The following is a 267,942-nucleotide window of genomic DNA, read 5'->3' on the forward strand; positions in this document are numbered from 1 at the left end:
CCGGTGGCAGAGGCAGAGGTATTTCTATACCTTGTCCTCATAGTGAGTTCCGGTTGAACAAGGACTGCATAGTCTACAAACTAACACTGTTTCAAGGTTTGGGGTGGGGTGGGGGCAGGGCAGAACAAACAAATATCTCAATATCATGAATTGAAGCACAAAAATATTTTAGGGAAGAGTGCCCAAGACCACTTCATTCAAAAGATTTACTTATTTATTATATATAAGTACACTATAGCTGTCTTCAGACACACCAGAAGAGAGCATCGGATCTCTTTACAGATGGTTGTGAGCCACCATGTGGTTGCTGGAATTGAACTCAGGACCTCTGGAAGAGCAGTCGGTGCTCTTAACCCCTGAACCGTCTCTCCAGCCCCCAAGACCACTTCATTCAAGTGGGGGCTTTTTTTTTTGAGTTGTTGGCTTTTGAACTAATTGAATCACGAATTTTAGGTCAGCTCTCTGCTAGTCTCTAGATCCCTTCCTGGTTTAAAACAAAATAGCATCTTTTATTGTTTCGGCTTCTGCTGTAATGGCACCTCTGTGAGAACAAGAGACCTGTTGCTCTATTTAAACTTTTTATCTTAAGTACTAAGAACTGTGCCTGCTATGTAGAGGTGCATGTTAAAAAAATGAATGAGTAAATGAGTGTATGAATGAGTATTTACTGTAGGTAGGCATTTTTTTACTTTGTTTATTTGGGTATTTGCCAAAATGTATGTGTGCACATTGCGTGTGCATGCCTGGTGTCCTCAGAGGTCCAAAGCGATCCCCTGGAACTGGAGTTACAGATGGTCATGAGCCACCGTGTGAGTCCTTGGACACAAACATGGGTCTTTTGCTAGAGCAGCAAGTGTTCTCACCACTGAGCAATCTCCTCAGGGTTTGGTTTTCTGTAGGGTTTTGCTGTTTGTTTGTTTAGATAGGGACTCACTGTGCAGCCCAGACTGGCTGGAACTTGGTATGCGGACCAGCCTGGTCTCCAATTTGTGAGCCACCATGTGGTTGCCGGGATTTGAACTCAGGACCTCGGGAAGAGCAGTCGGTGCTCTTAACCACTGAGCCATCTCTCCAGCCCCTGGTCTCCAATTTGTAATGATCCTCCTGTCTGTACTCCTCAGATGCGGGATTCACAGGCATGTGCCACCATGTCTAGTGTGAGATTGAATTATTTAGGATGAAATAGTATTTTCTACAATCAAAGGATGTTTCTACATGTTAAGGAAGGAAGACTGGATGTCACCATGAACATTAGACTGAATCATTAAAGTCATGACAGGGCCAAGGAACAGGGAGCCAAAAGCATACCATGAAACAGAAAATAAAAATAACTGAAGGCCCGAGAGATGGTTCGACAGCCCAAGCTCAGACCAAAGATTTCATGTGATACATGGAGAGAACAGGTGGCCTTGACTTCCGCATATGTGTTGTGGTGCATGCACATACTCATAATCACACACACACACACACACACACACACACACACACACACAAAGTACACACAAGTTAAAAAAATCATTGAAGTTTGAGAGTACCAGAGAGTAAGGAAAAGCCAGACGAAACTCACGTATCCGATCCATGCGGTTGACACAGAAGGTAAGTTCTGAAGCGTCCGTCTGAGAGTCCCAAAACACTGTGGCTTAAGCAGTGACTGGACAGACTTAAAAATCTCATTTTATAAAGTTCTAATATGCACATGAAGGCCCACCCACATACCTTACTGCAACGAAATGTGAGACGCTATTCATGTCATGTGAAGAAGTTTGCAACAGGTTCATCTACATCATTGGTGTTTAATGATTTATTCTGGTTTACACGGAGGAAAATGAAGATACATGAAATAAAAAACTACTGTGAAAATGGCCTTAAGTCAATCAGTATTGCATCCTAAGTGAAATTTCCACATAACCAGACTTGAAAGCCTTTAGTATTCGGAATTGAAGCAAGGGCTTTGTGTGCCCTGGACAAATGCTCTGAGCGGCACTCCCAATCCTATGCCACCAGATACTTGCAATGAAATTTAAATTAAATTTAAAATTAACTCAACTAGTAGATGTACAATTTTAAGGCTTCAAACATTTCTTAACTGCAAAATGTCAATGAGGGATAGGTTGGCATATGGGGACGATGCTTATTTATTACATAGACCAACTCATTTATTTAAATGTTAGAAGTGGGCTGGGGATTTAGCTCAGTGGTAGAGCGCTTACCTAGGAAGCGCAAGGCCCTGGGTTCGGTCCCCAGCTCCGGAAAAAAAAAAAGAACCAAAAAAAAAAAAAAATGTTAGAAGTTCCGTGGATGGTTGTTAAAGACATTCTGTCCCTGGATCCTTAGTCCAAAATCTCTATCATGAGAAATGGTTCAATTTGAGGGGCACTCATCAGCAAATGACAGATGTGCCCCCCTTTTTTAATTTTTTTCTCACATCCCAAGAAGTCAGAAGGTAAACAGTGACATAGACCCCCGGTTTCCTGCGGCTGTGTCTTAGCATGTGACTTTTACTCTCACACTGTCATTTTGTGGTCACAAGATGGGTGTCTCATCTTTAGGATGGCACAGTGATTCCAAACAGGAAGAAAACAACATAGAGGGGGAAAAAAAGTATGTTCCAGTCACGAACCGGAAAGAGACATATATCGGAAGCCCCCATTAAGTCAGATGCAGTGTGTACAACTGTACAACAGCCTTCCAGCACTTGAGAGGCAGAGGCGGGGGGTCGCTACAAGTATGTGTGCATGGAGAGGGGGAGGGGAGGGGGAGAGAGAGGAGGGGGAGAGAGAGGAGGGGGAGAGGGAGGAGAAGGAGGAGGGGGAGAGGGAGGAGAAGGAGGAGGGGGAGAGGGAGGAGAAGGGGGAGAGGGAGAGGGAGTGGAGAGGGAGAGGAAGGAGAGGGAGCAAGAGCTCCAGGTTTGCCAGGTCTACATCATAAGACATCCCCCCCCCCTCCCAAAAAAAGCTTCCACTTAGTGAGGAAAAGATTCTGGTAATATATTCACCGGTCATATGTTCCTGTCAGATTTACACAATGAAGACACTCTTGCTGCTGTCAGTAATGCTCCACTTTTTCACATAAGCTTCTCTGCCACTATTGGAACAGCAAGGCTACTTGGGAACTCGGATTATGGGGAAGTTAAACTGAGGATACTGAATTCAGTTTGAATTCGGTGGGATATATTTAGGAGACTCCCAGTCACTTCTGCGCACACTTGAGTTAGTGCCAGCCGTGGAAGCGCAGGGATCTTTTTCAGGAAAACCCCTGCTGCCCACTGTGGTAACTCATCTGGCCCCGGGGAAGGAAGGTAGAGGGCTCTGGGTAAACTCCTTCCAGAGCTGCAGCAAGAGCACAGTGATAGCTACTGTTAAGGGAGTGTCTTCATTCATCCACTCATCGAGGATTCCATTAGTCACTGACAAGAGTGTTCAAAATGCTCTGAAACCTGACAAAGGAAAGAAACCTGATACGGGTTTCCAGCGTCTGACATTAATCGGGAAAATTTTACATGACATTTCCATTAACTTATGATGTTGCCATGATTCGTGCATGATTTATCCACACGGAAACTCACGTGGAGATTGGATTCTCAACGTAAGGATGTTAAGAGAGAATTAGGTCAAGGGGCTGCACCCTCGTGGGTGGAAGAGTGTTTGGATCCGCCGCACTAGGGGGCCAAGCACCAGACTAGGAGGCCTGGGAGTGAGGTGGCCTTCTTGGGACTGGAGCAGTTTCCTCAGGAGCAGGCTATTTTAAACCAAGGGGACCTCTGACGCCTCAGCCTCTTCCACAAACACTCTCTACTCTCAAAAGCACTCCCGCCATCTGCAATGAGGCTGGTACCAGAAGCCGGGCAGATGCTGTCTGTGCTCCGCCCCAGGATATGAGAACTGTGCTAAACAAGTCTATAATCTTTATTCATTATCTAGCCTCAGGAATTTTGTTACAGCAACCTAAAGGAACTAAAATAAAAAGACTCAGAAGATTCTTTAAGATTATTGTCCATAATAAAACAAATCCACCAAAGAAAATCTGGATTATCTTTTTCATTAAGTAAAATGTTCTTTAAAACGTGAACTCTTAGCTGTGCCTGGTAGTTCGTGCACATACTTCTGGCTGTCAAGAGGAGTGTTGCTGCAAATTTGAGGTCAGTTTAGACTCTGGGATAAGATATTTGCCTTAACAACAAACAAATAAATAAAGGAAATTTTATACAGTGTTGGAATTGCAGATGGTGCTACCATGCCTAGCGAATAGCAACATTTGTTTCTAATTTTGTATTTTCTTTTCTTTTGATTCCAGTGAATTCCCTTTACCTCTTTGCCTGTAAACCCCGTAGCTTTCACACCACTGCTTCAAGAGCCCCCAAGAGTCCCCTTAGAGCAGCCTCAAAGTTCCTTTGGGTTGCTTTCACTTTCTTAAAACATGGAAACTGTTAGTGTCCTTTCTAGAATTAGAGCTGGCCCCAGCAGCGTCTGTAGTGCTTCTCCTCCCGAGCCACACCCTCAATGCATTTGGTTTCCTAAGTGAAGGAAAGCTTTAGTTTTCTCACCTAAAGATAGGCAGCAGCAGCAGCAGCAGCAGCAGCAGCAGCAGCAGCAGCAGCAGCAGCAGTAAAAAGGAACAGAGTTTTAAATCCTCTTCCTTCTCCCACTGATAATTAAAACTCTTGGCCCCACTGACCCTTTAGAGTTCCATCTTGTTACTGACCCACATAACAGTCATTTGACCTGGGCACGAGAAGGGACTTACGCAGCAAGGCCAAAACCACTTGTCAAACATCAGTGTCATGGATCTTTGGATTTTCATTACATGACACAGGGGAAACGCCGCATGCTGCAATTGTCTAAAGATTCCCAGGACACGGTGGTTAGGTAAAGGTTTTGGGAAGCCAAGAAGCAGGTTAACTGACTCGGCATTTCCCGATCTAGTTTCACCATGGAATCTTTTCTTTAACAAGATGCCTTTTGAGACATTTTTCTCTAAACAGATAGACAAACCATTATTATTTTCATATAAGTGGAAAGCCCAAAGACTTAGACTTTAGCAAGCTCTAGGTCATAAGAGAACCTCATTTTTATTATAACTTTTAAAACAAGATTTATTTATTTTATTTATAGGAGTACACTGTAGCTGTTTCCGACACACCAGAAGAGGGCATCGGATCCCATTACAGATGGTTGTGAGCCACCATGTGGTTGCTGGGTATTGAACTCAGAACCTCTGGAAGAGCAGTCAGTGCTCTTTACTCGCTGAGCCACCTCTCCAGCCCCGAGAACCTAATTTATAACACTGAATTTTAAAGTACATGCCAACTGGCTAAGAGCTAAAGATGTTGGTCATTTTACCAGCTTTAGATTCCTAGATCTTAAATTTTACATATGTGTGTTGGATATGTGCACATGAGTTCACATACTCACCGAGGCCAGAAGCATTAGGTCCCCGGAACTGGAGTTACAAGCAGTTGTGAAGTGCCTAATGTGGGTGCTGGGAAATTGAATGGTTCTACCTACGAGAGTTATACCCACTTTTGGCTTTGTTTCTCAAGACAGGGTTTCTCTGTGTAGTCCTGGCTGTTCTGGAACTCACTCTATGGACCAGGCTGGCCTTTAACCTAGAGATCAGCCTGCCTCTGCCTCCAGAGTGCTGGAACGAAAGGCACCCACCACCACTGTCCAGTAAACAGTACCCACTTTTAGCCACTGAGTGCCCACTTCTAACCTCTCTAGAAAAAAGTCTAACATCTTGCCCACAGTTCTTCTGGCATCTTCAGAGAGAGAAGATGTCATGTACTAGGCTGGCCTTCAACTTGCTGCGTAGTTGCAAACAGCCTTAAGCTCCGATCCTTTATCCTGCAAGCGTTGGGATTGCAGGTTTGTGCTTCTATCTGATTATAGTGTGATTTGGAATTAGTAGCCCAATGAGTCAATAAACATTAACATATACATTTAATTTTCAGGTGAGGAATCTGTTGAATGATAAAAATCTTGCTTTCCCCCCTTAGTTAATAATAAATTTCTTTAAATAGAAGAAATGGTGCTGATATGAGCTCTGACAGCCCTTCTGCTCAGGTATAAGCTTGTATAGTGTCGCTAACCACACATTTGGTTACGGCAAGGCAACCTGTGAGCGCAGCCATATGCTGATATAAATTACATACTGGAGGCCCGCAGCCCATTTAGAAATACCAGCACCATGAGAGAATGAAAAGCCCACTTCAGGCGTGAAATGACTCCCACCAGGATCCTTATAAACCTCAAAACTTTATACCTCGGATCAAATAAAATAAATCAATTATGTCTCCGTGGTCTGCCCATTCCCCTCTCCTTTCTCCCCCTCACTCTTTCCTTTCTAGGCTGGAGATAGGCAAGGCCTCAAATGTTACTAAAAACCCTGTCGCTGAGGTACATTTCCAACCTTTGGGGGTTTTGTTTTATTTGTCTGTTTGGGTTTTTGGTGGGGGTTGAGAAAGAATTTTATGCTTTTTTGTTTTGTTTTGTTTTGTTTTGAGACAGGGTCACATGTAGCTGGTCCAATCTGGACTGAACTCACTGTGTGGTTGATCCTGATTTTGCTGAGGTCACAGCCCCGGGCCACCACTCTTGGTTTTGTTTATGGCTTTAATAAAGTAAGTGCTATGGCCATCTCATTGGGGCTTCCCCTTCTTTTACTCAGAGAAAAGTCTTAATATCAGTTTATGGAAGGCATAGGCCAGGCTAGCTAGTACATTTTGGGAGTGAGGCTGTGGAACCTGAGCATGACGATAGGTCAAGGCCGGGGCTGTAAAGACAACCGGGCTCCTGTGAGGTTCTTACAGACTAGCGCCCCTGGTTGGTGAGATTAAGGTAAAAGGTATTGGCTGCGGGGGCATTCACCCAGGAAAATAGTTTCATAACTTATGGAGGGCTTGGAGAGAGGGCTTGATAGCAAGATTGTTAAGTAGTATTTCTCCCATTGACTTGTAGAAACGTGAAAATCTGGAAGTTTTGTTTTTTTGTTTTTGGTTTTTGTTTTTGTTTTTTTTCAAGATAGGGTTTCTCTGTATAGCCCTGGCTGTCCTAGAACTAACTCTGTAGAAAAGGCTGGCTTCAAACTTACAGTGATCCATCTGCCTCATCTCTAAGTAGTGGAACGAGGCGGTGAGTGCCTGGGCTAAGATTACGGCAGTCTTCTATAAAACTGGAGTTTGCAGATGGGTGAGTTTGTTCAGGACCCTTTGCAAGGGGACATTTGTTTAAAGGCTATTTTGAGAATGAAGTATCTGGACCATTTAGCCTTTGAGACCTCATCATTACTTAGACACAGTACTAGAGTTGATGTGCTTGACTCCAAGGATGGACTTCTCTGTATAGCATCAGGAGCTCTGAGTAAAAAGCTGGGGTGGGGGCAGGGGAGAACCAAACTACCAGCATCCAGATCCACACCTGGGCAGAAGTGCAGCTCGAGAAACAGAAGCTGGTTGTGGCCCCCGTTGGAAGCTGAGTTCCGGAGCCAGCACCAAGACCCTGTGCTCCTGGAAGCTCCCAGGGGCAGTGTTGAGCGCTTCCAACGACGATGACTTAGATAAGACAATAGATGATTAGAATGATTTCCCTGCGACAACGTGGGCTTTGTCTTTGTGGACAGATCTGAACACACCCACGGGACACACAGAACAGACAGCCAAGACAGACTTGGAGAAGAACAGAGTCAAGTCCTTCTTGGATAGCTGGAGGCTGTCTCCCGATGTGCAGACAAGTAGATCAGTGTGTGGCCAAGTGGGAAATCACCTGCGAGGGCTTAGACCGTCCGTCTCTGAGAACGGAAGGCTCTGCCTGCAGCCAACACTTCATTTTTGATGGTAAATACACTGTAGCTCCAGAGTCGGCCTTTGCTTGTTTTTGTCTCTTCTGATATTCTCAGGGTCGTCTATCACATGAGACAGCAAACTTGGCCTTGCGAGGCTGTGGAGAAAACCTTCTATTTGTCAATCGCTCCTGCTGCGTTATGGGCTTTAGGGACTGAGAGGTTGGTACGTACTGGCCTCTGCCACAGTACAGGACAGCCAAGAGTGGCTCTAGCTCCCTGGCAGATGAGGCACCCTGGTTGAACACAATGACACGGGCTTGGTCATTTGCCACCAGCATGCCTGACCACAGCACTCACCGGGAAAGAACATGGCCGATGCCTCCAGTCACCACCTTGGTGCCAGATGTGGGTTTTGGATGCAACCTCAGTGGCAGCTGACTGTTTGAGCCAAAGATCTCACCTCATTTCTCTATTTGCTCTGTGTGTGTGTGTGTGTGTGTGTGTGTGTGTGTGTGTGTGTGTGTGCGCGCGCGTGCATGCGTCTATGTGCTTGTATGTGCGTCTATGTGTATATGTTTGTGTGTGTATGCATGTGTACATGTAATGTGTGTGTTTGTTGCACATGTATTTTTTATCATTACATTACTGTCTTTATTTATGCTTAGTTATGTAGTCCAAAATGAGAGGATGTGCTTCAAGATTCATCTCTCTTTTTTCTCCTTTTTAGTAAAATACTGGTTCTAAGTAAAGAAAGTTAAGCGACCTGTTAGTCTGCTAACCAAGTCAAGATATGTGCATATGAAAAAAAATCCTTATTCATATTGATATGTAAATGTGTAGGCAAGCTTTGGGGAAAAGCTTCAACAGATAAGGCTCCTGCATATGGTTGTACTGGTTATGGACTACACAGCTCACACAACTATACATAGCAGCCCTATGCCATACTCTCCATTGGGGCTCTTGCTTCAATCTCCTGTACACAGAGAAATAAACAGGCTGAGGAAGAAGCTTGTGTGAGCAAGACTGATTGGGTGGGACTTCCAGTCCCACATTCCACCAGGGAATAAAATAGGTTTCGAAATGAAAAAGAGGTCAGTGACATTTAAGTTCAATAAAAATTAGTGCTAAAAGCCATTGAAATCCTTTTCCATCATGAAAAGAAAAAAACAATCCATTTCGTTAGGTTAGAAAAAAATGAGGAAGGGAAGCTTGAAGCACAGCTTTCTTGGCAATCATGACGTGAATCAGAGCTCAGCCCATTCTCTAACACAGCCCTTTCTTGAATCCATTCAAAATGCAGAGTGTCGCTGGCTGACAAGCTGGAGTCGGCCTCAAGTCTTCCCCGAGATGCATTTTCATATAGCTGCTGACAGGAGAGCTGGAACTAGAGAAATTCTTCCGTGCCTTGACATCAAAGATACGAAACGCTCTTCCCAACCAGATCATGTCAGACTCTGGGGGAACACACTTTCGTATAATGAATAATGCAGCCAGAGCCAGTCCTCAACCTAAATAGTTCTCATTTTCCAACAGCCCGTGATGAAGTCCGTCTTTGTCTTTTGCTCCTGAAATGGTGCCTACTGTTCCCCGCATAATCATTGTTCATTTTTTGAGATACTGTTGCTTTAGACTTTGCTCCTGTGAAGAAACACCTCGGAGTGATTCTCATTAAGATCCGGATGAACTAAGAGGCATCGGAGCCTGCTTCGCTTGAGCCATGGGGGATTGGTTTCCTTTTAAATGCAACACGGGAAAATGTCTTCCACTAATCACCAAACACAGAATATACAAGATCTCCTCCTCCTCCTCCTCCTCCTCCTCCTCCTCCTCCTCCTCCTCCTCCTCCTCCTCCTCCTCCTCCTCCTCCTCCTCCTCCTTCTTCTTCTTCTTCTTCTTCTTCTTCTTCTTCTTCTTTTTTAAATTGCTCTAAAAAAAAACCCTTGTCCTGGCTTCTTGGGTGGTTAGCCAAGATACTTGGTCTCCCCCCAGATTTTCCCATGTCATGGTCCTCTCACCCCCCATTTTGAGTTTCAAGAATAAGAGGCTCTAATGAAGGCAGAGCAGGAAAAAGGAAAATAGAGTTCCTCTCTGTGGGGTGAACAAGGACACCCCTTTAATCAGTTCTGAAGGCTAAGCAGCTTTCAGTTAGAATAACTTTCAAAAGCACAGTGTCGAATAGTAATCTGGAAGCCACTGGCTAACATAAGAGGCTCACTGGAAAAGACTTTATCACCAAATAGAGCCACTTGTCCTAGCCCCTTAGGACTCTGGGGAGAGCAGGCACTTGAGCTCAGGAGATCAGGACCATCCTCAGCAACATAACAATACCCTGCCTCATTAAAAAAATGAATCAGGGATCAGCAGTTAAGAGCATTGGCTCTTCTAGAGGTCCTGAGTTCAATTCCCAGCAACTGCATGGTGGCTCACCTCCATCTGTAATTCTAGTTCCAACTGATCCAACTCTCTCCTCTGGCCTCTGAGGGCACTGCAGGCACATACGACACATCCATGCACATAGGCAAACACTTGGGCTCAAAATAAAAACAATAAATCCTTTTTAAAAACTAAAATTAAAAACAAGAAGCAACAGTAAATCATATGTGTAATGGTAGCATGGCCTTGGCTCTGGGAGTTTACTTAGTGAGGTTGTTTCATGATTTTCTTCATTAAGACTTATTTTCAGGGTTGGGGACATAGCTCACTGATACAGTGCTTACCTAGTGTGCTTAAGATTGAAGTCCCAGCACCACAGAGCAGAACGCAGAGCAGAACGACCCACTTCATTCTCAGTATTTTTCAAAGTAGCAGGCATCTTGCTAAAGTGCTTAGATCACATGCACATCAGAATCTGGGCCTTTAGTTAGACTATTGGACAGGAAACTGGGAAAGGGAATAACATTTGAAATATAAATAAAGAAATATATCCAATTTTTAAAAAAGGCTGAGTGTTTCTGTTTCTCTTTTTTCTGAAAGCAAAAGCCCTAAAGTGTGTTGGAAGAACCAGGTTAGAAACATAAACACGAGCCCTTCTGTGATGTGGTAACGTTACTGTCATAGTGTCATAAGGGACTTCACCACATGGTTCAATGACAGCGGAAGAATAAGGAGAATAATATAATAAACGTTTAGGTTTTAGTAAAGCAGTCATAGTTTACATCTTTACTGAACAGGTGACCTCTGAATAGGAGATTTCTTCTCTTAAAAACGAGAGACTGAGACTGAGGGATTCAAGTCAATTGGAAGACTGTGTGTCTTGTGCACACAAACCTCTGGGTTCAATATCCAGCCTGCACAAAACCAGGCTCGGTGGTGTCTGGAATACTTGAAATCCTGTTTCAAAAATAATGAGTAGAGGAATGAATAAGCCAATTAAAATGACAGGTTAGAGGTAAAATTCAGTAGAAGATCATGCATGAAGCCTGGGGTTCAATCCTTAGCAAAAAAAAAAAAAAAAAAAAAAAAAGCAATTTTGGTGGGGGGAGCCCCAGAAAATATTTTTATAAAATCCAGGGAATAGCACAAACAAACAACAATAAAACCAAAGCCCATTCAGTATGTTTAATGAGGTATTTGCAAACAGCTGTGGAGGACAGACACTTCTACCAAAAGCACTTGGGAATTAGCTAGAACCCTCGGGGATGAGAGGCAGCAGACAACGTTTCTCTTGGATATACATGTTTGCATCTTTACCACAGCGTTTGTCTGCAGCCCAGCCCAGGGCAAATGTCCCATAATAATTATGTGGACAACTAACTCATTAGGTGGAAGTGGTCTTGTTTTTCATGATTTATTTATTGTATGTATATGAGTCCACTGTCACTATCTTCAGACACACCAGAAGAGGGCATCGGATCCCATTACAGATGGTGTGAGCCACCATGTGGTTGCTGGGAATGGAACTCAGGACCTCTGGAAGAGCAGTCTTAATCACTGAGCCCTCTCTCCAGCCCAGAAGTAGTTTTTCTATATAGTAGAAATTATTGAAGAAAACGTTCAGTGTTTTTGTTTCTTTACCGTATATAATAATAACTATGTCCAAGCGTTGACCTATGGAAAGTAAGTATTACTGCTGTATAGTAAACATGGAAAAACAATCCAGAGGAGGTCAAGAGAGAAGGCCAGGTGGAAATATATAGTAAGGGCATTTAATGTACATAGTGAATGTGTGATATAAGTGTCTAGGCGTTAAAAGCATGTCTGCTCAACTAATTAGCACATCAGCCCTTCCGATTACAGGTGTCAATGAGGAATTACCAATGGATCTGGGTTGGGAGAGGTAATTCAGTGGGTAAAGCATTTGCAGTATAAGCCGAGGGTTTTAGTTCACCTCCCCAGAACTCATATATCTTAGGGTTTTATTGCTGTGAAGAGACACCATGACCACGGCAACTCTTATAAAGGAGAACCTTTAATTGGGGCTGGTTTACAGATCAGAGGTTTAGTCCATTATCATCATGGCAGGAAGCACGATGGCTCACAGACAGACATGATACTGGAGAAGGAGCTGAGGGTTCTACACCTTGATTTGAAGGCAGCAGAAGTGGCCATGAGCCACCAAGCTTGAGCTTCTGAAACCTCAAAGCCCAAGCCCTAGTGACACAGTTCTTCCAACAAAGCCACACCTCCTAATGGTGCCACCCACTACGGGCCTATAGTAGGCCATTTTTATTCAAACCATCACAGTATTAAAACTTGGCTTAGTAGCATTCACTTGTAATTCCAGTGCTTGGGCAAGATGGGAGGCAGAAGTCCCAGAAGCATGCAGGCTGGCTAGTGTGCCCACCTCAAACAAGGTGGAAGGCACGGACCCACATCTGAGGTTGTCTTCTTACCTCCACACATGTGTCACAGTACCTCATAGCTATACTCATGACCATACCACACTTACACACACACACACACACACACACACACACCACAAACACAGGAAACTGTGGAACAACACAGTCCTAACACTTCTATTGTAAAAAACGATGTAAGATATTTTATTTACTAGGTGAGCAGAATGATTTTCAATACAAGAAAAAAGAGCACATTTGTAAATGTAGTGAGAAAATCCTGCAAGGAATGTGTAGAATAGTAGGCAGGGAGGGCAGGCCTGATATAACTAATATTAAATATCCAGTCGCCAGGTTGTGAGGGCAGCTTGGCTACATAGAGTTGGTGTTTGGGTTGGCCGTGGTGAGATGAGGATCCAAGCATGTATTGGAAAATTGATTCCAATTAACTGAAGAATGGAAATAAAGATTGACTTCAAATGGTCTTCAAACCTTGTGTGTGAGAAAAATATGTCTCTAATAAGTTTATTCTTCTACTGGAAAAAGTGTGGCCAGATAAGGTGGTGCAGGCCTATAAGCCTAGCAATTGGGAGGCAGAGGCAGGAAGATTACTCTAAGTTCAAGAAAAGTTGAAGAACATTCCAAATTCTAGGCTCATCACAGGCTATATAACAAAGCCCTATCTCAAAAAATAACATTTAAAAAAAATGCAAAACCTCTTAGAAAGTAAATGTTTTTTTTCTTTTTTCTTTTTTCTTTTCTTTTCTTTTTTTTTTTTTTTTTTTTTTTTGGTTCTTTTTTTCGGAGCTGGGGACCGAACCCAGGGCCTTGCGCTTGCTAGGCAAGCGCTCTACCACTGAGCTAAATCCCCAACCCCAGTAAATGTTTTCTTGTTTTTTGCTCTTTACTATGACAAAGCTTTTTCTACCTATTTACTATTGGCCATTTTATTTATTTTATTTTATCTTAATTTCTTTGAGATAAGGTCTCACTGTGTATCCTTGGCTGGCCTGGAACTCACTTCGTAGACCAGGCTGCTCTTGAACTCACAGAGATCTTGCCGTTAGCTGGAGAAAGAGGTTCCAATCATAGGTAAGGGCTGTAAGGACCCTGGAAATTCTGGAGCTTGATTTCTTGGAACAGGGGTTTACAAGGTAGAACCTGGCATTTGGTATGTTATCCATTGCTTCATCTTAACAGAATACTGGCGACCAAATAACGGTTTCGAATTTTTTTGCTATTTTAAAAGGAACTAGTCTGAGTGTGAGAGTTAGGTTAACCCACAATGACTAGTCACTGCTGAGAAACGGCACAGCTAGGACATTGCTTACAGTAATAGCCAATGGCCGACATGCTTCCTTCTCCAAGAACACGGGGACTGCTAGGGTAACAGGGAACAAGAGGCCAGTGGACGAGAGGTTGGTTTGCTTTGAGTCAGAAATTATATTGTTCAAGACTAAAGCCCTGGGGCTTGGTGGGGGGAAGCCTAAAGCCCTTTATAAACACATACAGAAGCATATTGACGCTTTGGAGGATAAACCAGCCATTATTGTTGGGTTTAAGGGGCTGCAGTGACAGCCCAGTAGGCTAAACAATTCCAACACTTGGGGGAGCTGACACAGGAGGAGGATGCCTGGAGCTGGCTGGCCAATCAGCCTAGTAGAGTCCACGAGTCCCAGGTGTAATGACACACGTTTCAGAGAATAAAGTGGAAGGCCAGCCTGGTCTATAAAGAGAGCTCCAGGCCAGCCAAGGCTGCATATTGAGAACTTGTCTCGAATTAAATGAAATGAAATGACCAATAGTAAATCGGTAGGAAGGGCTTTAAGTTGTCATTAGCAACCGTAGCAACTAACTAAGGAAGAAACCTGCTATCAACCGCTGACCTCTACACTCACAGGTACATGCATGCATGCAAATACACATCACGGAAGGCACACACAGGAATGCTGAGATTTTTCCATCTACTGAGTTGGACACATTCCCAACACTGCCTCACCCAACTTAAATCATGTTTCACTCCAGCCTGAATGTACATTAGTTCGCTTTAATTATCCCCACACTGCTAAGTTTCACTGTTTAAAGGAGTTAGTAATTTCGGTCTGTGTTTTGATGGTGTTTGCAATTGCTTCTAGTGCATGACCTGGAAGCTAGGCCTCATTTTCTGCATTGTTCAGATGACTTGCATAGAGCACATTTTTCTTGGTCCGATGACCTGGGGGTGCATAAAAGTAGGCTTGACCTTAGAAATTTAAATTCTGGCAGGCTTACTGATACTGACAGAAGTTAAAATGATTTGTGATATTTATACAAGACCTTTTAAAGTCATCATCAATATATGAGACTCGATCAGCTTTGAATTTGTATTTTCTTTTTTTTTTTTTTTCCCCCCAGGGGCTGGGGACCAAACCCAGGACCTTGCGCTTCCTAGGCAAGCGCTCTACCACTGAGCCAAATCCCCAACCCGAATTTGTATTTTCTTAATTTATAATTTTATTTATTTGTTTGTTTATCTGTTTAAAGACAGCATCTCACTATGCAGTTGTCCTGATTGGATTCTCTATGTAGGTCAGGCTGACCTTACATTCATAGAAATCAACTTGCCTCTGCCTCTTAAGTGCTGGGATCAAAGGTGGATGCCACCATATCTAATCTGTGGGTTATTTAATTTTTAATTATTATTACTACTTTATTTTATGTGTATGGATGTTTTGCCTGCATGTATGTCTGCACATCATATGTGTGACTCGTGCCTGCTAAGGCCATAGGAAGGTGTCACATTCCCTAGAACATGGTTGGTTGTGAGTCATCCAGTGGGTGCTGGGAACCAAACCTGGGTTCTCTGGAAGAGCAGCAGGTGCTCTTAACTGCAGAGGTATCTCCCAGATCCTGACTTGTATTATTTTTAATCTACATAAATAATTTTTAATAAGGCAAATTGGGTCCTTGAGTGAAACTTTATTTTTCAGTACAAGGATGAAACCCAAGACTGTCAAATAACTCTCCTTCAGTCCTAGCCCTGAACCCCACTTACATTTCAGTATCTGTCTATGTATCTATGTTTCTATGTATCTATCTATGTATCTATGATTCTATGTATCTATGTATCTATGTATCTATGATTCTGTCTATGTATCTATGTTTCTATGTATCTATCTATGTATCTATGATTCTATGTATCTATGTATCTATGATTCTGTCTATGTATCTATGTGTCTATGTATCTATCTATATATCTATGTATCTATGTATCTATCTATATATCTATGTATCTATCTATCATCTATTATCTACCTATCAATCATCTATCTATCAATCTATCATTTATTATCTACCTATCTATCAACCATCTATCTATCCATCTATTATCTATCTATCTATCTATCCAACTATCTATCTATTATCGACCTATTTATTCATCTATCTAGTCATCTATTTCTCTATCTTTGTGTGTGTGTGGACTTATTTATGTGCACATATGCATGCCACAGTGTGCATGTGGAAGTCAGAGGACGACTTAGAGAAGTCAATTCTCTTCTAACACGTGGGTTCTGGAGATCAAACTCAAGTGACCAGGCTTGGCAGCAGCATCCCCTTACTTACTGGGCCGTCTCATCGGCCCCTTAAGCTTCATTTTATTTGTTAACATTATCTTGTCCTTTTCACTCTGGTTCCTCTGCACTGTAAGTACATAGATACTGTAAGTACTTGTATACTTATAGTTTGTGATTTATCCTGAATTCACCAGTGCTTGTGAATTCATTATTGTTTAAATGTGATTTCATTGTTAACTAGTTTGTGGTTAATATTCACCATCCATCAATCATTACCAGACATTCCTGGAAATCATCAGTTGAAGAGCCACTCTTTAGTAAAAGCCACTGACTCAACCCAAGGTCACCATGCAGCATTTGAGAGGAGAAGTGGGTCACATGTAACCATTTGGTTAGGAAAAGCCCTTTGTGAAATATTTGACAGGTGACTGTCCAACCTACCACCTAGACTTGACTCACGGGATCTGTCAGCTGCTCCAAGTACTAAGAATTCTCCTCACAGTGTGCTAAAGTTTGTCTCCAAGGCACCCTCCCGCCTTCCTTCCGTCCCTAAGTGCTCATGGAGCTCGGAAGAAATCTCAGTGATGATGGCTTGCACCTTGTCTTCATTCTTGAAGGACAATTACTCCACCATCCCAGTCTCATTTTTTCCTGCTCAGCTCATATCATTGTATGTGGCCACAGAACAGGATAGTAAGACCCTCAGCATCTTTAATCTAGATGTAACTAAGACACCCATCTGTCTGTCTGTGGGTTTGTGTCTGTCTGTCTGCCTGCCTGCCTGCCTGCCTATTTATCCATCTATCACCCCTCAATTTACCTCATACTAAGGCTCACATAGAAACTAGAGTTTGGGCTCATTACAAAGTTTTGCTAATCTTTACTGAGTTCCTTTTATACCAAAGGCAGATAAATATTGGGGCCAGTGAGACAGTTCAGTGGATGAAGGTGTGTACCACCAAAGCTGGCCAATCTGAGTTTGATTCCTGGAACCCATATATTAGAAAGAGAGAACTAATTCCCGCAAGTTGTCTTCTGACCTCGTGTGTGTTTCTGGTGTAAGTTACTTGGGCCCTGTGTTTTGAAAGCATCTTGATAAGTCCTTAATTAAGTAGTTCCCAAGAGGCTTGCCTGGCCAGGGAATAGGGACTCTTCCTTCTCTCAGAGCCCACAGCTGGAGCTTACAGTTGGGAACCCCCCTATAGTTAGTTGTAAGTAGCTTTGTCAGACACTAGATTCTTAAGTGTGCCCCGAACTTTACCTTTGGACCACTTCTTTTTGGCCTCGCCCTGAGATTTATTGACTGGGTCTTTATCTTTCTTGGGTGATTTGTGTTGTTGTTGTTGTTGTTGTTGTTGTTGTTGTTGTTGTTGTTTTTTGAGACATGGTTTCTTGTGTATCCCTGGCTGTCCTCAAACTCACTCTGTAGAATAGGCTGGCCCCACACTCAGAGATTTGCCTCCCTCTGCCTACTGAGTTCTGGAATTAAATGCATGCACTACCAGGCAGGATAGCATTGCTCAAAGAAACAACAAGCCTTGCAGCCTTGCTAATATGTCAGATAAAACAAGCAAACAAACGAAAAACAGCTTTTGTTTTTTGAGACAGGGTCTTCTTCTGTAGCTCAGGCTAGCCTTGACCTTGTGATCTTCCTCCACTTCCTGAGAGTTGACATTACAAGTATCATCACCATGCCTTGCCTCTTATTTCTCCAAGTGGTTTCGCAATAGGCATGATTAAGTCAATGTTGTATTAAGGGACTTAACTTCTTAAATATAAAACCAAATTTCATATTTATCTGAAGAAATTTTAAATTTGGCCTACTTTTGATGTTCTTTCAAATTTTAGTTCTGACACACAAATTTTGTCCCTGCGCTTTTATTGGGCAAAATATTTATTCGATAGCTAAAGTAACTTTTGAAGACTGCTATTTCTGCAGAATAATAACTTTTAGCTTCTTTGAGGGCCACATAGATTTTGAGAGTTCGATGTTAGTCATGACATGTCCCTGTCGGGGAGATGTAATACATACATCCATGTGGTTTTGAACACAGTCTCACTCAGCATGCAATCAACACATCTGAACTACAGATCAATAAGCCATTGCTAGAGAATTTGTGACCCTCCACTGCAAATTTTGCTGAAAGAGTTATGGGGATATTGAGCATGGTTACCTCTTCTGTGTAACTTCTGAAAACTTGGAAAGGTGAAAGCCCCCTTTTTGCAATATAAAAAGTAATCTTTGGAGAAATAGCAGCAAAAGTAGATTTTTAAAGTGTTTTAATGTCCTAAAAGGTACAACTAGCCATCATTTATGGATGGGATATAAAACGGCTTCAAAGGCCATGTGTTGACCGTCTCAAGTTGTTGGTGATCTGGAGGGGTGACTGGGTGCTCCTTCAATGGATTTATCCTCTATTGAGTCCGTAGTCCGGTGGTTCCCAGCCTAGGTAATGCTAAGATCCTTTAGTACAGTGCCTCATGTTGTGGTGACCCCCAACCATGAAATTATTTTTGATGCCATGTCATAACTATACTTTTGCTACTGCTATGAATTGTAATGTAAATATTTGATATGTGACCCCTGTGAAAGGATTATTCAACGCCCAAAGAGGTCATGACACGGGTTGATGAACACTGCCATAGCCAAATGGACTATTTGGAAGAGGGGCCTGGTTAGAGGAAGTGAGGAGAACAACATTCTTCTACCGTGTTTTCCCTCCACAACGCCTCAGCCTTGCCAGAAGCCAGAGCAATGGAGCCACCCCTCAGTATAATGTACTCTCTGAAATATTGAAACAAAAGTGGCTCATCACTGCAATAGGAAAGCTGGCTGACAAACATTACCTTAATCGTTTTTTTAAAGATTTATTTTATTTATATAAGTACACTGTAGCTGTCTTCAGACACACCAGAAGAGGGCATCAGATCCCATTACAGATGGTTGTGAGCCACCATGTGGTTGCTGGGATTTGAACTCAGGACCTCTGGAAGAGCAGTCAGTGCTCTTAACAGCTGAACCATCTCTCCAGCCCGACCTTAATCATTTTTAATACCAGAATTCTTCTTGTCTTGCAGAAGTCAAACTCTATATCTGCCAGGTGATAACTTTTCATTTATATCCCTTTAGCAGTCACTGCTTTTGTTGTTGTTGTTGTTTGTTTGCTTGGTTTGGTTTGATTTGGTTTGGTTTTTGTCTGCTTGAGCTTGACTACTCTAGGTACTTATGTAAATGGAAGCCTACAGCACCAGCTTCTGTGACTGGCTTTTTACCTTAGGGTTCACCTATGTTGTAGTATGGGGCAATGGACCATGCCAGGAAACTTGGTAAGGTTGGTAAGTTTGGAAACCCCAACACCCACCTAAGGACAGTAGGAGTTTCCCTATTCCCAACTAGATTCCTGACCTGGACGTTCCTCCCTGCAAAAAGTATTTAATCTCTGGTCCGCAATGAGGAAGTGGTATGCACCCATTTTCCATGCTGAACAATCAATAAACGATATGGACAAGCATGAACTATCTCTCTCATCAGGAACTGCCATTGGGGGTCGGAGGGCATGGAGGAAGCCTTGGTTTACTGAACTGAATCTTCTAAGTCTCCCCCAGAGGGGCACAATTGCCTCTAAGTCAAGCTGGAGTTCCCCCTTCCCTGGACCCTGGCTCATGCTTGCAGGCCCACGGGCCCTCACTGTTGACTCTGAGACTTCCGGTGGGGTCTGGATGTCTGAGAGTCAGGGAACCCAGCTTCATTTAGCCTCAGCTATGCCGTTTCTCACTCAGACTGAGACCCCCATTCTAGGCTGCATTCGCATCCCCTGAGCAGTGCATTCGAGCTTCCCTCAATGGCGATGGTGGTTGGGCAGATGCGGACTGATGTTGAGCATTTGGTCTGCCGGGCCGAGTTCCCACACCCCTGCTGCTGGCCAGACCGTGGAACCACCTTGTAGCCTGTCAGAATTTCCTGTAAGGCTAAATGATGTTCTATTGTGTGCTTTACTCTTTGCTTATCATCCACCTGCTGCTTAATTTACTTCTGCATTTGGCTATTGTGAATTCTGCTGCTATAAAGGTGAGTGTGAAGAATGCGAGCTTATTCTAAATCTTTTGGAGGAAATTTGACAGTGTTGATAAAAATCACTACAGGTTAGTGACTGGTGAAAAGGGGGCCATAAAAGCAAAGATAGCTATAAGTAAATATTTACAAGCAGAAAAAAATTAAAACCTGTTTATTAGAGCAGAGAGGTTTAGAATTAGATTGGGACATCAGTAACATGTGGAAAAAGCCACACTCAAGAATTTCAGGAAAGATACATTTTCTAGCTTTGCCATCAAATTGAGGTAGTGATACTGTCATCCTGGGTGCACAGGAGCTAAAAAGGTACACTCTAACTGAGAGCTGTGCTGTGTGTCCAGATTTTGGTCTTTAATCCTCGTAAGCATTAGAAGTACCTAGTGTCATGTCCTGTGGTAGAGAGGAAAAATAAAAGTAGGGTTGAAGCAACTTAATGTTTTTAGAAAGCGAGGTGTTTTTGGTTTTTGGTTTTTGTTTTTTTCAGGTTCTCGAGATCATTATTAGAGTCTAAATTCTCCCAGTTACTAGCAATTACTGCCAGTCATTTAACTACTTGGAGCCTGATTTTCTTTTCTTTTTTTTATTAGATATATTTCTTTATTTACATTTCAAATGTTATTCCCTTTCCTGGTCTCCTGTCCATAAGCCCCCCATCTCCTCCCCCTCCCCCATACAGGTATTCCCCTCATCCATCCTCCTTATGCCCCCCCAACAATCCCGTTCCCTGGGGGGTTCAGTCTTGGCAGAGCCAAGTGCTTCCTCTTCCACTGGTGCCCCAACAAGGCTATTCTCTGCTACATATGCAGTTGGAGCCCAGGGTCAGTCCATGTATAGTCTTTGGGTAGTGGTTTAGTCCCTGGGAGCTCTGGTTGGTTGGCATTGTTGTTCTTATGGGGTTGCAAGCTCCTTCAGCTCTTTTAATACTTCCTCTAATCTAATTCCCCACAAGGGAGTCCTGTTCTCAGTTTGGTGGTTTGCTGCTAGTATTGACCTCTGTATTGGACATGCTCTGGATGTGTCTCTCAGGAGAGATCTATATCCGGTCCCTTTCAGCATGCACTTTTTAGCAAGGTTGTTTTTTAAATGTTAGGGTGATGTGACAAAGCAAATAAGCAAATTTAAAGGCAGGTTTGGTCAAATGATATCATCTCAACATTGTTTATCTATATCTATCTATCTATCTCTTACTTTCTATTTGATTCTAGATAGTTGAAATCAGTTACTTCTATGACAATCTGTGAGTCTGTTAGAGTCCACACAGAAATTAAAAACTACATGTAGAAATTTTCTATTGCAATCACGGTGCTAAAAATATAGATTAGTACAAAAGAACATGCATAATTTTTAGCATATTTTAATAAACAATTGACCTTCATAGTGTCTGTTTCTTGTGTTGAAAATACAACAATTGCAGATGTATTGATTCCAAGGCATCTGTCTACTCATTTGTTTTTACATTTTAACATCTCTGAAACTGAGGTACAGCTTCTACAGAGATGACGATGATGTCATCGTCGGTTTGGTGTTTGAGATGAGGCCTATGTTGCCCAGGTGTGTCTTGAACTCTTCCTTATACTCCCAAGGTGCTAAGAATGCGTGTGTGAGCCACTGAGCCCAGCCTGAGGGCTTTTTCAGTGCAGTTGGTGGAGAGTTGACTTTTCGTACTTGGAAGCAGCTCTCTGCTAATCTCACTCAAGCTGAGGGATGTGCATTGTTGGTATTTTCCATGTTGAGTTTAACCAGTTGAAATGCTAAGGGAAATGAGGTACTGCATATACAGGCAGGCAACACAACAGAACAGCGGATCTGTAAATGCTATTAATGAAGTAAATCATTATCTTCAGAGGAATGTCAATGTACTCCCATGGATTCCTTCAATGAAGCAACCAGTGCCTTATGGGATCTAAGGGAGTATTTCAGGGTTTCCTTAGAGCTTGTCACTGATATATCTTATTGTACAAAAAGTAGCACAGCTGAAGGCAGAGAAAGTGACCAAGTCCACCACAATAGATAAAATCCACTCAGAACAATAAGAAGCAAGTGTAGCTGGCTCTTATGTCATGAAATCTATCACAGCTTACGTAGGTCGGTCTTTCTCTCTCTCTCTCTTTCTTTCTTTCTTTCTTTCTTTCTTTCTTTCTTTTAGAGGTACACAAAATAATGAAGCAGGATCTTATGTTGGGTGAGGTATGACATGTAATTTTCTGAATTTGATTAAGAAAGGCAAGTCACAGTCATATTGAAATGAAAAACTAAGAAGTCTCCCGGGGACAGTGGAGAGATGATGGCTTGGCCAAATGCTCTAATGAGGGAGGCTGATAGAACAGTCTTTTGTCACCATGGAGACGAAACTTTCAACAGCCTGTTGCTTCTAGAGCCTCGTGCTGCTTACATAAGTCACCAAAGTGCTAGAACACCACACAATATTTACCAGGCACATGGCACTGCTTTATGTAATGCTGGACAAGCAAACCCAAAAGAATGCATCGTTTCAGGAAAAGGGACTGACTCCCAAGAAACTAAAATCTATGTAACAATGTGGGCATAATAGCCCACCTGGCCTTACCAAAGAAGGTATGCAAGTGGAAGATAAATGTGAAATATGTCATAACAGAGCTGCAAGTTTAAACAACAAACATCACGACCCACTTATCAGAATGGCTGCAGCTCAAAATACTGACAGCACCAAGTGTTGATGAGGGTGTGGAGCAACTGGAACTTCATTCACTGACTCGGGGGAGAACTCGGCCAGTGGGCTCCTGCCCTTCAGTTGAAGGTCTGAGTTTGTGCCTCTAGAACACAAGCGTAGTGGTACGCACTTGTAATTCCAGCACTGGTATAGACAGGTGGCTCTCTGGGGTTTACTGGACAGCCAGCCTAGCCTACTTGGTGAGTTCCAGGTCACCAAAAAACCAAGATGGACTGTGCCTGTCCATCACCTGGGGTTGACTTCTGGCCTCCCCATGCACATGCATATACATGCGTGCACACATGTGTGCATAGACATGCACAAGATAGTTTGGCAGTTCTATCTAGCAACTCTACTCTTTAGAATATATCCAAATTAATTGAAGTTTACCCTCAAAACTCTGCCCATGGATGTTCTTAGCTAGTTTATTCATGATTATAAAAACTTGGAGGCATCAGGTTGGAGAGATGGCTAAACCCTTAAGAGCACTGGCTGCTCTTTAGAACACAGGGTTTTCATTTCCAGCACCCACATGGTGGCTCACAACCATCTGCAACTCCAGTTCCAAGGACTCCAATGCCCTCTTCTGGCCTCCACTAGCATTTCACACACACGGTACACAGATATGCATGCAGGAAAAAACATTTATACACATATTTTTTTTTAAAAACCTAAAAAAAAAATAAAGACAAAAACTGTATCACATCTAGAGAATGGAATTGGTTGCAGTGCTAAAAGCAAAGGAGCTGTCTCATCAGGAGAAAACATGAAAGAAGTCAAACGAAAAGAAAAAGACTTTGCGTGAATGACTCCAGCTACATGACAACCCAGGAAAAGCAACACTATGGGAAGAAACAAACAAAAAGCCCAGAGTTAAACAAGAAGAAGAGATTAGGAAAACACAGAAGGCTGGGGTGGGTGGGTCAGAGAGTCTGATGCTTTCAAGTTTCATGTACAACCTACATGACACGCACGACAGGAGGCCCCTGATGTAGGCTATGGACTTTGGATGAACAGGATTTGGCGAAAGTCAAGTGAGACAATCGTGCCACCGTGGGCATGGGAGGGTAGACTATAACCTCTGCTTAGTTCTTTGTGGATCCGAAGTTACTCTGGGGAAGAAAGGCAATTTAAAAGGGGCTGGGGCTGGGAAGGGCTGAGTCTGCAGGCAGCAAATGCCAGCCTGAGTCACCACCAAAGACCCGACCAGCCCTGGCCCAAGAGATCCTCCGTCAGATGCTGGAGTGGGTGGGGCTACAGGAGCCTGGTTTCATTTTGGTTTGTTTTCGCTGTGGCACTGGATACTGAAAACTGAATCAGGCCTTGGGCATATTAGGCAAGTGTTATAACACGAAGTTTCAGCCTCAGTAATTTTTAAATTAATTGAGATAAAAAGCCCCAGGAAGTTGTCTTGTCTGGGTCTGAACTCACCATGTCACCTAGATAGGTCTAGAACCCGTGACCTTCAGTCCCCTGAGTAGATGAGATTATAGGCCAGTGATACCAGGCCTCACCCCCTCCCAAACCCCTGTCCCCCCTCTCTCTTCCTTCTTTCTTTTTTATAACTTTTGGTACTGGTAAAATTACTGAAATTGTGGGGAAATAAAAAAATATTATTAAAACCTTTAGAAATAAAGAATAAATATGGAGAAAACCTTTTGTCATGAGCCAAACTCATGCTGTTGTTACTTTTAGATAGTAAGTTTAAGTTTTATGATTACTGCTGTTTAAGGCATTTGAAATATCATAAACAGTCCTTCACTTTAAATTTACAATTCAGGGCCTGACGAGTTGGCCCAATGGCTAAGAAAGCTAACTGCTCGTGCAAAGGACCCAAGTTTGTCCCAAGCACCCTCATAAGGCAGCTCATAACTGCCTGTAATTCCAGCTCTAAAGGTGATATGCTGCCTCTGGGCTTACTTAGCAGGTATCTATACTCGCGCGCACACACACACACTCACACACGCACTCAGACACTCACACATGTAATTAAACATAATAGAAAGAAATATTTAAATTTACGATGAAATGCTGCCATTGAAGGGATTTTAATTAAGTTTAGAATTGGAGTTCAAATGCTCGCAGAGACTGACCCTCTAAGTTTATTAGTCCCCTGGACTTGCAGCATGAGTTACATGAGAGAGACCTCCCCTCCATGCTCAATGGCCAGCTTGTGGAACCTCCCACAGTGGAAATGAATACTTGTAAAGACATACATATTTCTAGAACAACACAATCAGCTGAGAACTTTCTTTTTTTTTTCTTTTTTTTTTTTTTTCCCCGGAGCTGGGGACCGAACCCAGGGCCTTGAGCGTGCTAGGCAAGCGCTCTACCACTGAGCTAAATCCCCAACCCCAGCTGAGAACTTTCTAAAGGAGATTGATAAAATACGATCAGCAGTTTATCTACAAAGACATTAACTTGATGTTGCTAACTGTTGTAAAAATGAAAACTACCTAAATGTTCAAATGCCCAGACCATCTGGTACTTGGTACTTATAAATATCCCACTGTTGACCCTGCCCTCTTCTCTCTCTCTCTCTCTCTCTCTCTCTCTCTCTCTCTCTCTCCCCCCCCCACCCGTGTGTGTGTGTGTGTGTGTGTGTGTGTGTGTGTGTGTGTGTGTGCGCGCGCGCGCGCGCGCGCGCGCGCGCAGGTGCATACGTGTGCTTGTGTGTAAGTCAGACTTTCTGTACATGGAGACTCCTGGTTCAGCTAGGTTTGCTGGCTGGAAAACCCCAGGGATCCTTTGGTCTCTGCTTCCTCAGCCCCAGGCTTATAGGCATGTGCCAACTATTCCCAAATTTCATATGGGTGCTGGAGATCCAGACTCAGGTATCCATTGATGTGTGACAAGCCCTTTACCGACTGAGCCATCTCTCCAGCCTGACACCCCCTCTGTAGGGGAAGGTGTGAAGCATCAATAACGTTGGCTGCCAGTAGGACAGCAAAATGGCAGGATCCCTCCTCTGGGAAACCTGGGAGTGCCTATGAAACCTACAGAGGCAGTGTGACTCAGCCTGGGAATTTATCTTAGCAACACACCTGCACTGGGAAAGGATGACATCTGCAAGTTTATTCTTTTCCCCTCAGCTCTTAAAAGCTGAAGATTAGAAAAACCTTGTCGGGGTCACTGACTGGGTGAAAACTAGGGGACACACGCGCACACACACACACACACACACACACACACATACACACTCACACACACGTGCACACACACACACACACACACACAGAGCTGTATGTATGTCCTGGAAGAGAATAGGGATGCTTCAGAGACGCAGAAGCTGCAGAAATGTGCTCGGGTTTTTGGAATAGAAGGTGCTGAGCAGGAAAAAACGGCGGCTTCCTTTTTGTATGAGAAGGCGAGGAAATAAGAGTGTGTGTTTGCGTTTGCTTTTATTTGCATAAGAAAATGCTGGAAAGACACACAAGAAACTAATAAAAAAAAAGGTTGGTTCCGAGGATAGGGAAGGAGCCCCGAGGCTTTGAAACATTTACTTTTCATGCTGTTTTAATTTTGAAACTGACAAATGCTTTTCCTAGTCAGAAAGTGGAATTAAAAAGGCGGTAATTGTTAAGGAAATACTTATGTGTTCGTAGCTAGAATACTAGATAATGTCAAAAATGGAGGAGGTTGTATTTAAATCTATAGAGATATGTTAAAAGGCTATAATAGGCAGGAAAAGTACCTACTAATCTGAAGAATTCTTCCTATTTCTTTAGCAGAGTCTCTTAAAAGTACACTAATCTAGCAAAATAAACCTTTTGTAAGTCCATCGGTTGAAGTCCTAACCTCTAGGATCTCAAAACATGATTACAATCAGAGACAGGATCTTCAAAGAGGCCTCTCCATTAAAACGAAGTCAGTATGTGGGCCCTAATGCCACAGGACAAATGCTTCTGAGGAGGGGGAATTTAGAGACCTGTTCACCAAGGGAAGACCGCATGATGACATAGGGAAAGAGGGCCACACTCAAGCAGAGACGCAACCTCTCTGAAGAAAGCAACCCTGTCAGGTCTTAATTTTGGATGTGAAGAACAGAACTGAGATAAGAGAAATGACTGTTGTTGAAGCCACTCAGTCTGCTGGACCGTTATCTGTGCCCTAGGGAGCTGGCACACTATCCACGGGCACTCTCAAAACGCTCAGGAGCGTGGGCTCATTGGAGCTGTATGGGTGTGTTCTCTTCATACCTTCTGCGGTTACAACCAAGGGAGCCACAGTAGGGTATGGGATCCTCATTTGCATCTATTTATATCTTCTTTATGTCAAAGCTTACATTAGTCTGCTGGCTCTGAATGTTATTATGCAGCCATTAATCAGTGAACCAAGGGATTCTTCTGAGTCAAATGTTGGAAAGTGCCCGGTCAGGTACGCATTCTAGCACCCCCACAAAGAAGCTGGAGTCTTAATGCCACCTACACTTTCATGGTCAATACCGTGCTCTCCCAAACCCCAAGCCTGACTGTTATAGCTTTGGCCTTCCAGCTTATTCTCCCTGTGATCATGCTTAGGTGATGTTTTAGGATTGTCTTGAAAGCAAGCCCCATCTTTAGAGTGGATGGCAACTCCCCTGTGCAGACGAAGGCAGAGCAAACAAAAACCAGCCAGCCTGAAAGCCCAGGGATATGCACTCTGCATCGTTTCCCACATTCTGCCTTATCTTTGCATCTGTACCATCTAGGGACTTTAAACTGGAACACTTTACCAGACAGAACTTGATGGCTATTTCATTGGGGCAAGGTCAGTTCACTAAGCATGTCCTGAAATGTCAAGAGAGAAGCAAGGAACTGCAGAGAGGACAGCTACCTGGGAGGCTGGGAGAGCAGTGGTTGTACCCAGCAGGAAGGGCAGCCACCACCGGCAGCCAGCCAGGAAGGCAATTCTTCACACACAGCTACACCATCTCCTAGGATCTTTGCTGTTACATCCTTTTGGTGCATGGAAGCCTCCCTTCAGGTTGATTTCCCTACTTCTTGTCCCCTGTCACATTCTTGGAAACTAAACGGTTCTTTGAGAGAGACAGCTCTGCAGTTCAGAGAACTTGAATTCTGCCAGGCTGTCGATACATTCATATACATATCACAGTTTACCTTGCTGGGGGAGTCCTAGCTGTTGTGTCATTTTGTTACTTGGTCTGATTGGTTCACTCTTTAGAACAGGTTTTACCTGTAGGAAGGCTTTTGGTTTCCGTCATGAATTATTCAAAATATGTTGTCAGGGCTAATACTTCCTCTTCCTTTTTTTTGCACAACTAGGATCAACGGTGCAGCAGGGTGGGTTCCCTGTGTTTCCATGCACCAGGAATATACCATATAAAGGATCCGAAGGTGTGCACCGAGAACTCTTCCAATGCTAGTTTCTATGGACCACCCTCAGTTCAGTCGTCGGCATCATCAATCCACCCAGCAGTACCAATTTAAATGGATGCTCTCTCTTCTTTCCCTTGCTGATTAAAGACCAACAAGCCTCGCCTCTGTGGAACTCCAGAATTCAGTGAGCCTATTGTTAACTGAAGCTCTCGCTACCCCCAAAAGGCTACATCTACATTAAAAAGTCTTAATGATTGGCCGAATGATTAAAATAATTTAATAACTGTGGACAGTAGGGATCCCAGCACACTTATCTTGGGCTAGCTTCAGCCCTCTAAAACAGCCATTTGTTGTCTACTTTTGGGGTTGACCTAGTGTGTTTGTCACTAAGTAGGTAAATAACTTTGGGGATGTAGAAACTGAACCCCAGCTTCTACCAGCTCAGAGTCCAGGCAGGTCCTCAGATGGCCCTGGAGGCCTATATCAGATGTCTGCTTTGCGCTGACCCCCTCTGCCTGTTTTCACAGATGTATCTGAAAAGCGCCTTGATGTATAACTTTCTTTGTTCTGCTACTCTAGCCATTATCACTTTAGAATATGGTTTTACAAGTGACCTAAATTTGTGTTCCTGGTTATGGATGGCTACATTTGGATCCGGAAGAAACAGTCTATTGAGGAGAGAGCCTGTGTATGCATGTGTGTGCACGTGTGCATGTTTGTGTGTGTCAGTGTGCATGTACACGCTGGGAGGAAGTATTCCTGTCTCTCTGCGTCCAATCTGCTCCGGCTTCTACTGCTTTTGTGACACGTGAAGTTAACACTCCTCACTTTCCCAACCTCTCTTCTGTTGGTGTTATCTTCCTATCTGGAAATAAGATCTTCCTGTTGGATCTCACTGAATATATCTCGCCTAGGCAAAAAAGCATTTTCCCCTGAAGGCAGAAAGAGTCATTCTACTACTCTTCCTGAATCGTCATGAGTGTTGTGTGAGGGAGAAAGATTGAAAATCCAGAGATTTCAATTCCAGCACCAGCTCCCTGGACAACTGGCTGTTGTGTCCTTGGAAAAGCAATTTAAGTCCTTTCTACCTCACCCTGTAGTTTCCTAACTGTAAGAAATATCATAAATCCATTTTGTCCTCATCATTTCTTACCATCAAAGAACATTTATCAAATGGCTTCCCGGTGACAGCTGCTTGCAGGGTAGGGGAGAGAGCAGAGTCTCCTGTTCATCGGGGACCTCACATAGGACCCTGAGCCTCACGTAATTATTCAGAGTGCTGCTGCTCTGTGGGAGACATCACACAGTAGGAAGCTTTATGGGGAAAAGCTAAATTTATTAGATATCTTTTAAAATCTAACCTTTATCCTAGTGATATAGCTAATACACTTATTTTTTTCTTTTTTGGTGTAAAAATGCCATTTGTTTTATGAAAGTGTGGCTATAGCAGATGATATTTTGTTAAATTATCATTTTTGCGAAAATAAAAAAGTTTTGCTCTATTAAAACAACATTCTTTTCCTAAAAGGTTTTCTAGTGGGGGCTGGAGAGATACTTTTGTCAGAGAAATGCTTGCCACACAAATCTCAGGAACTGAGTTTGGACTCCCAGATCGAGGGTGAAAACCAGACATGTTGGTATGTGCTTAAAGATCCTAGTCCTGATGATAGAATACAGGTGGATGTCGGGGGCATTCTGGTTGACCACCTCACTGAGTTCATGAGCTCCAGGTTCAGTGAGAGACCCTGTCATGAAAAATAAGTGGGGTAGGAGAGCTATTGAGGAAGGCATCTACATTGACCATGGTAAGCACCCACGTGGATTCTGTATCAGTTCCTGCCTTCAGTTCCTGCCTTGAGCTCCTCCCTTGAGTTCCTGCCCTGACCTCCTTCAGGGGTGAACTGTGTGATGGGAAGGCGTAAGTGAAATAAACCCTTTATTTCTCAAGTTGTTTTGGTCATGGTGTTGTTTTATCCCAGCAATAGAAGGTCTGACTAGGATAGCCTCTGGCCTCCATGCGCGCGCACACACACACACACACACACACACTCCACAAAGATCGCACATAGCACATCTCACAGTGACTACACAAGGGCTTTGCCGATGAGCTAATTCAAGTCCAAGCTTGACGACACTGCTGTGATATTTCTCTGTCTTTCAGAAGAGGTTTGACTCTCCCATCTAGAGGCCATCTCCCTTTAGTGACTCCGCAGGAACTCTGTAAGAGTGTTTCCAGAGGGGATGGTCATGTGTGTCTGAGTGGGCAGGAAGTAGTTTTAGAAAACTCTGAGCTGTAGATCTCTGTACCCAGTCTCCGGGAATGCTGACACATAGACTTACAGGTGGGTCAAGCCACTGTCAGAGACAGCAAGGCCAGCTAAGACCAGAGATAAGCAGATGAAGAGAGGCAAGGGCAAGAACTTAAGCAACAGAAACCAAGGCCAGTTGGCATCATCAGAACCCAGTACCCCTACCACAGCAAGCCCCAACACACTGGAAAAGCAAGATTTTTTTTATTTAAAATCACAACTCATGATGATGTTAGAAGACTTTAAGAAGGACATAAATAACTCCCTTAAAGAAATATAGGACAACACAGGTAAACAGGTAGAAGCCCTTAAAGAGGAAACAAAAATCCCTTAAAGAATTACATGAAAACACAACCAAACAGGTAAAGGAATTGAACAAAACCATCCATGATTTAAAAATGAAAATAGAAACAATAAAGGAAGCACAAAGGGAGACAACCTTGGAGATAGAAAACATAGAGAAGAGATCTGGAGTCATAGATGCAAGAATCACCAACAGAATACAAGAGATGGAAGAGAGAATCTCAGGGGCAGAAGATACCATAGAAAACATTGACACAACAGTTAGAGAAAATGCAAAATGCAAAAAGCCCCAAACCTAAAACATCCAGGAAATCCAGGACACAATGAAATCAAACCTAAGGATAATAGGTATAGAAGAGAGCAAAGACTCCCAAGTTAAAGGGCCAGTAAATATCTTCAACAAAATTATAGAAGAAAACTTCCAAAGCCTAAAGAAAGAGATACCCATGCATATATAGGAAGCCTACAGGACTCCAAATAGATTGGACCAGAAAAGAAATTCCTCCCATCACATAATAGTCAAAACACCAAATGCACAAAACAAAGAAACAGTATTAAAAGCAGTAAGAGAAAAAGATCAAGTAACATAAAAGGCAGACCTATCAGAATTACACCAGATTTTTCACCAGAGACTATGAAAGCCAGAAAATCCTGGGCAGATGTCATACAGACCCTAAGAGAACACAAATGCCAGCCCAAGTTACCGTATCCAGCAAAACTCTCAATTAACATAGATGGAGAAACAAAGGTATCCCATGACAAAACCAAATTTACACAATATCTTTCCATAAACCCAGCCCTACAAAGGATAATAGATGTAAAATTCCAACACAAGGAGGGAAACTGCATCCTGGAAAAATCAAGAAAGTAATCTAATTTCAACTAACCCAAAAGAAGATAGTCACACAAACATAAATCCATCTCTAACAAAAAAAAAAAAAAAAAAAAAAAAAAACAGGAAACAACAATCATTGATCCCTAATATCTTTAAACATCAATGGACTCAATTCCCCAATAAAAAGACATAGACTAACAGACTGAATATGTAAAGAGGACCCATCATTTTGCTGCATACAGGAAACACACCTCAGTGAAAAAGACAGACACTACCTCAGAGTAAAAGGCTGGTAAACAACTTTCCAAGCAAATGGTCCCAAGAAACAAGCTGGAGTAGCCATTCTAATATAGAAAAAAAATCGACTTTCAACCAAAATTTATCAAAAAAGATAAGAAAGTATGCTTCATATTCATCAAAGGAAAAGTCCACCAAGATGAACTCTCAATCCTAAATATCTATGCTCCAAATTCAAGGACACCTACCTTCATAAAAGAAACCTTACTAAAGCTCAAAGCAGACATTGCAACTCACACGATAAGAGTGGGAAACTTCAACACCCCACTCTCATCAATGGACAGATCATGGAAACAGAAAATAAACAGAGACATAGAGAAACTAACAGAAGTTATGAACCAAATGGATTTAACAGATATCTATAGAACATTTCATCCTAAAACAAAAGAATATACCTTCTTCTCATACCTCATGGTACCTTCTCCAAAATGGACCATATAATGGGTCACAAAACAGGCCTCAGTGGGTACAAGAAGATTGGGATAATCCCATGTATCCTATCAGATCACCATGGACTAAGGCTGGTCTTCAATAACAACAAAAACAACAGAAAGCCCACATATACATGGAAGCTGAACAACACTCTACTCAATGATAACTTGATCAAGGAAGAAATAAAGAAATTAAAGACTTTTTAGAATTTAATGAAAATGAAGGCATAATATACCCAAATTTGTGGGACACAATGAAAACAGTGCTAAGAGGAAAGCTCATAGAAATGAGTGCATCCAAAACGAAACAGGCAAAAGCATACACTAGCAGCTTGACAATACCTAAAAGCTCTAAAACAAAAAGAAGCAAATACATCCAAGAGGAGTAGAAGGGAGGAAATAATCAAACTCAGGGCTGAAATCAACCAAGTAGAAACAAAAAGGACGATACAAAGAATCAACAAAACCAGGGGCTGGTTCTTTGTGAAAATCAACAAGATAGATAAACCCTTAGCCAGACTAACCAGAGGGCACAGAATGTGTATCCAAATTAACAAAATCAGAGAGAAAAGGGAGGCATAACAACAGAATCAGATGAAATTAAAAAAAAATCATCAGATCTTACTACAAGAGCCTATATTCAACAAACTTGAAAATCTGGAAGGAATGGACAATTTTCTAGACAAATACCAGGTACCAAAGTTAAATCAGGAACCATTTAAACAACCCCCAAACTCCTAAAGAAATTGTATCAATCATTAAAAGTCTCCCAACTAAAAAGAGCCCAGGACCAGATGGGTTTAGTGCAGAATTCTATCAGACCTTCATAGAAGACCTCATACCAATACTGTCCAAACTATTCCACAATATACAAACAGACAAAGCACTATGTAATTCCTTCTATGAAGCCACAATTACGTTTTACCTAAACCACACAAAGACCCAACAAAAAAAAAAGAGAGAGAGAGAGAGAGAACTTTAGACCAATTTCTCTTATGAGTATTGACCCAAAAATACTCAATAAAATTCTCACAAACCGAATCCAAGAACACATCAAAACAATCATCCATCACGATTAAGAAGGCTTCATCCCAGGGATGCAGGGATGGTTCAATAATATGGTACAACCACTCAGGAAATCAGTCTGGAGATTCCTCAGAAAATTGGACATAGAACTACCTCAGGACCCAACTCTATCACTCCTGGGTATATACTCAGAAGATGCTCCAACATATAACAAGGACACTTGCTCCACTATGTTCTTAGCAGCCTTATTTATAATAGCCAGAAGCTGGAAAGAACTCAGATGCCCTTCAACAGAGGAATGGATACAGAAAATGTGGTACATTTACACAATGGAGTACTACTACTCAGCTATTAAAATAATGACTTCATGAAATTCATAGGCAAATTGATAGAACTATAAAAGATCATCCTGAGTGAGATAACCCAATCACGAAAGAGCACACATGGTATGCATTCACTGAAAAGTGGATTTTAGCCCCAAAGCTCACATTACCCAAGATACAATCCACAGACCACATGAAGCTCAAGGACAACCAAAGTGTGGATGCTTCAGTCCTTCTTAGAAGGGGGAACAAAACTATTCTTAGGAGGAGATATGGAGCCAAAGTTTGGAGCAGAGACTTAAGTAAGGGCCATTCAGAGCCTGCCCCACCTGGGGATCCAGCCCATATACATACAGCCACCAAACCCAGTCACTATTAGGGATGCCCAGAGGTGCATGCTGACAGGATCCTGACATAGCTGTCTCCTGAGAGGCTCTGCCAGAGCATGACAAATACAGAGGTAAATGCTAGCAGCCAACCATTGAACTGAGAACAGGTCCCCATTGGAGGAGTTAGAGAAAGGATTAACGGAGCTGAAAGGGTTTGCAACACCATAAAAAACAGCAATACTGGGCTGGAGAGATGGCTCAGTGGTTAAGAGCACCCGACTGCTCTTCCAGAGGTCATGAGTTCAATTCCCAGCAACCACATGGTGGCTCACAACCATCTGTAAAGAGATCCGATTCCCTCTTCTGGTGTATCTGAAGACAGCTACAGTGTACTTATATATAATAAATGAATAAATCTTAAAAAAAAAAACAGCAATACTAACCAACCAGAGCTCCCAGGGACTAAACCACCATACAAAGAGCACACGTGAACAAACTCATGGCTCCAGATGCATATGTAGCAGAGGATGGCCCTGACAGGCATCAATGGGAGGAGAGGCCCTTGGTCCTGTGAAGGCTCAATAACTCACTGTAGGGGATTGTCAGGGCAAGGAGGAGGGAAGGGGTGGGTGGATGGGTGGGGGAGCACCCTCATGGAAGAAGGGGGAGAGGATGGGATAGGAGGTTTATGGATGGGAAATCGGGAAAGGGAATAACATTCAAAATGTAGTTAAATAAAAAATATGCAATAAAAAAGATAAAAATGTAAATAAATAAAATAACCAATTAATAAAAAAGTTAATGAGAAAAAAGATTCTTATTAAAATTTCAGCTTTTTTTTCCCAGATTTTGACAAACTAATCCTAAAGTATATATGGAAATCCAAGGGACACAGAAAAACCAACGTGATCTTGAGCAAACGAAAGTGGCAAGATTCCCATTCCTCGATTTCAAAACATAACACAGAGCTACCGTAATCAAGAGCGTATGGCACTTGACTCAACAGTAGACATTTATGTTGGTGGAATAGAATTGAGAATTTGAAAACAAATCTTCCTATTTACAGTCGATTGACCATCAACAAGGGCTCTAGAAAATGGAACAGAGAAAAATAGCCTGTTTAGTGAATGGTTCTAGAACAACTGGAGATGGACATATCACAGAGTGAATCTTCACCCTGTACCTCGTAGCACTAAACACACGAGCAAGTGATGTTCTAGACTAACCCAAAATGGCCAGACAAAGTGACTCATCCCTCTAAGTCTAGTGCTTGGGATACTGAGGCCCGAAGAACACTGAATTTGAAACCCAGTTACGGTGTGAGAGTTTGCCTCTACAGACAGACAGGCAGACAAATGATTTACTCTAAATGAATCAAAGTCCCAAATGCATGTTCTGTGCAGTCATTGAAAGGATAAGTCACAAAAGAAAAATAAACTAGGCATCAGTAAATTAAATTGTGTTTCAAAGAATGCCAGTAATCACATGGAAACTACGCCTGGCTTGACACCAGCCTGAGCTATGTAATGAGACCCTGTCAAAAAAAAAAAAAAATGGCTCAGTAGTTTGAACTTCCAGAGGACCCAGGTTCAATTCCCAGCACCCATATGGCAGCTCACGCCTGTCTATACCTCCAGTTTAGGGGATCCAGATGCAGGTAAAACACAACAAAAGTAAAATGAAAATAAAATTTTAAAAGATATTTTAAAAAAGCAGGCATGGTGGTACCCATCTTTAATCCTTGCACTCAGGCTCTCAGTAACCAGAGGCAAGTATCTCTGTGAGTTCAAAGTCAGCCTGGTCTCCATAGCTCGACTCAGGACAGCCAAGGCTATGGAAGTGAGACCCTGTCTCAAAGGACAAAAAAGTGAGAAGCACCTCGCACATTAGAAGAAAATGTTTCCAAATTATATACCTGAAGAGGTCTTATACAGAGAATATACACAGCCCTCATAGGACACAACGATGAAAAGAAAAGTCACTCAGCCGGCGGTAGCGGAACGCATGCCTTTAATTCCAGCACTCAGGAGGCAGAGGCATGCCAGCCCAGAATACAGAGTGAGTTTCAGGCCACTCAGGGCTACACAGAGAAACCCTGATTATTTTGGAGAGGGGGTAAAAAAGAACTCAATTTAAAAATGAATGAGGCCTGGGGCTACAGTGGACTTGCAGGATGTCTACTTGTTATGCACAGTCCCCCGTCGAGTCCCCAGCACACACAGGCACACACACAAAGGGGTAAACAACAGTCATTCCTCCAAAGAATATATATATTCTATACGTGTAGCTGTAACCCCAGCATATAGAGAATGGAAGATTTTAGAGGCCTCTACAGCTCTAAATTCAGTAAACGACTGTCTCAGAAAATAAGGCTGAAGGGACCGAAGAGGTGGCTCAGCAGGTAAAAGCACTGGCTGTTTTTCCAGAAGACCCAAGTTCAAATTCCTGCATCTACATGTGACTCATAACTCTTCTGGCCTCTGCCAGCATGCCATGCGTGTGCTGTAGACATACATGCAAGCCCACACATATACACACAAAAGAAAGTAAATAGGGCTGGAGAGATGGCCCAGCAGTTCAGAGCACTGGCCACTCTTCAGAGGACCCAGGTTCAATTCCCAGCACGTACATGGCAGCTCACATTTGTCTGTGGCTCCAGTTCTACAGAGTCCAACACCATGCTGAGCTACAAGCATGTAAGGCACAGGCATGTACGTAGAGAAAACATCCATGTACAGAAAATGAAATAATTTTGAGAAATTAAAAAATTGTTTTAAAAAAAAGGTGGAAAGCAAAAGAGAAGTCACCTGACCTCATATACATACACAGGTGAGTATATCCACTGACATTCAAACATGTGCGCACACACGCGCACACACACACACACACATGCGCGCGCGCGCACACACACACACAAATTCAAAAATGAAAGCACACTAAAATGCATAATATCACTTGTCATTAGGAAATACAAAAATAAAAACCACAACCAGACATGATCTTACCCCTACTGGGACAGCTAAGAGAAAAAGGGGAAATGACAAGGGTTGGGAAAGGTATGAGAAAATCGGAAGCTTCATACACAGCTGGGAGAAACAGAAAATGGTGCAGCGCTTTAGAAAGCAGCCGGACAGCTAGCTCCCTTAAAACTCAACCATAGCGTCTGCATGACCCACACTGCCCACTCCACAGTATACAGCAAAGAGAGTCAGAGAGTGTCCATTATAAATAATGCAATGCACATTACAATAATAATAAATAATGATTTATAACGGACAAGAAGTAGGAAAATCCCCAGAGACCCATTGATTTAGTGAGCAAACACACATGGGTTGTTTTTTTTTTTTCCTGTCCCTTACTGTTTCTCTGTTTTGTGAAACAATCATCCCACAGCCCAAAACTAGGAACCACTGTCCCTCGAGGAGCCGTTTGTCATTTTATGGTTGCTAAATGGGGTTTAGAAACCAAGATCCGGGTGCTTGGCGTGCTCGTGGCTTCTGAGCAGTATCAGTGGGCACCGTTCTATTTTCTGGTATTTAAAAAGAATCCTAACTCATAAAACTTACAAAATAGTTCCCTACTATCTCCTTTTTTTTTTTTTAAGATTTATTTATTTCATACATGTGAGTACACTGCCACTGTCTTCAGACACACCAGAAGAGGGCATCAGATCCCATTACGGATGGTTGTGAGCCACCATGTGGGTGCTGGGAATTGAACTCAGGACCTCTGGAAGAGCAGTCAGTGCTTAACCGCTGAGCCATCTCTGCAGCCCCCCTCCTATCTCCTTAATACTCTACCATACCCTACGACCCCAAAGAAGCAAATCGCGTGTAACTCATGGGAAGTACTGGCACGCACGGTACACTTGTTACTCGGAGAGCACATGACACACACACTTGTTGCAACCACACGACCTAACCTATTTTTTGCTGTCGCAGCCCAAAGGCTGCGAACAAATAGTGGCTTTATTCTAAAGAGCAGGGAGAATTTGGATACCGTCAACCAGTAAGGCATCAAAAGAGCAGGAGACCAATCAGAAAATTCCAACTGGCAGAGTGTTCTAAATGGCATCTGGCTCTCAATTCTGACTTAACAAGGGGCAGTCTCTATATAACAGATACCAGAAACCCCATGAGAAACAGGGTAACAAGGGCCATGTTTTCCACGTAAAAATCACTTCATGCGAATATGAGGACTCCATGTCGCTGCACAGATTTATGAAGGAAACAGAATTCTTAATAGCACGTCGGGCATCTGCTCCGATCATGGAGGGAAAGTACTTCCAAAAGCAAGCAGACAACATTTGCCTAGAACCTGCTATTATTACACTCTGTACATATGGTAGCTAAAAACTCATTAGTTTTATAATTCTGGCTGAAGTTGGCAAGCCACCTCCAGAAATATTTCCTACAAGGGGAGTGACAGATGGCAATTTCCTTTGTTATAGGATGAACTGCTCAGGGCAGTGGTCACACACACACACACACACACACACACACCCCACACCCCACCACCATCACCTTCACCATCCAAACCGCATGTGGCTTCTCTTATGTAAGATAATTAATTTGCTAATCTTCATGTAACTGGCCTCCTTTTCATCATCTAAGAATACTTTCTTGGTCAGACTTACATAATTTCTTTCAAATAGACTTAGAAGGCAGGCACGGTGAACATGCATTTATTCTGGGACTTGAAAAATCTGAGGAGGACTGTGCGTTCAGGGACAGCTTGAGCTATGTAAACCCTATCTCAAAACAAACGAGTAAACAAACAAACACTTGATTTGAAACTCCAAACCAAATGCGATTAGAAATAAATTTCGGCAGCCACTACAAAGTGGGTACCATTGTCCCTTGATACCCATGTAGGAACCTTTCACCCCTCTCCACTGCTGGGAAGGCCAATATGTGAATGCTCAGGTTTTTATATAAAACTTAGTATTTGAATACAACATGCCTAGGTCCTCCAATGTGCTGCGTTTTCCTATTTTTATTCTTGCAATGCTGGGAGTCAAATCCGACGCTCACTAATGCCAGCAAGCATACTACCTCTGCCACACCTAGCCCCTGACTACATAGGCTTTAAATCACATCTAGGTTATTTATAATTCCTACTCAATGTGAATGTCAGGATTCGTCATTCCGAATTGCTCAGGGAACAATGACAAGAAAAGAAACCTGTGCCTATTCAGCACAGACACAGTCACCACAGCCTGAAGACATCATCCACGAACAAACCCACTTCGAATACGGAGGATCTGGGAGAAGGGAGGAGGCTGTGGTAGGTATGTCTGTGCCCCACTGCTCTCACAGGGCTTCAGCATGGTAAGTGGCAAAGGCAGGGTTGCTTCTCATGAGTTTGTTTTAAAGTTAAGTTCTTGCTGTGTTGCTCAGGCAGGCCTGGATCTCACTATGTAGCCCAGGCTGGCCTCCAATTTATAATCCTCCTACCTCAGCAACATAAATGTTGTATAGTAAGAACAAGTTAATGTGGCTAACTCTTCCTAGACTTTTTTTTTTTTTTTATTTTTATACAAATGTTTTCCATCCACAGTTGGTGGAGTCCTTAGATGCAGAACCTGATTAGGAATTTGAGAAATTGACTGTACAATATCATTTTATAGAGACAAACAAACAAAAACGCTAGAGGGTAGGACCGATGAGATGGCTTACTGAGTAGAGATGTTTTTCACCAAGCCTGGTGACTTGAGTACCGCGTGGGGAAGGAACGTGGGCGCATAGGCACAAGTAACTAACTAAATAAATAGAAAACAAATTGACCAACCTACACTTTGGTTCCTTCCTTAGGGACTGTTGTCGTTGTATGCACATCGCAGTCCACACCAACTTCCACCCCTCCCCCGCCTCATCTCCCTCCCCTCCCCTCTCCCAGAGTTGATTTCAAGCCCAGCATCAGGCATTTAAACCAATGAAATAGAAGCCCTCACCTCTGTCCTTCACGATTGGCTCAGAGGTGATCATGTGACCCGTCTTGTACGGCTTGTATAAAAGTGGTTATGTTGGCACGCTCTCTAGGCGATGGAGGGAACATAGGCGTGGCGTTCCTTCTGGGATCTTTGCTACTTATGGAGGGAAGCCCATCTGGCTGATGTAGCATTAAGGGGAAAAAGCAGGACCAAAAGATGCCCAGCTTGTACACGGGAACCTGGACCGAAACCATTCTGACACCACCAAGCCCTGAGCTTTTTCATTTGTGTGATTCAATACTTCTTTATTTTTCTTAGCTGACTTTCTTCCCCCTGTGACTGTCAGTTCTCTCTGACTAATGCACTCTCTATTTTAGACTAGGAAAAAAAATCCTGCACTCCTCTCTGGCCTTATCTCTATGACTTAGTCATTGAACCAGGAACAGTACGAATAAAATCCCTTCCAAATATAGTACACATTCCCAAAGAATTCCTAAGCATCAGTAAACCTTAGAGAATTAGATCTTGGAGTATTTGAGGCATCTTGGATGGATGTTATTAATATTCAGTTTACAGTTTGCATTTATGGTTTGCAAGAATAGTTTCCACGATAGAATCTTTCAGGGAATCTTACTGACATTGCCTGCTTCGATAGCCACAATCTTTCTTTCACTAAGAAGTACGCACACTGTAGATATAGGTGTGGGAACTGAGGCCTTGAGACACTAATTTTTTGGAATTGACTCGGCTCCCATGTGAATACTGCTTAAGTTCATATATTCCTGGTTCCAGCATCTGGCTGTCCTGGCCATGTTGCTTGTCTCTTTAAATAATCTTTAGTCTTTGAGTATAGGCTTTGAGTCTCTGAAAGGAAACATCTTGTTTGTTTGTTTGTTTGTTTGTTTGTTTGCTTTTTCAAGACAAGGTTTCTCTGTGTAGCCCTGGCTGCCCTAAAACTCTATCTGTAGAACAGGCTGGCTTTGAATTCAGAGATCTGCCTGCTTCTGTCTCCCAAGTGCTGGGATTAAAGTCATGTGCCACTCTGCCTGGCTAAAAACACACACACTTTTATTTTTTTTTGAAGGGAGACATATGTTATTAGCCTAGTGATGTAACTTTGTAAAGAAAGTCTCCTGTATTGCTCTCACAATGCTGTCTTTCTGCTGGAACCTGCTCACCAGGGTTCCTCTTTATGAGATTCTCATTGCCTGGAAACAGAAGTTGACCTTTTGGAGTTAATAAGATTTATATACTTGGGAATTTCTACCTAGTAGTCGATCTTCCTCCCCCTCCTCTCCCTCTTCTCCTCCTCTTCCTCCTCCTCCATCATCATCAATGTGTATTCGTATGTGTGTATAGTGGGTAGGTAAGTGTGGGTGTGTAAAGGTCACAGTGGGTGTGAGGCGCACAGAGGGCAACCTCGTGGATTTTTTTTTCTACTTTTATGTGAGCTTTGAGGACTGAACTGAGGTCCCCGGTGTGCTATAGGATCTTTGATCACACCGTGAACCTCAAGACTGTGAACTGGAAAAGGCTTGCTGTGGTATGGCTCAGCCCTAGCACGCACCTTTAATTTAGCTCTCGGGTTAAAGGTGTGTGCAAGGGCTAAGCCACACCACAAAAGGTTCACACTGTGATCAAAGCTCCTGCAACACCAGTCTTTATTGACTGAGCCTTCTCCCTGGCCCCTCACCTTCACCTCTTAGCCTGAAAAGACTTTCGATCAGAAACAACATGGCTTTTTGTCTAAGTTTACTCCAGTTATCACATTTCTCTTCCAAGGTTTCCCTTGTGAGAATGTCTATTAGGTTTCCCAAGATGCCTGTGTCCTGTAGGTTCTTAGAGATGACTGACCCACACCCACACCCAAACAAAGCAAGAAATCTGAGGCGTTGATTAGCACTATTGATTCCTGCTTTAGTCAGGCACAGAGTTCAATGCCAGACTCATGCAGGCTGACAGAGGCTAGCCCATCTTCCTTAGCCCAGACTTTAACGCCTGCTCCCATGGTCAGAGCTTTCTTGAAATGAATTCACAAATTCTACACAGTTCATATGAGCAGGGTCTCGCTGTGTATCCAGCTGTTGGGACTCTTTGCTTATTCCAGGTCACCAGCTCAAAGTCTCCCTTTGACTTGGGCACCTTCTCTTCTAGAAACTGTGGTGCCCTGCCCAAAGCATCCATAGTTATCGACATCCGGAGCCATTGCCCGCTATCCAGAACCATATATCGGGATTAATCGCCATTCAGAGTCATCACCATTTGGAGTCATTGCCACCCAGAACCATCGCCATCCATAGCCATTGCCATCTGGGTTCATCATCATCTGGAGCCATGGCCCGCCATCCGGAACCAGACATCCAGAACCATCAACATCAGGATTCATTGCCATTCGGAGTCTTCCCCACCCTGAACCATTGACATCCGGATTCATCACCACCCAGAGCCATTGCCACCCAGAGCCATCGCCATTTGGAGTCATCAGACCCTTGCAGTTTTGTTATTTGTACAGTTTTCCTTTGTTTTTGAAACAAGATCTTACTGGTCTGGGACAGCTGTGTGATCCCTTGAAGTGATCCACTTGCCTCAGCCTCTGCCAGGATTAAACATATACCACCACACCCACCTCCCTTGTATTTATTTTATACAAGTAATGTCTGTATAAGATTAAAAGTTTCCTCTAAGCCGAATACGGAGGCACACAACTGTAGGAGGGTAAACCGTGAGAACTGTGGGTTTGAGGGTGATCTAGGCTGTACCTAAAAACAAACAAACAAACATAGCCTCCAAGGTGGGTATGGTAGCACATGCTTTTGATCCTAGCAATCTCAAGGCAGAGGCAGGAGAATCATTGCGTGTTGGATACCAGCCTGGTCTATACAGGGCGTTTTAGGTGAGCCAGAGCAATTTAAGAGAGATCTTGTCTCAGAACAAACAAACCAACCCCCAATCAAAAACCCAGACAAACCTAGCTTCCTACTCAAACATTTCAATAAGTATCATCTTGTAAAAATTTTAAAACTTTCCCTCTTGCAGGTCATTAATAGTAATAATTCTATGGTTGCACATGTGCCTCATATATTTTGATTATGGTAATCTCATAATTTATTGGTTTCTCTATTGAAAAGCATTTAATCATTTTGTGCTTTTGGGTCTTGTAAACTTTGCATTTGTGACAGTCTCAGGATGTCAGCTCAACGCCTGCATAGACAGTGCGAAAATTTCTTGACGCCTCTCAGTGGAACCTACCGTTTCTTTTGTCTGGTTTTATGCTTTCTGGAAGAGAGCAATGTAGAGTAATATTTTCCTTTTTCTTCCCTCTCCACATCCCCTGCTGTCCTTTGAGATAGCATCTTATGTAACCAAGGCTGGCCTCAAACTCACTACTAGGTGAGGATGGACTTGAACTTGTGATTACCCTGCCTCATCCATCAAAGTGCTGGAATTACAGGTGTGAACCACCACACCCAGCACAGGCTGTTATTTCTCAAAGGTCCGCTGACCCCAGACTATAAAATAACCCGTGTATGTTTGGGAGATGAGCTTACTTACTTGTATTTTTTTTTTTTTTTTACTGTAACTGAATTTCTTCGTTGTTTATAAGGATGTTAGAAAACTCCCTCTTTAGTCATGTGTTCAGAAGAGTGTCACGTTTCAGTTTGGGAAGGTTAAAAGGTCAAGTGCCTAAAAGTTCAGATGGCTGGGTGGCTTCTGCAGCTTTATGTTTTCTCTTTAATCATCTTCTCAAGCCCCCTTCATTGCTAACATCGTTATCTGTGCCTCCTGAGTGTTTCGAGTTATCATCGACAGATCTCTATTTCACTAGGCTTTCAGGACAGAAGAGCCACCCTCTGTGGCTTCCTTATTGTTAAGTTTTCTTTCAGTTCTACTCAGTTGGATTGCTGCTTGCTCAAGTCTTTAAGATGATTCTCGCCCGGCTTCTCACTTTGTGTGCTGAACACTGAGTTCCTGGTTCTCTAATGTTCAGTGGACGCATCTAACAACTGTTCTTCTCCTAGCTGTATCCACGGTTAAACAGGTAGTGTCCTCACCTGCGTTTAGCTCTACGTTTTCTGGTTTGTTTCTTCCTGTCTTAATTTATTTGAAGAGGAAATTCTCCGGATTCTGACTCGATCGATAGTTTCTCCAATGGATTTTATTGACCGCCTTCTTAGGGGCTGTATTTGGGGAACCCAGGCTTCCAGTACGCTAAATAAACACACTGTCTCCAAGCCACACCCTAGCCCACGATCTTTTAATCTTTATTTTACATTTGGTTATATTTTGTCCAGAGAAAACATCATTTAAAAGGTTTTTTTTTCTTTTTCTATGAACTGATATCTGACTTGGTTTTTAAAAACTTTGTGTGTGTTTAAAAAGAACACACACACACACACACACACACACACACACACACACACACACTTTCCAAGGCTGTTTGTCCTTGCAAAGAGATATACACATCTGTCTAATACGGATTAGATCTAAATCTGTACAGATATCAGATCCCGTGTGGCAGCAGACAGGATGATATTGGTAACTCAGAGGTTAGAGGGGCTCTCGTTGATTTTATTGCCCCTACTGGTCCTAATTCTTACGTTTATGAGTCAAAGCGATTCCATTTTCCTTGTAACTGTGCTACTTCCTGATGTGACCGTGGTGACAAGTGGGGCCCCAGGAGCCAGGCCCTCTGGAGAGCATGTGGAGAGCGGAGGAGCCCGACATGCCTCGCTTGTCAGTCACTTCAGCTGGGTCCCTCTCCTTGCCCTTTCTGGGTCTTTTCAGAAAAACCATGATGCCTCCTGACTTTGTTCATCACCCGCTGTCCGAAGCCTGTGCCCAGCCACTCTGTTTTCCTCCAGTCAGAACAATCCACTTTAGCAGCCAAGCTCTTGATCCACTCAATTAACGTGTCCCTTCATCTCTTCTTAATTAGCTTAAGTGTCGTCTTCACCAAAGCCCTCTGCTCTACAATCTGCCCTGGCCAACCTGCGAGATCTTCAAAGAGATTTTTTTTTTCCTTTTTAGATCAAAACCCTTTAAATATTTCTTAACAGAACAGAAGCATTTAAAAGTAAGTTATACTATAACAAAGGTATAGGCCTAGTGTTCCATATACATCAATTGATTTATGCTCTCAAATATGGTATTTTCAATGGAGGTGAGGTGAGCCGAATACAATTTTCTCCCTTTGACGCTGTAGGAAGGAGATGAGGCATTTGACTAAAGGCCTAAAACCCATGATTTAAATGAATGCGAGGAGCTCATTACCATTTAACAAGTCAGAAACTGAAAGAAACTAAAGAGAACAAAGAAAAAAAATCATCCAGAGAATCCAACCTTCTAAATTACAAACGAAGAATAGCACCTCCTCTCTTCAGCCAAGATCACATGTGCAACGTTGAACAGCGTGTAGTTTTCAAACCATGGAAGCCTAACAGTGATTCATTATATGTAACCTCAATATAATAATATATTACTACCCTGTGGGAAATGTCTCAATTTCTTCTCATGATGTCTCTTGCTTGGTTTTTGTAGGTAAGCCAAAATGTTCCATCATCTTTCTAATGAAACTTGGACAATGAATAGATCGATTTTTTTTTTTTTTTTGGTTCTTTTTTTTGGAGCTGGGGACCGAACCCAGGGCCTTGCGCTTCCTGGGTAAGCGCTCTGCCACTGAGCTAAATCCCCAGCCCCTAGATCGAATTTTTTAAACAGGGATTTTGACAAAGCTTTTGGTAAAATTTGTGGTTAGTTTCTAAGTATATGGTTCAGAGGAATCTTGCTACATTGTTTCACTCTTTTGTTTTATAAGCCAGATTTATGGTTTTGAGTTATAATGTGATGAAAATACATGTTTGCTCTCTTTCTGAACTCTTGGAATGGTGGTTAGAATGTCTTTTGTAATTCATAACACGGAGTTCCTTTCAACCATCCAGAATTGCTTTTATATAAGGTGACTCTGGTAGGGGGGATCGCTAGGTAGATTCAGGATTAAGTCCAGTCACTAGAAAGCCCAAACTCGTTTCGAAGACTGACTTTTTAGCCTTCACTGAGCAGAGGGAAGCCACAGAGGGAGGCCAGTGACCAGTGGACAAAGATCTGATTATTTGTGCACATGTAATGAAATTTGGTAAAAGCCCTGTGCTAGGAGATTTTGAGAGCTTCTAGGTTGGTAACACTGTCATCCTGGCGAGCGGTATCCCTAAAGAAGAAATAGAAACTCTGTAGTCACCTTGCCCTGTGCAACTCCTGAATTTAGCTGTTCACAGCTAAAGTTTTGTAAACATAGAATAAACTATAATCTTAATTAAAGTACTTTCTGAAACTTAGAAATGTGTTCTAGAAAATCTAGCAAATGTGAGAGAGACTCGTTGGGACTTCTGAATCATACACAGGTATGATTAGCAAGGAGACCCAGGATGCTCTTATGACTGACATCTGTAGTGGGGAAGGTCTTGTGGGGCTGAGCCCTTAACCTGTGGGGGTCTCTGAGAATTCTAGACAGACGTGTCAGAACCAAATGGAATTGTGGGGTACCCAGTTGTTTTGAGAAAAACTAGCAAACTAGTTTTAGAACAAGGTATTTGTTGTTGGAAAAGATATCATAAAGGTGGTGTTAGACAAAACTACACGTGGATATATCATCTAAGGTTAGATCCAATGTTGGCCAGATGATGCCACATTGGAGTATCTGTCAGGACAATGTTAAACTGCTCATTCCTTGTGTGTCTGAGTCTGACCCTCTTGGGGATGTGAGATGGTTCTGAACACCTGTACATTCAGTTTCCAAGGTAGAGCAACATTCTTCAGACCTGAAACAGGAGGGAAGAGGAGACCCACCCACCCACCCTTCTTTCCTTCCTTTTCTCCCTCCTCCTGCCCTCTCTCCCTCTTTCCCTTCCTTTCTGTTTGTTCAAAGGCCCATCAAGCAAAGGTTATTGAGAAGTGAGGAACTAGTTCCCTGTAGCCAGGAGGGTCCTTCAAAAATGACTTGTCCAAGAAGGGATTTAAAAAGAAAAGAAAAAGAAAATTAGGTATGAAGAAATAAATTACATTCAATTACACATAAAGAACCACTGAACACTGAACAAATTCTACTACGACTTGATATCTCTCTCTCTCTAATTTTACCTTTATCAGTGACTTGCCACACTGCAGAGGAATGCTGGGTGGACGGCTCTCGCTCTTCTATTGACAGAAATGACTGCAGCCACACAAATTTATCCCACCCAACCCAAAATAAATGTTCTGCTTAGATTCTCCTTGATAAACTCCCCAAACGGTCATGGGGTCTCCAAACACCAGCCAAGCCAAGTGAGAATTTCGAAAGGAGAAATGTCTGAGTGGTAAGAGAGGACTGTCACAAGTATGGTTGAAATATTGTGTCTTCTCAAATTTTGCAAAACTGTCAGATGACTAGATGCACCCTTGGTAGAGGTGCATGAAATTGAAGGTTTTTGAAGATCAAACCTTACAGACTGTCTTAGACAGTGCTCTATTGCTATGAATAGACACCATGACCATGGCAACTCTTATTCTTTTTTCTTTTCTTTTTTTTTTGACTGTCCTAAGTTGTTTATGGGATATGGATATAAATATTACGTGTATTAGCGGTAACGATGGAGCTGAAGAGTAATGTGCTTTCTCCAGGCTGCACGGCGAGATCCACCAACAGTGTGGTGGAACTTGTGGCCCTTTCCAAGGCAACGGCTTTTGCGGCCAGCAGATGTCAGCCCACGCATCTCCCTGTGCTTGTGGACTGGTTTGGCGATCCATTGAGTGTCAGGATTTCTTCTGATAGCTTTATGGGATGGATCAATGAGGATAACCTCAAAAAATTTATATGTGGAATCTTCACCAACCCAGTAGGAATTCAGGACTCTCCAAGCTCCACAATGGCGCCCAGCTCTCTCCTCGACAACAGATTGAAGGCTTCGGGCAAATTTCAGTTGTTTAACACCGTGGTGGACAGGCTTGCCGTAAGTTGCACCCTTAGGAACTGGGCGCTTGCGACCACTGAGGCGGACACGAATCCTGTAAATGACATAACCTTGCTTAGCCTTGTATCCCAGCCTTCGCGCTTTATCAGGCCGGGTGGGGCGCAGAGCCCTGTGCATTTCAGAGAGCTGGCGGTATTTCCAGCAGTAGACCCTTAGAAGAAAGCACATCACGTCGGACTGCTTCTTCCTCCACAGCTCCTGGATGTATTTGTATGCACCCATCTTGGCTCACCATCTTGGCTGCCACTAGAGGACCATGGCAACTCTTATAAAGGAAAACATTCCGTTGGGGCTGGCTTACAGTTCAGAGGTGTAGTCCATCCATCAGTTTGAGAGGCATGGCGGCATATAGGAAGGCGTGGTGCTGGATCAGCAAGCAGCAAGAAGAGAGAATGAAATTGGGCCTGGCTTGAGCATTTGAAACCTGAAATCCTGGCCCCAGTGACACACTTCCTCCAACAAGACCACGCCTACTTCAACAAGGTCACACCTCCTAATATTGCCACTCCTTATGAGCCTCTAGGGGCCATTTTTATCCAAACCACCACGTAGACTTCCCACTGAAGTCTCCCTTGCCAAGCACAGGGCCAAGGGCAAAACAGGTTCTTAGAAGCTTCAAACTGTACAAATTCCAATTCATCTATGTGAGCCTTTGGGGGATGGTGTGGGGGCAGTAACAGTAATAGGGGCTGGAAAGGAGTAAATGCGTTGAATCAATGCTAAGTCAGGGACTGTCTGTGTGCTTTCATTATAAAATGTGTCCCGATGCAGGGAGGGAAACAATAGGTTCTTCCAGTTAGAGACAGTCGAGTGACTAAATCCTAACAGCTCTGAAAATAGCCTTTACAGCACATACCTCATAGTCTCTCCTCTCCTTGCTGCCTAGAAGCAAAGCGAGGGCTAGCAAACCCTACAGACAATAAGGGGGCTTCCTCCTCTCTTCTGGCCTCTTTAGGGATATCTTCTCAGACACCCAGTGTCAGGGCCCGGATGAGGAATCATCATTTGAGATTCTTTAGCAACATGGATATGATGAGGCCTCTCTCATCTCCAGATTAGGGCTGGAGTTCCTAGGCTCATCAAATAAAGATGTGAGAAGAAGCTTTAAAAATGTAATTGGCACTCGCGCGCACCATCGGGAGGAAGCCTGCACAGAATGTTCAGGGAGAGCTTCTGATACCAAAAGGGATTGACATTTCCAGAACTGGAAAGAGGAACCTTAGAATCCATGGGGAGATACACTTTGTCCTGATCGTTTAGATCATTGGTGGCCAACCTGGAAAAGGAGAAAAGGAGCTACATAGTTTACCTGTTTCCTTATGGCCTAGGCTCTGACTGTGCCTCAGCCTGACATGAGGAAAAGATGTTGGGAATTAGGAGTGGGCGTCAGAGTTGTCTAATAAGCAAGAATAAAGGTTTAGAAACTAGAGGTAATAAAAAGATACACAAAAGATTAAGGGGTAGAAGCATTAGGACCTTGCCCAAGACAGAGGCTAATTCTTTAGGGTGTACTTACAGTGTGTGTGTGTGTGTGTGTGTGTGTGTGTGTGTGTGTGTGTGTGTGTTGGTTTTGAGATAAGATTTCACAAAGCCCAGGTTATCCTTAACTTTTCAACGTAGCTGACCTTGAATTCCAGGTCCCTCCTGTCTCCCTCTCTGAAGTGTTGGGAGTCACAGGTGTACACCACCACGCTGACCTTTTCAAGGTTCTAGAGATCAAGCCTGTGGTCTTAGGAACACTAACAAAGCACCCTGCGGATTGAGCCGCACCCACAGACATTTTTGGGGTGTCTTAGCTTCTGAACCTCCTTCTTGTATTTGGAGAACCATATTTTCTGAGTCTTTCTGAAAACATCGCCTGCTGTCTAAAATGCCACTTTAGGAGCAGGAAATGCCAGATTTTCATCTCCCAGGTCCCTTACTGGAAAGTGATAAGTGGGCAAAGCCACTTAGGAACACCTGCCTGAGTCAGTGACACAGACGCAGCTACTGCCGAGGACACACCCCCTCCCCCAACACCCTGACACACTCCAGCCACAGTCAGCTAGTTTGTTTCTGTAGTGTGAAACTCATGACTGGATTGTAGCTTCTGACATGCCGGTCACAAGTGAAATTCTATTTTAAGGGGCTTGAAGGGCACTGAGAGATTTATGTAGTCCAAGTATTTAAATATGAATTTGTGCTGAGTTTTAAAAAAACCAGTGTTAGCTGTTTTGATCACTGGTCTTCCATAATAGCCTGGCATAATTGGGGAGAGTATCCTAGAGCTTGGAGCCCCCGAAGACCCTCAGTGCCCTGCCAAAGCAGCAAGACCCATTCAAAGGCAAATCTGAGGCATCTGCTGTGTCAAGGAAGCCACCAAACTCCAACAGGACCAGGACCTTCGAGTCTATCGGCTTTGTTGCCTCAGACAATCCCTCTTTCTGTGAGCCTGTATTTTAAAAGACTGTAATCTTAGCACTGGAGAACAAGGCAAAATTATACATAATCTCTGAGATAGCCTGGGTTACAGGGTGGGACCCTTGGGATGGCAGCCTCAGGAGGACTTGGGTTTGAAGCTAGCCTGAGTTTTATGCTTGGACCCCCGTAAGAGAATAGTGGCACATGCCTTTAATCCCAGCACTAAAGAAGCAGAGACAGGCAGGTACTCTGTTTCTTTCTCCGGGAGTTCAAAGCCATCTTGGTCTACATAGCAAGTTCCAGAGCAATAAGGACTACGTAGAGAAACCCTGGCTCAGAAGGGGTTGGGGGTAGGGGAAGGGAGAGAAGGAAAGAAGGAGGGAGGGGGAGGGAGGGAACCCATGTCAGGTTATCTTAACGGCGGTGGTACTCACGGCTAAAGCCCAGCAAAGTGTAGCAACCTGAGAAGCTTTCTGGTAAAATTTCCAAGGAGATATCTGCACCCAATAACACACTCAAGACCAACGTGCTCTACAAAACACGCTCTCGCTTCCACAGAACGCTTCCTGTACAGACTCGGCTCTGGAAAGCAGTATAACCTCAGCACTCATAGCCCAGGGTATCGGCCTCCCGACAGTAATGTGCATTTAATGAGAATTTCAAGGAATGTTCCTTAATAGGGAAGAGGTGCTGTGTAGAATGCGATGACTGCGGGTTCTGCAGGCAGACACGGGGAGCGCAGCTGTTGAGGTAGAAATAAAAGGTCAGGTTCCATCTCCAGGTTTCTCACAGATTAGATTGCATTCTCGGTGACAAATAACACACTCTTTGGAAGCCCTCCTTCGGGGTAAACGGTTTAACTCTGTTCTTTTCGCTTTTTTAAAGTCTAGGTTCAGCGTTTGTTGTGTTTTGTTTTGTTTCCTGAGACGGCATCTCACGATATGGCCTACGCCGACTTGGAACTGAATCGCCCAAGGCAGCCTTGAGTGGGAGATCCTCCTGCATCTGCCTCCTTCGTGATGACAGGGTGAGCTACGACACTGGGACTTTGGTTCAGCTCATGCGTGTGGTTTGTGGTTTTTACGCCGTGTTCCCTGGGACATAGATAATACACTTCAGACTGAGCTCAGAGCAGATGCTAAACACTGGTGAGCTGTACAAGACGGAGGATGAAACCCAGGAAGAGGGAAAGACTTTCTTAAAAAACTCAGTTTTAGATTCACAGACTAATACGAGGCTTTCAGGGGACTCTCATTATGCCTCACGCAGAAGTTCCTCCAGGATGCTTGCTGAAATTGATGACAGGCCCAGTCTACTACTCACTGGAGTGCAAATTAGGTCTCCTCTTCTGTCTGCTGCTCTGTGCTGCAGGATCCCGATTACCTTTAACTGGCACGGGCTTCTCCTGCCGGCAACAGCTCTCTGACATTATTCAGGATGCTCTTCTGAGGAGGAATGTTCCTCCAGCAGAATTTGCTTAACGTTTCCTCGTAATTCAACTAGGGTTAAGGGCAAGGGAGAGGAGGACCTCAGAGGCAAAGCACCATCCTCCTCAAATCGCATTAAAGGCATACACTACTGTATCGGTAGCAGGACTCACTATCACACACATTTTGGGGTGCCACTTTCCCCCTCAGATCTTAGGCATCATCTTCCACATCTCCTATAACCTTGGTTTGCTTTCTCTTTCAATTGGCCATTATGCTTTTCAGCCTGAACTTGGAGATCAAACAGCCAGAAGTGGACTGTCTTTAATGCATGTAGGCCTTCTGGTCCAGAACCAAGGAGTCACTGCTGCTCATGGCTCCCCAAACAAATCAGATCACCTCCTACTGGCGAGACTCTCCTCATGCCAGAGTGCACACCAGGTGGCTACTGTCAGGAGAAGACGAGGAAAATCAACAAAATCAATCATATTGTCCAGTACCTTTTTAGATAGCCTTAGTTTGGCTAAATATAGTTGTAATCCATTTCTGTTGCTAAGCATTGTATTTTTATTAGGTGAGGTACTTGGTTTGAAAATGCAAAGTCCGGATCTCGCCCAGAACCGCGAGGTTGAGAAGACTCGAGGTGTCAGCGGCTCTGGTAGGTTTGAGCTTGGCTGAGCCTCCCTTTCTAAAGAAGCAGCGGAAGAAGCTGCTTTATCGTGTAGCCTACTTTACTTCGTCACCGTCTCTCTGTCTTGTGCATGCATCGTTTCTGTCAGGCCCACACAGAGCTGAGCTATGACTGTGGCTGTCTACGCTCATGTGCGGCTGCAGGTGACAATCAAACAAATAGCTCCCTCAGAAGAGCAAGGGCAATCTGCAGGAGAGAGGAGCGGAAAGTACATGAGATCCTTCTTTATGAGGAGACGCTAGCGCTGTCAGGCAGCCTTCCGCAGCCTCTGGTGGCTGGGAGTCATGGCAGGTGATGCAGGCAAGTTTATGTAGGAAATTCTTCTCAGACAGCTGAGGAAAAGCAGGGTGGCTGTTTTGTCTCTCCACAGTTCATGAATACGTGTCGCAGGAAACAGAGCCGGACTAAACGTACCGGTTAAACTATTTCCCAATCAGTCACCAAACGTGGGTCACTTGAATAGAAAAAAGATGCTTGTATAGAATATGGGGTGTAGGGTAGAGGGGTCCACCATTTGTGCCCACAACGAAGCATCAGTTTTTGAGTAGTTGGGCTTTTTTTTTTTTTTTTTTTTTTTTTTTTTTGAGATGTCTCTGCAACTCCCATTGCAGAGCACAGTAAAATGTAGGTGCACAGTGAGACCCATTTGTGTACTTTCTGTCTGGAGCTGTGTCCGTGCTGCTGTGGCAGAACTGAATGATCACAACGAAGCCTAAAGTGCTTACCAGTGCCTTATTGGGTTCAGTAAGACAGTCTGGGTGGCTTAAATACGCGTATTTTCAGAGTTCTGCAAACAGGAAGCCGAGGGTACATATGCACATGGTTGGTTCCCGGTCAGAGTCCTTCCGTTTGGTTGTAGGTGACTGTCCCCCCACTGTGTGTGTTTTCATGTGGCAGAAGGATGGACTTAGCTCATGAGGACCCAGGTACCTGACCTCATCTAACCAAGCGCCTCCCCAAGTTCACCTCCGATGACTATTACCTTGAAGGCTATAGAACTTCATTCTAGAAAAAAAGCTGACTTTTTTTTTTTTGGTTCTTTTTTTCCGGAGCTGGGGACCGAACCCAGGGCCTTGCGCTTCCTAGGTAAGCGCTCTACCACTGAGCTAAATCCCCAGCCCCAAAGCTGACATTTTTTAATCATAACGTGAAAATACTCATAACTCAATGAATTAAAACTCACATTATCCATACCTTAAAAATGTAAAGCTGTTAAAAACAGACAAACATGAATATGCATACACTCATGTACACAGGTACAGGCGTGAATGGGAAGGATAGTCAAGCAACTATTGTTATTATGTTAGACGTAAACATACGCTAAATCAAGTTTCTAAAGATCAAGCTCTCTAAAAGCTGAGGAGAAAGTTGAAGTGATGAGATTTGTCTCGGTTTGAATAGGAATGGCCCCCACAGACTAATGTTCAAATGCTTGGTTCACAGGGAGTGGTTCACATGTGTCCCCGTGGGTACAGGCTTTGAAGTCTCTTAAACGCTCAAGATCTGCCTAGTGGGGTCCATAGTCTGTCCTGGTTGCCTGGGGATCCAGAAGCAGAACTCGCAGCTCCTTCTCCACCCCCATGCCTGCCTGCTCACTGCCGTGCTTCCCACCATGACAGTAACGGACTAAACCTCTGAAACCGTAAGCCAGCCCCGACTAAATGTCCTTTAAAAGAGCTGCTGTGGTCACGATGTCTCTTCGTGGAGTAATGTCCTAAGACAGGGTATATGGCAAAAGATTTGTGAACTTGAAGACAAAGCAATAGATCTAACCCTATGAATATATAAGGCGATAGATCTAAATCTAAGATTAAAGCCGAGAAGGAAGGACTTTCTACAGAATTAAAAGTGCAACTGTGAACTGTGTGGTAACCTCAGGGATGAATGGGCATGCCACCGATGTCCTGCAGGTGTGGGAAGGACACACGAACCATTTGAAGATACGAAAATATTTCAGCTTTGTTGAAATCCAGAAACAAATGGGTAGAAGGAACCCAGGGAGGCCTAAGCACAAAATCTCATGAGGAAAACCTTACAAAACCATATCAGAGTCAAATAGCTCAAAAAAAAAAACATCAGGGACGAAGATAAAATATTGAAAAGCAGCCAGTAAAAGCAGGCAAGAAGAGCAAAGACAGAGATTGCTGTGGATTTCTCCTGAGAAACAACACAAGGCTAAGACGACGGAGCGGCATCTTTAAGCTGTTGAAAGAAAAATAAACTGTCATCTAGATATTTAGCCCGGTGAGAATATCTCCCAAGGATAAAGGTGCATCAACAGAGTTTCCTGATATATACAAGATGAAGGAATCCATCACGAACAGACTTTACGTACAAGAAACAGAAAAGGGAAAAAAAAATTCAGGCAGAAGGAAAATAACGCCAGATGGAAATATGGATCCAGACAAGAATGGAGCAGGACAAAAGGGGAACACTGTGGGAAAATATGTAAGGTTGTTTTGTTCTTAAATCTTCAGTGTCTTTATAACTTCAAAAGATAATTGATGGTTTAAGTAAAAATACCACTGCATTCTGGGTAGTATAGGAGACACATAAGTAAAACATTGGAAACAGAAATGTTGAAGCAGGAAGAAATGGAGTATTCTGGGTGTATATAACATTTTCCAGTTTTTTAAAATTATTTTTTATTGGTTATTTGGGGATCTCATATCATGCACCCCAATCGTGCCTACATCCCAGTCTTTTACATGTCTGCACCCCATCCTGACCTCCCCTCCCACCCACCCTCTCCCAAAATAAAAATGGAGAAAGGGGGGGGAAGGAAAAAAACCCACCAAGTCCATTTTGTATCGTTCACATACTCACTGGAGCATGGTCAAATTCCTAACGGCCGTCCGTCCAAGGGAGGATGAATCTGCCTGCATTCTTGCCAGAAGCCATCAGCTGAAGAGAGCGGTGGTCAAAGTGAGACGGAGTCAGCTCTCAAGCACCCACACCACCGTGCTGTGGGTCAGCACCCAAGGACATTAACATGGCTTCAGGCAACAGCTCAGACCACAAACGGTCCCATGGGCTTGGGTGGTAACACAGGTCACAGATATCAACATGGCCATTAACCATATCAGTACCATCAAGTCACTCATGACCCTCAGTGGCTGCATGGACCATGGGTCTCAACATAGTCTAAGGTGGCTACACATGCCACCCAGATTAGGACAGCCCTCTGAGGACATTGTGGTGGTTTGAATAGGTTTGGCCCTGTCTTAGTTAGGATTTTATTGCTGTGAAGAGATCATGATCAATCCAAGTTTTATAAAGGACAACATTTAATGGGAGCTGGCTTATAGGTTCAGAGGTTCAGTCCATTATCACCAAGGCAGGAGTATGGCAGCATCCCAGCAGGCATGGTGCAGGAGGAACTGAGTTCTACATCTTCACCCACAGGGAGTGGCACTATTAGGAGGTGTGGCCTTGCTGGAGTAGGTGTGGCCTTGTTGTAGAAAGTGCATCAATGTGGGCTTTGAGGTTTTCTCCGCTCAAGCTCTACCCAGTGTGGAATTTAGTCTTCTGGCTGCCTGAAGAAGACAGTTTCCCTTCTGCTGCCTTGAGGAGCAAGGGGTAGAACTCTCAGCTCCTTCTCCAGCACCATGTCTACTTGCACACTGTTGTGCTTCTCTCCATGATAGTGGACTGAGCCTCTGAAACTGAAAGCCAGCCCCAGTTAACTTCTTTCCTTTATAAGAGCTGCCTTGGTCATGGTGTCTCTTCACAGCAGTCAAACCCTAAGGCAGCCATCATCAAGGTATTAGGCAGCAGCAAAGGTGCAGCTATCCACATGGTTCTCAGACTGGGGCAGCAGCAGGGACCACCATGGCCTCCAGTGGCATCTCGGACTACAGTGGTCCTTCAAGGCAATCCAATGCAGAAAGTGAACCTTTTTTTTTTTATCTCGGTCCCCTTCATTGCCCAGAGTCAGGGATCCTGCTGCTGGGTGGCAGGTTCAGGGACTGTGACTGCAAAAACTCTAAGCTGCTATACACCATCACACCGACCTTACTGGACGAGGACAGCGTGCCCAGCTCAGCCCTCTCTCAAACCTGTCACTGCCATTGTGTCTCTAGTTCCAGCTCTCTCCATGGTGCATGTAGGGCCTTCTCACAGGGACCTTTCCATGGAGATCTCTGGTCTGAGTAGGTGCGTGGGTTCAGATGAAGGGGAGAGAACTTGGGCAGGGCAGAGCAGATCTCTTCCCCAAGTGGCGGTGTTACATCTCTTATGACAGATGATGGAGAAATTCCTGTGCCTTTAATCCTTCTGAATAGGATTCTAAAATGCAGTTTCAGGATGAGTCACTGTCTGACAGGACTTCCTATTGGTTTGGCCTGAGAGCTTGGGAAGACCTCATCTATATATTTGGGTACGCGGTCCTGCTTCTACGTGACTCATCTGTCTTGAGCCTACGTGACAAGTGGTCACATCCTCACCTGTGGAGGAGGGGCTTGGGGAGTTGCCCTATGTGACTGATCTGTCTGGAACCTCTCTACAGGGGGCTGTGGAGGACTGTAGCTACATGAGAGGGGCCTGATCTGGGAGACTGGGAATGCGCCTGCTATTCCGAAGAGTGGCCAGGGATCCGACCTATCTCAACCAGGAATCAGGGTACCTTTCACAGTCTGCTGTTCCACGGGTGCTCATACTCTTTTCCTGTCTTTCTCAACTCCAGCACACAGTTGTTCATTGTAGTAGCGTGAATATATATATATATATATATATACATATATATATATATACATATATATATCTCCCTAAAACACACCCCTAAAATAGCAGCATTATGGTAGTAAGTCGATAAAGAAAGTAAAGTAGAATCATAATTGAAAAAGTGAAATCAGTAACTTGTGAGACAAAGGGACTCAGGAACCTATAGGTCAAATGGAAGCTGGGCCTAGTGTCTTATATCTATAATCACAGCGTTTGGGAGACTGAAACAGGAAGGCTAGCACACTTGTGAGGCCAATCTGGGCTACATAATGAGTTCCAGACCAGCCTAGTCTGTAATATAAAACCCTGTATAAAACAAAGCAAAAAGAGTCTATGGGTCAAATAGAAGGCAAACAGCAAGATGGCTAGTTTGGACATAGGAATAATCATATGTGGACTAAACATTAAGATTAAAAGTCAGAGACTAGCTGGTCATGGTGGTGCACATCTGTAATCTCAGCACTCAGAAGACTTAGGTAGGGAGATTGTGAGTTCAAGGCCAGTTTTGGGTATGTATTAATACATTTTAACAGTCAACTTGACATACACAATCAGGAAATGTACTAATACATTTTAACAGTCAAGTTGACACACACAACCAGGAATTACCTGGAGAAAGAGCTCTTTTCCCCCCTTTTATGTATTCTTCTCTCATATATTACATCCCGACTGCAGTTCTCCTCCTCTCAGTCTCTCCTCTCTCCTCCCCTTTACCCTGGATGCACCCTCACTTCACCTCCCCTCAGAAAAGGGCAGGTCTTCCAGGGACATCAGCCAAATACAGCATAACAAGTTACAATTAGACCATGCACGCTTTCTGACAGCAAAGCTGGATGAGGCAAACCAGTAGGAGGAAAAGGGTCCCAAAGGCAGGCAGAAGATTCAGAGACAGCTCCTGGTCCCACTGTTAGGAGTCCCACAAGAGCACCAAGCTATACAACTATACCATATACACAGAGGACTTAGGTCAGACCCCTATAGGAGCCTCTCTGGGAGTCCACTTGAACTGGGGAAAGGGACTTTCTCTCTGTGGGCCTTGGCTGTCCTGGGCTCACTTTGTTGGTGAGGCTGGCCTCTAACTCACAGAGATCCACCTACCTCTGCCTCCCAAGTGCTGGGATTAAAGAGGTGAGCCACCATCGCTGGGAAAAGAATCATACTGGGGAATTGTCTAAATCAGATTGGGCATGTTTGTGGGGGATTATCTTCATAGTTAAATGAAGCTGGAAGACCGGACCCTGAGCTATGTAAGGGCAAAGAAAGTCAGGGGAGATCAAACGGGTGCAAGCAGGCTACATTGGGGATTTGCTTTCTCTGTGCTCCTGACTCTGGAGACGCTATGACCAGCTGTCTTAAGCTCCTGCCACTGGATGTCCCTGCAATTGTGGATTCTAACCTCGAATTCTAAGCCAGGTAAACTCCCTTCCCCAATAAGAGTGCATTCAGTCAGAGTATTTTATTACAGTAGCAGAAACGGAAGTAGAAGAGACAATAAAAAGTATACATGGACACACATACAGCAGAGAGAGAGAGAGAGAGAGAGAGAGAGAGAGAGAGAGAGAGAGATATTAAATGAGAATGAAACCCAAAGTAAGCAGAGAGAAGAAATGATAAAGATCAGACAGGAAATCAGTGAAATGGAAAACAGAAAACCAGGAGAAAAAAAACCAATCTATCATTTCTGTTTTGGAATAAGAATTTTTGGAAGACATATATGATAATGAATATATACCACATATATATGTATATACATACATATATATATTCTTATATAATATACAAATATATATCTATTTATGCTCATATGATATAAATATAATTTATTAAATATAATATAAACATATTTATATATAACTTTAAATATATATTGGAAATCCTGATGATTCAATAGTATAAAAAGTATTTAAGTGAGTAAGAGTTTCAAAGCGATATTTAAGATAAATAAACACACAAAGCAAAGAAGATTCTTGATGCCATCAGCTGTTTGGACACCAAACCGCACCTAATGGACAGTTAAAGCTAAGAAGATGGGCCATCCTGAAGATGGAGCTCCATGGTCGAGCACTTGCTTAGCATGCTCAAGACCCTGGTTAAACCCACAATCCCACACAAGGAACAAACCAACCAACCAACCAACCCTGGCCTGACCACACCAGCTGCAAGAGAGGAGATAGAGGAACACGAATACCCAGGCACTGCTGGTTGAAATGTGAAGGCTACAACCCTTTTAGAAAGCCATTTGTTGGATCCTTTCAAAATTACACACTCCATTGTATTACCCAGCCATTCACTTCTCAGTATTTACCTAAGAGAACAGAAAACACATCTTCACGGGTGTGGACATGACTGTTTCTAATCTCTTCTTTTGTAGTGGCCCCAAACGAGCAACTACTCAAATGCCCACGGATAGGTGTACAGCCTGGTATATCACACACTGGATGTTTATCAGTTTCTTCACACAGCACCGAGTTATAGCCACTAGCCTATAGGAGACGACAGGTTAAAAAGAGAACAGATGTACTTAGTTTAACCTAACAATCATTCAGAAATGAAAAAGCAAAGACTGAGGGATGCCTTATAAAAAGGAACAAAGTTAATTTTGTTGTGGTGGTACACACTTGCGATCCCAGTACTTGGTAATTGGAGGCAGGAGGATCATAACTTCAAGGCCAGCCTGGGCTACATGGCTACATAGCAAGACCTTGTTACCTCTACACCTCCCTTAAAAAACAAATTAAAAACAAGAGAATAAGCAATGGGAGTTTATTTATATTGTCGTCTAGAAAGCGAAAACCAATCTGTAGTTTTAATGGCTTCTGGTAGACAAGAGACAGCAAGATAGAAGTGGGAAAATATTACAAAAGAGTAGGAGGAAGTTGGGGAGGGGTGGTATTTCCACTGTCTTGATTGAGGTGACAATGTTATAATTACACTCTTATGTCAAAACAGATCAAACGATAACATTTCAAGTACATATTAGTTATTGTGTATGGATTACACAATAATAAAGTTGTCAATCATGGCTGTTGTTCCAAAGACTCTTATGTTATATACACTGAGTCTGGTCTTTGGGTTCTTTTTCCGCCTGATAATCTTCAGCCCTCAGAATAATTTGAGCCAGGAACTGGTAGGGCTGTTTCTTATTGATTGATTGATGATTGATTGCTCTTTCACAAGTCTTTGCAAAAATGCAAGGTGATGAGAAGGGGGTAGGGCTTGTGGTGCTAAGCTTTTACATACTCTGCCAGGCCTCTGGAGGTCTCTCAGCTTGAACCAGTCTAAGGCAGGTTTTCTTCATTTTACTTTATAGAAAGGAACATGGAGGGTGAGAGCATGGTTTCTCAACCAGGCGGGGCCCTTGCAGATGTTCTGCCTCTTGGCACACGTGTAGAGCCTGTCTTCTGAGGAGGGACAACGAGATTATGTGCCGTGCTTAAGAACAATAGGCAATGTCACAGCCTGCTAATTCCGTGGCTTCCCAGGAGAAGAAAGAGTTTTTTACAATGAGATGTCAGAGGGTCTTCCCATGACAGCCTTCCTCTGTATTTAAACCAGTTCTCTCCACCTCCTAGGGTACCAAGCCTTATCTGTAATTGTGGGATGGAGGTTTTCTCTTATTAAAAGAATCCCAGGCATGGCAAGAATGGGCAGTATTTTGGTTGGGCCGGGTGGGGGGATGGGGAGAAGTCACGTGACTGCATACTTCAGTTGTGTAGGGAAGAAACCGTCAGCCATCCTAGGTACTGCCGGCCAGTGTGTTCCAGGAGCTATTAGCTTTCCAGAGCCATTGGGCGAGCAGGTAAATTGTAGGCGGATTACTGTAAGGACCCCAAACAGCCAGTGGGTTTGACTTCAACGGCCTCTTCTCTGCACCCTTGCATTTATAAGGATGTCTGTGTGCTTCTATTTGCATGCAGAGCAGTTCCTCTCGTTCCCTGTTTCCACTGTAGACGCTCAGCTGCATGTGTCAGTGCTTCCTTTATGTCCATTACTTGTTGGAACTCCTCTGGTCCTGAAGCCTCCATGCAACAGGACACATGGAGGCTGGGCCATAATGTGATATGTGACCACAAAGTTCTCTGGCTGTTTTAATCAAATCTGGCTATTGTCTTAATTGCTTTTTCTCCTCAGCGAGAAACAGCTGAAGGAAAAAAGGGTTCTTTTTAGCTCATTTCTGTCCCTCCTGGTAGAAAGGGCAGGGTGGAGTGGCTGTATCATCCACGGGGATGGGATGTGACTGTGGAACAGGAAGCAGAGAAAGCATGGGCCAGAAGCAGAAGTGGGCTAACCTCCAGAGGTCTGTCCGAAGTGGCCTACTTCCACCAGAGAGGTCCCATGTTCCAAAGCTTTCAAAACCTATCAAAACAGCGCCACCAGTTAGGGACCAGATTTTCAAACACACAGGCCTGTGAGAGACATTTCTGACTCAAACACAACAGCTGTCTTTCTAGTCTTCTGCACATATGGAAGGAGGAGACCCCTTACACGGAGTCGCTCAAGACAGTAGCCTGTATTGCTGGCCTGAAATGTGTCCTCCGGAGAAGACTGAGCTCTCCTTTTTGTTTCCTGAGGGTAGGGGACAAGTTGGCTGAATGGCTGAAGAGACATCTAAATTGTTCCTGAATGTTCCTATGAGACAGACGCTATGAAAATCTAGACAGAGGATGGAAAGAAAAAACATCCTCTGGTAAGGTTGCCTTTCCTCAGAAAGGACACCCTGGAGGACATTTTCTCAAGAGCTGAAGAGAATGGAAAGTGCTTCCTTTATGTCCATTACTTGTTGGAACTCTGATTGCTGCAGCTTAATTGTTAACTTGACTGTGATGGTTTATATGAGAATACCCCAACCCCCCACCCCCACCCCTACCCCCAACCCCCTCTCCCACTCCCACCCCCAACCCCACCCCGAGGCTCGTGATCCAAAGCTTTGTCCTCAGTGAATAAAATTTAGAAAGGATTAGGAGGTGTACTCTTGTTGGAGGTGTGTCACTAGGCATGAGCTTTGAGACCCCCCACACACACATACACACATACACACACACATAAACACACACACACACATCACATACACACACACATACACTCACACACATATCACATACACACACATCACATACACACACATACACTCACACACATATCACATACACACACATCACATACACACACATACATACACACACATACACACATACACACACATATACATACACACACATACACACATATACATACACACACATACACACACACACACACACACACACACACACACACACACACTCACCTGCTGCTGTGGATCAGGGTATAAAGCCCTCAGCTACAGTGCCTTGTTTGTTTGCTCCCCCCATGATGATCATGGACTAACTCTGAAAACGTAAGCAAGGTACCAGTTAGATATTTTCTTTCGCCTTTTGCCTCAGTCATGGTGTCTCTTCACACAGTAGAACAGTGACTAAGACACTGGCACCATCTAGAATAATCTTCGAAGAAAGTCTCAATAAAGAATTGTTTGGATTGGGTCCACCTGTACCTATACCCCTAAGGGATCTTCTTAACTGTGTTCGTTGAGGTGGGAAGACTCATCCTGAATATGGGGGGCATCTCATGGGCGGGGCCCTGCCCTTGCTGAGAAGGAGAGCTGGTTAAGCACCAGCAAGCTTGCAGACAAGCTTTCTCTCTCTGCTCCAGACTGTGGATGTGACCAGCTGCTTACTCTTCCTGCTTTGACTCCCCTGCAATGTTGCATGGTGACCCAGAGCTGTGAGGATTGAGCCCTCTCCATGAAAGCTGCTTTTGTCAGGATGTTTTAATCACAGCAACAGGAAATGGAGTTGAGACAGCAACATTGGGAGCTGAAGAGATGGCTCGGAGGTTAAGAGCACCAGCTGCTCTTCCTAGAGGACCCAGGTTCAAATCCCAGCACACACATGGTGGCTAATAATTTCTGTCACTCCGATTCCAGAGAACTGGACATTCTCTACTGGCCTTCTCAGGTACTGTGTGCACACGGTACACAGACACACATTCAGGCACATGAGCCATCAGAAATGAAGGCCCAGCCAGGCATAGTGGCATATGCCTGCAATTTGAGCACTCAGGAGAGTGAGGCAGTAAGATTGTGTTAAGTCCAAGGTCAGTCTGCACTCCGGAGTCGCATCCTGTCTCAAAAGAGGCAACAATAGCAATGGCAAAACTAACACAGTGACAGAAACTGTCTGCTTTGGGGCTGAGAGATGAAGAGTGGACATTAGTGAAGAACGTGATTGAATAAAAATGTATCCTGGACTGGACTGGTGACAGGTTGAGCCCCTTGCCTCCTCCCAAAAGGGCTGCTGGTTCAGATTCTTCTGGGATTTTCTGAGGAGTCCTTCATCTGCCCAGGGTTAGGACAGGAGTCTTTGGGGATTTGCCTTTTGAAGAAAGAGGAGAAAAGGACCAGGATTTTATAGCTTGCTTAACAGGGAGAGACTCTAGTCCTGAGACTCACCTTGGGGAAGAGAGGAGAGTTTCCTTCTCTCCTTTTTAATTACAATTTTTTTCTTTATTTTATTTTACATCTATGGGGGTTGCCTGCATGTGTGTCTGGGTACCACATGCACATCTGGTGGCAGCGACCAGAAAAGGGCATTGGATTCCCTGCAACTGGAGTTACAGGTGAGTGTGACCCATCCATCCTGTGGATGCTAGAAATCAAGCCCAGGTCCTCTGCAAGAGCAGCCAGTTACCACTGAGCCACACTTCTCTAACCCCTAATTTAGTTCCCTATAAATAACTTGGGGGAAGACATACTGTGAGTAGGAGGGCAGGCCTTGCTCCTGGAATTACAATCTTTATTTCAAAATAGTCAAGATTCCAAGGTACGATACTTGGGGGTATCACGTTGCCAAGAGTAAGCCACATCAGAGACATTGATGGTCTCTGCGATGTGAGACTTCATTTAATAATAATAAATCTGTAAGCTATGTTGATTTTATTGACTTTGGTTCACCAAGTGCCACTGACTCTGCTCGGTAGCAGTTTTGAGCTCTATCATTATCCTAATTACTGATATTAAACTCTTAGGCCACGCCCTAGACGTCACACAACAATGTGTGTATAAGACACCAAATGGCAATAAAAGGGTTAAAGAGGTGACAGGTTCAAAGAGGCCTTGCTGGAGTCAAGATCAGAGAAGTGAAACAGACTCAAAGAAAGATACTGAGGGTGATTAGATAGGAGAGGCGAAACCCAATGCACATTCAACTTCAGAACAGGTTCACGACCCCAGGCACAGGGCTGGGTCTGGACAAAGGAGGGTTTGACCAGGTCATTTCCAGCGATGGAATCGGAGCCTTAGCCCCCGGGACAGAAACCAAGTCAGGAATCCTGGAGTGTGATTGGAGAGTAAGTGCCACTGTGGCCAACTGGGAGTGTCCCTCTGGTGAGAAGGTTGTATCCATTCTTGGTCTAATATGTTTGATTGCTTCAAAGTCCTGGCTTTTATTACACTTTTTCTTTTTAAATGTATGTGAGTGTTTGTCTCCATCCATGTCTCTGTACTACTTGCATGCCTGGTCCACTAGGAGGCCAGAAAAGGGATTTGGATATCCTTGCAACTGGAGTTACAGACAGTTGTGAGTTGCCATGTGGGTGCTGGGAATTGTACCTAGGTCCTCTGCAAGAGCAGTCAGTGTTCTTAACAGCTGTCCCATCTTTCCAACCCTCATGTTTCCATGTTGTCTTAGTTGGGGTTTTATGGCTGGGAAGAGACATCGTGACTACAGAAACTCTTATAAAGAACAACATTTAACTGAGGCTGGATTACAGATTCAGAGGTTCAGTCCGTTATTGTCATGGCAGAGAACATGGCAGCACGCAGGCAGACATGGTGCTAGAGAAGGAAGAAAGGTCTACATCTTGAACTGAAGGCAGCAGGAGACTGCGCCACACTGGGAATAGCTTGAGCATATATAACCTCAAAGCCCGCCTCCACAGTGACACACCTCCTCCAACAAGGCCACACCTCCTCCAACAAGGCCACACCTCCTCCAACAAGGCCACACCTCCTAACAGCTCCACTCCCTCTAGACAAACATTCAAATATAAGAGTCTATGGGTGCCATTTCTAGTCAAACCACCACACGTGTGCTTCTGACTTCATCCGATCAGTACAGAGGAGGCAGTATTTTATTTGCATAAATAAGTTATCAGCCTGTGCCTTATGGTTTGTGTTGGACAGATGGTACTTATTTACTTATGTCATTCTGCCTCAGTGTCTGTACTCAAAACGGAGCAAATTTATGCTTTATAAAATGGAGCCATGAGGGGTTAGCCTGAGAGATGATGTTTTATGCACCGTGGAGCATCTTTGAGCAAGGTCCAGCCTGAAACTACTGTTCTGCTTGGCATGGTGTAACTTAGGGCAGGCCTGAGCCTGATCTCCACGTATTTTCTGAGCCTTGACTCTAAAGAACATTAAAAGAAGCAATATTGCTGATGCAATGCTGTACCTACGAATATAGCCCCAACTGCCTGAGGGCAGAGGCAGGAGGGTCGTGCCTGAGAAGAATAAAAGGCTGGGGGCGTGGCTCAGTGGTAGAACACTTGCCTAGCATGCATGAGGACCTGGGTTTGATACCTGGTATTGCTATAATAGAAATAAAATAGATTAAAAAGAAAAAAAACCATATTGATCAACCATAAGTGAACAGTCATGCTTCAATTTGGCTATCCTCAAGGAAAAGTTACCTAGAGAATATTTTTGTGCAAGATTTAAATGAAATTTTTATTTGAGAATTGTCTACATAAACATGAAAAATCACAATGGAGAAAGGAGACTCGAGTCCAAGTCCCCTTTCTCTGTCTCCCAGTCTCCTCCAGGGAGCAGCGTTGACAGTTCTTTAAACATGCATGCCACATACATAGCAAATATTCTAGATGGAAACATGTACGGCAAACACATGTGGCACACGTCCTTTTTGCTGCTATGGGTTTCTCTGTACCTACAAAGGACTGAGTTGTCTAAGTTATAACTGAGACTGTGACTCATTCGAGTCCTCCTGCGTTCGTCAGGGACCTGGCGACAGATGGCACGCCGAATCTGTGAGAGCGGGTAGTTTTAATAAAACGACTGTTTGCAAAGTTGCAGGCAGGTTTAAGGAAACCAATAAAGGCCAGTTCTCAGTACTTTATCCAGGGTAGGCGCTATTTAAAATGTAACTGATTTAAAGAATGCTCTTTAAGAAAAAGAATATGAAATTACTGATGGAAAAGTAGGTACAAAAATAAATTCAGGATGAGAAAGAAAGCACTAACAGAGCTTAAACTCATAAAACATCACGAAATCTAAATGTCACCATCATATAACTACCAGTCACATCTCTACTGACTTCTTTCCAGCTTTGTGTGGGTGTGGGGTATGCATGTGTGTGTGTGTGCCTCTGTGTGTGTGTGTGTGTGTGTGTGTGTGTGCGCATTCACGTGAGTATGTGGTATGTATGTGTGTGAGTGTGGGGTATGCATGTGTGTGAGTGTGTGGGGGTATGCATGTATGTGAATATGGGGTATGCATGTATGTGTGCATGAGTGTGTGGTGTGCATGTGTGTGAGTGTGTGGTATACATGTATATGTGTGTGAGTATGTGATATGCATTTGTATGTGATATGCATGTGTATGAGAATGTGGTATTCATGTATGTGAGTGTGGGGTATGCATGTGTGTGAGTGTGTGGGGGTATGCATGTATGTGAATATGGGGTATGCATGTATGTGTGCATGAGTGTGTGGTGTGCATGTGTGTGAGTGTGTGGTATACATGTATATGTGTGTGAGTATGTGATATGCATTTGTATGTGATATGCATGTGTATGAGAATGTGGTATTCATGTATGTGAGTGTGGGGTATGCATGTGTGTGACTGTGTTGGGGGTGTATGCGTGTGGTTCAGGTGGGGTATGTGTCTGTGCGATTGTATGGTATACATGTGTAGGAGTATGGTGTTATGCATGTGTTATGCATGTTTGTGAGTTTGTGCACATGGAGGCCAGAGGACAGACACCAGATGGCCTGGTTTATCACTCTGTAGTAGTCTTTTGGGACAGGGTCCCACCAATACTAGAACTAGATTGGCACCTAGGAAGTCCCAGAGAAGAATCCTGCTGAAGACTTCTCCTGTCTGTCTCCCTGAGGGCTTGGTTACAGGTACACGTGGCCACATATGAGTGCTAGGGTCCCAACCTGGGTTCTTGTACTTGTTCAGCAAATTTTCTTTCCATCAAAACCATCTCTTCAGCACACTCTTTTTTCCCTCTTTGATCCTACAAGATGGACATTATTGACAGATTTTGTTTTTAGAGAAAGAATAGAAAGCTAAACTTTTTTGTGTATAAAAAATCTGACATCATTCCTTTCAGGGGTGCACAACTTTGACATTTCAGCAGGACATGGTCACCCACAAAGTTCATGCTCAAACACCATGTAGCCAGATTATTAAAACATACAAATAAATAAATTGCAAAATAAATCACAACGTTTTAAGTATGTTTAAGGTTTTGTGTTGGGGCACATTCATATTTTCAGCAGAGCAGGCCTGTGGTTCCGGGACAGTTTGTTTCAGGGTGTGTTTTCTATTTAGTGGGTCTATGAATGTCTCCCCACAAGGGAAGGAAGGCACTGTAGTTCAATTGGAAAACAGCGTGGCACTGTCTGTTAATTTTTTGTTGTTTTGTTTGTTTTTGTCTTTGAAAGATCTCGAGGCATTTCACAAAGCTAAGGACACACTCGATCCGTTTGCCACCTGCAGGAACTGTTTCGTCACTTCCTTATCATCAAGCACTCAGTGTCCTGCTCACTTCAGGACACAACTGAAGTTCCTTTCTTTCGGCCTCATCCCTTCTCACTTTTGGATTCATCCCTCATCACCTCCCTCGTGGGTTCTTGCCAGGTTACACACCAGGAATACCCAGCTGCTTACAGTTCGGGGACCCGGTATCCTCAATCCCCAGCCTTGGCCTGAGATGTTCTCTATGCTTAGAATTCTCCCCCTCCCCCAGCTTCTCCTTCTGGGAATCTTGCTTCCTGCCTTGAGTGGCAGACAACATCCTACCCCCTTGCAAAGCCTTTCTCAACAGATGGGTCAGTCTTTCTTCTTTGCCAGTGTCCTCTGATGCAATTGGTTGTTGATGTAGCTCCTTATTAGCCTGCATTGTTCTGAAAACTATGAACTTCTCAGCCTTCTATGTTGTCAGCCCTGCACAGAGCCTGGCACACCATAACCACTCTTTAAGTGCATGGTTTTATTTTGTTTAAACATGTTGTCGCTACCTAGACCAGAATTACCTAATGATCCTCTTGACCCAACCTCCCAGCTACTGAACTGTAGGGCTATTCTACCACACCTGCTCAATAAATGGGCAATGGGCTGCAAAGATGAGCACAAAGCAATTTTGCTATGTGTCTATGCTTGAGCCAAAATCCTGTCTGATTTTCTGCTGACGGAAATCTATGAAGAAGCAGTATTCTTATATTCTCTGTCTCTGTCTCTGTCGCTGTCTCTCTTTCTCTCTGTCTGTGTATGGGTATATGTATGTGTTTATGTATGTGTGTGTATGTGTATGGTGATTATATGTGTGCATGTGAATGTATGGGTGTATGTATGTGTTTGTGTGTGTGTGTGTATGTGTGTATGTGTATAGTGAGTGTATGAGTGCGTGTGTGGGTACGAATGCAGGGGACACAGAGGACAACCTGAGGTGCTGTTCCTCAGAAACACTGCCTCTTGTTTTTTGAGACAGGGTCTTTCACTGGCCTGTAGTTCACTGTAGGTTGGGCTGGATGACCAGTGAGCCCCAGGGAACTTCCTGTCTCCACCTCTCCAGCTTTGGCCATTTCTCCCCCATGAGGCCGACCTCCAAGGTCCAGCAATCAAAAGCTCCCTTTTGGCTGCCCCAATCAGCTCCCCGAATCAAAATTAAGCACCTCACCTTAACATGGGAGGGGGGCATTCTCTCTTTCCCTTTATAAACTGTCATTTGCCAATGGGCCACATCTGTCTCCTCTCTATCCCCTCTCTATCCAGAGGTGGTCTTTGTCCCTCCAGGGCAAATACCCCTCTCTCCCCTCCCGTGTTCTTTTCCCTTCTCACTCACTCATCCTCTATCTCCTGTCTTTGTCTTTTGTTTCCTGCCCTCTGTCCCTCTGGGGCAGATAAATCTTCTTTGTGCAGAGAACGTGGATTGGGGTGTCCTGTGATGACTTCGAAGTTTCAGGGACACCTCTGCAGATTTTTCCTGACTAAAGCCCATGCTGTCATTCATCTCATTGTCTGCCCCACTCCCTGACCTCACGACAAACACCACCACTCCTGTTTGTTGTTATTTTTTCATCTGGTTTCTAGGGATCAAACTCAATCCATCCATGCTTGCAAGGAAAGCTCTTTACAGACTACGATATCTCCCCGGACTGTTAACATCCCGATCCTTGTAGAGGATTAAATATGCTACCCCAAAATACATCACTTCAACATATGGCTTATTTTAACTTAACAAACAATGCACAGGCAGACATTTCTGTGCCTGCCTCTCCATTTTCCTGAAAGCAGGATATACATTTCCATCCATGACTCTGCGTCCCCTGACAACTCCAAGGTAACTCGAGAATCACCGAGAGGAATCAATTTAACAAACTCTACTAAAATAGCTCACTGGTTTCCTCCCCCCACCATATACTTACCTCCCACAGTTTGCCACCCCTAACAGCCTTGGCTGTTTCTCTACAAATCCACTGCCTTTTGTTAGCCCTCCAAAAATTCTCTGGTTCTAACCACTTCTACAGTTAGCTATCTCTGAGTTTCTCTCCTAAGTCAAGGGTACCTCCAATTTGCAATTTCTGTCTTTTGTAAGTCAATTTCCAGACCCCCAGTGGAGAATCTGGAAAAGAAAATGCTTTTTTGTTTTAAACTCCCCTATAGTGTGCACATGAAGAAACTCAGTCTGTTTAAATCATTTGCCCATAGCTGTTGCAGCTCAGTCAAGAAGCTGTTCACTGGGCACAGCGTCCTTTGTCCTGCAGCAGTGAGCAACTGCCTGTGGTAGGGCTGAGCCAACTCCTGAAGGAATAGACAGTTCTCGCTTCCCTGAGGGATCACAACCCCTTTTATGCTTCTGTCCTATCTACGCCCACTGGCATTGTTCACTTCAAGGTCATGGGTGCTTCACCCAGTCAAACCCAATGGCTACTTTAATCTTTTATGTTTTTTAAACACTCAATGGATTCTCTGTTCCCTCTCCTCCCCTGCCATTCTAGCTCTGATTTTTCTTCTACCTCTAAAAGTTGAACTTCCTCAGAGCAGGCTGTGAACCAGCCTCTTCCCTCTGCCCACCCGTGCTCCCACTGATCTCTTGAAGTCCTGTGAAGTTCACGGGAATGAATCCACACACTGTTTATAGGGTCCTTCCAGTGTTGATGTATGTAAGAACTTAGATGCCCAAGTCACCACTCGGTGTGACTACATGTCCAACCAGTGTGTCCTCAAATTCCATGGGCAACTCTGGTTCTCCCCTGAGCGATGGTTTTCTCCTACCGCTGTGTGACAGGGATATTATGTGACTGACTTAGTTCCAATTTTGTGTTTTGTTTTGTTCTGTTTGAGACAGTGGCTTCTCTTTGTGACCCTGGTTGTCCTGGAACTTGCTCTGTAGACCAGGCTGGCTTCGAACTCAGAGATCTGCCTGCCTCTGCCTCCTGAGTGCTCGGATTAAAGATATGCCACCATCACCCAGCTGGGACTGCTTTATTTGGGCTCCACGTTTCAGATCTTAGCCAGGGAGAAGCTGATTTGTGAAATCCCCCCATACATGTGTTTGAACTCTGATCTCCATCGTGTGATGATTACAGAGGTTGGGGAAACTTTAGGAGCCTCATTGGAAGAAGTGAGTCACTAGGGGTAGGTCTTGACATTTTAAAGCCCGGCTGTACTTCCTGTCTGCTTTATGCTTCCTACGGTTCATGCTCACAGTCTGTCTGTCTGTCTGCCCGCCTCATAGTTCTGCTACCATGCTTTCCCTGACACTGTTATGAAATATAATGTGGCGTGGGGTATCTTTGGCAGGCCCAAGCCAAGGTGTAACCCTGAGAAATTACACCGTGCAACAGATGTGGTATAAAAGAGGGAGGGGAGAGGAGTGAGGACCTGGGAAGGGTTAGAGGGAGACAGATGGACATGCAGGCAGACAGGCAGGCGACAGACAGGCAGACAGGCAGACAGACAGACAGACAGGGAGCAGAGGACAGAGAGGGTGGGCAAAGAGGAGAAGATAGAGGACACGGGCAGAGAACAGAGAGAAGAAACACTGAGAACACAGAGAGAGCTGGGGTGGCAGGTGGCTCCTCTCATCCACCATGTATAGTTGGGGCGCCTGGTGGTGGTGACATAAGCACCTGCTGAGATCTCTGACAGCGGCCAGAGCAATTGTTACAAACCTCACACTGTATGCCAACACAAGCCTTGGTGTAGGTTAAAGTGTGTGTGTGTGTGGGGGGGCGGTGGCTCTGGCCGCTCACAGAAAGGCAGGACATGGGAAGTTTGACCCATGGTGCCAGGCGGGTGTCAGGCTGTGGGAAGCTGAAAGACACTGCTCCAGGGTTGTCGAAGTGTGGTCTGCTGTCTCAGGGGTCCCCAGGCCTGCAAGGAGGCCGGGGCCATCTGGTTCTCAGGCTCTTGGGCATCCAGGCCCCTCTGGGATGTTGCGGAAGAGCTGAGAATGGAATGAGATCCCGTGGGACTGGATCTAGCCCAGGGCTGAGGGGGAAAAGAGTGGAGACGCTCGGGTTGGTCCTTCAGGGAGAGTCCTTGGCTGGGCAGCAGTAGGCTTGAGCTTGGTGGCAGCACTGCTGGGAGCTCAGGGAGGCTTTCTGCCTGAGATTAAACGGCTTAGGTGAAGGCCTTCTCTGTGGCTCCCCACGACAGATCCTGATGAAAAGAGGCAGTCCATGGTTTCAAGGCGTTTATTGTCATGGCGGAAAGTGGATGAGTGAAACCGTACCCCACTTCTCAAAGTAGGCCTGAAATAAATACCTTTTGCAGAGAGGAGTGTCTGGGAAGGGAAATTCATTGGCCAAGTCTCTAGGCCTTTAGATACCTCATTATAATGGAGATCAGTCTTGATCCTACATGACCTGTGGTTACATCCTCAACCTGTGGAGGGGCTTGGGGCGTTGCCCTTACATGACTGATTGTCACAAATCTATGGAGGGCTGTGGCTAGTGACCTGGTTTCCTAGGAGTCAGGCGAAGCTCCTACTGTCCCTTCAGGGTCTCTGGGGCTCAAACTTTTTCAACCGGGAACCAGGGCATCTTTAACTGTCCCATATCTTCCCACCTTTAATTTGCTTCTTGTTTGATGTTGACAGAGTTCCTAACCAAAGGTGGCTGATGTAGAAGGCTCAAAGAGCAGGGTGACCAACAGTGGGAGCTGGAGTCACCTGCAGGGCAACTTTACTCATCCAGCTGACTGCCAACTGGACCTTAGCTGGGGCTATAGTCTAGAACATTTGCGCATGATCACATGCCGTAGCCCAGGCTCCTTCCAAGGTGGACACCCTCAAGTGATGTATTTCTCAGATCCTTGTTTGTGTTTCTCTGTATAGTTTAAATTTAGAAGTATTTCTCTGTATAGTCCAGGGTCATTTCCACCATTACTCTGCTGGTCGGAAGGAGACGGGCAGGTCTCAGGTCTATGGGAGGGACAATATAGCACAGGAGGCAGGAGAATAGGGGTGCACTAAAGTTCAGTTAGCACAGGAAAGAAACCAGTTGGCAAGGAGAAGGGCTCACACTCCCTCCGACTGGCATAGGCACAGGGGCCTCTAGGGGGTCTGAAGGTGACCGATGGTTCATTCTAACACTATAATGCATACACCTAGGTGGAGATGTAATGCTAGATAAAGCCGAAACCCATGAAGTTGTATGTAGAGCAACATAGAACAGAGCATGTGTGAGAAAGCCCACAAATGGCCACCCGACTCCACACTGGATTACCTTTGTGTGTCTAAATGTCCTCGCCCTCCCCCCACACTTCCCTGTCTCCCATGCCTCTCCTCCCCCACACACTCCCCCTCCCTCCTTCCTCCCGTGGAAGTGTGCCTTTTAATAAACCATCCCTGCTTCTGAAAACTACCCTCCTGTCTCTATTTTCTCATCCCAGGACATAACCTGAAAGTCCTCCAGACACGCCCATTGGACCCCTCATCAGCCACTATCTCCCCCGACCCCCACCCGGTGGCATAAATAGTACCTCCCATCACTTACTGGTCTCATTGCTTCCATATTTATCTCTTTTTTTTTTTTCTTCTTTTTTCCGGAGCTGGGGACTGAACCCAGGGCCTTGCGCTTGCTAGGCAAGCGCTCTACCACTGAGCTAAATCCCCAACCCCTATTCTTTTATGTTATAAGTACACTGTAGTTGTCTTCAGACACACCAGAAGAGGACATCAGATCCCATTACAGATGGTTGTGAGCCACCATGTGGTTGCTGGGAATTGAACTCAGGACCTCTGGAAGAGCAGTCGGGTGCTCTTAACCGCTGAGCCATCTCTCCAGCCCCTATTTATCTCTTTCTAACACATTTCCCCTACAGCAGTCAGAAGTGATCTGGCTGAAATGAGGCTCGTCCATTTTCCCTCAGGCAGCCATTTGCAGCCAGGGGCTCCTCTCATCTTTAAAAGCCCCCATGGGGTGTCCTGGTGTTCTCAGGATTAAAGGTCACTTTCCTGTCCCTCCACCCTGGCCCAGCAACATTTTCTCTGGACTCAGCCACACCCCAGCTATGTCAGTGCGTGGCTTTGTTCTCTCTCTTCACCTGCTGTGTTCTCTACCATTACTCACTCCCCTCCCCCACCCAGCCTTTTCAGGCTCTGTGAGATCTGTGAGATACAGTCTAAGACGTGTATTTATATATGTATACTCTTACGTTGAACTCCTTTTGGAATGTGAGCTCCATGAGGGTCCTGTCTGATGGCTTCTTCCATAGCACCTATCACAGTGCCTGGCACATAGGTGCTGAGAAAATACCTGTTTGTGATAACAAAAGCAGGTAGGCAGATAAGCCAATAATGTGCTTCCCAGTGGCAGAGAAGAGTCACTTCCTTCCGAGGGCCTCCTTAGACAGCAAAGAATTCCCTGAAGATGTCGGTGCCTTTAGAGCCAGGGGCCCGTTGCAACCTTTTGGAGGCCCTGGACACCTGTTTGATCCATGCTGTGACTAGCTAGACCTGGCATCTAGAATCACAGGCTATCCCTGAAGGAGTCAAGACCGCCAAAGGATCATAACAAGTAAGTCACCTGCACTCTGTTAGTGACTGACATAATTAAACCAAGCTGGTTTCTGAAGCTTGTGGGGGTCTCCCATGGGTTTCCCATGAGCCTCATTTTCTTTCAGGCAGTCATTTGCAACTGGGCCTGACCATCACTTTCAGATAATCATCTTTGCAATCATCCTGCAATTCCAAACATTCAAAGTCACCCACACGATGGTTTCCAAACTCTCTGGGCTCATTACGACAGTGCATTTAGGCTTTTTAATCCCATGCCCCCATCTGTGAGCCATAGGCATCTATCTGGTGATTCTAAAGAGGATCCTAATGAAAATCATAAATGAAAAAGCGACATAATAAAGTAACTCTGAAAGCGTCCTGAGACTCCTGCCAACTTCCTTAAGCTTGTAAATAGCCCCAGGCATCAGAAGACCTGCACTCTTAGTCACTCAGCTCACCTCAAGGCCTCCAGACAGTCTCACTACCCTGAAGGTGCTGTACGAGTTCATTAGGCCTCAGAAGACATTACCTTCCTGCCCTTTATTCATAGTACATCTTCAGACAGGAAGATGTACTCCCAGCCTCCCGAGGAGGGCTCTGCTCTCACTGGCCTTCATTTTCGTATTTTATTTCTTACCAAGGACCAGCTTGTCATGCCTCCTCCCTGTCTTATTAAGAAGGTATTTAGGTCCCTTACAACCTGACACCTCAATTGATACAAAAATAGAAGCTTATTTATCTCTTTTCTTTTGAAACTCAAAGCAGATTTGTCATTTATGATATCAAAACAAAACAAACAACCCAAAACCCCACAACAAAGAAACTGTGTCTGCTTGGCAGAGTCCCTGTTGAATTTGAGAGCCTCCCCTCCAGCATTTTTTTCTCAGTGACAGCTTTTTGGTCCATTTCACAGGTTGCAGTGTCTCGTGTTTGAGGTCACAACTCCTCCCTATGGTCTGGGAGCAAGTCTGCAGTGGAGAGTCACAGACCTGGGGAGTAAAGTCAGCACTCGGAGTCCTCCTCCCCTGGGTAGGTCACCTCCCACACTTCACCTATTGCAAAATCAGGGTGGGGTGACGTTCTCATACCACTCACCCACATGCATGGAGATTTCAAAACTTTTGGGAACAACATGGCTTCTGAATGTGGGATCTGCTTAGCTGCCCCCTCCCCATGGGGTGTTTAGAGTTTTAAATTTAACTTCTCTGTTATCTAAAGAATGGATTCATGGCTCGGGGAAAAGAGAATAAATGTTAATGAGCAACATTTTTATCCGATCTCCAAGCCTTACCCGAGTCGCTCAATTCAGATTGGAAATCCTTAGGATGGGCGCCTGATAGAGCAACCCGGGAAACAATGTAATGTGTTTATCATCTCCAGTTCCTTCAAAGAAAGGCAAATATTTACTCCGTCTGATACTTTGTCTCCAGTCAAATGAGTTTTTTTTTAAGACAACGTCTTTTTGAGCACTTTGTTTTCTCCTAAGCACTTTGTTAAGTTTCCTGCTCTGCAGTGTTCTTCTTGCTGCTCCATCTGTTCTTGCTTCCAGAGACTTTTTTTTTTTTTTAAATCTCCTCAGGAAATTCAGTGGAACAAGGTAAAGATCAACTGCCGGTGGATTTTTGTTTCTCTTCTTTCTGGGAAAGAGCCAGTGTGTGTTTAAAAATAGACTGGAGAAATATCTACAGCTTGAGATTCATTCAATCCTCTATTTGCTGTAAAATACAAAGCAGGGTTGGTTCATCTGAACTAAAATGACCCTGTAGTTTTCACCTTTTGGAGCAAACAGTTCACCACTGCAGTCTTCTGGAGAGGCCATTCTACCTAATATATTTAGCCTGCCCAAAAGAAAAAAAAAAAAAAAAAAGCAGGCAATGTAGAGTATTCCAAACCAAACACTTGCCAATTGATGATTAATATATATTAATGATTATATAATATATTATAGGTTATATGTAATATATGAATCAATAATTTATATTATCAACATAATGTATATTATTTATTAATATGTTATCAATAGTAGCTTTTATGATCTCAGCCAGGGAAATAAAAATAGCCAATAAAAAAGAATGTTCCTTAAAAAAACAACAACAAAACATTATTGAGTTATGACTGACATACAGTAAAATGTTTAAAGGCTAACTAAGAGTATGATCTGAGGATTTGGAGCAGCTGATAACCTACAGAGTCTTTAAGGTCATCCTCAGAGTGCCTCTGTGATGGTTTGTATAGGTTTGACCTAGGGAGTGGCTCTATTTGGAGGTGTGGCCTTGTTGGAGTGGGGGTGGCCTTGTTGGAGTGGGTGTGGCCTTGTTGGAGTAGGTGTATCACCGTGGGTTGTGGGCTTTAATATCCTAGTTCTAGCTGCCTGGAGGTCAGTCTTCCACTAGCAGCCTTCAGATGAAGATGTAGGACTCTCAGTTCTGTCTGTACCATGCCTGCCTGGATACTGCCATGTTCCCGCCTTGATGATAATGAACTGAATCTCTGAACCTGTAAGCCAGCTCCAATTAAATGTTGTCCTCTATAAGACTTGCCTTGGTCATGATGTCTGTTCATAGCAGTAAAACCCCAAGACAGCCTCTGTTAGAAACCCAACAAACCAGTGGGATGATCACGATGCTTGAATCTCTGATGACAGATTAAAGATGGTGGTTCTTCTGCTATTGTATTGTGAAGTACCTTCAGAGTACGAAGCCCTTGAAACAAGGTAATCTGGATGCTTTCTTGGAGAAGCCATTCATCTGTACTTCATGACTGACTATGATGAGCTCCTGCCCACCGCAGTGATGGCTTTTCCTCCTTCCTGGCAGACCCACTGTACACAAAAGGTGGGTGTGCTCTGAGAAGAGCAGTTGATGGGACCCGAGGTGGTCTCACTCACTTTCTCTAACAGCAGCTCTTTTCCCCTGTTACTTTTGATATAGTCACTAACGCAGAGAACAGCAGCTGGAGTACAACGGCCTCTGTCTATCTCCTCAAATTCATCAAGTTTTACCCTTCACCCTCAGTTATATACATTTTATACACTTAGGGCTTGTTTTGCTTTCTTTTCATTTCAGAGCCAAACCAAAACAACAGCTAGGGGCTGGAGAAATAGTTCCATGAAAATGGCTGTGGTGTGAAGTTTGTCTCATCAGAACACAGGTAAATGTCAGGTGGATGTGACAGCCTGCTTGTAATCCCAGCCCTCTTTAGAAGTGGATACGCGGCATTCTGGGACAAGCAGGCCAAATTGTGAGCTATGGGTTTAGGTGAGAGACCCTGTCTCAATATTTAAGTTGGAGAATAATGGAAGAAGACACCTAGCGTCATACATGAACATACATGTGGACATGCATTTGAATACATATATCCACTCACACACATGTGAATAGGTCTACATGAATCCAACTGCACACATTCAAATTAATTAGTTGATTCGTTTCTTTTGTTTTTGTTTTTTTTGAGACAGGGTTTCTCTGTGTAGCCCTGGCTGACTTAGAACTCGTTCTACAGACCAGGCTGGCCTCAAGCCCAGAGATCTGTCTGTCTTTGCCTCCCAAGTGCTGGGTTTAAAGGTATGTACAAGCATGCCTGGCTAATTAATTAATTTCTAATTAATCAAATTATAAAGAAAGAAAACTGTGATTTGATATTCATTCATTCATTCATTCATTCAATGCTTGGGGTTGAATCCAGAGCCTCTCATACGCAGGTTAAGTAAGCATTTAGTACTGAACCAGCCAAGCCTCTTCCTACATTTTTTGTTTCCATTTATCTCTATCTTATCAGTAGGAAAGTAACAGCTCACTTGCTGTGTCTTCCTAGGCCTCTTCAGCCTACATAGGAGACAAAGGACAGAACAGTTTGTACAGAACTCTGAGACCCAGCACCGTGGCCAACGTAATGAAGCCTGTGGCCCTTTGGCTTTGTAATCCACTTTGCAGCCTATCCTGCTCCTTCCCTGGACCCTCAGCCCATCAGGCTTGGTAGCAGGGTCTCTATCCACTGAGCAATCTTGCCAGTTCTAACCATAATTGCTTCTTTAAAGACCCCATCTTCAATAGTCTTGCTGGGAATTACCTTTAGCACATACATTTTAGAAAGACAGAATTTAAGCCTTAACAGGAGAGAGAGAGAGAGAGAGAGAGAGAGAGAGAGAGAGAGAGAGAGAGAACTGAAAACATTTGATTAAAAATGTCTCTGCCTATAGATCTAAGAAGTCCACAAACTCAGGCAGAAGAATCAAGAAATGTATACTAAAATATAAAAGAAATGTACATTAAAAATGATCCAAAACCAATGATAAGGCGAAAATCTTAAAACTAGCTGTGGAAAAACAGTTATGTATGGGGTGAGTAAAGATAAGAGAGTAAAGGCCAGGCCGCCCAGAATGGCAGTGAAGCCACACCCTTAAAGAACAGAAGGGAAAACAAAAGAAACTGAACGTTGGGATGCTGTCGGAGTGAGAATGTCTTTTAGACGACTTCTTCAGATACACCAAAGCCAGAAAGGTTTTTAGTGAAGGTCTGATGTGAGGGAGCCCTTTCATTGGCACAGGGGAAATAATGGCAGACAAATTCCAGAGTCACACAAAAGAAAGAGGATCAAGCAATTTGGGAGGCTGTGTGACCAGAAAAGAACAAAACAGAAACACAGAGTTGAGCAAAACCGTTTCTGTTATTCAAAGACAACGTCCTCAAGGACTAGAGCGATGGCTCACGCACTGCCCTGATGGCTCACGCACTGCCCCTGCAGAGGGCCAGAGTTCAACCCCCCAACCATCATCAAGCAGCTCAGAAAGACACTTGAAATTTTTTTTTTTATTTTTACTCTTTTCCAGAGTAGTTTTATTACAAAGCAAGGAGACACTTTGATATGTTTGCCGCTTGTGTCTTACCAGAGGGACAGTGAAACAGTATGAGCATTGGGTCCCCTTGTAAATGTCTGGGAAGACCAGAGAGGCTCTGAGATCTGCACTGACTGATTTCTAACACAGTCATTCAACATGAGCCCGGTGTGCTGACCATATCACTCAAAAGGCTGAGGCAGGTGAGTCTAAGGGAAGCCTGGGTTTCAGTTGAGACCCCCATTTCAAAAACCAAAATAAAAATAAGTAAAGATGGACTTGGGGTTAGTCTTTGATCCTCCTTCTTGGAAAAGTTAGGAATAATGTAGACGGAAGTAGAAATACATCCTGAAAAGGCAGAAGCGTGCGTGCGTGCGTGCGTGCGTGCGTGCGTGCGTGTGTGTGTGTGTGTGTTTGAGACAGGATTTCACTGTGTCCAAGGCTGGCCTTGAACTCACTGTGATCCTTCTGAAGAGCAGAGTAGTAGTTAGGGGGAACATCCCTGGGCAGCTTGAGAACACAAAAACGACTGAATCTTAGGTTGCATTCAAAGTTGAGTGGAGATGTGCGGGAGAGATGGCTCAGTGGTTAAGAGCACTTGTTGCTCTTTCAGAGGACCAGGGTCTATTCCCAGCACCCACTTGGCATCTTACCACTGTCTGTAACTATGGTTCTAGGGCCCCCTTGAGCACATGGTGCACACATATTCATGTAGACAAAATACTCATACTAATTAAATAAAGCTAACAAATAAAAAGATTAAAGCTAAGTGTGCAGCTTGATGTCCTTTTCTGCCCTCTACATGTGCTCCTGCACACATCATACACACAGACACACAGAGAGAGACATACATATTCACATACATAGACCCACATACATACAATACACACATACACATACATGCACACATACATAGACACATGTACATATATAAATACACACATACATACATAGACACACACGAAGGTATCTCCAGCAAGAGGACCTATTTGAGGACTGTCTGAGAAACCAAGGATTGCTGACACAGACAGTGGCAACCAATTGAAAACTGCTATTTAAAGAGATGCTTTCTTGGGACCAATGGGGTACATGTGGCATTAAAGAATTAAAGGAGCTTGCTGCAGTGTTTCTCAGCTGCTCCTGGAGTCTGTGTCATTGATTCTGCACCATCTCACCTCCAACCCCAAAGGGCAGGTAGGGTCCACACACACACACACGCCACAAAAAAGAAAGAAAGAAAGAAAGAAAGAAAGAAAGAAAGAAAGAAAGAAAGGAAGGAAGGAAGGAAGGAAGGAGAAAGGAGGTAGAGGGTAGAGAGAGAAGGAAATGCTTTTTGACAAAAGATAATTTATTTCCATTTGTAAAATGTCCAGATTATTTCCTATTTGCACATATACCCTTCTTGGGAAGCACCAACGTTGTTCCCCAAGCAGAAGGCCGTCTCGAGCAGATGAAGTGGCTGCCACCTCTCCAAAAGTAGGACATCGGTCTGGGGAAGAGGGAAAACAGATGAAAAGAACTTTGTGTCATACAATCATGAGCTCACAGTGGTTGTCGGGCTTGGGCAGAGACCTGCTACCATTTGGAAGGAAGAACTACACTTATTAACAGGAGACACAAAGCCAAGGTAGAGTGCACTGAGGGAAGATACGATGGAGTGATGGAGGTAAGGCTTTTGGTTGTTCATACTTTATTTTGGTGATGGTGGTAGGTCAAGTTTTTGTTTTGTCTCCTTTTTCCCCTCCTCTTCTTCCATTGCCTCTTCTTTCTCCTCCTCTTCTTTCTCTTTCTCTTCTTCCCCTTTCATTGTTTGTGGAGACAGAGTCTCATGATGTAACTAACCCAGGCTATGAACTCCTGGTCCTTCTGCCTCAGTCTCTCCTCTGCTGGGATTGCAGGTGTTGCCTCCAGGTCCTGCTTGTTTACTCTTTTGTCTTCTTTTGTTTACTTCTTTTATCTTTTTGTGTCGATACCTGTGTGCCCTGTTTGAGTGTGTGTGTGTGTGTGTGTGTGTGTGTGTTTGTGTGTGTGAGTGTGTGTTGCACGATACCTCTTTGGTGCATGTGAGATGACTCCCCAGCCACTTACACATTTTAATTTTGTACTTTTTTGGTAAGATAAGTGCCATTTTATAAAGCTATGGAAAACCATGCCATTACAAAAAGTGCATGGAGGGGGTAGGGAATTCTTTTCAAAACCCTCATCTGACTCCCGTGCCCAGGGGTGAACCTACATAGCAGAGAGATGTAGGTCAGCTGCTGGGATGAAAACATCCTGGTTGGCTCCTAAGGGAGCCCAGCTAAGGAGCCATCAAGGACCCCCACAAAAGCCCCAGGAATGTTGGGAACAACTTAACGGCCCACATTATGGGGTTTTTTAGAATAAATTATGGTAGCTCTGAATAACTGGAATATTTGCAGGCATGGAAATCTTTGGTTCTAAGAATATTTAGTAACATGGGGAAATGCTCAAATTGTAGCATTAATTTTTAAAAGTCACATGTGGTGCTATGGTGCATGGAAAGAAAATTATATATGTAATTTAACTTCTTAAAGGAAATGGGCCCAAATGTTAATAAACATTATCACCAGGTGATAAAAATACAAATAATTTTGACTTCCTTACTCCTATCTCTATTTTAAAAAAGTCCAGCCGTGGCTTAGTTTTATAATTAGAACACAAAATGTTATTGTTATAAGGGTTTTAAAAGACCACGGCTTATGGTGGTCCTTTCTCGGCAGAAACGCTGAGTGCACAGCCTAGGTAGAGAGAGAGGGATTAGCTCTGACTGGTGGGTAAGCCATTTCCCTCTGTGCCTCTAGTTCCTCACCCTAAAATGGAAGCAAGAGGGTAGGCACTCAGCCGGAGAGTAGGTGCTTAGTGTGCACTGGGTTCTGTGCCCAGCACTGAAAACAAAATGGAGATGTTGCTACTCACCTCACAGGACCTCTGTAAGAGTAAGCAAGTCAGGAATCTGGAGGTGTGACTCCGTGGTTTCCAGAGGACCTGAGCTCAATTCCCAGCAGCCACATTCTGTGGCTTACAGCTACCTGTGACTCCAGCTTTGAGGAACCGGATACCTCTTTTCTCCTCAGGCACCTATACATGTGTGGCATAGATTCACACAGGTGCACACAGATGCACATGGTTAAAAGTAAAATAAATCTTTTTTTTTTAAAGTGTGAATAGGTTCATTTAAAACATAGTGCTTGGAATAGTACTTACCGTATAAAAGCATTCTTAATTAATATTAGTGATTATTATTGTAGGTTCAGAACCTACCTGTGCATAAGCTCAGCTGTTTCAGAAACAGGGTATTTTCTGAATATAATCACAGCCCTCCAAAATGCAGGGGTGGGGGGCGCTGCATATGACATTTACTGCAAGGCTATTACAGCTTCCCCAATGATCAGGGGTGCTAGTTGAATCAGGCAATGGAGGCAAAGAGCCCACTTGGGTTGGTCTTAACGCTGGGGGTAGGGAGTGACCAATGACTATCCCCTGTTTACACAATAAATACAAGGGCAAAAATACCCTCTCTGATTTTTACTTAGTGGGCCCCAAACTTAGAATGGTGGCCCACATTTCATGACTGGGTTCAAGCCCACAGTTGAAACTGCAGTGAAGAGTCTATACAAAACAACCAGCTAGTAAAGGGAGACCTGGGATTTGAACTTCTGATTATTGGTCTCCACAGCTTCATATCTGTGTTGCTTTGTGTCTCCATAACAAAAGCGGTCAAATAACCTGATGGGAGCAGTGGAACGGAGGGAGGATTCCTTCTGACTCACAGGTTTGGAGGAATGTCGGTCTACCATGGGAAGAAGGCGACGCACACTGAAGGAGCAGCTCTCTGGAGGCAGACGCTCGAAAGGCCTCAGAGCAGGAGGCTGACCACAGACCAGAAGCAGAAGCAGCTATAACCTCCAGAGGCCTATCCCTTGTGACCTACTTCAGCCGGTCCTCCTCCCTCCAAAGACTCCATCGCCTTTGAAATAGTGCCGGCCACAAGCCGGGGACTGAGCACTCAAACCCTGAGCCTAGGGCCACAATTCAGACCAGAAGTTTACCAGCATCTAACCAACATCAACTCCAAAGTCCTTCCCACGGAAAGAAGAAAGTACACGAAGATAGCTTCGCATCACTCCCAGTCCTGGGACAGAGAGAGACTCTGTGTGTAACTCTATCTTCCTCCTGAATCCCATCTGTGCAAAACAAGCCAAGTTTCAACGTTAAGACTAGCTGTTACCCCAACAGACTGTGGAGCAGAATAGAAACCCTTCCTCCATACAAGGAAGTATGATCAGGCCCTGATGTACTATGACTGAACACCTTGAGTCCTGTGTGCCTTACCAAAGGGAAATCAGGCTTCTTGGTTAAAATGAAAGCTGTGGGCTTTTTCCAGATCCTGCAGCCTCAGTCCCTACCATCCATATCCCTGCTTAGCTGGTCACAACCTATTTTACATGTTTCTTCTCAATTAGAATGCCACCACCTCTGTGAAGCCTGCTGCCACACTCCAGGGGCAGCTATCCACCCCGACCCAACCTCACTCCCACCCTACCTTCATCCTCCATGATCGGTCTGCTATCCCTGGCACTGATCCGTCATGACTTTGATTCCCTGTGTGTATAACTGTTCTTTGAGCTGTTTCGCCTGATCAGTCACCTGAAGATGAAACTTCACCTTTAATAGCTCGAGACGACATCAGCACAGATGTCAACGGTGATCAACGGTTGTATACAGTAGGTGTTCAGTGGATGTTTTCCTGTCTTAATCCTCTTAGTCAGTAAACCCAACCCTCGGTGAAATTGCCCAAAGCCCCTGGTTCCTGGGCAGCTTTTCCTTGAGTATGCAAATGAGCACACTTCACCTTGTGGGTAGGTATTGTGTCCTCTAGTGACTTGTGTCTCCTGGGACACTTTCTTATTTTTATTTATATCCTCTAAAATATCTGTGACAGCTCGTCACATGGCTGGGTAGAGTAAATAACCTGGTGGGTTTTCTCTGCTTGCAAATGAGATTGATAGATTGAAATTTTACCTCTGGGGCAGCCGCAGGAAGCAGGTGTTCCGCCATCTGTTTCCTCTCAAGGAGACTGAGGCTGCTAAGGGGTTGTCTACTGAGCCACACAGAGGTCTCCAGGAGGACTTCACTCTACCAGCTTGCCAAGTGCAAGGCTTCTTTCTTTTCTTCTTTCTTTTTCTTTTCCTTTTTGGGGTGCGTTTGTGTGTGATAGGGTGTCAGCACTCAGCGTCAAGCCTAGAAGGGAAAGTCCCACAGGTGAGGAGCTTAGTGAAGCCCAACCTCTTGCTTTTCTGATCCTCAGCAAAGCCTGCAAGGTCTCATGTATCCCCGCCTACCTAGGGCCAGCCTAGCACTGAATGCAGAAGAGCAGCTCAGAAGGTATTTGTTTGATAAATAAGGCTGCTCTTAAAGGAAACAAAAACAAAGAAATGTCTAAATGCTGCAACTTTGTGCTGTCCACGGTTTCAAAGCCACACAGTATAGAGGACAAATGAAGAAGAATTCACATATCTAAGTAAAATTCTACAACTGAAAGAGCGCTTTGTCCTGTAGTGATATTTACATTTTATTTATTTATTTAGCATTAATTGAGCCCTTAATGGAAACAGGTGCTTTAAAGGCTATTGTGTCTAATCTGTTCTTTCTTTCTTTCTCTCTTCCTTTCTTTCTTCCTTTCTTCCTCTTCATTTTCTTCTTCCTTCCTCCTCCTCCTCCTCCTCCTCCTCCTCCTTCTTCTTCATGGTTGTTTTTTCAAGACAGTTTCTCTGTGTAGCCCTACTGTCCTGGAACTCACCCCATAGGTCAGGCTGGCCTTGAAATCTGCCTGCCTCTGCCTCCTGAGTGATGGGACTAAAGGTGTATTCCACCAACACCTGACTTTCTTTTCCTCCCTTGAGACAGACCCTCATGTAGCCTAGACTGGCCTTAAACTCCTAATCCTTCAGCTTCCAATCCTGAGGAGATATGATTACAGGAAACATACCTAGCATGCCTAATCTTTTATAAAACAAAATTATTACTGTGTGTTCATTGTACAAAATAACAGGCTTTGATATGACATTTTTGCACATATGTATGATGTTTTTATTACATTTATTCTTATTCATCCATTACCCTTCTTGCCTCTCCTTCCCCCTCCTGCTGGTACTTTTCTTGTCCTCAGACAGTCTGCCTTCTCCTTTCTTTTTTTTTTTTTTTAATTTTATTTTATTTTTTAACTTGAGTATTTCTTATTTACATTTCGAGTGTTATTCCCTTTCCCGGTTTACAGGCCAACATCCCCCTAATCCCTCCCCCTCCCCTTCTTTATGGGTGTTCCCCTCCCCATCCTCCCCCCATTGCCGCCCTCCCCGCAACAATCACGTTCAGTCTTAGCAGGACCCAGGGCTTCCCCTTCCACTGGTGCTCTTACTAGGATATTCAATGCTACCTATGAGGTCAGAGTCCAGGGTCAGTCCATGTATAGTCTTTAGGTAGTAGCTTAGTCCCTGGAAGCTCTGGTTGCCTTCTCCTTTCATGTCTTGATTTTTTTAAAAACCAAAAATTGAGAGAACGTGTAGTGTCTGTTATTCCGCGTCTGGCTTGTTTCATTTAACACGATGATTTCCAGTTCCACTCAATTCCCTGCATATGACACAGCTTTGTACGTCTTCACAGATAAGTACTTTATTCTGTATATGTATCTACCTCGCCTTCTCTGACTGTTTATCTGTCGATGGACACCTAGCTGATTCCGATTTGGCTACTGTGAACAAAGTCACATTAAAAATGTAAGCAGACAGGTCTGCCGTTTGATGTGTCATGTTCAATGTTAACATCAAATCTTGAGATGTTACTATAATAATATTTTTATCTATCTGGTAGATGGATAAAAGCAAGCTAAGTGATTTTCCTAAAGACTATACTGGAACACACACACACACACACACACACACACACACACGCACGCACACGCACGAGCTTCAAAGACAGTTTCTCTGGCACCAAGAAGAGTGTTTGGCATATAGCAACGCTAAATAAATATTTGTTGAACAATGAGCCAGAGCTGTCCGACTCCAATCCGTTTCCATGATGTCACCCGCTACTCAGTGAAATGGCCTTTTAAAGTATCAGAGAAAGCAGCACTTCTACGGGGTTGTCTCTCAGGAAGGGGAATTTGCCTATAGCTAACAACAATGGCTAAACCGAGACTCAACACTAAAGCTTCCAGTGCCCTTGTGATATTTTTGTAGACTCAGGTTCTGCCCACTTCCTTTCCCCAGGAAGGCCAGAGCACTAAAGAGAAACAGTGAAGAAGGAGTTAAGTTCAAGATGTCTCACCTAGAATAGTCCCTTGAAAGGTGAGACCATTCAGGGCTACTTTCTTATTCACAGAACTGGAGCTTGGTGCTCAGACTGGATTCTGTTACAGGCGAGGTGAGCCAGGCAGCTGCAGTGTGACTGGAACTCCTTCGCTAGGTGCTGTACCTCTCCAGATCCCAGCATCCTGACTATGGGCCTTGAATTGTGTGTGCTGTGTATACCGCTCTCTCTCCTCTCGGTCTCTTTGTTTCTGTCTGTCTGTGTCTCTGTCTCTATCTCTGTCTGTCTCTCTCTCTCTCTGTCTGTGTCTCTGTCTCTGTCTCTCTCTCTGTCTCTCTGTCTCTCTCTGTCTCTCTTTGTCTCTGTCTCTCTCTGTCTCTGTCTCTCTCTGTCTCTGTCTCTCTCTGTCTCTGTCTCTCTCTGTCTCTCTCTGTCTCTCTCTCTCTGTCTCTGTCTCTCTCTCTCTCTCTCTCTCTCTCTCTCTCTCTCTCTCTCTGTGCATGTAAAGCTGAGAACTGAAACCCAGGACCTTGCGCATACTGAGCACAGATTCTATACCGCTGAGTCGTATCCCCAGGGTGGCCTTGAACTTATGAATGAAACCATCTGTGTGTAAACTGGATAATAATGTGGTTTCTGCCAAATGGATACATACATAGAAAGAAAGAAATAGGGCCCTGTCACATATCCCAGGATGTCTTTAAATTCACTATGTGGCCCATACTGGCCTTAACTTAGAGATCCTCTGGTCTTGGCCCTCAGGGCATACATCACCACTCCTAGCTTCATCTTATTTTTAATATCAAAGACAGTACCCATGCGTATCTACTATTAATAAGGACAAGTCGCTATGGCAACTACTATATATTTTTTAATTCAACCAGGTGAGTTTCTATGCCAGGTATACTGTAAAATTAGTAAATGTGTACATTTATAAATATAAAAGAGTACAGTGTTATATGCAGCATTAAAGAGACCACGTAGAGATAACCAAGGGACATGTGGGCATATCCCAGGCCCACAGAAACCAAACAGGCTGACTGTCTAAAATAATGAATAAGGGCATTCTAAATGGTTCCACAGGCTAAGGCTCTAGACTTAGCAATGTCATTCCTCTCTTGCTTCCAAGCTCCCCACCTTCCTTTTCTTTTCATTAAAAAAAAAAAAAAAGCAAAGCAAAACAACACAACACAAAATGAACAACAACAACAATGTCTGTCCCCAGGTCTTGGTAGTGCACATCTTTAATCTCAGTGATCCAGAAACAGGCAGAATCTCTGAGTTTGAGGATAGCCTGATCTACGGAGCGAGTTCCAGATATAAACGGCTATACAGAGAAACCCTGTCTCAAAAACCAAACCAAAACACAACAAAAATCTGAGTGTTTTGCCCACTGATCTTTGCAGAGCATCCTTTTCTGAGAGACCATAAACCAGATCCTGTTGGGAGATATTTTGGTGCAAGAATCCCCAATCCTGAACTTCCAGAAACCGCAGGGAAATCATATAAACCACTCCTTGTCCGGAAAGAAGTCACTGACCTCTTTGGATCCTCATATATTGACCAAGCCCCAACAAAGGAAAGCATGCGGGGCCACTGAAGCCACGTGTACAGGCCTTTCCTGGATGGTGCATACATCTGTCCTTGCCTGGATTCCTGTACTGTGTCCATGTTTTCCTTGGCCAGGGTGTATTTTCTCTGATCCACAATGACTCCACTTTCCAAGGAAGAGCAATCGAGCCTGGATGCCAGGGATGGCGCCTGTCATGAACAGGGTCTGTGCTCGTTCCTCCTCCCGCCCCTCCCCTCACTGCACTCCTGCTTTTCTCTAAATTTTCCATCTTGTACATCTCGTATTGTTTTCTAAATATAGATGTTCTCAACCTCCGTGAAAAGATCATCTATTAAGAGCAGAGCGATAGCAAGCAATGTGCCCAGCAGGCACAGCACAAAACAAACGGGGTGCACTCAGCCCTTCGTGAATAAAGGAAGCCAAGTAAGGCTCCTGAAAACACGGGCTGCGTACCAGGTCCTTTTCCTGGTGCACAGCAGGGCAGCTTTGGAGATGACTAACTCAGCCCAGGTACTCACACGCCCGCCCAGAAGAGGCAAAGCCGGACAAGGAGAGGGGGCCCAACCTTGTGCTGCTTTTCCTTCTGCACCTGCCACGACTCGTGAGTGGAATACCATGTCCCAGCTGGCCATTTATTTGTGCCGAGTTCTGAGACCCCCCAAGACACTCATCACCCTTGGAATTAAAGAATTACAAATGGAATTTTTGCACCTGCAAATTGGGAAGAAATAAAGGGGGGAAAAAAGATAATGCAAGACTTTGGAAGGGATTCCTTGAAACATTTCCATCACCCTCGTCGGGCTGGGTTGTCTGTCCCTGATGAAAGCCAGCCACACATACGAGGAAAGGCTCTTGAGGACCATTTAGCTTTTGCACTGAAATTAATTTTGCCTCAACAGATTAACCATAAAGATGCTTACGGACTGCAGGTGTGCCAAAGTCAGCATTAGGAGAAATTCTAGAAATTTTTTTTTTTACAGGGGATGGTTAATGGCTCCTGCAAAATTAATTTAAATTGAAATTGGATAAGAACATATGGAAAGAATCAATCATTCCCCATTTTGAGGGAATATTATTTTAGCATGCATAGATTTCTGATGTAATTTTCTTCCTTTCCCTTAAGGGCTAGGATGCACTCGAACACTATGTCTTTTGCAAAAAAAAAAGGGGGGGTTCCCTCCCACCAGGAAAGAGGAGAGATTTGCTTCACAAATCCCTTTCCTTCTAATGCCTAAGATGTGCATCTGGGGCTCTGCACACTGATAAAAGCCCTCCCAGAAAATGCAGTTCTGCTCATGAGGTAATTACACTTTCCTCGAGTCTGGTCACTGGCTCTGGCTTCCATTTAGAATTGGATCCAGGGCCACTTATTATGCATGTCCACATGAACTGGACGGTTTCTAGAATTTAAATGTACAATGAGAAGGAAATACAGTGCTGGGGTGGAATTATAAATGTATTTCCCCAAGCATTTGGAAGGAAACGGGCCACAGTCACAAAAGCCCCACAGCCACGTGGCCCACGTTCATGTTGTGCTAGGCCTTCCCCACTCATCAGCTCCACCTCCCCACCCCCACCATTGGGAATGGACGAGGCGGGTGCACATACCTTAGCCAGGAGAGATGCTAATGTGGCTTCCTCCCTATGAAATTCTCCTGGTAATATTTACAGTTTACTCACCTAGATTCATTTGCTCCTTGCCCAAGAGAACATTGTAAAGGTGTTTTATTTTATGTGCTACCAGTGTTTTCCTGCTTGTGTCCACAGAGCTCAGAAAAGTCAGCCACATGCCCGGGAACTGGAGTTATAGATGGTTGAGAATCCCTGTGTGGGTGAATCCAGGTCTTCTGTAAGAGCAGCCAGTGCTCTTAACCATCTCTCTGGCCCTCTCAGAAAATATTTCAGGTAACGATCTTGGTAGAAATCCTCTTCCAGAGCTGGTGAGATGGTTTGGCATGCAAAGGGGCTGCTATGCAAGTCCGATGACCCGAGTGTCATCCCTGGAATTCACATGCAGGAGAGACCCCACTCCACAAAGCTGTCCTCTGACCTCCACATGTACAGAATGATATGCACATGCCCCCAGCCCCGTCATACACACAGTAACAGTACCATTAAAAAGCCCTCCTCCGTATTATTCAGAGATTGACTGAGCGTCTTATAATTAATTGTTCGTTTGCTATTTGACAAGTGAAGATTAAGATTTTGTTCTGTGATAGCCCTGTTTTAGGCATGGGCTGAGAGATGGTGCCCCCACGTAGAATATAGCCATGTTGTTTCTGCAAAACAGTCTATACTCCTCTTAAAAAATTGTTCCTTATCATTCTTATATATTAATATGTTCATTTTGGATAGAATCTACATTATCCCTCTACGAAGCCCCGAACTCCTGGTCCTTTTGCTCTGTCTCCCAAGCACTGGAATTATAGGTATGGAGTACCATGCCGTGCTGGGCATTGAACTCAGGATCTGGTACCCGCTAGGCAAGCACCCCATCAGCTGAGCTTCACCCCCACCCATGCCCCTGTCTTTTCCACCTTGGAGTCATTGTCATGTGTATCGCACCCTTAGTGTGCCAGGCATTAGTCTAAGAATGGCAATTATAGAAACAAAGATCCAAAACAACATTCCACAACTCTAGGGACAGCAGGAAAGAAGCCCGAAGACATCTATTCATGGTTGTGGGGCCGGTGGAGACAGAGCAAAGGACAGAGAAAACTGAAAAAAAAAAAATTAAAGTATTTCTACTAATTATGTGGCTGGGAAACTTTGCTAAGTTTTGTGGGGAGCAGAGGAACCGGGGTTGCGGTGTGAGCCAGTGAAACGGTCTGCTTCAGGCTGAGGTTACAACTGTACCCTGTATTCCCTGTGCTCATCTGGGGTGGGGAGGTGGCTGGAAGAGGGGGCTCGGTTAATTCCAGATTCCAGTCAACAGGGTTCAAACGTCAACTGTGCCAAGTCTGCAAAACAGATCATGTGGGATTGGCTACATAAATCAGGGGTGTAGGCGAGTCAGAGGGTGAGTCTCAGACAGTAAAGGAGTAAAAGGCAGGGTCAGACGCGCCAGGCCAGATGGGCAACATTTTGATTTTGCTGGCTAGAATCTCAACGATGTCCTCAGCCAATGCCTGTGACCATTAGTCTATCTACTTTGTTGCCAACCTAAATCCTACTAGGCTCTGGCTGTCTTCAAACCTCGGCCCCACCCACAGTGGGACTTCAGTGAGAATGGCTCAAATAGTATATAATTTTTTTTAAAGTGAATTGAGACGCGGAAGGATTAGAGAAACAAGACAAACGGCTGTGTGCACCAAGCATGGCGGAGGCTCTACCTACACCCTATGGATTCTCAGTCATCTCAAAACATTTCCATATTTCTATTTTGGTTTCTCCTTTGACCCGTCGTTCAACTGGGAGTGTGCTGCTCCATTTCCCTAATATTTGTGTTTCCCAGATTTTCCACAGTGAAAGGACAATGCTAAAATGCCTCAGCCCCAAGATGAACCCTGCTTGGGGCAGACAGCGGCACGCAGATCGGGTAAGCAGGTTTCCCAGTGAGCGCTAAGGACGAGTCATCCCTGAGCCCTTCAGCATACCTGGCAGAGGGCACCGGTGCCATTTGTGAGAAGTCTACAGTCAGTCTCAGACTTAGGAAAGTGTGACATATAGCAGGGGCAGGATCCTCCCAGATAAAAAGGTATAACCCCTATCACCGCTCTGACACTTCTGAGGGAGCGGCTGGGAGCTCTCTGGGAAGTTTCTTAATTCCTAATTCCTATAGGTTTCAGTATGCTCGCTTGTAAGATGGGGATGTTAGTCATGCTTGCTCCATAAGGCTGTTGTAAGATACTTTATATAGCATATGCGGCACCACAGAGAGGTTCTATAATTCTGAGATGGGGTTTATATTCACGACTTCCTTCATGTTTTGACAAAATACTTGATCCCCCCTCCCCCCCAAAAAAGCAACATAGGCAAGAAAGGGTTTGGTTGACTTGGTGTGAGGTTTCGTCACCTGCAGTTGTTGGGCGTGGCAGCAACAACAGCGAACACGAGGCAGCACCAGGCTTGTCCCTTTGCATCTACAGAAGCAATGTGTCAAACATTTTGTTATGTAACACATATGAGTGTGCATGTTGTATTTTAAATGATTATATATATATATATATACATATGCACACACATACACATATATGTATGTAAAATCAATTGACCAATTAACAGATAGATTCATAATATGATGGCATTGTGGGAGGGTGGAAAGCAGGAGGTGGGGCCTAGTTAGAGGAAATAGGTCACTGGGGTACCCCCTGGAAGGCTGTGTCACAGCCCCTTCCACTCCAGCTCTCTCTGCTTCCTATTTACCATGTGCTAAGCAGCATACCCACTGTGCCCTTCCATCACGACGGCCTTTGTCACCCAAGGGCCTGAAACAATAGGGTCAAGTGACTTCCACTGAGACCTCTGAAACCATACACTAAAACTGATGTGTTCTCTGTGGGATTGTTTCTGCCTGGGTTGTAGTGCAGCTCGGCGGTAAAGTGTTTGCCTAGCAAAGGCAAGTTCGGGTATATGCATTTAGCACATGTACTGTGTCTCACCAGCTGTATCATGCCTGTGCAAACACAATACCTTCACGGTCAGTGGCTCCGCGGTTGTGGATACTGTTGGGAATTCTATCCGAACTCATTTCTGGCCGCTTATATCTGCTGTTCCCACTGCCAGGAAGGCTTTTCCTTTAGTCCTCCGCCAAGGTGAGAGCAAAATTCTTTGCCACCCTTTAGCTCTTAGCTCAGATGTCTCCTTCTCCGGGAAGGGGCCACGTGCTCGCCCCTGAATAAGCACTCTTGCCCATTCTCTCCTTAGACTTGTTTTATTGCCTTCCTCTCACTGGCAACAATGTATAACTGTTTTTGCTAAACTGTCCTTTACTGGTTTTTTGTCTCTCCAAAGCTAACTAGCACTTCACATTGATGAGTGTGGCAGGACCGCGACTATTGGAAATGCTTCGTGTGAGCTCATGTACTCACAACCAACTCTCACCCGGCTTGGAGAGACAAGGACACTAAGATGCCGGTGCTGAGAGTTCGGAACAGTCAAAGCCGCCAGGTTAGTCCACCCGAGAGTCAGCATTTGAACCCAGGAGGTAGTGGGGGTTGGCAACAGATTTGATACTAAAAGTTCCAGATCCTAGGCTCCAGGATGTTAATAAAATTCCTAGCCGACATTTCCTAAAATCTTTCCATACTAACCCAGCACTCAGGGGGTAAAACAGAACAGTCACAAGTTCAAGGCCAGCCTGGGCCTAGTGAGACTCTGTAATGGTTCATTTTGATAGTTGATGGTATTTAGAAGAGCCTAGGAAACAGACTTCTGGGTGTGTCTGTAAGGGTGGTTCGGAGGAGGATTAATTGAGAGAAGATTCACCCTGAATGTGGGCAGCAGCACCCTACAGGATGGGGCAGTTGTAATACTAGCCTGAGGCAGACGGTCACTGGCAGAAGGTTTTGAGTTTTTTGTTTGTTTGTTTGTTTGTTTGTTTGTTTGTTTGTTTGTTTGTGTGTGTGAATGGTGGAGGAGGATTCTCTGTGAAGCCCCTGCTATCCTAGAACTCACTCTGTAGACCAGGCTGGCCTTGAATTTAGAGATCCACTTGCCTCAGCATCCCAAGTGCTGGGAATAAAGCGAGTTCCACCCCTGCTGGGCTACTGGTTTGAGGTTTAAGGCTACAGCGGTAGGGAGGGGAGGAGGCGGCAGGTAACTTTCCTTAGAAGCCAGAGAAGAAGCCTGGACTTAATTCAGACAAGTGTTCTGGGGCCCTTCTGTACGTGGAGAATCTTAGATTTCCAGAAGGCTGGAGTTCTGCGGATGGATGTTTACAACCTTTGTCTGCAGCCCTCAGATGCTAGACGCTGGAGCCTTATTTCCTTGTCTCCTTCTTAAACCAGCCATAAATAATTTTCAATGCTGAGATTTCCACAAAAATTCCCTGTGGTTTCTCCTCATCTGGCACTCCAACTTGCACGTTGCGATTCCCACTGGCAACGAGGCCGGCATCTGCTCTCTTTACCCGCACTGTTTGCAAATGCTTTGAGACCAAGGCCTTGATCACTACTCCAAAGTTCAACTTCTGTTCTCTAGGAGCCAAAACACACACTACATTATCCAGTTTAAATAGTTTCCGATCGTCGTCTGGGTGGCAGGCTTCATCAGCTCCCCGTATTGGCATTCTTCTTCACTGATCTTAATCCTTTCTGTTCACTCACTGGAGGGGAGATTAACTTTGGTCTTGAACCGGGCTAACTTAGCCATTCTGCACTTGCTTCATTCCCTTGCATCTATGATCCTGGAGACGCAGTCACACACTCTCGGAGGCGAGTCATCGGAGCCCATCTGTTTGGCTTGCCACCCTCTGGCCTAAGATGTGGACAAAAACTCCCTGTGAATGCGCATCCTCTGTAGGTTAGTTTCTGCCGCCTCGCTAACTTGAAACACACGTGGCTTTTGGTGGCTTGCGTGTTTTTAAGTGTGTGTAGTTTGGCGTTGGTTTGGCGGTCCTAAGTGCATCTACGTATGCCTTTGAGCTCATCTTAGTTGGGTTTTACTGAGTTCCTCAGAGCTGGGTGTGCCATGCCGAGCACTGCCAGGCAGTGACATTTTTACAAGCAGTCCTTTAGGCCTAGACACTGTTTCTGGTCTTGTGGGAAATATACACACACGTGCTTATGCATGCAAGTCAGTACACACACATGCAAAACTAATACCGAAATTAAAACCACATAGAGAGGAAGATGCTCTCCCAGACACGACAGCCCGCTGGAGCTTTATCTCCACTGTCTCGAAAGCTCTCCTCGGTCTTTCAAAGAGACATATGCATTTATATGAATAGCAGGGGAAATCATAAGTTGAAAGGAGACTCATTGCTATTCTCATGCTACTAACTAGTAGCGTTCTGAAGGCTCTCCTGTATCAGTTGCTACCCTGTGCTGAGAAGTCCATTTAATTTTCATGACAACTCTATGAAGCAGGCCTACCATCGTCCTGTTTACAGGAGGGAGCGCAGTGACTCAAGCAGGGTTTCACACACAGATTAAGGAAGAGGCTACGACCAGGCCGTTCACAGAAGATAAAATGGCAACTGCACAGGAACTGTTCAAGATTTCTAGTAATCGGAGAAATGTAAATTGAGCCCTTCAGTACATTTCATCCCATACCTGTGGGTGGGGGTTAGTTAGCAGGTGACTCAGACACACTGGCGACAAGGTCAGTCATGGTAAGCTTTCAGATAACCCTTTATTGAATCTTAGGAATAACGACTCCTTTACCCCAGCAATCACACTAGAAATCTGTTAGAAAGTCATCCAGAAGAAAGGTCCGGATGTAACAGGTCTGGCAGAAATGAAGATATTCTAAAGAGACACTTGTTGTCTGTCAATCTATTAGCCCACTAGAACAACACCCCACGCCCCATCCCCACCCGGAAATGGGAACTTCCTGAGAGAGCTCATGCTGGGAGAAGACTGCACTGGAGAAGGGTATCCTGTCTCTTGGAAAGAGATTTCACACAGCTCTAACGACTTGTCAGACCATTTTATAGGATGAGGCAGATGCTCAAACTCGGGTCCATGGTGGGTGGAGCCCCACCTGAAAAGCTTTGATTGTATATCCTTGGCCTCCTACTTAAACTCTGATCTCGCTTCAGCACCCAAAATATAGACTTTGGGGGGGGGCTCCCTGTCCCTCTTCCCAATGTGACCACACGAAGGAAATCTCCCTTCCCTACATTTTACGTTTAGTTTGGCTCTTATAATTGGCTCATTGACTTGGCTGGATCTGACTTGGGGCACAGGTTGCGATCCCCAAGTTTGATAACAAAAAGGAGCGAAAGAACGTCCTGCTGCATTCTTTATGTTATCAGATACCAAGAGCAATCTGCGGTCTCAAACACTGGCGATACGGTAATAAACTACGGAGCATCAGTGTGCCAGGGTGGCACAAGAGAACCGCCCGAGCGCTGAGACGGTAATCGTGAGCAATAATGGAAGCGTTAAAGACCCACGCAGTGCCAAGTGAAGCAGAGTAAGCGTAAAATTGTGCATGTTTTATGATCATAACGATGCGTAATTATGCATACATATGTTCAAGGAGCAGCACGGGTCATAAATGGAGACCCCTGAGTGTCACATGGGCTGTGGTGAGTCCATTTTATTGTCTTCCACATGTTAGAAAAACAAGAATGGGGACAAAAGAGACGGTGATGTTATTATCTTTGGGTAATACATGATTCCCCCGAAAGGTCATAGAATCTCGGTACTTTTTTAAAAAAAATATTTATGAGTATTTTGGCTGCACATACGTCCGTGTGCCATGTTGCAGGCTGTGCCCTCGGAAGCCAGAAGATGACACTGGATCCCCAGGGACTGGATTTACAGAAGGTCATGAGCCACCAAGTAGGTGCTGGGACTTGAACCCAGCTCTTCTGGAAGAGCAGCCAACATAGCCCCAACCAACTCTTCAGTCCCCCTGCACCCCAAGCCCCCAAATACTTGACTCTGAGAGTTGGAAGAGACTTTCCTAGGCTTGTGGTACAGCTCTCTGGTTGTACGAGCAACACTGTGAGGCAGGAAAAGACTGGGTTGCTCAATGGCACGTATTTAACCAGCAGCCAGAACACACAGCTCTGAAACGGGTCCCAGCGTCCTTGTGCTGTTCTTGCGGGGAATTTAAGTTGCTTGGTCAGCCCCCATCTTGAAATACTTTCTGTGAGTGAAAAACGACTGCCTTAGCCCTTCCACTTCCTAGAGTGCCAGTCACCTCCTTCCCCCACCTGAAGGAAACTTCACCAAAAACAAGAGTCCTGTCTTACTCACATCTAGGAAGGACACATTGTGCGTATTTTGGGCACTTCAAAAACTGTCAAAATATTTATAAGGAAGACGACTATTTCAATAACAATGGGGAAGCCACCAGTCATTTTCTAGTGACAAAAGAGTAGAAACTCAATTAAGAGTTGATACATCAGTGAAATTTCATCTTTAAACATGGAAGAAGTTTTCTCACACTAGCGAAACCCTCCCAACTTTGCAAAAAATTAGTATCTGGACTAGAAATCAAGAGTATGAGCAGATATAGAAATGTTTACACAGACTCGTGGAGAGGCTCCCTCATTATCTGTGACCACACAAAAGAAACTCCCTTGAAATCCCAGGCCTGGGGAAGCAGGGGTAGGTAGGAGGATCGGGTGTTCGAGGCCAGCTTGGATGGAATAGCAAAGCTTAGTTAGCTTCACAACCATAAAAAAGGGTGACCTCCAGAAGAGGGATCCATGTGGCTCCTGAGATGTTCTGTTTGTCGAGTGGATGTGAGAGCATGCATGGGTGATTAAAGAGAACAGCATCGCATGCCTTCCACATTCTCTGCCATGTTTTTTGAGGTAGGGTCTTTCCTTGCACACAGAGCTTGCAGATTTGGCTGGAATGGCTGAACTGTGAGCCACAGAGTCCTCTCGTCTCTGCCTCCCCAGAACTGGAATTACTAGTGTGTACCCCAAAAGGCCTGCACCGTCATACTTCCATGCCAAGCACTCTAAAGACTTCGTCACCTCCTTAGCTCAAGAGGCCTCTGCTCTTATTTATATATTTATATATTTATTTATTTAAGTACATTGTCGCTGTCTTCAGACACACCAGCAGAGGGCATCAGATCCCATTTCAGATGGTTGTGAGCCACCATGTGGTTGCTGGGATTTGAACTCAGGCCCTCTGGAAGAGCAGTCAGTGCTCTTAACTGCTGAGCCATCTCTCCAGCCCAAGTCTCTGCTCTGTTCTGCTCTTAAGCTCTCTTTAGAATAGATTCCCAGTGGGCTCCAGGACAGATGTGGAAATGCTGAGGAAGAGCTGGAACGTGCAAATTAGTGGGGACACCAAAGTTGTTCAGTTGAGAAGCAGAACATGAAGTTAAACCAAGCTGATTAGCAGAAGGTATGCAAAAGAACATGGTGCTCACTGTTGAGATCACAGGGCGCCTATGTGCCTGGCTTGGGCACTGTGAGTCCAAGGAGACTTCCATAAATCAGCTGCTAAGGGACAGCCATGCCCCAGGGCTCTGCACGTACATCACCTTTAGCAAAGCAGATGCCACTGGGCACCCCAGCTAGAGTCCTGCAGTCTCGAGTCTGGTGGGAAACCCAAGAACATCAGTGAATAGAGAGGTTCAGGGAGCTGCCAAGGAAACTGAAAATAAGAGAAAAATCAGCCAGGGGGTGGTGGCACGTGTTTTTAAACTCTGCACTGGGAGGCAGAAGCAGGAGGATGCCTGAGTTCAAGGCTGGCCTGGTCTACAGCGCGAGTTCCAGAACAGCCAGGGCTACACAGACAAACCTTGACTTGAAAGAGAGGGTGAGAGAGCATTTATTATATGTTTGGGAGAAAAACTCCTCAGTAACATCATCTACTCTGCCCTTGAAAACTCTAAGGTTGTTTATAATCCATGGAATTCTAGGCTATTTTCCTTTAAATTACAACTCGGTGGCTTTCACCTCTAACTGCCTGACAGAATCTCTCACATAATTACAAACAGGTTTGCCGGGGCCCTTCTGCGTGATGCCTAAAATCTGACCCTAACAGTGGACCCAAATCAGAATGTGTCTGAAGCTTCCTAGATGGTTCTATAAGCAAGCTAGGCAGAGAGCCCGTGTCTTTCTAGCAGTTGGAAGCCTTCCGGGCTTCTCGTTTCGATGTGTATACAGTCACCAGGGGATCTTGTTAAAGTGCACGTATTGGTTTGCTTGGTCCATGGGGACGGATGTGCTGAACGGCTAACAACCTCTCCTGGTGATGCCGGTGTTATGTTCAGCTGCTTCTGACTCTAGAAAGACGTCAAGAAAACCAGAGTAGATAATAAATTATTGAGTGAAGTGGACAGAAATAACAAAACTATGAGATTTTCGATGAAAATCACAAAACAGGAAATGTATATGGCTCTTAAAAATAGCCTATGATCTTAGCTAGAAGGTTGAAAAACAATGCAATGGCCTTTTATTTTAAACAAAAAAAATTCAGCACGGTACTGCTGTGGTCTGAATGGTTGTATATCACGCCTCACTCACCAAAATCTACTGTTGAGAAAAAAAAATACGTATTGGAGACATAGTCTCACTATGTTGCCCAGGAGCTGGTCTCCTGAGGGCTCAAGTGGTTTTCTTGTCGCAGCCTTTGAAGTGGTTGGGACTCCAGGCATGCACCCTGGCCTTCTATGCTGAAATCCTCGTTGCTACAGCGATGCTTGTAGGCAGTGGTTAGGTCGGGAGGGTGAATAGTTTTCATGCTCTCATAAGTAACTCTGAGGAATCCATTATCCTTTCCGTGAAGAGAGCCAGAAGGTGCTGTCTGTGACCTGGGCTCCTACTCAACACCAAAGCTCCTGCGTCTTTTCTTTTTTCAATGTGTGTGGATGTTCTTGCCTGCGTGCACATCTATGCTTCATGCTTGTGCCTGGTGTTCTCAGAGGGCAGAAGGAAAGAGATGTCGGAATTGGAGTTACAGACAGTTGTGAGCTGCCGTGTGGGTGCTGGGAATCGAACCCAGGTCCTCTGAGAGAGCAGCCAGTGAGGTCTGAATGGTTTTTCTTACCATAAAGCTATCTCTCTAGTTCCTCCACACTAGAGTAGAGTACAGCTCCTCAAAATCTGTGAGACGTAAATCTCTACTCTTGCTAAGCCACCCGGTAAGTGGTACTCTGAGGTAGCTACACAAATGATGTAAACATCTTTAAAGTCAATAATGAAACAGCCCTACCTCCTAACCCGAAGTGGCTACTACATCATGTGTGAGGCCCTGGGTTTGACTCTGGCCCCACAAACAAACAAAGAAAAAACACCAGAAGTATCTATTGTATGTGACACTCCCTAGGACCCAGCCTTAGGCCGTATGTACAGAGGTCACATTTGCGTTGAGATCCCAGGGAAGCTGAAGGGTAAGGTGAACATGGTTTTGAAAGGGGATGCAAGATCAGGAAAAGGAAGATTTGCATTTTGGTCAGAAGGAAAGAGAGCTGACCAGATGTAACATCTAAAACCCTTCACCTCCGACCCCTCAGTATATGTGGTGGTCCTCCTATGTTGTACCAGCATCATGAGTCTGGAGTAAGGGGGATCACATACAATGCCTTGGCTCCAGGCCTTCTCTACTTGCTTACTACCCTGACCATGAAGGCTGCTAGCAGGGTTGACCTGTTCCAGAGCACACCTGGGGTGGAGGGCTAGCAGTACTGTGGTGGGGGCAGCCTGAGCTCTCTGGTGACTCTTGGTTTTCTGTTGCTGTGATAAAGCACCAAGACCAAAAGCAACTTGGGGAGGAAAGAGTTTACTGCAGCTTACGATTCTCAGGTCAAAACCCTTTACTGAGGAAAGTCAGGGCAGGAACTCAAGGCAGAAAGTAGAAGGCAGGAGCTGAAGCAGAGGTCATGGAGGGGTGCTGCTTACTTCCCAAGTTTGTGTCCCAAGGCTTGCCCATCGTGCTTTCTTACAACATCCAGGACCACAAGCCTAGGAGTTATACCACCCACAGTGGGCTAACCCCTCCCACAGCAATTAGTAATCAAGAAAACACACTGCAGGCTTGCTTACGGGCCAACGAGGTAAATGCTTTGTCTCAATTAAGATTCCCTCTTTCCAGATATGTTTAGGTTTGTGTCATGTTGACAGTGACAAGACTTTACACCAAGTGCCAGCAGAGTCCCTGTGAGTTAGGCATAGTGAGGCAGTAAAGAATGGTGGGAAAGAGAATACTGAGTATACATTGTGGGTAGAAAGGTCAGGAAGCTGGTCAGAAAGCAGCAGGAACAGGATTGTGGAAGGCTGGGCTGTGCATGGGGTTGTGGGGGCACCGCACAGTGTAGGGGCGGTTCTGATGCTAAGGTCCTGTTCTCCGATTGGATTTTGATCTGTCAGTAAAGAAGCCATGGGCCAATTGCTGGGTAAAAGGAATAGGCAGAACTTCTGGGTCCTGGAGGCAAGCAGAAAAGGGGGGCAGGGATCATCATACTTCTTTCTGATGGAGAGAAGTTGACCAGCCGTGAGATCTCAGAGTGGCCACACAGGCCACTCCTACGGATAAGCCATCAGGAGTGTTTAGCTGGGACAAGATGTAACTGAGCAAATAAAGTTTAGGGCAGGTGGTAGGTGCAGAGCTAAGAACATTGATAAGGGCAGGTGGGAGATAAGAAGCGCCCAGCAATTGTGTCAAAAGGCAAGTTGAAATTGAACAACTGTGTGTGTGTGTGTGTTTTATCCGTGGATTCAAGGGAAGCTGGGTGAGGGCTGGTAGCACAAAGCACATTGCTGGAGCTTAGGCAGGGTAGAAAGCTACACACAACAGGCCTGGGTTTTTTTGTTTTTTTGTTTGTTTAATGTAAAATACACATTAGCATGGTACATTTTGCAGTGTGCACCTCAGTGGCATTCTGCGCACTCCACTGCAGTGCTGTCATGGCTACTGCCCATCTGTAGAACCGCTTCATCTTGTAAAATAAAAACTCTGCTTTTCATCTCATGTAAATGGAACAGTACTGTATTAGTTCATTCTATATCTCTTTAAGGTCCACCCACTCATTATGTAGAAGTTAGATCTGGTTCTCTGAGCCCTATGCTCCCAGAAATAAGACTTAGGCTCAAAATATAGTTACACATATTTTGGCCATATAGTTAGGCTTGTTTCTGACTAAATATAACTTAAAATATCCCGTTTACTTTAACCTACATTCTGCCACACGGCTGATTACCTGTGTCAGGTATCCATCCATCCATCTCCTCACATCTTCCTGGGTGAACCTTCTGTACTTGGCTGTATCCCAGAATTCTTTCTGCCCCTGGACGTCCTACCTTCTATTCTTCCATTTCCTACAGGTCATGGTTTTTTTTAATTGACAGGGGATACAGCTACGCAATACACAAGTTATTCTCTCTACACTGTTATGAGTTGGAATTTTCTTTCCTCTCCCCTGTCCCCTCTAAAGACAAGGTCTCATATAGCCTACATAGGCTTCCAACTTGCTACATATCCTAGGGTGGCCTTGAACTCTTGATCCTCTGCCTCTGCCTTCCAGCGCTGGGATCGCAGGTGTGTAACCTCCAAGGCCTCCATTGCAGTAGATGGGTATGCTGCTTAGTCATCAGTCCGCTGGCAGTCACTTGACATATCTCCACTTTGGGGCTACCGTGAGTAATGACGCTACGGGCACGGTGTACAAGGAGCTCTTCAGGAATTTTAATTTCTTTTTCTTTTGAAAACATAGCCAGAAACAAAATCTCTTATAGAAATGATTTTTAATCGTTAAAAGTACCACAGTATCATCTTCCACTCATATCAAAAGTGCAAGACTTTCTAATGTCTCCATGCCCACCATAACCCTTACTCCCCCCCTCATCTCCTTTACTCCTCCCCCTCTCCTTATTCTCCCCAATACAGGGAACTGAACCCTGGGCTACATATTAGGCAAGCATTCAACAACTGGGTACTTTTATTTTCTTTTTAAATTATGTCTCTCTGTGGGGGTGCGGGCCTCTGAGTATAGGTGCCCTTTAGAGGCTAGAAGAGGGCATTGGATTCCCCTGAAACTGGAATTATAGAAGTTAGAGAGTTATAGCTCCTGTTGTAGGTGCTAGGAGCTGAACTCAGGTCCTCTGTGAGAGCAGTTTCCAGCCCCACGTTTCCCACCCTTTTGATAGCTATCATTCTAATGGGTATGAGGTATTATCTCACAGTAGCTTTGATTTCTTTTTCTAACAATGAGAACATTTAGGCAATTTTCACGTAAATGGCCATCATGTATGTACTCTTTCTGAAGATGTGCTCACTCAAGTCCTTTGCCTAATTTATTTTATCATTTCTTTTTGGAGACAGGGTTTCCTACATAGTCCAAGCTGCCTTCAGATTCTCAGTCCTCCTGGCTCAGCTCTGAGAGCTTAGACTGAAGGGTGGACCATTCCGTTTGGTGTCTTTTGCTTGTTTTCTAATGGATTGATTTCTAGTGTTGAAATGTAAGGGGGTTTTGTTTGTTTTTATTTGTTGTGTTTACATAGGGGAATTCCGGCTTCTGATATGTTATTTGCAAATATTTTCTCCTATTCCATGACCCACCTTTTATATTTCTAACCCCAGCCTTCACTATCATGTCGTGCCCCCAAAAGTACAGATTGTTAACTGTGCTGTGACCCGAGCCATCTCATTTTTCTTTTGTTAGGTGCTTTGGCCGTATCCATGAAATCGCTGCCATGCTCAATGTTAAATGATTTTTCTTTACTTCTTATCCTAATGGTCTTATGGTTATAGATTTTAGTTTACGTTTTAATCTCCCTCCGTATTTGCTGTTGGTCTGTAGGAAAGATCCAACTTCCTTGTTTTACATGCAGATATCCACAAAATGTCAAAAAGACTATCATTTCCTTATTGAACTTTTTTTTTTTTTGGCCTCTTTGTCTAAAATCTCGTGGCTCTGCACGCACAGTCTTATCTCTGGACTTTGGAAAAGCTGGCATCTGAGTTCATTGGAGGGTCAGGTGATCACTGAGAGAGTGGTTCAGGTGCATGCAGACATGACCATCTTAGGTGGATGCTATGGAGTGATGCTTTGTTGCAGTCTTCCTGAGGAAGAAGGATCTTGTAGATCTCACACCAGTAGCCCAGATTCTACCTTACCTGTGACTGGCTGGAGATGGTGAAGATGCTGAATTGGGCTGAGGTTCTGGGAGCAGAGCCCTTTGGTGTAGCAGGAGGTGATTCAAGTGGAGGCACAGGAGGCACCGCTGAAAGGGCCCTGTGTACCGACAGGGGGTGCTGTAGAAACTACCCCGTTAGGCTTTGGCTTGGTAGCACATGATGCTTCTTCTTGAAGGGCTCCTCAAAGGGTCTGAAAAATACATATACTAGGGATAACTAAGTGCTGTGCTCAAAGGCTGCTGGAGTCAAAGCAGGGGTTCTTAAACCCATCTGAGCCAATGGGCATCCATTCTGCATCACTGGCCTAAGAACAAGGGCCTACCCATGCTGCTTGTGTATCCCGTGTCCTGCACAGTTCCTCACAGACAGAGGATTAACAGATACTTGTTAAGTTGACCATCAAGCAAAGAAACAGAAATGACCCAATCAACTAAGACAGCCCCTTTTTGTACTGCTAGAGAGGGTTTCTTGGGACTGATAAATTAGTGTTGTTCTTCTTCTAGTGCTTCTATGCAAGTTATTCTAGGGTTTCCACTGCTGAGAAGGGACCCCATGATCAAGGCAACTCTTATAAGGACAGCATTTAATTGGGGGCTGGCTTACAGGTTCAGAGGTTCAGTCCAGTATCATCATGGCAAGAAGTATAGCATCGTCCAGGCAGACAGTGGTGTTGAAGAAGGAGCTGAGAGAGTTCCACATCTTGATCAGAAGGTAGCCAGGAGAAGACTAGCTGCAGTATCCAGGCAACTTGGGCCTGCTTTGAACACTCCTAATATTTTCAAAGTAAATGCTTCTGGCCCTAAGGATCACTCTGCTAAGAGCATTGAGGGGGCACCAAGAGAACGCCAGTGGCTGGTTTAGCTAGTTACCATGCCAAAGTCTCGCCTGTTATCAGAATTAACCAGACAAATTGCTTTGCCAACTAAGAATGGCCATGCTTACCATGTACACAAATGCTGCACCCTGAGTTACATCCACAGCCCTAGCCTACACTATAAGATTACATTTCTCTACTCAAAATAGGCAAAAGTCTTAATCACTATCATATTAGTCATGGCTCACTAGAAAAGAGCCTACACACACACACACACACACACACACACACACACACACACTCACAGACATGAGCACACGGGCACACGGGCACATACACCAAATAGTAGCAGTGGCGATAGGAAACACCATGAAAGGACTCATTATTCATCATAGGGGTTGGCTCATGAAATTACGAACATTCTCATGGCAAGCAGCCTGGAAGGTGGAGCCCCAGGGGCATGGATGGTGAGGATGAGGGTCTGTGAACTTGAGGGGTTACTGGCACAAGTCCCAGAGCCCCAGTCTAGACATCCTGAAATTCTGATGGGCAAGCACTCTCTAGAAGAACGGGCTGGCCTTTTCTCTGCCTTTGCAATTCTATCTGGGGACCCCAGCTGATGGTGCCTTCCCTCCATGAGGGCTGATCTTCCCTACTCAGTTCAATGAGTCACACACCAATCTCCTTCAGAAACAACCTCACCTCCACACTGAGAGGCAAGCATTCACCAGCTATCTAAGTATTCCTTAGTCAAGATAAAGGCAGGAATTAACCATCATACCATTCTCTGTAAGAACAAAACCTCTATTACCAATCATATAAATTGTTAGTTATTAAGTACTGTCATCTCCTGGATGTGTGTGTTGAACTCAGTCCTTTAGTGTGCTGGTGAGCTGGGTCTTCATTTACAGCCATGGATATTGAGGTCCGGAGATCCTAAGTGTCTTGTCTGGGTTACACGCAGCAGCAGCAGCAGCAGCAGCAGCAGCAGCAGCAGCAGCAGCAGCAGCAGCAGCAGCAGCGAAGCTAGGGTTTCTACCTCCCAGGCCCCATGTTTCTGCTGAGAACTCTTTCTACTTCTTTCTACCTCAGTCATCATTCTCCTCCAGCACGCTCTCCTTATAGGGTAAATCAGCGCATGGTCTTCAGTCTCTCATCGTGACTCTTATAAACAAAACGTTAATAATAATCTTTCATCTGTCTCTAGTTTTCCCCCAAGTTTGGCACCAAACCAGCATTTAAAATATCATCTAGTGAAACACACACACACACACACACACACACACACACACACACACACACACACACACACACACAGTTGTTTTGAGACAGGCAGGTCTTTTAGCTCAGATTATTTGGGAAGCCCTGGTCTAGAGGCAGCCGTGTGTACAGAGAGCTGTTGGATCCCCTCAAACCATCTAGTTATCATCTTAGCAAAGATTTTCATGCATGGGGAGTTCCCAGAACGAGCCACTGGTTACAACTTGGGAGCATTGTTCGTAGGCTTTGTATTCTAACAGCCTGCAGAGTCCTCCCACCTCTAAGGAAAATGGTGGCAGCTGAGTGGCCGTGGGCTTAGAGATAAATGCTGAAGACAAGAGGGTGCCTCTCCCCATCAGACTCCTCAGTGAGAGTAAGGAGGAGGAGGAGGAGGAGGAGGAGGAGGAGGAGGAGGGAAAGGGGGGAGAGGGAGAGGGGGAGGGAGAGGGAGGGGGAACAGGAAAAGGAAAGGGTGAGAAAGGGGTGGGAGAGGGGAGAAGAAAAGGGGGAGGAAGGAAAGAAAGGGAACAGGGCGGAGTGGGGAAAGTGAGAGCATTCTGAACTCCTGGTGTGTGTGTGTGTGTGTGTGTGTGTGTGTGTGTGTGTGTGTGTGTAACACAGGTGGCTGTGGTCCTGTCCTCTTCACTAAGAGAAGCATGCCTAACGTGTGAATGTGGGACACGAGTTAGCGCTCACCTACTCTTTCTCATGGAACAGTGTGCTCTGTAATTGGCTTCCATGAGTACAGTCCTGGGATGGCTGGGGGTCCTGACTCCAGGGTTGAGTGTTTGGAAATGTTGGCAATTGTTTCCATGTATTTTAAGCAATCGTTAGTAACAGGACTGGTGTCCTAGCTTGCTTTCTGTTGCTGTGATAGAACACTGACCACACCAACTTGGAGGAGAAAAGGGTTCAGGCTTACACTTCTACATCACGCTGCATCACTGAAGGGAGTCAGGGCAGGAGTTCCAGCAGGAACCCGGAAGCAGGGACTATAGAGGAACACTGCTGACTGGCTCACTCCTACAACCCAGGACCATCCGTGGGTGGCACCAACCACAGTGTTCTGGATTTTCCCACATTAATTATTAACCAACAAAATGTCCTCCAGAAATGCCATAGGCCAATCTGGTGGAAGAGATTCCTAGCTGAGGTTCTTTCTTTCTTTCTTTCTTTCTTTCTTTCTTTCTTTCTTTCTTTCTTTCTTTCTTTCTTTCTTGTCAAGTTGACAAAAATTAACCAGCAAACACCCAAGCCACCATCTCTGCAGGTCTTTTTTTTTTTTAAATATATTTATTTTTATTTTATGTGCATTGATATTTTGCCTGAATACATGTCTGTGTGAAAGTATCAGATTCCCTGGAACTGGTACAGTTGTGAGCTGCCATGCGGATGTTGGGAATTGAACCTGGGTCCTTTGGAAGAGCAGCCAATCCTCTTAACTGCTGAGCCATCTCTCTAGCCCTCTTCAGGTCTTAATATATCTCCATCTGAGATATAGTAATGTCTCACGTCTTAGTAGGTTTTCCGGAAATAAAAGTTAGGCAGGAAGCATAGATGGTACTTCTGGTCTTCTCTGAAAACTCGAGAGATGATGTGGGATCCACCAAGCTATCTTAACTGTGGGTTACCCTGGGCTAATCACTTACCCTCCACTGACTTCCTTACAGAAGAACAGAAAATGTTCAATTGCTTTGGATGTTCCATTCTCCGGGATTCCTAACCTTTCCCCCGGGGAAGCAGCAGCCCGGCTTTCCTCCTTCATTGAGCTTGAGACTTTCCTTGCTTGGCCAATGATTCCTTCCCGTCCCTCTGCATAATGAACTCATGAATTTGACCTGGTGGAAGACAAACAAGTTCAAGAGCTCTGGAGCGTTGGGACTAAGAGGAAGGTAGGCCTCTGTTGTGCTAAAAGTTATCAAGAGCAGAATGACCTAGTCACCATTTGTGTAGAACCATAGAACAGCTAAACAGAAAAAAGCTTATGGGCCCCACTGCTTCTTTAACTCTGCCTGAGCTCCATCTCTTTACAAGCTCTGGCAGTGGGAGTGGGAGTGGGTATGGGAGTGGGAGTGGGGGTGGGTGTGGGAGTGGGAGAGGGTGTGGGTGTGGGAGTGGGAGTTGGAGTGGGTGTGGGAGTGAGTGTGAGTGTGGGAGTGAGTGTGGGAGTGGGAGTTGGAGTGGGAGTGGGAGTGGGTGTGGGAGTGGGAGTGGGAGTGGGAGTGAGTGTGGGAGTGGGAGTGAGTGTGGGAGTGGGAGTGGGAGTGGGTGTGGGTGTGGGAGTGGGTGTGGGAGTGGGTGTGGGAGTGGGTATGGGTGTGGGAGTGGGAGTGAGTGTGGGAGTGGGTGTGGGAGTAGGAGTGGGTGTGGGTGTGGGAGTGGGTGTGGGAGTGGGAGTGAGTGTGGGAGTGGGTGTGGGTGTGGGAGTGGGTGTGGGAGTGGGAGAGGGTGTGGGTGTGGGAGTGAGTGTGGGAGTGGGTGTGGGTGTGGGAGTGGGAGTGGGAGTGGGTGTGGGAGTGGGAGAGGGTGTGGGTGTGGGAGTGAGTGTGGGAGTGGGTGTGGGTGTGGGAGTGGGAGTGGGAGTGGGTGTGGGTGTGGGAGTGGGAGTGAGTGTGGGAGTGAGTGTGGGAGTGGGTGTGGGTGTGGGAGTGGGAGTGGGAGTGGGTGTGGGAGTGGGTGTGGGAGTGGGTGTGGGAGTGGGTGTGGGTGTGGGAGTGGGAGTGAGTGTGGGAGTGAGTGTGGGAGTGGGTGTGGGTGTGGGAGTGGGAGTGGGAGTGGGAGTGGGAGTGGGAGTGGGTGTGGGAGTGGGTGTGGGAGTGGGTGTGGGAGTGGGAGTGAGTGTGGGAGTGGGAGTGGGAGTGGGTGTGGGTGTGGGAGTGGGTGTGGGAGTGGGAGTGAGTGTGGGAGTGGGTGTGGGAGTGGGTGTGGGAGTGGGTGTGGGAGTGGGTGTGGGAGTGGGTGTGGGTGTGGGAGTGGGAGTGAGTGTGGGAGTGAGTGTGGGAGTGGGTGTGGGTGTGGGAGTGGGTGTGGGTGTGGGAGTGGGTGTGGGAGTGGGAGAGGGTGTGGGTGTGGGAGTGAGTGTGGGAGTGGGTGTGGGTGTGGGAGTGGGTGTGGGAGTGGGAGTGGGTGTGGGTTTGGGAGTGGGAGTGCAATCATCCAGTTCCGTGAGATTCAGCTGGGAGCCACTCTTGCCACAATTGTCCTTGCATTTCCCTTTGAGACACTGGAGTGGCCTTTAGCTGATCTGTGACTGTGCCTTCTCTCTCTTGCTGCTGCTGGTGGCTGGCTCTAGTAGCAGGCTCCTTGTCACTCTGCTAATGTGGCGTTGTTCGTTAGCTTTGCCTTGGGAGAGCCGAACCTTCGTGATAGGTACGTACTTGTCATCTACTCTACATTGCAGATGACCCTTCGGAGAGACAATGCCACCAGTCGCAGAGCTGGGCCCTCTGCTTTGCTGCTCCCTGCCTCTCTACTTCCATCCCAACCATTACCCAACCTTCTCATCCCGACCCCTAACGTGAAGAACAGTGTAAGTGTGAATATGCCGGTGCAGGCTTCGGCATCTCTTTGGGAAGTTAGAGACACAAAAAGTAACTATAGATAGGATTCCTCAAGTAGGTTGATCCCAGAGTTCATTCCTCTCTTTTTAAATTATTTTTTATTGCTTTAGATTTATTTATTTTATTTCATGTGATTGTGTTGCTTGCATGTGTGTGTATCACATGTGACTGGTGCTCAAGGGGGTCAGAAGAGGGTGTCAGATCGCCTGAAACTGAAGTTACAGATGGATGTGAGCCGCCACGTGAGTGCTGGGACTCGAACCTGGGTCCTCTGCAAGGTCAACAAGTGTTCTTAGTTACAGAAGCCATTTCTCCAGTTCCACACTCCCCCAAATGCATTCTGTTCACACTTAAACATCAGTGCAGAATATAGTTGTGCAACTAGAATAACACTCAATATAAGTGTGCCACAGTGAAGAAAGTATAGATGGCTTTTTAAACTTACATAAGGTAACTCTGGGACCTGGATCATGCAGCTACCCCAGTCCTGTATCTTTGGTGTTCCAATTTCCACACCGGGCTAGGCAACTGGCAACAGAGTTGGGGCAGGGGTAACCCCTGTGTGTGCTGGGCGTGGCATCTGACTTCAGGGAGCCTGCAAAGAGCCAGGCTTTGCTCTTGAGACTCTCCTTGTGCATATGGCCAGCTTCTACACACCCTGGAGGAGACAAAGCTTGGGCAGGGGGAATAGTGTAGAAGCAGGGCACAAGCTGAGCATGCTAAAATTCAAAGCCAAGGGGTGTGTGTGTGTGTGTGTGTGTGTGTGTGTGTGTGTGTGTGTGTATGCACGTGAACCAATAATATATTCAATTGCTACACATAAATTAGAAATACATACATATACTTTTTTAAAGTCAAAGTTAAAAACAACAACAAAAACTATGAGGGAAAGGTGGGCCTGCTTGCCTAGGGAAAGCACAGAAGCTAATTCTCACTTTTGCACAGGGCTGCCGGGCACCCAGCCCCTGGACTGGGAGGTCTGTAGCCACGGTTGTTCCCTGCTCTAAAGTAAGCAGGAGATCTGCACAGAGTTTCCTTGCACTATTTGGCCAGGGAAAGTAGCACCTGGAGGTGCGCGAGGGTGGGAAGGCAGATAGGAAAGAGAGTAAAAGAAGGCTGCTTATAATGAAGTTTTGTCTACTAGTCTCCAGAGCCCAAGCATTCTATTAGGAAAGAAAACCACAAATGAGGAGAGTGGGTAATTACGAATACATGCACGTGAGGACGAGGAGATACAACTTTCTTGATGCCGAATCTTACCTTTCATTTGGATTAAAACGCAACAACAACAACGACAACAACAGAAGCCCCATCTCCTAGAAATTCAAAGTGGATATAGTACGTATTAAAATAAATGAGTGCCGCGAAGGAAGAACTGTGAGAACGGAGAGAAGCGATTATCCTTGGAGGCAGAAAATTTCTTCTTGCTCCAGTGCCGCGTGCTATGCAGGCAATTTCAGCCATTTTCTCTCAGGCGATTTTTAGGACTGAGTTCCCAGCGCTGCCCAGGGGTGCTGTGGTCTCGGCTCACCTGCGGGAGCTGCACACCGCGAAAGATGGATGGAGTGGGACCGTTCTGTTAGGCAGGACGGGCCTCTGGAGGGAGACGCGTTACTCCAAGGAGGCAGAAATCAAGAGAAATGAGGCAGCAATTGCAATGATGTTGCTTGTGCTAAGTACAGAACATTAAAAAAGAAGAATTTAAACCGCGCTAATGCAGTCAACTCAACGGCATCTCATCATTAATTTTAGGAACTCACACAGTTTAGAGCAGTTTTCCCCAGTGAAAAGGCCTTAAAAGCCCGAAGGGTGAGTGCACCTCCCATGGTGGTTTTTGAAACAACCATACTTGATATACAAAGATTAACTGAGGAAAAATTAATTTCTATTTTTTTTTTTTCTGCAATGGACTAGGAAGTAGCTCCGAAAAGGGACGTTAGGTTGAGATCATTGCCAAGGAATTTTTGCAAGTAACAAAACGCACATTCTTCCTGGACCTGGTCTCATCAGCCCATGCAGAAGAGATGAGGTCGGTGTTTGTTGGGGGGGCGGGGAGTCTAGGGTCATCTTTAACATCTGAGAACAAAGCTCTTCCCCCACCCCCACCGCTAGGGGGGCAGGCTCCCTGCTCTCCGTAGTAGCTGCTTGCTAGAGAAAATCAAAGTTAAGATACAGAACACAGGCTGGAGAGATGGCTCAGCGGTTAAGAGCGCTGACTCCTCCAGAGGTCCTGAGTTTGAATCCCAGCAACCACTTGGTGGCTCACAACCATCTGTAATGGGATCTGATGCCCTCTTCTGGTTGTCTGAAGATAGCTACAGTGTACTTGTAAATAAATAAATCTTTTTAAAAAAGACACAGAACCCACGGAATACTGAGATGCCAAGTTCACGGCTATCTTCAAGTCTAATACTGATCCCACCCACGCCCTTTCTCTAATGGTCATCTGCCTCTCTGTAGCTCAGTGGCTCTCAACTAAGGCTGCAACCCTTTAGTACAGTTCCTCACGTCTTGGTGACATCCATCCGTAAAATTATTTTCATTAACTGTAATTTTGCTACTGTTACGAATTGTAACCCAAAGACCTGTGTTTTCCGATGGTCTTAGGTGAACCCCGTGAAGAGGTCGATTGACTATTAACTCCGAGGTGGGGTCGTGACCCACAGGTTGAGAATCACTGCTCCTGCTGCTCCTTACGAAAGGTTAAGTGGTTGTGAGGCGGTAGGCAATGGGAACTCAAAAGCTGTTGTTTTAAACTCTTGGCCAAGTACTCGTGCCTGTAGCTTGCCTCTGACAGCTCCAGCGGCTGCTGAGGGTGGGCTGGCTTCGACCATCTGGAGTTTTAATGTGTTCCATCCATCTCATGCCCGTGTGCTTTGCCGGGGCTGGGGTCACTGTGCTCTGAGACCTTTGAGGTGGTGTTCAGGGGAGCTGTGCTCTGCGGCGTCCTGCATCCATCTCGCAGGTGCGCTGCTGCCTTTTCCGGCTGATGCTAGTTTTCCTGCCCCCTAAAGGTTCTAACCCGCGCAACTATTATGGCTTGCTTGTCGCTGCATGTTGCTGATTCATAGTCAAAGGAAAAAGTAATTTTGTCTTCAACACCTCTTCCCTGTCATTTAAGGCATATGTTAATGAATGGCAGATTTTGGCATCTACTCTCCTCTATAGCTCTGAGGCCATAATACAGGCTCATTAAAAACAAACAAACAGGGGCTGGGGATTTAGCTCAGTGGTAGAGCGCTTACCTAGGAAGCGCAAGGCCCTGGGTTCGGTCCCCAGCTCCGAAAAAAAGAACAAAAAAAAAAAAAAAAAAAAAAAACAAAACAAACAAACATCCCTCGAAGATGCACAGGTTCTTTTACTTCTATTTATATCTATAACCACACGCAAGCTGGAGTGCGCCTCTCAAATCCCAGACCATATTCCAAGAAAGGAGCCACATTTCATGTTTGAATTGGCATTAATGTGGCATTCATGTACATACAAGGTTTTAAATAAAGATGTTTCACGCATGCTTTATTTCTGACACCTCCTGACTTCACAGATTTTTAGGTTACAGCACAGCCAAATCCCTCTGAAGATGTTTTCAGGGCCTTTTCCCTTCCTTGAAGCACAGAATTTTCTTTTTAACTTAAAGTGAAGAGTACGCAAGTGACGCATGCTCTGCTAGGAGGGACGCCAAGTACAAGGCTGAGCCTGCGGGAGGTGGGGGTGGGGTCTCGGGGTGGGAGGAGGGGCTTGGGGGTGGGGCACAGCTGAGCAGACTCAGAAAGCAGCAGAGAACTGATTGAGGGCTTTTTGCTTTGTCATTCCTCACAGGTCACCTCCCTTCCTTCCTTTCCATTTTATAACCCAGACAAGTGTGACCTACTTTTTTCACTGAATGACGGGATCTTTGACGAGCAGGATCCTTGAGGGTCCTCTGAGCCAAGCTCCCACCAACTCTGCACCTGATTCAGAGGCTCTCTTCCTCGGCCATCTCTCCCTGCAGCCTGTGAGCTCACAAATGAGGATTTTGGAGTCAGGCAATTCCAGGTCTCCGTTCTGACGCCGCCACTTGATATCTCTAATATCCTGGGCCAGTTACCCAATATTTCAGAGCACCAGTCTCATCTGTTAAATGGCCCCAGTAACAGCTAAATCATAGGCTCTCGGGAACCAAGAGAAGTACCTACTGTATGAGGCTGAATGGGAGAGCAGCTAAGTGTTTGGTTCAGTGGGACCTGGAACCTATTCTTTCCCTGGGAGACTCCTAGGCAACACCATTCCCATAGCATAGTCCTGCTTTTCTCTCAGTGTCTCAAAAACCATTGAAAAAGTACATGTTGAGTGCTGCGTGCACACTGCTTTGTAGGCTGTAGACGCTATTATTAATAATAATACCTCACATATCCAGTGCTTGGAATTTGCTATGTGTTTTCACAAAGGAGGGAAGTACCCTTAACGTGTAGTCTACTGATGTCTAACAGAGGCTCTGAAAGAGGGCTATTAGGGATGCAAATGGGAAGTCCTCTGCTCCCGTTCGGAGCATAATACACATCAGAACCAATTAGGTAACAAAGCTGATCTATTCAGGCTTCAGACCTTCCTGAGCTGGAAAACCACAGAGGTAGGGTGAAGCAGTTCTGGGAGAGGATGAGACGGTGCAGACAGTTCATGTGACTCTGGCTTTTGTCCCCTGGAAGGTAGCTAGCTATTTTCACATACCAATTAGTATGTAGCAATTGATTTACAAGTACTTAATGGTAGAAATCAGGATGTGTTTACAGTTTGGAGACGCTGCATATGGAACTCACACAAGTATGTGAGCAGAAGTCAACGGCAACTGAGAGTTCCAATGCACAACGGGATATGTGTAACAGAAACCCCTAACGAATCTTGAAACCTTCAAGCAGAGCTTCCTGGGAGAATGTTTCCAGGTAGACAGTGCTCTAAAGTGACTTTCAGAATTGGTGAAAATAGAGACCGTACTTTTAATCTGTTTCATTGTTTCCAGTGGGGAACAGGAAGGAACATACCTCTCTCTGTTGGGGAAAATGGACTCTCTGACGGGGGGCTCCTTTGGAAAAGGGATTTTTAAATATCGCCTTCTGCTAACCGTGGTCTGGCTTTGATGTGTGTGTGTGTGGGGGGGTTAGAATTCCACATAGTTATCAGTTATTTCAGGCTAATACCCAAACAGATATATTTGTGACACCTCATGATTTCTTACTATCTACAGGCGAAATTCCAAATGGCCCTTCCCTTGGCTTTCTCTGCGTCAATCTACATTTCTGTCTGGCAGCGAACCTGACAAAGGAGGCTGACGCAGGTAGGCTAAGCAGAAAAAAGACTGATCAGACAAACAGGAGATGGGAGTGGATGGGGGGGGGGCTCCTGTGGGGATGCTCAAGGATTAGGAGACTGGTGCTGGAGAGAGCCCAAGACAGCCCAGTTTGTGTCTCAGAGTCCAAATTCGGTTGATGTATTTTTGAAGCTTTTAAAGGTTAACTCGCATGCTGTAATACATTATAGAAAGACGGGAAGCTGAATTTTACTGTGCCAGTCAAGAGGCTGGCTTGAATCTGCTATTTAGAACGGAGAGAGACAGTACAATTTACATGTGTGAGAATGTGAGAATAATTTTACCTTCTGTTGTTTTTTTTAAAACCACCTTGGGCCATGGTTTTTAAATGGAGACACGAGAAGATCTGTTGGGGTTCCCATAGCAACATTTAACTTATCTAAACTGCCCTGTTGTATATAATACTTTCATGACTGCCTTGGCTTTTAAATGTAGACTTTAATTATGAACTACAAGTGAGTTAAGAGTCTTGGGCAAATTGTGACTCTTCCATTTACTGATGTGTGCATATTTAAACAGAAACCTTGACAGCTGTATTTCTACAGACTTGCCACCAAAGGCAAATTTATTCCAAAAGGGCCTGTGGTTTCCCTCATCACTGATCAGAGACCTCATTCCATTTTATACACCATAGACAAGTCTTCAACAGACCTCTCTAGGTCTGTGTGTAAAACACCCTGGCTGGAATGAACCAGAAATAAACCAACCAACTCGGATGGCTTGAGTTCAGAGACTAGAAGTCTTATCCTCACGGTGCTACTCTGTTTACAAGTTGACTTGACCATCCCTCATTAACTTCCATACAGACTGATCTATTTTGAATACTTTGAGAATAGAGAGACAAGGACTAGCCTGAGCCCACCTCCTCCCAGAAGGTTGATCCTGCCCCGTTTCCCTGCATAGCTGTTCTCTCCATACAGGAGTGACTATTGCCACCTGCCCTGTGTGCTGTGATGATGAAGTAAGAACTGGATGGTTTTCCTTAAAGATAGTTCTATAGGCACTTGGCCTGACTCCATTTGCTCTGGAAATGCCATCAGTTAAGCTGTTTGGCCCCAGTAGGCCCCAAGGTCAATCTGTTATCAGACTATGAGGCTACAACTTGTGCCCCAAGTCAGGTCTGGCCTTTGTCCTCAGTAAGTCCACTAAACGAGGCAAACTTGCTGGGTGTGGTGGCACATGCTGCTGATCTCATCTCTAGAGAGGCAGAGGCAGGTGGATCTCTGTGAGTTCAAGGCCAGCCTGATCTACAAAACAAGTTCCAGGCCAGCCAGAGCTGCAGAGTATGACCCTGTCTCAAAACAGAACAGGCAGCAAAGCACCAAACTGAAGTGGAAAACAGAAAAGATTCACTTAGTGTGGTTGCACTGGAAGAGGGACAGGGACCCAGAGAACCACCAGGCTGGTCTAAATCTTTAAGAGTGAGATTAAAGTTTAACAGGCACGTCTAAGCTGTGCCATCGATGTGTGGGCCCACCATTGACATACCCTTGTCAGGGCTGCAGTCGTGTCCTGTAGGTGGTCTGGAATTGTTAGAAATCTCTCTCTGGGACACAAGTCCCCCTCTGGCTGGTGTCCTTTCCATCACCCAGCATGGGATTCCTGGGGAGAGCTCCACTTCTTTGGGGTTCACAGTTTCATCAGTCTGACAGGGAGACCGAGACACACAAGCATCTCTTTGGAATATCTTCGATTCTATCGGGTTACAAACCCGTAACCCCAAACAGTCTAGAGTGATTTATTAAAGTCTCACGCCTGGAAATCTGAGCACCCTGGAAGCCAGGGCTGCAGGATCACTTCCCTGTGCTGAGGCTAGTCTGGGCTATAAGTTAGATTGTTTCAAACAAGCAAACACATGAGGGAAAAATTTTGGATCTGTATTTTCCCAGACCACTGCTTTCAGAGGACCGTGCCTTTCCTTCCGTGATTTCCTCATCTGCTTTTGCTAAGATCAGGGCTGACAGAGACCACACCTTGAAAGGGCTGCTTTGACTGTACATCTTCAGGTCTCTATTTAAACCTTCAGAACTCCAAAGACTGGACTTGGGGGGTAGGGGACACCCTTGATCTTTCTGTCCCTCTTCTTAATTTGTCCACATGGAATACGTCCCCTTTTCTATTTTCCACTTTAATTGGGCACTTTTAATCTGCTTACTGAAGATGGGCAACCAGACCTGACTTGGGTCACAAATGGTGACCCCAAACTCCGACAACATATAATGGAAGTGTTCATCAGACACTGCACAACAAAGGACTTGTTTTAGGGACTCTGTTTTTTACAACAGGCAATTAGCAAGCCAATATATTTTCTTTCTGAAGCAAGGGAGCAAATAATACATTTTGAGTTGTTTGTGCAGAATTTTGTTGAATGCATTAGTTTAGCAGTGATAAAATACCCTGACAGTGAGGCTGTGGCGATAGCTCAGGGGTTAAGATTGTGGGCTGCTCTTCCAGAAGAAGGCTCCCAGTCCCCATGTGACAGCTCTGTTGTACAGTGGTTTCCTTCCAAATTGAAACATTCTAGCTCCCAGAGTTGAGACAAAAAGTAAATAACCCAAAATAGCTTCAGGAAGTCCCTAAAACTGACTAAATTCACTGGGCCCCTCCTTTCCGAGGATAAACAGTAAACACTGTTTTCAGACAAGCCAAGCTGCCGAGAAGCAGAGACCAGTGAAGCTGCCTGGAAGAGACTTAGAACTGAGGCCCTTGGAGAGGGTACTCTGCAATCTGTTGAGCAGCCTGGAGGCTGTGCAGTGTTCCTGGTTTCCCAGCTTTCATAAGCTGTCACCCATGCTGGGGTTGCCTTTGGTGATGAAGCTGTCTTTGAGTCATTTCTATTCCTGTAAGCAGCCCCTCACCCGTAGTCCTGTAAATGACCCTAAAAAACCTCTATGGTTCACTAAATTGAACTTTGGTGGCAGCTGTACTTTGTTCTGTCATGGACTCTGTATCGTGGGAGAGTAGATGAGTGTATATTGCCTCTTTCCAGGAAAAGTCTGTCATACAACAGGCTCACAAACACCTATAACTCAGGTTAGGATCTGACATTCTCTGCAGACAGAGATACCAATGGCCTCTATAGGTACTAGGCATGCACAGGGTGAACAGACATACACTCAGGCAAATTCCATGCGCATAAAAAACAAAACAAAACGCCAACAAAAGCAACTTAGGGCAGAAAAGGTTTATTTCGGATCACAACTCCAAGTTACAGTCCACCCAGTTGCAGCAGTAAGTCAGGGAGGCAGGAACTTGAAGCAGCTGGTCAAGAGCAGTCAAGAGCAGAGTGAGAACGAAGAATGCAAGTGGGTCAGGGCTCAGCTCACTTTTCCCACACTTGGTTCAGGGTCCAAACCCCAGGGAATGGTACTGCCCCCAGTAGACAGGTCTTCCCACATCGATTAACACAATTAAGACAAACTTTCACAGACAACTGACAACCTGAGACTCTTCCACAGTGATTCTAGAGTGTGTCAAGTTGACAAATGAAACTAGCCACCACGGCATGACAGCGTCTCTCAGATGATCTGTGTAGCTGAGAACAGCCCTGGAGGGGTGGTGACAAGGCCTTACTTCCCCATTATTTGCAAAGGAAGGGAAACAGAAGTTGCATTTCAGACACTAGTGTGTGGGGGTAAGGGGTTAAGAGAAAATAGATGAGAACAAAACAAAACACAGCATCCCTTCATCCTAAGAACATCCCATCCCCTAAGAACAAGGCACACTGTGCCTCTGCTACTGGCTGGCAGCTGAGGACAGTCTGACTGCTTTACCACACCCAATAATAAAGTAGATAATATTTCCACTTCTAAAACATGGATGGGTTGCAAAACTATATGCCTTATATCAGCTACTTAATTCAAAGTCATACCATTCAAGGGAACGTGGTTAGATGAAACAAAACCAAACATTTTTCAAGTTCTGAAAACCCAGAGGGTAGGACACTCTTTCAAGTCACGTCTGTGTTCTTAAAATGTCCCAAGAGCACTGATAGCAGGCCAGCAGAGCTGCAGATGCTCTCCTGCTCGTAAGCCTTTGAACGGTACCATGCCCTGGTTTCCTACTTTAACAGTTCAGTCTGGAGAAGGGAGAGCGTGCTCATCTGCACTCCGTGGAGTCCAGCACGATGGTTTCTGGAATTTCCCTTGAACCCACACTCGGTGCATTTGTATTTGCTTTTTCCTATTAACTTGCAAGCGATGATCAACCAGATTTTGCTTTTCATGTAATCCGGCCTCGCAGAACATACGGTGGATCTCCCCTTTGAGACAAGAGTGGCAGTCAATGATAGAGCATGTGGGGGAGAGAGGGGTAGGGCCCAGTGGCACGCCTCGGAGGGCTGCTCATCGGGGTTTCATTCATACCAAGATGCACTAGAGCTGGGTGAGGGAAACCCAGGAAACCAGGCGGGGCTCTTTCACCCCTGCACGCACTGCACGCACAGACAGGCTGACCCTCCTCAGGACAGTGAGCTGAGCTGTGGCTACAGCTTCCCACATGTGACATGTGCCTCCTTTCTGAGCCTTTGCTTACAGTGACCCGAGATCACACAGTGTAAAAGGCTCTGTCAGGTTTGGGAAACCCCTGAGTCCATGGTTCACCCAGTGATGTCAGCGGTGCTTACTTACGACAAGAAACCGACTACTGAGATCTAATTTCTGTAGAACTAAAGTTCCTTCCTCTGGGCACATCAGCGTCGTTCATACCCAGGCCATCACTAACTCCCAACTTACTCCCTGCACCTTCACACCAGTGTAAGAGGGACACAACTCTTTAAACACAGTTTGTCAGGGCGTGAAGACTTCTGGTGTTCAGTCTGCAGGTCTGCCCCGAGGCCTCGCGCTCACAGCCTCTGAGTGTGTCCCTGCCAACAGCTACCTGAGGAGGTTTACAGCTCACTGTTACCCCAGGCTAGACAGATCGGCCTACCTTTTGTAAAGAAATAGGCTCTGGTACCATCCCCTCGGACGTAAAAATTTTCAGATAAACAACGCCCTAAAATATAATAAAGAAAAGAACTTGATATTCCATTAAAAGACAACATAACCCCAAACAATTTGACATGATTTTGGGTTTTTTTTGTTTGTTTGTTTTGTTTTGTTTTGTTTTTTTCCAAGACTGGGATTCTCTATGTAGCCTTGGTGTCCTGGTACTGACGACCAGGCTAGCCTCGAACTCAAGAGATCCACTTGCCTCTGTTTTCTTAGTGCTGAAATTTAAAGGCGTGTACTACCTGGCATACTGTTACCTTTTAAATACTTTTTTTCTCTTTTCTTTTTTTCAGAGCTGGGGACCGAACCTAGGGCCTTGCGCTTGCTAGGCAAGCGCTCTACCACTGAGCTAAATCCCCAACCCCAAATAATTTTAAAATTACATTAAAATGATGTATTATATTAATATCAAACAATAACTACATTAATTATTAATTACTTTAAGTTATGTATATATGTGTCTTGTATAGGCATATGCATATATGTATGGGTGTCTGAGGAGGCCAGAGAGGGTATTATAGGTGCTCGTGAGCCACTTGATGTGGGGGTTGGGAACCAAATCCCCTTCTTCTTCAGGAGCAGCACACACTCCTAACCACTGAGCCACCTCTCCAGCTTCCGTTACCTTTTTTAAAGCGAAGCTGAGCATTGTCGTATCTTCCATGATCCCGAAACAATAGCATTCCTCCGGGCTTCAGCAACCTGGACAGCCGGTGGATGACAGCTTGCATCCTTTGAAAACAAAGCAAGATAACCTATGTGGGAATGTTTTATATGCTAGGGTCAACCTTCCCAGAGACAAGATGAGAAGATATCAACAAGCCAAAGCAACCATACATGTAAGAGAGAGAGAAAAAAAACCCAAAAAACAAAAACACAAAAGCATTTTGTATCGAAAGAACCAAATTCAGAAGTCTTAAGTGTTTTAAGAACTCAGCTGGGAACGTCATAGCTTGGTGCCTCATGTCAAAGCTGAACCACTAACTAGAAACCTGGACTAGTGGTGCATAGTGTGATCTTAGACTCTGGGCTGCAACAGATAGATCGTGGGTTCAAGACCAGCCAAGGCTACATACTGCAACCCCGTCTCCAACCAAACCAGACAACTCACCCACTTACTTGCTTATGTTTCTGACATTAAATGAGGTAGGGGACAAAGGTAAAGGGGCTTTTCTATTTCTTTGTAAAAATAAAACAATATGTTAGAACCACCCCAAATTTGTATAGCTAAACTCATCATCTTTCTTCCATGTTACTTCATTTCGTGCCTGCCTGCCTTCCTTCCTCCCTCCCTCCCTCCCTCCCTCCCTCCCTCCCTCCCTCCCTCCTTCCTTCCATTTCCCATGAGTGTGCATGCATGTCCACATGTATATGTAAGCCCAAACCTGACATCAGGCAGGGTCTCTCCTAGAACCCAAATTCTGGCTAGTCTAGCTGGTTACCTTGCTCCTGGATCCTGTCTGCCCCGGGAAGGCCAGGATTACAGGCAGTATCCGTGCCTGCTTGGCATTTTGACCTGGGTTCTGGGAATCTGAACTGGGGTCTTCGGGTCCGAGTGCTTCACCCGCTGAGCCAGCCCTTGCGCTCCTGACTTCCTCAGTAAGATGAAAGGTCTCCCAATCCGCTCAGAGAGAATTTTCCTTCCTTTCTATCCTATCCATGTGCTCAGCAATCTTTTTTGTCTTCTTATCTCTCCCCTTTGGTGTTTTCTCTGTCTCCCATTGGCAGGGCCTTGGGACAAACAATTATAGCCCCAAGCCCAGAAAGAGAATCACTTTCTAATAATATACTACATCATCCTTCTTGGCAATTCTTCATGGATGATACCAATGAGTTATCTGACGTCAGACAATGGTCTCGTCTAATCACATCACTGTCAAAGCAAGTAATCCAGCAGGCAAAGGTTTGAATCTTATAAGGTTCTTAGCTTGAATCCTTCTGATGATGTCTATTGCTTTCTAACCAATCATCGCTTCCCATCGAATACTGCAGCAGCCTGGGCTCTGTGTCCTGTGCCTTTGTATGCATGGTTTCCTGTCAAGAGAAAGGATTCTTTTCTCCCTACTCCTGGCCTGCTCCGACTGTAGTCATAGCCCCATTCCCAGCTCAACACTGCGCAGCTCCTGCCTCTTTCCTCCTTGCTAATTACCCCTCTGCTATGCAGCATGCAATCAAGTACGACCTCTTAAAATAGACCGTGGCTTAGCATTTCGGGTTCTGTGTTCATGGCCTATGTTTTACAGGTCAGGGACTGAGAAGACTCTGGGCTTTGCTGAGTGATGGGCTTTAGCTCCCCACAGAGCTCCACTGGAGAGGACTCAGGGGGCCAATAGGGAATGGCCACCAGCGTCCGGAACTTTTCCTACCGACTACTGAGGGAGGGAAGGGAAAAGGTAGCTTACAGGACAAGCTTTTGTTGTCTCTTTTACTTTTGTTTGGTTTTGGCTTTTAAGACAGGGTTTCACACTGCAGCCCGGGGTGGTCTGTAGCTCATTACATAGTCCAGGCTGGCCTTGAACTGGCAGCAGTCACCCTGCCTCAGCCTCCTGAGTGCTAATGTTGCATACTTAAGCTACCACACCCAGCTTGGCGTCTGCTTTACCTAAGCCACTTCAAGTTTCTGAGGTGATCTTATTTTGAAAAGATGAGATTAGCTCAGATAATTGATATATTCCTTTCTAAAGCGACATTCATGGCTGCCAAGCTGGCCCAGCAGGTAAGAAGCACTGGTCATGAAAGCCGGGAAACTGACAAGGGAGCCACGTGAGGATGAAGGGAGAGAACCAACACCACACAGTAGTCATCTGGGCACCACATACATGCTGTGAGACACACAGGAACACACACACACACAATCACACATTCATACACATGTACACATACATATACAACACTCACTCACATGTACACATACATGTACACACAATCACCTGCATGTAAATACATATAATACACACACATATCACACATGCAATTTAAAAATCCTAAAAAACTACGTTTTTTTTTTTTGGTTCTTTTTTTCGGAGCTGGGGACCGAACCCAGGGCCTTGCGCTTCCTAGGTAAGCGCTCTACCACTGAGCTAAATCCCCAGCCCCAAAAACTACGTTTATTAGAATAGAGGGTGAAATCCAGCTTCTGTCATGTCACAAAGAAAGTAGATAGCGAGAAAATAAAAGCTGCTATGAAAATTAATCTGAAGAGAAGACAGAAAGAGATGGCATGCCTAGGTGAAGCGTTCTTAAAGCTAAGAGATAAACCTGTGGTGCTTGTGGTACCAAGCCCTGTGTGTGCAAGGATGCTGGCCTAGTGCGTGTGAGGCCCTGAGCTTCATTCACAGCACAAGAAGAAAGAAGAAGCACATATACATGAAGGGAGGTGCTATTCTTTGTTCATTTCAGGCCATTTTCATGTTGTGCTCTGTCATCTGTGGTCTCTAACAATGGAAAAAAAATCTGGGGGCTGGAGAGATGGCTCAATGTGGTAAGAGCCTGGCTGTCCTTCCAGAAGACCTGGGTTCAATTCCCAGCACCTACATGGCAGCTCACAGTTACCTGAAACTGCAGTCTAGGGGACCCGATACTGACATATATGCAGGCAAAACTTCAAAGCATATAAAATAAAAAAAATAAAAAAAAGTAAGCCTTAAAAAAGTACAATTTCAAGGTAAATTTATTATGTACAGAGCAAAATCTTTGGAATTATTAGTAAAATAAGGATGAAATCAAAGTTGAGAAAAATCAAGTCAAGCATGTCACCATGCAGCCACTGTGTGAATCCGTGCCTACATTGGAGTGTGCGTAGGACAGGAGTGGGAGCCGCTTCTCCTGTCAATCATATGCACTCCTGGGAATCACGGTGGGACCAGGCTGGGAATGAAGTCGGGAAGACAAGAGTGGGACGAAGCCCCTGTCTCAGTTGCTTTCCCTGCTGCTGTGATAACAAGCTTTGACAGGAGTAACTCAGGAAAGGACACTTATTTTGGCTCACAGTTCAGGTTACACACTACCATGACAGGGAAGTCAAGGAGTCAGGAGCCTGAAGCATCTGGTCACCCTTCATCCAGTCAGAAAGCAGAGAACTACGGATGCATGCTAGTGTTCAGGTCCCTTTCTCCATCTTGTATAGTTCAGGATCCCTTGCCCAGGGCGTGGCCGCACCCACAGGAAGACTGGCCTTCCCCATGCCAACTGATGTACTCAAGATAACTTCCACGGGACCATCTCCCAGGCGATTCTAGACTCAGTCAAGTTTACAACTGAGACAAACTATCATGGTCCCTCTTCCCTTCCCTTCCCTTCCCTCCCCCCTCCCCCTTCTCCTCCACCTCTGTCTCCCTCTCTCCTTTCCCTTCCTTCTTCCTTTCTTTTCTTTTGAGACAAGGTCTCATTATTCTTGGCTGGCCTGTGTAGTGGGTTGATTTGGTGCTGCTTGTATTCAAATCCTAAATTCTGTACCCCAAATCTGGTTGCTCTAGATGAGCAGATTCTCACATATACCAGCTTTTGTTGTATAGATGTTGTCCCCCAAGTTATCCTTGATTGGTTAATAAAGATGCCTAAAGTCTGTAGCTAGACAGATGAGGGCAGATGGGGTTTCAGTTCCCAGGCTTGGGGTCTGAGGCAGGGGACATGAGGAGGGAGAAAGGAGAGAGGCAGGAGAGGAGGAAGGTGCTATGGGGTAGGTGGAGTGGATGTAAGTGCTTGGCTGTGAGGGCTGGACAGCTGGAGTAGAACTGGCCCAGGAGGAACTCAGCAAGTATTCTTGGGTTACTGGCATATCTTGGGGTTACTGACAGGGAAGTAGACAGAATAGCACAGAGGGTTGATATCTGCCCAGCTCTAGTTCTTTAAGGCTTGTTATAAATAAAAAGGTTTTGTGTCTTTTATTTGGGAACTACATTATCTAAGGTGGGGTGGAACCCCAAGTAATATTTACCACAACAGGCCTGGAACTCACAGAGATCCACCTGCCTCAGCTAAGCGCTGGGATACCCAGACCTTTCTTTATTTTGTGTACTTCAGCGATTACTGTCCTCACCTGCCCCTGAGTACAAGGCAGGGACAAAAGATAAAACAGAACAAAGAATAAAAACTCCCCACTATTTGCGGACTGCCCATAGTATGTATCTTGTATCTTCTTTTATGCCAGTGATTAGAAAGACAGTTAACGGTCTCCTGTAATCTACGAAACACTTCCACTTAAGCTGCTGCCCTCAGACTCAGGACCTAGCTGAATTACTGCCATTTCTTTTTTCTGATGATAATGAGCTACTTTTCTAGAATGTTCTTAGATGCACATCCACAATTATAGTCCTAAATGCTCCTAAAGACACTGCTAAACCATTTCTTTATGTTTCTTGTCTCTCTTCTATTCATTCACGTCACTTTTATTTAGTTAAAATGTCTTAAGGTGGGGTTTCACTGTGCTGCCCAGGTTGGTTTCAAACACCAGCGGCTGACTGATCCTTTAGCCGTAACCACTCGAGTAGCTGGGGCCACAAGTGGGGCCACAACTCCACTCCCAGCTCATCCGCCTGGCTTTTAGTTCATTTCCACACATAGGTACAAAAGTCGTACTGACATGATGCATTTGAGTTTATTTTGTAATAAACAGTGAGTACTGCATAAGAAGAGCAGGCACCCCAAGATATTTGCACCCCCTTATTAACATTCAGTTCAAATTAAGATAAAATAGAGTATTTGAACCAATCTCAATTAGTCTTTTGGCAATTTTACATAGAATCTAGGAATTTTCCACTTTAAGTACCAAATAGGGACGCTAGCTCTTAACTACCTAGGCCAGTCTTTTAACCAGTCACAGAAGGAAGCGGAGCACAGAGGTGACATCTTGACTCTTCGGCAGCAGCGCCAACAGATGAACATATCATCAGCAAAGAAATACACTGTAGAAACAGAGGGGAGAGTGGTTTGGCGGAACCTAATCTATGCATGAGGTATAAATATAACTTTTTTGGATTAATTTGGGAATCAAATTTTACCTCCTTATGAGAAAAGTGCTCAACTTTGGATGGGAACTAAGAAGCCAGCAAGTGCCTTAGCATCTTAACACACAGGACTCACGTTCTCTGGGAAGGGGCCACACACCAAGCAAAAGGAATCTTATGCAGCTCGGTACACTCTTCCTGGGGCTGTGAAATCTATAAAATCACAAGTCCTGCCAGGTGGGCATGGTGGCACATGCCTGCAATTTCAGCAGTGGGGAGGTTAAGGCAAGGAGGGTCACTCAGAGTTTGAGGTCAGCCAGAGCTGGATAAAGAGTTTAAAGTCAGCATAGGCTACACCGTGAGACTCTTTCTCAAAAAAATAAAAATAAAAACCAGTATCATGCAAACATAAAAATGTAAGTCATACTTTGGAGGGTAGAGACACTCAGTAGAAGAGCATGTACACACACTCATACACACACACACACACACACATGCGCACACATACATAAACACACATAAAGGCTCACACATGCACACACATACTCACTCATACACACACTCACACACATACTTACTCATACACACATACACACACACATTCACGCACACATACATAAACACACACAAAGGCTCACACATGCACACACATACTCACTCATACACACACTCACACACATACTTACTCATACACACATACACACACATTCACACACACACAATAAACACATACAAAGACTCACACACACATACTCTCACTCACTCACTCATACACACACACATACACAAAGGCTCACACATGCACACATACACACTCAGTTATATACACTCACACACATACTTACACACACATACACACATACATAAACATATACAAAGACACACACACATACTCATACACACACACTCACACATACATAAACACAAAGGCTCACACACACACGCACACACACTCACACATGCTCTTTCCCCACCTTAGATCCCAAAGGTCCAATGGCAGTCTGTGAAATCGCTACGGCCACGATCCCTGTGCGGGCTTCTTAGAAACACAAGCCTCTCACTGGACCCGAGTAACCAGACTGCAGCCCATCTCCCCCCAAACACTCAAGAAGATGCTAAATCAAAGATGTTTGTTTCTGATCACTAAGTACAATCTCCCTCCTGGGAGTCTATTAGGCTGTTCTGCATCTGTAATTTCTTTGAAGCTGTCACTTTTAATAGGTATGTGTCTTGCTACAGTGTGCTTGCTTCATCCTGACAGTGACAGAAAGCTTGCTAATGAAGCATTTGACCAGTTTCTTTCTTAAAGTGTGAAGAAAGGAGAAAACTGCATTTAAGAGGCTGCATGTTAAACATAACGGAGCTCGCTAAATAATAAATTCAGGGATTGTCATTTTTGCTTTGATAGTTCTAAAAACCAGGACTGATAAAGGAGCTTAAAGGTTCGTGCTGCCCTTTCGTCTTCATTTACCTGTCAGGGTGAATAGAAGAGAGCACAAAGACAAGGAGAATGACGTCCAGGGTCCCGTCTGGAAAAGGGTAGGCCAAGCCGTCGTCACACACGTCATGAATAAAGGCAGAACAGTGGGCCTCGCTGTAGGCCTCATGTGACTGTCAGGGTGGAGGAACAAAAAGCCGGAGTTAGCAGACTTCCAGAGGGTTTTTATTTCTCCTTTTCTTTCTTTCTTTCTTTCTTTCTTTCTTTCTTTCTTTCTTTCCTTTTTTTTGTTTTGTGTTTTGTTTTTGTGAAAGGTAATGCTTTTAAAAATGTCCTTTCTGGGGTCAGTGAGATGGCTTGGTGCTTGCTCTTGGGACCCACATGAAGGAGGAAGAGAAATGATTCCTCCAAATTGTCTTCTTATCCACACATGAGCTCCTGTCACGCATTTGCCCCTTATTTTATAAATAAATAAATAAATGTAATACAAAATTAAAATTCTCCTAAGCATGGTTCCTCTGTGAACTTGAATACGCTTCATTTCTAGCTCAGTACTGTCGACTTACTTGAAGCTGCCCTAAAAAACAGAAAGCAATAACTAAGTCTAAAGCACTAGGACTGGATAGCAAACGCTCTTCGGAACCCTCCCTCAGGGCGGAAGTGGGCAGTGCAGGCTCTGACTTGGCTGGCGGTGCTGCTGGAAGGCAGTCCTGTGGTCCCTGAGAGGTGCCAAGGTGGTCCTCATGTGTCCCACTCCTCTCCTTGTCCCATGTATCCTTCCTTAAAATACGAAACATCCTCCGCTACGTTTCCACACTTAGGTGACAGTGATGGTCACACGACGCCACTAACATCCACTGTCTTGTACACCTGAACGGGCGGTGTGTGGGGCAGATCAATAAGGCTGTTTGTAGACAGCATGAGGGTAAAGCACACTGCGCAGAGGGACAGATATCCACCCATCAGTACTGTGCCATTTAAGGAAACGTGTGTGAGTGTGTATGTGTGTGTGTATGAGTATGTGTGAGTGTGTGTGCGAGTGTGTATGTGTGCGAGTATGTGTGTGTGAGTGTGTGTGTGACTGTGTATGTGTGAGTGTGTGAGTGTGTATGTGTGAGTGTGTGTGAGTGTGTATGTGTGTGAGTGTGTGTGCGAGTGTGTATGTGTGTGAGTGTGTATGTGTGAGAGTGTGTATGTGTGAGTGTGTGTGAGTGTGTATGTATGAGTGTGTGTGTGAGTGTGTATGTGTGTGTATGAGTATGTGTGAGTGTGTGTGCGAGTGTGTATGTGTGAGTGTGTGAGTGTGTATGTGTGAGGGTGTGTGTGTGTGTGTGTGTGTGTGTGTGTAGGTAGGCGCATCTTAGTTTGGAGACAGGGTCTCTCTCTGCTCTGGGACTTGTCTAATAGGCTAGGCTGGCAGGCCATGAGCTCCAGGGATCCATCTTTCTGCCAGGGTAGGGCTGGGATCATAAGCACACAACACCTTTCCATCTTTCTCCTCCAGGTCCTGGGAACTGACCTAGGTTCTTAGGCTTGGCAGGCCAGCACCATGGACCGTCTATCTTGCTACATTCTCTGTTAATAGAATTTCTTTCCCATCCCTCGACTCTTCATGCTAGTGAAGTCTAGTCTTCATGGATCTGTGTGGGAAGCCCAGGTCCTGCTCTTTCCTCACAGCTTCTTGTCTCAAACATTTCACTTTAATGAGTGCCTACTGTGTGTCAGATTGTGTGGAAAGTATGAGAGACAGGCATGAGAGATGGCTTTCTGTACAGTTAGTAAAAAAGCTCAGCTTGGGATAGGTGGTTGTTAAAATCTTGACTAATACTGGTGTCTTTTGAACCACATTCATGAACATATGTATAGTCTGAACTTTAAAACAATGTTTTACATCATTTATATGTGTGTGGGGGTTGGTGCACGAGGTGAGAAGGTGTTGGATCCCAGGAGTTAGTGTTATAGGGGGATGTGAGTCACCTCAAATGTGTGCTGGGACCGAACTCAGATCCTCTGCAAGAGGATTACGTGCTCTTAACCACTGAGCCATCTATCCAGCCATGACATTTCTCTTAAATTTAAAACAACATCTACTGTTTTAGGGTAAAATCAGGGATCCTAGATAGGCAAATACTTCAGCATCCATTGAAATAACTTCCAGAAATTGCAAAAGTTCAGCTAAAAATCATTACAGATGCACTCAATGCAGAAACATTTCAGAAGAATCAACCACTTCAAAAGCAAACAAGTTGGACCGTTTAAAAATGTCTTTATTTTTATGTGTATGTGTGTTTTACTTCCACGCATGTCTCTGCCTGGTGCTCCAGAAGCCAGAAGAGGACACTGGATCCTCTGAAGCTCCAGCTTCAGAGCTTACATGTGGGAGCTGGGATTGAATCTGTGTTGGATCCCTTGGAACTGGAGTAAGAGATGGCTGTGAGCCCCCATATGGGAATTGAATCCAGGTCCTTTGGAAGAACAATCAGTGCTAAGAGCACTACTAAACCAATTTCTCCAGGCCTCTCAAATTAGAACTTTTAAAGCCTCTCTTTATTATTTACTCATTCATTTAGCTTTTGGTTGTCTTGAGACAGGGTCTCAGTATGGTAGCTCTGGCTATCCTGGAACTCACTTTGTAGACTGGGGTGACTTTAAACTCACTGAGATCTGCCTGCCTCTGTCTCCCAAGTGCTGGGATTAAGAGCATGTGCTCCTACACTCAGCTCCTCTATTTTTAATTTATGTGTGTGCATGCATGTTTGTATATACTTGGGCGTGAGTGTTTGTGGATGTGTGTGCACTATCCTTTTCAATTGCTCTCAACCTTGTCTTGTGAGGTGGAGTGTCTCACTGAACTTGGAGCTCACTGGCTGCCCAGTAAGCCCCAGAGCTTCCTGTCTCTGGCTCCCCCGTGCTGGGATTACAGACGCACACTCCCGAGCTGGCTTTCAGTGCTGGCTTTCAGGTCTTCCTGCTTGCATGACAAGTACTGCTCAGAAGTCATCTCCCCTGCCCCTCTTTAGAGACTGACTAACACATACCTTTACGAGCTCCACTGCTTCAGGGGCGAAGTCACAGCAGTAAAGAAAGGATCCTGGGATGTTCCTACGCAAATATAAAGGACGCTCAAATCCACAGTCAGACATGTTCAAACTAGAGCAGAAAAGGAACTGCAGGTGTGCCGAGCACATCACTACAGGGGACTCTGAAGCTCCTGTCCAGGCTTGAAGGAGCCGCTGCCTTATTTCTTATCATCCTCGGGGGGAAATTTCTAAGCCCACCCTCACACATGGGTCCTGTTTCTCCCCTCACCTGGCATGCCCTGCAGATGCCCACCTCTGCCTTCTCCAAGACCCTCAGAACCCTGTGTCCTCCATTCTTTCTTTATTTACAACTTGTTTGGATTCTGACCCTTGCCAGACAGACACTCTGGTGCCTGACACGGCAGAAGCACATTACAATTTTATACTGGTAATGAATGCAGTTTTTGAAAGAGAATTAAACTCCAACATACAAATTGCTGGTTATCTTTTCAAGTTATTATCAAGCATTTATTGACCCTAACGTATATACCAAGCATGAGTATATAAAGTTGCCTGATCAAATACTGAGATTGTGGGTTTAGGAGCCAAATGAACCTCTTCAGGAATCCTGTATGGGCCACTTCTTTGTGAATTTAACATCTTTGAAAATCAGTTTCTTTATTTACAGTATGCTAATAAAAATTCTTCTATTTATTTATTTACTTACCTATTTATTTTACAGAGGAACATTTACCTATTTAAAAATCTTGACTCCCAACATAAATGTATTATAGTTAATCTTTATTTGAAATTCAGGAATGAAGGCTGGACTCTGCATTGTTCATGGGCAGGCAGATACTATGAATTCTGGGGGCCAGTGCCCTTGGTGACCATGCTCTGTATGCTAGCGTTAAACAATCTTAGTGTCATGTTGCTTAGAAGAATGTCTGCATTGCTAAAAACAGGTGGATGTCATTACCCAGTAGCTGTACATAAGCATACGGGCCTGGCTCTTGTGGATTTTATAATTTGGGAGATGGCTGGTTTCATACAACTGTTAAAAGGTGAGAGGATCAGCATCCCAATGTGTCTGCCTAAAAGTTTTGCAGGGACAGGTTGGCATGACCAACTGAGAGCCAGCATGGCATGAGGGTTTAAGGGTGGGAATCAAATGTCAGGAACAGGAATCACATTGAACCTGGCACCTGGCAGGATATAAAGAGAGGTTGGAAGTACAAACTAAGCCTCTTAATTTGATTCAAGAGGCTTTTCAGGGAAGGTGGATTTCTAAGTAAATAAAGAATATGAACAGAAATACAGACTTCGGTTCCACTCTGAGGGGCTACTCATTGTAAGTGTTGTGACCCACATATATAACCTCGTCTGTGGCACTGGGATGTGCAGTCAACTTAGGATCTGCCCTAACAAGTATTAGAATAATAAATAGGACTCGGTGCTGAAGTCGAGCAGTGCTAAGTCGAGCAGTGCTAAGTCGAGGTGCTTAGTCTGCTTTGTTGCTCATTTATCTTGGCTAAAAAGGATGCTTGACCGGGCATGGGGGCACCTGACTCTGCTGCCAGCACTTGGAGGCAGAGGCAAGAAGATTCAAAGTTCAGGGCCAGTCTGGGCTACAGAGTAAGCCTCTGTCTCAGAAAAGGGAAGGAAGGGAGGAAGGGAGGGAGGGAGGGAGGGAGGGAGGGAGGGAGGGAGGGAAAAAGCTTAGTATCTTAGTTCTTTATTCTAGTATTTACTCCATAACCTTCCATGAAATCCATGTAACTGTGGCCTGTGGTGTACTGAGGGCTGTGTGCTTATGACATGGGCTTAGTCAGCACCCAGATGCATGTGTGATCTGCGGTTAGGGATGAACACTGGGCTCTACCATTACAAAGTGTCTGGAGGGCGGTGTCTTAGTCTGTTTCTTCATCTGTAAATAGAGAAGAGTGTGACATTTGAAGGTAGTTGTGAGGGCTGAATGGATCCAGACGGTGAGGTTTATAGAAAGATTCGTGGCTCAGAAGAACAAGCACTTGTCAGCTATTATTACAGCTGTTGCTACCATCATCATCATCATTATCATCATCATTATTATTATTATAATTGTCACTATTATTATTAATATCATTATTATAATTATCATCATTGTTAATATCATTAATATCATCATCATCATTATTATCATTATTATTATAGAAAACTTGCTTCTGCCTCCCAGGAACTTAAAACTAGGATGACCTTCTATAAATGTCTACACAATTCAGATGTCTCTGCACTCTATTCTGTCTAATACATACGAAAGGTCTGCCATCCACTTTTGAGCAGTTACAGAATATCTACTGGATCCAGAATAGTCAGATGGCTAAAGGAAAGCACACGCCATGTGTCCTATCAAGGTGGTGGCCTGACCTCTGAGATGGAATTCTGACCGCATCAACATCCCAAGTGGAGGCCTTGTGACCAGCTAATGAGTTTCCAGAGACTTTGTCAAGTCAGCTGACTGCCTTGGCTCTTCTCCCAGTAACACGGTGTCCAAGTCACTTACTTCCACCACGAACACTAGCAGAACTGTCTTGGTGGAGCCTTAGGAATTAAACGACCCTTGGAGAATGATCTGACCTCTCAATTCCAATGGTCTAATTATGGTAAAACATTCTGAAAATGTAACATATTAACCCTGTGGGCGGGGAAGCTCAATTCTCCCTTTGGAAGGCGGATTACTGTTTGGCTTTTAAAGATGAATTAATTTCCCCATGTTACTAGGCACACCTTAATCACAGTCCAGGAGATGAGGACAGAAGACTCTTGTTTGAGGCCGGCCTGATGTGTGGAGCAAGACCTTGTGTGATGAAAAGGGTGAGTAGGAGAAAAAGGGAAAAGAGGAGGAGGAGAGGTCAGAGTACAACTAACTAGTATGGAATTGGAGATTAATAATCAATATATATTAAGCTCTTGCTATATCATACTGTTAGGTTATCTGGAATACATAAAATAGGGAATCCAGAAATTTAAAAACAACATGCTCAGTAATACCTTGAGATCAGTCTTATAGAATAACACATCACTCAACTAATATGTGTGTGTGTGTGTGTGTGTGTGTGTGTGTGTGTGTGTGTGTGTGTGTGTGTGAAGCTCTAGTATCACTGGGGTAAAGGGTCTGGTCATATGATACAGGAGAATAGAAAACTTCATCTTAGAAGCTGGAAAAGGGAGACAAGATCATAAATACAAAGAGTAAGACCATTCACCTGTGACAGCACCTCCCTCCCGTGGCTGGCCACAGCAGTGCCCAGTAGGTAGCATTAGGGAAGCACTGTCTGTTCCTTAGGTGTAGGAGGGATCAGAGTGTCCTGAATCTGAAAGTGGCAGGATGTCTGGCATTGTGCTAATAATGACTGGTGAATCAACGGTGCACATAGACATTTGCCATGCCACCCTTTGCTTTTCCATTTTTGCAGTTGAAAGTTTAATAGATCATATTAAGTTGAAAGCTATGCATGCAGAATGGGAACTGTGCAGTGGTTAGGCTGCATGAAGGGGGAATCCCTCATCTCCTCCTGACAGCAGTTTTCCGAAATATGCTTATGTTGACTTTAGTGGGGGAAATCACTCTTGTGTGTAAACTGGAAAGAAGGAAGGAAGGAAGGGAGGGAGGGAGGGAGGGAGGGAGGGAGGGAGGGAGGGAGGGAGGGAGGGAGGGAGGCAGGCAGGCAGGCAGAGGAGAGATCAGAGGAGGTAAATGGTATAGAGTTCTCTAAGGGACCACCTCATCACAGAAACACAAAACCAGCAAGGTGAACTGGTGGGTGGTGAAGAGAGGGTAAGAAGGACATCTGTGTTGTCCTCATCTATTTCTACGTCCCTGAGGCTTGTGGTCAGCGCTACCGCTCCAGATGACTCTGATTATGGGTACAATGGCCTGACATACAAAGGGAACATGCCTGGTGTTGCTCCAGCACATTGATACCACAGATGAGGAGTGAGCTGTGTTCTTCAAACTCCTCTCTCTGTGTAGATGCCATCTGGCCTCCAGGAGGAGCACACCATGTCTGACGCTAAGCAAAGCACAGATTGGTGGGAGGATGGAAATCTCTCGCTCTTTTCTCCTTCTGCCTTCTACAGAAACAGAAGTTTAAATCTACCTCAAACCCATGGCTGTGGAATGCTCTCCGATTCATGTGAGGTTAGTCACTCAGAACGTCTTTTCAAACTTGCTTTAGTCATGGTTTATATGGGAAAATCAGAACTCTCTTGGCATATGCATGACAAGGTATTTCCAGAATTTTCCAACTTCCCATAAATATGTAAGATCTTGTAGGGGAAAACACTTAAAACTCACTGCAAGGTGTTCAGGATTGGAAACACGCTATTTCCAGCACCACAGCCAACCTAAAATTGAGAATAAACAAATGTGAACGCATTGCATTTCACTCCCAATACTGGGTTTTCTATTTAAGAAATAAACGATTACTGGATTTCTGGGTGTGGCAGAACTTGTGAAACTGGATGAAACAAAGCACAGGAGTGACAATCAAAGTTAGACTGCGGAAATATTCACAGTGTGAATCCACCAAAGCCCCGCCCCCCCAACGCAATCAACAAGTGAACAATGCATTTGGACACCACGGCAGCAATGAAGCGCCTGCAGCAGCTATGATAAAGAGCAGGACTCATAAAATAGACAGCGAAGGGAAGGAACAGACAGAACACAAATGAAGAACGTGTGGCTTCTCGGTGTTTGAAGAGCTGCGAGGCATACTGAGTGGTGGGAACCGTGTAAACTGAATCAGGGTAAGAGGGGCCTGGACCTCCAGGCCTGTAATTTCGGAAGCTCAGGAGGCTGAGGCAAGAAGACTGAGCTACACAGTGAGTGTGAAGCCTGGGTAACTCAGAGAGACCCTGTCTCAAAATGGGCTGGATTGTAGAACCCTTGCCTATATGTGAAAGGCCCTTGGTTCAAACCCCAGTGTGTGTGTGTGTGTGTGTGTGTGTGTGTGTGTGTGTGTGTGTGTGTGTGTGAGAGAGAGAGAGAGAGAGAGAGAGAGAGAGTGTTTGTGTGTGTGAGAGAATGAGAGAGAGAGAATGAGAGAGAGAGAGAGAGAGAGAGAGAGAGAGAGCGAGCATACGCTGGTCTCGAACACGTCTGATACTCTTGTTTCTGCCTCCTGTGTGCACGTGCTACCACACTTGTGGTATTGTAAAGTTTAAAACAGACTCTGCTTTAGAAGCTCTAAAAAGTCTCCAAATATTATAAACTAGTCAACTTAACCCAAGACGGGACAAGGAAATGCAGGTAAAGTCTATACCAAAGACACCTGCTGAGAAAACAATTAAATGCAGTACCATGACAGCAGGTAAGTGAAATTATAACATCCCATTCACAGAAGACTGTGCAGCCACAAGGATGTTTACAGAGGACAGGTAAAGGTGGAAAACTGCTGTGAGATGACGTGAAATGAACAACACAAAGCCTCAAGGTTCAGGCATTGCCTAAACCAAAGCAGAAAGGGGGTGAGATAGGTCCTTCCTGGGATTGTGGGTAACTGCATTTCTCTTACGTTCTCATTAGCAAATTCTCTGTAATCAACAACTATTATCTTTAGGGTCAGAAAGATGGGGTGGAAAACCGCCGTCTACACTAGATTACAGCAAACTAAACACCTTGCTTATTTTTATTTCACCCCAAGCGGGGCAAGAACACAAGGCAAAAATTTGGACTAAAAGTTTATCAGGGCTTAAACACTGCCTCTAAGTCAGAAATTACAACAAATTAAGGGGGGAGGGAGAGTAACACAGATGAAATTAAAGCCACAAACTTAAACTTGACTGATTAAAGACAGGAGTCCCTGAAGTATTGTTTATGCACGTAAGCACACGGAGCATTTAATTAGATCGGATCTTTCCACCTGGACAGTCTGGACCATTCATAAAATAGTGTGGGCTGCACACTTTCTACTGTTACTTCCTGTCTTGTCCCCCAGGCACGGTACCTCTAGTATTCGAAAAGTAGCCTTGCTACCAGGAAACTGCTCTGCCTTCCTGGGTCCTCTGCTGTATTCTTCCAAGTCAGGGTTAGAAGCAGACCTTTCTCTGCTCCCAGGTTCTGATGAGACAAAAGTCTCTTGTCGGTGGGTTTCTGTTCCTTGCGTTCTTGAGATGCTGCTTCTGGCTGGGTCCCAGGATGATTCTCCCAGTTTCTCTTTAGTGTTCTGATCAACGGGAAGAATTTCAGGAAATTCCCTCAACAGCCAATTACGATTCTTGAAAAACTTATTCTTATGGGTTTGGTAAAAAGTGTCCCAGTATTTGTTAGCAGCATTTTCAAACTTAACTAAAACAAAGAGGAAAAAAAATTCCATTTTATTATGAGTCCTATTTACTATTGACTGGTATTTTGATAACTAAATATCTTCAGTAATTAAATATTTAAGCCAAGTGTTGTGGTGCACACATTTAATCCCAGTACTTGAGAGGCAGAGGCGGACAGTTTCTCTGAGTTCAAGACCAACCTTATTTACAGAGTGAGTTTCAGGACAACCAGGGCTACACAGAGAAACACTGTCTCAAAGTAAAATAAAAAGTATCAGTAAAATTACTGTAAATATATCACATATTGCAGTTTGAATGAAAATGGCCCCCCTATGCGCATAAGGAGTGGCATTATTTGAAAGAATTCGGATTTGTGGTCTTGCTGGAGTAGGTGTGGCCTTAATGGGGAAAGTATGTCACTGAGAGTGAGCTTTGAGGCTTCAGAGGCTCAAGCCAGGCTCAGCGTCGTCACTCTTCCTTCCTGCTGCCTGCTGATGTAGAACTCTCAGCTCCTACTCCAGCACCATGCCTGCCTGCACACTGCCATGCTTCCCACCATGATCATAATGGACTGAGCCTCTGAGATTGTAAGCCTGCCCCAACTAAATGCTTTCCTTTATTGAGAGTTGCTGTGGTCATGGTGTCTCTTCACAGCGGTAGAACACTGACTAAGACATATATATATATTTATCAAGAATTGCATTTCAACTTAATAACTTTAATATTATAACAATTTTACTTACCTGATATAAGGCTAAAAATACAAAAGTTCATCTTATCTTCCTCAAAAGATTAATATGCAAGATATTTAGACCCACTCTTAAAAATCTGCTTTTCTGTCAATAGTTGGCCATTTTGTGAGGAATAGAATAACTGAGAATTACTTTCTGCAGCCTAGTTTTGAATATATATATATATATATAAAGATAGGATCTCACCATGCAGCTTTGGCTGGCCTGGAACTTGCTCGTAGACCAGGCTAGTCTCAAACTATAGAGATCTGCTTTTTTCTGCCTCTCAAGTGCTGAGACTAAAGGCATGCATGTGTTAATATACTTGGACCAACAAACATTTTTAATCCGTTTTTTTTTATTTTCTTAGAGAAAGTACCCCACCCCAGTCTCTACACATGCACTTTAAATATGAGAAATGCTTACTGGCGATCAGAAAAGAATGTGGGAATTATAAATTTCATGACTTTAGAGCAAGGGGGCTCAATGAGACTGTTTACTCTGACTGAGTTCCTAGTTTTACATTTGAAGAAAGGAGCTGAAGTTGCTTACAGAGGCCACACCATAACTTCATCCCCCACTGCAACCCCAAATCCAGAGGGATCTCTCTCTACCACTCTCCTAATGGGAGTCTCCAAGAGAATTATTGATGCTTTCTGGAACATCAGGCCTTAGTGAGTGATGTCATTCTAAGGATTAAGGCGCCACAGTTTGGTCAATGGTCTCAGCAGTCCTTAGGCTCCTGCTTCTCCTCATCTCTATCTTGCATTAACAAAATGATTCAGGCCAAGCAACACAGGCCTGTAATCTAACACTTGAGAGCCTGAGGCAGGAGGATCATGAGTTAGAAATAGCCTGAAACACACAGAGAACGTGAAACCAGTCTGGACTATGTCACAGAACTCTTGCCTCAGGTAAACTGTGGTAACATGTATCTTTACGATTAGTACTGTGAGATAGAAGGAGGTTCACAAGTTCAAACAAAAACCAAATGAGTGAATGAGCCAGTTAATTAAATAAAATAATTTGCTCACTCTGTCTTTCATTCAACAACCATTTCTTGACTCCATTTATGTGTAACAAGGTTAATCCTTGGGCTTAATCCATGGATTAAGAGTCCCCCTTACCCTAATAGACAGGCTCATGATATTTTAAAAGTGCATTCAAAGTCTGTGAAGGCTTCCTAATGGGTTTGTAACGATTTCAGGGTCAGTGTTGGAGGAAAGTAAGGCATAGGGCAGTGTGTATACTACACCATTCACTAGAAAGAAGGAGGAAGAGAAAAAATGCATGTGTACACAAACACGCAGGAGCATGTGTGTGCAGATATAAAACCGCACCAGGCATGGTGGCTTAAGCCTGTAATCCCAGCACTGGGTAGCCTGAGGCACACAACTGTCATGAGTTCAAGGTCAGCCTGGGTACAAATTGGGACACTGCCTCAAGCAAATGAATAAATATAGAACAACAAAAGCAAACAAGCAGATTTTAAAACCTGTGGTTTGAAGGAGAATTTTTGTTTAGTTTCGATCCATGTGAATTTACCATCAATTCTCAAATCATGCTAAACCATGCATAAAAATAAGGGACTCAGGTTGGGGATTTAGCTCAGTGGTAGAGCGCTTGCCTAGGAAGCGCAAGGCCCTGGGTTCAGTCCCCAGCTCCGAAAAAAAGAACCAAAAAAAAAAAAAAAAAAAAATAAGGGACTCCCTTCCTTCATAGGAAGCCTCTTTGAACGTGGAGCTGCCTGCAGTTAGTTTCCTTCCCTTTATAACTGTCCTGACAGTTTCCCTTCATTTTCATTGTTATAGCCTTGTCTCACAGACCTTCACCCACCCGCACACAGGCTTCCTGAGTCCACTGCTGCAGCCAAAGTAAAGTATATATTCCATCTGCATTTAACTGTGAGACGTGACCATGGGTCTCTATACTATAAGGAATTATATGATATTAAGTCTAAACCATCTTCTCATTTGTACTACCAAAAGGAAGTCTACTTATGGTTAATCAAAAAGTGCATGTTTGTCTTGAAAATATTCTGTGTTCGCTTTTAACAACTGACGCTCACCTGTGCACTGTGCAAGACAACAGAACAACAGTCTGGAAATGAGACTCAGGAGGAAGTGGACAACTTCCAGATTTCCCAAAGGATTTCCTAACAGTTCTTGTCTTCCTTTGTCTTAAAAAAGTCTTTTTATAATTCACTCATAAGGATTTTGTTCCTAAGAAAAAGCAGCCCAAAGACCTACATTTAACGCTAACAAGACACATTTAGTCACACCTCTAATACTTGGTTTTCTAGTAAAAAGGTACGTGTGAAGTGAATCACCATTAGCTGGCATCTAATACGCCTTGGCTAATCTAAAGGTGTATTCCCTAAGAATTAACCAAGGCGGAGTAGGAAATCCAGGAGAGTAATGTGACAAAAATATGTGCAAGCACGTCTACTTATTATAGGAAAGAAGTGGTGATAACTCAAAGACCCAGCCTAGAAATGAGAAGCAAACTGTGTGGACCAGCACCTGAAACATTCACGATGACAAGGAAAAATAGATGCTCATATGTTAGCTAAGACATTGGTGGCAACTCTGACATTTTTTATACTCATTCATAGTGGTTACAAGTTTGGAACAGTGTAATAGGATAATTATTAGATAGGTCATTCTTTTGCAACACTGTTGGCAAAGATAAAGTACAATAATTAGGGGCTGGGGAGATGGCTCAGTGGGTAACAGCACTTGCTCTGCAAACATGAGAACCTGAGTTCAAGCCCCACAGGAAAAACCCTGCATTGCTGTGCAATTCTGCAACCTCAGCATTGGGGGTGGACAGGTAGATCCCAAGAGTTCACTGGCTGGCAAAGCAGCATACCCACAAAACCACAACCCACCAACCCACAAGCCCACCAGCCCACTAACCAACCCACCAACCCACCCACCAACCCACTAACCAACCCACCAACCCACCAGCCCACCAACCCACTAACCAATCCACCGACCAACCAACCCACCAACCCACTAACCAACCCACCAACCCACCGACCAACCAACCCACCAACCAACTAACCAACCCACTAACCCATCGACCAACCAACCCACCAACCCACCAACCAACCCACCAACCCACTGACCAACCAACCAACCCACCCACCAACCCACCAACCAACCCACCAACCAACTCACCAACCAACTAACCAACTAACCAACCCACCAACCCATCAACCCACCAACCCACCAACCCACTGACCAACCAACCAACCCACCCACCAACCCACCAACCAACCAACCCACCAACCAACCAGCCAGCCAGCCAGCCAACCAACCGACCAACCAGCCAACCAACCAAGAAACAACAAGGTTCTGGTTTATTGACAATAAATCTGAGTGTGCTACAGGAAGACATCCAACTTTGTCTATATACCATATATAGGCATATGCACTTGTACACTTGCATGCATGTAACATATTCACACACTCACACCCTCACAGAATCTTGTATGTATTATCCATTCACCTTACCAACTTCCTTTAATGAGAATCAGCATACCTGTAGAGCCTGTGTGAGCCCCCATATATATGTCTGTGTATATATGAATTTATGGAAAACAAGCATTACCAGTTATTAACTTGTAATGATGTTACTATAATAAGCTACATTCAAATATGAAACACATTGGTCACCTAAATTCAACCCTAACTAGGTATAGTAGTTGTATTGGCTGGGTCTGTGTGTCAACTTGACATAAGCTGGAGTTAGCACAAAGAAAGGAGCCTCCCTTGAGGAAATGCCTCCATGAGACCCAGCTGTAAGGCATTTTCTCAACTAGTGATTAAGCGGGAAGAACTCATTGTGGGTGGTGCTGTCCCTGGGCTGGTAGTCCTTGGTTCTATCAGAGAGCAAGCTGAGCAAGCCAGGGGAAGCAAACCAGTAATTAACATCCCTCCATGGCCTCTGCATCAGCTCCTGCTTCCTGACCTGCTTGAGTTCCAGTCCTGACTTCCTTTGGTGATGAACAGCAATGTGGAAGTGTAAGCTGAATAAACCCTTTCCTTCCCAACTTGTTTCTTGGTCGTGATGTTTTGTGCAGGAATAGAAACTCTGATTAAGACATCGGTGTACCCCTTTAATCCCTGGACTCAAGAGACAAAGGCAGGGGCAGAGGCAGGCACACAACTGTGAGTTCCAGGCCTGCTTGGTCTAAACAGTGAGTTCCAAGCTAGCCAGAGCTACATACTAAGATGTTGTTCCGAACAAAACAAAAATCAGTCAAATAGATAAACAAACACCCCAACAGTGACATACAGTTTTAGGTTCTACATCAAATGCTTTTCTTAGATTTTTCTCCCACTTACCCCTAACGGGGCTGCCTATTGGCCCAGCTGAATTCCTAATGTCCTAATCTTGTTTATCTTTGGGAACAGGATGTTTTACGAACAGATGTTCCTCATCAGGTGAGCTAGCCAAAACCAATTGGCACTAAGATAGCTGACAGAGATTTCTGGAAGTCTGTTCTTAGTGATCCAATTTACATACTGAGTGACACACCGGGCAGGCTGCCTGGGTAAGAAGCGCCATACTGTAAAAGAAGTGCACGTGCCTGAGAACTGTCAGTGCCAGAGAAACACTGATACTCCTGCCCATTAACTAACAGCATAAAACACGGACATAGATAGCATTTTGGTCATAGTTGCCCCATTCTTATCCTCCTCCCTCCTCCTTGCTCCTCTTCCCTTTCCTTTCACTTATCCCAAACCCGTTTTCCCTGCCCACCACGGCATGAGATCTGTGAGCACAAAACTCCTGCTTGTCTGTGTTTTGGACATAGAATAAACCTGAGCTCTTCCCATGAACCCTCATTCTTACCCTCTGGCTTTGCCACACCAAATGAAGAAAGAGAGAAAATAAGAGAAAAAGGATAAGAGAGGGAGAGGAGAAGCCAACAATTTGGGGTTAACAATATCTTTCAGATAGAAGATATTTCAATTTATAGATAAGAAATTCAATGTCAGAGGCCTTATAAGATTCTTCCCCAACCCCCAAGGTCATATAGCCAGAAGAGGCAGCATCAGGACCTAGATTAAGTCTGTCAGACTCCCAAGCCCTTGGTTTCTGGCCATCACATAGCATCATCTTAATACAAAGTTAACATGTGCTCCCTCCAAAATATTCCTGAAGATAATCTGTTCTTCTGATTCTTATTTTCCTCTCAATTACAAAGCACCAAGTTGAAACCAAAACCTCCATACAAGTTTTAATCAGCATAAAAGTATTGTAAAAATAATGCTGACTGGAACTAGCCTTCATAGAGAGAGAGGAAGTACAGAATCAATTAAACAAGTTCTTTCCATGAGATAAAATGCAAGCCCTGTAAGACTACAGGATGAATTCATGGTTGGCAACAGAACCATAAAATGTTCTGTGAGTACAGGTTGGTTTGTGGGGTAGACACTAGGCAGGGCCAGCACCTGTGGCTGGAACGTGTTGGCATTTTCAACTGTACGCAGCCAACAGTGTCTTCCATCAATGCTGGCAGCTCTGTAGTTCCTGAGGGGGTGCAAATGTCTCTGTGACCTTATGAAAGCACAACTGACTTCATCAAAACTATGGACCTGACAGTAAACACCTCCATGTGCAAGCAAATTTTTGAGACTGAAAGCCTGTCTGTAGTGACAGGGGACAATAGGTGCCACTCTCTGACCATGACAGACTTCGGGCTCACTCTGCTGTTAACTGTCACAGGTTCAGGCCAGGAACCACAGAGAGTCTACGCAGGGTGGGGAAAGCTGTGTTGCCTTGCTTTTAACAGGTGTCTGGGTGATGAATTTTCCTTGGAGGAACATCTTTTTCCTTTGTTGTCCTAGTTGCTAGCTGTCCAGAGTAAACTGGTCTATGCTAGTGACAATGAGAGGGATACAGTGGTCGGTTTCGGCCTAGCCCAGTGAGTAAAGAGCTCAGTTCTTCTCTTATGACTTTCTAGACCGCTGAGCAGAACAGAAGCAGTACACTAACTATGCTGACATGCTCACAAGTCGTCGGAATCACCCTGAGCATCATAACTGAAAAAAAACCAAGTCAGACCATTTAGGTATCTGGCATATATGATGTGATTAATATGAATTATGAAAATTTATTCTAAGTTGCTATGTAACAAAAAGTAATTTAAAGTTATTTTTGCACATCAATTACGCAAATACCTGAACTTTCAAAGTTGGAAATTTCCACATGTCACTGAAGGAAGTTCACTGTCTAATAAAAGAGAACTCTGAAAATTATAAAATTAAAAGTGTAATTCTAAGGGCACTGCATGAAACTTTTAGCAGCCAAAGTCATGTTACAGGCAGGCATGCTATATTTATCAGCGCAGGGTGTTTAACTCTTCTGTTTTTCTTTCCCCTTCATAAAGAACATTCTCTTCAGTGGTAAGGTATTCACAACACAAGTGAGCCTTCTTTATCTGCCTAATGGAGATAACTCGCCCTAGGTAGGACTTTATTTACGAAGATATTTTAAAGCAGATACAGCAGCTGCTGGTGTTTAAAAAGCCCACTGCATTTGCTGTACAATCAGCTGACATATAGCACACTGGAGATCTTTTTAAGGAAATTATAAAATATAATCATGTTAACTCAAGAAACACTGATTATGTCTTTTTTTTTTTTTTTATTTCTCTGGGTTAACCCGGTTTTAAAAGAAATATGAGCTATAATAAAATTGAAAAGTAATTAGGAAAAGAAAACATGGAATTAAAAATCATTAATCTGGGCAACCTTATTGGGAGAAATATTGCTAACTGGAGCCTGGGTGCTATACGTTCTCATTATACAAACAAGCCCGAGTCATTTCGCCAGCAAAGGACGATTATCTGTCACGTAGATCTTATTTCCAGATTGTGAGTGTGTTTTCTAACTTCTGTTTTCACCAACGGCTCTGACAACAGGTGAAAGACAGAGAAGGGAGAGTGACATACAGGGACCTGAAGAACTGCTTACAGGGTTGGTTAGCCTGGAGGAATAGCCAGTGTTTCCTCCTGGGGCGTTAACAGAGGAGATAGGCTCAGTGACAGTGCCTGCCCCACAGTGCTCTGCAGACTGTGTTCTTGGTGACAGCAGCGTATTGGCTCTTTCAAACACTAGGGACTCTTAGATAAGGGAAGACGGTGTCGAGGCCAAAGCTTCTATAGAGATCTCACTAAGTTTAGGAGCAGAGCAGAGCAGAGCAGAGGAGTGATTTACCTTGACCCATACTGACTCTTCAGAGGGATAACACAGCAAATGAGAAGCCTTACCCAAGACTTGAGTGGGGTCTGTGATCCTAGCAGAGACTCTGCAGGGTGGCTGTCCCTGAGACATCCTGTCACTCACTGATGTTCCTCAGGCCACAGTTTCCTTCCTTGCCACCCCCTCAGAGTCTCAGCGCTCTCTGCACTACCATGCTTTAAATATAAGATACCCTCCGTATAACTCAGGTCTTTTCCTGCAGTGGTCCCCTGACACCATGGCGCCCTGGGCACTGGCGGGATGCAGAGGTGACCCAGAACAAACCTATTTCTTTGAGTCATTCTGAAATGGAATCTTTAGTTCTTTATCTTCACAGTAGCCAGAAAAATACTTAGAAAAGAGTGTCATAGTAAAGGCAAAGCAAACGCCTCAAAGTGGTACCTGTGGCCTTCTTGCCCCTGCCTTTCCTCTTCTAGAGATAGGCCAGTCACTGCGTTTCTATTTTCGTCTCACTATGGTTCTGTGGGAACCACCGTTTTCCTTTACTGCGGTTTCTGAGGCTCTAAATTGACCTTCTCATTAGCTGCGCTCAAGTTCACTGTTAGAACAAACAGGACAAAGTGGGCGGCCATGCACAGAGAACTTCAACATTATCAGCCCTGCTCTATTTACGTTCTGGACACAAATACTCAGAAGGAAGTTAAAAAAAAAAATCCCTGCCTTTTCATATTATCAGGATAATGTGCAGATAATAGTGTGATGAGTTTTCATTTCCTGGAAGTAAATTAAAACAACTGATAATGCTGAACTGAGCTCAGGCTGGAGGCTCTGCGGTATTCCGGTGGCCAGTAGCATGGTTGAGTAACGTGGAAAATATGTCTGCGCAGCTGCTGGCGAAGAAGTGAAGTTATACTTCCTCACAAAGCGTGACAGAGTTCCTGTGAGGGAATGTGATGCTGGCTGACTGAAGGCAGCCCTGGTCTGCCCAGGTAGAGCTCATAAAAAGTAATTCCACCAGGGTCAGGGGCTCCTCTTTCCCGTCAGTGATGCTGGGGGGGGGGGGAGGACCACCCCCAAGGAATAACAAACAATGCCAGAGGAATCAATAGGCTGCCAGTGACTCCAGGGAGCAGGATAGGTTACACTGGCTTCTTTGTCAGCTAACGGCTGAGGGCTGTCTGAGCCTCTTAAACTTCCCAGATACCTTTGCTTCAAATTTTAGCATCTGCAGACTAACATCACTTCAACTGTGCGTCTCCTGATTTTCACCATGTGCCTTACGGGGAGGAGTGCAAACAGTTTTCCCTGGGGAGTTTCGGGTAGCTAGTCAATCTAGGACTAGAATTCTAACTTTGAAAGAATCTTCCTATATACTGCCTGATAGGTATTTAGTCTTTTGATGTGCTTGTTTGTTTGTTTTGTTTTGTTTGTTTTTGTTTTTCATGACAGAGTTTCTCTGTGTAGCCCTGGCTGTCCTGGAACTCACTCTGCAGACCAGGCTGGCCTTGAATTTAGAGATCCACCTGCCTCTGCCTCCAGTGCTGGGATTAAAGGATTGCGCCACCATGTCCCAGGTATTTAGTATTTATGTGACATTTACAGTCTCCTTTGAGCAAAATAGCTCAAAAGAAACCACAGAGTATGTCAACAAGTGAGCACGTCTGTGTCCTAATAGAACTATTTATAAAACATGCTGCAGGCTAGGGAGATGGCTCAGGATAAAGTGCTGGCTGTGTAAGAGTTCGGCTCCTCGGAACCCACATAAAAGGCCTGGCAGCTGGCTGTAATCCCAGCACCAGAGAAGCAGAGAATGGAGATCCCAGGAGCTAACTTGCTAGCTATACTAGCCATAGTCTGCAGGTTCCATAGTCAGCAAGAGCCTTACTTCAGTAGATAAACCAAAGAGCTATTGAGGAAGACCCACACGTCAATTTCAGACCGATATTCACCCTGTGAACACACACACGCATACACACACACACACACACACACACACACACACACACACACACACGCCAACATACACCCCTCAAAAAAAACCCAAAAAACAAAAAAACAAAAACAAAAGCCCAGATACAATAAGCTGGATGTGGTGCATAGGCACATGGTCTGCTGACTCCAGTCTGCTCTGAAACATGGGCGCTGCCACAGGAACCATCAGAATGAGTAGCACCCAAACAAAGCTGTGGCATGAAAGGCGGAGGTAGGAGCTGCTCTTTGAGAGGTGTGAGCGTTGGAGGGCTAACTAGTAGTACAAGAAAGCTGCTGTGCTATTGGTAACTTTCTGATCCTCTATGTTGGTGCTGCTTACATGGACGTGAAAATCCAGCAAACTGCGTGAGCACTCTTTTGTGACTTATATGCATCTCCGTGTATAGTTGGTACTTCAACCAACTAATCTTGGACTTATGGGACGGGATCTTACCACAGACAGCCCAGGCAGGCGCCGAGTTCATTACCAACTTAGGCTTTCTTCAAACTCATAGCAATCCACCTAGCTAGGGCTCCTGAGTGCCCGGACTATGATGTGTATCCCATGCTTGCTCTAATAAATATTTTGGTAAAGAGATAATCCAACCATCCTAGCGCCCAGAAGGCAGAGGCGGGAGGGTCACTGCAATCATGAGGATGCACAGGTTTACATTTTGAGTTTAGGCCAGCCAGTGCAGCACAGTGAATCAGTTCAGTTGGTAAAGTGCTTGCCCTATAAGGAGTTTCTTCCCCTGTCCTCATGTTAAAAGGCATGCAGCTCAGTGGACATGGATCTGGGGAGATGGCTCAGCAGTGAAGTGTTCTTGCTTCTCAAGCACAGGGACCAGAGTTAAACTGCAGAATCTACATTAAAAATGAACAATGCAGGGTTGGGGATTTAGCTCAGTGGTAGAGCGCTTGCCTAGCAAGCACAAGGCCCTGGGTTTGGTCCCCAGCTCCGAAAAAAAGAAAAGAAAAAAAAATGAACAATGCAAAACCAACAACAAAATCCCGCATGGTAGTGCAGATTGACAGTCCCAGCAATGAGGAGGCAGGCAGATGGGTCTCTGGGGCTCCCTGGCAGTCAACCCAGCCTCCTTGATGGGGCCTAGGCCAGTGAAAAACCCTGCCTGGCCCCCTCCCCACAGAATATGACTAGTAACTAAGGAATAACACTCCAGGTGGACCTCTGGTCTCCACATGCATATGTATTTACATGCATACATGTGTACAGGTGAACATACCTACTACACATACACACACAAGAAAAGGAGAGAGCACAGGAGATGTTCTAAAGAAAGGGCCATTTTAAGAAAAACAAGGTAGAAAATGGTCTACGGAAAGTACAGCTGTTAGGCAAAGTGACTAGGAGTCACTCACTGTGAATGACACTGACTACTTCTAAACACTTTTTTCTGTGTGATATTTTTTAAAGTTATGGTAAAACCACATAAAATGGAGCATCTTAGTCACTCTTAAGTGCATGGTCCCACGGTGCTCGGTTTGTTCACACTGTTGTGAAGCAGACCTCTGGAATCTTTCCATAATGCAAACTCTAACTCCAGCCCCCATTCCATAACGTCAACTCTCCACCTACCCAGCCCTTGGCAATCACCATCATGTAGCACATTTTATTGTCCATTTATCTACAGTGGCTGCTGGCGGCATGTCCTCAGAACATCGGACACTGCTGTGCTATTCCTCAGGTATCAGAGGAGCTGTTCCTTCCTCTCGGGCTAAACTTACGTGTCTCTTCATTCACTTATGAGCAGGACATTATTCAACAGTGTTGCTTGTTTTATAACATGTGTGGTTTGATTATGCTTCTCTTTTGCCTATCATGGAGACTGTTGTTGCTCTGATCATGGAATGCATACTATCTCTTTGAGAATGTCCTTTGAATCTTTTGGGATCTATCTTTAAAGTGAATCGATGTATTATAGGGAGTACTATTTTAAAATTTTTTTTTAAAGATTTATTTTATTTGTATGAATGCATGCCCGGTGTCCATGGAGGTAAGAAGAGAGTGTTGGATCCCCTGATACAGGAAATTACAGGCAGTTGTTAGCTGCCATGTGGGTGCTAGGAACCAAACCAGGGTCCTCTGCAAGAGCAGCCAGTACAGTAATTGCTTTTAACTGCTGAGCCATCTCTCCAGCCCCTCCATTTTTAATTTTTAAGGAGCCTGCCCAATGGTTTCCATAGTGGCTGTACCATTCAGACCAGGTGTGCACAAGAGCTCCTGTTTCTCCACATTCTTGTCAGCACTTGTCGTTTTCTAGTAGTTTAATAATAGCCCAAGATGAACGTCAAGAGCTATTTACGAAATTGTCAAGCTGAGTCCCTGAATTTAACTCTAAACACAAAGTCTCCCAAGAAAACTGCTTTTGATCCCTATTAAAACCTTCTCCTGGGTTGGGGAGGAGATTTGATGGGGAGAGCCTGCTGTGAAGACAGGAAAACAAGCTAGGATTCCTGGTGTGGCTTCTGTGACCTCAGATCTGGGAGTTGAGGGTGGGGCAGAGACAGAGCTCACTGTCAAGCCAGTGTAGCTAAAACAGGGAGATCCAGGTTCTTTGGCAGACCTTGCCTCAAAAAAACTAAGGTGGAGAGTGAATGGGAAAGACACTTGAAATTGACCTCTGATCCCCAATCAGGTAGGAGTGAGTGCCCTGAAACACTCACATGTACACACACACACACACACACACACACACACACACACACTCGCACACACAAATGCATGCACTCATGAACACACACTCCCTTATCCTAAAAAGCCAACAATATTTTGATGACTTTTTCTTTCAACTCAAAGTTTATGAATTTGTTAGAAGTTTCTAGCAAGTGAAATACACAATGACACACTGAAAGTGGCGTAGCTAGAAGGAAATTTTAAAGTTATATTTTCATATCTTGCTTAAAATGCCACCCATATGTATATCTCCCAGAAAAAGCAATATGACTACCAAAAGACCAATTATAGGGTGAATACATAATTTATTTCATTAATTTTGGTTCCACTACAAGGAAAGAACTGGGAATCCCACCAAAGGTAGCAAATGGGTTGACCGGCTGGGATGGAAGCTAAGAGCTTTCAAATGCTGGGAGGGACATGATGTCAGCTTTACCTTGCTCTTCTGGGGCGACTCGTGTGGCTGAGTTTTCCTCTACTTTTTTTCTAGCTTCGTCTTCTTCCTCTTTGGACCACTGCATGTGATCCCTGTTAAGAAAAGAAAGATAGCAAAGCACATTTGGCAAGTGGGGAAGGCAGAGCCCATGTGGCCGGGGACTCCATCTCACTCTAGATTGAGGCTGACATATGTGATACAAGCTGACTGACTCCATGTCAAAGGAGCTCACTGGTGTTGGGCTCGCTTTCTGTCCCCGGTGCTGAGTGCTGGCCTGCTACTCCTACAGGTTTTCTGTTCAAATCTGGCTGCGGGACGAGCCAGCCACCTATGGGAAATGGCTGCTCTAGTCACATCGGGCTGATGTGGTGCATGCCCCCCTAAGGATGAACGTACTGTCTTCTGTTAATGTCAGAACAGGGCAGTCCTTAACAGGATTTGATGTTCCTGTTATAACACACATGTGACGCTCTGCCAGAAAGGAGTGCATGCACACACGTATATGTCCACATGCATGTGCATGTGTATGCTTTCTTATGTGGACATGTGGAGATCAGTATCAGGTATCTCTCTCAATCATTCTATACTTTATTCTTGGATATGAGGCATCTCACTGAGCCTGGCACTCGCCAGTTTAGCTAGAGTAACTGTGCAGCCAGCCACTCTCCACTCACTTACACACTCCCAGCTCGGAGGTTACGGTGCTGTGGTAAGCTACACGGTAAGCATGTTACCCACCGAGCCATCTCCTCAGCCTCAAGACGTAAATTTTAAGACATTTAGTTCTAAAGAAAAAAAAAAAGACTTTTAGTTCTTCTCTACATTTTAAAATTTAAGTTTCATTTTTCTTATAAACTATCTCAATTTCTGAAATAGGTTAACTTACATTTAAATGAAGGATGCCATTTGTTGTTCTGTTTTATATGAGACAGATTTCGTTTTGTAGGCCAGGCTGACCTCAGACTCGTTATGCTTGTGCTCCAGCCCACTAAATGTTGGGGTTATAGGTGTGTACAGCTGCCAAGTAGCCAACCGACAGAGAACTTGATAGGGGATGTAAAAGGTTCACTTTTCTTAAATCTCTCACTTTTATGTATTTTTAGTTTCAGAATTTATTCTCTCTGTTTTGTGCTATAAAATTTTTTTTGCATACTATGTATGATGCCCTGGGTTCAAAGTACAGAACCACAACAAAGGAATAGGAGGAGGAAGCAAAAGGGGGAAGAGGGAGGGGGGGAGGAGAGAGGAGGGAGGAGGGGGGGGAGAAGGAGATCTTCTTAGAATGGACACAACCTCTATGTTTCCGGAAATGAGCCATTTTTCTATACAATGAAACAACCAAACATCCCATACTCAAGTTCCCTACAGTACTGTCTTAGGGTTACTAGTGCTGTGAAAAACACCATGAGCAAGACAACTGGGGGAGGGGAGGTTTATTTCAGCTCTCACTTCCAGGTGACAGTCCGTCACCGAGGAAAGTCAAGGCGTGTCTGATTCAGAGACTATGGAGGGGTGCTGCTTACTGGCTCGCTCCTCATGGCTCATTCAGCCTGCTTTCATATAGAGCCCAGGACCACCAGCCTAGGGATTGTACCACCCAGAGTAGGCTGGGCTCTTCCTCATCAATCTCTAGCTAAGAAAATGCCCTATAGGCTTGCCTACAACCAGGATCTTAGGGAAGTATTTTCTTAATTGAGGTTTCTTCCCTCCTCTCAAGTGACTTTAGCTTGTGTCAAGTTGACAACAATACTAGGCAGCAGATCTACCTACAAGAAACAGTGGGGCAGGGTGGAGGCTGAGACAGGTAGATCCCTGGAGTTCACTAGACAGTCAGCATAGCCCAGTCAGTAAGTTCCTGTCTCAAAAAATGAAGTGGACCACAGTTAAAGAAGAGATCCAGTGTTGATCTCTGGCTTCCGAATACATACACATGCACATGCAAACTCATCTGTGGGCTCGAGGGAGTAGGCACGTGTGCGCACACACACACACACACACACACACACACACACACACACACACAGAGAGAGAGAGACTCTAACACTGTTATCATATGGTATTTACAATCATCTGAGCAGCGAGAAGGAATAAATAAAATTAATTCTCGGTGGTTCATGGTGACTGACAAACATTAACTGAGCAGTTGGCATGATCGTAATCACTATAGGAATCACTGTCATTTATTATTTATTACATGTCAGGCGTCATACAAATTACATTTCATCCATATTTATCTTATTTGATCTTTTCAAAGCTTCTGTGAAAGGGTTATCTCCTGCTTGTTTTATATGAGGAAACAGAAACATAACCAGGTGCAGACTGAATTCAAACCAGATTCAGGACATGTCCAAATCCATCTCCCACCCCCTCCCCTCTGCCAAGGCGAGAGAGAGAGAGAGAGAGAGAGAGAGAGAGAGAGAGAGAGAGAGAGAGAGAGAGAGAGGGAGGACATGAAGCTGCAGTGGTGTCTGCCGGTGGGTTAGCACGATGGCTGGAAATGGTAGCTCAGCCAGCTAATGTTATCTGGGAAAGCAGGAGGAATGGCAGGTGGGCTTGGGCATGGGTTGGAGGAAAGGCAGCAGGGCAACTGCTCTTCCCGTAAGAAGATGGCAGTGTGGACAGAATGCACACAGGAGTCAGTGCAAAGGCCTGCTCTGCATGGTTCTCTTTGGTGGTTGTGGGTGAAGCTGGCGAGAACCAAGCGAGACAATGAGTGGGAGGAGCTGCAGGACATCAGACTGCTCTGGGCTGGGGTGATGAATCCGCACTAATGAACAGTGCAGGAAGGCCCTGAAGATCTGCTGTGACCTGGACCTTTGGATGTCTAGGAAAGCGGCGGGTAACAGGGCAGGACAGCCAGTCACCTTGGGTGCCTCTGTGAGAAGCATGGTTCTATTCCAAGCGCTGTTTATGCAATCGGATGTGTGAGTATATTCTAGTGACCTACTTACCTAGCTATAAATACCCCTGTGGAAAGGTGAGAAACTGGTTCATTCTTTCCTCTCCCCCATCCCAACCAACTTTAAAAAAAAAAAAGAATACAGTATCTTGCTGTGAAGCCTAGGCAGGCTCCAACTTGTAGCAATTCTTCGGCTTCAGTCCCTTGAATGCTGAGATTACTGACATGAACCACGGGGCACAGGTCTGTTCTTTTAAAAAAGGTTACTGAGATCTCTCCAGAAAAAGCAAATAAAAACATAAGAGAATTTCACATATGAAATTAACTACAAGTACTTTTTAAAAACCCAATCACAAACCAAACTGTCAGCAAGCATCTCTGTCCTTTGTTTTAAAGAATGGGATTAGGACAGGTTTGTCTTTATTTACTTGCTATGGAGGAGTGACCACATGGAGTCTGGCTGACAACGGTACTTCACGTTCTATTTATATGCACGTATGAAAAGACTGGATGTGAGGATTATAACGAAAATCAACAAGTCAGTCATTTAGAAACTATTGCTAAGGCCGGGAATGAGTTAATTATCTGTAATTCCTACGATATATACACAAGAAAACAGAACCCTTGTGGTAGGGATGGTGGCACATGCCAGTTGCCCCAAGTACTCATGAGGACTGAAGCGGGAGCCAGTGGGGACAGCACGGTGAGACCCCATTTCTTAGAGTGCAACATCAACAATAAAAAGACAGGAGGGTCAGTAGTTCGGGGCCAGCCTCAGCTACACAGGGGTCTGAGATTAAATCAAGAGAGTATGTTTTGAAAAGCAAACCTCTTTGCTTGTGCCCAATCAAGTCCCACGCCAACGAGAGTGTGTGTGGTCGTCTTTAGACTGTGAGTTTAACTTCCTGTTCCGTGGGTGTTTAACAGACTTGGTTATTTAACGTTCTCACACTGTTCTTTGTTGTCTCCCTTTCCTAACTTCCAAGTGAGGGCGGCACTGTTCCCCACTGGACAGTTGCCCTCAGCAGTTACCAAGTCCCTGCTGTCCTTACAGGGAATCTCCGCAGACCCATTGCTTCAGAGCAGCTCTTGTGAGTGGAAGTTGGATTCCTCTGCAGGAAAACCCAACACTAGCAGAAAGGATATTCAAGCTTCTCTAAGTGACAGAGACAGCTAGAGGATTCAGGCAGGTGACCAATCAGTAAGACGAAGGACCAGACAGGCACTTAACAATCAATGGAAAAAGTAGTTTCTACCATTTGGTTCATAAATTGCATCCTTGAAATTATTATAATAAAGTATCTCAAAAGAACAGTGAAAGTATGTGAGAACACTAAATATAATACCAAGACCATGGAAGGAACCTTAGTGTGTTAGAGGGAAGTTCAAGGTCTCAAGGAAAGACACTGCCTCTCCGGGAATCTCATCAGATCAGAGGGTGTGCTGTTTGCAGAAGGGAAGAGCTAGGCCCTGGAGGTGGGTCTGTGGGGGTGAAGGGAGGTGGGGGTGGGGTTCGGAGTCGGGGTAGGGTGCAGAGTTTGCTTGATTTTTATTCTAAGACAGTAGTGACTGAGTCTTCTCCAATTGGCTGGGATCCAACCTCATAGCCTTTCTCAAAGGGCTGGCTCTGAGAATGCAGCAGGACTTTTATGTTAACTAAACTTTGCCCTGGTGGGAGAGATTAAACACTGGATAAAATGTTTGCAAGGTGAGGGCTATAAAAAAAATTGAATACAAAGTTTTAGGAGTTTAACAGAAAACACTCTATTTAGTGATAGGAGAATCAATGTTTATGGTGCCTCAAAGCCATAGTATGCAGACAACTTAAAATACTTAACAGGTAGGGATTTATTTATTTAGCTAGGCAAGTTCTTACTGTATAGCCCTACATGGGTGCCACTATGCCTGGTCAAGCATGTCTGTATATAATGTTTTAAATTTTTTTATCTCAAGTTGAAGAAGTTTTACACATTAAAAAAAATTTAAAAGTTTCCTAATCCTGTATTTTAACATAAATTATTATTCCACAATTCAAAATATTTATTCAATGTGTATAATAATTTGTACTAACATAACTATCCTATAATTTAGAATCTTTATTTAATGTGTATAATAATTGTAAATAGATGTAACTATATATACATAATTTTAGAATCTGCCTTTTTTGCAGGAGTGCAGTAGCACACATATTTAATCCGAGCATTAAGGAGGCAGAGGCAGGCAAATCTCTGGGAGCTCAATGCCAGCCTGGTCTACATGGTAAATTTCAGACCATCCAGGAATGAATGGTGGGATCATGTCTAAAAGTAAATAAATAAATCTGCTTTTAAATCTCAGGTTATTTAATAAACTCATTTGTCATAATTTATTACTTCAATACCTTGCCTTAGCTGCCTGAGTGGTTTATAGGTGTGTGCCACTGTGTCCACATACAATTTAATGACAAATCTGACAATGTATAAGGTGATTAGAAAATTTAAAAAAAATCTTATGGTTAAAGAAAGAAATAGTTGGGCTGGAGAGATGGCTCAGTGGTTAAGAGCACTGACTGCTTTTCCAGAGGTTCTGAGTTCAATTCCCAGCAACCACATGGTGGCTCACGACCATCTGTAATGGGATCCGATGCCTTCTTCTGGTGTGTCTGAAGATAGCAACAGTGTACTCATATACATTAAATAAATACATCTTTAAAAAAAACGTTTAGTAGTTCCAGTCTAAACTTATTTAAATAATTCTTACTTCCATAACAAAGTTATTTTTCTATATGGCTAGACGATCTTCATTATAAGTATAAATTAAATTAGCTGTACAGGGCTTGATTTTGTCTACAACAGTACACCTGGTAGTGGGCTCAATCTCCTGCTATAAAAAATTACAAAACTGAGAAAATATATGAAGTAAATGCTTTTAGGTACTGGACTAGACAGTGCAAGACTATGACCCCTAAGGGAAGAGAGATACAAAGGGTAAGTCGCCACAGTGACCAGGGTTCCCATCTACGAAATGTCTGCCTGTGGTGGAGCAGAGGGGAGCCAATGCACTGCAGCCAGCTGTCTTACTGAGTAGCAGAATATTCAAGAAGCTGCTGGGTGGAGACCAGGGCACCTGCAGCCTGCAGAGGGCTCCTCTAGGTTGCTGGGCTGTTATTATCTGTTCAGTCACTGGAAGAAGTTGGCAGAAAGACAGGATTCTGGGGATGAGGGTGGAGAAAAGAAGACTGACTAGAGAAAGGCAGCAGCATTTATGTGTATAGACACTGGAGTTCCAGAGGGGAGCAGTCTCGGCACCTCAGGCAGCTGGTCAGGGCCATGTGTTAAAGGATTAAGAACTGCACGAGACACCGGAGAGTGTTGACACAGACTCACCCTAACAACACCTAGAATCCACGTCTGGAGTGCTGAGCTCACAGGTGTGCACTACCTGCCACGCCTGGTTTATGCAGTCTGGGAGCAAACCCAGAGTTCCCTGCATTGTAGGTACACGATTTGCCAGTTAAGCTATATCCCCAGCTCTTGGGTTTCTGTTTTGTTTTTTCAATGTAGCAAAGTTGGATTTTAAAAAGGGCTTTAATTAGAATTAAGCACAGGCATTAAGAGGGGTAGAGAGAATACATGTGGAGTGGGTCGAGGCCTCTCAAGAGACAGTTAGAAGATTCTTTAAAACTTCACATTTTAAAACTGTTTAAAAGCTATTGGATACCAATTCCTATTCTGATAACAATGCTCCCTAAGTCTGAATTTGTTGCCCGCATTGCTACTTTATTGGCCTGCCTAACCATGTGCTACTATGTGATGGCTCTCCTGAATGATACCGTGCATGGAGATGGAGTCCGGTTGTGTTATCTTCTTTAAAGATGAGTTCTTGTCAGCTAGCTTCCCACCAAATGCTGCTAGGCTCAGATTTAAGTCGTTTTGTTTTATTTTGGCTTTGTTTTCTTGCTGCCTCACACTTGGGATTCTCCCACCTCAGCATTTGAAGTGCTAAAATCATGTGTCACCAAGCCCTAAGACAGTGGTTTTCCACCTTCCTAGTGCTGCCACCCTTTAATACAGTTCCTAATATTGTGCTGACCCCAACTATTAAGTTATTTTGTCGCTATTTTATAACTGATTTTGCTACTGTTATGAATCATAATATAAAACATCTGGAATACAAAATATGCAGGCATGCAAATATCTGATATTGAGACCCATGGGTTGAGAACTCTGGGTTTGATCCCAAATTGCATCAACCAGGCATGGTAGATAGTGCACACCTGTGAGCTCGCACTCCAGAGGGGATTCAGGAGGATTGGAAACTTAAGGGAATCTGTGGCTGCAGAGGGCGAGCTCACCTAGTTCAGCCAGTGCTAGAGCCACCTGGGTTTCTGAGGCCCAATGACAAAGAAACAGACCTAAAGGAAAAGACTGTCAGAATGAATAGGTGGGGGGAAATCCCCTCACAGAAATGGAAGCAAGTCTTGATAAAAGAGTCTGCGATGAGCCGGCACAGGATGTGTGGAGGTGACCTCACTGAGGGAAGCTGAAGAAGAGTGCAGGACCGTTAGGATAACACTGCTATGGTATGGGTGTAGTTTGTCTCCCAAGGGTTCTTGTGTTGGAGATGTTGGGAGTAGAGAACTTTTAAAAGCTGAGGACCATAGGCCCTCAGGAGGGAATATGATAGTTCTTATGGGGCTAGAGCTCAGTGGTAATGCACAAAGCCTAAGTTTGATTCCCAGCAACCAAAACGTAAATTTTATCTCTCTCTCTCCCTCCCTCTCTCTCTCTCTCTCTCTCTCTCTCTCTCTCTCTCTCTCTCTCCCCCTCTCCCTCTCTCCCTCCCTTCCTTTCTTCCTTTCTTTCTTCATTTGAGAGACAAGGTCTCTCTGTATATTCCTGGCTAGCCTGGAGCTCACTATGTAGATCAGGCTGACTTGAACTCACGGAGACCCACCTACCTCTGTCTCCTGAGTCCTGGGATTCAAGGTGTACACCACCATGTCTGACCCAATAAATACATTTTAAAATAAAATAGATGCTTGGAAGCACTCTTTTTAATATCCAACATAGCAAAGCATGCCTCATATATACAGCGTTTCAGCATACTGTGGTGTGATGACTTGAGGGTAAGTGCTAGTGTATGCTCACACTGTGGTGTGATGACCGGAGGTGTAGCACTGGTGTGACTCACACTGCGGTGTGATGACCTGAGGGGAAGTGCTGGTGTGCTCTGTACAGACACAGCTGCTTCCCTTCCCTGTGTGTCTGAGTGCTTAATACAAGACCATTTTTACTTAAAAGAACAGCTACAGATGAAGCTACAGTTATCTGGGTATTTCGCACATACTTTCTCAAGGGAAATGAAAAGAGCCTATCAGTCCATGGAAAACAAAGGCCAGTATTTGTTGCCTATGGTAGATCTGAAAATTTGAGTAAAAATTAGAATTTTAAAAAATTTGTGACTACTACCATGAGTCTGATAGCTAACAAAGTTTTCTGATGAGACTGGTGGCGATATTAATGAATGTGATTTCAAATATTATACAACAAAGTGTGTCAACATTTGGGAGTTTTACATAAAGCAGAAAACCAGTCTCTTACAATTCATCCACACTAATGTTATGAAATGAGGAACAGCAGAGACTCCATTCAAAGCCCAACGTGAACCAACAGATTCTAACACTGCAGAATGTGAGAGGTCACTCATATTGCTCACAGTCCACACTGGAACCAAAAGACCGACACTGCGGATACTTGACAGAATACCAAGAAGAGCTTTGAGCTGGACCTGGTGGTACAGGACTGCAAAGCTAGGTAGTTGGGTATCTGAGGAGGGCAAGTTCAAGTCCTTTGGCTATAGAAAAAAATTCAAGGCCAGCCTGTGCAGCTTAGAGAGAGCCAGTTTCAAAATACAGAGTACAAAATGGGATGAGGGGCGGCCCAATAGCAGAGTATTGCCTGGCATGTTGAATGCCCAGCCCCCGTTACCAAAAGCTAGCAAGAACATCCTACTTTCTAAGAACATGTCTGTGTGAGGAACTTCCTTCATAGGAGTCCACCTAAACAACAGGTTACAAAATCTAAAGGCAGAAGCAGATGAGACTCCAGCTTTGTTGGCTAAACCAGATGTTAAGAGACATGCAGACACTTAGAACATCTCTGCACTAGATTTCTGAGAATTTATTGATATTTTCTTTTACACATGTAATGTGAATTAGTAAGTCTCATTATTGTTTTGAAATGAATATATATATATATATGAATGTATACATATATATCTGGCGGGGGGGTGGGTTATTTTTTGAGACAGAGTCTCCCATGTAGCACTCGCTAGCCTGGAACTCACTATGTAGACCAGGTTGCCTTGAACCCAGAGATCCACCTGCCTCTGCCTCTTAAGTTCAAGGTATGCATCCATGGCTTGAACAAATACTTTCATTGTCTATTTTAATTTCTGCTATGGAAAATATCAACATAATTCACATAAACAATAGATCTTTGTGATCTTTGTGACTTAAGAATATAAAGGGACCCTATGATGAAAGTGTTTCAAACTACTGACCTAGAATAACCCCCAAAATTATGCAAATATGTATAGCTAAAGAGCCAGTAGAGAGAACAGAATACAAAGTATTAAACATATTCAGAGTAAGGCAGGAAAAACGGAGCAGAGAGACAAAAGAAGGGGCGATAACTACACAAAATTCTAATTTATAAAACCAAGGATGCGCAAAAGAGTCACATGTAGCCTACTAGTCTATAAGCAAACTCATAGGCATATGCATAGATATGCACAGAGAGAGAGAGAGAGAGAGAGAGAGAGAGAGAGAGAGAGAGAGAGAGTGTTTGCAAGATGTCCTGCATAGCTGAATAACACCAATCCCAGTCCAGGATGTTCTCTGTGAGTTGGAACGGAAGGCCTCAAGGACCCCAAACAACACAGACTATCGCCAGTGGCCCTGACTTTTCATTATACCTAGGTATTAAATCTATGGCTGAAGTCATCACATGACTTTGTAGGAAGACAGTGAGAAATGAGGCTGAGACTGAACTGGAAGTTTCTTCCTTGCCGAGTGGCTTGCATAGAACCAACAGAGGCTGCTATGTAGGCAGCTGAAGGAGAAAAGACAGTAATGGCCTAGTGGTATGAGTATTAAAAAAAAACCAAACGCTTTCTCTTTTTCTCTTTAGATTTGAGGCTCCTTCACAGGAGGGAATTCACGCCTGATACTGTGCAGATCTGGTTACAAGACGTGCCAGGGAAGTCATGGAGGCCCTTCCCACCTCCCGGGACCTATTGGATACTGGAGAATAAGGAGTCACTGTCCTCAGCTCCATACTGGTGCTCAGGTGGAAGACCCTGCTTGAACTCAGCGGGTCACAAAACACAACAGAAAGACTTGAGAGTAGGATGGGGACCCAGAAGGAGAGGGGTCAGTGAGGGTTGGCGTGAGGGTGAGAGGATGGAGAGGATGGGGGCATGAGTGTGATCCGTGTACTACACACATGTGTGAACTGGCAAAGAAGTCAATGACAAGGAAGTTATTCACAACATTATCATTCTCTTTCTTTTGTGTGCAAATTAAGTGTATCTAAGAGGGCGTCTTATTGTTCCTGGTTTGTTTGGTTTTTGAGACAAGATCTCAGTAGGTAACCTGGAATTTACTGGATGTCATCAAAGTCATCAGGGGTGTTGCCTTTGATGTGACGCTGATATTTCTCTTACTATTGGGCATTTCTCCCAGTGCTCACAGGTACCTCCTCCTGATTCAGTTTTCTATATCCACTGTCTAGTTATCCATTTAGCAAAATGTTTTGTTGCAAAATGTTCTAACAATGTAACAGACATTCTGTATATAAATCCTGATGCATGTGTCTCTCTGCTTTACATTAATCAAATAAGACTAATACTCCTCAAAACACTATTCAAATTAAGTGACTGGAATTATAATTATTCTGTTTCATCAAACTATGATGCTATTATTTTCTGAACCTGTAAGAGGAAAAAAAAAACTCCTCCAATTACAACTGTAAGAAGTGTCATGATTTCAGAGACACTAATTAGCGTAAGAGTGTGACTCCCAGAGTGGAATAGCTATGACCGTTACAGGTGTATCAGCTAATCAGAGAACTATTTTCAGTAAATCTCCCTTTCCACTATTTATGCTAACCTATATTACTGACTCTGGGATGCCCACTTCTCTTTTTAGCCATATAAATATCCCTGTTGATTACTGTTATTAGTAAGTCAGTTTCTTACTTAGGACTAAGTGACTAACAGACATAACATGGAAAAAACCTGAAGTCGCCACTTCTAAATACAACGGGATGAGGCTAGCTTAAGGAGCCAGCAGTCTTGGTCTCTCTGATTAAATATTTATTGGGAGTCATAATACATAGTAGGTACTGAGCTGTGAATCATTGATGAAGATGATGGGGTAAACCCCAAAATTGTTGAGGGGTTCTAATCTATACTAAAAATATACAAATGACCACCAGGGAGATAAAAAGGTGGCAATAGGTAAGGGGCATTCTGTCCTTAAAATTAAAGTTCAACCGATGCTGTACATATAAAATGTAGCTTGTGCATGCTACTAGCTCCAGAATTGGGGGAAACAAGGAAGGAGAAGTGAGAGTCTGGGGCTAGTGAGGGCTACATAATGAAATCATCATGGCTCAAATAAAGACAGGAAAACCTGAAAAACAAAACTCCTCCATCCCATTCCCTCCCCTTCTCACCAGTCCCCACCCTGGACAGCACTCACTGATAGCTGTCTGTCTCTAAAAGTTGATGTGTGTTTTCTGGAACAGTACAGAAGGTACCGTGCACTGCAGGAACCAAAACCAGACACACAGGTGTGGATCGCAACCAACCACACATAACTGAGACTGGATGAGGAGGAGGGGACTACTGTATTCTCCATCCACAGAGCCTTTTACTCATTACAGCAATGCAAAGTCCATCCGTGTTGCACATATCTTTTCATTTTTTTATTTATTTTATGTATATGCTGTTGCTGACACACCAGAAGAGGGCTTCAGATCCCATTACAGATGGTTGTGAGTCACCATGTGGTTGCTGGGAATTGAACTCAGGACCTCAGTGTAAGCACTGATAGAGGACAGCAGAGGGTGTTACATCTTTTGGGGCTGGAGTTACAGATGGTTGTGAGCTGATCAGCATGGATGCCAGGAACTGAACTCAGGTCCTCTAGAAGAGTCTCAAATGCTGAGCCATTTCCCATGTCCGGTGCATCAATAGTAGGCACACGTAACTTTTCAAGAAACTGCCACACTATATTGCAGAGTGGCTGTGTCGCCTTATATCACCACCAGCAGTGTAGAGAGTTCTAGTCCCTCCACAGTCTCAGCCACACTGGTGTGGCTGGCATTTTGAATTCTGGCTATTCTAATGAGTATGAGGTCATCTCTCTGATGACTAGTTATACTGAGCATCTTTCCACGCGCTTACTTCCTGTCTGTGTATCTTCTTTGGCAAAATGATAAAAATTTTTGTTCATTTTTATTGCTTTGATTATTACTGAACCTAGAGAACTATAAAAACATTCTGATCTCGAATCCATGACCATCGATAAAAAGGAACAAACTATGAATACATTCAGCAGCGTGGGTAAATAAGCTGAGTAAGCAGGCACGTATGACTCCTTCAGGAAAATATTGGAAGGTGTAAATTATCTCACAAGACATTTTGCATTCTTCTCTCTCCTCTCTTTTCCTTGTTTTGTAGGTAAACTTTCCTATATTTTGAAGACCTTTACATCTCTCCGTGCAACTTCATTTCAGAGTCTGGCACTGTGGCTCTTCTCCATTTCTTTGTAGCCTGAGGAGGAGCGAGGAGGAGTGGAGGAGGGGAGGGAGAGCTCGCTGAGTACTGGGCAGTCTGTATGAGCCTGCTTCTTTCCTTGGTTTGTCAAGTGATCTTTTACTGACGAGCTTCCCTCTGGGGTTAAGCAGTTGAGCACTGTACTGCACCACTACTGGTGTCATCCATGGAGTCAAAGGGCAGCAACACCCAACACCCAACACTGCAGCCTGAGAGCTGGTAACCCCTGTCTCTAACAGTTCTAGGAGGTCTCTAGATAAAACCCGGTGGGGTGGCGAGGCTGACACCACCTAACCGAGAGTGCCTGTCCCACTCTAACATTTTTCTGTCTTCACTGCCTCTGAGTAGGTGTTTGAGGACTTCAGTGGTTAGGGCAGAGGTAGAAGGTGCCTGTCCTGAATGCAAACTCCACTCTTACATCTTTCCCATTGCTAGCTGTCCTGGTGATGCTGTCATCAACTTTATTTTGGGGTGGTGGTGGTGGTAGTAACACCAGGAACCTGAGAAGAGGAGGTGCCGCCTTCTGCTGGCCCTTTGACATCTTTGGGGCTGACTTGGATGATACAGCAGAGGCAGCTGGTTCCACACATAGGAGGAAAGCTGCACCTTGGCCTTCTCCAAGCCAAAAATCTGAAAAGAGTACCTTCTGAGCTTTGGATTGCTCAGTTCAGCTCAGAGCCCTGAAAATGATGGGCTCTGGGGCGGCCAGAAATACTCCTGCAGTAACTTAAGTTTCTTTTCAAGGATTTGGGCAACCCCTACCAATGCCTGCTGAGTACCATGAAGAAGTCTTATAGTCTGCCCGTTAACTGTCTACCCAGGACGGCTTCTCAGGGATACAGGTGGCTCAAATACCACTGGGTCCTGTAAGAGCTGACAATTCCCAATTTCCTCAGCCACTAGTTTTCTGTCTACATGGTCTTTTGGGGATTGCTGTTCCCATAGTTCTGCTTGGTTTTTACTAATTCTCATCTATTGAAGGAATGGGTTGAAGAAGGAATACTTTATTTTTCAGTTTCACTTCATGTTCTTTACCTGGAAGGCCCTTGTGTATCTGTGAAATAGACAAGCGTAGTGATCACGTCATCTTGGCTGCTCCACAGATCCTAGTCCAGCATGAAGCATGGATCCGTACACAAACTATGATGAGGGTAAGGGATATCACATATGCTGTAATGGTTAAATTTTAGGTACCTGAGGAAGAGCCAAATTGATTTTCCTAAATGTTTCCTCACTGTGGTAGTCTGAGTAGTATGACCGCCAGAGAGTCATGTGTTTGAATGCTTAGCCCACAGGGAGTGGCACTATTAGGAGGTGTGGCCTTGTTGGAGGAAGTGTGTCACTGTGGGGGTGGGCTTTGAGATCTCCTATGCTCAAGCTATACCCAGTGTGGCATATAGTCCCCTTCTGCTGCCTATTGATCAAGATGTAAAACTCTTAGCTCCCTGTCCAGCACCATGTCCGCCTGGATGCCACCATACTGCCCACCATGATGATAATGATAAATCTGAAACTGTAAACCAGCCCTGGTGAATGTTTCCCTTTAAGGGAGTTGCCTTGACCATGGTGTCTATTCACAGCAATAAAAGCCTAAGACATCCCCCCTGCTCTTTCTTATGGTGCTGAAAATCAAACCCAGGCCTCATGTGTACAAGGCAGACATTCAGCCAAGCTCCTCGCTATTTCTTTCATTACATTACCTCATTCTGTTCAGGATATGAAACTAAGCAGGTCTATTTGAGTGCTTCAAAAGGACTAGGGGCTGGGGCTGGGGGTGGGGGTGGGGTTAGAGATATGTCTCTGGGGTAAGCACTGGTCATTCTTCCTGAGGACCTGAGTTTGGTTCCCATCTGGGAGCTCACGAATGTCTGTAACTCCAGTTCTTAAGAGATCTGAGGGGTTGGGGATTTAGCTCAGTGGTAGAGCGCTTGCCCAGCAAGCGCAAGGCCCTGGGTTCAGTCCCCAGCTCCGAAAAAAAGAAAAGAAAAAAAAAAAGATCTGAATTCTCTTCTAGCCTCCATGGACATCAGGTATGTGGCACACAGATCTACATACATGCAGGCAAACACTCACACACATTAGATAAAACTAAACCAGAAAGGAAGGAAGGAAGAGAGGAGGGAGGGAGAGAGAGGGAAAAGAAAAAAAAAGTCTATTCAGCTGCCTCATCCCTCAAAGCCAGGTCAAAGTCTACCTGTTCATATAAAGTGGGCTCTGCATTGGGTTAATCGCTAGACAGTGACATCTCTTTGTCTCGCTTACTCCTAACTAAGCATCTCAAGTCTCCACCTGCTAGTGGTGATAAGGATGCCTTTAGCGAGTCCTAGTCAGAGTTGCTAAGAGCTGTACTTGAAATGTTTTCCTTAAAGCAGTTCCATGACTGAACCTGCTCACATAGCTGGACAGGGATAGCCCAGGTATGAATTCAGATCTCCCAGACTCTGAGGCCTCCTGGACACCGATGGACTTGGGATAGGAATTTAGACCTCTTGGACTCTGAAGCCCACCTTTACCCACTACATTAATTTTCACCCTAGTAAACTTCTGGTAGTCAGGAACTGGATCTTCCTATTTCTACACACATTTAGTACTAGGACATGGCTACTGGTACCCATTATACAGAGATTATCACTGTGACACAGATCTGAGTTCTTCTCTACAAAACCATTGTCTAATAATGACCATGAAAACAGCTCTATAAATAAAATGTACATAAATCAGAATACTAATAAGAAAGCTAATTTTTTCTTTTTTTAAAAAATTGGTTATTTCTTATTTACATTTCAAATATTATTCCCTTTCCCAGTTTCATGTCCATAAGCCTCCAACCCTTCCCCCTCCCCTTTTATTATGGTGTTCCCCTCCCCATCCACCTCCCTTACCGCCACCCCCCCCCAAATTCCCCTGCACTGGTGGTCCAACCTTGGCAGGACCAAGGGCTTCCCCTTCCACTGGTGCCCCAACAAGGCAGTTGGAGCCCTGGGTCAGTCCACGTATAGTCTTTGGGTAGTGGTTTAGTCCCTGGAAGCTCTGGTTGGTTGGCATTGTTGTTCTTATGGGGTTACAAGACCCTTCAGCTCTTTCAATCCTTTCTCTAATTCCTCCAAATTCTTAGGTGGTATATTTCTTATTTACTATGTGCACAGTAATAATTTACATAATATATAACCATTTAATCCTTACAGTACCTGATAGGTACTTATTACATTATTATCCTATCTCACAGATTAAGAAACCGAGCAAGGGATGGATTAAACAGCTTCTCAAAGTCAAGTAACCATTGAGCCTGTGTTCTCCATGTCTAGAGAGCATCTCTTGTGGTAAGTCATGCAAAGGAAATATTTATTATTAACTGCATTAAAGACCTAAGGATAGAACACAGTATGGACTCAGATAGTAAATATAATGATTACATAAGGACGATTACCTAATGAATAAGAACTCATTCCACCTGTGCCTCCTCTGATCCTGGAAATGGTCCATTTTCCCATGATTTATGTAACAGGTCATATTGCAACATCCAGGTCTTACCTTGAGTCTCCAGAGAATGACTTAGCTCTGTGTTTTCTTAGCTAAAGGTCATAACCCTTTGGGGAGTCATAAAGTCAATTCTGCTAGTCTGAACAACATTTAGAAATAGAAACAGGAAAAAAAAAAACATAAACCAGAGAACATGGGTGCACAGCTCACATGGTAAAAACTAACTATTCTACTCCAGTCCTGTTACATGAGCATATCCTGTCTACACATGCTGATCCATGCAATAAACTCTACTTTTCTAGAAACATCGTTTTAAAATTCAAATGTGTCAAAACAAGAAACACATTCTGAAAGAAGACAAGGAGGGGAGTGGGTGATTTTAGATAGAACTGCGGACTTGCAGGAAAAGAGAATAAACTTACAAATCTTCTGAAAATCAAAGCCTGAATTGAGTGTGGTGGTGCTAATCAGTCTGTAAGGCAGCACTTGGGATATTGAAGCAGAGACAGCACTGGAGGCTGGACTATGCTACACAGAAACCCTGTCTCAAAAGGCCAAGGTGACAGTAACAGTAATACATGCTGAAGGTCACATTTATTGACTGGTTGTGTGTGTGTGCGTGTGTGTGTGTATGAAGTGTATCTGTGTGTGTATGAAGTGTATCTGTGGGTGTGAGTGTGTATGTGTGTGTCGGATGTGAGTGCATATGTGTGTGTGTGTATGAAGTGTATCTGTGTGTGTATGTGTATTTGTGGGTGTGAGTATGTATGTGTATTTGTGGGTGTGAGTGTGTATGTGTGTGTGTATGAAGTGTATCTGTGTGTGTATGTGTATCTGTGGGTGTAAGTGCATATGTGTGTGTGTACATGTGGGTATGTGCACGCGTGTGTGTGTATGTCTGTGTATGTGTGTGTGTGTTTGTGTGTGTATGAAGTGTATCTGTGTGTGTATGAAGTGTATCTGTGGGTGTGAGTGTGTATGTGTGTGTCGGATGTGAGTGCATATGTGTGTGTGTGTGTGTGTGTATGAAGTGTATCTGTGTGTGTATGTGTATTTGTGGGTGTGAGTATGTATGTGTATTTGTGGGTGTGAGTGTGTATGTATGTGTGTATGAAGTGTATCTGTGTGTGTATGTGTATCTGTGGGTGTAAGTGCATATGTGTGTGTGTATGTCTGTGTATGTGTGTGTGTGTTTGTGTGTGTGTGTATGAAGTGTATCTGTGTGTGTATGTGTATTTGTGGGTGTGAGTGTGCGTGGGTGTGTCGTATGTGAGTGCATATGTGTGTGTGTGTGTGTGTGTGTGTGTGTGTGTGTGTGTATGTGAGTGTGAGGGGTGGTACAAGCACCCAGAGGGCAGCCTGCAGAAGTGGATTCTCTCCCACTGTTAAGAAGTGTCTTAACCCACTGAGCCATCTATCTCACCAGCCCACTAATATTAAAAATAAAAAGGAAAGGAAGGGAGGAAACAGAAGGCAGAGGCTATGCAGAGGGATGATGGCAGCAGTGGCCTTCATTGCTCCTTGGGGCATGCCATTCTTACTGGGTACCCCAGTGCAGCCTGGACCCCCAATGGAAGCACATTATGGAGAAAGAAAGCCATCCAGACATGAGCCCCAAGGAGCTTCTTGACTCCCAGAGCACGTGAGAAATGGAGGGGAAAAAAGTGGGAGCCACTGATGTCCTAGGTCTCATCTACTTCATCAAATCATCCATCTACCTTGTTTTGTTTTGTTTTGTTTTGTTTTGTTTTGTTTGAGATAAGGTAGCCCAGGCTGGCCTGTAATTCACAGCAACCCACCTGCCCCAGCCTCTAGTGTGCTGGGATTATGCAAGTGCCTGTATTTTCACCTTTTAAATATTGAAATGCCATGTTAAAACATCACTTGAATAAGGTTCTCTTGCAGAGGGAGAGTCCTCCAGGCAGTGGACTAGATTTAGGGCTGCTACCCCTGGCTGCTGATTGCATTCCTAGATGCTTTTCATATGGAAAACCCTGGATGTCTCTGTAGCTGAGAGAACTCTCCAGCCCTTCAACGCTCCAGCCCTCCAGGACCAAACGATGATGGATTTCCAAGAGTCCTCGATGAGGCGGAATGTGAAAGTCAGTATGCAAGGGTCCTGTGCAATGGTACAGCGGCAGCAGATGGAGGAGAACAGACAGCTCATGGAGCAGTTGGGGACTTAGGGAAAGCCATGCACTCGCTGGCAGGAATTCATGCTTCCATAGTCTAGCAAAGCCCCCATGTTCCCTAAGCCTACAGTACCAGACACTGAAAGTGACAGTCAAGACGGTTTCATTTGTCTTTCTGTAAGCTGTAAAGAAATATAATATTATGAAGCGGCACGTGTAATTTTAAGTTTTCTACTTTTTTAAGTGAGAAAAGTCATGTGTATGGCTCACATCTGTAACCTTGGTACTCAGAAGGCTGAGGCAGGAGGATTGCTTGTGAGTTTGAGGCCAGCCTGGGCTACACGGTCAGTTCTAGGACAGCTTGGGTTATACTGTGAAAACCTACCTCACCCCCTCAATAAAATTAAATGAAAAAAAAAAAAAAACCAAAACCAAAACCAAAAACTCTGTAAGTGAAAAGAAGCTTGTAATTCCAACACTGGGGAGGCTGAGGCAGGAGGATTTGGAGTCTGTGGCCATCTAGAGCTACATAATGAAACCGAGTCTTAGAAAAACAACAGGGCTGGAGAGATGGCTCAGTGGTTAAGAGCACCGACTGCTCTTCCAGAGGTCCTAAGTTCAATTCCCAGCAACCACATGGTGGCTCACAACCATCTGTAATGGGATCTGATGCCCTCTTCTGGTGTGTCTGAAGATAGCTACAGTGTACTGTATAATAAATAAATAAATCTTTAAAAAAAAAAAAAGAAAACAGAACAAAGCAAGCAAAACAGGTTAAAAAAGAAAAAAGTTTTTTAAAAATAAAATTTTCAATTTAACTCAAAAAATATCCTACATGTTAATTAGTCTAACATGAAATTCAACATAAAACTTTTGCACATCTGTGCGTGTGTGCGTGCGTGCATGCATGCGTGCGTGTGTATACATATACATGTGGAGGCCAAAGGACAAACTCAGCTGTCATTCCTTGGGGTCATCCATCTTGCTTTGTGAGATCGAGTCTCCCTCAAGGCCAGTGAGCCCTGGGGTTCATTGATTCTTCTTTGCTGGTTTGCCCTGAGCCAGGAATCTGCCTGTCTACCCTCCTCAGCTCTGGGATTACGAGCATGTGACACCATATCCAGTTTTAGTTTTTTTCTCCAGGTGTGTCTTGGGGATGGAATGCAGGTCCTCAGGTCCGTGTGGCCAGCTGCAGTCATCGCCTCAGCCCTTCCAGCACACCCAAGCCTACAGTAACCACACCCCCAGTGTTCTGCAACCACACATGGTCAGTGCCTGACATTACTGCCAACCGTTAGCAGGGCTACTTAACAAACCACTGTACTCCTAAGAAGCCCTCAAATTGCATTTCCACCTCTCCAGACCCTGCTCCATAGGCTAGTCCTCAGGCAGACAGAAAGACGGAGTGAAGGACTCCCAGGAGGACAAGGAGCCCCTCACTCTGGGATTCCTGTTTAAGTCTCTTGATTAGAAATTCCAAACCACCTGCAAAGAACTATAATCTCCTTTCTAAACAAACAAACAAACAAACAAACAAAAATCTTATAAGCAAGAGTATGAACCATATTTAGAGTAAAAACATGTGCCTTTGCTGGCCATGGACGACGGATAGTAAGAATGCTTTCCACGTTTGAGAATGTTGCTGTACTTTGGGGTTTACCTTTAAGCTGTGCTTGTGTACTTCCATCCATGCCACAGAGGGTGTGAGGAGGTCGGGGGCAGCCTATGGCAGCTTTCCGCCCTGTGGATCCCAGGACTGAACTCACGACATCAGGCTTGGCTTAACACCTTTGCTAAGCTGTCTCTCCAGCCTCTCATGTACCCCATAACGTATACCTTAGAATTTCAGTTACTAAAGAAAAGTTCTTTAGATAAAATACATGTAGCAAAGATAATTTAAAAAGAAGCAAAAGGAAAAAAAAGTGTAACAAAACACTTTAATCTTTTAATGTCCTGAACAATGTAACTTTAAAAGTCACCTAAAATATATGTATGTATGTTTGTACATATGTATGTGTATGTATGCATATATGTATATCTTGTCAAAACACTTAAGGCAGAAAGAAGGCAGCAGTCACCTCAGGTATGTATAACCACCTTTTTCTTAAGGTTGGAACATTCTTTCTAACCCTCTCCTGCTCTCTTCCTCTGAAAATGCTTTAATCTCAGCATGTATCATCATCATCCTCATCCTCATCATCATATTCGATAATTTCTTTATTTTGAAACCGAGTCTTGCTATTTATCTCTGGCTGTCCTGGTTCTCACTGTATAGACCAGGCTGGCCTCAAGTTCACAGAGATCTGCCTTGCCTCTGCTTCTCGAATTCCGAGATGAAAGGTGTGGGCCATTACACCCACCCCTGGCATGAGTATTACCACTCTTCATAAGGCCCTCGCTTTCCTTAATAAGCAGTGACTCTGCTTCATGCTAGCTGGTCCTGAAAATCTTCCCTGAAGAGAGCTCGGGCCCTACAGCAGCCAGAGCCAGAGAGCTGAGTCTCCTCTGCAGACGCCTTGGATACACGTTCAGCCCTGTAACACACGTTATCTTCTTCCTAGCAGTGGGATCTGTAATCCAGGCATTTGAGTCGATTCCAGAATCTTCGCTTTGGGCAAGCATTGTATTTGGACGTTTGGAGCTGAATGTCCTCTCAAAGCGTATCTAAAATATCTACATAATCTTTTTCCAAAAATAAACTTTCACTTTACCTATTTCTGTCAGTGACCTAAGTTCAAAACTTCAAAATCGAATTCCTCCAGCTCCTTAATCCTGACAATTTCTCTTTATTCTTCCTTCACAGTCTTTCTTGTTGGCCCTTTGCTCCTGCTAACCCATCCAGGGTACTGTCAGCAAACCCAGTCTCTACAACGTCAGCCCCTCCATAGTGACCCCACGGTGCCTGAATGTTAGCTCTGGATCCCGCACCACAAGCAAACTTGTCCTCACCCAACCTCTCCCCTCTAACATTCCAACTTTATCTTCTACGGATCTCCAGAAGGTCCAGAGAATACCCAAAACAAAATAAAAAACAAATGAAAATTATTTACTACTTCCTGAAAATGCCTTGTATATCCTCATCTGTGTCTAACATTTGTACCCAGCATAGCCCTTACTCTGCTATGCTATATGCATCAGCGCAAACTTTTGATGGGGTAGGTGGGAGTTTGCAGGGGTGAGGGTGGGGGTGGGGAGTGGGGTGGAGATGGCCTTATTCTGTAGCTCTAGCTAGCCTGGGACTTGCTACGTAGAGCAGGCTTGCCTCAGGGATACATTTGCCTCTACCTCCCGAATGCTGGGATTAAAGACTGTACCACCACACTCAGCTCTCAACAAATGCTTTTGTGTTAGGCACCGTCCCAAGTACTGATGGCAAAATAAATAACCCTAATTTCAGATTTCCCAATTTGAGAAATCTTCTTAGCTGGGCTGAATAGGTGGCTCACCCTGTAATCCCAATACTTGGGAGGAGGGAGCAAGAAGGTCAAGGGGTCAAGGCCACATCCTCCTCTGCTATAGACACGAAACTGTCTTGAAACAACAACGCTCCTCTCCGATGTCCACCCCAGAAGCAGTTTCTCATGACTGAGTTGCTTCTTACAAAGCAAACGGTCTATAACACTCAGCCTTTGAACTTGAGGCTTCATGTTGAGATTTGTAGCCTTTCATAAACATCTATCTTCCTAAGTGGCATGGAATTCTTCAAAGCATGAGACAGGGTCACAGTGAAAAGTAACAGATACAGAACACGCCCATGCCCAACACCTGTGGGGCAGCAGGCCCATGCCCAACACCTGTGGGGCAGCAGGCCCATGACAAACACCTGTGGGGCACCAGGCACATGACCAACACCTGTGGGGCAGCAGGCCCATGACAAACACCTGTGGAGCACCAGGCACATGACAAACACCTGTGGGGCACCAGGCACATGACAAACACCTGAGGGGCACCAGGTCCATGACAAACACCTGTGGGGCACCAGGCACATGACCAACACCTGTGGGGCAGCAGGTCCATGACCAACACCTGTGGGGGACCAGGCACATGATCAACACCTGTGGGGCAGCAGGCCCATGACCAACACCTGTGGGGCACCAGGCACATGACCAACACCTGTGGGGCACCAGGTGGTCTGGCCCAATGGATGATGCCTATAACAAAAGCTATTAAAGAGGCTGAGGCTGGAGATGATAAGGTCAGCCAAGAGGGCCACAAAGAGGAGGGCCCATTTAGAGAAGGACCTCCTCCCCTCGCCCCATCGCCTGGTGGTAGCCTGGGCAGTCAGGGATACCAAGGCTGCTGGATGTACTAGGGAACTTCTGCTTTTCAATTCCATTTTCGAAAGAGTTGGGAACATGTAAGTCAGTGTTGGTTGCACAGGCTTTTGGACTTCTACAACCTAACTTATATCATCAACTTTGAAAAAGAAATCCTTTCTCACAGGATTAACTGTGTGGCAGTTAATTCCAACACTCAGGAGTCAGGGGCCAGCTTGGTCTATATAGTGAGTTCCAGGACAGCCAGAGCTACAAAGAAGAGTCTCTGTCTTTAAAAAAAATTTTTTTCTCTTGGTTATAATAGGAAAGATACCTAATGAGCATATATAATAACATATAATATCAAATTTAAAGGTAAAATTTGGGCCAGCAGGATGGTTCAGTGGTGAAGTTCAGTGGGATACCAACCGCATCTTGCTGCTCAGCCTGACGATGAGTTGAGTCTTTAGAACTCACATGGTGGATAAGGAGAAAAGAAACTTGTCCTCTGGCCTCCATATCTGCTCTGTGGCACGGGCTTCACAAACACATAAATGAATACTGGGGGGAAAACTCACCACATGTTGTGTTCGAAAACTTTGGTGGGGTCAGTTAAAATCCTTGACCCCAGAGGGGCCACCGGGTGGACACCGCTCTGACATCTGTGTGGCACCTTCCCTTGCCTCAGACGGCAAATGCAATTTCTCCAAATCACATTCATCCCAAACAGGACCTGCAAAAGTCACCAACAGTTAATTAATTACTTGACAAATATTAAAATAGTTTGCCAAAACCAGGCAAAGACACAGCAGAAAAAGAAGCTATAGATGAATTTCTTTAATGAATATATATGTAAAAATTCTCAATAAAATACCTACAAATCAGATTTAGGGACATAATAAGATTATACATTATGAACAAGTGGGCTTCGTCCCAGAAAAGAAAGGTTGGGCCAACATATGTAAATATATAGGTGTAATACAGCATATAAATATACCTATATATACCACTTAATTCTTTCAGTCGATGCTGAAAAGGCATTTGACAAATTCCAATTGTGCTTATGAGGAAAGTTCTGGAGACTTTAGGAATAGAAGTATCATGCTTCAAAATAATAAAGGCCATACGAAACAAGCCTGTAGCCATCATTAGAGTAAACAGTAACGAGCTGAGGCCATTTCCTCTAAAATCAGGAGTGGGACAATTTGGTAGAATGCTCAAAGTTTGAGCTGTAGCTGTTAGACAAGATAAAGGCATAAAGCGGATACAAACAGGAAAGGAAGAAGTCAAACTATCTTGCTAGCAGACAATATGGTTCGTTACCTAAGACACTACGGGGTCCCCTAGAAAACTCCAAACTCAATAAACATCTACATGAAGTTGCAGGATAGATTCCACGTATAACAAAAATGTACTCTCATCCCACCCCCAGATTAAGTACTTAGAAATCTGTATAATCAAATAAGAGAAAGTTCTCTACAGACTACTTCTGAAAAAGGAAATCAGAGGTACTAGATGCCAGGAGACACACCACCCCCTCCTGGATGGGTAGTTGATACTTGTAGACTTTCAGTAGCCAGTGTACTGTTGCAAATAGACCTCCCCAGACAAACACACCTGCTTCAATTCTAGCTCAAGAGAGGAATCACTGGTTGAAGCTGATGTTGCTAATCTAAAATTTAAAGGTTATAGCATTGTAAGTATGTTCTGGTAAACATGTCCCTCTCAAGTCTTTAAGGAAAAGTGTTCAGAAGAAGCTTTCGGTGTCACGGTGCTGCTGTCTGGTGGTTCAGCTGTTCCTCACGGCACTCAGGCTACTGCTGTACCCAGTTGGGAGAAACCAGCTATGGGTGACCTGTACGGAACAGGCACCGAGGGCTAACAGAGGGGCTTTTAGACATAAAAACCTGATGTAGCGAAGACCCTGTACTACCCTGCTCAAAACGAACTTCAGAATGACAAAAATCTCACTACCCGTTCACAAAAAAATGTCAAGGTTTTTCCTGTTGGGGATTACTAAAAGAAGAGCCTCCTCGTGCATAGAAAGGCTCCCTCAGCGAGCAACGGCCACTGCCTGCCCCAGCTCCCGCTTAGTCCCTTCTCCTGAATGCAGCCCGGTCTGCCTTTACCCAAGTGCCTCTGTTCTTTCTGCAGCCGTAACCCAAACACCACCAGCAAAACTCTACCTACAGCACCATCTTTAGACCTTTCCACGATAGCTAATATTCATATAATGTTCTGCATGCTGAAGGGCAGAAACGGATCACACCCACGAGGGCAGGCAATTCATGCTCAAAAATGTAAAGTGACACGAACCAGGGTCCAGCCCTTTGCATGATCATGTGATGGTAAAAGAAAGCCAAAGGCTCGCTCACTGTAAATGACCACATACAAAAAGGCACAACCAGACTGGCTACGAATAGAATGTCAGACTGTGCTTTGAAGGCTGCTGGACGGTGGACCGAGCTCAGCACGGCCAGGGCCTTAGCCTGTGGCTATTTCCTTGTTTAGGCAGCTACTTCTTTAATTAACATCTATTTCTTTTGTTTCTTTATCATATTTTATAGCCACATCTGGTGCTACACTACTATTTAATCTCCTTAATTAGATAAATAGCTAATAAATCTGGCAGGAATATAGAAAATCTCTTAAATACGTAATTTTAATGTATTTAAATTTCATGAATTAAACTGCAAGCTTCTAGAAGCAGGACTGCTATTTGTGGATTGACTGATTGCATAAAAATGGTGCTTATCTGACATAAAAGAATTAAAGTTGAGATGCCACCACAGACCTCATAGATACTGGAAAACTAAAAGTATATTACAGACAATTCTTTATTATTTATTTATGGAATAAATAACTTTGAAAAACAAATTACCTATAATAACTTTCTAAAACATCACAAGGGAAAAAAAAACCTAAGCAGGCCTAAACTTATTAAATGAGTCTATAATTTAAATTAAAAAAATCATGACTAATATATACTTTTTGTATGTATACATGCACATATATGTAAAGAATAAATCAGAAAATGTAAGTGTTGGCAAGAATATGAGGAAACTAGAACCTCACACACTGCTGATAGGATGTAAAATGATGCAGCTGCTATGGAAACAGTACAGTGAACTTCCCAAAAATTAGACCCAGAGCCAGCAATTCCATTTTGGGGTATATATCCAGAAGAGATGAGAGCAGGGAGGACCTGAAAAGATGTCTACACTCTTGGATTCACAGTGGCACAGTAGACGAACAGTGATGTTTTCTCTGAAAAAGGAATCAGAAACGCCTAGCATGGTAGTTGGACACAGGCTACAATACGGTTGAACCTTAAAGACAGTCAAGCAAAGTGAAACAGGACAGCCACAGAAGCACACACATGCTGTGCATGCATGCATGTGTGTGTGTGTGTCCACACTTGCACTGTCCCTTTTAGAGAAGGTCCCCCGAGTAATGATATCCACACTGACAGAAAGCAGAGTGGTGCTTACCAGAGGGGAGCACTGGGAGAACAGCTTATGGACACAGGTCAGAAAATAGACAATGAAGTGATATCAGAGAGGCCACATCAAACTGTACGTAGGATGAGCACATCTAGAGAGCTAACGTGCAACATGAATTTTAAAGTTGGTGTTTTTCACGTGTATGAAAATGACATGATGAGATTCGATACTTTATATGCTAACCTAAATTTTAACTTAAAAAGCACATGTTAACACACACACACACACACACACACACACACACACACACACACACACGGTAACTAAGATTTCACTACATACATGCAATGATATAAAAGGTCTTGCTGCACACCTTACAGATACACAGTTTTAAAAGGAAGCTAGCCAGATATGGTGACCTATATACCACCATATATGCCTATATGCCTATAAGTATAGCCCTGGGGTGGGGGGAGGGGCTGATGGAAGAGTACCAAAGGTTCAAGGCCAGCCTGGACTACTACAGAGTGAAACCATGTCTTGAAAACCAAAGCAAGGGGTTGGGGATTTAGCTCAGTGGTAGAGCGCTTGCCTAGGAAGCGCAAGGCCCTGGGTTCGGTCCCCAGCTCCAGAAAAAAAAAAAAAAAAAAGAAAGAAAACCAAAGCAAAACCTACCCACACCACAGACAAATACAGTAAGTGAAATACAAAACAAAGGCAAACAATGGAGCCAATACGAAACAAACAAACAAAAAAAGTCAAGATAAAACCAGTTAGGCCAAGGGATGAGGTGCAGTTTCTGGAAGCTGGGGAGGATGGGCGGTCCCAGAGATGGGATGGTGGTAATACTTCTACAGCATGAATGCTTAATGCCAGGAAACCACAAACTAAGGAAGGATTCAGAGATGACTCTTCTATTGGGTATACCCCCCCAAACGAACAGCTTTCCTACAAAGAGGGTGCAGGCCCCCATGTCCATCCATGAGGGTGGGGGAACCAACCCAACAGTCACCACCCTACAGCAGACACGAAGGCGCCTCAGCTCCTCTTTTGAGGCGAGCATCGCTGGGAGAATTAAAATGAGTTTGTATGAAAGAAAAGGGCTGAACGTGGCCGTATCATTACCGTGCAATTTTCCCACTGATGCTGCCTCCCATTAGGTTTTCGGGTTATAAAGAATTTGCAAGGAATAAGATTTGAGGATATCTAAGAGGGAAAGCCTAGGCAAGAGTTTTCTCAGCATTTCTTATTATACTTTAATTGCCGAGGCTGATACAGTCATGAGCTGCATAGCAATATGCTGGTTAGAGACAAATTGCATATAGTAGTTTCCCTAAGATTATGGTGGGTTAAAAAAAAAAGATAATAATGTGAAAAAGAAAATTCCCATCGCCTAGTTTTTTACCACACCTTTCCTACGGGCACATAGACAAAGACCGCTGTATTACGGGAGCCTGTGGCAACAGTGCGGGAACACTGTTCATAGGTTTATTATTATCGAGGTGTACAGGCTGTGACATACGGCTTAAGCACAGAGAGAGGCTATATGGTCCACACTGGTGTAGTGCACTCTATCGTGTGCACATAGTAACAGATCCTCTACTGACATGGTTCTCAGAACATGTGTCCCCATCATTATGTGACTGTATTTAGTCTGTGGTACTTCATCCACTTCAGAGCAGAGAAATACAGCAACAAAATCCTCCACCTGACCTAGTTTGAGCTTTGTTTAATTTGTTTAAGTTTGAGCTTTGTTTAAATGTGGCTGCAGCCCCTCACCTAGCTCAAACACTGTGCCATTTCAAGTCCATGTTACCACATGATGTTTCTTTTCCTTCCCCTGTCTCGTTTCCAGCTCCATCCTTCCTCGTGAATCTGGTAAGGGGCAGGGTGAACTGACTGTGACCAAGAGCTCAAAAGGTCCTTGAGCTCAGAGCCAAGACTTCATAGCCAACAGGCTGAAGGAGTCATTAAGGAACGGAAACCCAGGAGGGAAAAAATGTTCACACAAGCATCGGACTGACAATGCCACCACCAACAGCAGTGGCTATGTTACCAAGGTCACAGAGGTCACTGTGATTAGCCAGCAGGCTTCCTGCCAGCTCTAGGTGTAGGCCAATGTGGTGGTTTGAATGAGAATTGCCCTATAGGTATATTTGAATGTGTGGCTGTGATAACCATGGAGTGGCACTATTTTAAAGGACTAGGAGGTGTGATTTGCCACTAGGGGTGGGCTTTGAGGATTCAAAACCCCATGCCAAGCTGAGAGCCTCTCTTCCTGCGGGCTATAGATCCAGATTGGAACTCTCAGCTACTTTTCCAGCTCCATATCTGCCTGCCTGCTGCCATGCTTCCTGCCATGATGGCAAGGGACGAATTCTCAGAAACTGTAGGCCACCCCCAATTCAATGTTGTCCTTTATAAGAGTTGTCATGGTCATGGTTTCTCTTCACAGCAATAGAACACTGACTGAGTCAGTGTCTGTCTACCTTAGAATCTGAGGGGGGAAAATGTATAAAATGGCTTGGGTCCATCGCAGACTATGACAAGCTGGAGACAAGATACCCACTGACCAGCGGCCAACCACTGGGCCAATCACCACCACCACTGCCACATTAGACTTAGGTACAGAACGGGCAGCCCTGATCAGAAGGAAGGCTTGTGGGAAACAGCAGCTGACTCACAACTTGTGACAAAAGCCATGTTCCCTATTAAAGTGGACCTCCCTTTTCAGTGATTCCTATAACTGCTGACCCACATTATGTCCTGTGTGTGTGTGTGTGTGTGTGTGTGTGTGTGTGTGTGTGTGCACGCACACTCATACAGAGGATAGAGCAGAACACTGTGTGTCCATTCCCTTGAGACAGGGCCTCTCATTGGACCGGAAGCTCACTTGTTTGGGTTGGCTGGCTAGCCATAAATTTCTAGGACCCCTCTCTCTACCTCTCAATACTGGAGCTACAAGAACACATGACATGCCTGGCTTTTCATGTGGGTGCTTGACAATTCAAACTCAGTTCCTTAAGGATGCACTCCAAGTACTCTTAGCCACTTGGCCATCTCCCTCCCTGTCGATTGTGTTTTTGAGGCAAGGTCTTTGCCTGGCCAGTGAGTACCAGGGATCTACCTGGCATGGCCTCTGTGTGCTGGGATTACAAGCACAAGCCCAGGTTTTTGTAACATGGGTGCTTGGGTCTGAAGTTAGGTCTTCCTGTTTGTATGACAAGCACTTTAGTGACAAGACCATCTTCCCAGCATACTTAATTCTTGTTGTGCTGAGGATACCAAGCACAAGGTGATAAGCCAGGTTCTAAGCCCTTTTTTCTTATTTGCATTTTCCTCCATTATACTAGTGAATACAATGTAAGTGTTGTATATACAGTTATACTATATGAGTAAATGTTGTTGACACAGTTATTATACATACGACCGAGGGAACAGGGATAAGTAAAGTCTTATCCCAAATTTGTTTGTTTTGTGTTTTGGTGTGGTGTTAGATATTGAACCAAGGGTGTCACACATTGTAAGTGTTCTACCACTGAATCTTAGGTCCTTCCGTGATCCCCACCACCCTTTAGAAAAAAATCTTTCTGACAGGCCTCATTAGTTACTCAGGCTAGACTTAAAGTCAGTCTGGAGTCCAAGCGATCCTAAATCCTCCAGGAGCCTCCTGGATCACCAGGCCAACCTTCAAATATATTATATAAATATTGTAATCACAATTAGTTGCAATCTCCATTTCCACCAAAGGGTACTATTTAGTGACAAAAATCAATAAAGGACAAAGGAAACCCGTGTTCTGAACCGGAATAACAAATTAAATATATTCATTTATCACCCAATAAGAACAGATGAAATCTTGATTTCAACATAAGCAGTCTAACATAGAGGCCACATTCTACTCTTCTCTTCCTCCCTCCCTCCCTCCCCCAGCTCTACTTTTTCGTGTTGAAACAGCCTTTTGAAAATTAATTAATTAATTAATATTTTATTTATAAAACATATATTATTTATAAAACACACATATATACATATATATTAGAGATAGAGATAGAGATAGAGATAGAGATAGATAGAGAGAGAGAGAGAGAGAGAGAGAGAGAGAGAGAGAGAGAGAGACTCATGTGCACACTACTTTTGAATGTCACATCTACCAAATGTATCCCAGTACTGGATCTTCGGTTTCCACCCAGTTGCTAGGTTTTTGCGACTGATTTAAGGAGACCCAGAGTTCCTTCTCTCCCTCCTCCTTTCTCATTGCTGCATCTTCTCTTGGGCCTTCATCAAACAGCCAACAACGGAATGCAGCTGGGAGCTCCCAGCCAGCCGAGGAGAGTACATTTTCTTTGCAGAGCTCAAACCTCAAGAGACAGGCCAAGGGCTCTTGCATCACTAAAAGAAAGTAACATTTACCACAGGTTCTTCCACTGGGCGAGCAGCACAGCTGCATAGAGGAAGGAAGACGTCTTAACTTCCCGGCTTTTAAAGCTTGATCCTAAGTTTACAAAGGGGGCTCCAGTGCTGAGAGGCATGCCAAGGAAACAGCAAGAAATTCTGTTCGTGGGAAACTCTCAAGAATTACCCCTGGAGCAATGTGCTGACTCCAGGCAAAACCTATTTGTAAGACTCCCCAAGAATGATTCCCAGTTGTCTGGCTCCCTGAGACCCAGGGGAGAGAAGCAGAGCTAATCATATGCTAAATGTCTGCCCAACACTTAAAAGTTAAGTCCCCTTCAGAGTTTCCTAGGTTCTGAGCCTCTTTTAAATAAACAGATTACCTCTGTGACTGTTTAACTTTTCTTCTCAGCTGGCAAGCTGGTACAAAGGCTTTAGTCAGAGGTGTAAACATCATCTAGATAGAGTTGTGCTAAACATTACCTGAGAGGTTAGCATTAATGAGAGGGAATTAAAGTGCTATTGTTGCACTATTTCGGAGAGGAAAAGTCGACAGGTAAGAAACACTTAAGTATCAACTACACCGAGGAGAAAACTAAAGCTTCAATTAACCCTGGCAATTTCAGAGAACTCCGAGGGTGACCGTCTGCAAGGCAAACAGCTCTGCATCTTGCACATCTTGTTTTAATCTTTCCTTGCATGATTATAATTTCGGGGTATAAATAAGGTTATTAGCAAGAACAGAACAACAACAGTAATTACAGTAAGTGCTTGCAGAGCACTTTGATCATGCTATGACGTCAGTCATCCAGCAGCTTCAAAATGGGAATCTCATGGTTAGCATTTGCTCTCCGGGGTCATCCTGAGAGGTGGCTACATCAGTCTTTCCCCACACAAAGGGAAGCTGCTAGGACCCAGGAATAAGAGAATAAGTTAGGGATTTCAGGAACTCCCACCAATCCAAAATATCTGAAGGGATTAATATTTTAGACACTCTGGGAATGTCATCATATAGATTATGATGAATCAGAAAAAAACTGGTTTAAACTCATCTAATTGGTATTTTACATGTCTATGCTACGGTAACATTTGGGGGTATGTTAGGGTCCGTTATTTGCTGAAGCCTCAAATAGTAGGCAAAAGCAAAGAGCTTTTATTCACCCGAATTTCCTGCATGCAGGGGTCTCCACACTTGGGAATGGAGACCTCTGGTGGAGCCAGCTTTTACTGTCAGGTAAGAGAATTCCAGGGAAGGGTGTGCACTCTTTTCCCTTGATTGGTCAGCTCTGTCTCTGGGGGTCTGACTGATTCTACAATGGGTTAGGTTCTGGAGACTTCCCAGGGGGTCACTTACTCATTCTAGCCACCCATTCTTACTTCAGGCCAGATAACGAGGTGTCCTCAGATTGGCCGCCCGCAGCTGTGGTTGGCTGACCACAGGTTCCTGGTTCTGGGTTCTCATTTCTGGGAAACAGAAACTTCAGGCCTAGTCTCCCAAACTGCTAGTTTGCAACCTGCTGTCATGGAGTCAGCCTGGTTCTGCTGACTCGGTCCTCTCATTATGAGCTGGTTTGGTGGGCTGATAAATGGTCCTAAGGCACATGCGTGCTCGTCTGTTAGCAGCCATCAAGTGTGATGGAAGCTCACAGGCTAAGAGCCTGGAGTTCTACCCTGCTTTCCCATCCCCCTCTACAGGTCTCTCTCTTTAGAGACACTTGTGCCCATATGCAAGATTTACTTGGTCGTGTTTGGACTTCCTTTATCAGTGAGGTTGTCCTGGCTGAGAAGAGAATATTATAACATTGTCACATCATAAATGCATATTAGATCAGAAAAACTTGAGCTATATGGCCAATGACTAAAAGTATCAAAGTGAATGCATATCTTCAAATTCAAACTCGTGCGATTTATGCTGTCAGAAGCTACAGCACTGCACAATTCTGTTTTGAAGAACTATGCTGGTTATGAGGGCTCACATTCGTATTCTCAACGCTTAGATGGTGGAGGCAGGAGGATTGCAAGTTTAAGCAACCCAGCAAGTTCCTAGGATACATAATGAGACCCTATCAAAACAAAACAGGATGCTATGAATTACAGAGGACTCATGGTAATGCGAGGTGGAGTAGAAGCCAGGGTGGTCTGGTGTTAAAGCACGGAGAATGGATGAGCTGTGCCTGTGTTACTGTGAGCTATGAGTTACTGCCTGTGTCTCAGGACTGCCCGAAACCTGCCGCACTTATGTTCAGTGAAGAAGAATGAGAGATGGCTTGGTGGGTAGAGCACCTGCACTTCCGTGTATGAGGACAGGAGTTCAGATGCCCGCAAACCACGTACATACTGAATGGATGTGGCAGCTTCCTGTAATTCCAGCCTCAGAAGGCAGAGGGTATTAGCCAATCTGCCTCCAGCGGAATTTATACTGTGCTATGCTCAGGCCAAGGGCATTAATATAGAACATGAGTACTCTCTCACAATTCTAGTTCCCAGTAGAGTCCTAGCCCCTCGGAAATATCATGAGCAGTCTTTACTGTACACATTTCTGTTGGCATTTTGGTCTTTCAGACTCCCAGAGCAAGCTGGTTACTGACACTTACAATATTGGTGAGTTCTTGGTTTGACTGAGAGACCCTTCCTCACTGAATAAGGTGGAAATCTAATTGGGAGTGATTCCTGACATCAACCTTGTACCTCTATGTCCACGTGTATCCACACATGTGTGTCCACACACATGCAAATGTGCATAAACACATGTATCACTCTCTCTTTGTCTCTCTCTCTGTCATACAAACACACACACACACACACACACACACACACACACACACCTCTCAAAAAAAAAACAAAAATAAAAATAAAAAAGTCAGGGATAGCCAGGGAGATAAAGGTAAAAGCTAGGGCATTTCAGGTAAGAATTAGCACGCAAAGGACAGAAAGAAAAGATGGAAAGAAGGAAGGAGGGAAGAAGGGAGAGAGAGGAGAGAGGGAGAGAGAAAGAGAGAGAAAGAGAGAGAGAGAGAGAGAGAGCGCAGATAGCTGTGAAAAGAGATCAGTAGGTAAAGCCTCAGGACCTGTGTTCAATCCCTGGGCCTTACATGGAAACAGAGAGTTAACTCCTATAAATTGTCCTCTGACCTCCACATACAGAGGCCTGGCAAGTGTATGCCCCCCACCAATAAATAAATAAAAATGTAAACAGTGTTAACTGAATGCCTGGAAAGAAAGGTGAGAGCATATACCAAAAAGTGGCCTAATTTAAAAAACTGACAAAGGTTTTCTGAGAAAAAAAAAGGGAAGAAAAGAAAGGAGGTATGGAGGCAAAGAGAATGTTTGGAGAATTACAAATAAGTTTGGGAAAGGTGCTACGTTGAGTAGCTCTGGATGGAGAGAATGAATAGGTCTAGAGACGGTAGGCAATATAGGCTTGCTGTGCTAGTCAGGAAAGCCCAGCATCCCTGGAAGTAAACCGTGATTCAGCATCCGATGGACAGACGGTGACCGGCTGAAGCCAGGTTTCTCACACTGGAGTGGGAGGTCAGAGACACAGGGAGAAGGTGCCCTCCTTCAAACGGTCTCCAACATGAAGTCATATTTAGTTTAATATAAACAGAGGCAAATAAATACAAATAAAATATCTGCACATGTGCACATATACATGGTACATGTATGCACTGTAACCATTAGTCTTCATTGAGACACACCTCTGTGCATGTCGCCTATCGGGGTGTCTCCAAAGAAGCTTAACTGAGGAGGGATGTGAGTGGTACCACCTCGTCGACTGGGCATATAGACTGAGTAAAGAGAATAAAGGGAGAAGAGCAGGATAGCCTGAGGAAGAGTGCCATTGGTCTCTCTGCTTCTACACTGCAGGTGCAACGCCATCCGTTAACTCAAGTTCCCATCGCCATGCTTCACCACCACAGCAGGCTGCACCGCTCAAACCACATGTCTGAATAAATGACTCCTTAAGTTGCCCGAGTCACGTATTTTGCATAGCAACAAGAAAAGGTAACTAATATAGAAAACTGGTCTGAAGAAGTGGGAATAGCCACCATGATGAATCTGACCATGTGGTTCACAGGCCTTGGGAACTGGTTTGAAGGACGAATGTGAAAGAGGTCGGAACTTCTGGGTAGAGAAGTTCTAGACTCTTATAAGCAGAACTTAATGGGCCATTCTGTGGGAGTTTAGAAGACCAGAATGGCAACAGTAAAGACTGTGCTCATGTCCAGGTGGTGGGACGCATGCCTTTAATCCTACCACGCAGGAGGGAAAGCCAGGCAGATCTCTGTGAGTTTGAGGCCAGCGAGTTCTACAGAGTGAGTTCCAGGACAGTCAAGGCTACACTGAGAAACCTTGTCTCTAAAAACAAAACCAAGCAAACGAACAAGAATGTGCTCATGACAAGGGGAACCCAACTGTTGCTGGTGAGAGTACAAACTTCTCAGTCAGCTATACCACTGCTGGGCATATATCCAAAGGATGCTTCATCCGACTACAGGGACTCTTGCTCAACCACATTCATAGCAGCTCCATTAGAAACTGGAAATGGCCTAGATGTCTCTGAGCTGAAGAGTAGGTGAAGAAGGTGACGTTTACATAATAGAGTATTACTCAGTTTAAAAAATGTCCTTAAAAATGACTTCATGAAATTTGCAGGGCAGGCAAATGGATGGAACAAGAAAAAAGCCATCCTGAGTGAGGTATAGCAGACCCAGAAAGACAAACATGGTATGTACTCACTTATACGTGGATATTAGCTGTAAGCTAAAGGGTAGTCGTGTTACACCCTACGGGCCCAGGAAGGCCCAGAAACACTGTACAAGGAGGCCTCAAAGGAGGTGGAATGGATCTCCGTGGGAAGGAGAAATAGAATAGATTTAGAGAGTGGAGTGGTGCACCAGGGCAGGCAGGGATGGAAACAGGAGGGATCAGGTGTGCACAAGGGTTGGGGATGAAGGGAGGGGAGACGACTGGAATTGGGGGGGCATATCGGGAGAGATAGAAACCCAGGTCAATGGAAACTCCCTGCAACTTACACAGACTCCTAGTATGGGAGATAAGAAACCTGAACCAGCCTTCTTCTGTAACCAAAGCTTCCAGTGGAGGGACTGTGACACCAAGCCAGACACAAAACCTTTGACCTACAATCTGTAACTGTTTGCAAGATGTGCTGGGATAAAGGTGGTGCAGAACTTGTGGGAGTAACCAACCAACTGATCTAACTTAAGATCCAGACCAGGAGAGGGAGCCCACACCTCACACTACACAGCCTGGAGAGTGAGGAACCAGAGGATAGACAGCCCAGAGACCTAGGCTAGAACCAAGCATGACTGGCCAAAAAAAAAAAAAAAAAAGGAAGGAAGAAAGAAGAAAGAGTCAACGAAATGACTCCTAATGATATTCTGCTGTACTTGCAGACTGAATAACCATCAGAGAAGCTCCATCCAACTCCCAATAGGAGCAGATGCAGAGTCCCACAGACAAACAGTTGGAGCTCAGGAATCCTGCAGAAGAGAAGGAAGGGTTATAGGAGACAGAGGTGCCAAAGACACAAGAAAACAGCCCACAGAATCAACTAACCAAGACTCAGAGGCCCTCGTCTACACTAAAGCAACAATCAGGGAGCCTGTAAAGGTCCGACTTTGGTCGTCTGCATATATGTAGCTTGGCGTTCTTGTGGGACTCCTAAGAGTGGGGGTGGGGGCTGTCTCTGACTCTTTCTGCCTGCTTTTGAGAGCCCTTTCCTCCTATTGGGTCCTATTGGTTGATATCCCTGGGAGGCCTGCTCTTTTCTGAAGAGAAATGGATGAAGAGTGGGTCTGGGAGAGCTGGGAGGAGAGGAGGGAGGAGAAACTGTGGTCACGATGTAATTAATATATGAGAGAAGGATTTTTTTTTTTTAAAGAATGTGCTCATGAGGCTTCAGATGAGTCCAGAACTAGACTGGCAAGAGTTTTACATGAATGGACTTGGCCTTAGCAGAACATGATATAAATTCAAACTGAAGGGCAATTATGAGTAAGGAAAACTAAGAAGGTGATGAGAAGTTATGTCCCACGATTATGCAGATGGATTTTCACTGGAACCAGTCCCACCTCTGTCTTCTCACCCCTACTGAGCCAACAAATTCCCATAGTTCTTTAACTCAGCTTTGTCTTTCTGTTATCTGTCAGGATTCCCACTTGATACACGGTTTCATGATGAAACCCAGGCTGGTCTGAAGTCTCTGTACTCTTTCTTAATCTCCAAGAGCTGGAGACGTAGTTCAGTGGTGGGGCATTTATCCAACATGTCCAAGGTCAAATTCATTTCCCACTACTGAAAGTAAGAAAAAGCAATAAACACACGGAAGAGGCACATGTGGCTGATGGACTTGATGTGGTGGCAGCCCAGGTTTAACAGAAGTAAGGGGCCGGGGACAGACAAGAGAAACTGTTTAGCAATTAAGCCTTCTAAATTGGCTACCCTGTGTCTCCTAGTAACAAAAGCAGTAACACTAACAATGAGAGGGCGTGCTGTTTTGAGGGAGAGATTCTTTCTTAAAACATGGCTAAGACCACAAAGCCACAAACATCTATGAAAAGGAAACACTTGGGTACAGAGAAAAGCTCAAAGCTCCTCTCCCATTCACCACCTTACTTCCCTCTTCTGCAAGGCAGCCGGTGAAGTTCCCCCATTGGCACGTCTTCTCAAGTAGGTTTTGTCAAACAAAGGTTCCATGATAATGTCACTGGGTTTTTATTATGATAATAATCTAAAAGCGAAATCAACAGGGGCACACGTGTAACCACTGCTTGGTTTCAGCGCCTGTGTTTGCATTTATGATCTTGTTGGCAACAAGCAGCACAGATGTAATATGTAAATGATGCATCTGAGAATACAGTGCACTGTAAAAAGATTCTGCAGTATTCTGAATAGAGAGAGGCGGTGAGGGAATTGAGCCGATACACAGCGCACAACAGCACAGATGGGCCAAAGTCAAAAGAACCTGTGTGGTGATGGCCATTGCCTTGCTTACAATGAGAGCTGCAATCTAGCTTCCCTAGAAAAACAGCAGTCACAGGATAACGCTGTTAGAGTTTTATTGGTTTTGTCATAGTGTTTGTGCTTATTCCAATTTTATGGTTGAATAGGCGTTCTGTGCACAAAGAGCACATACCTAGATTTGTGTTCGCAGACAATACAGTAAACACATTTTAAGTCAACCCAGGAATCTGAGAATGTTTTTCTTTTGGACAGTCCCTTAGTTCTCAACATTGAGGAGTATGGTGTTGGGAGATTCTGTTCCAGAACACTCTACTCTTACTTCTCTTTAACGTAGAACTACTCCGAGTTGGGCAGAGGCACAGGAGACCCTTGGGAAGTGGGGTTAGGTGCAATGAAGAGTTTGCAATGAGCTGCATCTGGGGATCTGTTATTGTCTCAGCTCCACAACTTCCAGCATGATATTTTGATCATTTTAATTTCCTTTAATAAATGTGGCCAATATAATGATTTCACAGTACAGGAGGCTTCCATGAGGTATAGGTGTGGTGTGTCAGAGATGGGCACAGTGCTGGGTTCCTGGCAGGTGTTTGATGCTGGCCAAATGTTACCATTGTTAGCATCAGTTTGGCTCTCCTTAGAATGTCTACCGGGTTCTGTGGCTAAAGGGCCAAGCTTTTACCAGAAGGCTTCTTAGCTCAAAGAGCTCTATTGAGTCCTAGCTTTCCAAGGAGGCCAGAGAAGAATGCCAAAGCTGATAAAAAGAACAGCCTACTGTTTGGTTGCCTGATATTCCGAATTTTTGGAAGATCTATTTACTGTACTTAAACCTATATGTTCATGTATAAAATGGACTTTGTTCCTTTTTAAAAAAGATTTTGTTAGAGTGCACACGCATGTGAGTGTGTGTGTGTGTGTGTGTGTGTGTGTGTGTACTATGTGCATATAGAGCTAAGAAGGAAACTTGGGGAAGTTGGAAACTGGTTCTCTCCTACCATGTGGATTCCAGAAACTGAACCAAAATCATTAGGTTTGGTTCAAATACCCTTTCCTTCGAGTCACTTCACCTGTCCTCCAGAACATTTTTGAATGCTTGAAGAAGAGAAAGAAACACAATAAAATTAATGAATAATTAATCCCTACCAACCACTGTGAGTAATTCGGTGTTGAAGGGCTCAGTTGGGACAAGTCAAACTGACAGTAATACCAAGTCTCTTGCTGCAACAGCGCGGGCAGAAAACAGAGAGAGGCCGCAGCTGCTTGTGTTCCATTTCCCCTGAGGAAGAGCACTGGGTGAAGATCAGGTGGGTCTCGCATAGATGAGAAAATAGTTAGGAGCCTGGAAAAATAAAGGCCTATTATAGACTGCTGGGGCTGGTGGGTGGGGAGGGGCAGAACTGAATAACACAGAAGATGAGGAAGCATGTATCTTAGCAGACATCCCCGAGAGTCCTCGGAATGGGGACACTGAGCTGGGAATGCAACTGTACATAGGAAAAAGCTCTGGTCTCCCAGAACACTTGTAACACACTGGCTGTGCCAGCATCCGAGGGAGGGGGTGTTGTCCTCAGACACCTTCCAGGCAAAACTTTACAATCACTTATGTGCCGCCCTGAAAGGTCACATTTGGGATGATGCCCATGAATCAAGTCAGGGAAGAACAAAGGCAATGACACATAAGAAACCTTAGCCCAGGGGCTGGGGATTTAGCTCAGTGGTAGAGCGCTTACCTAGGAAGCGCAAGGCCCTGGGTTCGGTCCCCAGCTCCGAAAAAAAAAAAAACCAAAAAAAAAAAAAAAAAAAAAAAAAAAAAGAAACCTTAGCCCAAGAAACCATATAAGCTAAAACAACAACCAGTACATTTGAGGAGAGCTTAGGGCTGGGGGCCCTGTAGCTCTGGTTGGTGGAATACCTGCCTAGCGCAGAGGGGCCGTTGCCTTACTCTCTAGTACTGCAGACAAAAACGTTTAGAAAAGTCCATGAATAAAAACGTCATGACCGATGAGATTGTTAATCCCATTTTGATCTCACATACAGAAGTCTTTATAATCTCCAGCCTATGAGTGGGCTTATTCCTAAAATCATCCGTAAGACAGCAAAAGGCTCTAAAGCATTTCTCTCTCTCTCCCTTGAGACAGGGTCTCCTAGCTGAGGCTGGCCTAAAACTGCATGTAGCCAAGGATGACCCAGCACTTTATCTTCTTGCTTCCACTTCCTGAGTGCTGGGGTTATAGGACTGGGCCACTTACAAGTTCTCACAGTCCTGTTCCCACTTTCAAGTGGGGCTGGGGATCGAACCCAGAGCCTCATGCACACGAGGCAAGGACTCCTACACCAACACAACTACATCTCCACTCCGAGAAGCACACTCTCCATAGGAACATTTTAAATGGTAATTAAGATACCAGGCTAGTTCACACATGCTTTTTAAATCCATAATGTGGATGAAAAAAAAATGTGTTTGTTTATTTCAAATGGCCTTAGAAAGCTGGCAAATTTCATTTTCCCAGATAGCTGAAACACTGCCAATCCATACTGCCTAGGGCAACTTGAATCTTAGTTAACACAAAAACAATCTGATTAAATGATGCTTCTTTAAAAACAACAATAACAACAACAAAACCTAGCACCTGTCAGCCATCTCCCTGCTGCCTGACAACACAGTGGGTGTGCATACTGCTTAACTAAACTGTATCTGTGACCAAAGTAAGAGTCCCTTTCAATAGGTCATAAGTCACATTACGATTTCCCACGGGAGAGCTCTGAAAGCCCTTTTCCTGAGCTGCCCTCAGCAGGCTAGTCCTCCCTTCCATAGCGTCAGCCTGGGCAAGCTCTTGGCACTGGGACAATATCCTTTGCTGCTGTTCTTATTGCTGCAAATTCCCAAAGTAACCGCCTCCAGAGCTCAGGTAAGGCAGCGGTTCCTCCTATGCTCTGCTTCCTGAAACAGCCTCCAACAGTCATACCTTACACACACTGTAACACCACAAAGGACAGTGCGCCTCTGATTGAAGAAGCCATCTTGAGCTGAGTGTTTATTAAAATGTCCTTTAGTGCATGCCTTTAATCCCAGCTCTCAGGAGGCAGAGGCAGGTGGATATCTGTGAGTTCAAGGGCAGCCTGGTCCATAAAATGGGTTCTAAAACGTCCTGTTTTAAATAGCCAATACCAAATCAAACCAAATAAACAAGAAATGTTCTTTAAAAAAAAAAGGAGCGCGCGCGCGTGCACACACACACACACACACACACACACACACACATATCCACACACATATATCCACACACGCAGGGCAAGATCTCTACAAAGTCAACCAAGAAATAGCGCATAGGACTGGTAAAAGAAAGCTGTTTTACTTCACGAAGAGGCACAAATGAGAACTTTTGAAATGAAAAGACAAGAGTGTGAACTTCCGGAAGTAAAGACTCGTGGCTGTAAAAGAGAAAAAAAAGTAAATTTTCTCCAAAATCATCTATAAAATTACTGTAATCCCAGCCAAAATTCTGAAAGTGTTTTGGGGGGAATTAAACGTGTACTGTAAGTAAACTAAGTTCATTTGGAAGAAACAAGCACACGGGAAGTGCCAAGAGAGCAATAGAGGGGAAAGGGGCAATGTGGCGAGACCCAGTGGGGCTTCTGGGCCGTGCAGTGAGTGGGCTTCTCTGCTAGACCTCATAGCATCCTATAAAAAGCCAGTCCTGGCCATGTCTCTACTGTCACAGCAAAAGCAACAGATTCGGGAAGTCCAGAAACTGATCAAAATACATATAAAATTTCCGCCTGAAATAGCTAGTATTTTGAGTCAGTGAATTAGGTAGAAATGGCTTATTCAAAGAAGTACATTAAGAAAATGGGCTACCTGCCATTTGGGAGAAATGGTTCCTCTCTGCTCCACACGCAACATCAAACCTGCGGGCAAATTACAGTCTGAACATAAAGCAATCACGCCTTAAGGCGGTGAAGGCTCCACTAGTCACCAGTCCCGGTTCCATCTCTGCGACCCGCATGGCGGCAGAGAACCAGTTCCTGCACGTTGTCCTCTGACCTGCACGCCGGTGCCGGGGCACATAGACACACCCCTCTACCAAACTAATAAATATAAGTAAATAAATTAGACTGAAAAAAGCTAGTCTTTCTTTACAACAAAAGATTTATTGATTTATGTACTTGAGTGTTCTGTCTTCGTGTATGCCTGCACACCAGAAGAGGGCAAGCAACCATTACAGATGGCTGTGAGCTGCCATGTGGGTGCTGGGAATTGAACTCAGGAAGTCTGGAAGAACAGTTAGTGCTCTTAACCTCAGACCCATCTCTCTAACTCCTAATATAACTTAATAGGTTTAGAGAAATTACAAGTATGTTTAAAAAGTGGGGAGGAAAAAAATTTTAAACTTGATACTAAACTATAGAAAAATGAAAAGACAGACAGGGCTAAGAAGATGGCTCAGTGGTAAGGACGCTTGCTCTGCCAGCAGGGAGACTGAGCTAGACCCCAGGTGAAAGGTCAGCATGGCTGTGTGCACCTGAAATCCCAGGCGGGAGGTGGCAGACAGCTTACTGGCCTGTCAGCCTGGAATAAACAGTGGCATTTGGGTTCAGTGAGAGGCCCTGCCTCAAGACAACAAGGGAGAGTGATACATCTGCACATGCGTATGTGTAGGTCTGCATAAAGTGCATGAGAAAATGGTGGGGATACTTGTAAACTATTAGGGTGTTTTATTACCAAACCTAAGGAATGCTTAGAAAGCAAGCAGAAATAATGACCTCAGTAAAAATATGCTAATGTCCTGAAGAGCCATTCCCACAACACATGCAAAATGCTATTCAGAAATGTTTCCCACGCTGACCACAGGCCTTTGAAGATTTCTTTATCCTCAGGGTGAGGGCCCTTGTTGGTTACAAAATGGCTGCAGCAGCTCCAGCTCTCACATTGACATGGCAACCTCCAGAGAAAGAAAAGGACCACTTCTTTCTTCTGTCTCTTTTTAGGAATGAGGAACTTTCTCTCACACTCCCTAGAAGACCCACTCTCTCAGGTTTCACAGGAACTGAGTCACACAGGTAAAGAACAGGTTCTGTGAGCCACTAAGAACTCAGGTTCTCAGAGGGTGGTCCCTGAAGGCCTTAAGGACCCATCGAGAATCTTCTGAGGTCAGAGTTTTATCATAATAAGATTAATACGTGATTTACCTTTTGTTAATTGCCATAGTCCATTGATGGCGTGCAGACATAGTGACATACACATGTACATGGTACAGACGTGGTGATGGCCACAGTGATAACAGGCTGGCCTGAACCGAAGCAGAGGCAACAAACCACACTGTGAGTCACTGTCTCCTCCTTCACTTACTGTATCCTCTCAGGGGAACCAGATACACATCTCTTTTTTTTTTTTTTTTTTTTTTTTGGTTCTTTTTTTTGGAGCTGGGGACCGAACCCAGGGCCTTGCGCTTCCTAGGTAAGCGCTCTACCACTGAGCTAAATCCCCAGCCCCCTCACACATCTCTTTAATGAAGCCATAAAAAGTGTCTTCTTGGAGCACAATTTTTACTTTGTCATTTCCCAAAAAATAAACAGATATGCCTGTCAGGAAAATAACAGACACCGTGCATGGTCTTTGATAGAATTCAAGCTTTTAGGCAAAAAATATAAATAAAATTCTAGTAAGTGTGTGTCAACCACTGGGAGGGAGCAGCTTTCTAATACTTGTGCATTGCTATGCTAAGGGTAAAATACTTTTTATTTCTGTTCAATGAAATGTGTCAATATCTGGAGGACCCACTACAATTGATGAACTAATATTTTCCATAACACCAAGATATGTGTTACAAAACCACACAAGGTGGAAAAAGCTTCAATCCACCTACAAAAAAAACAAACAAACAAACAAACAAAAAAAACTGTCCATCAGATTATTTCCAGATTTGTGGAGAGCGGTGTCTCTATGTAGCCCAGGCTGGCCTGGAACCCTCTATGTGGCCCAGGCTGGTGTTAAGCTCTTAGAAATCTGCTTAGGCCTCTGCCTCTGGCTCCATAGTGCAGGGATTAAACGTATGTACCACCATGGCAAAACATGATAGAAAATTTTATTTTTAGAAAGATGATCTGTTAATAATCAGAATATGTTAAAAATTTGTCACAGCACTGTTTATACATATGCTGGAAAAGTATAAATAGTTATTTTTATAGTGCTGGTTAAATTATTAAATGCATATCCATAGAGAGGTGCAGAACTAGAGTTTCATAAAGGTTGCTCATTGTCAGAGTCCGGATGTGCAGGGCCGGAAGTGCCTGAGGGAGAGCCAGAGATAGGACTTGCCAAACCAGCTATCAGCCCCAAGGACACTGACCATCCATAGCCACCCCCTCCCCTTCCTTCACCCCCCTGAGTGAGATGAGCCACCCTACCTGCCTGCCGAGCTGCTAGATAACACATACTCCTTGCTGATGTCATTTCGAGCCGAAAGTAACCGTGCACCTTTTGAATTGACCAATCATGTGTAACCTCTCGAATGCCCCTTACCTCCCCTATATAAACCCCCGAGTTTGGAAGCTCGGGGTCGATTCCTCTGTCTCCTGTGTGAGATACGTGTCGACCCGGGATCCCGCTAAGACCCGGGATCTCGTTAATAAAGCTACCTCTTGCTGTTACATCAAGAATGGCTCCTCGTGATTCCTGGGGGCACCCCTCCCTGCGATCGGAGCGAGAGACGCGGCTCCCCGTTTTGGGGTACGCTCTTTCAGAGGAAAACCAAATATCCATGCAAAATGTTGCTAAAACCTTAAACTTATTAATACAGAAAAACATTCTCTGAGTAGGTAACGGAGAAAAGAAGGAAGGAAAACTTCTGAATGGTCCTATTCTGGAAATGGAATACACACATGCACGTATACACAGTCCCTGTCTAGGAAGATGGTTCCTAACTCAGCCTCATGGATGATCTCAACACACCTTAAAATGTTCCTTCCAGGGTTGGCTTGTTTGTGATCTGTTTTGAGACAGGGTCTTAGGCTGGCCTAACCCAGGCTGACCTCGAAATTGCAATATAGCCAAGGCTGGTTTTGAACTCATCTTCCTGTCTCCACCTCTCAAAGAACAACAAAAATATTCTCAAAGTACCCTTGTACTTACAGAACAATTATTTTTAAAATTACGAAGTATATACATTCTATATGATCTCTATGAGTAGAGAGAAGGAGGGGGAAGCAGCTGGCCTGGGCACTAGGTGGCACTCACTCTAGAAAGGTCGCAGAAGCCCCATTAGGATGTCAAATTCCAGGGATCTAGAAAATTCCTATTCACCAGTCATAGCAGGCATTTGCTACCTTGTCTTTTGTTTTTCCTTCAAAATTATACACATATATGTAACAATCAAATAGGGTAGTTAGCGTTTTATATTAAACACTTATCATGTAACAATCAAATAGGATATTTAATATCATTAAACACTTTTCCTGCCATTGTAGCTACAGCCACTATTTTTGTTTGTTTGTTGTTTGTTTTTATTTGTTTGTTTGTTTTTGTTTGTTTGTTTTTGTTTGTTTTTCCACTTTTTTGTACCAGGCATAGGATGCCTCCGTGCCTCCCTCTTCCTCCCTCCCCTTCCTGTCCCCTGGTGACCACAGCTCTGCACCGCCATTTGCCATTATGCTGTTTTCTCTCCTCATTTAGCAACTGTGGTTCTGAGGCACCACGATCATTTCATTTATAGTACTTGTTAATCGTCAGACTGCAAACACAGATGGCCCTAGTCAGGTCTGCCCAGCCTTGCAAGGAAGCGGAAGCCAGCCCCGGGGAAGCTCTCCCGCCCTCTGCTGGGCATCTCCAGAAAGACAACTTCCAATCACAGGCCTTTCATTTTCCTTTTGGTTTTCAGGGAGGAATTTGGGAACTGGTTCTTGGAACTGCTTGCTGAAAAAGACAATTCCTGACTAAAACATTGCTTTCTTTCCTCATACCAAATAGAAACATCAAAATGAAACTGCTCTGTGAATATATTCCATCAAAGACATTGTGGGACTTTGTGTATCAACTTAAAGGTGTAATAAGAAAGCACCATGAAAAAACAGGCATGGCGTACCACATTGATAACCACAGGATTCCAGCAGCTAAGGAAGAAGGGTCCTGAGCTCCAGGCCAGCCAGGGCTACATAGCTGAACTTCTGTCTCAAAACTTTTAAAAAGAAAAAAGGGGCTGACAAGACGGTTGGTTCAGCAGGTAAAGGGGCTTGCCTTATATGCCTGGCACTGAGTTCCGGCTCACGCCTGCACTTGGGTGGCAGAGGAAGGAAGTCTGCTGCAAGTTCAAGGCCAGCCTGGACCACAAAGGTGTGTTTCACAGCAGTCAGTACCACATATCTGAGATATTGAGTCAAAAACCAAAACAAAAAATAGGACATCTTGCCAGGTGGTGGCGCACATCTTTAATCCCAGTACTGAGGAGACAGAGGCAGGCGGATCACTGAGAATGGAGGCCAGCCTGATCTACAGAGTGAGTTCCAGGAAAGCCAAGGCTACATAGAGAGACCCTGTGGCAAAAAAACAAACAAACAGCAAGGCCAAAACCAACCAACCAACCAACCAAACAAACAAACAAACAAAAAAAAAGGATCTTAAACAGAAATCTGCTAAAGACCAAAAAAGTCAACTTCAGAATCTTATCTATGCTCTTAGAAAGACAGCCCTGCCAGGCTCCATGGCTTTGGCCTCACTCAGTCACTGCCTCTCACAAAGCAGGAAACTAAAGTTAAGAATTCTCACGCTGGGGAGATGGCTCAGCGGTAAGGTGCACTTGTTCTTGCAGATGATGAGTTCAGTTCCTAGCACCTACATGACGGCTTACAACCGTCCGTAACTCCAGTTCTAGGGGATCTAGGGCCTTCTTGTCACCAACCTGGTCGCTAGGCGCACACACGATGACAGACGGACACCACTCATGACAGAGTACAACACTCATACACATTTAAGGGGTGGGGGTGGTTCTCGAGTTCTGGTCTTGCTTTCTCATGAACCTTTACAGTCTTGCTGTTTTCTCCTTTAGGAATGAAGCATTGAGGATCCAGCTCTGTTGACATGCCAACCCCAAAATCAATATGCAGAAGAGGAGCGAGGCAGTGAGATTCAGCTATGACTACAGAGATGCCCTAAGCAGCTAAAGAGCAAGGTGGTGACGATAAACAGATGCAGTATGTATTACGTTGCTCTAAATCCTTTCACCCTGGTGTCATCTCAGTTGGACCTCTAAAGAATTTATTGAAGCTTTGTCTTAATAGTTTAAACAATTGCTCCACAAGATTTTAAATCACAGTCTGGAACTGTTCTAAGACATACAGAGTGACTGCACATGTGCCATAGCCCCCCCCCCCCCCCCCATTCAGCTCTTGACTCAGTCTGGTGCACTTGTTACCACTGACAACAATGGACTACATTATCAACGGACTTCAGACCTCATCCCCGTTTCCTTCCTTTCCCCCAATGTCCTTTCTCCCTCCCAGATTTCCAGCTGGGAGGCCACATTACAACTGGCTGCCGTGTCTCCCAGGTCTGCTTCTGAAAGGAAGACTTCGTATCCGGGGTCCGGTGTTTTGAGGAGGGGTATTTTGGAGAATGTCTTTGGTGGACATTTATCACATTTTTCTCAGGACTATGGTCAGGGTATGAGGTTTGTTTGGGTTTGTTTGGGGGCTGGGGAGTAAAGCCAGGCCTTAGTACATGCTAGATACAACATGACACAACACATCAGGAGCGCTGCTCTCAGCGTGGCTGTCACTGCCGTTAACCTTGATGTCCAGCTGAAGCAGTCCGTACTTGATGAGTTGTTCCCTTGCTGAGGTGTCACTCCCCCACCCCTCTCCCTTTGTACTGTTCTTTGAAAGAAGTCACTATGGTCTGCACTCAGATTAATGCTGGCGTCAGCTTCAGTCGGAGAAGCTTATTTTTGCACAGTCAGAGGACAGTGCAGGCCCTTAACGGGTCAACGTGCTGAGAATAAATGACTGCCGGATGTCCGGTCATAGGGGGGCATTCAGGGCTGGTGACATGGCTCGGCAGAGAAAGAAGCTTGCTGTGCACGCCTGGTGACCTCTGCTTGATCTCTGGAATGCATACGAAGGTGAAAAAGGAGACCTAACTCCACCAAGTTTTGGTTTTTTTTATGTTTTTTGTTTTTTTTTGACCTCCATGTCACTTCCACTTTAATAATTAATATATTTTTTAGGTGGGAGAGTTGAATCACACCCTACCACCACCACCATTAAGGTTCAGGAAAACGGCAGAGTAAGGGATGGGAAGACTGTAAGAGCCCTAAGTGAATGGGAGGGTGTGGTAGTGCTGAATTTAGGCACGGCATGGCAACCGCAGCTTTGAACTCACAGTAGCTGTGATTGTCTGCACAAAAGGTGCACGACATCAGCCTGTGTCATGGGAGGGGGAGGGGCTCACAGGTCCCCTCACTCTTCCCTGAGTATTTATACACAGCTCATGATTGGTGAGGGAGAAAGACATTTTCTTCAGTAGTGAGGTGCCTACACTCTTGTAACACCACTAATAAAACTTACTGGGTTAAAACAAAAACTACTGAAGTGGGGGTGGGGAGGGGCTGTTGGTTGGGAAGAGATAAAGGTCAGCAGCTGTGGGAGGGAGACAAAAAGGAGTAACGGGGGTGAATGTGGTTAAAGTACAGCATGTACGTGCATGAAAATGGCTTGATGAAACTCACTATTATGTCTAATAATATATGCTATTTAAAAATGAGAGACCAGAAAAGGGATAGGGGAAAGGCCATACTAGGATACTGGGTGATATCCTTCAAATAAAACGTAGAAATTTAAAAACCAAAAGAAAGTGGGAGCTGGGGCTGAGGAGATGTGTCAGTGGGTGAGGCACTTGCTGTGTAAGCACGAAGACCTGGGCTTGAACCTCCAGCCCCTACGTGAAATGTGGGTGCATCAGTGCATGTCTGTAGCCCCAGAACTCGGTGGGCAGAGACTGGTGGATCCTGGAGATATGCTGGCCAGACAGCGTGGCCAAAACAACAAGAGAGAAACCCCATTTCAAAACACAGAGTGTGACAGAAGATGTGTGGCTAGTTTTATGTCAATGACGCAAGCTAGTCATTTGGGAAGAGGGAACCTCAATTGAGACAATGCCCCACCAGATTGGCCTATCATGCATTTTTTTTTTTTTTGACTGAAGATTGATGGTTGAGGACACAGTTCACTGTGGGTGGCACTATCCTTAGGCTGGGTGCTTTCAGAAGGCAGGCTGAGCAAGCCAGTAAGCAGCACCTGTCCATGTCCTTTGTTTAGGTTCCTCCCTTAAGAGCCTACCCTGACTTCATTCAGCAGTAGATTGTGACCAGAGAGTTGTAAGCTGAAAAAAATAAACCCTTTCCTCTCCAAGTTCTTCTTGGTCATGGTGTTTTATCACAGCAAAGAAACCCTTACTAAAATAGAGAACAACACCCAAAGTTGACATCTGCCTTTCATAAGCACGCATGCACATGCACGCACACACACACACACACACACACACATATATACACGCGTGCACAAATACTTGCACACACACACACACATACACACATACATACACACACACACACATACACGCGCACACATACACACATACACACATACACACACACATACACGCGCACACACACACATACACACACATACACACATATACACGCGTGCACGCACACACACACACATATACACGCGTGCACAAATACTTGCACACACACAAACATACACACACATATACACGCGTGCACAAATACTTGCACACACATACACACACACACACACACACACGCACACACACACACACACACACGCACACACACACACACGCACACACATACACACACACACACACGCACACACACACACGCACACACACACACACACACGCACACATATCCTTTGATACACTTCCATCAGTGTGCTTCTGTTTTTAGCACTTTACACTTCCTGACATTGCCGGATGCCATATGCTCATCTTGTTTATTCTTCATCCGACTCTACAGCCAGCCATTTCTCCAAAGAGCCTTTGTTCCTTTTATTAGAGTCTGGTTGCTGAGTGAGTATGCTCTTTGCTAGTAGGCTGTCTTTTCTTCTGTACCCCCTTGGTTGGAAAAGGAAGCAAATACGTGTAAACGACCAACCAAGCAGCCAACCAGTTCCCATCTGTGGCTATAAATGTTTACGTCTGTACACATCCATGTCTCCATCAAACTAGAAGTTGAACCTGGTAGCTGGAGAACTGCAGCCTCCCACATGGACCAGGCCACGCCCCCTTCAGTCTCTCCTCTTAGGAAAGAGCACTGACTGCAGGTTGGGGAAGTCAAGCCAAGTTTCTCCACTTGCTTCCCAAGACCAAGGCAAATTTGAATCATGGCTTCAATCTTATCTGTGTTCTCCCTGTGACTGCTCTCACTTGCGCTACGCCAGGCTAGATCATGTGGTATGGAACTTATTGCCTTCTTTCCCATCCTCCTCCAAAAAACTCTTACACATGTCAGAAACTCCCTCTTGTGTCCAGAACGGAAGGGTATGACTCTTTAGGACTTCTGTCAGGCTACACATGGTGGCTATTTCTTCCAATGCTCTTCCCTTTCAAGGCCTGGTCTTGGTTGTCTGTGGCCATGAATCTGTTTCTCATTCTAAAGGGTAACCTCAGTTTGCTCCCTTCTATGAAGCTGCCACTCTTCTCTAACATAACAATGTTGAGCCTACCATTCTCTCTCTCTTCATTTTCAACAGCAGCAGCGTCCCTGACTCTAATGACTAGAGGCATAGAGCTAGCTTCCCTGTTTTCTTACCTAAACCTTTCCACTTTGATCCAGGGAACCCTGTTCCCATTACCACTACTTATTAATAGCTGTTTGATGCCAATGCCCACGGAAAAATGGCTTCTGTTGTCACCTCACACAGAGGCAATGTAGAGAGACTGGGAGAGAAATAAAGGGGATATAAGATGGGAAGGAAACCCTCACCCTGACGTTAGCTTGCTTTGCCTACTGACTGGGAATCAGGTTGCCTATGGAGTCAACATTGCCTTTTCAAAAAACTGGTCAGGCAAGGATGTTAAAAATCAAAACTATTCTTGCTCAGGGCCAAATATAACCTTGACTTGAACAGTATTAGTACTGCTGGGTGGTGGTAGTACATGCCTTTAATCCCAGCACTCGGGAGGCAGAAGCAAGTGGATCTCTGAGTTTGAGACCACCCTGGTCAACAGAGCAAGTTCCGAGATAGGCAGGGCTACATAGTGAAACCCTAGCTACACAGAAAAACCCTGTGCTAAAAAAACAAAACAAAACAAAACACCCACCACCACCAAAAAAAGTGTTAATACCTGCCTCTCAGCTATAACCTCCTAAAACATCTTACAATATCATTTATAAAAGGAAATTCTTTAAGAATATAAGTAACAGGGCTGGAGAGATGGCTCAGTGGTTAAGAGCACCCGAATGCTCTTCCAGAGGACCTGAGTTCAATTCCCAGTAACCACATGGTGGCTCACAACCATCTGTAATGAGTTCTGATGTGCTTGAAGATAGCAACACTGTACTCACATACATAAAATAAATAAAATTTTAAAAAAAAGAATATAAGTAACATATTTAAGAAATGTATGCATGTGCGTGTGTGTTTTGAGACAGGGTCTCACTATGTAGCCCTGGTTGGCCTGGAGCTAATTATGTAGAAGAGGCAAGCCTTGAACTCGTAAAGATCTGCCTGCCTCTGCCTCCCAAGACCTAGTCCATTTTTACTTATTTAAATTCTACTTAAATCTTAAGCTTTGCCTAATATTCAAACTGTTATAAATTACTCCCTTGAACAATTAAGAAACCCACAGAAGCACATACACAGCCATTTTAGACACCAAAATGTGTGCATCTTCCTAATGTCTATATTTAAATCTCAAGTGTGTACACTTAATGAACTTCAACCTTTGCCTTCCCCAGCTGCTCTTTCAGTGTTGTCAAGGATCCTGCTGTACCTGAGCAGGGGTCCCTAAGGGGAAGGGAATTTATGGCAGAACTTCCCGTGTCTCCCCAGCAACCATGACAATACCTCCAGTCTTACAGAGTTGCTCACCTCCTGGCCCCTGGCAGGAGAACCTCTGTATGCTCTGTATAGGGAGTGGTTTGTAGTGCTGGGGATGGAACGCGAGGCCTTATGGATGCTGGGCAAGTGTTCTATCCTTGAGCTACACATTCCCAGCCCACTCTGCATATATGCATAAATAGTTAAATTCTTTCCTCGTGGCCTGCATCTTGCCCTTACTCTCCCTACCTTATGTATACCTTAAGCTTTGACCCAGGGCTGACGGCATGGCTCAGGGACAGAGTAGACAGTATATACAAGAGATTGGGTTTGATCATAGTGCATGCTCCCTCTCCCTTTTCTCCCTCCCCTTTCCCCTACTCTTCCTGGAATGTAAGGATCCTAGTTTTGGCAAATGTATACCATCATTATAGTTTTATATAAAATAGTTTATCACCCTAAAAAGAACAGTCCGAGTGTGCACTACTAAGCCCTCTCTATTCCTGCTGTGCCTTCTCTAAGAGAATGCACTAGGTATCGTGTTTGCATCTCATCCTTTGCCCTCACATGATGCTTGTATCTGTGAGCATATGCGATCTCACTTCAGTCCTAAAGTAGCCACTCAGCAGACGACTCGGTCAAGATCTCAGTAAGCGAGCTGCTGGCACGACAACAGGCCTTCCATGCCTGCAATGATGCTCTTTTCGCTACACAGTCCTCTGCAGCCGAGTGAGTGGGATTGTTTGTGCAGTGTTGAAGGGGCTCCAAGGGGCATTTAGATTCTATTCTTTGTTGACTAAAGCTTTAACGGTTAAAAAGAAAATATGAGGAAATGGAGTTTAGTTCTGGAAATTTGGTTAACTCGATGCCTCAGAAGGCTTTCTGCTATGCAACATCTCCCCCGAATGCTGTGTAAACAAGCAAAAATATATATATTATGTTAACGACATACATCATTGAGCCAGCAAGCCAGAAATAAATTTTCAGAAACCAAAATTTCAGACCCGATTGAGCGCTGGAGCCAGCAGAAACCCAAAGACCACAATGCACAAAAACAAAATATGTCACCACAGTTATCTAAATGAACTCATTTAAGTCTAACTTTACTACACTATCAAATAGAGGGGAAAAATCATAGACCGCTGCAGCATAGGCACAGAAAGCACGGATAAAATTCAATGTCTAGTTGACCAAATAAGCAAAACCTTTAGTCAAAATGGAACAGGAGAGAATTTTATTAACCTGATAAAAGACGAGCCAAGCCGTCAGCACCCCACGACGTTAAGGGACCCCAGCCGGCACACAGGGAGATCTTAGCAGACCAGGACATGTTTACACATGGTTTTAAGCCAACCAGCCATTCTGTCTTTCTACAAACTGACCAACCCTAAGTTAGGGGAGGAAGACCCTTCAGAGATTTTAAATCCCAGACCTTGGGAACAGACTAGACATAGCTCTCTGAATTGTTCTCCAGAGTGGCAGAGGTCCTTTTCTCTGTGCCCCCTACATGGGTGTTTCCTCACGCCCAATACAAGCTTTTCTTCACCTGCTGGTTCTACCCGATCTTGTTTGTGTGTTGAGATTTCTCTGCTGCTACCTTTTGCACTTGAGGTTTCTCCTGTTTTTAACTTTAACCGGCAGAGGAGGCAGAGGAAATGAACCCTATCAAGACCTCTTGCTGGTAGCAATGTTATCCTCAGAAGTAGCCATTGTCTTTATAAATACTAGAGTGAATTATCAGTATGGTTACCAGAGTAGAAACTCAACTGCAAATTTGGGTAAAGACAGTAAAAGAGGTAGTAAAAATGAAAGACGAAGGGCAGATAATTAACAAAACTCTCCCAGTTTCCAGAGGGAAATCAACATTGGAGAAAACTCTGGACACCCACAGGTGACCATTATTACAATTAAACAGGAAGTTTGGCAAAGTTGCTCTACTACAGAAGATAAATGCATGTTTATGTACCCAAAACAAATGTAATTCTAAAAAAAAAGGGGAGGGGGCAATTGGACCAACAGGTAAAGGCATTTGCCACCAAGCCTGATTATCAGTTTGATCCTTAGAACCTACAAAGAAGGAGAGAACACATCCTGTAAACTTGTCTTTTGCCTCCAAACAAGTACACACACACACACACACACACACACACACACACACACACACACCCCACTAAATACATTACATAGTAAAACAAAATGTTGATCAAATTAAGAACCATAATTTTTAGCCAGGCATGGCAGTACATGCCTGTCATCCCACATGGGGGAGACTTTGGCTGGAAGACTAAGTCTGAGGCCCAGGAATTTCATAATGAGTTCCTGTTACAAGAAATCAAAACAAACATATATGCATATATATATTTATAGTATTTATTAAAATATGATATTCAAACATGCAAAATATTTAAGTCCTTGGAGGAAAAACGATCAAACTTCAAAGAAACTAAAGATGATGTAAAGAAACAAGGAAAGGATGTTTCTGGACTAATTTAAAGAGGCTTGGCTCTCCAGGCTCTTCAGTTTGAGATCCCGGTGAGGGAGCTGGAGAGATGGTTCAGCAGTTAACAGTACCTGCTGCTCTTGCAGAGGTCCTGAGTTCAGTTTCTCGAAGTGACAGAACAGCTCACCACTGTCTATAATTCCAGTCCTAGGGGATCCAATGCCCTCATCTTACCTCAGTGGGCACCAGGCATGCATGTAGGCAAAACATTCATTCGCATAAAATAACATAAAAAACAAATCTACTTTTTAAATTCTAGTGAGGTTTACTGTGGAACTTAAGTGGTTTTAAAATGAAAAGTACAAATAGCAGGAAAAAAAAAAAAAACCCACAGAGCGAGAGAGACATTTCTGAGTTAAAGCCTTGCCCCACCAGCTGTCAAGCTCTGTTACAAAACTGACTGTAATAATTAGTCAGCTATTAGCTCAGAGAGAGAAAAATAGAACAGAACAGAGGCCAGAAACAGAGCCGACCATGTGCTGTGCCTTAAACATGGCTCAGGTGCCCAAAGGCTCGTGCACAGGAAGCTTGATTCCTGGTATGAAGTGGTGAAAGGCATTAGAACCTTTAAGAACAGGGTTAGTGGAAGGTGAGTGGACTGCTGGAGGCACTGTTCCTGGGAAGGACTAATATAGTTTTCACCAGAACTTGCTCAGTTCCTAGTTCATAGAAAATGAGCAAGGGTGGCCCCTAAACCTCTAGCTTCCTGCTACCTTATGATCTCTGGTTCTCACTCATGTTCCCACCATGTTGTGATGCAGCCAGGGTGGCTTTCCAAGAAGTCACACAAATTCAGCCAAAGGATCCTGGACCTCCAGCCTCCATATGTAGGAATTAAATAAACTTCTTTATTATTATTTTGCTATACGAACAAAAGATAAAGTTACCACATGTGTAATTTGATGTATAATAGACCTAACACTGATGATCTACATAGAAATGAAGACTAGTCAATAACACATAACAAATGTTTCCGAGACAAGTGACTACTTGTATATGAAAAATAATAAAATGGATCACTAGCTTACATCAGTCCTGTATTTAATTAAAGACTTAAATGGAAAAGACACATTTTAAAAGGTTTTTGTTGTTGCTGTGTTTTGGAGGGGGAGGGGAGTCAAGACAGGGTTTCTCTGTGTGGTCCTGGTTATCCTGGAACTCACTCTGTAGACCAAGCTGGCTTCAAACTCACAGAACTCCATCTATTCCTACTTCCTAAATACTGGGATTTAGGGCTTCGTAAACAAGAATCACAATGTTTTAATACCACAGAAAAATTCAAAATAATTTTTACCTGATTTAAGTTAAAAGCTGCTTTTCTGTACAGTACCAAGCCATCTCAGGGCTATATTCAGAGCAAGCACCCTACCAACTGAGTCACATCCACGGCCTCACACAATTGATTTCTCTTTGCATCCCTAATATCCATTACATCAGAAGTCCTCTTACCTGTGCTTCTGAAATACATCAGTAGCTAGGCATGGTAATGTACCATTCTCGGCATTCAGGAAGCTGAGGCAGGACAACCAGGACCTCAGGAAAACCAGCCTGAATTACACAGTAAAACTGAAGCCAGTCCGAACCATATACAGTGAGACTTTTTTAAATTAATAAAAATTAATTAATATGAAAGCAAATTTTCATACCAATGATATAGATATGCTTGTGTTTGTTTTTGAGACTTTATTTCACCATGATTCCTGGCTAGCCTGGAACTCACAGAGACCTGCCTCTCAAGGAATATTAGAATTAAATACATGTCCAGCCCAGCCTGTGTATTTTAATAGAAATAATTGTATCTCAGTGCTAGGGAGATGGCTCGGTGAGTATAAGGAATCTGCTTGTGCAAGCATGAAGACCTGAGTTTGGATCCTCACACCCACACAAAAAAATGCAAGGTATGGTTGTGCATATCTGTTGTGCCCAGCAAAGTGGGAGCAGAAATGGACAGACTGTCATAGGTGAGCACTGGGTTCAATGAGAGACCCCGCCTTAAAGGTAATTAGGGAGAAAAAACATGCACACTCATAAATGTGCACACACATTTGCACATGCACATGCATGCACATGCTACACACACAAATAAATTAATAAGAAAGAACTAAATCTTAGCCGAGTGATATTATAAGATGTAGACCATCTTCAAAGTTTTTTTCCAGAGTTGACAGACTTTGTAATTATCACTGCTGAGAATACTACTTTGCATAAATTCCTAGTACAAACTGGCAGGAGGCATCTTTAGGACCTTCTCAGATATTGTTGGAAATTCTGCCCTAATCACAAGCCAAAACTCATTTCACAATTTATGAAACTCAAGTCTGCAACCCGAACGGCAAGTTTTAAGTCAAATGTTCTAAGTCCGAATAGTCTAAGGATATAATAATTTGATCCTCACATGCTGAGGCATGATGGTAGGGAAATACAAAGAGTCCTTGTTTTCCATATTTAAACCATTATGAACAGAAGAGCTTGTATAGACATTCCAAACACTGCAATTCACAGTACACGATAGCCTTGCATCTGAACTAATGTTTTCAGGAAGTGTGTTCTGTGGTGTAACAGCCTGTGTAGTGTAAAGTGTGTACTCTGTGTGTTCAGAACTAAGGCTGTAACGTACACAAGTACTGCCAGAAACCCGTCAGATTCAACACGCATTTGATTTTCTAATTAATTCTTGGTTGTGCATTCAGAAACCTTTTACTATTGCCAAGTTTCTGGTGGCCCCCACACTCAGACATGTGATCCCGTAATAGGTGGAATCCAGTTTAAGAAGCTGGGTCTACCAGTGCAGTCTTCACACTAAAGCCAAACAGACGTCATTAAAACAAACTACAACATACTACCCACCTCCTCAAAGCCTCTTGTGGCTTTCTGTCTCAACAGAACTAACTCAAACTCCTTCCTTTAGCCTGAAAGGCTGGACATGGCTTGGTCCCTGCCTACTTCTCTGAGTTTATCTCCCTCCTGTATACAAAAGAGCTAAACCAGTGTTCTGGACATTTTAGAACAAACCTTAAGAATCCCGTAATTGATCATCGCTTTGCCTGGGTGCTTGCTTTTGTTTGAGACAGGTCTCACGGCGCCATTCTCTAAGCCAGGGTAGCCTTAAACTCACACGGGCTCTTGTGCCTCAACCTCTTGAGTGCTGGGATTCCAAGCATGAGTCACAATGCCCTCTCTTTCCTGAGACTGTTGAAAGCTCCTCTTTTAGAGGGGCCTTCTCTGACCACTCCGGCTAAAGTGGGGCTCCCAGCTTTATTTCTATTACCTAAGAAATCTGTGTTTTCAACCAATAATGATTACGTGTAACACTGAGTACTCTCTAGCTCAGTGGTCCTCAACCTTCCCAATGCTGCCACCCTTAATACAGCTCCTCATGGTGTGATGACCCCCAACCACAAAGTACTCCATTGCTACTTCATAACTGCCATTTTGCTACTGTTATGAATCATAATGTGAAATATCTGATGTGCAGGGTATCTGATTTGCGACCCCTGTAAAAAGGTGGTTCAACCCCAAAAGGGTTCATGACCCACAGGCTGAGAACTGCTCTAGCTGATCCTCTGATCACAATCACTGTTATACCCTGTGCCAAAACAGGTCCCAGCCCAGACAGAGGACAATAACTGTGGAACAATGGCCTCCAATGGCCTAGCCTGAGTGCTTAATATTTAGTTAAATCACTTTTTTAAAAAACAACAACAAAAAAGCAAATCATATAAACAGAAAGCATTTTCCTAACCTCCAAATCCACATTTTCTAATCTTTAAAATATCATGGATAAGATGTATTTTGCTAACGTTAAACAAAGAATGGGGGCGGAACAAAAAAGAACCAATATTCATTTTTTTGCTCCCCAAACTAGAGAATCTGTAAGTGTAAATTGTATCTGTTAACACTATTTTACCTTCTACATATTTAAAAAAAAATAAACTTACGACATATAAAAAGCTTACTTTTTTTTAAAGACAGAATCTAACTATTTTGCCTAAGCTGTCTGGAAGCTCACTCTGTTGACCAGGCTGGCCTCAAACTCTTAGAGGTCCATCTGCCTCTGCCTCCTGAGTGCTAGCACTAAAAGTGTGTAGTACCACGACCAGCTGGAAAATACCTGCTTTAAAGATAGAATTCAGAGGTGTTTGTATTTCTCCTTTCTACTGGAGCTTCCTACTAATTTAAAGAGTAAGAGGGGACTAAGTCTTCATTGATGCTAAAAGCACTTACCTGCTGATCATAGGCTCTACACATTAGTTTTGTAGGCCATTCATTCATTCATTCATTCATGCATTCATTCAATATGTACATGCTTTAAGTAGTGTTCTAAAGAGGCAGAACGATACCCCAGCTCATTTTTCTGCCTAGCTTATCTCAATGTAGTGCCACAAGCATATGCATAGTATCACGGGGACATAGTCAGGGCTGCTTAGCCAGTGGGGTCAGGGAAAGGGTCCAAGTAGGACTATGCCATCTGGGAAGGGTCCTGAGCATAATATCTGAAAGGAAGATTGCAGGGAGAGCTCTGAAGAAAATCTCAAACAGAAAGGCTTGAGCAAGCAGACAAACATTAGAACAGGAACAAACATGAAAGACAGTCAAGAGACACGCTGAGAATGTAGCAAGGAAAGGATAGCACCATGTCCTGTACAGGACACTAAGGGGCTCTGATCGGTCCTCTATGACCCCTTAGGGATCTGTGTGTGTAGTCCCCAGACCACCTTTTATCTGACTGCTGTTTTGGGTTTCAGGTCTCACATTTAAGATTACAGGTGCATTGCCCAACTAACTGCATGTGAGTAATTAACAAACCCTGGCTAGTCTTCTGTCAATCTGACACAAACTATTATCAACTGTGAGAAGAAAACCTCAATAGAGGAAAATAACTCTGTAATGACAATTCTTAACCTGTGGGTTGAAACCCCTTTTGGGCGTCAAACAACCCTTTCACAGGGGTCGCCTAAGAAGACCATCGGAAAACACAGAGATTTTACACTAAGATTCACAACAGTAGCAAAGTGACGGTTATGAAGTAGCAGTGAGAATAATTTCATTGTTGGGGGTCACCACAACACGAGGAATTGAATTATAGGGTCACAGCCTTAGGCTGTAGGCAGGCAGGCAGGCTGGTAGGTCTTTTTTCCTAATTACTGATTGATGGGGGAGGGACCAGCCCAGTGTATGTGGCCCTGGTGTTCTATAATAAAGCAGGATTAGCAATCCATGAGGAACAAGCCAGTAAGCAGCTCCCTTCCATGGCTTCTACATCAGCTCCTGTCAAGGTTTGAGTTCTTGCCTTGGTGTCAATGAACAAGTGATTCAGGGTATATAAGCTAAATAAACCCTTTCTGACCCAAGTTGCTTTTGGTCTTGGTGTTTCATTACAGCAATAGAAAAGTAACTAGGACACTTATTGCATGTAAATGATGCTGCCCAGTGAAGAGCAAGGAAAGTCAAGGCACCCGGAGCAAGGGAAAGTCTCATCATGGATTAAATGAAGACTGGGAACACTGAGTAATCTGCAACACTAGAAAAATATATATAGGTCTCAATGTAAGAGAAGTGAGCCAAGACTGAGAGGACAGATTTGCTTTCTGAACTTTTAAAGTCCAGCAAAACAGTATCAATGTTCACAAAGAATAAGTGTTCACTTGAATTTACTGGTCATATAGTTCCGCTTCATTTAATCTACAAATGCCTGATTATTATAAGAGCTGCATAGGACTTTACATATGGCTTTATATTTGCATATATTTAACATACTAAAAATACGTTAACAATGAAAGACTCTAGGTCAGATTCCGGTTTGAGATGTTCTGCAATAGGTTGCCACTAAGAATGATGTGACAGCTTTGCGCATTAGTGAAATCGCTCTCCAAAAACTGTGGCAGGTTGGGAGAGTCTCCAAGTGTAGGCAGAAAAGAACAATCAGAAGGCTAATTAATAACGTGCTAGAAATGGGAAGGCATGAGACTACTGAGATGAAAGGACTGGACAGAAATAGAATCAAAAGTACTTGGTTGTGGGAGAAGCAAAGACAATCTAATGACTCTCCTTGGGGACCTCAGTGGTAAGATAAATTCCACAGGAAGGGTATGTTCCAGAATGCTAGGTAAGGGGTTGGGGATTTAGCTCAGTGGTAGAGCACTTGCCTAGCAAGTGCAAGGCCCTGGGTTCGGTCCCCAGCTCCGAAAAAAGAAAAAAACAAAAACAAAAAACAGAATGCTAGGTAAGAAAGAATGGGGACTGCCTAAGCTGTGCACATTGTGCAGTCCCTTCTTGCTCCCCCACAGCACCACCCGGCTCACTGGCTGTCAAACATGATGAAAGAAACCACTTACTATGATGACTTAGGGACCAAGCTTGATGCCACTCAGGAAAACCTGAAAAACACTGAGAGGCAACTGGCCTTGAAGTACCACCCAGCTAAGAGTGTAAGTAAAGGAGAAGCATGTGAACAGACTTCTCAAGCTTTCAGAGTTCCAGGAGGATAAGCATTTAGATCTGGTAGAAACCTGAGGTGCTTTGATCCAAACCAAGAAAGAGGGCACAATTACAGTGGAGCAGCAGATGAGGGGGATGGCCACCGTGTCTGAGGGGTGGTCTGTGTCCAGCTGTTGAATAACTCACTGCTGGGACTTAACATGTGGAAGTGATGAATGAGCAGAGGGTACGATCACAACAGGCCCACTCCTTGCTATTGTTTTTGGTTTAATATTCAAGTATAGTGGCCTTTTAGAAGTCATGTGAAAAATAAGTCCAGAAACCAAAGCTCAGCCATGGTAGGAGAGCACAGAAAGACAAGAAAGAAATGATGAGTGCAATTCAGCAATGATTTGCATTTCGCTTCAGCCAAAGAAAATCCAGCTATATTTTTCTGGGTTCCAGCGTTTCCGTGACAGCTGCATTCATGAATGACCAAATTAACGATTGTAGAGCTTTCTAAAAATATGCAAAGCACTCACTCCACCCTATGCTATGAGCAGGTCATGAAATATTAGGGAAAAAAACTCCAACAAAACAACCAACCAACAAACAAACAAAAAAGCCAGATCCCGAAGGAAATGCATCAAGGGTAATAAGAGTTTTCCCTTTAAAGCAACGAAACTATACTAAACGGTTAAATTCTGACCCAGCAACTCATCTGGTCTTGTACTTCTCTGGCCATCAGAAAGCTGGTGTGATGACTGACTTGTTCTTTAAGCACTTAAGATCACAGAGAGGCATGCCAAGTCTATGTGGGAGCTGCAGACACCACACTAAAGGGGTTTTAAATGAGGTAACCGGTGGCATTTGGTATATGGTTACGGAAATTTTTAGTATGTTGGCAATCGTGAACACGCAGGCTGAGCTAGTTAACAGAGAATGTCATTTTTTACTTAAAGAAGTCAACCTGGATTATCTTAGGCAATCCAATAAGAATGCAAACATTTCATATTTTATTCCCTATAAGGGGGAAAAAAATGGAAGCAAGGAGGAAGAAAACAGCAATTACCACAAAACCAGTCAGCGTCCCCCGCTGGCCACACAAGGGCGGGCCTCTGGGAAAAAGAAATTCAATCCTACTTTGGTGGGAAAACCAGCGTCTTTCACCACTAATTACAACACACAAGCATAGTGTTTATACAACTAAATGTGTAAGTCAACCTCATCCACTACGTCCCATGTGAGGCTGATGAGGGAAAGCCACGGGGCATACCTTTGGAGGGTCCCACTGGACACAACGCCCCTCTGGACACGTGGCCAGAGCCTTGTAGAGTAAAGGTGGGGTTGGCAAGCGTCCCACCACCAGGGCAGAAAGGGACTGCTTCTTTGGTGCAGGACACACGGGAGAAGCTACACCACCAAGCGGCTGCACAGCGCCCCCAAGTCTCTCCAACTTAGCCGCGTACAGCCCGGAAGACTACCTTACCCACTGCGCAGCTCTACAGCGCAGCCTAATAAGGGCCCGGAGAGGCGGACTGGGGGCGGGGCGGGGCCCGAACCAGTCCTCGCTCTGCCTGACGGAAATTGTAGTTCTGAAAAAGCCAGGGGGCGGGGAAAAAGACCGTGGGAACTACATTTCCGGGAGAGGGAGTGGCTACGGCGGACTGCGTGTTGCAGCGGCAATCCCGTGAGCAGAAGGAAGGGCCCGGAAGGCGCCGTTGGTTCTGTTCCTTTGCTCCAAACCCTTGTGGTGCTACCTCTTGGTCTCTGTCCCGAGTGCCCAGTGCGGTGCTCCGGCGTCAGCCTTCCCTTGAGACTCGCAGGTGTGGCGGCTGCCACCCCTGGCGGAAGTGAGGGGCGCGCCCCTCCAGGGCCCTGCGGACCCCGAGCCTCCATGGGCCGGACCCGGAAGGCCAATGTGTGCCCCAGGCTGAGTCGCCGTGCTCTGGGCTTCTACACACGCGACGCGGGCGTGGTGCAGAGGACGAACCTGGGCATCCTGCGGGCGCTGGTGTGCCAGGTGACGCCCGCCGTAGTCGGGGTGCCCGGGGTCCAACCTCCTGCCGGGCAGCGGTTTTTTCGCGCTCTGATTCCCCTTTGAGGGTCATACATGGGGAGGGGCATCCGTATCCTGCAATTAGGGTGTTAGAAAATAGGTACTACTCATAGGTTCGCCGCCTGGCTCTAGTTTTAAAAAGCTTCTTTTGCCTTCTTGCAAACCATCTATTCAAAACATAGGTTACCAACACCTATGGGAGGGAGAAGAAAAAAACCAATGTACTTAAAAACTGTAGATTTAAACTACCCACCTAAAATGGTTCCATAGCAGGGGGCTGAGTTCTTTCCTAAACTGAAATTCTTTGTATCTTTCAGGAGAGTACTAAATTTAAGAATGTTTGGACAACTCATTCCAAGTCACCTATAGCCTATGAGAGAGGAAGAATATATTTTGACAATTACCGGTGCTGTGTCAGCAGGTAAATTCTTAGTGATGATTTTTTTTTTTTTGCCGTAATTCACCTGACCTGTAGTTTTTATAGAACCACGTGGCTTCTTTAGTGCTTAGTGAAATAGGAAGATGAAAAAAAAAAATGAGTCCATAATAAAACTAGGTGGACATGCATGTGATTTTAAAAACTCATTAAGTCTAAAGTTACCGGTTTCGTCTCTGTAAATACTTATTTCACACAAAATTATAGCACAGGGGAAATAATACGTTTCTCAGCACTATTTGCTGTTTTATACCGTATAAAGATCAGAGTCGAGAAAAGGGGTTGTGATATAATTAGATGCTGCTTAGGAGATGGGTATTTTGTTTTAGAAGTACTTATTTTTTTTTTCCAAGAGAAAAAAAAATCAGACCAAAGTATAGTATCTGCAGATAAATAGTTATTAAGTCAGCCTCCAGCCATTCAAGGTCAGGCCGAACAGAACGTCACAGTGAATTGATGCTTCCATGCCCGTTACCTAGATTAAGAAATTATGGAATTGCCTCCCTTTATCTTTCCCTTTGCATCTGTAGGAATTAAGGGCATTTTTCTGTATGTCAACCTTCAGGAGTATTCCTCAAGAGCCAACCACCTTGTTGGGATAGGTTCTCCTTTCACTGGACCGGGAAGTTAGGATGCCAGTAGATGGCCTGGCCAGCAAGCCCTGTGAATTTGCCTGTCCCCACCTCCACAGGTCTGGAATTACAAGTAGCAGGAATCATTAGGGGTAGGGACTCTAAACTCGGGTCCTCATTCTGGCAGGGCACCAGCTGAAGCTATCTCAGAAGTGATAAATAACATCTAAGTTCTTTTCTTGTTGGATCAGAAACTAGAAGTCAGAGACTGGTGATTTTTGAGGTTTGCCTTGACTCCAGTTGATATCTATTTTTTGTACTTTGGCAAATTGCCCAATCTACGACTTAGCCTTTAGTGCCAGTGAATCTACCCAAGTCCCTCCATTTGCCCTTGGCTATAACTTCAATGATTTACAGAGTGCACACATACTTGAGATTCTCTGTCTCTGTCTCTGCCTCTGTTGCAGATAAAGTCAATTTTATTGGAAAGAACTATAGGGGCTGTTTCGTGACCTGCTTCTTCAAGCCAACTCCATGGAATTGGTCACAGGTGTTGATGCAGGGACTCCCCTAATAGTAAAAGCTGAGCAGTTCAGGTGGAGGGAATACTCAGGCCAGGGAAGAAAGATATGGCCAATCTGGACCTTACAAAGAGAAGTGTAGTCATACCCAAGGTAGAGCCTCCATGGGAGCCCCGACTTTCAAATGTACTAACGTAGGACTCAGCCCCAACAAACACATGGCTGGAGCTAGATGAAAATGAGGTCACCCTTCCCATTTTCTGGAGCTTGCCTTCCGAGTCAGAGCTGTGGGGGAAGGATCCTAGAACTCTCTCATAACAGTTTAGAGCTGTGGTACCATCTTGTTGAGCTAGAAGAAAGATGGCAGCCACGACTGGTTCAAGCACCATGGACTTCCACTGTTCTTACTGAATTCCAGGAGGTTTTCTGGAATAAACACTTCTTCGTTTGCTTTTATGACAACAACCAAAGGCTTTAAGTGGTTATCCTTTAATCATTCCATCAGTTTCCCAGAAGGCAGTGTCTATAAGCCTCCAATTCTAGCAGTGGCAACCTGGACGTTCTCTCTTATGTTCCTGATGCCAAGCATCTGCCTTGCAGTGGTAACAGTGACTCTTTGTCACCATTTAATACCCAGTGCATTGCTTTCCCGAGTCAGAGACAGTTGTTTTGATTTTAAAAAGTTCAGTCAGAGAAAATGCTTTGATTAATGTCTCAGTGATAAATGATACAGGCGTTCTTCACCAGGCTGTTGAGGAGGGTTGCACCCACAGGTAGAATCGCAGGAGATTGCTTTCACTCCCGTGACATTCACTTTGATTTAAACCTTTGAGTTCCTGAGAGAATATCAGAGGTGAATAAAATGTCATCCTGGAAATTGTTTCTCTTCTCAGTAGTTGAACTTTAAAGTTCATCAGTTAAAAAGAAAAGAAGAGATCTATGACTGCATCTCAGTAGTTGTCAGAGTAGAGACTAGCTGGGGGTGTAGTAAGTGGCCGTGGCCTCAGCCCAGGGAAACTGAGGCAAGGAGGATTGCTTGGGGACAGCCAGGGCACCCATAGCAAGATTGTTTCAAAAGTAAGCATCAAGGATACAGTTTTCACTTTTTAGGTAAAGAGGGCATGAGTGTAGTTCTGGGGCAGGGCTGACAGAGCACCTGAAATGTTTCCCAAGCTAGCTTGAAGTTGCTGGAACATATGATGTTCAATGATAGTAGAAATAGACACATTTAATATTTATGGAAGGAATAAAGTAGACATAAAGAGTGTTTCTTTTTGTATTCACAAATGTTCATTCAAAACAATATGTCTTAGTCAGAGTTACTATTGCTGTTAGGAAATACCATGATCAAGTAAACCTGTGGAGAAAAGGGTTTTTTTTTGACTTATGCTTCCACATCACTATTCATCCCTGAAGAAAATCAGGACAGGAACTCAAACATGATATAGAAGAATGCTGCTTACTGACTTGCTCCCTCTGGCTTGCTCAACCTGCTCCATGTAGAACTCAGGACCAGCAACCTAGGGATGGCAACACCCACAATGGTACCCTCAGAGTCACTAATTAAGAAAATGCCTACAGGCTTTCCTACAGTATGATCTTTACAGACATTTTCTTACTTGAGGTTCCCTCTTCTCTGGTTAGCCTAGTGTGTGTGAAGTTGACATAAAACTAGCCAACACATAATGGGACCCTTTTTTAATCTATATATTATCCTTGAGAGCAACAGAATAAACTCAGTGAATTCAACAGACATTTACAGTAAATGTTTAAGGATTTAATTAAGAATTCAGTTTAATAGTATTTAATAAAGCAATTTCCAGGTAACTTTATTTACATAAGGAAAATCTGGAAGATGAACCAAATGTGTGTTTGTTTTAAGTGGTTATCATTTTTATTAATTTTACTTATGTGTGTGCATCTGTGCTTATATACATGTGTGAGAAAAGGTCCCTAGCCATTGGATGCCCTCAAACTGGAATTACAGAGCCTCGTAGGAACCAAACCTGAGTTCCTGAAGAGTAGCAAGTGCTCCTAACTGCCCAACCATCTCTTTTGATTTTTTTTTTTTACATTTTTTTCTTGTGTTTGTGTATCATGAATTTGTGATTTAAAAAAAAAAGGGCAGCTTAGGAAAACAATAGAAAGTTGGAATTTGGGACTATAAACATGTAAAAGAAATGTCTCAAATCTGAGCAAAGACCACCTCGGTTTAAAAGTAATAATAATAATAATAATGCCTTTTTTTTTCTTTTTCCCCCAGTGTTGCATCAGAGCCAAGAAAACTTTATGAAATGCCAAAATGTTCCAAATCAGAAAAAATTGAGGATGCTTTATTATGGGAATGCCCAGTGGTGAGATTTCTTTATAGAGCATTGGTTTTTAAAACTCCCCCAACACACACACACACACACACACACTCTCACACACACCCCCTTTTTTTTTTTTTTTCTGGAGCTGGGGACCGAATCCAGGGCCTTGCGCTTCCTAGGCAAGCGCTCTACCACTGAGCTAAATCCCCAACCCCTCACACCCCTTTTCTTTTTTTTTTTTTTTTTTTTTTTTTTTTTTTTTTTTTTTTTTTTATTAACTTGAGTATTTCTTATATACATTTCGAGTGTTATTCCCTTTCCCGGTTTCCGGGCAAACATCCCCCTCCCCCCTCCCCTTCCTTATGGGTGTTCCCCTCCCAACCCTCCCCCCATTGCCGCCCTCCCCCCATAGACTAGTTCACTTTTTTTTTTTTTTTTTTTTTTTTTTTTTTCGGAGCTGGGGAGCTGGGGACCGAACCCGGGGCCTTGCGCTTCCTAGGCAAGCGCTCTACCACTGAGCTAAATCCCCAACCCCTTCCCTTTTCTTGATTATTGCACACACACACCTTGTCTTGATTATTGCACACACATACACACACACACCTTATCTTGATTATTGCACACACACACACACACACACACTCACCTTGTCTTGATTATTGCATACACACACACACACACACACACACACACACACACACACAGGCTGTGTGTAAATAGAACCTACTGAGTCTATTTACTGTTGCTCATGTGTATATGTGTTTAGGCTGATGGGATTGGATAGCCTGCCAGGAGGCTGGTCCCTGGCAAGGATTGGTTTCCCCTCTCTTAGAAGCCATTAATTGCCTATAGCTCTTTACCTAGGGGGTGGGGCCTCTTGAGCTTCCCCATCCGTGTTGGGATGCCAGCTGGTGCTGTCATTGTGTAGGTCTCGTTTAGGCAGCAGTGTTGTTGAGATTTCATGAGTGTAAGTCCTGTTATATATAGAAAACACAACCTCTGGCTTTTGTATCCTTTCTCTCCTCTCTTCCACAATGTTCTTTAAAGTATTTAAAGTAGTTTCTTAAAAGAACTAGTCATTATTAGTGTATTATTTAAAGGATAAAATTAAAATTATTTTTAAAAACATTATTCCAGGCTGGAAAGGTAATGATGCTTACTGCCAAGTCTGATGAGCTGAGTTCAGCCACCAGGACACACTTTCAGAGTTTCAGAAGTTGTCTTTTGACCTCCTCATATGTTCCTGTGTGTGTGTGTGTGTGTGTGTGTGTGTGTGTGTGTGTGCGAGCGCATGCAAACACATGCATACACACAGATACATACATATAATATTTTTAATCAATATTTGGAATTCATTTATTTATTTTGAGCAGGCTCATGTGTGAGCCCAGGCTAACTTAAGATTTGATGTGTAGCCTGGCATGAGCTTGAACCTTGGACTTCATCCACCCCTGACTGCCGGGCGGCAGGGATGTATCACTATGTTCAATTTATTATGAAAAAAAAAAATTTTTTTTTTTTTTTGCTTCTTTTTTTCGGAGCTGGGGACTGAACCCAGGGCCTTGCGCTTCCTAGGTAAGCGCTCTACCGCTGAGCTAAATCCCCAGCCCCTATTATTATGAAAAATTTTAGTTAGAGATCATTTGTAAATTTTGGAAATATAAAACCTGATTAAAAGTTTTATAACACTATGAGGCAGTTTACAGTCATCCTTAGTGTTTGAGATCATTCCACCCCTGTACTAAAAAAAATTATTGTGAGGACAACAATTATGTGAGTTTTTGAAAGTAGATAAATTCCACCTATGACTGTAGTTAGGAAAATAATAGTATAAAAATTAAAACTACAGTAGCAAAAGTCCAGCATTGCCCAGGCATGGACCCTTCAAGACACTGTTTCCTTAGGATGTTAGTATTCAGAGACCACAGAAGCTAGAAGTAATTGGTCCGGGGGAAAATAAATATGGGAGATTGAAAGTTACAAGGGTGTTTGCAAGTCTCCTCCTCAGTCTTTAACACCACCGCTTCTAGTACTGCCAGCTGCACAATGCTTGTCAGACCATCGGACCAACTCTTATAATCACAGCCCTTTTTTGAGGGACAATTCATCTTTTTTAAGTTTTCCATAACACTGTTTGTAAGAAATCCTCTTAACCAGCACTACAGTGAGTTAACCACGTCTGTAAGTCTGGTTGGTCACTTTGTAAGAGAAGAGAACTCCCAGTCTGTAACCAAAAGTACTGTCTAAGCCATGAGCAGTGATATTCTGAATTTAATGTTTTTCTTTTCTAGGCTGTTCTTTTTCCATAAAGCTATAATTTTTTAACTATCACCCCTATAATTGCTCTCTTTTCATAGAAGCCTCCTTTTTAAAAATTAGAAAGTTAGAAGCCTATTTTTTTTCCTCTTTAACTGAAAGGTGTAAATAATTGTGCCTTAAACCATTTAAAGCCTTTTAATCTATTTTCTTGATGGGGGAATTAGAGAGATGATAGGTTTCTTAATTGAGAAAGTTTGAATATACCAATTCAAGCACACAAAATATAAAGCAGTCCTGGAAAAATAAAGTTAACCTACTCTCATTCCATAAACACTTAAATGTTTTTGTTTTTATTTGTAGTAACAACAACATTTTTAATGAAGAACTCAGAGGAACACTGTATTATTAATAATGAATGCAAAACTACTTTAAAATTAGTACTCTTTTGCTTTGTTTCTGAAATAATATATGAAATGCCACTTTTGGTTTAAGAAAATAGTTCAAATCTATAAAATATACTTGTTTCAAATCTCTCTCTAATGGGCTAAATAGGAATAGTAGATATTTTAAAACTTTAAGATCTACATGAAATGATGCATAAGTCATTGTAGTATAAAAGCATTCATGTCATTGCCTATGAGTTAAGTATCAGTGGCTAATACATTTAAAAGTCACAGCAGCAGCCTGAATGCAGGAGGACCAGTTCACAGTCTGCACTGCCAGGGTCTGCCTGAGAAACAACAAAAATAAGTGGAACCAAGCCGACTAAAAGCAAATGGTTGTTTCCCTGGAATTTGGGAGGGAAGACAGCTTTGCAGAGGTCAACAGCCGCTTCTTCTCTGTTCATGGTTTACATGAACAAGTGCCACGTTAATTTTACTTCTCAAGTCAGAACTTTACTAGTTGAAATGAGCACTTCTGCTCCTCTTTCACTTCTGCAGTAGAGCTGTACCAGTAGGATGGCTCAGTGGCTTAAGGCCCTTGCTTCCCATTGATGCAAGCCTGACAGCCTGAGTTTGAGCCCCAGAACCCACAGGAAGGCAGGAGAGCTGAGCATGGCTTCAATCTCAGCACTTGGGAGGCAGAGGCAGGCAGATCTCTGCGTATGTGGCCAGCCTGCATACAAACACCCAGGTGGGGGAGACAGCTCAGTCCACATGTGCACTGTGGCTTATGCACCCATGTGTACACAGTGATAATGACAGCAAAATTTAAAAGCATTAAAACAAAGAACGGCTAACGCAACAGCCCACCTTCTTCATTTGTGCAGTTGATATTTTTGTGCTTTACTTATTTGATGAGGTAACTAGCCATTTTCTTTGGACATAGAGTACTACAGATTGTTCATAGCTAAGCAATTTGTGTTTACACTCTGGTTTTGTTTGTTTGTTTTCTAGGGAGAAATACTTCCTGACCCGTCAGACTATAAATCTTCACTCATAGCACTGACTGCTCATAATTGGCTGCTTCGTATATCAGCAACTACAGGGGAAATCCTGGAGAAAATATACCTTGCTTCCTATTGCAAATTCAGGTAATGTGAGATTATTATTTAAAATTGTGTTGTAAAAATGTGAGGCCTGTGACCTAGGAAATCTTAGGCTCTCTCCAGTCTTGCCCTGTGTCCCCAGTTTTCCTCATGTATTTTATGACCCCAGTTTCTTTATAATCTTCTTTTTGTTCTCTACTTTGCTCTAGTTAAAGATTTGAGGCTTGTCACCTACGTTATTTATCTTTGTATTTCAAGTAAGTAATTAGCACAAAGTAGTTAGAGGTAGGTGGCTGACGGTTCCCATTCTAGAACAATCCAAGAAATGCAATTGTAACCCCTAGTTTATAGGTACATGCAAATTTCAGAATGGATGTGAGTATGCAATTTGTAAAAGTAATATTTGTAATACATTTTATGTCTCCCATTTTAATTTGGAAAGGAGTGTAATGCCATGCGCCTTTAATCCCAGCACTCAGGAGACAGAGGCAGGGGTACCTCTGTGAACTCTAGACCAGCCTGGTCTACACAGTGAGTTCCAGGATAGCCTGGGCTACATAGAAAAACTAAACTAAATAAACCTAAGTCGGAATGGTCTGTGTATGTGTGTTTGTGGGTGCAAGCGTGTAGGGGGTGTTTTGTTTGTGTGTGTGCTTACTTGCTTGCCTTTTGAGACTGGCTCCAAGCTGACCTTGAATTCCTGCCTCCTCCTTTCAAGTTCTGGGATTGCAGGCACCCATATCGCACTTGTTTTCTTCCATACTGGCACTGAAGCCAGGTTTGTGCATGCTAGGCAAGCACTCTCCCAACTCAGCTGCACCCCAGCCCTGGCTATTTCTGAGGTTTGAATGCTCTTAGGTTAAACATGTTTTTATAGCTGTATTCATTCTGTTCGTTTACTTGTTTATTGTGAGTGTTCTACTTGCATGTGTGTGTATGCACATTTGTCTGGTGGCCATGGAGGTCAGAAGAGGGCCCTGGAACTGGAGTCACGGATGGTATGGATGGTTGTGAGCCACCACGTGTGGGTGCTGGTAACTGAGCCTGGATCTCTGCAACAGCAGCCAGTGCTCCTACCACTGGGCCACCTCTGCAGCCTTCTCAACCAAGTTTTAACCCGCACAACAGCGGATGCTCATCAACCTCCAGTACCTAGGAGGCTGAGCCAGGAAGATGGGCTTTCACAGCTATCCTCAGTAACAGAACAAGTCAGGGCCCAGGCTATAGGAGGACTTGTCTCAGATTTTTTTTCATTAGAAGAGAATTATTTTAAGACTCTAGAAAAATTAAAATTTAAGTAGAAATGTATCCATATAAGGATCTAGAGCAAATCATTAAAGTTATTTGTTTTAAAATAGATTACTTTGCTCTTATAATTTAAGTTATTAAAAAAAACCTTAGTTCTAAGATAGTATGGCAAGCATGGTGGTTCATGCCTGTCACCTCGGCGCTGGAGACGCTCAGCAAAAGAACATCAGGTTCAGGGTCAGCCTGGCTACCTAGAGACTCACAGGCCAAATTTCATCTCAACAAACAACATGTAAACAACAACAGTAGATGAGTAAATAAAGTATAATGTTTTGATTTTGAGTATAAGGGACTGGTCCAAACATTAAATTCCTCTTTGTTCCTTCAAAGGTACCTGAGCTGGGACACTCCTCAAGAGGTCATTGCAGTGAAGTCGGCTCAGAACAAAGGGTCTGCAGCAGCTCGGCAGGTCCGCAGCCACCACACAGTCCTTGGGGTTGCACACTGTGAAAGCCAGTGCTGTTAAACTTAAGCAGACTTGATATGGGCTTCTCTCTATTTTATACTTATTTATTTGGGGTCCTGGGGATTGATCCATGCATGCCCCCCGTGCTCTAGTGTTCAGCTACATCCCTTGGCTGTTCTCTCTAGAGAATCATCCAGAATCGGTCAGACTCCGATCAGTGGTGCAAGTCTTTGATCCCACACTTGTAGAGATCTCTGAGATCCAGGCCAGCCAAGGCTGTATTGTGAAACCCTATTTAAAAAAAAAAAAAAAAGCATGACCCAGAATTTATTAGACCTTATAAAGCCTAGAACTACCTATCTAGAAACTTATTTCTGTTGATAACGGATTAGAAAATATTTATTGAACATTTTTATAAAATACAGATTTTGTTTTCATAGAGATATTCTGTTCTTATCTCAGAATAGAATGTATTTTTTAAAAAACAACTATAATAAGCAACAATTTTGTGGGAGTTTTTTGGGGTTTTTTTTTTTTTTTTTTGGTAATATCTGTATTTAAGTTCCTCCTAGTGTTTAATATAAAACATAGTGTTTAACATATCCTTAAAAATATCCTGTAACACTGACTGTCAGGTAATTTACTTAGAATTCTTTTTTTTTTTTTTTTTTTTTTTGGTTCTTTTTTTCGGAGCTGGGGACCGAACCCAGGGCCTTGCGCTTCCTAGGTAAGCGCTCTACCACTGAGCTAAATCCCCAGCCCCTACTTAGAATTCTTGAATGCTGTTTCATTTGGGGTATTTTATGTTTTGGTTTTGATTATTGAGGCAAAGTCTGGCTGTGTAGCCTAGTTTATCTTCAAACCGAGATCCTCCTGCCTCTGCCTGCCAAAACGCTGTGATTGCAGGTATGTGCTCCCATACCTCATTGAGCCTTTTAACAATTGAATGGTTCCTCTCTTTTTACCTTATTTAAATAAACACATCAGGTGCTCCCTTATCAACACAGCAGCACATCCCTTCACCCTCTACATTTTGTTCCTCTTATCTGCCTTCTCTGTCTTTATGTGTGCCCCTGAGCCAAATAAGCTATTGGTTAGGTCTTTAAACGTCATTAAACAATGTTTAAGTTACACTAATCTATCTATGCGTCTGGGGCTCGGGGAACATGTCACAGCATACGTATAGAGGAGGACAGCTTGCAGGAGTCACTTCTCCTTCTACTCGGTAGGTTTCAGGGATCAAAAAACCTCACCACCAAGCCATTTTGCCAGATCTAAACTTACTTTTATGATGGTTTTTTATAAATGTTTTCTACATCTTCATATCAATAGCATGACCATATGCCTTTAATTGGGATCTCTTGGGCCTCTTCTCACACTGTTGAGGTACAACCAAGAAAGAGTTACTGTGTACTGTCGCTTTCTTTTCATACCCTGGCTGCATTGCGTAAACATGAAAGACTGTAAGAAAGTAAGTCATTTCCTGAGGATTGGAGCAGTGTCTAGCCTAATGTGCCACCTGAAGAACACCGATTAACTGTGCATGGTCAGGTATTAAGGTTCTTACTTAACACCTGATAATGTTAAGTCTTGTAAGCATTTCCGCATTCAAGACTGTGTTCCTACAATCTCTAGCCAACAAGCAGTAGTTCTTATTCTTAGTTAAGGTACACAAATTATGCCTACCTTTAGGTTGAAGGAGCACGGATCTTAGCTAAGTAAAAGTATGTGTCTTTGAAGGGCAGGTCTCTGGGGCTTTAAACATCACACTCTGTTTTTGGATTTTTACTTTTTTTGTGGTTTTTGATTGATAGTCTTGATAGTCAAACCTTATTTCTGCTCAAGCCATTCCTAAATTCTAGATACTCCCTTGAATTCTTTACTAAAGAAGTAAATAGATTATTTTGCATTTCATAATGGAAATAAATTGTTGGAAACTTGCTCTTCAAAATAAAGGATCACTTTTCTTCAAGTTGATAAGTCATTCAAGTGTTTATTGGCATACTGTCTGTCTTCAGTACAATCAGACCAATGTAAGTCTTATCAGTGATATGACCATAGTAACACTATGCTTTTGGTTAGCGTCATTATTACCAGAACTCCGGTTCACAGTACAAATACAGCACATTTTGATGGTGAGAAATACTCGTTTCCCTTTGTAGTGTTTATATATATATATTATATATATATAATATATATATATAGTACTGGAGGATTAGTAAACATTTTAAGTGTGTTTCCTTCACTGGTAAAATAGCTTCAGTCTAAATCGATGTAAACTCTCAATTCATGAAAAGTTCTGTATAATTGAACGTTGGGACAGATGGGTATTTTGAACTCGTGAAGATAGTGGTTTCTGAGAGCTTTGGAGAGCTGCCGGTAATTTTCTTGTTATCTTGTAGGCAGGCACTCAGCCTCCTGTTCTGTTGTACCTCGCCGTGTTCCGGGTCCTGCCCTTTTCCCTTGTAGGGATTCTAGAGATCAACAGAAAGGTGAGAACGGACCTCTCCTCCCTGTCTCCCTTCTCTCTTCTCTGTTTTTATAATGCCTAATTTCACTACTAAGCCCTGGATAACCTGGAACTCACTATGTGAACCAGGCTAGCTTTGGGCTCAGAAGCCCACCAGTTTCTGCCTCCCAAGTGTTGAATGAAAGGTGTGCACTGCCATTACTGCAATTACTTAATTGCAGTATTTTATTGACAATTAGGAGTATTATCTTTACTTGTTTATTAGAGGTTTTGATTGGGAATGTTCTCCTGTCTGTGAAATGTTTACTGATGTGTATTATTTCATGTCAAATGAGAACCTTTGACTTGGGAAGAAGCATAACCCTCTCCTTGGCTTCCTGCACGTTTTATGCCTCTCGGGTGGTTAGTGTTTTTAGTGTTGGAAAACCTGTGGTCATCAACAAACTACTATTTTATAAAATTATGAAATGCCTAAGGAATTTTTTTCAAAGGAAGAATTCCAAAGCTTGTTAAAATGATCATGAAGCTTCAACAGAATGTCTCATTTTAATTACAGGGTACAGCTCTCGAACTTGCAGGTACAGCTCTTGAACTTGCTTTATAGCAAATAAACAAGACTTGTAATGGGATATATAATCTGTCTAATTCATACAGTTTGGGTTTTTATTATGTTCACATTTATCTTAATTTGTGGAGTTCTTGGGAGGGAAAGAGGGCCAAATTTCAACTGAGTAAAAGACTCAATAATCATTCTTTAAAAAAAATTTTTACTTTGTAGAAAATTATCTTGGGAGTTTTTCTACTAGTCTTTAAACGTTTAAACTATTAAAGAAGACAAGATCTTGAGAATCCACTAATATTCCCTACCAAATAAGACAAATCTGTTTAAACATTTCCTATTCTGAATGCTTTTACAAACTAAAGAATAATATTAGTTATCACTTATTGTTTATTTTATACTAGGCACTTTTTAAGTATTTTAAGACATGGTAATAATGTATTCTATTAGAAGTTGAACAGCTACTTACTAATTTTAAAATGTTTGAATTACCCAAATACTTCTTTTCAAACTGTAGACCCAGACGTAGGGAATTAAAAAGCTAGGAGCTACACAGCTCAAAGCAAACCATAATTATCTTTCTATGAAAATGACAAAGCCCGACTTGTAATTTCATCATTTTCTTTATGCGTGTGGATTAAGTAATTATATTGTATTACATTCTCCAGCAGGAACAAACACAAAAAGACTGGCAAAGTCAAAGTTGTCCCTGTGTACTCTTGGGTGTCCAGCATAATCAGTTGAGGGATTTGGCTTTGATTATTGTAATGCGGGATTAAAGCATGTCTTTCACTTACTGAATGTACCGGAGTGAGCACACAGGGGTGAGGCCCTTGAGCAGTTGTGTACTTACCCTACTTATTACCATGGTGTATCCTCACTGACTGAATAGAAGTCGAAATGGCTGTTATATCCTCCATACTCCTTTCAGTGCTGTGAAAACAGGCATGCCTGCCTTGCTTCTTGTTGAATATGAGCATAGGTGCAGCACTGTGTTACTTCTCAGAGCTGTGTAGAATCACAAGATTCAAAGACAGAGCATGTAGGGAACAATAAGCCAAAACCTTACTCTAGATAAATGTCTGAAGGAATTTGGTCTTTATGGTTTTTTATGCTGTTGAGAAATCAAACCTTGTTAGAAATTGAAGAACATAGCAGTGGTGAAGAAGACCTGGAGTTGGGAGCTAGAGAGATGAGTGGGTGTAGAGTACTTGCTGGGTAGTCGTGAAGATGTGAATTAAGATCCCAGTCTCCACATAAAGTCCAGGCATGGCCACAGGTACCTGAAACCCCAGTACTGGACAGGAGAGCTTACCCCAGGGCTTGCTGGGCAGCTAGTCTAGCTGCACAAGTGGAAAACTCCAGATTCAGAAAGAGAGAATAAAGTGCGCAGTGGTAGAACAGGACACCTAGTGTCCTCCTCTTGTACTTCACACATAGGCATGGGCTTACCCACTTACCTACCTGCACACATATGTGCATTATACACATAGCATGCACATACACATGCACGCAAATCTGCAGTTGGCCATTTCTTTTATAATTACCTTCCATGATCCAATCTTTTTGCCTCTTAAAATATGTCTTTATGAAGAACATTCTAGTGTGTAAATAACGAGTCTCTATTGGATATACCTGATAAACACTCATTTAAAATTACATGACCTCCATGTATACACTATTCTATGAAAAGCAGAATCTGTAATTATGCGTATTGACAAAGCTATACAGCACGTGCATGCTGACACATTGTTTGGAGCCTTGTGTACAGTGCTTCTGTTGATGCTCCAGCCTGAAGATCCAGTGCTTACTCTTACCTCTAATAACAATTTAGTTAAATCTTAATGTGAGGCAGCACAGGACCTGGATTTAAAGCAGGGAATTGAGACATTTTGAAGATGAGAGGATTAGCTTTCTGTCTGTCTGATCCCTTCTTAGGTGCTATCTGCCTTTCTTCTTAGGTTTTCGAGAACGTCACAGATGCTACCTTGTCACATGGAATCCTGATTGTGATGTACAGCTCAGGACTAGTCAGGCTGTACAGCTTCCAAGCCATCATCGAGCAGGTAGGGGAAAGCACAGTGGGATTGGACTCAAAGCTTTTTGTTGTGTGTTTTGTGGGTTTTGTTACTGTTTTTAACAACTCGGGTACTCGTATAGTTTTCAATTATACAAGTTACAGAAACAGAAAAAGACACAGTAACCTTTGCAAGAGGGGTGGGGAGGATAAAAGACATTTTCTCTGTCATGTACATGTAAATGTTATTTTTCTTTCCAGACAGCAAATAAATAGGCTCTAAAGCCACCATTTTTGTTTTGTTTTGTTTTTAGTTCATGCAACAGAAACTTGACTTAGGGTGTGCATGCAGTCAGGGCGGGACTACTGGGACTGTAGGAGAGGCTCCTTTTGGCATTCCTTGTAATGTTAAAATCACAGGTATGGCTGCTATGCAGGATCTTTTCTCCTCAAGAAAGTAAGTGCTCATATAAATAGTTCTGCATTGTAAGTGTCCACAATTTTCTCTGTGACTATACGCTGACTCATTTTACTTCCATACAGGACATATATAAATAGATTCAAAGATTCTATTCTATTCTCCACATACATACATACATACATACATACATACACACACACACACACACAGACATTATACCTTACTGTTGAGTAAATGTCAGCAAAATTCTACCCATTCATTGACATGAAGGTCTGAAGATGCTGAGCCATTCTGGTCCTCAACTTCATTGTCTGGAAAATGATGAGTCACACCAGTTCACACCTTCCTAGCTTCCTTATAGCTTAGGGTTTTAACTTTGTTAAATCTGCTCATTTCTAAGGATAGTGTTTCCAAAGGAAATATTAATGCTGTGCTACTTAAAGGTAGACCTCAGGAGAATAAAAAGGAAAGATATACATGACTCTGTAAAGATAGGAAAAAACTTTTCTGTATTTAACTAACTTACTGAGCCAGATGTGGTAGCTCATCCCGAAAGTGCCAGCATCTGGGAAGTGGAGGCAGGAGGATCAGGAATTCAAAGTCATTCTTGTCTACATAGTGAGTCTGACATAGTCAGACTCCCTCAAGAAAGGAGGAAAGAAGAAAGAAAGGAAGGAAGGAAGAAAAGAAAGAAAGGAAGGAAGGAAGGAAGGAAGGAAGAAAGAAAGAAAGAAAGAAAGAAAGAAAGAAAGAAAGAAAGAAAGAGAGCAAGCAAACAAAAATCACCCCAACTATAATTCAGTAAGTTAGTAAAAAGCCAACAATTGAATTTCGGCCTGAGCTACATGAGATCTTGTCCCAAAGGGAGAAAAAAGGCAAAATAATAATGTAGTCTATGAAATTATTTTCTGCTATAGAATAATATAATTGAATGATGGGGGAGGTCATCTGTCTAAGGAAATACAGGCTTGAGTGTCTGTTGTGCTCTGTGGAGACAGCAGACCTTCGAGTGTCTGTTGTCTGCACTCTATAGAGATGGCTGCCCTCTGTCCTTTTCTTCTCAGACATCCAGTGACAGTTTGATGATTGCAGTCTGGTTAAATAAGCCACTTATCATAGTATTTTTGTCTCTAGTCTTTTTTTTTTTTTTTTTTCTCGGAGCTGGGGACCGAACCCAGGGCCTTGCGCTTCCTAGGCAAGCGCTCTACCACTGAGCTAAATCCCCAACCCCTGTCTCTAGTCTTAATGTATTAATAGTTACTTCTCATTCTACTGAGAACATTTTCATCTATTTCTAACCAATAAACATTTTTTTAGGTAAAACTCCAAAAGTTTTTCTAATTGAGGCAGAATAAAACAGAATTTTTTCTATCATCAATTACCATTACATAGTCAACAAATAGAATAGGTTAAGAAAAAGAAGAGAAAGATGCAAGAAAGGAAAAGAATGTTTAGTGGCAAATGGCAATTATATAAACTAGGAAGAATGCCCAGTATAACCAATTAAGCTATCCATGAAGTTCAAAATAAATGTTTTAAAATGGTTTCATTTTTAAATGAATTAGGCAGCTTTATGACCTCAGAAATACCTCCTGTATTCAGTATCAGCATGCCCACAAAGCTCTCTTAAGAATCTTGTCTGCTGGGCTGGAGAGATGGCTCAGCAGTTTAGAGCACTGATTGTTCTTGCCAAGGTCCTGAGTTCAATTCCCAGCAACCACATGGTGGCTCACAACCATCTGTAATGAGTTCTGATGCCCCCTTCCAGTGTGTCTGAAGATGGCTACATTGTACTCATACATATATATACAATAAATAAATAAAATCCTAAAAAAACAAAAGAATCTTGTCCACTGTATGTAAGTCACTGTGTGCATGTCTGGGGCTAGCAGAGGCCAGAATAGGCTGCTGGATCCTCTGCAACTTGAGTTGTAGATAGTTATAAATGCCGGGAACCGAATACGAGTTTATTATCACATGGTGTTTGAATTTCTTTCATAATTTACTGACACGTGCCCTTTGACATATTAGAATATTAATATTTTCCTATTGCTTGAAAAACCTTGTTTATTAAAGATATTTTCATCTTCTTAAAAGCTTTTTTAAGTATAAAATATATTTGATATGTCTATATCTCTACCTGTTCACTGTCTCCTCACATTGTTTGGGAGTTACTTTTCATTATTCATTTACTCCTGTGTAGAGCACTCAGAAGTAATAAGAGCCCTAACGTAGCACATATCTCCATTTCCCATATAACCCCCGTGTGAACGGTCTTTTCTGAGAGGAACCCCTTTAAGACAAGTGGCTTTATAAACCAAAGATGCTCAAGCTGGAAACACAAATCAAGAGCCTGTGTGTGAACTGTATGTACAGCCACAAAGACATGGCGACCTCACTGCAGTGCCTCCTTACAGTGCTAGAGCACATCTGTTATATTATAATTAGGATTGAGATCAAAGAGGGAGAAAAGAAAGCCCCAACAGTCCCTTTGATGTCCATCCCCAAGGGACTGATTGGATAAAACTGGATAAAACCAACTTATTTGAGAATAAGACTAGTAGTGGTCTCTATTCTACTGAGAGCTCCCCTGTGCCAGACCCCATTCTAATTGGTTGTATCCATTCAGACCAATGTTGCTTTTATACAAGAAATGTAACACAGGACAGCTGTTGTAAAATGTGCTGTTAGCCTGTGATATGGAAGGTCTCTCTGCCTTTTTAAAGATTTATTAGACCTGATTACCTGCTACGATTGTTCAGGGAGTTGATATTATGGCTAACCCAGAGTCTTATACATAGATCCTCAGTGATGGCTGTAGTTTTTATTATGTATTTGCCTCCTAAGCCCCCTCGATAAGTACCTTTAGCTTCCTTTTTTTTAATTTTTTTTTTTTTTTTTGTCTGCTCACATGGAGGCCACACATTCTCACCAAAATACATGCCTAGAGATTTAGCTTACAGCCCCACTTTGGTTTCTACTTGCTTTCTGTTCTCTTTTCTGACTACAGTTTATTCTCTCAAACATAGTAATTTTTCATTAATGGAACTTCGTAAATTATGTATATGTACCAAGAAAGGTTGAACCTAGTTAATGAATGGTGCAAGTCCACCCAAAATGAGAAGCTAATAAATTTCTCTTGCTCATCCCTACAGACTCACCACCTCCACTCTTTGAAGTTTCATCCCTGGAGAATGCATTTCAGATTGGAGGCCATCCTTGGCACTACATCATCACGCCTAATAAGAAGAAACAAAAGGGAGTTTTCCATATTTGTGCCCTTAAAGATAATTCCCTGGTAATTCATGAGTATCAACTTTTCAGCAGTAAATTTATATTATAAATTTTTATTCTCTACTCTTCTAGTAGCTCTATAGATCCAGGAATTACCTTTTCACTAATTTGGGAACTGTTTGTATTATTCATTCATTCATTCATTCATTCATTCATTCATTTCTTTATTTAGACAGGGTTTCTGTGTAGTGGTGGCTGGCCTGGAGCTCAGAGATCCTCCTGCTTTGCTCCCCAGTGCTGGGATTAGAGGCATGTGCCACCACACCCAGCAGTTGTAAACAAGTTAAAATACAGAGAATATAGGAAATAGTGTTTGTCACCCAGAATCTTAAAACAACTGTTTGAAAGGTCTTAGAGCACCAAGGATTCTTGTTCATTCTCTCCCTCACAGCCCCCAGCTCTGTGCTAGGCACTGTGTGGCCCAGGCTCACCTCAGACTCAGCATGTAGGCAAGACTGCCCTTCAATACCTGATGCGCCCATCGTTGCCTCCCAGATGCTGGGACTGTGGCTGTGTGTCACCGTACATAGTGAAGGGTTTTGTTGCTAACAGTTCTGTTGCAGGATTCCGATGGAAAATGTCTCTCCGATGCCACCGTGGGAACTGTTGCTAGAATAGGCTTAGGCTGCCTCTGAAATGGCTGTGGAATGTGTTGTTGATTTTGAAGAGAGCAGAACCAGATGGGGCTCACAGTGTCGGCGCTGAGGTGGCGCATTGTCAGGGTTCCTCAAGTTGCTTCTGGCGCCACAGGAAGAAGTGGTTCATGGCAAAACAGCAAAAGTTCTACTCATTAAATTCATCTTAATATTCTTTCAAAATATGATTTTTCTCATTGATTTTTTTTTCCATTTAATCATTTGTTGAGGTCTAGCATGGCCAGACATAGATTTTCTTCCTTCACTTTGCTTCTGTTCCCCAAACAAAGATTCTTACCCCTTCCTGACCCATACTGTGGTCCTCTTCTTGGCTTGTAGTGCTGAGTTAATGTAGTTTATTCTGAAATCTCTTGTTATGTCAGATAAATTTACTTTGTCTGTTCAAGGCTGGCCTTGAACTCACAGAGCTCTGCCTGCTTCTGCCTCCCAAGTGGTAGAATTAAAGGGGTGCACCACCACACTTGGCTTTTTCCTTTATTTTAATATCTAAGCATACCTACAGGTTTTGGAGTAAGACTATTCTTGTCTTAAATGCTAATCAGATATGAGAGTTTAATATTTGACTTAGTCAAGGAGAGTATGTGACCTGTGTCAGAGAGTCTTGGTTTGGTTACGTGCTTATGTGAGTGTTACCTCCTCTTCTGATTGACAGGTAGTTGTAGACAGGGTTGGGAGGAGGAAGTTGTAGGGAACTGCATGAGTGTAATAATGGAAAGTTCGTGGACTTTGGCGTCAGATCTGCTGCTTAATAGGTTCCAAACACTGGGCTAATATTTGTTCTGTTTATGTGTCAGTCTGTGGCTAAGAAGCAATAAAATGGGGTTGATGTTTGCTTTAGGTTTTATTAAAATCAAATGCAGCATTCCCTACAGTACCCAACACAAAGTGCACACGTGAGATACAGTAGCTTAGAGTGTTGTAACCGTAACTAAGGAATGCTGCATGGCACAGAGCAAATCTATGCCAACTCTGACTGAAAATGCTTATTTGGTCCTCACACATGTCTCACTTCAGCTGCTTAGATTTTCTTTCAAGTACCTGTGAGTTAGTTACCAAAGGGTTATATTTGGAAAATTATTTACCCTTCTCATCTCCATCCTGAATATTTTTTTCCACTTCAGGCAAAAAATGGAATCCAGGAAATGGAATGTTGTTCACTAGAATCTGACTGGATCTATTTCCACCCTGATGCTTCTGGAAGAATAATACACGTTGGCCCAAATCAAGTCAAGTAAGCATTTTTTTTATCACTTTAAAATTAAAAGCAATTTTTGTAGTGTTTATTGGCTTTGTTGTTTTCAATTGAAACCATTGTAATTCTGTGAAACAATTACCCATGTGGAGAATTTCCTGTGAGACTATTGTCTACAAAGTCTGGTTTGTTCTTTAGCTTTACCTGTGCTGTTTGTAAGTCTTACACATAAGGTGCTTGACAGATGACATACGAAAGAATGAAAGGAAATTATTGATTATTCTTTCCTCATTGAGTTTTGTTTGTTTTGTTTTTTCTTAGGGATTTGCTGGGTAATTCATATTAGCTGCAAGTATTGTGTATTGTATAGCCCAGGCTAGACTTGGACTGACAGTCATTCTGCTTCTGTGCCCTGACTACTGGGGTTACAGGACTGTGCCACACTGGGTCTGAATTTTCTTAGGATTGGTGAGAAAGAAGATAGCTGAGCCAAGTGGCACACTCCTGAAATCTCAGTTGCCCAAAAGGCCAAGGCAGGAAAATTGCAAGTTCAAGACCAGCCTGGGCAACTTTGTGAGACCTTGTTTCTAAATATAAAGGGCCTGCAGATGTAGTTCAGAAGTACAGTACTTGCCTGGAGTGCGTGAGGTCCCAGGTTCAGTCTCAGTTACCCCCCAAACAAAGATGATGATTTGTGTTTGTTCTGACTGATGGTCTAGTGTTTGTTGGCTTTCTGCTGACCTTCTTCTTTAAAATGGTCTTCATTTGACTTCCCTGACGTCACAATAGTCTCAAAGTTTTACCTTTTACCCATACTTCCACTAACTGCAGCTTATCCTCAGTATTTAGGTCTTTTGTTCTCACACAGTTTTCTGTCTGTTTGATTCTAGTTATTCCGTGATTCGAACCTGGAAATATTCTACCCTTCTCACCCCAGTCTGTATACCAGCCCAGTCAAGACCTCTCATCTGTCTCATGCCAGAAATCTAAAAAAAAAAAAAAAAAAAAAAAAATTTTTTTTTTTTTTTAGTCAGGATCTCTGTGTGATCCTGGCTATCCTGGAATTTGCTTTGTAGACCAGGATGGTCTCAGACTCACAGAGATCTCTGTGCCTCTGCCTCCTGAATGCTAAAAGGCTTGTGCTACCCAGCCTGGCTTTTTCCCCAGGTTTTAAAAGATAAACCCCTTTTTATATTGCCACTAATTGAGATAACTCATCTGTTGGTTTATAATATTACCTGGTTACTTTATCATTGGCAACTGTGACATAACCTGGTTGTCCCTGCCACAGTGGCTTCTTCTTGCTGTTCTCTTTTGCCTAAGAGAATTGGAGCTTTGAGAATATTGTACTTTTGGGGTTGGGGATTTAGCTCAGTGGTAGAGTGCTTGCCTAGCAAGTGTGCAAGGCCCTGGGTTCGGTCCCCAGCTCCGAAAAAAAAAGAAAAAAGAAAAAAAAAAGAGAGAATATTGTACTTTTGAAGTATTTTAATGATGTGAACAGATTTCTGTGGGTGGAAAGCAAATTATTTTTCTCTTGATTAATAAGTTTGACCCATGAGATCATTTATACTCTGCAAATCCAAATCTTAACATATAATCCTTTAAAAAATGGTGTTGTTGGTGATAGATTTTACTCTCTTGTGGAAGTCCAGCATTCCATTAATTGCTGACCTCTCACTGTTGACTCTAAGTGCTATCCTTAGCTATGTGTTCTACAGAAACAACAGTGCAACTTTCTGCTCTAATGTGAGGGGTGAGACACAGGTCCTGCTACATGGAGGGAGAGGTGAGGTTCGCACGGTCGTGTCATTAACCGGCTGAAAACTGGGTTAGGACTGAGCCAGCTGCTGCTTTACCTGTGTGAGCCCCATGCCTCATAGCTGTGCTTTCCCATCTCACAAATATGAGTGTGAATAAGGTTATGGATTTTAACAATGAGATTAATGTTACAGACAAGTCAATGGAGAAGTGAGTTGCTGCAAGTTCCCTGTGTTGAGCCTCATCTGAGCTTAGCTTTGGCAGATTGGTGGTGTTTTGCAATCTTGAGTTCTTAGAATTCTTTTTCCTTTCCAGAGTCTTGAAGCTGAGTGAAGTAGAAAATAATAGTTCTCAGCATCAGATCTCTGAAGATTTTGTCATTTGGGCCAATAGAGAAGACAGAGTAAGTCAGAAATACCTTATGTCCTTTCTGTAGAACTGTGTGTATCTTGTAATATCATGTTTGCCTGCTAGCTGCAAACATCCCAACTCTTCAGCCTGTTTATTCGCTGTGCATGAGGAGCTAGTCCTCCTCCACATACGTATGAGGTTTGAAGAGAGTTGATTATACTGAATTTATCTCACTTATTTCTGTTATTTTCTCTTCAAATGTTTTAGTGGTGATTTGTCAGTCTTCAGTTCTAAAGTTGTCAGAGTTCAGGTGGGGTATATATGTTTTAAAAGCAGACACCACACCTGAACTGCAGTTGGTACAGACACCACACCTGAACTGCAGTTGGTACAGACTCCACACCTGAACTGCAGTTGGTACAGACTCCACACCTGAACTGCAGTTGGTACAGACTCCACACCTGAACTGCAGTTGGTACAGACACCACACCTGAACTGCAGTTGGTACAGACACCACACCTGAACTGCAGTTGGTACAGACTCCACACCTGAACTGCAGTTGGTACAGACACCACACCTGAACTGCAGTTGGTACAGACTCCACACCTGAACTGCAGTTGGTACAGACACCACACCTGAACTGCAGTTGGTACAGACACCACACCTGAACTGCAGTTGGTACTTTGCCTTTACTGTGTGAGCTGAGGCCCTTGAAGAGGGAAGTTTCTGAGTGCAAATCCACCTTTAGTTTTCTGTCCTGTGTAAGGCAAAAGTCAGAGGATGAATGGAGAGTAAATCTGTAATGTTTAATTAATTAGGTTTTGCCTATTCTAGCATTTGTCCATTTAAAGTTTTTATTTAAAATAAATTATTGTTCACTGAGTGAAGGATTGAAAATTACAGATTTAAATTAAATTTGGAATTTTTCTCAGTCCGCTAGAGGAATGTGTGTGTTGGGAAGGGCCAGCTGGTTTAACCACATTCTGAGGATGTTGTATTTGAGTGCACGCAGTGGGGCATGTCCTGATTTTCCTTCTCTCCCCCTCCCCACCCCCCATCAGAAGGAAAACTTAATCACGGTTACAGCTTCTGGACGTGTGGTGAAACGAAATGTCAACCTTCTGGATGATGACCCAGAACAGGAGGTATTCCTTAGCCAACGATAATCAATCCAACAGTCCACTTCTGTTCAATTAATGCTTCCCAGCTCCCCACCCCCAGACAGACTTGGAGTCAGGGACCCCTGCAGCAGGATGGGGGTGGGTGTGTGGGGTCCAGTCAGTGCCACCCCTCTCCTGTTGCCTTACTGCAGTCTTTTACGTGGTTTTATTTGTAGTAAAGTTTATGGGGCCAAAATAACTTGAAAACATGATTAGCTTATTGTTTTGTAAGATGTACATTTTGTTTGGTTGGTTTGGTTTTTTTTTCAAAACAGAGTTTCTCTATAGAGTCTTGGCTATCCTGGAACTCAATTTGTAGACCAGTCTGGCCATCTGCCTCTGCTGGATTAAAGGGGTGCACTACCATTGCATGTGAGAGCACATGCAAACACATATACATACATATACACACATACTATTTTTAAAGATAAATCGGGTTTTTTTTGTTTTTTTTTTTGTTTTGTTTTGTTTTAAAGATTTTATTTTATTTATTATATATAAGTACACTGTAGCTGTCTTCAGATACACCAGAAGAGGGCATCCGATCTCTTTACAGATGGTTGTGAGCCACCATGTGGTTGCTGGGAATTGAACTCACGACCTCTGGAAGAGCAGTTGGGTGCTCTTAACCACTGAGCCATCTCTCCAGCCCAAGATAAATCGTTTTTAAGAAGCAAATTCTTCATGGTCGAGCAGTAGAGTGCTTGCATGGCAAGCATGAGCTCCTGGTTCAAATCCCTGCAGAAGCAAAAGGAAAACAGAACAGAGCTAAACAAAAACTGGCAACTCTAAGTTGAGGTTGCGCTGGCAGTTCTTTTGGGTGGAGAGGTGGCTTTCCAGTTAAGAACACATGTTGTTTGAGTTTCAGAGTTTGAGTCCCAGCACCCATGTAGCAACAAACTGGCCATGTAGGCAAAGGCCTGTAACTCCAACCCCAAGGGATGCAGTGTTCTTTCTGGTTGTTTGCCAAGACTATAGGATACTGCTTAACACGTGGAGATCTGGAGAGCCACCCATATTTTATGTGTATACACAGTGATACATTTCTACTGATTCTCTCATTTATTTGTTCGTCCTTCTGTTGTGTTTTCATAAGTGATAGAATAATTCAGTTTAAAATGTAGGAATAGTTCTTGCTTATTAACTAGAATTGACACTACTTTCATCTGTCCCCCAGACTTTCAAAGTCGTGGACTATGAAGATGAGTTGAACTTGCTTTCCGTAGTGGCTGTCACTCAAATAGATGCAGAAGGGAAAGCTCACCTGGATTTCCACTGTAACGAGTATGGAACCTTACTCAAAAGCATCCCACTAGTGGAGTCATGGGATGTGGTATGTATAACCACTGGGACACTGAGTTGTAAGGGTTTCCTTTACAAGCGCCATTTATTAGGACATGTCCTCGTCAGTCCAGATTCACCTGTGCCGTGACCACACGAAAGAATAACTTCTTTTTTGTTATTATTGTCCAACATGCAAGACAAAATGAGCACTTGTAAACCTTGTTTCTCTAAGCATTAAGAATACCATCTTACCAGTATCCTTGAAGATACTGGTGAAAAAACAAAGTAAACATGATTCTTGAGATATATTATTTGCTTACCATGGTCCTTTATTTTCCTCCCAATTATGAATTTGGTAACATTTTTTAAAATGAAATTATCTCCCATAGTTAAGGGGCAAGCATATTTAAGCAAGTTGGGTTCCAGCACTTGGAAATAGTTGTTCTTCCAAATATTATAAAATATAAATGGACTGGGGATATAGCTCAGGGGGCAAAATATCAGCCCATCAGACCATAGCTTCAGTTCCCAGAACCACCTAAAATGAGTTGGTGGTGGCATGAGTTTATGAGTTTCAGGAGGAGTGGGGAGATGGTTCAATTGCTGTGCTGTTCAGTTGGGTTTGGGTCCCCAGCACCCATCACATAATGCTGGCAGGTGTGTCAGCCCAACTTGGAGGTGAAGACAAGATCTCAGAGGCAAGATGACTAGACTAGCCAAATCCTTGAGCTCGGGATCCAAGGCATAAAGTGGAGAGGAACTGAGGAAGACATCTGACATCACCTTCTGGCCTACAGATAACACACATGCATACACACAGTTATCCACACACATGGGAGCATGCACACATTCCACAGCACACACGCAAAAGTAAAACAAGGAACAGCATACCTTCTGCCTAGGTCTTTTCCTATCAGGAAGGAACTTGAGAGGCATGAGTGCTTGTACGTGCTCATGGGTCAGACAGGTGTGCTGTTCTGAGAATGAACTGCATATCCAAGTTTCTAAACCCGGAGCTCCTTCCATTCTCTACCTTCTCTGTATTTTTCCGTTAGTCATCTGCATGCACATAAAATCCATTTCTGGCAAGTCTTCTACATCTGTGTACATAGGAGCATAGGGTAGGTGCTGTGGTATCTTCGGGACACACGGTGAATGTGACTGTGTGAAAATCAGGTCCCGTGTGACTATGTTTGTTTTTACAGACCTATAGCCATGAAGTCTACTTTGACAGAGATTTGGTGCTGCACATCGAACAGAAGCCCAACAGGGTCTTCAGCTGCTATGTTTACCAGATGGTCTGTGACCCTGGAGAAGAGGAGGAAACTGTCAACAGAAGCGATTAAGACAGTGAGATCATCATAACTTGAAACATTGGTGAAACCTCAATCAGCTGTGTCTAGTCCTCATTATCTGCATGGAACATTCTACAGTATTTTCCAGAACAGGTCTTGTGCTAGCTTCAAAGGACTAGGTTATACTCACCACGTACAGTGGTAAGGACTCCATCTGATGTAAATGCTCTCTAGGATGCTGTCCCAAGAGACCCAGCATTTTGAAACTTCGATTAGGTGCTAATGTGAGTATAAAATGCTAGGGAACAGGACAGCTAAGTCTATGGGTCAGAGACATCACTGATGCAGGGACAACTAAGGTAATTCTTAAAGACTACTATGAAGTAAGGCTAGGAGAGAGAAACAAAACTATTAAATATAGACGCCAGGTATGGTGGCACGTAACCTGTCATCTCTGCTCGCAGATAGAGCAGAAAGACCAGAAGTCCAAAGCCAGTGTTAGCTATATAGCAAATTCAAATTCTCCACAAGACCTGGTCTAAAGAAGTCAACATAAAGATAAAGGAATTCTATATACTCTATACCAAACTTTGCTTAAGGATTAGAAGTAGGATTTCTAATGTAAAATCATACTTTTGAGCCAAAAATCACCACAGCTTCTTTGTAAACAAAAACAAACCAAAAAAAAGGGGGGGGATATCATTTCTAGTTTTCAGATCATTTCTTACGTGGTTTTATTCTCATGGCCTGATGTTCTCATTGACTGTTTATGTGTATAAATACCAGTGCACTTGACTTTGTTTCTGAGGACATATTTGCATGTTCATGTGTACGCTGGTGTGCACATATTGGCAGGTGTGCCCACATGTGTGCCTGGCATTTGGAGGCTAAAAGTCAACCAATGGTGTTCTCAAGAGCCATCTACGGTGCATTTTCAGACAGGGTCTCACAAGGGCCTGCGACTTACCAATCGTGCTAGCCTGGCTGGCTGGCCAGGGATGCTCCTGTCTCTTGCCCAGCACTGGGAGTAAAGGCATACTGCATGCCCAGATATGTACAGGGCTGGGCATCAAACTCATGCTTATATAGCAAGCACTTTACTAATGAGCTATCTCCCTAGCATATGTACTATAAAAGATTCCAGGCAAATTTCAAAGGAAAGCTTTTCCTCATTTGTACACTGTTTAGCTTTTAGTACAGCTAACAAGGTTTGTCTTATTTTCCACTCTATTTACTGAGTGGCTCTGTTTGTTTAGTGATATTTTCATATGTATGCAAGAACATAAAGGGGCCTCGGTTAGGCCCCCTTCTGTGCATTGCTGGCCCCTGGTGGCCTCTTCTTTGTAGCACAATTGAAACCAAGAGGAGTTCTTATTAGCCAGAAGAAGATTTTGATTGTTCATGGAAGGAATGTTTTTCTTCTGTGTTAGAACAGATTTAAACATGACACTTGAATTCCAGTAATCACCTTTAGAATGTTAGATAAGAACAATGTAGAGGGAGAGACTGTTACTTACAGTCCCTGTCTGAGAAACTCGGTTGCTCAGAACCTACATGGTCATCTCATTTTTCCAAGTCATCCTCCAAAGTAACTGTAAAACAAGGAACGAACAGTCAGAGCAAGTAGTTCACACCTGTATCCAAGCATTCAGGGAGCTGCAACAGGAGGATTACTGCAAGTTCAGGGCCAACTTGTACTATGTAGCAAAATCTTGCTTTAAACAAAACAAAACCCTTGATCCCAAAGGCAGAGGCAGGACAATCAAGAATTCTGTGTGAGCTTGGCATGTAATAAGTTCAGAACCAGCCCAGACTGGGCTTTTACGCTTTAATAAAGCATAAAAGAAGAGCAACAAACCATATTTGATTCAAGTTTAAGGTTAAAATAAGGAATTTTAACTTGGAAGATCTGTGTAAAAATCTCCTCATTTTGTCCTGACTTCATATTAAGATTGGTATGAATTCCAAGCCAGTAGGTGGTGGTACACACCTTTAATCCCAGTGTTTGGTAGGCAAAGACAGGTGGATCTCTGAGTTCAAGGCCAGCCTAGTCTTCAGAGAGAGGACAGGACAGCCAGGGCTCCACAGAGAAACCCTGTCTGGGTCAGGTAGAGGTGGAGAATGGTGTGAATTCTGTCCAGTCAGCCCTTGAAAACCTGCAAAAATATTTCTAGGTGATTATGATCAGCAGGACTAAAGAGAAAGGTGTTGGCTGTTTAAAAATCAAAGAATTAGTAACTAATCTATTCAGTCAAGAAATAAAGGAAACCTAAAAATCATCTTTTTGTGCCAAGAAAAAAGTTACAGGTTCAATATTCCTTGTCTAAGATGTTTAGCACCAAAAGTGTTTTGTAATTCACATTTCCCCTGATTTTAGGATATTTGTGGGTACATTATAAAATCTGCAGGAGGGGTCCAAGGTCTAAGCATGAAAATCATTTTAAGTTTAATTTATATCTTGTGTGTATAATCTGAAGATGCTTTTGTGCTGTGTTTTAAGTGCACCTATCCATGCTTTAACTGTGTCCCAGCAAGTTAGATCAGGTGTTGAATTTCGTACTCATGACATCATGTTAGCTCTAAAGTTTTGATTTTGAGAGCATTTTTGATTTCCGGATTAGGGATGTTAATTTAATAAGTATTGATGTTTTAGAATAAGGCAGAATGTATGTGAGAAAAAGAAATCCTTCTGAAGCGGATCCTATTTAGAATTGTCATTTGGGAACAAAGAAATCATTACCTCATGAGCAAGATAGTACCATGTTAAGTCTAATACTCAGATCTAGGGAGGGAAGAATTCAGTCTTGTTGTATGATCCGTAACATCTCTATTTAGCGTCTGAAGCTCTGAGAGCATGTCACAGACAGCACTGTAATTACAGAGCAGTTAATAGTTACAGTGCCCAGCCCTATCTGACATTTGCACCTTAGAATTTGTTTTTGCTTTGTTGTTTGGGTGGCTTTCGTTTGATTAGTTTGTTTTCTGGTGTGTGTGCGTGTGTGTATTTAGATATGTAGCCCTGGCTGCCTTGCTACACCATGTAGAGCAGGCTAGCCTCAAACTCACAGAAAATCTGCCTGCTTCCATCTTTCCTTGCTGCGATGGAGGGGAACTGCAGCAGCCAGCAGGAGGGGTGCTGCCGTGCAGGCTTAGCTCTGTGTTTTGAGAGCATTTAGAAGAGGGTATCTTTAGACTTCAGTCCTGGCAAAGAATCTTTTGAAGGTGGCAGTTGACTGTCTTCTCCTTTGTCATTGTTATGTGTATGTATATACGTGTGATAATAGAAACTCATATTCAGGAAGGCTGTTGAGACATTTCTTAGGTCTTTTTAAGAAAAAAGAATGGGCTACTTCTAGACTAACTATAATGTGACCACTAAGAAAGTCCTAGTGTGAGCCGAACCTGATGGCTCCCAGCTGAAATCCTAGCAAATGGGAGGCTGAAGCAGGAGGGTTGCCACAAGTTGGAGGCTAGCCTGGGTTGTATGCTTACAACCACTTGTAAACCCAGATCCAAGAGCTCTGACACCCACTTATGGACTCCCCAAACACACACACACACACACACACACACACACACACACACACACACATATACATATGTTCACACATGCCCACAGATATGCAGAGTACACACACACACAGAGGAAAGAGAGAGAGAGAGAGCGAGAGTGAGTACGAGCGAGAGCTGTGCCCAACTAACAGGATGAACTACAGCTGTTTGGTTGTGGCAGTTTATGTTGAAAAACAGTGGACAAACCGTAGATTCTACTCATACCAAGAAGATGAGCTGGGAATGTAGCTTAGCGGTAGAGCCTTGGCTGTTGTGCTCATATGAGGCCCTAGGTTCAGTTCCCAGTGCTGGAATAACAACAGCAGCAGCCGCAGCAAAGACAACGAGTGCTCCCCAGAAGCACCACGGCTCTCTGGTGTCTGCAGTTGCGCACTCAGAAGTAGGGCTGCTTCTCTCAGCAGATACAGACCTTATTCCCAGAGTGACACAGCAGGCTTATTGTTCTACAGTATTTGTCACAACCCTGGGAGAAACAGCAAATCCTGTCACTGCTGCTAGTGAACTAACAAGTAAGGAGATGATTTTATTTTGTTTAAATAAAGATAGCCCATGGTTTCCCACCTTTTGAGCATTTTTTTTAACCTTCCTTATGTATACTTAAAAGGGGGGTGGGTCATGTTCTCCCTCCCTCCCTCTCTCTGCTCCCTTTTTTTCTCCCCCTTTGATTTTCTCTCTCCCCCTCTCCTCCAACCCTGAAATTTTCTGTGTAGTCCAGGCTGTGATGAGCCTCCATGCCCACCTGTGATTCTGAATGGTTTTGTCTGCTACTGACCTTGATACAGGTAAAGGATTCCTATTGAAAGTAACCACTTCAGGTATAAATCGCCATTCCCTTTCCCCTTGTACCCCTGGGGAAGTGAGGCTTGGACACACGCCCATAGCACAGTGACAGACGTTACAGTAAGGACCCGGGGGCTGTTATTGAGTGTGAGGTGGTCTTTGTTTGTTCCCTGTGGTCTGTACTTCACCTGGTGCTGAATAGTGACCTTGGGCCTCTGTACACACCAAGCAATGCTCTAACTACAACCCAGCACCTAGGGTGTGTGTGTGTGTGTGTGTGTGTGTGTGTGTGTGTGTGTGTGTGTGTGTGTGAGTGATCATTGAATTCCATGTTTTTGGACTAAACTTGGATAGGGCAGAGTTTATACATAAATTGACGGAAAGGTGGCTCTTCATTTAATAATTGGATGTAGTTCAGAAACAATGTTTGTAATCGAGTAAACAGTATCAGTAACTACTCTTTCTATAGTTAGCATCTATTAAATCATTTTTGATGTTGGCAGATTATTGCCACAAGGGCAAGGCTAACACAGGCTGCTTAGTGTCAGGCCAGTAAGGACTCCACAGCAAGATCCTCTCAAAAAGAAGATGACGGTGATGACAGCGATGATTTTTACACTTTCTTCTCTTCCTTACCATGTTTGTTAACACTAAACATTTAGAACCTAAAGAAAACCTAGGCCCTAATTTCTGCCCTCTGTGGTTCTGTGGGGTCTCTATCTCACATGGAGAAAAATATATTTCAACCAAGGGCTGTAGTAGATGAGACAGACCCTGCTCTGTTGTGTTGAGAAGATTTTAAACATAAACTTTATATAATTGTATTATGTAACCAAACACCACAAAGGTTTCATTGTTTTATTACCGATTTTTAGTGCACTTCAAAATAAGTCACCCAATACCTTATTTAAATTTTAAAAATGTATTTAATATTTACATGTAATGGAATTCACATATATTGTATAAATTTGCTGATTTTTTTTTTAATGATTGTATAATCCACATCCTTCTCAAAATTGAAAGCATTGGAATCATCCATTCCCAGCCCACACAGGCATCACCTACACCCACTGTCATTCCACCATGTTCCAGACCGAACTCCTTAGCACGATGACGATGACGACTGTGGAGCACCCACGTTGGAGCATCACTTGTTCATTACTTTTTATTCCTGAACCTTTTATATGAATATACCAGTTTGTCTTTCCGTCTCCCCATTGATGGGCTATTTCTGCTATTTTTTTTCTTACTGTTATGAATAAAGCTGCTCTGGTCACTTACGTGTGTGTATGCATACATATATTTGTCTGTATTTATCTTGGATAAGTTTCTAGGGATAAGATAGAATGTTGCTGTCCACCAGCAGATGTGTGTTTGACACCCCCAGACTTTCCCAGAGGCTTTCTCCACTTCATAGGCCTGTCATGCCATATGAGATTTGCAGTAGCTCTTTATTTTCTTAATATTTTGCTCAGCAGTCTTTCCTCTTTTATCACTGATAGTGAATATGTAATCACTTCTGGTTGATACTCAGATCGTTATTGCCTTCTTGACAAGCTGGTCACTCTTCAGCCTTTTTCACATCCCACTCCCACCCCAGGAAGTCTGAAGCATTATTTGTTTTTTTTTTCTTGCTTATTTTATAATTTTATTGTTTCATTTCATTTCATTTTTCTTTTATTATATTTTAATTTTTTTAAAATTTTTTTTAATTTATTTAATACGTAATAATAATTCTTTGGTTTCCCGGTAAACATCCCCCTCCCCCCTCCCCTTCCTTATGGGTGTTCCCCTCCCAACCATCCCCCCATTGCCGCCCTCCCCCCAACAGTCTAGTTCACTGGGGGTTCAGTCTTAGCAGGACCCAGGGCTTCCCCTTCCACTGGTGCTCTTACTAGGATATTCATTGCTACCTATGAGGTCAGAGTCCAGGATCAGTCCATGCATAGTCTTTAGGTAGTGGCTTAGTCCCTGGAAGCTCTGGTTGCTTGGCATTGTTGTACATATGGGGTCTCGAGCCCCTTCAAGCTCTTCCAGTTCTTTCTCTGATTCCTTCAACGGGGGTCCTATTCTCAGTTTAGTGGTTTGCTGCTGGCATTCGCCTCTGTATTTGCTGTATTCTGGCTGTGTCTCTCAGGAGAGATCTACATCCGTCTCCTGTCGGTCTGCACTTCTTTGCTTCATCCATCTTGTCTAATTGGGTGGCTGTATATGTATGGGCCACATGTGGGGCAGGCTCTGAATGGGAGTTCCTTCAGTCTCTGTTTTAATCTTTGCCTCTCTCTTCCCTGCCAAGGGTATTCTTGTTCCCCATTTAGAGAAGGAGTGAAGCATTCACATTTTGATCATCCGTCTCGAGTTTCATTTGTTCTAGGCATCTAGGGTAATTCAAGCATTTGGGCTAATAGCCACTTATCAGTGAGTGCATACCATGTATGTCTTTCTGTGTTTGGGTTAGCTCACTCAGGATGATGTTTTCCAGTTCCAACCATTTGCCTACGAATTTCATAAAGCCGTTGTTTTTGATAGCTGAGTAATATTCCATTGTGTAGATGTACCATATTTTCTGTATCCATTCCTCTGTTGAAGGGCATCTGGGTTCTTTCCAGCTTCTGGCTATTATGAATAAGGCTGCGATGAACATAGTGGAGCACGTGCCTTTTGTATATGTTGGGGCATCTTTTGGGTATATGCCCAAGAGAGGTATAGCTGGATCCTCAGGCAGTTCAATGTCCAATTTTCTGAGGAACCTCCAGACTGATTTCCAGAATGGTTGTACCAGTCTGCAATCCCACCAACAATGGAGGAGTGTTCCTCTTTCTCCGCATCCTCGCCAGCATCTGCTGTCACCTGAGTTTTTGATCTTAGCCATTCTCACTGGTGTGAGGTGAAATCTCAGGGTTGTTTTGATTTGCATTTCCCTTATGACTAAAGATGTTGAACATTTCTTTAGGTGTTTCTCAGCCATTCGGCATTCCTCAGCTGTGAATTCTTTGTTTAGCTCTGAACCCCATTTTTTAATAGGGTTATTTGTCTCCCTGCGGTCTAACTTCTTGAGTTCTTTGTATATTTTGGATATAAGGCCTCTATCTGTTGTAGGATTGGTAAAGATCTTTTCCCAATCTGTTGGTTGCCGATTTGTCCTAACCACGGTGTCCTTTGCCTTACAGAAGCTTTGCAGTTTTATGAGATCCCATTTGTCGATTCTTGATCTTAGAGCATAAGCCATTGGTGTTTTGTTCAGGAAATTTTTTCCAGTGCCCATGTGTTCCAGATGCTTCCCTAGTTTTTCTTCTATAAGTTTGAGTGTATCAGGTTTGATGTGGAGGTCCTTGATCCACTTGGACTTAAGCTTTGTACAGGGTGATAAGCATGGATCGATCTGCATTCTTCTACATGTTGACCTCCAGTTGAACCAGCACCATTTGCTGAAAATGCTATCTTTTTTCCATTGGATGGTTTTGGCTCCTTTGTCAAAAATCAAGTGGCCATAGGTGTGTGGGTTCATTTCTGGGTCTTCAATTCTATTCCATTGGTCTATCTGTCTGTCTCTGTACCAATACCATGCAGTTTTTATCACTATTGCTCTGTAATACTGCCTGAGTTCAGGGATAGTGATTCCCCCTGAAGTCCTTTTATTGTTGAGGATAGTTTTAGCTATCCTGGGTTTTTTGTTATTCCAGATGAATTTGCAGATTGTTCTGTCTAACTCTTTGAAGAATTGGATTGGTATTTTGATGGGGATTGCATTGAATCTGTAGATCGCTTTTGGTAAAATGGCCATTTTTACTATATTAATCCTGCCAATCCATGAGCATGGGAGATCTTTCCATCTTCTGAGGTCTTCTTCAATTTCTTTCTTCAGTGTCTTGAAGTTCTTATTGTACAGATCTTTTACTTGCTTGGTTAAAGTCACACCGAGGTACTTTATATTATTTGGGTCTATTATGAAGGGTGTCGTTTCCCTAATTTCTTTCTCGGCTTGTTTCTCTTTTGTGTAGAGGAAGGCTACTGATTTATTTGAGTTAATTTTATACCCAGCCACTTTGCTGAAGTTGTTTATCAGCTTTAGTAGTTCTCTGGTGGAACTTTTGGGATCACTTAAATAAACTATCATATCATCTGCAAATAGTGATATTTTGACTTCTTCTTTTCCGATCTGTATCCCCTTGACCTCCTTTTGTTGTCTGATTGCTCTGGCTAGAACTTCAAGAACTATATTGAATAAGTAGGGAGAGAGTGGGCAGCCTTGTCTAGTCCCTGATTTTAGTGGGATTGCTTCGAGTTTCTCTCCATTTAGTTTAATGTTAGCTACTGGTTTGCTGTATATGGCTTTTACTATGTTTAGGTATGGGCCTTGAATTCCTATTCTTTCCAGGACTTTTATCATGAAGGGGTGTTGAATTTTGTCAAATGCTTTCTCAGCATCTAATGAAATGATCATGTGGTTTTGTTCTTTCAGTTTGTTTATATAATGGATCACGTTGATGGTTTTCCGTATATTAAACCATCCCTGCATGCCTGGGATGAAGCCTACTTGATCATGGTGGATGATTGTTTTGATGTGCTCTTGGATTCGGTTTGCCAGAATTTTATTGAGTATTTTTGCATCGATATTCATAAGGGAAATTGGTCTGAAGTTCTCTTTCTTTGTTGTGTCTTTGTGTGGTTTAGGTATAAGAGTAATTGTGGCTTCGTAGAAGGAATTCGGGAGTGATCCATCTGTTTCAATTTTGTGGAATAGTTTGGATAATATTGGTATGAGGTCTTCTATGAAGGTTTGATAGAATTCTGCACTAAACCCGTCTGGACCTGGGCTCTTTTTGGTTGGGAGACCTTTAATGACTGCTTCTATTTCCTTAGGAGTTATGGGGTTGTTTAACTGGTTTATCTGTTCCTGATTTAACTTCGGTACCTGATATTTGTCTAGGAAATTGTCCATTTCCTGTAGATTTTCAAGTTTTGTTTAATATAGGCTTTTATAGTAAGATCTGATGATTTTTTGAATTTCCTCTGAATCTGTAGTTATGTCTCCCTTTTCATTTCTGATTTTGTTAATTTGGACACACTCTCTGGGTCCTCTCGTTAGTCTGGCTAAGGGTTTAATCTATCTTGTTGATTTTCTCAAAGAACCAACTTTTGGTTCTGTTGATTCTTTCTATGGTCCTTTTTGTTTCTACTTGGTTGATTTCAGCTCTGAGTTTGATTATTTCCTGCCTTCTACTCCTCCTGCTTTTCTGGTGTGTTTGGATATTCCATGTTTATTTTGGTGGGAGAATTGGGCTCCGATGGTGCCATGTAGTCTTGGTTTCTGTTGCTTGGGTTCCTGCGCTTGCCTCCTGCCATCAGATTATCTCTAGTGTTACTTTGTTCTGCTATTTCTGACAGTAGCTAGACTGTCCTATAAGCCTGTGTGTCAGGAGTGCTGTAGACCTGTTTTCCTGTTTTCTTTCAGCCAGTTATGGGGACAGAGTGTTCTGCTTTCGGGCTTGTAGTTTTTCCTCTCTACAGGTCTTTAGCTGTTCCTGTGGGCCTGTGTCTTGAGTTCACCAGGCAGGTCACTTGCAGGGGAAAAGTTGGTCCTACCTGAGGTTCCGAGGCTCAAGTGTGCTCGTGGGGTACTGCCTAAGTCCTCTCCGCGGCGGCAGCAACTGGGAAGATCTGCGCCACTCTTTCCGGGAGCCTCCGTGCACCAGGGTTCCAGATGGCGTTTGGTGTTTTCCTCTGGCGTCTGGATGTGCGCAGAGTGCAGTCTCTTCTGGTTTCCCAGACGTGTCTGCCTCTCTGTAGGTTTAGCTCTCCCTCCCACGGGATTTGGGTGCAGAGAACTGTTTATCCAGTCTGTTTCCTTCAGGTTCCGGCGGTGTCTCAGGCGCAGGGGTCCTGCCGCTCCTGGGCCCTCCCCTACGGGAACCCAGAGGCCTTATACAGTTTCCTCTTGGGCCAGGGATGTGGGCAGGGGTGGGCAGTGTTGGTGGTCTCCTCCGCTCTGCAGCCTCAGGAGTGCCCACCTGACCAGGCGGTGAGGTCTCTCTCCCACGGGGTTTGGGAGCAGAGAGCTGCTGTGGGCCGGGATCCGCGGGTGTGGGACTTCCGGTAAACACAGGAAGTGCCCGGTCTCAGAGGAATTCTGCCTCTGTGTGTCCTGAGTTCACCAGGCAGGTCACTTGCAGGGGAAAAGTTGGTCCTACCTGAGGTTCCGAGGCTCAAGTGTGCTCGTGGGGTACTGCCTAAGACCTCTCCGCGGCGGCAGCAACCGAGGAGATCTGCGCCGCTCTTTCCGGGAGCCTCCGTGCACCAGGGTTCCAGATGGCGTTTGGTTTTTTCCTCTGGCGTCTGGATGTGCGCAGAGTGCAGTCTCTTCTGGTTTCCCAGGCGTGTCTGCCTCTCTGTAGGTTTAGCTCTCCCTCCCACGGGATTTTCTGAAGCATTATTTGTGATAGCAGTTATGATAACCCGAAACTCAGACTGAATCGTTTATCAGACACAGAACACACTGGGCACCCTGACTCATTAGTAGAGAACAGCATTAGGTACTAAGCAGGGTCCAAGGTCACATGTTGCATTACTCACATGACCACCAGAGCTGAACTAAGTGCCACGAGATAAGATAGATGAATCTTCAAGTAGCAGAAATGGTAATTGTCTTAAAGGTTATGAGTTCACACTATTTCAGGTTATGTTAGTCTGCCCTGAGCAAGCTTTATCTTTTTCTCACCATAGCATTTTAGGGTGCATGTGGTTTTGAATTCCAAGTGGAAGTTCCAAGTTTTAGAACCCTTTATTTTTCTTCCGTTCTCTGGGCTGGATGCTCAGTTCAAGTGTCTTAGGATACTCCACAGAGGATGTGTGCCCAGTCTCTTCACAGTCCCTTGAGCCATACCTGGGAGTGGAGGAGGGTGGATGAGAACCTTAGCCTCCAGTGTAAGTCCAACAAGTACTATACATGAGCACAAGAGAGCTCAGGATCTGTCAAAATTAATAGAAACTAACAATGAGAAAGAGACTTCTACTAAACAAAAGCTGTCATAGTTAAGGTTTGCACTGCTGTGAAGAGACATCATGACAAAGGCAGCTCTTACAAAGGACATTTAACTGGGGCTGCCTTACTGGTGCTGAGGTTCAGTCTATTATTATCAACACAGGAGCATGGCAGCATCCAGGCAGGCATGGCCCTGGAGGAGCTGAGAGTTCTACCTCTTCATCTAAGGGCAAACTAGGCAGCTAGGAAGCCCACTCCCACAGTGACACACTACCTCCAACAAGGCCACACTTCCTAATAGTGCCGCTCCCTGGGCCAAGTGTACTCAAATCACCACAAAAGCCCTTAGTGGTTAGTTTTCCTTAAATTCCTGTCTTTTTGACTAATAGCATTTTTATTAGCAGCAACACTTAATTTGAATTTTTTTTTTTTTGGTTCTTTTTTTCGGAGCTGGGGACCGAACCCAGGGCCTTGCGCTTCCTAGGTAAGCGCTCTACCACTGAGCTAAATCCCCAGCCCCTTAATTTGAATTTTTTATAGAATTGTGGATAAGTAATTCATTTTCTTAAAATTGTAACAGTTGACTTTGCACAATAAAAAATATAACAAACTATTATTCAGAACTCTGAAAGGTAAATATATTTATTTGGGGTAAAATTGACACATGGTAGATTGGGCATATGTAAAATGAATTAGTTGGATACATTTTGCCTACCCATGAAACTGTCACCACAATGAAGATAATAGATACATTCATTACCCTCAAATCCTTTCTAATCTCTCCTCAAGCTTTCAATCCCTTCTGGTGGCAACTAACTTGAGTCAGCTGTCTCTCTGTGACTGGGTTACCTCACTCAAAGTGGTCTTTTCTGGGTCCATCCATTTACCTGAAATTTTCATGATGTCCTTTTGTTCTTTACAGCTGCATAGTATTCCATTGTGTATATGCACCACATTTTCATTATCTATTCATATGTCGAAGGACATTTAGGGTCTTTATATGTCCTGGATGTCTTGAATAGAGCAACAATATGGCTGAATTCTTGCATAATAGGAAGTGGAGTCCTTTGGGCATATGCTAAGGGGTGGTAGTGCTAATCACGTTGTAGATCTGTTTTTAGCTTCTTGAAGTTCTCACTGATTTGCAGAGTTGAACAGTTTGCGACCCTACCAACAGCAAGTGAGGGGTCCCTTTTCCCCACCTCTCCTCCAGCTTTTGTGGTCAGTTGTCTTGTTGATCATTGCCATTATTACTGGGGTAAAATGAAATCTCAAAGTTGTTTTGATTTGTGTATCCCTAGTTGATAGGGATGGTGAACATTTTTTGAGACATTCCTTATCCATTTTATGTTTGTTTGTTTGTTTGTTTGTTTGTTTGTTTATGAAGACAGCTATATGGCTCTGGCTGTCCTGGAACTCACCATGTAGACCAAGCTGGCCTTAGTCCCACAGAGATCTACCTGCCTCTACCCCCCCACCCCCCGCCAATGCTGGGATTATGCCATGCCTAGCTTCTTAGCCATTGCTGCTTATTCTTTTGAGAAGTCTGTTCAGATTTCCAGACCCATATTTTAAATGGGTCATTTGTGGGGTTTGTTGTCTTATTTACTGTTTATATTTGGTACTGTATGTATTCTGGATAGTAACCATGTCAGATGGACGGCTGGCAAAGATTGTCTCCTGGTCTGTGCAGGATGTTAGTGCAGGACTTCCTCTTGACTCCACTGGTCGTCTCTTGGGCTGTGTTAGGCTTTTTGGTATTATCAAGTCTTTTTTTTTTTTTAAGATTTATTTATTTATTTAGTATATGAGTACACTGTAGCTGTCTTCAGACACACCAGAAGAGGGCATCAGATCCCATTACAGATGGTTGTGAGCCACCATGTGGTTGCTGGGATTTGAACTCAGGACCTCTGGAAGAGCAGTCGGTGCTCTTAACCACTGAGCCATCTCTCCAGCCCTATCAAGTCTTACTTGTTGGCCTTATTCTTGGGCAAATGGAGTCCTATTCAGAACGTCCTTTTTTACACCCATGTCATGTTGGGTACTGCCTGTGGTTCTTCCAGCACCTTTGATGTTTCCAGTTTAGGTCTTTGATCCGTTTGGAGTTAGTTTTTGGATGGGGTTAGTATTTCATTCTTCTGCATGTGGACATCCAGTTTTTCCCATTTGTTAAAGATGCTTTCTTGTTCTATAGGGCAGGTTTTTTGGCCCCTTTGTCAAACAGTACATGGCTGAATTCTGCGTAGTCATGTTTGGGTCTTTGATTTTGTTCACTGATCTATGTGTCTGGTTTTTGTGCCAGTACCTTATTGTTTTTATTACTGTGGCTCTAATATAACTTGACAGCTGAAATGGTAATTCCTCAAGCCTTGTTCATTTTTCTTAGGATTCTTTTTGGCTATCCATGTTCTGTTGTGGTTCCATTGTATATGGTAGAGGTCACTACAAAAGCCAAATTCAGTCACCTGCGGGATTCTAAGCATTCCACGGCAGCAATATTCGTGGCTTCTATACCTACCATTGACTAATTATGTATTTACTGTAATTATAGAGTTTACTTATCACATTAAAATTCTAATGGTAAAAATAAGTTTCCAGCCAGCAAGATGGCTCAGTGGGTAAGAGCACTTTGCTACCTAGCTTGATGTCCTGAGCCCAGTTGCCAGAACCCACAGGATAAAAGAACCAAATTCCACAAGATTTCCTCTGACCGAACATGTGTGCTGTAATGCACACATGCACATGTCCAACACACACCTACAAATAAAACATTATATATATACATGTATATATATAATTGCTTATTTATTATTTTTCAGACTATCTCTTACTTGGTGACCCTGGCTGCTCTCTACTCACAACTATCCTCTTGTCTCAGCTTCCCAAGTACTGAGATGACAGACCTGTGCCACCATGTTCAGCCAGTTTGCTTTTTCCAGAGAAGGATTGAGCCCTTTTGAAACAGTGGCTAAACTGGAGCCCTGCAAATCACCACCATGTGATGTGAGTAAAATAATTTAAAGACTGAGTTACCTTAACTCAGCTTCTGAACTGGCTGGTTTGGTGTGTCAACTTGACACAAGCTGGAGTTATCACAGAGAAAGGCGCCTCCCTTGAGGAAATGCCGCCATGAGACCCAGCTGTAAGGCATTTTCTCAATTAGTGATGGGGTGGGGGGCATTGTGGGTGGTGCCATTCCTGGGCTGGTAGTCTTGGGTTCTATAAGAAAGCAAGCTGAGCAAGCCAGGGAAAGCAAGCCAGTAAGTAACATCCCTCCATGGCCTCTGCATCAGCTCCTGCTTCCTGATCTGCTTGAGTTCCAGTCCTGACTTCCTGTGGTGATGAACAGCAATGTGGAAGTGTAAGCTGAATAAACCCTTTCCTCCCCAGCTTGCTTCTTGGTCATGATGCTTGTGCAGGAATAGAAACCCTGACTAAGACAGCTTCCCTCCAAAGAAAGCCTGGAAGAAAAGCTTGTGTGCCACCTCCATGCTAAGGGTGAAGTCTTCATGGCGTCAAGCAGGACTTTAGAGGGAAGCATGGAGCCTGGAAGGGGGGCTGGTAACTGGATGCTTAATCTTAGGGACAAACTTCTGGGAAGCAATGTAAACAGTGCCACAAGGCCACAAGGCAGGATAGGTGGGTTTGGGAAGCAAAAGGGAAGAATTCACCTTACTGCTCTTATTTGCCAGGTTTCAACGGCTCACTTCCAGAGCATCTTCCCTCCAGTGTGTGTCTGTGTGTGTGTGTGTGTGTCTGTCTGTCTGTCTGTCTGTCTGCCTATCTGTCTTGTCTGTTTGTCTCTCTGTCACTCTCTCCTTCTCTCTCAGGTAACCTTAAAGCAAGGGGATTGGGGCTGTAGAGATGGCCCAGTGGTTAAGACCACTGACTGGTCTTCCAGAGGACCAGGGATAAGTTCCCAGCACCCAGGGGGTGGCTCACAACCATCTGTAACTGCAGTTCCAGAAGCTCTGATGCCCTTTTCTGGCCTTCACAAGTACCACATGCATAAGGTGCACACACATATAGGCAAACAAAACACCCATGCACATAAATAAAAAAGAGAAAAGGGAAATCGTTCTGGATCATCTAGCTGTAATATCAAGGGTGAATGAATGTGGAAAGGGGTGGGGCAGAAGGTGGGAGAAACAGAACTGGTACAGAAGAAGACAGAAAGATACAATGTTGCTTTCTCTGAAGTGGAAGAAGGGACCATTAGCCAAGGAATGTTAGTGGCCTTTAGAAACTAGAAAAGGTGAGAAAGTGAACTCTCCTTTAGAACCATGACCCCATGACCCCTGATTAGCCCAGCAAGACCAACACCAGGCTGCCCCACAGAACTGTAAAGTACTGAATTTGTATTGTTCAAGTTGCCCCATTGTTCTTTGTTGCAGCAGTTATAGAAAACTGATCCTGCCACCATGAGACAACAGATGTGATGTCAGAGTGTGAGATGGAAACAACATAGACAGCCTAGAATGGTAGAACAAGATTAGGGAAGTAGATGGTTTTGTGAGATTTTCTTTGAGCAGAGCATGGCAGTGAATCAGTGCTCTCTGTTCCCAAGGAGACCTGGGAGAAAATGCACTGTCTCTTAGTGCCAATAGTTAAAGAACCATTTGTGTCCCCTTGAGTTTGGGGTCACAAGGGCTGAGTGTACCAGCCCCAGGAGAGGGATGGAGCTTTGGCGTCTGCACTTGTGACTTGTCAAGCACTGGCATTCTCTGCCTGCCTCCCCTGTGAATAAAAGGGAAGGACAGTTGACATCTCTCCTCAGAAGACAAACACCAGGCATTTCCAGGTTCCCCTGAGGACTGCAACTCCTGTCTTTCATTTCTGAATAACACTTTTGAGACTATGAGTTTGCAATTTTTTTTTATCCTTTTTTTTTTGGCTCTGGGGACCGAACCCAGGGCCTTGCACTTGCTAGGCAAGTGCTCTACCACTGAGCTAAGTCCCCAACCCCGAGTTTGCAATTTTAAAATGTTACAAGACATTGTATCATCTAAGAGGACCTAACTGTCACTGGGGTCTGCCGGAAGTCTCATCCAGGAACAAGAGAAACACACAGAATAATCTCTTAAGGGGACAGTGGCATAGCAAATGCAGTTACATTTTTATTAAATGAATCCTTTTCTTTATTGAGATAAGATCTTGTTGTGTAGTCCAAGCTAGCTTCAAATTCATGAAAACCTGCCTGGTTCAGGCTCTCAAGTGCTGGGATTACAGATGTCTGCCTTCACCCCTGGCTTCTGGTTACTCAAGGAAATACTCCTGGAGTACCATGTTCTGTCTCTGAAGTACTTTGAGATGTCCAGTCTCCTTTGGTCTGTTTCTACTTCTGGAAACCCCTTTCGGCTGTAAAGCCAGTTTCTCTGCCTAGCCCTTGAGAACCTGCACTTTATTATATAGAATGAGTGCCTAGAATAACGAAGAGATAAGACCAAGCTATATTGTTGTATTTTGATCTTTGACAGTGCACACTTTTCTCCTTTGTATAACTTTTTTGTCAGGAAGTCCACACTTGAGCATCATGTCCACATCATTCCTGCCCCTCCCTGTGGCTCTGGCTTCCTTTCAAAGCATGGAAGAAAATTTCAATGTGTGCTTCTCTCTACAAATTGGTGGCCATCAACTCAAAGAAAATGAAAGGATTCACAGGCGAACTTGTTCATCATATCATAGCCTTGACTACTGACAGGAGGCAGGTATAGGCTTTTGTTTAGCTATGATAGTGGGGCATTCAGAAGTTGTAGTTAGAAGTCACCATACAGACACCTACTTTCGGAAACAATGTGAGCTTTTGTAAACTTTTTCCCACTTTTTGTCTTTGACCTAATTGTATTTATTCAAATGTAACTTTATACGTAACAGTGTAATGATTGGTTAACTTGATAACAAAATAACCCACAACAAAACAAACAAAAGAGTGTATGTGTGTGCATATGCGTAATATGTGCATGTATGTGCCTGTACTTGTGGAAGCCAAAAGTCACCCTCGGATGTCATTCCTCAGGAGCCATCCACCTTGTGTTTTGAGATGGGGTCCTCACTGGCATCTGGAATTCACTGATTGGGATGGCCTTGCTGGCCATCAAACTCCAGGCCAGGCATCTTCATCTGCACCCCTTTAGTCCTGTTAGTAAAAGTTTGTGTCACCAAGTCCAGCTTTCTATGTGGGTTCTGGGGCTCAAACTTGGGTTCCTGTGCTTGAATTGCTGTGAGCTGACCTTATCTCCCCAGCCCCTCCAGCAAAAGTTCAGAAAGATAAAGGGTTGTGGATGAAAGGAGAATGGCAGACTGGAGAAGCCGAAGTGAGAAAAGAGCAGGCGGTGTCCTGGATTCTTGGAGGGGTTTGGGCTATGTTATCATGAGAGTGACTGTTAAAGAAACATCTTCCTCCTACATTAGATTTCTCCAGGGTAAATACAAAGTATCTGTGAGTCCTTGGAGACAGCCTGTCATTGCCATGTATCTGGGTTCCTCTGTAGGGGTAAGAGCGGGGATAGATATCCCATGAATGTTAGAAGGAGGAAGTTGAGTGTGTAACAGCTTTTGTGGACTCTCATGGCAGGAAGAAGTCCTATCTCCTTTCCCCTCCAGTACCTATTACTGTTTCAGTATGATGTATTGCTTTTGGGTTTAGTACAAACATCTAAGCAGCAATTCATCAGTTGAAGACATTGGAAGATAAATCAATGGATCCAGCTGTGACTTATTTACTAAATGTTTCTTTTTATTGTTTTTGTTTGTTTGGGGCTCAGGGACTTTTTTTTATTTTTGTTTTTATTTTTTTGTTTTTGTTTTTGTTTTGTGGACACAGGATCTCACTCTATAACCCAGGCTGGCCTCCAACTCAGGATCCTCCTGCCTCAGCCTCTCAAGTGCTGGGTTTTAGGCAGACACTACCACTGGTTTGCTTAATAAATGTTTGTTTACCTTCTGAGCAAGTGGCTTTATGATGGTCCCTCTAGTCACTGGAAATAAGAGACCATGGTAGCACTTAGGGTCTTAGTGTGGTCTTAGTGTGCTGGCTTGTCTTATGTCACCTTGACACCAGCTAGAGTAGTTTGAAAAAAAAGGACCTCAGTTGAGGAAATGTCCCCACCAGATTGATTTGTGAGTAAGCCTGTGCTACATTTTCTTGATGGATGACTGATGTGGGAGGAAGCGGCCACTGTGGCTGGTCCCACCTCTGGGCAGGTGGTCCTGAATAAGATAAGAAAGCAGCTGTGCAAGACGTGAGGAGCATTCCATAAGCATCACTGCTCCATGGCCTCTGCATCAGTGCCTGCCTCCAGGTTCCTGCCCTGACTTCCCTGGATGACGGATTTACCGAACTAGATAATGGACTAGAGCCATTTTGTAAGTTGCCTTTATTGCAGGGATAGAAACCTTAACTAAGACTGTGCAAAAAAGATAGACATACCATTCAAACCAGTTCAAATGATGAGCAAACTGACTGGCTCTCCTTACTGACAAGACCTCAAACGCTGCTTCAGATGCTGCTGAATCCAGGCCTCAGCACCGTCTCTTCTCTCTCTGCCCAGCCTCTGCCTTCCTCGGCAGGGATCAGGGAAGGGATCAGGTGACCTAGCCAGGACACACACAGCCCTTAAGTTAATGACTCTCAGGCCATCCTTAGAGAAAAACCCTTCAGATTCATTAGCTCTTGATTTCACTTGGAACTATAACTTCCTTGGACATTTAGATTTAGCAAATAAAAATCCAGATACCTCGATATAGTGAGGCATGTTGTGATCCCAACACTGGGTCATGAGTTCTAAACTACCCTGAGCTACATAGTGACACCTCATCCAGAAAAATACAAAAAAGAAAAGCCTCCTCTAAATAAACAAAACAAAAAATTAGCCACAGAAAAGGACAAACAAAAATAAACAGAATAAACAATTGAATTTTAACTCTAGGCAAACAATGAGCTGTATATACAAAATATGTAAGGTATACTTATGCTAAAAATGTTTCTCTGAAGTTCACTTTAAATTGGGCAAATCTCCATTTTTACATGGCCACTCTAAATAAAAAAATAAATTAAAAAAAATAAACTTGAGAGACACCGCCGGACCCTGAAGGAAACAGACCAGATAAACAGTTCTCTGCACCCAAATCCCGTGGGAGGGAGAGCTAAACCTTCAGAGAGGCAGACAAGCCTGGGAAACCAGAAGAGACTGCTCTCTGCACACACATCTCGGACGCCAGAGGAAAAAGCCAAAGACCACCTGGAACCCTGGTGCACTGAAGCTCCCGGAAGGGGCGGCACAGGTCTTCCTGGTTGCTGCCGCTGCAGAGAGCCCGTGGGCAGCACCCCACGAGCGAACTTGAGCCTCGGGACCACAGGTAAGACCAACTTTTCTGCTGCAAGAAAGCTGCCTGGTGAACTCAAGACACAGGCCCACAGGAACAGCTGAAGACCTGTAGAGAGGAAAAACTACACGCCCGAAAGCAGAACACTCTGTTCCCATAACTGGCTGAAAGAAAACAGGAAAACAGGTCTACAGCACTCCTGACACACAGGCTTATAGGACAGTCTAGCCACTGTCAGAAATAGCAGAAGAAAGTAACACTAGAGATAATCTGATGGCGAGAGGCAAGCGCAGGAACCCAAGCAACAGAAACCAAGACTACTTGGCATCATCGGAGCCCAATTCTCCCACCAAAACAAACATGGAATATCCAAACACACCAGAAAAGCAAGATCTAGTTTCAAAATCATATTTGATCATGATGCTGGAGGACTTCAAGAAAGATGTGAAGAACTCCCTTAGGGAAACACAGGAAAACATTAATAAACAAGTAGAAGCCTACAGAGAGGAATCGCAAAAATCCCTGAAAGAATTCCAGGAAAACACAATCAAACAGTTGAAGGAATTAAAAATGGAAATAGAAGCAATCAAGAAAGAACACATGGAAACAACCCTGGATATAGAAAACCAAAAGAAGAGACAAGGAGCTGTAGATACAAGCTTCACCAACAGAATACAAGAGATGGAAGAGAGAATATCAGGAGCAGAAGATTCCATAGAAATCATTGACTCAACTGTCAAAGATAATGTAAAGCGGAAAAAGCTACTGGTCCAAAACATACAGGAAATCCAGGACTCAATGAGAAGATCAAACCTAAGGATAATAGGTATAGAAGAGAGTGAAGACTCCCAGCTCAAAGGACCAGTAAATATCTTCAACAAAATCATAGAAGAAAACTTCCCTAATCTAAAAAAAGAGATACCCATAGGCATACAAGAAGCCTACAGAACTCCAAATAGATTGGACCAGAAAAGAAACACCTCCCGTCACATAATAGTCAAAACACCAAACGCACAAAATAAAGAAAGAATATTAAAAGCAGTAAGGGAAAAAGGTCAAGTAACATATAAAGGCAGACCTATCAGAATCACACCAGACTTCTCGCCAGAAACTATGAAGGCCAGAAGATCCTGGACTGATGTCATACAGACCCTAAGAGAACACAAATGCCAGCCCAGGTTACTGTATCCTGCAAAACTCTCAATTAACATAGATGGAGAAACCAAGATATTCCATGACAAAACCAAATTTACACAATATCTTTCTACAAATCCAGCACTACAAAGGATAATAAATGGTAAAGCCCAACATAAGGAGGCAAGCTATAACCTAGAAGAAGCAAGAAACTAATCATCTTGGCAACAAAACAAAGAGAATGAAAGCACACAAACATAACCTCACATCCAAATATGAATATAACGGGAAGCAATAATCACTATTCCTTAATATCTCTCAACATCAATGGCCTCAACTCCCCAATAAAAAGACATAGATTAACAAACTGGATACGCAACGAGGACCCTGCATTCTGCTGCCTACAGGAAACACACCTCAGAGACAAAGACAGACATTACCTCAGAGTGAAAGGCTGGAAAACAATTTTCCAAGCAAATGGTCAGAAGAAGCAAGCTGGAGTAGCCATTCTAATATCAAATAAAATCAATTTTCAGTTAAAAGTCATCAAAAAAGATAAGGAAGGACACTTCATATTCATCAAAGGAAAAATCCACCAAGATGAACTCTCAATCCTAAATATCTATGCCCCAAATACAAGGGCACCTACATACATAAAAGAAACCTTACTAAAGCTCAAAACACACATTGCACCTCACACAATAATAGTGGGAGATTTCAACACCCCACTCTCATCAATGGACAGATCATGGAAACAGAAATTGAACAGAGATGTAGACAGACTAAGAGAAGTCATGAGCCAAATGGACTTAACGGATATTTATAGAACATTCTATCCTAAAGCAAAAGGATATACCTTCTTCTCAGCTCCTCATGGTACTTTCTCCAAAATTGACCATATAATTGGTCAAAAAACGGGCCTCAACAGGTACAGAAAGATAGAAATAATCCCATGCGTGCTATCGGACCACCACGGCCTAAAACTGGTCTTCAATAACAATCAAGGAAGAATGCCCACATATACGTGGAAATTGAACAATGCTCTACTCAATGATAACCTGGTCAAGGAAGAAATAAAGAAAGAAATTAAAAACTTTTTAGAATTTAATGAAAATGAAGGTACAACATACCCAAACTTATGGGACACAATGAAAGCTGTGCTAAGAGGAAAACTCATAGCGCTGAGTGCCTGCAGAAAGAAACAGGAAAGAGCATATGTCAGCAGCTTGACAGCACACCTAAAAGCTCTAGAACAAAAAGAAGCACATACACCCAGGAGGAGTAGAAGGCAGGAAATAATCAAACTCAGAGCTGAAATCAACCAAGTAGAAACAAAAAGGACCATAGAAAGAATCAACAGAACCAAAAGTTGGTTCTTTGAGAAAATCAACAAGATAGATAAACCCTTAGCCAGACTAACGAGAGGACACAGAGAGTGCGTCCAAATTAACAAAATCAGAAATGAAAAGGGAGACATAACAACAGATTCAGAGGAAATTCAAAAAATCATCAGATCTTACTATAAAAACCTATATTCAACAAAACTTGAAAATCTTCAGGAAATGGATAATTTCCTAGACAGATACCAGGTACCGAAGTTAAATCAGGAACAGATAAACCAGTTAAACAACCCCATAACTCCTAAGGAAATAGAAGCAGTCATTAAAGGTCTCCCAACCAAAAAGAGCCCAGGTCCAGACGGGTTTAGTGCAGAATTCTACCAAACCTTCATAGAAGACCTCATACCAATATTATCCAAACTATTCCACAAAATTGAAACAGATGGATCACTACCGAATACCTTCTACGAAGCCACAATTACTCTTATACCTAAACCACACAAAGACACAACAAAGAAAGAGAACTTCAGACCAATTTCCCTTATGAATATCGATGCAAAAATACTCAACAAAATTCTGGCAAACCGAATCCAAGAGCACATCAAAACAATCATCCACCATGACCAAGTAGGCTTCATCCCAGGCATGCAGGGATGGTTTAATATACGGAAAACCATCAACGTGATCCATTATATAAACAAACTGAAAGAACAAAACCACATGATCATTTCATTAGACGCTGAGAAAGCATTTGACAAAATTCAACACCCCTTCATGATAAAAGTCCTGGAGAGAATAGGAATTCAAGGCCCATACCTGAACATAGTAAAAGCCATATACAGCAAACCAGTTGCTAACATTAAACTAAATGGAGAGAAACTCGAAGCAATCCCACTAAAATCAGGGACTAGACAAGGCTGCCCACTCTCTCCCTACTTATTCAATATAGTTCTTGAAGTTCTAGCCAGAGCAATCAGACAACAAAAGGAGGTCAAGGGGATACAGATCGGAAAAGAAGAAGTCAAAATATCACTGTTTGCAGATGATATGATAGTGTATTTAAGTGATCCCAAAAGTTCCACCAGAGAACTACTAAAGCTGAATAACAACTTCAGCAAAGTGGCTGGGTATAAAATTAACTCAAATAAATCAGTAGCCTTCCTCTACACAAAAGAGAAACAAGCCGAGAAAGAAATTAGGGAAACGACACCCTTCATAATAGACCCAAATAATATAAAGTACCTCGGTGTGACTTTAACCAAGCAAGTAAAAGATCTGTACAATAAGAACTACAAGACACTGAAGAAGGAAATTGAAGAAGACCTCAGAAGATGGAAAGATCTCCCATGCTCATGGATTGGCAGGATTAATATAGTAAAAATGGCCATTTTACCAAAAGCAATCTACAGATTCAATGCAATCCCCATCAAAATACCAATCCAATTCTTCAAAGAGTTAGACAGAACAATTTGCAAATTCATCTGGAATAACAAAAAACCCAGGATAGCTAAAGCTATCCTCAACAATAAAAGGACTTCAGGGGGAATCACTATCCCTGAACTCAAGCAGTATTACAGAGCAATAGTGATAAAAACTGCATGGTATTGGTACAGAGACAGACAGATAGACCAATGGAATAGAATTGAAGACCCAGAAATGAACCCACACACCTATGGTCACTTGATTTTTGACAAAGGAGCCAAAACCATCCAATGGAAAAAAGATAGCATTTTCAGCAAATGGTGCTGGTTCAACTGGAGGTCAACATGTAGAAGAATGCAGATCGATCCATGCTTATCACCCTGTACAAAGCTTAAGTCCAAGTGGATCAAGGACCTCCACATCAAACCAGACACACTCAAACTAATAGAAGAAAAACTAGGGAAGCATCTGGAACACATGGGCACTGGAAAAAATTTCCTAAACAAAACACCAATGGCTTACGCTCTAAGATCAAGAATCGACAAATGGGATCTCATAAAACTACAAAGCTTCTGTAAGGCAAAGGACACGGTGTTAGGACAAAACGGCAACCAACAGATTGGGAAAAGATCTTTACCAATCCTACAACAGATAGAGGCCTTATATCCAAAATATACAAAGAACTCAAGAAGTTAGACCGCAGGGAAACAAATAACCCTATTAAAAAATGGGGTTCAGAGCTAAACAAAGAATTCACAGCTGAGGAATGCCAAATGGCTGAGAAACACCTAAAGAAATGTTCAACATCTTTAGTCATAAGGGAAATGCAAATCAAAACAACCCTGAGATTTCACCTCACACCAGTGAGAATGGCTAAGATCAAAAACTCAGGGGACAACAGATGCTGGCGAGGATGTGGAGGAAGAGGAACACTCCTCCATTGTTGGTGGGATTGCAAACTGGTACAACCATTCTGGAAATCAGTCTGGAGAATCCTCAGAAAATTGGACATTGAACTGCCTGAGGATCCAGCTATACCTCTCTTGGGCATATACCCAAAAGATGCCCCAACATATAAAAAAGACATGTGCTCCACTATGTTCATTGCAGCCTTATTTATAATAGCCAGAAGCTGGAAAGAACCCAGATGCCCTTCAACAGAGGAATGGATACAGAAAATGTGGTACATCTACACAATGGAATATTACTCAGCTATCAAAAACAACGACTTTATGAAATTCGTAGGCAAATGGTTGGAACTGGAAAACATCATCCTGAGTGAGCTAACCCAATCACAGAAAGACATACATGGTATGCACTCATTGATAAGTGGCTATTAGCCCAAATGCTTGAATTACCCTAGATGCCTAGAGCAAATGAAACTCAAGACGGATGATCAAAATGTGAATGCTTCACTCCTTCTTTAAAAGGGGAACAAGAATACCCTTGGCAGGGAAGAGAGAGGCAAAGATTAAAACAGAGACTGAAGGAACACCCATTCAGAGTCTGCCCCACATGTGGCCCATACATATATAACCACCCAATTAGACAAGATGGATGAAGCAAAGAAGTGCAGACCGACAGGAGCCGGATGTAGATCACTCCTAAGAGACACAGCCAGAATACAGCAAATACAGAGGCGAATGCCAGCAGCAAACCACTGAACTGAGAATAGGACCCCCGTTGAAGGAATCAGAGAAAGAACTGGAAGAGCTTGAAGGGGCTCGAGACTCCATATGTACAACAATGCCAAGCAACCAGAGCTTCCAGGGACTAAGCCCCTACCCAAAGACTATACATGGACTGACCCTGGACTCTGACCTCATAGGTAGCAATGCATATCCTAGTAAGAGCACCAGTGGAAGGGGAAGCCCTGGGTCCTGCTAAGACTGAACCCCCAGTGAACTAGACTGGTGGGGGGAGGGTGGCAATGGGGGGAGGGTTGGGAGGGGAACACCCATAAGGAAGGGGAGGGGGGAGGGGGATGTTTGCCGGGATACTGGGAAAGGGAATAACACTTGAAATGTATATAAGAAATACTCAAGTTAATAAAAAAATATATATAAAAAAAATAAACTTGTTAGTGCTGAAAATAGGAACTTCAAACCCTCTACATACTAAGCCAAAAAAAAAAAAATTAGAAGTCTTCAGTCCCAAGTATTCCTTCACTATCGATCCACCCAACTGTGCAATTATTGAATGGTTACCACTCTGTGGCAGGATTCTCTGCCAGATGCTAGGAATACATCGCTCGGCAGAAGCAGACAAAATTTCTGCTCTTGTGGAGCCTTCAACTTCTCAGGCTGAGATGGACCAAAGTCATAGAATCACCAAGGCTCTCCCAACTCTCTGGACTCAGCCAAAGCCCCGCACATGAGAGAGGGCTTAGCTTGGAGCAGCAAGGACCGAAAGCTGAGCCGACTCACTGACTGGAAGAAAAGCATCCAGGAAGAGAACACTGCTGACTGAGGAAGCTCAAAACCAGTTAAAGACTGGTGGTTGGAACCGTCTCATCTGCAGTCGCTGTGGCACCAGAGACACCCGTCATGGGACACTGCAAGAGCAGCCCCACAGACAGGTGTGGATGCTTCTGCAGTAGTGTAGACGCCTATGGATAAAAGATGTATGGTGCCAGTCCTAGATGCACAGTCCTGGTCCTACTCTGCTTCAGTTACCATGGACGCTATGTAGCGTTCTCCACACATTGCTAGGCTGAAGGCTGAGGCATAAAACAAAAGACAGATTAACAAGAGAAAGCCATCAGATGTATTGCATAGCACTTTTACGCGATGATACCAGACTTAAAGTGATAGGGACACACATGCTTTAGGCTTAGGTTTGGGCAAGTCATGGGGAAGTTTGATCACGAGGAGGCATTGGTGATAGTAGGTAAATTAGAACTTTGTGAAGCCTGTTGGATAAACACCCCCCCCCATTTCTCTACATTTTTAAATACCAGGATGTGGACTCAGGAATGAGACTCTGTGTTAGAAAGATATGTACTGTGCACGACCTGAGCTCCACCCCGTAATAAGAAAAAGAGACAGCAAGATGCTCCTTCTCATCCCTTAGGGACAGACCTCTTGGATGAGACCTGAGAAAAGCTGCTTGGGGAAGGGCAGGAAATCCTTCCTGGGATGTATGGCCTGTTTGAGAGGAGAGAACCTGGGGCAAGAGGAGGTAACCCTGCTATATCAGGTTCTCATGTCCCTAACCCATCACATGGAAATAGGTTCCAAGTCAGAAGACCAAGGTACGAGTGCTCAAGCTGCTCTATAGAACTAGGGTAGTGTTGGCCAAGTCGTTTGCCTCCCCATGCCTCGGTTTCCCCACTTATCAAATGCATTCAGCCCAACTCACTGGACTGTTCTGAAAATAAACCTCACATTAACGCCTTGCCTGTAAAGGATGGGTTTACTATTCCTAAACTAGCATCCATAAAGAAATAGCCAGGGTGTTGTTCCGGGACCCAGAAGTTTATGAGGTATCCACCAGAGAAGACCACAAAGACATGAGTTCTAACTAACAAAAAGTCTTTATTAGCTGGCCAGGGTGTTGGGGACCTGTGTGCAATTCCACCAGGGTAAGCATTTAATCACAAAATCCACATCCTGGATTGATACGCTTAGGTTAGCAAGAATACTCCGCCAGAAGCAGAACTAGAGAAGCAAAAAAGCAAGGGACTTTCCCAGAACTATAGATGTTGATGAAGTACATCTTTGATCCTGTTGTGGGGGGCCAGGGTGCATGCCTACATGTTGGGTTCCAAGTTCTCAATGGAACTAACATCATGGTGTCAGTGGTGCTAAGGTCTGGGGGCTGCTCTAGAAGGTGGAGGCAAGATCATAAGTTCAAGGTAATAATGGACTACATAGAGGGACTGCATTCCAAACAAAACAACACAAAACAGCTAGACTTGGTGACACACATTTGTAATCCCAGAACCTGGGAAGCAGAGACAGGAAATTGCCATGATTTTAAGATCACACTGATTGAAATACTGAGTTCCAGGCCAAGTAGGACCGTACAGCAAGACACTGTCTCAAAAGGAAAGAGTTACTACAACTAGGAGTAGTGGCTTGTAACTCTGTATAACATGCTTATAAACTCTAGTACTAGGAAGTTGGGGCAGGAGGATTGTTGTAAATTCAAAGCTAGCCTGAGAGGAAGGAAGGAAGGAAGGAAGGAGTTAGTACAACTGGTTTCGGTGTGGGATAAGTTCTATACTCTGGCTTCAGTTCAATAAAAATGTTGACTCTTGAATTTACATTGGTTAGAGCTAGGGCAGACACAATGTAGCACTAATGAGAAATGATAGTATTTTTCTGGCAACCCAGCTGCCTGTGATTGAGAGGGTCCCTGTGCTCAAGGCTCCTGGGAAGCAGCTTGCTCCCCAAACACAAAGTAAAGACCCCAGCTTTTGTCCTCACTGTGGTAGCTGATGACTCCTTAAAACAGACTCACTTCCCTCCTCTGAGGAACCTGCTCCATTGGTGAAGATGGCTGTCCTTGCTCTGTCTTCTTAGTCCCACAGCTCTTGAGCTCAACAACCCCTCCGTTCCCAGGATGCTTATTTAATAAACAACACCGTGGGGTTCCTGAAGGAACACTCCTGATTTCCCTCCCGGATGGTGCATGTGATCAGGCTCCAGCACGTGTGGGCTGGCTCGGTGAGAATCTGCACCTCCACTCATTCATAGCGTGCATTCTGTTCATCTGCCCTGCTCTAGAAACCACAGGCAAGCTTGATGCTCTTCTCTACCCTTGATTTAATTGTCCTCTTTACTTTCCCCTATACTTGGGGGATGGAAATTGTTAAATATCTTAGAGCCTATCTTATTTAATGCTTCTGAGATGCTTGGAAGTGAGGTTTGCAGTATTTCAGAAAGCATACACACACGACATAACACACTAAATCTATCTTGGCTCAAAGTGTGGAGATAGTAACTGATGGGATGAAATGGTAGAACAGTGGGGTTGTTAAAGAATTGAGACCCAGTTTAAATCTCTTTGCAGATGAGGGCTCTGAGGCGTAAATAGCGAAGGCTGTGCTGATTCTTGGACCCGGTGAACCAGGCCCCTCACTGTCTGTTTGAGGAAATGAAGTTTGTAGCCCTGATTGTGCTGTCGACAGCTACATTTGTGCAACGCTGAGAGCTGTGTGGCTGCTATGCCATGTAGAATCTATACACCACAATGCCTGAAGTAGTTGCTCTCTCGTGTTTTACATAAAAGTATTTGCCACTCTGATCTAGGCTTTCTGAGTCCTTTGTCCTCATCTAAGCATAGCAGTCCTCAACCTGTGTGTCAAGACCCTTCAGAGATCACATATCAGATACCTTGCCTATCAGATATTGATATTACAATTCATAACAGTAGAAACCTACAGCTATGCAGTAGCAACAAGAAATTTTATGCTTGGGGTCACCACAACTTGAGGAACTGTATTAAAGGGTCGCAGCATTAGGAAGGTTGAGAACCACCATTCCAGCAGACGGGAGAAGTCATGTGGAAGTGTGTATGAATTAGGGACTAAATAAAAAGAAGCTAGCCAGGGTGGTGCAGTTCATTTATGTCCACATTCCAGTAGGGAATGCCAGTTACAGGACGACACAATTCAGGGAGAGCTGGGATATGTAGTCCTTAGAACTTAAAGCCATACAGCTGATTCCCAGAACCATTCTACCCAATAGAAGACCAGGATGTGGCACAAACGTACCCCAGGTGGTCAGTACCCTGTTTGTGTCCTATAGTACAGTAGTTGCATTGGACAGCCTTCTTTTTAATGTTCTTTATTTTAATTTAAAATGATACATGAATCAGACACAATGTTTCATTTTAGGTTACCCTAATTTTACATATTGCTGGGCCTTTTAAAATAATCAGCTATGGCAGACTTCTAGGGGGGAAGGGAAGGGAGAAATACTGTAATAATAAAGCATCAAAAATAAAATAAAAATATTTTAAAAGATTGTTAGCTTAGAACATCATGGAGGTAAAGATTTCTTATGATTATTAATAAAAATCCCCCCAAACAGATATTTTTGTTTGATATTCTTCTGAACCCTGCAAACTGTGAGCACAATATGATTGTGTTTAAATGGGGAACAGAAACGCAGAGAAGCTCATCATAGCCCTTGAGGCCCACAGCAAAGCAGAGAAACCCATGCTCAGAGTGTGTGTGAGTATGAGACAGGAGAGGCCTGGGAGAGGACAGTCTGAAGCTGTGTGACCTTGGAGATCCAACCCCCCTTTAGCTTCCAAGAATCACTGATTCTCGTCTGAAGGAGGCCTCTGTGCTTTTGACCTTTAAGATACCATCACTATGCAGGAGTGTGTTTTTTTCCCTGCCCCACATCCCTTCCTTTATTTGGGACAACATCTCCACTGCTCTGAGTTCCAGAGTGTGAAGTGAGAGCTTTGCCGTTTACCCACAGTACAGGGGGAGCTCCTGCCCAAGCCAGAGCTGGTAACATTTCGGATGCC

At 43.8% G+C, this 267,942-nt stretch overlaps 3 protein-coding genes and 2 long non-coding RNA genes across 15 annotated transcripts; 3 read left to right on the plus strand and 2 right to left on the minus strand.

Annotated features, from left to right (window-relative positions):
• Positions 1–47,570: 47,570 nt before the first annotated feature.
• Rpl15l2 (ribosomal protein L15 like 2) lies at positions 47,571–48,215 on the minus strand. Its single transcript, XM_230013.9, has one exon. The coding sequence runs from the start codon at positions 48,198–48,200 to the stop codon at positions 47,586–47,588; it is 615 nt and encodes a 204-aa protein (XP_230013.1). The 5' UTR covers positions 48,201–48,215; the 3' UTR covers positions 47,571–47,585.
• Positions 48,216–80,673: 32,458 nt separating this feature from the next.
• Positions 80,674–211,576, minus strand: Mettl8 (methyltransferase 8, tRNA N3-cytidine). Of its 9 annotated transcripts, XR_005502190.2 has the most exons (11): positions 206,674–211,344; positions 172,860–173,014; positions 149,690–149,781; positions 136,321–136,661; positions 134,670–134,719; positions 130,352–130,415; positions 127,347–127,486; positions 120,556–120,662; positions 119,869–119,934; positions 84,387–84,605; positions 80,674–80,832 (listed from the first exon to the last, which is right to left on the minus strand). XR_005502190.2 is itself a non-coding variant. In XM_063284403.1 (10 exons), exons 2-10 carry the CDS (start codon positions 173,000–173,002, stop codon positions 84,496–84,498), a joined length of 1,113 nt encoding a protein of 370 aa, XP_063140473.1. In that variant the 5' UTR covers positions 173,003–173,014; positions 211,355–211,576; the 3' UTR covers positions 80,674–84,495. The 9 variants fall into 9 exon arrangements, 7 of the variants coding, with proteins under 7 accessions (XP_063140473.1, XP_038962292.1, XP_008760176.1 ...); XM_063284403.1 differs by lacking the exon at positions 206,674–211,344 and adding an exon at positions 211,355–211,576 and having other exon boundaries at positions 80,674–84,605; XM_039106364.2 differs by having other exon boundaries at positions 80,674–84,605.
• Positions 132,799–138,863, plus strand: LOC134486104 (uncharacterized). The gene is made up of 2 exons (XR_010064807.1): positions 132,799–133,186; positions 134,346–138,863. It is a non-coding gene; the product is annotated as an uncharacterized LOC134486104 (long non-coding RNA).
• Positions 159,767–171,050, plus strand: LOC134486103 (uncharacterized). Its single transcript, XR_010064806.1, has 3 exons — positions 159,767–163,564; positions 165,640–165,733; positions 170,829–171,050. It is a non-coding gene; the product is annotated as an uncharacterized LOC134486103 (long non-coding RNA).
• A 135-nt stretch (positions 211,577–211,711) lies between the features above and the next one.
• On the plus strand, positions 211,712–243,530 carry Dcaf17 (DDB1 and CUL4 associated factor 17). 3 transcript variants are annotated; one of them, NM_001398928.1, is made up of 14 exons: positions 211,763–212,101; positions 212,455–212,558; positions 215,930–216,020; positions 219,635–219,771; positions 221,365–221,443; positions 223,843–223,932; positions 226,431–226,535; positions 226,801–226,906; positions 230,063–230,205; positions 231,979–232,088; positions 234,123–234,210; positions 235,220–235,303; positions 236,496–236,651; positions 237,808–243,530. In NM_001398928.1, exons 1-14 carry the CDS (start codon positions 211,976–211,978, stop codon positions 237,946–237,948), a joined length of 1,560 nt encoding a protein of 519 aa, NP_001385857.1. In that variant the 5' UTR covers positions 211,763–211,975; the 3' UTR covers positions 237,949–243,530. The 3 variants fall into 3 exon arrangements, with proteins under 3 accessions (XP_063140427.1, NP_001385857.1, NP_001171159.1); NM_001177688.2 differs by lacking the exon at positions 237,808–243,530 and having other exon boundaries at positions 236,496–236,910; XM_063284357.1 differs by lacking the exons at positions 226,801–226,906; positions 234,123–234,210; positions 235,220–235,303; positions 236,496–236,651; positions 237,808–243,530 and having other exon boundaries at positions 211,712–212,101; positions 231,979–232,060.
• Positions 243,531–267,942: the final 24,412 nt, after the last annotated feature.

Source organism: Rattus norvegicus, chromosome 3 (genome assembly GCF_036323735.1).
Source record: "Rattus norvegicus strain BN/NHsdMcwi chromosome 3, GRCr8, whole genome shotgun sequence".
Lineage (NCBI taxonomy): Eukaryota > Metazoa > Chordata > Mammalia > Rodentia > Muridae > Rattus > Rattus norvegicus.

Excerpts from the sequence above, each read along its gene's own strand:
- Rpl15l2 (XM_230013.9), bottom strand. The coding sequence starts at position 48,200 with ATGGGTGCATACAAATACATCCAGGAGCTGTGGAGGAAGAAGCAGTCC.
- Mettl8 (XM_008761954.4), bottom strand. The coding sequence starts at position 206,697 with ATGATCAATTACGGGATTCTTAAG. Across the intron at positions 127,487-130,351 it reads AAGCAGTGGAGCTCGTAAAG|TCACATGAGGCCTACAGCGA; the intron begins GTATGTGTTAGT and ends CCACCCTGACAG. Across the intron at positions 119,201-119,868 it reads AGCCTATTTCTTTACAAAAG|GGGAGATCCACCGTATGTTC; the intron begins GTAGGCCGATCT and ends CTTGTCTCAAAG.
- Dcaf17 (NM_001398928.1), top strand. The coding sequence starts at position 211,976 with ATGGGCCGGACCCGGAAGGCCAATGTGTGCCCCAGGCTGAGTCGCCGT. Across the intron at positions 212,102-212,454 it reads TGCGGGCGCTGGTGTGCCAG|GAGAGTACTAAATTTAAGAA; the intron begins GTGACGCCCGCC and ends TGTATCTTTCAG. Across the intron at positions 221,444-223,842 it reads GGTCTGCAGCAGCTCGGCAG|GCAGGCACTCAGCCTCCTGT; the intron begins GTCCGCAGCCAC and ends GTTATCTTGTAG.